The 212,880-nt window shown below is 53.9% G+C and overlaps 11 protein-coding genes and 1 pseudogene across 16 annotated transcripts; 7 read left to right on the top strand and 5 right to left on the bottom strand.

The window, feature by feature from the left end:
• Positions 1-10,187: 10,187 nt before the first annotated feature.
• LOC111160818 (zinc finger protein 114) lies at positions 10,188-13,357 on the top strand. The gene is made up of 2 exons (XM_022524174.1): positions 10,188-10,346; positions 12,339-13,357. Exons 1-2 carry the CDS (start codon positions 10,313-10,315, stop codon positions 13,340-13,342), a joined length of 1,038 nt encoding a protein of 345 aa, XP_022379882.1. The 5' UTR covers positions 10,188-10,312; the 3' UTR covers positions 13,343-13,357.
• A 1,926-nt stretch (positions 13,358-15,283) lies between these two features.
• Positions 15,284-16,189, bottom strand: LOC111160647 (annotated as a pseudogene).
• A 7,400-nt stretch (positions 16,190-23,589) lies between these two features.
• Positions 23,590-42,497, bottom strand: LOC111160699 (coiled-coil domain containing 114). Its single transcript, XM_022524008.1, has 13 exons — positions 42,398-42,497; positions 42,041-42,230; positions 33,308-33,430; positions 32,846-32,959; positions 30,572-30,639; positions 28,351-28,538; positions 28,064-28,198; positions 27,243-27,325; positions 26,973-27,141; positions 24,786-24,949; positions 24,574-24,677; positions 24,212-24,290; positions 23,590-24,135 (listed from the first exon to the last, which is right to left on the bottom strand). The coding sequence occupies exons 1-13, from the start codon at positions 42,454-42,456 to the stop codon at positions 23,590-23,592; spliced, it is 2,022 nt and encodes a 673-aa protein (XP_022379716.1). The 5' UTR covers positions 42,457-42,497.
• A 5,632-nt stretch (positions 42,498-48,129) lies between these two features.
• Positions 48,130-51,988, top strand: LOC111160705 (epithelial membrane protein 3). 2 transcript variants are annotated; one of them, XM_022524014.1, is made up of 5 exons: positions 48,130-48,396; positions 49,278-49,440; positions 49,734-49,836; positions 50,737-50,877; positions 51,713-51,988. In XM_022524014.1, the coding sequence occupies exons 2-5, from the start codon at positions 49,363-49,365 to the stop codon at positions 51,880-51,882; spliced, it is 492 nt and encodes a 163-aa protein (XP_022379722.1). In that variant the 5' UTR covers positions 48,130-48,396; positions 49,278-49,362; the 3' UTR covers positions 51,883-51,988. The 2 variants fall into 2 exon arrangements, with proteins under 2 accessions (XP_022379722.1, XP_022379724.1); XM_022524016.1 differs by lacking the exon at positions 48,130-48,396 and having other exon boundaries at positions 49,222-49,440.
• Positions 51,989-52,897: 909 nt separating this feature from the next.
• On the bottom strand, positions 52,898-72,359 carry LOC111160690 (transmembrane protein 143). Of its 4 annotated transcripts, XM_022523980.1 has the most exons (8): positions 72,291-72,359; positions 71,696-71,936; positions 70,229-70,333; positions 61,896-62,090; positions 60,932-61,062; positions 59,401-59,680; positions 54,612-54,801; positions 52,898-53,986 (listed from the first exon to the last, which is right to left on the bottom strand). In XM_022523980.1, the coding sequence occupies exons 1-8, from the start codon at positions 72,311-72,313 to the stop codon at positions 53,772-53,774; spliced, it is 1,380 nt and encodes a 459-aa protein (XP_022379688.1). In that variant the 5' UTR covers positions 72,314-72,359; the 3' UTR covers positions 52,898-53,771. The 4 variants fall into 4 exon arrangements, with proteins under 4 accessions (XP_022379688.1, XP_022379690.1, XP_022379689.1 ...); XM_022523982.1 differs by lacking the exon at positions 61,896-62,090 and having other exon boundaries at positions 52,925-53,986; XM_022523981.1 differs by lacking the exon at positions 70,229-70,333 and having other exon boundaries at positions 52,925-53,986.
• A 1,261-nt stretch (positions 72,360-73,620) lies between these two features.
• On the top strand, positions 73,621-80,588 carry LOC111160828 (synaptogyrin 4). Its single transcript, XM_022524186.1, has 4 exons — positions 73,621-73,785; positions 78,460-78,697; positions 79,849-79,988; positions 80,302-80,588. The coding sequence occupies exons 1-4, from the start codon at positions 73,693-73,695 to the stop codon at positions 80,533-80,535; spliced, it is 705 nt and encodes a 234-aa protein (XP_022379894.1). The 5' UTR covers positions 73,621-73,692; the 3' UTR covers positions 80,536-80,588.
• Positions 80,589-83,213: 2,625 nt separating this feature from the next.
• On the bottom strand, positions 83,214-90,582 carry LOC111160790 (KDEL endoplasmic reticulum protein retention receptor 1). The gene is made up of 5 exons (XM_022524138.1): positions 90,302-90,582; positions 89,538-89,638; positions 89,061-89,219; positions 85,146-85,398; positions 83,214-83,984 (listed from the first exon to the last, which is right to left on the bottom strand). Exons 1-5 carry the CDS (start codon positions 90,390-90,392, stop codon positions 83,950-83,952), a joined length of 639 nt encoding a protein of 212 aa, XP_022379846.1. The 5' UTR covers positions 90,393-90,582; the 3' UTR covers positions 83,214-83,949.
• Positions 90,583-93,518: 2,936 nt separating this feature from the next.
• On the top strand, positions 93,519-130,777 carry LOC111160688 (glutamate ionotropic receptor NMDA type subunit 2D). Its single transcript, XM_022523976.1, has 13 exons — positions 93,519-93,563; positions 96,794-97,284; positions 101,171-101,790; positions 105,787-105,901; positions 106,233-106,444; positions 106,708-106,876; positions 107,381-107,534; positions 109,880-110,005; positions 110,201-110,430; positions 112,138-112,298; positions 128,633-128,820; positions 129,038-129,270; positions 129,449-130,777. The coding sequence occupies exons 2-13, from the start codon at positions 96,820-96,822 to the stop codon at positions 130,775-130,777; spliced, it is 4,002 nt and encodes a 1,333-aa protein (XP_022379684.1). The 5' UTR covers positions 93,519-93,563; positions 96,794-96,819.
• A 2,086-nt stretch (positions 130,778-132,863) lies between these two features.
• On the top strand, positions 132,864-139,303 carry LOC111160831 (glutamate rich WD repeat containing 1). Its single transcript, XM_022524189.1, has 7 exons — positions 132,864-133,055; positions 133,255-133,372; positions 133,485-133,647; positions 135,609-135,822; positions 135,961-136,103; positions 136,274-136,471; positions 137,808-139,303. Exons 1-7 carry the CDS (start codon positions 132,869-132,871, stop codon positions 138,126-138,128), a joined length of 1,344 nt encoding a protein of 447 aa, XP_022379897.1. The 5' UTR covers positions 132,864-132,868; the 3' UTR covers positions 138,129-139,303.
• A 5,047-nt stretch (positions 139,304-144,350) lies between these two features.
• LOC111160668 (potassium voltage-gated channel subfamily J member 14) lies at positions 144,351-149,081 on the top strand. Its single transcript, XM_022523933.1, has 2 exons — positions 144,351-145,633; positions 147,270-149,081. The coding sequence occupies exons 1-2, from the start codon at positions 144,926-144,928 to the stop codon at positions 147,864-147,866; spliced, it is 1,305 nt and encodes a 434-aa protein (XP_022379641.1). The 5' UTR covers positions 144,351-144,925; the 3' UTR covers positions 147,867-149,081.
• A 2,079-nt stretch (positions 149,082-151,160) lies between these two features.
• Positions 151,161-159,553, top strand: LOC111160756 (cytohesin 2). 2 transcript variants are annotated; one of them, XM_022524093.1, is made up of 13 exons: positions 151,418-151,608; positions 152,436-152,583; positions 152,678-152,744; positions 153,700-153,818; positions 155,099-155,179; positions 155,708-155,820; positions 155,906-156,054; positions 156,510-156,621; positions 158,172-158,174; positions 158,449-158,525; positions 158,870-158,941; positions 159,040-159,194; positions 159,275-159,553. In XM_022524093.1, exons 1-13 carry the CDS (start codon positions 151,590-151,592, stop codon positions 159,360-159,362), a joined length of 1,203 nt encoding a protein of 400 aa, XP_022379801.1. In that variant the 5' UTR covers positions 151,418-151,589; the 3' UTR covers positions 159,363-159,553. The 2 variants fall into 2 exon arrangements, with proteins under 2 accessions (XP_022379800.1, XP_022379801.1); XM_022524092.1 differs by lacking the exon at positions 158,172-158,174 and having other exon boundaries at positions 151,161-151,608.
• Positions 159,554-163,680: 4,127 nt separating this feature from the next.
• Positions 163,681-183,277, bottom strand: LOC111160586 (lemur tyrosine kinase 3). The gene is made up of 16 exons (XM_022523781.1): positions 183,237-183,277; positions 181,569-181,681; positions 180,528-180,661; positions 180,129-180,279; positions 179,541-179,617; positions 178,953-179,071; positions 175,128-175,215; positions 174,647-174,795; positions 174,119-174,203; positions 173,918-174,039; positions 173,606-173,755; positions 170,677-173,192; positions 167,754-168,169; positions 166,411-166,546; positions 166,037-166,174; positions 163,681-163,874 (listed from the first exon to the last, which is right to left on the bottom strand). The coding sequence occupies exons 2-16, from the start codon at positions 181,642-181,644 to the stop codon at positions 163,681-163,683; spliced, it is 4,551 nt and encodes a 1,516-aa protein (XP_022379489.1). The 5' UTR covers positions 181,645-181,681; positions 183,237-183,277.
• Between the last annotated feature and the right edge of the window lie 29,603 nt (positions 183,278-212,880).

Genomic DNA, 212,880 nt, shown 5'->3' with positions numbered 1-212,880 from the left:
CAAAAATGAACTATTGGGATTTTATCAAGATCAAAAGCTTTTGCACAGCAAAGGAAACAATTAACAAAACCAAAAGACAACTGACAGAATGGGAGAAGATATTTGCAAATGACATATCAGATAAAGGGCTAGTGTCCAAAATCTATAAAGAACTTAGCAAACTCAACACCCAAAGAACAAATAATCCAATCAAGAAATGGGCAGAGGACATGAACAGACATTTCTGCAAAGAAGACATCCAGATGGCCAACAGACACGTGAAAAAGTGCTCCACATCACTCGGCATCAGGGAAATACAAATCAAAACCACAATGAGATATAACCTCACACCAGTCAAAATGGCTAGAATTAACAAGTCAGGAAATGACAGATGCTGGCGAGGATGCGGAGAAAGGGGAACCCTCCTACACTGTTGGTGGGAATGCAAGCTGGTGCAACCACTCTGGAAAACAGCATGGAGGTTCCTCAAAATGTTGAAAATAGAACTACCCTATGACCCAGCAATTGCACTGCTGGGTATTTACCCTAAAGATACAAACGTAGTGATCCGAAGGGGCACGTGCACCCGAATGTTTATAGCAGCAATGTCTACAATAGCCAAACTATGGAAAGAACCTAGATGTCCATCAATAGATGAATGGATAAAGAAGATGTGGTATATATACACAATGGAATACTATGCAGCCGTCAAAAGAAATGAAATCTTGCCATTTGCGACAACGTGGATGGAACTAGAGGGTATCATGCTTAGCGAAATAAGTCAATCAGAGAAAGACAACTATCATATGATCTCCCTGATATGAGGGAGAGGAGATGCAACATGGGGGGTTAAGGGGGTAGGAGAAGAGTAAATGAAACAAGATGGGATTGGGAGGGAGACAAACCATAAGTGACTCTTAATCTCACAAAACAAACTGAGGGTTAAAGGGGGGAGGGGGCTTGGGAGGGGGGGTGGGACTATGGACATTGGGGAGGGTATGTGCTATGGTGAGTGCTGTGAAGTGTGTAAACCTGGCGATTCACAGACCTGTACCCCTGGGGATAAAAATATGTTATATGTTTATAAAAAATAAAATTTAAAAATTAATTAATTAATTAATTAATCAATATACCAAAGTGGTACTTTTTGGGGTGGCCTGCCCTTGGCCCCTACAATTTGGTAGACACATATATTGCAAAATGATTATGGGGGAAGCAAATTCTGATCCCTTGTGCATCTGATCCCTGGGACATCGCAAGTGACCTCCAGGGGGAATCTGGAACAGGAAGAACCAGGAAACCAGTTTAGCAAGGCACGCTAGCAATACTTTTAACATAACAATCTTGGCTGGAAAATGTACAATTTCATGAAGTGTGGTTATTTTTCTTTTTTAGGGAAACTCTCCACCCAACGTGGGGCTCAGACTCAGACCCTCCACTGAACCCACCAGGTGCTCCAGGGGTAGTTTTTTGTTTGTTTGTTTTAAAGTATTTGGAGCGCAAAGTGGGGGCTTGAACTTAGGACACTGAAATCAATACTGTGAGCTAAGATCAAGTCAGATGCTTAGCTCTAGGAGCCACTGGGGGCACCCCTCTAGGGATAGAGAATTTCTGAAGTCATCATTTTGTGAAAATGCATAAAAGGGAAACCTCACGAAAATGGAGACAGGCGGCCAGAAGGGGGAGCTCTTGCGCTGCCCTAAAGACTTACCTCGAGGTAGTTTATTTGGGGGAAAAGTTGAACAGAGGGAACAAATGTGGGGGCACTGGGGAAAATGAAATAAGAAAAGGGGGGAAGCCAAGCCAAGGCTAGAATATCAAACTGGTTCCCTCTTTAAACAGCAGTGCAACGGCAATTCTGGACATCTTTTGAGGAACCACATAGAACGTACCCTGAAGGGCTCCAACAAGAGGGCAAACGGCTGCGGCTTTTTCCTCACTGGTTCCCGTCACCCCTCAGTCAGATGATGCTGAGAGTCTGACACCTTCCCACGTTCTGGTTCGCACACATGACAGCGTTAATGGCCACACGGGGTCCCCCAGGACTGCTCCCTGCAAAAGCAGAGAAAGTCTGGGGTGATGCATGAGATGAAAATCATCTTTAGAACTAATTTTTTATTCATTTTTATGAATAATCTCAGATTATACACAGTTGAAGTAAAGAGCAAAGACCTAGAGGGTTGGTAAGGGAAGAAAATCCAAAATGATGTGTGACGTATAAGTGAAGGGGATATAAAAAAGAAAAGGAAAAGGGGGCTGGCTCAGTCAATGGAGTATCTGACTCTTGATCTCAGGGTTGTGATTTGGAGCCCCAGGTTGGGTGTACAGAGATTACTTAAAAATAAACTATTAGGGGCGCCTGGGTGGCTCAGTGGGTTAAGCCTCTGCCTTTAGCTCGGGTCATGATCTCAGGGTCCTGGGATCGAGCCCGGGATCAGGCTCTCTGCTCAGCAGGGAGCCTGCTTCCCCACCCCTACCCCGCCTGCCTCTCTGCCTAATTGTGATCTGTGTCTGTCAAATAAATAAATAAAATCTTAAAAAAGATAAATAAAATAAACTATTTTTAAAAATCTTGGCTGTATTGGGGAGGGAGCTAAGGAGAGCCTCTTACCTTTAAAGGAATAAAAATTATAGTGACAGCTGAATTCCCAATAAAAAGATCGGACCACAGAGAAGGTTCAGAGTGATGTCTTGAAAGTGTGAAGGAGAAAGTACCAACCCAGCATTCTATACTCAGTAAAAATATCCCTAAGAATAAGAAGGAAATGGACCATTTTGAGGCAAGAATTTTAGAGAATTTATCACCAGCTGCCTTACACTAAGGGGAAAAAAAAAAAGAAAAGGAATGCAGACGGAAACAAAGATGCAGAAAGGACCAAAGACACAAAAAGAAGAATAAATATCAAGGGAAATTTAAATTAATGTTGGTTGTATAAAACAACAAGGATAACATCAAATGCAAACTGTTCCAAAACACATAACACAGGTAGGCCTATAAATTGTGAGGGAGTAAGTGAATTTAAATTCTAAGGTCTTTACATTATCTTTGATGTATAATTATATGCTAGATATTTATGTCAAGAATGTATTTTCTGGGGCACCTGACTGGTTCAATAATTGGGGCGTGTGACTCTTGATCTTGGGATTGTGAGTTCGAGCCCTGAGTGTTGGTTGTAGAGATTAGTTAAAAATAAAATCCTTAAAAAAAAAATGTATTTTGAGATCTCTAGGGTAAGTGAAAAAAAATTTTAAAGATTGAATAATTTAGAGAGGGATTATAAAATAACCCAAGATTTGGCAAGAAAGTAAAAAAAGGAACACTGGACATTAAGGAGAACATATAAGTTAAATTATAAAATGGCAGATTTAAATTCAGTTATATCAGTAACTACATTAAATATAAATGGATTGACTCCAATTCAAAGACAAAGTTTTTCAGATGGGATTTTTAAGATTCAGTTATTAAAAAATAAAAATAAAAATTCACTTACTACAGAGCTTATAGAAATGTGCTTTAAGTATAATGATACCGAAGAGTGGAAAGCAGAAGTCTTAAAATAAATTATAACATTGAAACACTAAGTTAAAGGGGCGCCTGGGTGACTCAGTCATTAAGCATCTGCCTTCAGCTCAGATCATGATCCCAGGGTCCTGGGAGAGAGCCCCGCATCAGGCTCTATGCTCAGCGGGAAGCCTGCTTCTCCCTCTCCCCCTCCCCCTGCTTGTGTTCCCTGTCTCTGTCTCTCTGTCAAATAATAAATAAAATCTTTTAAAAAAAGGAAATGCAATTCTTTCCTACATTTCCAAGGCAATTAAAAAACAAAATAAAACACTAACTTTAAAAAAAAATTTGTGTATTTGTACGCCCACTTTTTTTCTTAAAATTTTTTTAAAGATTTTATTTATTCATTTGTGAAAGAGAGGACAAGCAAAGGGAGGGGTTGAGGGAGAGGGAAAAGCAGACTCCCCACTGAGCAGGGAGCCCAATCTGGGGCTCATTCCAGGACCTGGAGATCATGACCAGAGCCGAAGGTAGATGCTTAACCGTCTGAGCCCCCCAGGTGCCCCTCTTAAGACTTTTTTTTTAAGCAATCTCTACACCCAACCTGAGGATCCAAATTGTAGCCTCGAGATCAGGAGTCCCACGCTCCACAAACTGAACCAGCCAGAGGCCCCTGAACACCCATGTTTATAGCATAATGCACAAAAGCCCAAAGGGGAAAACAACCCACATTCCCTGAACGGATGAAGGGATAAATCAATGTGGTGTAATCTTATGGTGGAATATTATTCACCAATTAAAAAGAAGCAAAGCATGGATACACACCGTGACATGGATGAACCTTGAAAACATTAAATAAAATGGGGTGTCTGGTGGCTCAGTGGGTTAAGCCTCTGTCTTCAGCTCAGGTCAGGATCTCAGGGTCCTGGGATCAAGCCCTGCATCAGTCTCTCTGCTCAGCGGGGAGCCTGCTTCCCTCTCTCTCTCTCTGCCTGCCTCTCTGCCTACTTGTGATCTCTGTCAAATAAATATATAAAATCTTTTTTAAAAATTAAATTAAAAAGCCAGACACGAAAGGACAAGTGTTATATGATTCCAGTTCTATGAGGTACTTAGAATTGTCAGAGTCATAGAGGCAGAAGGCAAGTAGAGGTTATTAGGGGCTGGAGGAAAAAGGAAATGGGGACATGAACTAAAATTGTGCTAAGTTAGGACACCTCGGTGTCTCAGTCGGTTAAGCGTCTGTCTCCAGTTCCAGTCATGATTCCAGGGTCCTGGGATCGAATCCTGCATCTGGTTCCTTGCTCCTTGGGGAGCCTGCTTCTCCCTCTCCCTGTCGCTCCCCTGCTTGTGCTCGTGCCCTCTCGCGTGCTCTCTCTCTCTCTCTCTCTCTCAGGCATATTAAGAGAATAAAATATTTTTAAAAAATAAAAAGTAGGGGTGCCTGGGTGGCTCAGTGGGTTAAAGGCTCTCCCTTTGGCTCAGGTCATGATCCCAGGGTCCTGGGATCCAGCCCCACATCAGGCTCTCTGCTCCGCAGGGAGCCTGCTTCCTCCTCTCTCTCTGCCTGCCTCTCTGCCTACTTGTGATCTCTGTTTGTCAAATAAATAAATAAAATCTTTAAAAAATAAAAATAAAATAAAACTTTATATATATATATAATAAAATAAAAAGTAAAATAAAATTGTGCTAAGTGACTGATGTCAGCCTTCCGTGACCCTCTCAAGTGACCTCAAGGAAGAATCAAAACCAGAAAAATAAACAACAGTTAAACAGAGGCATACAAGCAACACTTTTAAACAATCAGATAAAAAACATAATGTATTAAGATGACCTGAGGATCTTTCTTGTGTCTCGGTTGAAATCGGTAAACCTTAATTTTAACAACTGTAACAAGTTATACCTTGTGATGCTCAAGTACTTAGAGAAATGCTTGCAAGCAGATACCCCTCTCCCTTCTGCAGCTAACAAGCTTTGGGGGACCTCTTCAGAGCAATCGGAAAGACCCCTTCCCAGACTATGGTGAATAAAGGTCGGTTTTCTTGCAACTGGCAGGATTTAGTGTTTAATAGATACAGACGTTTCGTTTGGAAAGAGAAAAACTTTGTGCAGTCAGACAGTGGGGATGATTGCCCAACGGTGGGAATGGGCTTAATGCCACTGACCTAGACCCTTAAAACAGTGCAAGGGTTCATGTGTTATGTATATTTTATCACAACAGAAACCGATTGTAGTGTAGGTGGGGGTAGAGGGAGAGAGAGGAAGAGACAGCGCAGAGGATTCTTAGGACAGTGAAAATACTCCGTGTGAATTTACAGTGATGGATAAATGTCATCATACATTTGTCCAAATCCATAGAGTGTACACTGCCGAGAGTGAACCCCAAGGCAAACTATGGGCTTTGGCTGATTACTGTATGTAAGTTCATCTCTGGTTAAAAAAAAAAAAAAAAAAAGGCATCCTGGAGAGTAATGTTGATAAGGAAGGAGACCATGTTTGGGGCCGGGGAGATACAGGAAATCTCTGTACCGCTTAAGTTTTATTGTAAACCTAATACTGCTTTAAAAATAATGAAGTATTTTTTTAAAAAAACGACTTTAGGGGGTACCCAGCTGGCTCAGTCAGCGGAGCGCGTGGGACTGTTGATCTCTCTTGATCTGGCCTTGGGGGGGGGGGGTTGTGAATTCGAGCCCCACCTTGGGCGTAGAGATTATTTTTTGAAAAATGAGTTTAGGAGTTTAGGTATATATTAGTATTAGACAGTGAAAGCTTTAGAGTAGAATGGCATGACTAGAAATGAGACATTTAAGACAAATTTAATTGATTTAATGGACTTTTTGTGGCTCCCTGCCCTTCTTTCCTAGAGTCAGAGGAACGGGCTGGGCTGGCCTCAGTCTTTGGGGGAGGGGCGGAGGGCGAGGACCGGAGGGTGGAGGGGAGGTGACAGGGTGCCGGGAGGAGGGGGCATGTAAATAAGGTCTTGTCGGGGCCCATCCAGAATAAATTCTCCAATTGAGGTTAAACGCTTTATCCCACCGAAGGGTTTCGCAGGGCGCCTGAAGACTCCGGATCCAGGCGGTTTGACAGCAGCGAGGGGAGCTGGGTCGCGACTCTCGCCTGCTGAATTTTAGGCGGTTGTCTTCTTTCGCTGGAATTTGGGAGCGGAGGCCGCTCCTGCTCCTCGCCGGAGGGTCGCTGGTTCAATCCCAGTAACGGTCAGAATAGTATTTTCGGAGGACTGTTCGCGCAAACCTTGTTGTTATCTGTCAGCCAGCGCTCACCGGGTGGGGAAGGTTGCAAAAGGAAAAGAGGGAGGGGGGCCCAAGAGGGAAACCGGGGACCTTCCACCACACTGTCCTTTTCCAGCTCTGAGAAGTCCTCCTTTGGCTAGGAAGTGGTTCTCATTTCCGGGCGCCCCCAAGGCCCAGAAGTGGCTGGGGAGAAAGTTCTGCGGACCCCGGGGTGGAAGGGGGGAGTCCCAGGGCCCGGCAGGGGTGCAGGTCCCGGGATCCCCTTCCTGTGGCTCCTCCTCCCCCTGCCCCTACCCAATCCCTCAAACCATCCATTTTGAGGAGGGGGGTCCGGAAGCAGGTACAAAGGGCCTGGGCAGGACGAGTCTCTGTCGTCGATCCTTCCTTGGGGGGCGGGGGGCGTCGTTTTGTTTTATTTGTTTCTTTAGTTATTTTTACAGTCCCACTCCTCCTGTCCGCAGCCCTGCAACCCTCTACCTCGCACAGGGAACGAGCCCTTAGGCTGCGCTGCCCGCAGGCCGGTCCCGAAGCCGGTGTTGTTGAGATGGTGAGTGTGCGCGGTTGTCGCGGAGTCCACACTGCTGGGGGAACCGGGTCGGGTTCCGGGGAGTAGGGAGCTGTTGTCCGGGGAAGCCTGATTCTCTCCGTCCCGGAGGAGAGAAGAGGCCGAGAGTGGCCCGCGCGTCGAGCCCTAAATGCGCCTTTCACCTTGCCCCAGGGGGCACTCCCTGGCCGGAGCTGGGGGACACCAGCCTGCGGCGCAGGTGGGGCTGCAGCGGGGCGGGGTGGGGTGGGGAGGGTTGCTGTTTGGATCCATGTAAGTCTTGGAGTCCGTTGTGATTAGGGCGAGCTGAAAAATTCTGGGCACAATCAGATCGAGGGGATGGCCATTGGGGTTCTCTTCTGGGGAAAGGGTTGCCGGATTTGAGTAGGGTCCGGGAGCAGTTCTTCCTTTTTGGGGAACTGAGGTCTCGGTTGAGGGCATTTATAAAAGGCCAAGGTGAAAGGAGTTCCAGGGGAGTGGTCAGGATCAAACCCTCTGGTCTCAACAAGTTGCCTGTTTGTCCTTCACCGACTCCAGGAAGGTCTGTTTCCAGGGAAGCTCCGGACAGCGGTGGGAACGTGTTTCATCACCCGATGTGGATGTTTTCCTTCTACCTGCTTACCTGAGCCCAGCCAGAACTATGAATTCTCTTTTGGTTTTGTTTGTTGCTTTTCCCACCGTTCCAAACCCCAAGGTGTCTGAGATCACCAGGGACTCTCCGGGAGCCCCAGTTACATGGGTTTGTTACAAGGACAGAGAGAGAACCACCCCAGAGAGGAACCTTGCAAATGACGGGATGGAGGCATTCATTCCTTACTGGATCAAGAGGTGCAGGGCGGGGAGGGAGATGGGAGGAAGGGGGGAGGATGGAATTCAGGGTAAATGTAACCGCATGCTGGCTTAGATAGGCTCAGGCTGAACTGCGTGCAAAGGAATGATCTGGACCGGACTGTCCCTTGGAAACTACAAGGTCACATAGAGGTGGAATGTTGTGTCCCAAGCCCCTTATCTGAAGGTCTGCCCAGAGCTGCCATTGGAGGCTGCCTCCCGGTCCATGTGACTCAGGACTCCCCCCAGGCAGGAGTGGGATGTACTTTTCTTACTGATAGGATGTCAAACAGCAGCATTTTTGAGGGCTGTGATTTTTAGGGAACAAAGTTTATCGGTGAGTTAGCAAACAAGTAAGTGTGGGGGGCGGGGGAGAGTCCTTTTGACTTTGCTGCTGGTTTCCTCCGGGTCTGATCTCTTCACCTGATGAGTGGTAGGGCGGGTTTGCAGCCTTGTGTTCACGGTGGCGGGGCTGCCTATAATCGCCAGCTTGCCCGGACTCTTAGTAACTTTGTCATACTGAGGGTCGTGTTTCTGTTTGTTTTGTGAAAACCCGAGTTCGCGTGAACCCTGGAGTAGTGAATGCGAGGGGATCTTGGGGACCCCACATAAATGTTTGACATTTTGAAGCCGAAGTAGGATGGATGTCTGTTTCTTAAGAAATGGATTCGGTATATATTTTTTAAAGATTTTCTTTCTTTATTTATGGGAGAGATTGAGAGAGAGACAGAGAGAGCACAAGCAGGGGGAGCGACAGAGGCAGAGGGAGAAGCAGGCTCCCCCCACCCAGCAGGGAGTCCCGATGTGGGGCTCGATCCAGGACCCCAGGATCATGACCTGAGCCAAAGTCAAACGCTTAACCGACTGAGCCACCCACGCCCCCCAGAATCAGTGTATTTAAGAAGATGTGGGTACTCTGACATCTGGCACATCGTTTGCACCCCTAGGGAATTTTGAAATATGAAAGCCATTAATTAAATCTCTCCAGTGGAAGGAATTTTTATTTTAGTTGGAAAAGATGACTTCAAGGTTTAAAAAAAAAAAAAAGCCAACCTCATCAATTGCATTGTAAATTATTTAATTGTAGGTTGTGTTTCGCTTGATAATGTATTTCTGGAATGTAATAATAGATCAGTGTGTTTAAAAAATTGCAGGTTGGTTGGGGTAGACCTTGAAGGCTTCCTCCGTCTGCCCTGGCTCGCTCTGTTCGAGGCTCCTGGCTGCCCGGAAGCAGCCACTTCTGTAGATCCTTGCCTGTCTTTTCAAGGTTCCTTATTTTTCCTTTAATTCATGAAAATGAGAAAAGGAGCTCATTGTGCACTCTTCTGCAGCTAGTGTTACAGATTTTAAAAGGCTCAAGTGACCGAATATCGTATGGGGGTCTTCGGAGACCGATATTTATTTATTTATTTATTTACTTGACAGAGGGAGAGAGAGAGATCACAAGTAGGCAGAGACACAGGCAGAGGGAGAAGCAGGTTCCCCGCCGAGCAGAGAGCCCGATGTGGGCTGGATCCCAGGACTCTGCGACCATGACCCAAGTCGAAGGCAGAGGCTCAACCCACTGAGCCACCCAGGTGCCCTTGTGGCCACATTTTAAAAGATTCCTCATGCTTTAGAGATAGGAAATGCACATATTTAAGGATGCAATGCTATGATAGCTGGAGTTTTGTTGACAATAATGTGATAGGAGAAGGGCAGTGAAGGGGGATGGGAAGAGGTGGGGATGGGTGGAAACAGGTGGATGGTGGGTCAAGGCTTGATTGCATTTCCTTTTCCCTGTATTATGCGTGTTCACACTTTCCATGATTTAACAGCAAATGGTTAGACAGATCTTTTGTACTGCTAAGCTTTTTTCCCCCTCTATTTAAAGATTTTAAGCAACCTCTACACCCAATGTGGGGCTCCAAACCCCAACCCCAAGATCAAGAGTCACACATTCCACTGACTGAGCCACCCAGGTGCCCCCTCATGGTACCTCTTTCACATCTTCAAACCACCTTCTTTCCAAATCTTGTCCCATTCACAGGTCCTTGGGGTTAGGACATTGGCATATCTTGGGAGGGGATGCATTTCAGCTCTTAACGGTGCCCCCAAATGGGTGTGTTGTTCTAGGACCCTGTGACCTTCACAGACGTGGCCGTGAATTTCACCAGGGAGGAGTGGGCCCTCCTGGACTCCGGGCAAAGAATTCTCTATAGAGACGTGATGCTGGAAAACTGCAGGAACCTGGCCTCTCTGGGTGAGCATCCCACCCTCCCAGACATGTTCACGGCCAGGACAAATGCGAGTCAGACCCCTTGCTGGGTTCCCAGAGCTGTGCTGAGAAATGGGATGGGACTTGCTGAATAACCAAGACTGGGCCACTGCCCCCCAAGGGGTGGACTAGAGTTCACCCCATGAGACAGGAAATCTGTCCATTGCATTACATTTTTATTCTCTTCCTGATTAACAGCCCTCGGGAGGTCCTTGGGTGGATGAACATGAAGAACAGAGCATTTCAGTGCATTCATGAGGAAAACAGAGGGACCACTTTGTTGCTCCCTACTCATACTTACTTAGCTCCAGAACCCTGCAGACCACAATGTGCACCCCTATTTCGTGGTAAGCCCTGGCCCTACTCTCTTGAGTCATGCACTGTTGCGTTTCCCGTGACCGGGCATCTCAACTAGGCAAACTGAGTCTGGTCTCCCACTCGGAGCAAGAAGCTGGTCTGGGAATGGTGCGGGGGAATTTTACCTTGTGCACCTGCCTGCTGGGCAGACATGAATCCTTACGAGGAAGGATTTTACAATGTGGAAATGCTGATGAAGAATCCGTTTCATCCATGTGCAAAACAGCTGTGGCTCCTCAGAAAGTTAAATGTAGAATTACTGTGTGACCCAGTAATTCCATTCCTTAGTATCTGCCCAAGGGGTTGAAAGCAGATGTTCCAACAGATACAGGTGTGTTCATAGCAGCACACCCCACAGCAGCCACAATGTGGGAATCAACCAACTGTCCATCAACAGATGAATGTACAAATGAAATATGGTAAACAGGTTGCAATATGGACGAACCTCAAACGCAGCATCATGTTAAGTGAAAAAAGGCAGACACGAAAGACAATGCATTACCTGATTTCATTTATATGAAATATTTAGCATAGGCAAATCTATAGAAACAGAAAGCCAGTTCCTGGTTACCAAGGGCTGGAGGGAAGAACAGGGAGTGGCCGCTTCATGGTCTAGTAGTTCTCCTTCCTTTTGGGGTGATGGAGATGTCCTGGAACTGAGTAGAGTTGCTCTTTGCACCACATGGCCAATGTCCTTGATGCCAATGAAGGGTACATTTTAAAATGGTTACTTTTATATTAAGTGAATTTAATTGCAATTTTTTTTTAATTTTTAAGATTTTATTTACTTATTTGAGAGAGAGTGCACAATCTGGGGAGAGGCAGAGAGAGAGGGAGAAGCAGACTCCCCGCTGAGCAGGGAAACCAATGTGGGGCTCGAGCTCAGGACCCAGGATCATGACCTGAGGTGAAGGCAGATGCTTAACCGACTGAGCCACCCAGGGGCCCTGCCCCTTCATCTTTAAAATTACACATGGACTCTGTCTTGGTCTGTTAGGGCTGCTATGACAGAACACCACAGCTTGGATGACTTACACATAGACATTTCTCTCACATTCTGGAGGCTGGGAAGTTCCAGATCAAGGAGCCAGCAGGTTCGTTCCCAGTGAGGTCTCTCTCCCTGGTTTGCAGATGGCCACCTTCTCATTGTGTCCTCACATGGTGGAGAGACAGTGAGTTCTGTTCCCCGGCTCTTGTAAGGACGCTAGTCCCATCATGGGGGCCCCACTGTCCTAGCTCATCTCAACCCCATTACTCCCAGAGGCCCCACCTGCAAATACCATCCCATGGCGGTAGTTAGGGCTTCAACATAGGGTTTTGTAAGAGACACAAATTCAGTCCATGACAGACTCTTTGTCCCATTCTTGCCCACGTGGCATTCCTGATTACGCTCTTAATTCCCACAGAACCCATCATCACCACCGTCAAGCTCCTGATGCGGCCCAAATCCCTGATGTCTTTCTGCTTTGCTTGCTTGGTCTTCCTTCCCTTTCACATCCCCCTCACATACGTTGAGTGAATGTTTGAAAAGAAACCCACACGGGCATTTGCCTGTTTTAGCATCTCTAACCCACCTTAACTGTCAACAAAGAACTTAACTTTTGTGTCCCTTTATTTCAGATTTGCTAACGCAACATCAAACCAAAAACTCAACCCCTCAGCCGGACATTCTTGCTAAAAAGACACCTGTTGAAGCAAAGAGAGTGTGCACTGTGAGCCATGCTTGCCGGCCGTCCCAATTGGGAGAAGACTGGAAATGCCACAAAACAGATGAACCACTCATGCAAAGGGAGCAAAAGTTGAAGCAAGTTGCCACTGTACACGATAAAGATGAGTCTCCGGTTAGAATCCATGACTCTCATGATATGAGGGACGACTCTCTGCCTAGCTCATGGAGAGATTCTACAGGAAACCGTATCCAGAAACATGGCTCAGATATTCTGAAACAAAATCTTGTCCTAACCAGTCATCAAAAGATCTACAGAAACAACAAAAATGATAGAGTCTTGCAGCAGAGTGTTGAGACGACCCCATCTGTAGGACATCAGATGGAGCCAGAGTCCAAAATATGGACTGACCGTCAGAACAATGTGCTTCAGACATATAATAATGTCTGCAGGGGGGTGGACATCCATGAATGGGATCCATTTGGAAAAACCTTTGAGGAAGACATTTCCCTTAGGTTATGCAAGACTCCCATGAAGGAGAAGACTTACGAGTCTAATCCATGTGAAATCACCTTCCAAAATAGCTCAACCCATGATGTGCAGAGGCAACTCGATACGGCAGAGGCAAATCATGAGAAGAATCAAGGTGAGAAAACCTCTGTCCATATTGCAAATTCTGACTCACACAGGAAGACTAAGACCAGAGAGGGGAGATATATATGTCAAGATTGTAGGAAAAGTTACGTGCATCTGTCATTCCTTATGAAACACATGGAAATTCACACCGGAGAGAAACCTTATGAATGCAAGACCTGTGGGAAAGCCTTTAGATATACCTTACACCTTAACAAACACTTAAAAAAGCACATTAGGAAGAAGCCCTATAAATGTGAGGAATGTGGGAAAGCCTTCACCAATTCTCACAGATTTAAAAACCATCTGAAAATTCACAGTTGAGGGATGCCTGGTCAGCTCAATGGGGAGAGTGTGCGACTCTTGATCTCGGGGTTGTGAGTCTGAGCCCCACGTCGGGCATAAAGATTGTTTAAATAAATAAATGAGCTTTAAAAATAAATAGATAAAAATTAAAATTCACAGTTGAGAGGTCCTGTAAATAAAAGAAATGTGAGAAAAGCTTCATTCATTTTCTCAAAATACCAAGCACATAAGGACATGTTAAGGGAACTCAAGTCTTCCCTGAAGGATGAAAATGTGAGAATTCACACATTTACGTATTCACATCTTGTGAAGGTAAGATCTAGAAAGATTTTTCGCCTTCCAGCTTTATGACTTTTTCGTTTTTTATTAACTAGTAATATTTTTTTTAAGCAGACTCTGTGCCCAGCATGGAGTCCAACATGGGGCTTGAACTCACGACCCTGAGATCAAGACCTGAGCTGAGATCAAGAGTCCCATGCTTAATGGACTGAGCCACCCAGGCGCCCCCTTCTTTCATCTTCAATAGACATTTCTTCTCACAGGAGAGAAATGCCATGAATCTAAGGAATGTGGGAAAGCCTTCAACATTGTCTCAACGTAATCCCAACATTATCCCTGTAAGAACTCACACTGCAGAGTAAGGAATGTGGGAAAGACCCCTTTGAACACTTACTCCTTAAGTTACAGCCAGAGGTACTGTGATTGTAATAGATAGAAGAAAGCCTTCTGTAAGATGAGTACAAAGTTGGAGAGAAACACAGTAAATGTTAAGATTGCTGCTGTTACATTGTTTCATCCTTCAACTGGGACCAAAATTTGTGATTCACCAGTTTTTCTTCTCTAATAAAATCCTACAAGATGATGAAAATCCCCCTATGTGCCCTTGCAACTCTGCCATGTGAATTTCAGTATGGAGCAGATTTGTTAGAATTTACATCCAGATGGTCTCTCCAACATGAACATCTGTTTAAACCTCATTTAATTCAGATTGGGGTGTAGTGTGCTCCATGATAAGGCTTTTTTTGGTCAGTTGGCTTTTACTGGTCATGATTTGACTGCTTTATGGTCAGAGGATGTGGTCTTCGTTATGTTGATGTGAGACACGTGTTCTGATGATCGTTTCAATCTCCTGCAGCTAATTCTCTCAATTATCTGACCATTTTCTCATCCTCTTTACTAAGGGTACATAGACTTGTTTTTCCAGAGTTAGCACTGTTGAAGGTTTTTATTTTTTTTTATTTTTTTTAAAGATTTTATTTATTTATTTGACAGAGATCACAAGCAGGCAGAGAGAGGAGGAAGCAGGCTCCCCGCTGAGCAGGGGCTCGAGCCCAGGACCCTGGGATCATGACCTGAGCCAAAGGCAGAGGTTTAACCCACTGAGCCACCCAGGCGCCCCTGTTGAAGGTTTTTAAGTGCATTTTCTACTTTTTCTCATAACTGATGGTACGTAGAGCTTACATCTTTGACAGAATTCATTGGCTTGGATGCCTAGAAAGCTGTTGGAAAGAGGGGAGTGTTTGTCATTCTTTTTCTCTTAACTTAAGTTCCCTTTGCTCTCTTTCCCAGTTACTCTCTGGAAGTTGGATGAAGTTCACTGAATTAGCACAAGCAACTTGAGGATCATAGGGATGGAGGTTGTAGCCTCAGTAACACAACCCTCAAAACACAAGAGCCCCCACTCCCCTGTAGCATGTTTTTGGGTGTCTGTGGCTGCAACAGGTTTCATTTCTAAACTTATTATGTGAGGTGATCCCCTAGTTTGAGTAAGAAGCATTTTATAACTCAAGAGTTAAATGATAAAACTAGTGTAGGGCCAGTGTTTTAAAAACTGCTTCTTGTGTGTTTCAAAACACTGATTTTCACTGGTGTTGGGTGGAATCAGGGTCCGGTACACGTCTGATTGGTCAAGCTCCTTGAGTGTTTTACATTCTCTTACAAATAAAAAAATTTGGGGGGGATCAGTTATTTAATGAGGTTCTTTGTAAGAAATTTAGAACACCAATTTGTGAGGGTAAACTCCATTTGTGAGAGAAAACACAGAGCGGAGGTAGCCCTGAAGCTGAGGAACAGCCTTGATTTTTGGCAGAATTTGTGAGTCCACAGCTTTCTGATCAACCTTGCGCTGCTCTGTAATCTCATATTTCTCTTTCTCGGTGTCGAAGATCTCACCCTCTGGGTGTCTGGGCTTACGCAACTTCTTCTTGAAATAAGCATTAGTGAGATGTTTGGGGATTTTCACGCTGCTGATATCAATTTGGGTAGAAGTGGCAATGACGAATTTTTGGTGTGTTCTACGCAGAGGAACTCGATGGAGGGACAGAGGTCCAGTCACAAGTAGCAAGCCACTGCTCAGCTGCTTCAGGAAAGCTACCCTCTTGCCTCTGGCGTCCAGTGAGGATGATCAAAATGGTCCCAGGGGTGATGCTAGCTCGCAAGTTTCTCACATGCTGACTGAAAGGTTTTTTGCCGTGGCTCAACAGCTTTCGTGGCACGTCTTCAGTAGGATAATACCTAGGCATTTTGCAAAGTTTCACCACTCGGGTACCACCGTTCTTGTCACCCCAACTGGTTTCGTGACGGTAGCAAGAACCTTCTCCTTCTTTTTCTTTTCAACCCTGCATTTAGCTGCCGAATACTTCCTCTTGTACATGGCCTTTCTGGAATACATAGGCGATCGGGAGTATCTGCCAATTCCTCTGACTAGGACAGGGTTTCGGCTGAGGTGGGGCTTCCCCTTCTTCGGGGTTTTAGCCTTCTGGTTACCCTTCTTAGCCTTGCCACCACCATCAGCCTTCTTGGCTTCAGGTTTCTTCTCCTTGGTATCCGGCTTCTCAGCTTTTTCGCCTGCCATTCTTGCAAGATGGGAAAGAGCTCTTACAAATAACATTTTTGACTCTTCATCCATCTTTTACTGAGCAAGATTGTCATATAACATCCCACTAGAGAAGTAGATTATCAAAGTCTTAAGAGCTTTATCAATTCTTGCTTAATGTATTTGTAGACAATGTTATTAGATAGGAGTTTAGCCATTTTCTTTATTATGTGAGTTTTCTGTTTAATCTATGTTTGTTTATCATCACCACTCCACGAATAAATGCTTTTCATCTCCCTTTCATATGAAGCACAGAAGGTAAGGGAACTTTCTGATGTAAACAGCTTCTTTTGAGTTTAAAAGCAGGTGTTTTCATTGTCAAGTTCAGGGTTTAGTGCCTGTGTTAGTTTCCTGTTGTTGCTGTTACAAGTTGTCACAAATATGGTGGCTTTAAACAACCTGAATTTATCATCTCACATATCTGGCAGTCAGAAGTCCAAAATGGGCCTCACTGGGCTAAAATCAACGTGTCTATGGTGCTATCTTCTTTCCTGGAAGCTCTAGGGAAAATTCATGTTCTTGCCTTCTCCAGCTTTTAGAGGCCACCTGCGTTCCTTGACTCATGGCCCTTTCCCCTCCTTCAAAACCAGCAGCAGTGGTTGAATTCTCACATCACATTCCTCTGACTCTTACGCTTCTGTTAGAGTCCTTCCTCTTCCATTTATAAGGACCTTTTGACTACATCAAATCCATCCAAATAGCCCAAGATCATCTCCCATCTCAGGCTCAGCTGATTAGCAACTTTAATTCCATCTGTGACCTTAATTCCCCTTTGCTAATAGGATAACATTAGTCATAGGCTCTGGACATTAGAACATACATATCGTTGGGGGCCATTCTTCTGTCTACTATAGTACATATATGAAATATCAAGCTTTTAATAAGTTATTCTGGCTTTTGAGACTGTGCTGTTGTTAATCAGATATATCTTCTTGAGCATCTCCTCTAGGCTGAGGACTGAGAAAGATTCTGGGTCTACACTGGGTCAGCAGACTTTTTCCATTAAGAGCCAAGAACTAAGCATTTTAGGCTTCACAGGCCACATTGTCCCTGTCTTCCCTGCCCAGATCGTTATAGCACAAGGCAGCCACAGGCAACACGTAAACAAATGGATGTGAACTTTATTTATAGACACTGAAATTTGAATTTCATGTAATTTCACATATCACAAAATCTTCTTCTTTTGGTTACTTTTTTCCCCAACCATTTAAAAATGTAAAACCATTCTTAATTTAGAGGCCTGACCTGTGCCACAGGCTGTACTTTGCTGGGCTCTGGTCTAAAGGAAAGAACAAAATAAGCTTTTATCTCATGTTTTCTTGGGAATAAGACAGAGCTATATAGAGGCATGGCTCTTTATATACTGATTTTTCTTCTTAAAATTTTTTTTTAATTGGGAAATATGGCTCCCCAAAAGTATATGAAAATGTAAACATACAGCTAAAAGTCAATAAAAAGGGCTCCTGGATGACTCAGTTGGTTAGGCACCTGCCTTCACCTTGGGTCATAGTCCTGGAGTCCTGGGATTGAGTCCCGCATCAGGCTCTCTGCTCAGCAGGGAGTCTGCTTCTCCCTCTGACCTCTCCCCTCTCAAGCTTCCTCTCCCTCATTCTCTCTCAAATTAATAAATAAAATCTAAAAAAAAAAAAAGTCAATAAAGAGATCAGCCCGTACCATCCAGGCCCATCACAATTTATTAAATGCCCTATAATATAGTCTGTACCCACAAGTGTTACTTGCAAGCCCCAAGTGGAGACTAATTTATTGTCCATATAAGTATATATTCCCTTGTTCATCTTTATGTTACTGCCTTTGTATAAGTCCCCGAATACATTTTCTGACTTTTATACTATATACAATGACATCACAGTGAATATGTCTTTGTGTTCTGCTTTTTTCAGAGAAAGAAATATTTTTTTTAAATATTTTATTTATTTATTTGACAGAGACGCACAGCGAGAGAGGGAACACAAGCAAGGGAAGTGGGAGAGAGAGAAGCAGGCTTCCCACCGAGTAGGGAGCCCCATGGGGGCTCCATCCCAGGATCCCGGGATCACGCGACCTGAACCAAAGACAGACGCTTAACGACTCAGCCACCCGGGTGCCCCCAGAGAAAGAAAGATTAACTCAGATGGTTGGTTCTTTTATTTTCACTGACCCGTGGGTTATTTTTTAGTTAAATTCATCAAAGAGACCTTTGTTCATGTATCTCATTGTAAATATTATAAACATTGTTGCTAAAACCAATTTTGATAAGTCTCTGGATGGGTTTCTCTTGCAATAGAACTGGTTGGTTGTACAATCTGCTTAAGTTCAACAGAAAAGTGTTTTAGGGAGCACCAGGGGGCTCAGTCTGTTTGGTGTGGGACTCTTGATCCAGCTCAGGTCTTGATTTCAGGGTCATGAGTTCAAGCCCAGCATTGGGCTCCAGGCTTGGCGTGGAGCCTACTTTAAAAAAAAAAAAAAAAAAGTATTTTAGACTGGACAGTATTGTATGATTCCTTTATATGGAATTTCCAGAAGAAGCCAATCGAGAGACAAGAGGGCAGATCAGTGGTTGCCTGGGGTTGTAGGTGGGACAGGAACTTCACTGCAGGCAGCCAAGATGGAACCTTTAGGGATGGTGGAAAAAATCTAACACTGGACTGTGGTGACAATTGCACAACTCTCTAAGTTTGTGAAAAATCACTGAATATTCACAGTGGATGACTTCTCCAGCCGGTAAATTATGCCTGAATGAACCCCTAAAAGCAGGAAAAGGGGAAGGAGGGTAAAAGACATCACAGGTCTTGGGTATCCACAGCTGCCTGACGCCCAAAAGCTCTGCTAAGTTCAGCTTTGGGGGTTTGGGGAGGAGCTGGCGTCAGGGGACCCAGCCTGTTGGGGAGAGGACTGTCGTGCTTGGCCTGCTCCGTGCAGCCCCACCATCTGCCTTTTCAACTCACTGTTTTGTCCACGAATCTGGGTGCATTTAGGCCCCCCTCCCCATCTGCCCAGACCATGACCAGGGAGCGCCTTGTAGAGGAGAAGGACTCTGCCTGCGAGTCAGGATCCCTGGACTCCACTCCAAGGAGTGGCGGGCAGGGAGGGATGAATGAGGCTTTGGGACTCCTTCCGATGCCCCATGCCTTCCTACAGGTGCAACATGGGAATTTGTAACAGTTGGTTTAAAAAACATGCCAAGCCCCTTCTAAGTGCTTTACAAATATTAACTACTTTCATGCCCACGACAGCGCTGTGCCATGGGCACTATTTTCCGTTCCATAGCAGAGAAAATAGGCACAGAGAGGCTAAGCAAGCTGCCCAAGGTCACACAGCCATCTAGGGGTGCGATGGGATTCCACCCCCGGCTGTCCCGCACCACACCGGTCTCTAAGCCCTAGGTGGGGAGGCGTCCCCTCCTGGCGGGGTCGTGACTGTGGGTTCTCGTCTGTCCTCCCCACCTGGGCGCAAACTCTGGGAGTTGCGACTTGTCCAGCGCACAGCGGGAGGTATGGATGATCATTGCAGAACGAAGGGAGATGTAGGGCTCATGGTGGCCGCATCCCTTCCTGACCCCCCGAGCCCTCCTGCCGCTCTCTGCTCGGGGAGCTGAACTCCTGGCCAGGGTCTCCAGCCCCGGCAAACTGGACCCTCGGGGCGATGCGAGACCAAGGGGAAACCCGGGCCTGGACGGTGGGACGGAACAGAACCCGCTCACGGCGGGGCACGCGCGCCACCTGGCGGCCGAGTCCCGCCAGCACAGCGCCGCGAGGAGACCGGGAAGGTTTGTTCCGGGCGAGGTGGGATCGCTTCTTGAAAGGGAGATGCTCTCGCCAGTGCATCCGGCGGGGGTCTGGAAATCAGTGCGAGGCTGGTGCCCGTATCCCTGTGGCTTCCAGACTTTTCTGACCGTGATGCACAGTAAGAAATCATTCCACATTAACATAGCTTCAGGAAATAACGGTATGATTTTTTTTTTTAAGATTTTATTTATTTATTTGACAGAGATAGGCAGAGAGGCAGGCAGAGAGAGAGCGAAACAGGCTCCCTGCTGAGCAGAAAGCCCGATGCGGGGCTCGATCCCAGGATCCTGGGATCCTGACCCGAGCCGAAGGCAGAGGCTTTAACCCACTGAGCCACCCAGGCGCCCCGTCTTCAGGTTTAGTTTTTTTCCGCTGACAAAAGATTACGATGGAGAAAGGGCTAAGCACCCAGACCGCCCCCTAGCGGTATTAGTCCACCACCTTGTGCGGTCGCCAGCTCACATTTCAAGATAAACTAGGCTCAGAGGTGAAGACACCTGTCCAAGGCCACACAGACTGCTGCCTCGCTGACTTCCTGCGTGTAGACTCTACAAATACAAGTAAGCTTTCTCATCAGATCAGGAAGTCTATAGCTTTTTCCTCTTTTCCCATATGCATGACGGGAAATTAAAATCCCATGGCTCTGATGGATTATTTTACAAATAAAACTAGTGAGCCCACGTGGAATTAAATGGTCCCCGGACCAGAAGTACGAACTAACATCGGGAATGGCTGAGCCTGGAAGGTGGCGACCCCTGCTGGCTGGCCAGACACACACAGGCTCACTGGGAAGCTTAATTCCGAAACAGGAATTTTCTTTTAAAAGTCTGAAAGGTACACCAAAATACTCTACAAAGATTTGAATTAAGAGAGAATATAATTTGTTATTCTTCCTCCTATTCTCATTTACCTTTTTTTTTTTAAAATAGGCTCCATGCCCAGTGTGGGGCTTGAGCTCACCACCCTGAGATTAACAATGGCGTGCTCTTCCGAAGGAGCCAGCCAAGCACCCCTCCTAGTCTTTTAAATTTTACTAAACCGTTTATTGATTCAAAAAGGAAGTAATATCCTTCCTAGAGTCGTATGACAAACATACTCCCTTACCGTTCAAATGTTTGTGCTTCGGTTAGGAATTTCTTCATAAATTTCGTACCTAAAATTCTGCACCGAGAATTCGCCACTTGAGCAATAAAAGAATGACGGGTACCACCGGCCTCTTAGTCTTGCGGTGAAAATATACCTTAATGCTTCTGTGCACTGATAGAATTTCACCGGTAGAGAACACACAACTTGTCATTCGGATTACCCATATTGGAAAGTGCACGCGCAAAAGTTAGAAAGTCCGATTAAAACGTTTTGCTCCTGTAACTGACCCTGCGATGTGTGTGTGTGTGTGTGTGTGTGTGTGTGTGTGTGTGTGTGTGTAACCTATGTGATTGCAACATCACTAAACACCCACAAGTTCAGGGCTATTGCACTGAAATAGGTAGGTGGTAATTCATGTTTCCAGAGGCAAGGTCAAAGCCAACATTAATTGGCACATTTTGGATGGTTACTGAAGCCAAGGCCAAACTCAGATGCGCCCCAACATTACCCCCGACTCCCCACCCATGTGGAGGGCATTTAGAGCTTCATGTAAAGTGGGAATCCACACCTTCTTTTCTAGCTCCGGACCGAGGTCCGAGAAAACCCCCTGCAGCGAAAAGGTCCTTAAAACCTCTGTGATCGGGGGCACCTGGGTGGCTCAGTGGGTTAAGCCTCTGCCTTTGGCTCAGGTCATGGTCTCAAGGTCCCGGGATCAAGCCCCACATTGGGCTCTCTGCTCAGCAGGGAGCCTGCTTCCCCCTCTCTCTCTGCCTGCTTGTGATCTCTCTCTCTCTGTCAAGTAGATAAATAAAATCTTAAAAAAAAAAAAAAACCTCTGTGATCTAGCAAAGGAGCGAAAATGGGACAGTGCTAGACCTCACTGGCTTGAACCTTAAAAAAGTAAATAAATCTAAAGACGGGGATTAACATACACTAATTCAGGAAAACCCCACTTTTGCTAAAGCTTTCCATGTACCAACTCATTTCTTCGCACAACAAACCTTTGAGGCGTGTGCTACCATCAACCTATTTTAAGGAGAGTGAGGCGCAGAGTATTACCTTCCTTGATTGGGAGGGTGTTGATGGATTGTCTGGATTTGGTCAGATTAAATTTAGACAGGGAATTCAGCAGGACAGGTCTCCATGGATAAGAGTGACCCACGGTGTTCTAATCCCCCTCCCTCTCAAACCACCCTACAGCAGAAAGAGGATAGTCTGCTTTATCTCTGTGACCCTAGTGTTAGGGAGATCCTCAAATATTCTTTTCCCACTCTCCTTCCAGGCAACAGACAGACTGTACTTCCCACCATCCCTCCTCTTTGAAGTTACACATCGTCCAATGACCTGCTTGGGCCAAAAGATGCGAGCACAAGTGACACGTTTCGTATCCAGGCAGAAGCTGTAAGTCCCTGAGGCTTTGCCACTTCCTCTTCCCAGTGCCTTAGAACCAGCAACGCTCCGGAGAGATGCTGTTCCCTCGGCCTGGGTCACAAAAAGGATGTGGGGCAGAGCCCTGAGGTGACCCACAAAAGACCAGTAACTCTGGCAAGTAATAAGCCATTGCTGCATGAGGCCACTGAGATCCTGGGCTTGTTTGTTACTACAGCATAACCCAGCCTATCCTGACTGATACATCCTAGTCTTCATTAGAGCCTGAAATGTGACAGTCTCAAAAAAGGGGGTGGGAGGGGCAGGAGGGAGCCTGGGTGGCTCAGTCGGTTGAGCATCTGACTCTCCGTTTCGGCTCAGATCATGGTCTCGTGGGTCGTGGGATCCAGCCCTGCGTCCGGCTCCCCGTGCAGCAGGGAGTCTGCTTGAAGATTCTCTGTCCCTCCCCCAACTCACGCTCTCTCTCTGTCTCTCTAAAATGAATAAATGAATATTAAATGAGTGCATGAATGAATGAATGAATGGGAATAGGGACAAGGTCATAAATTTCCGGGCTGGAGGTAGAGGAAACTGCTAAGTCTCAAGTTGCTCACACACACACTTGTAACCAGGCTGGAGTCAAAGTCAGGCTCTGACCTTTATTTCCTATGGTCACAGCTCACTCTGACCCTCCAGTTCTTGCCCGGATGCTCAGTACCGGGGGCTCCCAGGGAGGGTGAGGAAAGAGGAGCTACAGAGACAGGGACAAGAGGTACAAGGAGAGCCTGGAAGACAGACACAGGAGCGGGGATTAGAGGTGCGGGAGCAGAAAGAGGAGGTGAGGTGCAAGGGAGGACAGCTGGGGAGGCTAGAGCAGAGCTGGGGAGAGGCGAACCCAGGACAGAGATACTCTTAACGGGAAGCTGGGAGAACAGGAAATTGGGAGACAGGAAGGGAAAGGCGGGTTGGGAACCGAAAGGGGCCAGGAGACAGAGCTGAGGTCTCACGTGGTGAGGCGTGGAGAGACACAGATGGGGACACAGTGTTGGGCAGGTGCAGACAGCCGCAGGGCAAGAGAGACATGGAGAGTCATGGGGAAATCTGGAGGCAGGGAGTTCGAGCCCCGGGGCCGGGGGGGGGGGGGGGGCGCCCTAATCTTTGCTGGTGGTGGAGCCCCAGCGGGTGCTGGAAGTGTGGCGGGGGCTGGAGACTTGGCCTCTGCTGGACCCGAGGGCTCCACTCAATTCCGACCCCATGCTTCTGCTCTCCGTGCCCACGTGGCTCTCATGGACACCGCTGGACACCCTGTACCCAGTGGACCCCAGGTAGTTACTAGAGCTGGAGGTCCTGAAGGTCACATGGCCCCCCGTCGAGCCCCGGCTAGAGAGCGGAACCCCCATGGCGCTGGTGGAAGCAAAGGTCACATGGCCTATACTGGAGCTGGGGTCACCAAAGGTGACCCGGCCGACATTGGAGCCGGTGGCACGGCCCCCACTGGACGCCAGGATGCCACTAGTCCTCTGGCTCAGGATGGAGCTGGGCATGATGCTGGGGCTCTTGGCGATCCCCACGGGTGAGCCCGAGGAGACCTGCTGGGTGCCCGAGAGGCTGGGTACGCTGGGTGCGCTCTCGACCTTTCGCACGGCGCCCGCCAGCTCCTTCAGCTGCTGCTCCCGCGCCAGCTCCCGCGCCTCCAGCTGCGGGGGAGGCGAGTCAGCGTCCCCGGAAGGGGGCTGAGGTCCGGCCCCGAGCCCGGCAAGCCCCCATCCTCACCAGCTTTGTCACTTGGTTCCGCAGCTCTTCCTTGCTCATTGGGGCGTCCTCTTTGGCCTCAAAGCCTGGGGTGTCCTCCCTAAAGTGGGGGGAAGGCGGGAAGGGAGGACACTCATAGCCACAAAAGGCCGAGAGCTCCTCATTGCTATGGACGGAAACCGTTAGCCGCGCTCTGGCCGGCACAGCGGCCTTTGGCCTTTCTGGTCTACCTGGGGCCCCAACTCCTTCGGGTGACTCCAGAGCACCGACACTCACCCTCTGGTACCCAAGAGCCACATCCCCAAAACTTCCACCTCATTCTTTGTCCCCTCGGCCCCCATGGGACCGAATTCCGCTGCCCTCCTTCCTGCCCCATGCCTCACTGGTTGTCAGGGAGCTGGGGTGCGGCCATCCTCTTCGGGAGGTCCTCAGGGCTCTGGCCCAGAACCAGGAGGGCGGTGCTAACCAAGCTGGGGGAGCTGTAGCTCTAGAAGTCGGATAAACCCTTGGTCAGCTCATCCCCAAGCCCCCAGCTTCCAAGATTTGGGCTTCCTGTCCCCGCCCCCCATCCCCCCGGGACCTCCTGCCTCTCCACCTGAAAATCTAGGTAGGCCTGCACGGACAGGAGCTCGACCAGCCGCTTCTCGATGAGGCCCAGGAAGAGGCCAATGTCCCGGTCTCGCATGTGGGTCTTGACCCCCAGGAGGTCTTCGATGACGGTGTTGTCACACTTGGCCCTGGTGAAGAGCTGCTGGAGGTCTGAGGTTGTGGGGGGAGGGGACAGGCTATCACAGACTTGCTAGCCCCTGGGGGGTCCCGTCCTCTCTGGTCCTCCAGTCTCCGCTACCCATCAGCCAGCCAGGCAGCAGGAGAGCGTGGCCGGGGCCTGGCCACGGGGCTCAGAACCACAGAAGGCAGAAATCGAGGGAGGTCAGCGGAAAAGCTGACAAAAGCACTGCCAGCTCTCTAGGCTGCCTTCTTCTTCTTTTTGCTTTTTTATCTCACTTTGTTCAGTTAGTCTCAAGGCCTCCTTCACACAGCTCCATCAGAAACACCCGACTTCCATCCCACCCAGCGACCCCAGAGAGGCGCTCCGTGGGTGCTCTACGGGAGAGGTCGGAGGCCAGCCACGCACCACCAAGGCTGCCTTCTTTGTTTTTTTCAATACTGGCCCCCACTTGCACCTGACTGATTAGCCGTGACCCTTGGCTGGCCCATTGGCCACTGTCATGACCCACCCCTGGCTCTCACAGTTGGCCTGAGCATGGCCCACTTGTATCTAGTTACTCTTTCAGGTGAACTGGCTACTGTTAATGACATTAGAAAGCACCCGTGACCTTGACACAGATCTGCAGCCCACGGCACCGCGTCCCCACCACTTGCCCCCCGAGCTGCCTCCCCCTAAGCTCCCAACTCCTATGTAGCTTCCCCCTGGGATCCCTCCCTGAACATCCCCCAACAATGGTCACGTTGGGCTCAGGGGCATCCCCAAACCCACTTCTTCTCCCAAGTACCCCTCCCAGGCCAGACCCTGTGCGACCCCCTCAGTCACTGCCCATCTGTCTGATACTGCTGCGTCCCATCCCTCCTCTCCATTTTCCTCCTCTTCCAACACCCCTGTCCATGGCCTCTCCTGCTCACAGCCCTCCCATGGCTCCCTAGTGCCCCAGCCCAGCACCTCTTCAGAATCTGCCACCCTCCCCCTCCCAATCCCACCCTTGCACCCCTTCTCCACACAAATAGCCTACACTCCTACACGTATCTCCAGGCCTTGGCCCCACCTGCTGGGACCACCCCCGACCCCCAACTTTTCAGTGAAATCCTCATCCTTCAGAATCAGCCTTGGGCGTCTGGGTGGCTCAGTGGGTTAAGCCTCTGCCTTCGGCTCAGGTCATGATCCCAGGGTCCTGGGATCAAGTCCTGCTTTGGGCTCTCTGCTCAGCAGGGATCCTACTTCTCCCTCTCTCTCTGCCTGCCTCTCTGCCTACTTATGATGTCTCTCTCTCTCTCTCTCTCTGTCAAATAAATAAATAAATAATCTTAAAAAAAAAAAAAAAAGAATCAGCCTCAAGCATCACCGCTTCCAGGAAGCCCACAGCCACCCCGGCAGAGCCCTTCACCCAGCAGCAGGTGATGCGATGGCTCAGGGCGCCCACATTCATAAGGGCCCCACCTTGGGCTTGGGGCTCCACTCTCTTGTTTAACAAAGGGCCCTACCTTTTCACTCTGTCCCGGGCCCAGCCAATCCTGGCAGCCTTGAGGCTCCCACGCTGCTGTCCTAGGCCCTGGGATGGTTGTGAGTACCCAGCTGCCCTGCTGGTGTCCTTCCCAGTCCTGCCCTCGGGGCCCTTCTCACTATGCACCAGGCTCCCTGCAGCCCTTACAGTCATGGTCAGGACAGAGAAAAAGAGGCTCTTCCGGTATGAGAGCCCCTACTGTGACCACAGGCTGGCTCCCCAGCCACCTTCTCAGCTTCCCAGTGGTGAACCCACGCACTTCTCAGGACAACCCCCCAAGTTGTCATCTGCCATCCTGTTGCCAGGGGGGGTTCAGCCGGGGAAACCACACACCAAGCTTCCCAAATGATGGAGCTGGCTGCAAACCCAGGGCAGCCGGACTCTGGGAGAACGGCAGGATGGACGGCAGGAAGGATCTGGGATGGACAGACAAGCCAGCACACAGAAACGCTGTGGAACACCTCCCCCGAGGCCGGCCGTGGGCTGGGCCCTCCGGGGGGGCTCATCACATCCTCCCACAGGAAAAAGCTGGGCCAGGCGCTCACCCGCCTTGAGCTTCTCCAGCCGCCCCCGCACATCCTGGAAGTTGGCCTCCACGCCCAGGGCCTCCGCGTGCACCTCGTCCACGCGCTGCTCCAAGTCCTTCCTCTCCTGCTCTTGCTGTGCCCGCACGAGATCCTCGCTGGCGCGCGTGCTCGCCAAGGCCTTCTGCATCTGCCAGGTGGGGCAGGTGCCCATTGCCAGGGGGGGCCGCTCCCAGAGGCGCGGAGGAGATGGGGGAGGAGGAGCGGAGGGTGGAGGGGGCCTTCACTCACCTCGTTGATCTCCTCCTGCAGATGCTCCAGCCGTGAGTTCTGCTCGTTGATGAAGGTGAACTCGGCGAAGTTGCGCTCCTCCACTGGAGAGAGGCGGGTCCGGAGGGACGCACAGGACAGGGGGAGAGAGATGTTGAGAAAGACGACACAGACACCAGCACGCAGAGACAAAGAGAGACGGAGACGGGGAGGTAGAGGCCCAGGAAACCAGAGGGGACACAGAGGAAACCGGAGCAAGTCAGAGTAAGAGAAAGCGACGACGGCAAAATCAAGAGAGACCCAGAAACACTGAGAGGCGCAAAGACACGGAGGAAGAGAAGGAGAGGGAGAGAAAACAGCAGAGGTAGGGAGAGAGCCCAGGACCCGGGAGAGGACAGCAACAAGCGCCTGGAGGGAGAAACACAGAGGCTGAGGGAAGATGTGGAGAGAGACCGGGAGGCCCGGAATGGGGAGGGGGGTATGGGGGAGACAGACGCACCCAGAAACAAACGGACCTAAAGACACACGGAGGGGACTGAGAGATGCAGGCCATGGGGAGACGCACACAAAAGGAAGGGCTCAGAAGGCCCGAGACGGGGAGGGAGAGAGACTGGGGAGAGGGGTAGAGGGGCAGAGGCAGGGCCGGCGGAGAGGGGCAAGGTGGGCGCACCTGACGCCCCGAGTCTCCAGTGCAGGTGCCGAGTCCCCAGGGCCCAAGCGGAGGCCCTCTGTGACCATGACGGAGCTCAGCCTGCGCCTGATCGGTGGGGGCGGGGGGAGGGGGGCAGGGGTCCCGCACCGGGGTCCCCTCCCTCCGCCCCGCCGGCGCGGCCCGCACTCACTCTCCAGGTACTTCTCCACCAGCAGGTCCGGGTCGCTCTCCCCCGTCAGCTGGGACAGTTTGTTCATGGCGTCCTCGCAGCGCATCACCAGCTTCTCCTGGGAGGTCTTCCGGAGGCCCTCGGCCACCTCCCGGGCTGGAGGGAGGGAGGGGTGCTGAGACCCGCACCCGCGGCGGCCAGGGGGGCGCAGCGGGGTCTGGGGGGTTGCTGAGCTAAGGCCGCGCGCGCCCCGCCCGCTCCGCCCGGGGGAGATCCCGAGCCCTTGGGGCGGGCGGCCGGGGCCTCACCGCGCTTCTCGCGCTTCTCCACGACCGCGGGGTCCGGCATCCGATCGCTGTTCTTGAGCTTGAGGAAGCGGTGCAGCTGCTCCAGGTGCGCGATCTGCCGCTGCAGGGTCTGCACCTCCGCGTCTTTCTGGGCCACCTCCTTCTCCGCCCTCTCCCGCAGCAGGTCCATCTTGCTCTTGGCCTCCTCTCTGCCGGTGGGGGTGGGAGGTGGGGGTGAGTGAGCCCCGGGGTCGGGGAGACGGGGGGATCCGGGTCAGCCTGGGATCAGTCCCAGGGCGCGGGCAGAATCAGGTTGCAGTTTCCCCGAGGTCACAAAAGGCAGAAAACTTTCTGGGTTCCCAGAGGGGTGTCAGGTTGCAGGCGGGGGAGGGGCGGAGAGGTGGAATGGGGGTCTGGGAGGTGTGCTGGGCCGTGGAAGGGACTGATGGGACACTGCTGCAGTGCACTGGGGGCCAATGGTGGGCCCAGGAACAGGAGGCGGGACAGCGAGGAGGGCACAGTCAGAGGTCATACTCGGCTGGGAGCGGGGGTGGACCCAAGAGAGAAGGTAATGATGCTGGAGTTTGGGGGTCATGTGGTTGGAAATATAAGGGGCCTGGACCATTCGGGGCCTCATGTTGGGCAGGTGGATGACATCACCAGCGCGGTTGGGTATGGGGACTCTAGAAGCTTCAGTCACTGAGCCCCTTCTGACCTGCCCGTGGGAAAATGTGGCCTTTAAGCTTTTGAACACAGGGCGGCTCCCTATAAATCCTGAGTCCCAAACCTACTTCCCAGGACACAGGATCACAGTCAGAGGGTCATTTTGTTGGGAGCGCAGCCGGCCAATGTCCTCATGTCCCTGCCCATGGACCATTCTAGTTCCCACCCTCACACCCTTGCCTCCACCCAGAGCTCCACCTTCTTGTTCCGGTCAAATTCCTTTTTAAGACCTACACACATCAGCCCGTCCTCCTCCTCCTCAGTGGGACACCTCCCCTGGCACCCACCAGCCTTGGCTCCAGTGACCTCTCCAGGTGCTGGTGGTCCTTCAGGGATTAGGACTCACAGTTCTTTCTGTGCCCTGGGCTCCATGCCAAACCAAGGGGCAGGGAAGAGGGGCCCCGACTTCCTGAAAGCCAGGCCGTGCCGTCATTACGGTCATGTCACAGTGGAGGAAACCGGCTCAGAGAGGGGATGTGACCTGCTCTGGTCCGACAAGGAGGTGCTGGAGATGCTGCCTAGCCCTGCCTTCTGGTTGAGACCACCCTGTCCTGGTACCCAGCACCCACCCCCCATCGGCTGGAGGAGCAGTGGTCGAGGCTCTCACCACACAGACAGGCCACCATGGGTGGCACCTGGCAGAAGAGAGGAGCCAGCCGACTAAGATTCTCTCTCTCCGAAGCTGAGTTGGGAAGGGCTAAGAATGGAAGAGCAGGGAGCTGCTGCTAGAAGGACACGAGGAGAGAAGCCAGAGAAGGTCACATTCTGAAGGTCAAGTTCAGATGAAGCCAAAGCCCAGCGTGAGCAGAAGCCACCAGATGGAGTTGGGGCTCTGACAGGGTCACGGTGGACCAAAGACAAGAAACTGCAGCATCAGCCACAAGAAGGAAGGAAGGAAGGACTGATCCGGGCTACAACATGGGTGAACTCTGAAAGCGTTACGTTCAGTGAAGGAAGCCGGACACCAAGTTATATGCTGTACGGTCCCGCTGCTGCGGGATGCCTGGAACCAGGAAGTCAGTAGACACAGGAAGGAAACCAGTGGTTTCCAGGGAACTGGGGAAGACAGAGTGACTGCCTATTGGGTACCAGCTTCCTTTTGGGGTGATGAGAGCGTTTTGGACCCAGATAGAAGCGAGTGTCTTAGAGGCCACTGAGCTGTACATTTTAACATGGTGAATTTTGTTATGTGCATCTTAGCAAAAAAGGAAGGAAGGAAAGGAAGGGAGGGAGGGAGTGAAAGAGAAAGAAAGAAAGATAGGAAGGGAGGGAGGGCGGGGAGGGAAGGGAAGGGAAGGAAGAGGCCCAAAGAAGTGGGTCCACACAGCCAACAAGTGTTGCCCGAGGACCTGGGATGTCAGTGGAGGGGGGAAAGGGGCACCTTATAAAAAATAACAGGTTGTGACAGTCTGTTCCTGGAGTTCTGACCCCTCCCGCCAAAGCCTTAGGGCAAGGTTCGTAGTGCATGAGCTCCCTGGAGGCCTTGGGGGCGCAGGGGGCGGGGTGGGGGGTCCCCTACCTGACGGTGTAGGCAGCCGCAGAGGAGACCATTAGGGAGCTGACCATGTGTCGCAGAAGCTCGATTTCCTGCGAGAGAACAAAACCAATGTCCTTCCTACAGCTTCCTCCCTGTAGGGCTCTCCCTTCAGCCCCGCAGCTCTCCTGCCATCCAGGTGTGTGGACCTTCCCCATTAACAGTCGACAGGTGGGGGCGGGGATCCTAAGAGGTACCAAGTACATGGGCAGGGAAAGTGACGAGCTGGGATGCCGGCTCGGAGGGCTTCTCCCGGTGGAACCCTAAAAGCACCACCTAACTTTGTGGTCCGCTTCAGAAATGTGCTTGAATTTCGCAGTGGTGACCACACGAACCTGATTTCTAGTTCCAAAGAAATGTCTTTGCAGTATTATGAGTAAAAAATGTTCTTTTCGGGAGAAAGAAGGGAGGAAATTATATATATATTTGAACACACATGTGATGTGTGTATGTGTGTATAGATAGATATCCAATATACATATATGCAAATAGAATGTGTACACGCACAGTCGTTCACGTACACACATATATGAACACACGAGCACACACACACACAGAGATCAAAGTGGAAGAGATGGAAAGGAAATGGTGTTTCTCTGGAATATCTTTTGGAATAGTTTTGTCTTGGGAAATCCTCTTAAAGTCTCACGTATTCAGGGACACCTGGGGGGCTCAGTCGTTATGCATCTGCCTTCCCCTCAGGTCATGATCCCAAGGTCCTGGGATTGAGTCCTCCGTGGGGCTCCTTGCTCAGGAGGGAGCCTGCTTCTCCCTCTCCCTCTGCCTGCCACTCCCCCTGCTTGTGCTTGCTCTCTCTCAAATAAATAAATAAATCTTAAAAAAAGAAAAAACAACAATAACAACAACCAGGGGCACATCAAAAGCACATAGAAGCCAGCTTGAAGGGCCCTACTAGCTCCCACTGACTTGTCTCCCTGATCTGGGACGAGTTGAACATCACCACGCGTGATGACCTCCATGCAGTAAAGGAAGAACCCACAGATGCTTACCGATAACACACAAATACCCAGAGGAGGATGAGAAGCTCTTCCTTACGTCTGCTCTCTTACACACGTAGGAGGAACGAGAGAGGTGGGGAAAGAAGACCCCCATTCGGCAACCATCATGATAGTGATAATCATCGGGCAAGAATCATTATCGGAGGCCCCAGCAATGGAGTGGAAATGTGTCGGGGAGCAAGATACCTTCGTGGTCTCCGAGAATCTCCACTTACTCCTCACCAAGGGAAAACTCACTGGAGAACCACGGCTGACCCAGGGATCAACGTGGACCTCGATCACTGAAGGGAAAACTCACTGGAGAACCATGGCTGACCCAGGGATCAATGTAGACCTCGATCACTGAGGGATAAATGGCCATCTCGTGCCTCCTACTTAATGAGCCTCCAGGACACAACATCACCTCTGTGCTATTCCCCCCAAAACGCACCACACGAATCTCATCGTGAAGAAAGATCGGACAGACCCATGTCGAGGGACTTTGTACGACACAACGGGCTTCCAAAATGTCAAAGTCCACAAAGCGGGAACAGAGCCTTGGACAGCCAAATGCATTGTGGGACCCTGGCTGGGAGCCTGGAGCAGGAAAATCAAATTAGCTGTAAGGGACGTCATCGGGACCATTGGAGAACTTTAAACAAGGACTACGTAGAATTGTAATAACATTGGAGTTCCTGACTTGGATAAGTGCCCTGTGTTTCTGTAAGAAAATGGTCTTATTCTTAGGACCAAAACACGCTGAAGTTCTGAGGGGCATAGTGTCTACAGTGTGCTCTCCATAGTTCAGCAATCGTGATAACAAATCCTTTTCGGTAAAAATAACAATTAGAGAGAGAGAGAGAGAGAGAGAGAGAATATGGCAAATTATCAGTCTTGGTGAAGGCTGGAGTTCTCTGTACTATCCTTCCAGGGAAGCGAAGGTGGAAGAAAAAGGGAAGGGACACTAACGGCTACGGAGATACCCACAGAATGTAAACGGTCTTGCTTGCTCATTGATTGCCCTGGCCAGTGATATTCAAAATGACATCTCTGGCTTCTGCAAGTCTGAAGGAGGCTGCTTTTTTTGTTAGAGGCGTCCCGGAACCTTCTCGAGGTCTCCATTCCCCCTGGACCACATCAAACCTAGGACTCCAACCGATTCCGCACTTGAGGCCACCGTGCTGGAGTTGGCAAGGTGACCCTTGCAACCTCTCCTCTCTCCCCGCTGGGCCGAGGTGTTCCAGGTTTTAGGGCCACTGACCTTCTGCAGCTTGCGGTCCACGTTCAGATAGCGGTTCCGCTCAATGCGCAGGAGGTCCAGCTCCTCCCGCAGCGCCGCATTCCGCACCAGCTGGTTGTCAAAGCGACACGTGACCTGGTGGGGGGTGGGGGTGTACAGAAGTCTGAGGCCTGGTCTGCCTCCCTCTTCCACGCTCTGACAAGTGTCGGAAGCAGAGCCTGTTCCCACTTTGGAGACGCTGAAAGCGCTGCCCAGCCACCCTAAGGACCTCGGCACCACTCTCCTTTCCTTGGGAACCCTCCATCCACCCAGGACCAGGTCTCCTGATCCTTCTCTGGGAGCCCCGTGTTTCAGGCCCACCTCCCTCCTGGAATCTGGCCCATTGTTCCTGGAACTTGAATTCCATGGAACTTGCCCCTGCTCAGTTTCCCCCCCAACGCCCAGAGGATCAGGTCTGGAAAGAGCCAAGAGGCTGACTCTCACCCTGTCCAACTGGTCTTCTAGAATCTTGATCCTTTGCTGGATCTTGACTTTCTGATCCAGGATGACCCCCGGGGCCCTGACTTCCTTACCTAGGGCAAAGATCCGGGTCTCCCACTCCTGGATCTGGAGGAAAGAGGAGGATACCTACTTGTTGGCTGAATGTGGAGAGACTGAGGCGCCAAGAGAGGGTGAGGGGCTGAGTGTAGCTGTCCCCTCCCACCCTTGTGGCCCCAGGCATCTGTCCTACCCTTCTGCTAATGATGCCCAACCTTCCATGTGGTTCTGGCTTCCAGTCACAACAAGGCACCTGGCCAGCCACATGACCTAGGTCCCGACAATCACGGTGCTTGCCCTAGAGAGGGACAGGTTGCCTGACCCAAGTTAAGCCAGCCTCAATCCCTTCCCAGTATATTGGGGGAAATGAGCTAGATGCATGGGGCTCTGAGACTTCCACGTTCATATTCCCCAGCACATGAGGGATCCTGGGAGGAGGAGGCCAGTAGACAAAGTGGAGACAAGAGACTGAGAGATGGTGAGAATGAGCTCCGACGCCATTAGAATGCCTGGGTCTGGTTATGGGTGAAACCTCTCCGAAGCCGTCCTCATTTCTGTGTTCATCGTTACATATCTGGGGCCAGGCATCTCTCCAGTTAAACTGGAAGCTCCACGAGAGCAGACTTTTGTTTTTCAACAAAAACCTACAAAGTAGGTGCTCAATAAAACATGCAGATCGAATGAATACATGAACTGCTGAAGACTGTGTCTTCCACGTGGGTGGCTCAGTTGGTTACATGTCCGACTCTTGATCTCAGCTCAAGTCCTGATCTCAAGGTCATTGAGTTCAAGCTCCATATCGGGCTCTATGCTGGGTGTAGACCCAACTTAAAAAAAAAAAAAAAACTGGGTTTCCCAATTTGTGTGCTTTTAGGAGTTGGTTTATGTCCTGTCCACAGCCCAAACTCCCACCACTGCAGATTCTTCTGTTTAAGTGCGAATCCCCAATACCCCAAAAGAGTGAGTCTTTGCAGAGATAATCCAGTTAAGATGATGTCCTTAGTGGGGACCCTGGTCCAATATGACCAGTGTCCTTATGCAAAGGGGAGATTTGGACAGACATGCACACAGGGAGAATGCCACCCGGCCAACACTTCCAGCCTCCAGAACAGTGGGACAATATATTCCTGTCATTTCAGCCACCCAGAGTTTGTGGTACTTAGTAACGGCATCCCCTAGAAAACTAACACATGCCCCCCGCCACCCCACAGCATCACTGCCAACTCAAAGGCTGCACCACAAGGATGTTTAAGTCTGGAGGGAGACACACCAACATGGTCAGACGCCACATGAGCTACGGCTCAAGGCAGTTCACAGGTTCAACACAAGGCAGCGCTATGTCCCTTTCGATGAATCACATCTTTGTGAACAAGCATTTTTTAGCTGTTGCTGTGATAAAAAAACCAAATACCCAAAAATGTGACCGGTGGGAGAAAGTGCCCAAGCGTACAAGGAATCTCTCTGTATTACTTTTTCCAGTTGCATGTGAAACTGCAATTATCCCAGTAAAATTTTCAGTTACAAAAAGAAGAAAGAAAGAAAAGAGAGTACTGCCCAGAAATCAGCACGGAGTAAGAGTGGTCAGTCCGATCTGACTCCAAGACCCAGAGGCACAAACATCCCACAGGAAAATAATTGTGGCTTTGGAGAATGAAATACAGGGTTTTTTTGTGTGTGTTTTTTCTACTTATGTCTTCTCTTTTTTTCAAATGGTCTCTAGGTTGTTAGGATGAAAACACTGGTTTATTTAAAGTAGATCTGTTAGCAGAACAAGACTGGACCCCAGGGCAGCTCTTGGAAGCTAGCTGATTGTTCCATTTTTAGGAATTACATGAGTTAAACTGTTGGTAGCTTGGAAGTAACCACTGTATTCATTTTCCTCTTTCTGCAAAACAAATTATCCCAAGCTTGGTGGCTGAAAACAACACCCATCTATGATCTCGAAGTTTCCATGGGTCAGGGGTCCCGCACAGTTCAGCTGGATCCTTTCCGCAGAGTCTCCCAGACCTTCAGGGCTGCGGTCTCATCTGGGACTCACTGTGTGGTCCCCTGCCAGGTGGCTCTCTCCGTGGGATGGCCTCTTGCACATTCAAGGCCGGCCAGAGAGTACCTGTCTTTGGTCTACACAGGGCCAGTCTAATAGAGCACACCTAATGAAGGGAGTGACGTCCCCTCCCTTCAATCCCCTCCCCAGTGTACTGTATTTTGTTGGCCAGAAGCAAGTCACAGGTTCTACCCCCACTGAAGGGGTGGGTAGTACACGGTGGGGCTGGGAGGTCACCCTGGGATATGTTCACTACAGCCAAGAGGAGAATACAGGTTTCCCCATTCTCTGAAACTACAACATTCCTATGAGACCCTTCATAAGCCAAACTGGCAGAAAGTGAAGAAGGAATATACCATTAGTTTATATGGAAAAAATGTATAGCGTTCCCCTGGTTCCCAAAATAACCTCTCTTAGACTTTTCTGATACCTTAGGACAACCCTTGCTGACAGATGCAGAAAATAAACTGAGATAAAACACAGATGCTCAGAGATTGTGCAAAAACTAGCAGCTGGAGGCTGACACGCTGAGTGTGGTCCCCAGGAAGACGCTTGGGGAGGGGAGGGGGGTGGTGGTGGCACACTCACTGCCTTCCTTCTGGAAGCTCCAGGCAATTTCTCGAAGCTGGATTCCTTGATTTATGCATTCCTTAGCTTGTGGTCACTCCAACCTTGGCTTCTCTTCCTCACATCTACCCTCTCCATCTTCTCTGATTCTGACATTCCTACCTCGCCCCTAAGGATCCTTGCGATGACATGGGGTCCACCTGGACCATCCAGGGTAACCCCCCCCCATCTCAAAATCCTTAATCACATCTGCAGAGTCTCTTTTGCCATGTAAAGTAACATACTCACGGGTTCCTGAGATTATAGTGTGGACATCTTGTGTGGGGGTGGGGACCATTATTCAGTCTACCATATTTCCTCCAGTGAAATTCTTTTTTTTTCTTTTTTTTACTTTATAGTTTTATCACCCATATATGCACCCCTAAGCAAAAGTTTAGTTTGGCCTGATTTTATATTTTATGTCAATGAGATTATGCTTCCTGTATGTTTTATGCCTTGCTTCCTTCCCCGTGGCTGTGTGTGATTCATTCATTTTTCATTACTGTATACTATTTCATGATACAAATACACCACAATTTATTTATTCATTCAAATTCTGTCGGACATTTGGGTTACTTCCAGTTTGGAGTGGCTAGACTGAGTAATGCTTCTTTCAACATTCCTTTACGTGAATCCTGGTTCTGGGGCACATGCTCAGAAGTGTACTTGTGGGGCGGGAAGGAGCTTTAACAACAGATCTAAACCTGTTTTCTCTTCGAAGGTGACTTTGGCTTACTTTCTTCCGAAACGGTTTCCATGGAAACATACTGGGTTAAGGTAAATATGGAATGCCAGCTCTGTTCCCAGGCAACAGTGTTTATTATAAAAATGACCCCTGATTGGTCAACTACATTGGACTAGAAGGACTGCAAGCTGGGCTCCTAGATCTCAAGGGCCAACATGACCAGCACTAAACAGAAACCTGGTTTCTCTTCGGGTTACTCTTTTTTAAAGTAGGCTCCATGCCCAACGAGGGGCTTGAACTCATGACCCTGAAATCAAGAGCTGAGATCAACATGCAGATGCTCAACTGACTGAGCCACCCAGACGCCCCTGCAGGGTATTTCTTGAGTACGCTCCTCGTGGGGGCTTCGACTTAGACCCTATCCTCATGGCAGCAGTGCCTAGATGTCCAAGGAAGGTGTGTTTGATGCCGTCATGCCAGTATGCTGCTGTTTCCTGCCCTCCGTCATCCTACAAAGTGAACCTGGTACCATGTTCTGTAGCCCAGAGCATCCTGTGAACGTGAATGTCAGGTGGAACCCAAAACCGCTTCTGGTGACCATGCTGAGTGGGGGCGACCCCGAATCACAGTGTAGGTCTATCAGTAAATGTAACTGATGATGGGGGGATCTTTTCAAAATACATGGGACAATTTATATACCCCCGACAACAGTTCGTTAGGTGTTCCCACTTGCTGCTTCTCTCCCCAACACTTGGTATTTTGGGACACTCATTTTTGCAAATTTGGTGAGTGTTTAATGGAATCTCACTGTGATTTTCATTTGCCCCTCTCTGATTACTATTGAGTGGTGAGTAATTCCTACATTTATTGGACAAATGAACTTCTTATTTTGTGATGTGTCAGCTCAAATCCTCTATTTTTAAAAACTCGGCTGACTCAGGCATGTGGATGGCTCAGTCAGTTAAGCGTTTGTCTTCAGCTCAGGTCATGATCCCAGGGTCTGGGGTCGAGTCCTGCATCAGGCTCGCTGCTTCGCAGGGAATCTGCTTCTCCCTCTGCCCCTCCCCCACTCGTTCTCTCTCTCCTTCTAATAAATAAATAAGATCTTTAAAAAAAAATAAGCAAAATAAATACAATTGAGCTGACTCTTCAATAATTTGTAGGAGTTCCTTGTATGTTCTTGCTACTAGTCCTTTGTCAGCTGTACATGTTGCAAGTAACTTTCCATTCCATGACTTTGCACACTATGTTTCTTTTAACAGAAGTTATTAACCTTGAAGTCGTACGAAGCAACAATCTGTTCCTTTAGAAGTACAGATTTCTATAACTTATTTAAGAAATCCTTCCCCACCTCCGCACACTCAGATCTCCAATCCATCTGGAATTAATCTGGGGGTACGAGGTGAGGTAAGGGTCTGGTTTCATCTTACAGTATGAATATCTAATTTTCGCAGCACCCTTATCCTCTTTTGCCATTTCTTGAAGTCATACGTCAAGTGTCCACATGTACGTTGGTCTCTTTCAGGACTCTCTTCTGTCCCATTGATCCATTTGGTTAACCCTGCATCAATTGTAAGAATTTTATAATAAATCTTGATCAATGATACAGCAAATCCTTTCACATTGTTCTTCTTTTAAGTCAGTCTAAGTCATCTTATCCATTGCACTTCCATATAAACCTTAGAATCTGCTTGTCAGTTCCATCCATTAAAAAAAAAAAAAAAAAAACTTTCAGGGGCACCTGGGTGGCTCAGTGGGTTAAAGCCTCTACCTTCGGCTCAGGTCATGATCTCAAGGTCCTGGAATTAAGCCCCACACCGGGCTCTCTGCTCAGCGGGGTGCTTGCTTCCTCCCCCCAACAGCCTGCCTCTCTGCCTGCTTGTGGTCTCTCTCTGTCAAATAAATAAACAAAATCCTTAAAAAAAAAAAAAAAAACTTTCAGTACTTTGGTTGGGATTACATTGAATCTATACATCAATTTGGAGATCTGACTTTTTATAACACTAACTCTTCAAGGCCTTGTGTAGGTCTCTACACTTATTAAGTTCCTCTTTACCAGCCCTCAATAAAATATTACAATTTACTCCATAGAGGTCTTGCACACTTTTGTTACATTTCTTCACAGGTACTTCTTCTGGTTATTATAAATGCATATTTTCTTCTTTTATTTTGTAACAGTTATTGCTAATACAGAGCAATATTAACTTTGCATATTAGTTCTGTACCTGGCCACATTGTTAAAAGACCTTATTAATTACAATAAGTTGGTGTTAGATTCTTCTGGATCTCCCATGTACACAAATACATCATCTACAAACAGTGACAATTTCATTTCTTCCTCTCCAATGCTTACATTGTTTTTTCCCTTTACCTGGCCGTACTGCACCAGATAGGACCTCCAGCACAATGTCACATACAAGTGGTGCTAGCTGACATCCTTATATTGTTACTGATCTCAAAGATAATCTTTGTCATGTTTTGTTATCAAATACGATATTTTCTGTAGATGTTTTATAGTCGCCCTTCACCAAATTCACGAAATGTCCTTTTATTTCTGGCTTCCTTTTTTTTTTTTTTAAGATTTTATTTATTTATTTATTTGACAGAGAGCACAAGCAAGCACAAACGGGGAGAGGCAGGCAGAGGGAGAGGGAGAAGCAGGCTCTCCTCAGAGCAGGGAGCCCCATGCGGGGTTCCATCTCAGGACTCCAGATCATGACCCAAGCTGAAGGCAGACCCTCTTTACTGAGCCTTTACTGAGCCACCCAGGCACCCCTTATTCCTGGTTTCCTAAGAGTTTTTAGTATGAGGAATGCTAAATGTTATTAAATACATTTTTATTTCTACATAGACCAATGCTATAAACGGGTGCAAGTCCAAGGACCGTCCGTCATCAGTCTCTGATGTGATGGGCTCGGAAAATGAGAGCAAGCATTGAAGCAAGCATCAGAAATGGCACAAGCCTTCTAAAAGCAGCAGTCAGTAGTAGATTGGAAATTTTAAACATTGGTCCATTAACACATAAAGTTTGTGAAAATCTATGTTGTCTAATTTTTTTTTTTTTGCCAGAAAATGTCTGTTCTCTCTCATTCAGAGATAATATTTCCATCGGGTACCTGTTTTTCTATTTTCTTAAAGATTTTATTTATTTATTTGAGAGCAAGAGAGAACACAAACAGGGGGAGGGTCGGAGGGAGAAACAGATTCCCCGCTGAGCAGGGAGGCTGACCTGGGACTCGATCCCAGGACCCTGAGATCATGACCTGAGCTGAAGGCAGATGCTTAACCTACATAGCCACCCAGGTGCCCCTGGGTATAAAATTCTGACTCTGATGAGTTTCCGTAAAAGACTGAGGAAAACCAACCCCAGCAGCCAACCCCCACACAGCCGCTGCACCTCCACGAAACAGCCATTAGTTTAGCATGTGTGAATCAGAATTCAGCTTCCGAAAGGAAGCTCGGGGCGCTCGTGAGAGCAGAGCAAACAAACTGATTGAAAGTCAAATGGGGGGCGCCTGGGTGGCTCAGTGGGTTAAGCCTCTGCCTTCGGCTCAGGTCATGATCCCAGGGTCCTGGGATCGAGCCCTACATCAGGCTCTCTGCTCAGCAGGAAGCCTGCTTGCCCTCCTCTCTCTCTCTCTGCCTGCCTCTCTGCCTACTTGTGATCTCTCTCTCTGTCAAATAAATAGATAAAATCTTTAAAAAAAAAAAAAAGAAAGAAAGAAAGTCAAATGGAAGAAAACTCCGTGGTAGGGGCGCCTGGGTGCACAGTTGGTTAAGTGACTGACTCTTGGTTTCAGTTCAGGTCGTGATCTCAGGGTCATGAGATCGAGCCCCACATCAGACTCCCCACTCAGCAGGGAGTCTCTCTCCTTCTCCCTCTGCTTCCCCCACTCACTCACTCACTCACTCTAAATAAATAAATAAATAAATCTTAAAAAAAAAAAAACCAACTATGTGGTAGACAGAATGAGGCCCCCCTACCCAGCCAATACGTCCACATATCTTAAGCCCGGAAACTTGTGAATAGACAGACCCAAATGGCAGAAAGGACCTTGCAAATGTGGTAAAGTTAAGGATTTTTGAGATGATTTACCTGAATTACCTGGGTGGGCCTGGGGTAATCACAAAGGTCCTCACGAGTGAAAGGAGGGGGCAGGAGAGTCCAAATCAGAGAAGGAAGAGGTGGGAGCCACGCACATGAGAAGGACAGCTGCCTGCAGCCGGCCTCGCAGACAAGGCAAGGAGCCGCAAACCAAGCCATGAAGACCAGAGAAGTCAGAAAACACATTCTCCTCCTAAGACTTCAGAAGGGGTACAGCCCTGCTCACACCGGACTTTGGTCAAGGGAAGCCCGTTTTGGACTCCTGTCCTCCGCCGCTGTAAGATAACTGATTTGTAAGATTTTATTTATTTATCTGAGAGAGAGAGAGAGAGCACATGCATGACTGGGGGGTTAGGAGAGGGAGAGGGAAAGGATCTCAAGCAGACTCCGTGCCGAGCGCAGACCCCGACCCACGGCTCACTCTCCTCGATCTCAAGACCCTGAGATCACAACCTGAGCTGTAATCAAGAGTCAGGCACTTAACTGACTGCGGCCCCCAGGAGCCCCTAGTTTGTATTATATTTTAAGCCACCAAGTGTGTAGTAATTTGTTACAACAAAAATAGGAAATGATACAGACCACCAATGTAAGTAACCTTCAAAGTCTTGTTTGTGGCCCAACGTGCGCAAGAAATCCTTTGGTCTAGGCAAGTGACTCTTTTAACCAAGACTAGAATAGAAAATCGCAGAATGCATCCCACCTAGGAAACATCGGTATTACCTGGTGAAACTTCTCTTTGAGATCTACGTGTGTGTTTATATCCACATGTGTGCGAGCTGCCTCTCGGGAGGTCATGGTCATAAAAACCTGAAAGGACACTGACCTACAGAAGTCGCATTGTTGCCAAGGTCAAGACCTGGAGGCAGGTGGGACTGGAAAACTATTGTAGACTCCACTGTATTACCAGCATCCTCCTTTTGCCCATGAAGAAAGTAGGGCCCAGAGAGGTAAAGTCTTGCCCTTGGTCACACAGCTCTGACAGGACAGGGCCGGGATTCTAATGCAGGCTTTGCTGACTCCAGGGGGTGAACCTTTCCCCTTTAACCACACCAGCCCCCTGTTTGGGATGTGGGGGACCGTGCTAAGCAGAAAGCACCCAGATTCCCACTACAGCCTGAATGTAACTCTCCTACGTGGCTGCTCTCCATGAGCCCATTTCGCAGGCGAGGAATTTAAGGCTCAAAGCAGTTATTTCCCGGCCCCTACGTGGGATCCCCGGAGTCTGGTCTCAGAACCCACCTGCTTGTCCAGGGTTCTGGTCTGCTCCTGGAGCTCCTTGACCTCGGCCTGCACTTGGACCCGGCACTTGAGCAGCCGGCCCATGTTCTCCAGCCTCTCACTGTCCCGCAGCCGCTTGACCTGGCTCTGGGCCACGCTGATCTGCACCTGAAGTTTATCCCGCAACCCCTCCAGGCGCTGGATCTCCTCACTGCCCAGGCAGGGAGGGCGGAGCAAGCCAGCAAGGGGCGGAGCTCAGAGTCACTGAAGGCCAGAGGCAGGGCTGGCCCTTCCCCCTCTTGGAGCCAGGAGTGGGAGCCCCAACCCCCCTCCTAGTAGAGCCCCCTCCCTAGCTCCAGGACCAGGCAGTGGGCTCACAGCTGCTTGTTGATGCGCTGGTGGACTTCCTTGCTGTAGGCCTGCCTCTCCCCCTCCATCACCTTGCATTGCCGCTGTAGTCTGCTCAGCTCCCAGTCTGCTGAGGGCAGGACCAGCCAGGGGGCTCAGGAGGCATCCAGGAGGCCCCAGCCCCTTCCTCTCCAGGACCTAGAAAATTCTGGCTCCCTCAGGGTCCCCACAAACTGCAGCAGAAGTGCACACCCAGGCCCGGCCAGCCCTCTGGCACTGCACCTCAGCTCCTATCCCCCTTCCCACTCCAGTACCCCAAGTTGACTTCAGGATTCTTCCCATCACTCCTGCCCCAGGTTTGGCACACATTCCCTTCCCCACTAGAGGGCGCTCCCGGTGGACTTCTTGGTCCTTGGGGACTTGCCACAGAGGATCTGGAACTTGGGAAAGTTGAAGATAGGTGCCAAGAATTGGGGACAGCATTTTAGCTCCCTCCGTCCCCTCCAGCCACCATCACCTGGCAGTCCTCCGGCCCACCCTCCTGCTTCCTCACTTTCAGCCCGTGCCCTAGGCTCAGGCTTTCTCCTGTCCTGCCTGGACCATTGCCCCAGCCTCCGCACCAACCTCCAGGCCTCCCTTCACAGCCCCAACGGGTCTTTCTACACCCAGAGCTGATACCGCCCCTCCCCTGCTCACAGGGCTCCCTAGGAGCTCCAGGGCCCCCAGGACAATTTCCCAATTCCTCAGCCTGGTGTTCAAGGCCCCATATGATCTGACCCTACCCACCTCTCGAGTCTGGTCCAGCAGCTTCCCACTCCCACCGCCCAGGGGCTCTCAACCAGTCATTCTGCCCCACACAGAGAGTTGGGAATGTCTGGAGACATTTTTGATTGTCACGATGTGGGGACGGGGCAGGGGAAGGTGCTCGTGGCAAGTAATGGCTAGAGGTCAAGGACGATGCTAAGCATCCCACAATTCCCCAGGACAGTCCCATGACTAAGAATGATCTGATCCCAAGTGCCGCCAGTGTGGAGGCTAAGAAACCCTGTTCTAGCACATGCCGTTGGCTCTGCTGAAACAGTCTTCCCTGCCTGCTCCCATTGGGAATTCCTGGGAAGAGTTCCAAGCCCCACTCCAACTTCTCCCGCAGGAAGTCTTCCCAGACTGCGCCACTGCTCAAGCTCGGCCTAGCCTTTCTGCCTGCTCCACCTCTATTCCCACGGCTAGAAGGTCTCCCTGTCCTCAGTGTGCTGCAGTACAGTACCTGGAACTTGGGGAACGGAAGAAAAGAATGAACGGGGGGGGGGGGGGAAGCAAGACTGTATGAATTACCCATTCCATCCAGGAAGGCCTCACTTCCATCCTCCGAGCGGGTGCTCCCTAAAGTTTGTCCCAAAGGCATCTTGGCCAAAGCGGGCGGGGCTCCTGCAGGGGTGACACAGGACCCCTTCAGACAGCAAGCAGGAGAGGGCCGGAAGGAAGGTGGGGACCAAGCGCGAGGGACTAGGAATTGGAAGGTGACCCCAGAACCAGCTGCGATCTTTGAGTCTCGGTGCCTCCAATGTGTTGGAGGGGGTCACCTCTCAGGCCTCTCTCCACGCCCCTCCCGACCTCCCACTTCTCCCATTTTTTGACTTGTGTTTCAACTCTAAGTCTGGCGCGGGGGACAGGCCCCCTAGGCTCGCGGTATCTCTGAGGCTTGGCTGTTTGTGGAAGGAGACACGGACAGAGAAAACCTCCGCCGGCTGAGGGGAGCGAGGCCCAGTCCCTACCTGCTGGAGTGCCTGCCCTGTCCTTGGTGCTCCGAGTTCACTGTTGTGGCCTGGTTACTGGGGAGATAGATGGCCAATGAGGCCTGAGGGTGGGACCGAGGCCTCGAGGAGAAGCCGTGGGAAGGGAGACTGGGGAGGGGGGACCGCTGGGGAGGAGGAGCCGTGGGAGGGGAGGCTGGGGAAGGGGGACCAATGGGGAGGAGGAGCCGTGGGAGGGGAGGCTGGGGAAGAGGGGCCGGGACAGCCAGAAGACCTGAGAAGACTTGGGGGGGCGGGTGGTACAGACGAACTGGAAGGGGCTGACAGCTCTGCGAGGGGCGGGGCTGGGAGAACTTGCGGGGACGCAGCTGTGAGCCTTGCGAGGGGCGGAGTAGGGCGGGTCCTGTGAGGGGAGGGACCGAGCATGCCCTGAGGGGCGGGTCTGGCCGGGCTACGAGGGGCGGGGCTTCAGCGCTTCTGAGGGACGGAAGACCTGTAAGGGGCGGGGCTCGGGTGGGAGGAGCACTGTACCTGCGGAAGGAGGGGCTGAGGGGGACTAGAGATGGACCCCTGAACAGTATCCGTAAAGGGCGGGGCTGGGACCCAGAATGGGAGGTGACTATGGGGTGGGACTATGGGGGGTGCTGCAGAGGGGAGGGACACGGGTACCTGCCCACGCCGGAGCTTCGCAGACCTACGAGGGGCGTGGTTAGAAGGACACCTGAGGGGCCTGCTGGGGAGATGCTGGAAGGTCTGGAAAGAGCTAACGGGGATCGGTGGGCGGGGGGGGGGCTCTGTGAGGGGCAGGCTGTGTGTTTTCGGGAGGGAGAGGAAGGAGCTGAAAGACCCTATGGAGCCAGGGTTGGGAAAAAGTCTGGAAGGCTTTGGAGCTGGGCCGAGGTCCTTCGGGATGAGGCCCGAGAGATGTGTCTTAAGTTAAGACCACGTTATTTCGAAGACTCTCATTAGGAAGACCGTGCGGACGCCGGGAGTTGTGAGGGGGGGGAGCGCTCACCACCAACTCAGGTCCCTGCAGTGACCCACTACGCATGCGCAGCCAACGGCCTCCTGCGAAGCGGCCAAAAACCTCTTGCCTGCTGGGTCCGCGCACTGAGAGGCGGAAGTGGGCGGGGCCGGGAGCTCTTTGTACCGCCACCGAGTGGCCACACCCCCTCGCCCTGCGGGGCACGCCTCCTGGGCTGTAGGCGGCTGCCCACGTGGGCCTCCCCGGAGCTGGCGGGCAGTGGGCGCCGTTCGCTGCAGGCTGGGTGTGTCTGAAGCCTGCGGTTTCCTGTGGGAGGAAGCAGCCCGCGGGCGCTCAGCTGGGCTATTAGCTCTGGAGGCCCAGGAGGGGGAGATTCCGTTACCGCCCTCCGGCTCCCTGATTCTCCCCCTTCCACAGGTTCCTAGCTTAAGGGACCTCCTCCCACGCCCCCGACCCTACATTCCCAAGGTACCTAAATCTGGGCTGATTCCACTCAGGAAACTTGATTTAGAGTCCTAGCCTCCCGCTTTCCACCTCCCTCACTCACATTTCCATCTCCCCAGCCCCTGGTTTCCAGATTCCTAACAGGGCCAGGTCTTGTCCCCTTTGCCTACACTCCCATGAAGAGCACATGACCCCCCCAGCCTCTAATTTTTCCCTCAGTGACCCAGACTTCCTAACTGCCTTGGGGTTCTGAATTCAGAACCCCAGTCTCTGTCTCCAGGGACCCTAATTCTGCACTCCTAACTTTAGCCTTGATGTCCAGTGGACCCAAGAATTTTCCCCTACCTCAAATCCTAGAGACTATGAACTAGAGTTCCCCAGTACTAAATCCACTCAGGGCCCCAATGCTGAGTAGAACAATCACATACTATGTGCTGCACATGCTTAGAACTACCTTATGACAGATATACTATGATTATCCTTATTTTACAGATAAACTGAGGCATAGAGAGGTTATTAGTAACTTGTCCAAAATCACAGAGAATGAGTACAGCAGCTTGGATTTGAATCCAGCCCATGTGCTCCTGTAGACTGCTGTACTGGTCCCCAACTTCTGGGTCCCCTGAGTACCTGCCTAGTCACTGAACTGCCCATCCCTCACCCATTCAGGGAGCTGAGAGGACCAACCACTCTCCTGCGCCCTAGCTCTGGCCCCATTGAAATAACCACATCCAATAGTCTAGTTTCCTTCCCTTGCAAGAACTTAGGATTTCAGTCCTCCAGCTCCCAATTCCCTATCAGGACCCCAGACACCTGATCCCCTGCCCCTCACTTTTTCTTTTTTAAGATTTTGTTTATTTATTTGACAGAAAGAGACATAGCAAGAGAGGGAACACAGGCAGGGAGAGTGGGAGAGGGAGAAGCAGGTTTCCCAGGGAATGTGGGGCTCAATCCCAGGACCCTGGGATCACGACCTGAGCTGAAGGCAGACGCCTAACAACTGAGCTACCCAGGCACCCCTGTCCCTCACTTTTTACTAGTGCCCACACCCTCCAAGAGACCCAAGTATATAGTAATCACATCCCACCCTGATTCAATAACTCAACAATAAGTAATAATAACAGTGAACATTAAGTCCCTGGTACTACACTTCTGTTTAAAACCCTCCAGTGGTTTCTCACTGCCCTTAGAATAAAAGCCAAGCTCCTCCCCTAGTCTTCAAGGGCCCTCTTTAATTTCCCTTCCTACCACTCCCTCCAGCTCCCCCCAATTCCTGCCACACTGGTCCTTCTGTCTGCTCTCCAAACAACCTGAGCTTGTTCTTGCGAACTCCAGCCTCTCATTTCCCCTTCCTCCAGCCCTGAAATGACTCCTGTCCTCAGGTCTCCACTCAGATGTCACCACCCCACAAAGCCCTTGTCTGATCACATTGTTTAAAGTAGCTCCCTGCCGCTACTTTACTTCCTTCTCACCTCCACTCTGTTTTATTTCCTGCAAAGCACTTAGCACCGCCTCTGAAATTTCTCCACTTCATTGGTAGGTTTTCTCTTTAGGGTCCGCCAGCCCTACTAGGAAAGTAGGCTCCATGATAACAGCAGGTATCACATCTGTTTTCTCTATTATGACCTCCCGGTTCATAATAGATGTTCAATAAATGTTTGATGAAGAAAGGAATGAATGTGTGGCTGCGTTAGTGTACTGGCATTACCTTATTCATTTCAAGTCAGTATCTGAATTAAGATTACCACTATTAGTATATTGTTAATATTATTATTTTTTAAGAGATTGTATCTATTTATTTGACAGAGAGAAACACAGTGAGAGAGGGAACACATGCAGGGGGAGTGGGAGAGGGAGAAGCAGACTTCCTGCTGAGCAGGGAGCCCGATGCGGGGCTTGATGCGGGGCTTGATCCCAGGACCCTGGATCATGACCTGAGCCAAAGGTAGATGCTTAACGACTGAGCCACCCAGGTGCCCCTATTGTCAGTATTTTTAGTATTACAGTATCCATGTATGTTGCAGACGAGGAAAACGGGGCTCAGAGAGTTGAGATAATCAGTCAAGACCGCCCCCCGCCCCACCAGGCAGGAAATAGTGGCACTGGCATCAACTTCCACTCCCTGTCCCCTTCCAGAATTTTACATGTTACCATTTTCCATCCCCTGACCCCCATTGTGGGGCGAACTCCCTCCCAGATCTCAACCCACCTCCACGCAGTGGGAATCTGGCCCTTTCTCCTAAACCCCCATTCCTCGAAGTATCCAGTCCTAAATTCCATCAGGGAAAGCAGACATCCAGCCGGCTGGCCGGCCTGGGACAGGACCCAGTCTGGAGTCCTGAAAATGGGGCCCTCCCTCTCCTCGATGACTGCACCACCCTGGAGCTGCTCCACTCCCTGGGCTCCAAGGACTTCTCATTTCAACGCTGGGAGTGAGCCCCAGAAGATGCCTGTCTGGGGGCAGTGGGTGGTGGCACAGAGAATGAGAAACCCAAGCGCCTAGTCCCTCCCTCTGACTACAGACCTCAGCTGGGTGCGGTGTGAGTGGGTATAAAAGGGTCAGTATTTATTGGGAGGAGCCCAGAGAAAAACCAGGAGAGTGAGAAGAGAGAGAAAGGAGGCATAGGCAGTGAGGACTGGAGAGAGAAAGAAGGAAGAAAGGAGAGAAAGAGATCCTGATTGTAGGAGAGAAGGAGGAAGAGAGCCAGAGGGGAGAGCGAGCGAGGGAGGGAGGAAGGCGGTGAGAGAGGCGGGGGCCTCGAGAGGGTGGAAGGAGGGAGGAGAAGGGCGGGGCGCGGAGGCCCCAGCAAGGGACGAGACTCCAGCCCTGACTTTTTCTGCCGCTCTCGGTAAGTTTTCAGTCCGTTATTCGGACTGGGATTTCTTTATTTACTTGGGAGTGCACTAGTTTGGGAAGGATACCCCCAGGCGGGAGAGACGCCCTGCTCTCAGACCCCACGGAAATCCTTGTCATTTAAGAAGTGATCTCTTAGCACTTGGGGTGGAGATTCGGGAAGGGGTGGGGCCCGGCAAGGATTCGGGGTTCTCAGCAGAGCCCTCCACTGGTAAACTTCCTTTAGTTTTTCCCCATGGCTGTCCACTCTCTCCTGAGGACCCTGAGATCAGGGCCTTGCCAGAGAACACCCCACATCTGGGGAACGTCCAGGCACCCCCTTTCTGGACACTGATGGGTCCTGGGAAGCTGGCTCCTTCTTGTCAAGCCTCCTACTGCCAACCCGGGCCTCCACCCCCAGCATGGATCTCACCCATTTTTCTTACAAGATGGGGTGGGGTGGGGTGGGGACCTCATGGGCATAGCCAGGGACTGGGGTTTCCCTGTTTCTTGGAGGCAGGGGCGTGGGATGAGTCACTGGGTGACTCATTGGGTCCCCCTCCTCCCTACCCCAGGAGAGGAGGGGGGTGACTCAAGGATGCCGCCTGTCTCTGGGGGGAAGCCCCCAGCTTCTGATGAATCTAGAGGGGTGTCGCTTGAATTTTCATATCCTGACTCATATGTGCCCAGGATCAGGACTTTGAGGAGATGGGAGGCCACACTGCTCATCCTACTCCCTCCTGGACCCAAAAGTCCATCCCTGGCTTGGTCCAACCTCTGGAGAATTCAGGAGTCCATGCCCCCAGCCTCCTCCCCACTCAGACCCTGGAGTCCCTGCCCCCAGCCCTCTTCTTCATCAACCCCGGGGAGTCTGGACTCAGACCACTTCTCCACCAGGATTGGAGCGTCTCACCAGCCCTTGTGCCAGCCTCTTGAAACAACCATCTCCTGACACCCCCCAGCCCAGGCTTCCACTGCAGCTATGTCTCTCCTCCTGCTGGTGGTCTCTGCCCTTCATATCCTCATTCTCATCCTGCTTTTCGTGGCCACTTTGGACAAGGTAAGCCTACTCCAGCTGGCAGGCATTTTCTCCTGCAGACTCCCACCATGCCCTTCTTCTAAACTCCCTCGGGCCCCACCCCTTTTCTCTAGCATCTTCCCTTCAGAGGTCTGCCTCTGAGGCCTCTACCGTGCACTTTCCCCTGACTGCTCCCATCCCTTCTTACTAAATCCATGCCTTCCCCAGTCCAATGCCTTCCAGCACCTCACCCTTTTCCCAGCCCTACCCACAATTTCCCTGACGCCACCCACTTTCCTCTCCTAACCCTGCCCTTGTTTCTCTGTCCATCCCAGTCCTGGTGGACCCTCCCAGGGAAGGAGTCCCTGAATCTTTGGTATGACTGCACGTGGAACAATGACAACAAAACGTGGGCCTGCAGTAACGTCAGCGAGAATGGTGAGGGGGGTCGGGGACCAATCTGCAAAGGGAGGGGTCACCCCAGGTCTCTTCCCGCGACCAAGAACTAGGACCCCTTCAAAGTCTGAGTGGGCAGCTCTGGGTCTCAATGAGTGAGTGGGGCTGATTATGACACTCTTATCTGCATGGTAGGGGGCAATATGCTCTTGTTCTAGAGAAAATGGACTAACCCCCTCCCTCCTTTATGATTCAGAAAGAGGGGAGGGCACATGCTATAGGTTTAAGGAATGGGGGAAGAAAGCTCCCAAGATTCTGTGAAGGTAGGATTATGTTTTCAAAATTCTAAGGAAATGGGACTGGTGTTTGGAATGGATGTCTGGGACCAGTTTGTCCAAGTTCCAAGGCATTGAAGTTGGAACCACATTAAGGTTCTAAAGGGGTGGGGCTAAATCCTTCCAGGGTCATGAACAAGGTGGGTTGGGGGTATGGTGCTGTTGCATCTGAGTGATAAAGGAGGAGAGCTGTATCCTTCTAAACTTCCAAGAGAAAGAAAATGAAAGATTAAATGCTTTTCCCCTAAGAGTGAAGCAAGAACTTCTGTTCCCACCAGTTCTATTCAGTGTTATACTGGAGGTAGCCAATGCAACTAGGCAAGAAAAAGAAATAAAAGGTATAAAGAGGGGAGAGGAAAAAGCAAAAATGTCTCTCTTCCCAGTGGACATGTTCATGTAGAAAATCCTAAAGAATCTTGAAAAAAACTTCTAAAACTGATAAGGGAACTTAGCAAAGTAATAGGAATCAAGGTCAATATAAGTGATATTCACAAGTACCCAAACCTGTATGGCTGTGAACGGGGTAGGGCAGTGAACGATGATCCAGCTGGTGGAGCTGGGACTCTGGACAGACTGTGACTTCACCTCTATCTCCTCCTTACTGCAGGCTGGCTGAAGGCAGTTCAGGTCCTCATGGTACTTTCCCTCATCCTCTGCTGCCTGTCCTTCATCCTGTTCATGTTCCAGCTCTACACCATGCGGCGAGGAGGGCTTTTCTATGCCACTGGTCTCTGCCAGCTTTGCACCAGTGAGTACGGGCCCCAGGGAATTGAAGGGAAGGGACAGGGGACTGTCCGGGTGCTGCGGGCCCTGAGAATGGACATCAGGTCAAAGAAAACAATTATCAACAGCTCAAGGACCATCTGAAATGCCTCGGCAGGCTACCTCTCTGCCTGGGGACTTTTGGGAGTTGTACTTTTCACTGATTCCGTGTTTTGTGGTATGCATCTCTGAGTCATGTGGAAGCCGACACTTAGAACTTCAAGGAGCCAGGGCTGGGAAAGGTGGTGTGAGCGAATACTTTAGATCCCAACGATGGGAGGGAGACAGTTAGCTAAGTAATACTCCAGGAGAGAACTCTGAATCATAATAGCAGTGATTTTGTACAGCGAGCTTCTGTTTCTGGTGGACCTACCGCGTATCAGACACTTCAAGTTTATGCACTTTAAAATTTTTTGCCTTCAGGTGCAGAGAGCTAAGTGATCATAGTCCTCATTTTCTGGAATATTCTCTTAGGTTCCTATAAAGTCCCTCTCGTTTTAATTTACTATTTTCGAGCTTGGCTCACAGAAAGGCACTAAAAAATGTTCCTCGAAGGGATGGGTGGATGGATGGATGAATGGATGGATGAGTATTATCTCCCATTTTATGGATGAGTAAAGGGCACCCAGCCAGATCAGCTAAATTGCCCAAGGACCATATGCGGTAGCCTCATTGCAAGGCTCTGAAGGAGCGAACCACAACTCCCAGAAGGCACCGGCGCTGAGCCCTGGCTCTCCAGCGGCTTCTTTGGCCCGTGGGTTGTTGGGAAATGCAGTCTTCTTGCGGATACTGCGTGACACCTGGTTCCGGTCTCCCCGCAGGTGTGGCGGTCTTTACCGGGGCCCTGATCTACGCCATTCACGCCGAGGAGATCTTGGCAGAGCGCCCGCCGGGGGGCAGCTTTGGTTACTGCTTCGCCCTCGCTTGGGTGGCCTTCCCCCTTGCCCTGGCCAGTGGCGTCATCTACATCCACCTGCGGAAGCGGGAGTGAGGGCCCCGCGTCGCCCTGCCGCCACTGCCGGTGCCGGGCCCTCCGTCTCATCCCCGAAGCCCCCGCCCCCGGCCTCCTCCAGAAAATAAAACCGTTTAACCACCTGCTCCGCCTTTGCCTCCTTCCTTCCTTCCTCCCTGCCTCCTCCAGGGACCCAGGCTGCTCAGGCCTGATCTTTCCTGAACCTGGGACAGCACCTCCAGCAGCAGCCTTCAGAATGCCCAGCTTCAGGCCCCCAGGCCCTTCTAAACCAGGACACAGGAGGCAGGGGTCCCAGCCGCATTTCCCCCTTACACAGACCTGAGGCCCTGCGCCCTCCCGTTTCAGGATTCCTGCAGAGTCTAGACCTCTAGGCACTTGCGGGAAAGAACCAGGCATGTGGGTTTCCTGTCCTCTTTTTCCGTGTACAAGGGTGTCTTTCTCTCAACCAGGCAGGGTATGTGTTGTTCTAGATTGTTGGTCTCCACCCCCCCCCCCCCGACCTCTGGGAAGACTTTTCTGTTTCCCGCTTGGAACTCAGACACCTCCCCTCCTTAGAACCCAACCCCTCTTCTTTCCCCTCCCCTGCCCAATTCTGCCTCTAGTCCATATGACACCTTAGTAAAAATTAGATGGTATCCCCCACCCCACCCCTCCAGGCTGACCCAGCCGGGCCAGGACACACGTGGGGGACAGGGCGATGGCTGGATTTTACATTTGCCCATGCCCTGGCTGTGTGCCATTGTGCAGTGGACAATTTGCACAACTGCACGTGGCTGTTCTATCTTCCCTGTTCATAAGACCCAGTCTTTGGGGAACCAGGGCCTCTCCTCAGGAACCAAATCTTCTCTCAGATCCTCTTCTGTTACCCTCAGCCAGTCTATTTCACCAACTGCGAACCCAGTCTCTTCCTAGGACTACAGCTTTCTCTGCCTAGGCCCTACCCACATGCATCCCCCCCCAGAGCGAGTCTTTTCTTTCCAAGTTTCTGATGCTTTCCTTCTCTTCAACCCCTGCAGCTATCCCACGCATCCACAGCTATTAAACATGATTTATTCCTTTGAGAGAGGGGACAGGGAAGAAGTTGACAGGCCAATAAATATTGCACAGGCCACTGGTGGAAGAAAGATCCAGACCGAGGTAGTTTCTGCAGAAAGGGTGAGGGACCTGGGCAGGAAAGGCACCTGAGATTGTTGGGGCCTGAGTGGAAACGGGTCTTGGGAGTGAGGACGGTCTCTGGTTCCTCCTCACCCCCAGTCTTCTGCCTGAAACAAGGCTCCCAAACCCCTTTAGCCTGGACCAGCTGAGCAGCAGCGAACCGGAGAGCCTGCCTGAGGAGCAGCGGCAATTGACGAAAAGATCAGGTTTCCTTTGGAAGTTCTGATTGGTCACTTCTATGCGGCGACAACTGACAGTGCCCAGCAGCTGTCATTGCCAGTTGGCCAGAGAGCTGGGCTAACCGGCTCCCATGGGCGGTGGCCTGGGCTCCTCCTTGGTGAACGTGTTGGGCGTCTTGCCCGGAGCGGGCTAAAAAGACGATGATCTATGGCCTCGGGAGGCACAGTTTTAACCACGGTGCCTGGTGGCTTGTACCACCGAACAGCTGTGATTGGCGGACACTCCTTCTCAGCCCAGCCTTGTTTGGATGTTCACGGCGGGGGTGGGACTAAGGGATGGCCTAGAAGCGGAGCCAAAAAGCTTTGACTGGATGTTCAGGGGGGCTGCCTAGCAACTGCAGGCCGTCACAACTGCTAGCTTTGTTTAAGAGTGCAGTGTAACGGAAGTGATTGCCTGTAGGCGAGTGAAAGTTAGGGAGGGGCAAAGCGTAGTAGCTTTGATTGACAGCTTATCGAGGGGGCGGGGCTTAGTGCCTCCCCAGGTGGCCGAGCGGGGCTGGGCGGAGGTTTCTCTCAGTGCTGGTCACTGCTGGGTGCGGGCTGTGGGGGCTCGGAGATGACTGTGGGCAACGGGTCCAGTTTGGGGAAACCCGGGGATGGGAACATCCCGATGCTGGGGGTGAGGGCCTGCAGGTGGGCCAGGGCCCGAGTTCCGTTGAAGGCCACGTCACAGCCTGACTGGGCCAGGAGCCAGTGCTCTACCTCCGACTGGAGCCACTGGGAGGTCTCTGCGGGGAGAGGAGCAGGTGTTGTTAGGAGGAGGTGACTGGGACCTGGAAGGACCGGAAGGGAGAGCAGGGAGGGCACAGGGCAAGGAACATGCGGGGTCTGGGTTTGGGAGAAGCCCAGGGGTACGCTTGAGGTTAGCAAATAAGTGGGACAAGGCCTTGCTGCGGGGGCGGGGGGGGGGGTGCTGTCCAGCTCTGGATCTGTCATCTAGGGACAAGTCAGGGAGGGTCCTGTTGGAAAGGAGACAACCTGAGGCTCACATTGGGAGGGGACAAGAGTCCCTCCTTTGGAAGAAGCGCTAGGGAAGTTGGGACCAAAGGAGGGCAAGCCACACCAGAAGTCGGATGATCCAAGACCCTTATTCAGGATAAGGTCAGGATAGGGAGGTCACTCCAGGCAGGGACCAGGTCCATCAAGATCAGAAGCTGGCTTCGGGGGCTGGGAGTGGGAGTCCCATCTGCTGAGGGGCCGTCTTGAGCCCATAGGGACAGGATGGAGTCAGTTTCAGGTGGGGCCGCGTCACTAATGGGCCGCGTCACTACTGGGCCGCGATGGGAGGGGGGCAGAGCAGCAAAGGCCGGGGGCGGGGCAAGGGGCGGACCTCAGGGCAGGGCCGAGGCTTACCCTCCGGTTGGCCGCGCGCGCCCTGGGGCAGCCGGGCCAGGAAGCTGTGCGCCAGCAGAGCCTCCTTGGCATGTTCGTCCTGCGCGCGCAGGGCCAGGGCACTGAGCAGCTCCGAGTTGTTGGAAGTGCTGCGGTAGTAGAGCATGTGGGCCAGCTCCAGCGCCTGCACGCTGCGCCGCTGTCCGAACATCTGCGGGCAGGACCGTACCGCGGGGTCAGCCGGGATGCCCGGGGGCCAGGGGATGGCGCGGGGCGGGGGGGCGCGGGAGGTGCCGGGACCCCACGCCCCCACCTATACACTCCCCCTCCCAGTCACTGAGCGCTGGGAGGGTCCTTCCCGCCTGCTCCCGCGCTCTCCCGGGACTTCCTGGGTTCAGGTCCCCAGGAGCAGTGCCCGGGTGTTTGTATTTCTAACACACACACACTCCCGACGCCGCCGCTTCGCGGGTTTGCCTATCTGAGGCACGTATTAATAGATTTGTTCAAGGATTTCCGGGCGATTTGAGCTTTAGCCTTGGAACTCTCTGTGACGATGATATTTTTTTTTTAAGTCCTTATCTTTTAGACACCTACTCAAGTATTTCCAACGATATGTTTAGGACTGACTCCAAAATAACCCAGCGGTGGGCGCGCAGGGGTCCTTAGGTGAAAACCGATTGACTGTGGATAATTATACACGCCGGATGCCAACGACTCGGGAGCTCATCACGCGGTCCTATTCCTGCATTTGCTTGAAATTTGCCGTAACAGAAAGTTTCAAAGGTTAAATTGTCAAGAGAAGTGTTAACGGAAAATAAATACTCCAAGCTTCTTTGAGGGAAGGAGAATGGGGTAGAATGCGGGGAAGGGCAAGTTTGGGGTCCCTAACTAACGAGCAGCCCCTTTCCCCACCTTTTGCCCCTCCTTGGCTGGACCCCTTTCCCCAGACTTGGCGTCCCTAAGGAGGGAAAGGAGAGCCCCCCGGTGCCCTCCGGGGCTCACACTAAAACCTCCACTCTGATTGCCCCATTCATCCACAAAATGAGTTCAAGCCCGCTGGGTCCCCAAGCTGGCGGGGGGTTGGGGGGGAGAGTCCCAACTCTGTCCCCTACCCTCTGGGAGCCCTTGGCTGAGACCTAAGTCCTTTGTAGGGGGCACTGTCAGTCAAATGAGGTTCCAGAAGATTATGAGACACCTGGTACCGCCCCAGACCCATAACAAGAGTGTTGACATTAGCTACTATGGAATATTCAACCGCACTCCAGGCTAGGTGCCGTCTTTTAAAGGCATGTACTGTCTGCCGCCCATCTTACACGGGGACCCAAGGTGAAATGCCTCTGAAGTCCTCAGAGTTGTGGAAATGGCTCAAATGACCAGCCCAGGACCAATGACAAGGCTGTGTGCAACCCTGCTCTCCCTTGCCGCAAGCCCCGCTCAGGCAGTGTCTGTCCCTGTGTGGGAATGAATGGCCATCTCGCCGGGGGGAGGTGAGATGCGAGAATTGCGTGTGTTAGGGACCGTCCGGGATGAATCACACCCTGGGTTTGCTGTCTTTCTGCCGAACTTATGCCACTGAATTCCCAGACATGAAGCGGGCTGGTCATGCTCTGTGGCATGGGATGATGCCAGACCTCTCTCCCTGGAGAGGACACAGCAGCTGCCACCCGGGTGTTCCCTTTAACCCTCACTGTGGCCCCTCACCGCCCCCCAGCCTACCAGTTCCCCCTCTCTTGTGCTCCAGATCTGGGGTGGCCTCGCCATCTGCCCAGTCCCAGGCCAGACCCCTGGCAGCATCCTCGTTCCCTCCTAGGCAGCCTGTCGGTCCTTAGCCCTGTCCTCCTGCCCTGACTCTCTCAGCCCTGTCCCCTCCTCTGCAAACTGCCTCGTGCGTGGCCTCCTCCCGCCTGCCCCTGCCCTTTCCAGTTTGTCTCCTCAGGGCCCCAGAGCTGACTCTGCTCCTCCCTCGCTCACATCCCTGCCATGGCTCCCCAGTGCCCTCAGAGAGTCCACGCTCCCTGGCCTGATGCTAAGGCCCTGCGTGGCCCAGCCCCTGAAGATTTCTCCTACTCTCAATGCGTCTCCTGTTGATGAGCCAGTTCAGCCCAAACATTATCCTGAGCTGCCCTCTCTCTCAGGCCTCCAGGCCTCAGGACAAGCCAAGTCACCCCTGGTCTGTTCTTAGAAAACACTCACTGCCTCATCCTCAAGGTTCAGGGTGGACATTGTGTCCCACAGAGGAGCAACAGTGTCATCGGGCTCCTGCAGTGATCACTGTGACTTCTGTCAGGCACGCCGGCAGCCTGTCCGTGTGTCTGCAGCCACACTGGGAAGGTTTCCTGAAGCCTCCAAGCGGAGGGTAAAGGGTGAGCGGGGGACGGCCAGCCCAGTGGGGTGAAAGGACATCTCAGTCCTCGGTCCTCTGTTGGGAACAGCCTTGCAAAGGGGAGAGGAGTGCAGTGAAGCTGCAGAGTGCGGAACAGGAAGGGGTGTGAGCACTATGTTTTGGGGGAGCTGAAGCATACGACTGTGCTGGCTGAGGCTGGGGAAACAGGGTTTCTGGGGCCAGGCTACGAGCAAGGAGCAGGGCCAGCTCTGGGGCCCCTGGGGATGGGCTGGAGAGCTGGGACGAGACCGACCGGGGAGGCTGGGAAGACCTGGGTTGTGGCCAGGACAGAGGGAACAAGATGGGTGCAGAATGGGGGCAGTGAGGCCAGGCTAGGGACTGACAAACAGTGGGGGAGGGCAAGGGCCATCTCCAGGGGTCTAGCAAGTAACTGGGGGGACAAGGCCCTCTACAGATGAGAACCACGACCAGGAGTGGGTGTGGGGAGCTGCTGCTGGAGGGGAGGGCAACGGGCCCGCAGGGGGCTGTTCTGGAGTTCGCCTGCTCCAGGCTGAGCACGGAGCCCCGATCTAAGAGATGACAGAGGGCTGCCTGTGCAAACCACAGAAACGGATGAGCTCTTGGTTTGTGGGGGGGGAAGCGGGTGGCAGGGGAAGAAAGAGGGATGTGCACAAGGCCGCAAAATCAGCTCCCAGGCATCTGATCTGAGACCAGTCCTTAGAAGGGGGTTTGGGGAAAAAGGATCCTGGGCACAGGGGATGAGGTGTCCGTGGGAAGGGCGTAGGGACATCCAGGAGCCTGGACCAGAGACAGATACCTGGGAGACACTGACACACAGGAGGGGACAAGAGTGTGCAGCTGGAGGGAGGCTCAGAGGGCCCACATTTAAGGACTGGAGCTTAGCCCAGAGCATGGGAAAACATTCAATGGGGATGCACTAATTAACTAGGGAACTGGGTTTTAACCTGGACCCTGCAGAGCCCGAGAGGCTCCACAGCCCCCTGGAGGCTCAGGGAGGTGGGATGCATGGTGCACCTAGGGCTGGGCCTCTGGGTCCCCTTCCAGACCAATGGACACCCCTCACCAGCCTCCCTGCGGCTGGGCTCACAGCCCCACCCCCTCTGTGGTGGCTCCACTCCCTCCGGGCTCGAAAATCTGTCGTGGCACTGTGGCACTTTATCCACGAGCTGCCCTGTGGATAAAGCCAGGGGTCCCTATTCTGGCATTCAAGGCCCCTGCCACCCTCTGGGGCCTCACTTCACCCTGTACCCTGGACTCCAGCCCTGTGAGATCCCTCAAGCTGTGCTCGTTCAGCCCCTTCCCCACTGGGTTCAATCCTCCCCCTTGCAAAGCTTCCCTTAAATCCCACCCGACCCCTAGTCCTCAGCGGGAGTTGCTATCACCCCACAATGCCCTACACCCCACCCTGGCCCTTCACCCTCTCAGCCAGCCCAGCGTGGCTATTATCTGTAGGCTTTATTACCAGTCCTCCTAAGACCCCGCTGGGATGGCTGTAAACAGCTTGAAAAGCAATGAACCAGCGAGTGAATAATCAAGTACAATGGATGCCACACACCAGTCCACACTCCTGGGGCCGGTGCCAGCCCTGGGAAGAATCGGTAAAAGGCAACCCCCCTGGGCCGACTCAGCCTCGGCTCAGCACGCATGGCGCAAGTCAGCTTTTAGCCCCCAGCCCTCCCCTCGGCCTCAAATCCTTGGATGGTGAACAACCTGCGCAACTGTATGAGGCAGCCATGCGTTCAAATGTAGCAAAATCAGGAAGGGAGTGTGGTAAAAATAGTTTCCTTGGCCCCAGTCCCAAAGTTTCCAATTCAGTCCGTTTGGGCTGGAGCTCAGGGGGCCACATTTATAAAACCGGTCCCCTGTGATAATGCCACCCCGCCAGGATGAGGAAGCCCGGACTCAGAGAACAACAGCCCAGTTAGTAATAATAATCATCAGAACAGCAAACCCTCATATGGTACATTTTGTAGTATATGTCAGGCTCTGTTCTCAGCATCACCCATGTCTTCATTCATCCAATCCCCCAACAACCCTGTGAACCAGGTTCTTGTCATCCCCACTCCCCAGATGCGGGAGCTGAAGCCCAGAGAGGTTAAGCAACCTGCTCAAGGTCCCACAGCTGGGAGACGGAAGAGCCAGATTCAAACCCAGTGTTGCTCAGGACAACCCTACAAGGCAGGTCTGACTCCTGTCTCCGTTTTCCAGGTGAGGAAACCGAAGACCCGAGACGTGAAGAAAGCTGCCCGAAGGCTGTGTAGAGTACAGAGGATCCAGAAGGAAGAGATGGAGGGAACGTGGGAATGACAAAGTAAAGAAGGGAAGGAAGGAAGGACAGCAGGGGGCAGGAATGCATGAAAGAAGCAGAAACACAGGGCGGCCCAGCTTCTGGAGGAACATGGGGAGGCAGGGACCGCATAGGCACGCCGACGGCCGGCCACTCACCTTGGATGCCCGCAGGCCCATGAAGATGGCAAAGAGGAGCAGCAGCAGGGAGGTGGCCATCTTGAGGTCCGTGAGCACCACCATGCCCACGTTGACGAAGAACACCAGGCCCGAGACGAAAAGCGTGAAGTTGAGCAGCGCGCGCTGTGTGGTGGACGTGCGGACCTTCAGCTCCGGGAGCAGCTGCTCTAGGCCCTCTAGGGGCGTGTCCTTGAAGCTCTTCAGCACCAGGTGTCCCCGCTTGGTACGGGCTGCCAGCACGACCCGCTTGAAATACCTCCTGCCGGACAGAGGGGGGATGGGGGGGATGGGGGGGATGGGGGTGGCAGGGCGGTCAGGATCACTCTGGGGGAGCACCCTCCGACCCCCTCCCCCCCAACACCCAGGACACTCTCTAGCTCTGGAGTCACACACTCATCATGAAGGCTGCTTAATGGGGACGGGAGGAAACTCAGAAAGAAGACCAGTGTCCAACAACAGGGCATCAGCGAAAATAACACAATCCCCTGTCATTGGACACATAGATGGCTTCCAGCTTTAGGTACTTGGTGAATGGGGAACTGAATGCCGATCTTTTCATTAGTTCTTTTCCTTTCTTTTTTTTTTTTTTTTAAGATTTTCTGTATTCATTTGAGACAGAGAGATACACAGAGAGAGAGAGAGAGAGCGCAGGAGAAAGGGGAGAGGCAGAGGGAGAGGGGGAAGCAGGCTCTCCGCTTGAGTCGGGAGCCCTACGTGGGGCTCGATCCCAGGACCTGGAGATCATGACCTGGAGCCGAAGGCAGATGCTTAACCGACTGAGCCACCCAGGTGCCCCTTGGTTATTTTTCAAACTCAAATTCTACTTTCCATTTCGGGTGTCTGCGAGGTGCCAGGGAGTGCTATTCAGCTCTGGAGAGGGAGCCAAATGAGTCGGTCTCCGCCTTTGTGGGGCTTCTAGTCCAGTGTGAGAGACAGATAATTAAACACACAATCTGCAAGTATAAATATCTCCTTGGAATAGATTCCTGGAAGTGGAATTACTGAGGGGTATATAGGGATAAGAGGGTTGTTTTTTTGTTTTTTGTGTGTGTGTTTTTTTTTTTTCTTTAGGTTTTTTGTTTTGGTTTGGTTTTTTGGATTCATGACCATATTTGATAAATTGACTTCCAGAAAGGCTGGGTAATTTACAAGCCCAAGAGATCTGCCTCTCCTCACCCTGCTCTGTATGAGGGCAGTTTCTGTTTAAAATATAATGTTCACCAGAATCCTGGCTGCGCCATTTTTTTAAAAATGTGGCCTTCTCTTTCTGAGCCTCAGCCGTCCTCATTTGGAAAATGGGAGAAGTGTCCCTACCCTTCCTCTTCCCTGGGCACTGTAGTTCTTCTTTTCCCTTGGGGAAAAAGAGGCAGCATTTGGATGATCTCCCCACCCCTTTTGTGACTTCCCCTCCCAGGTCCCGATACCCAAATCCAGACACTGACCTGTCAGTCCCCTCTCGACTCTAACCTTGCTCCCTTTCGTTGCAGCTGGGGAACAAGGGCCGCCTCACCTCTCTGCAGGGGGAGACCTGACGAAGAAGCCACGTTTGGAGCCCACGCTGGACTTACGGGGCATCTGCCCAACTCGCTGGCCCAGGGCCCAGAACTGCATGTAGATATACTGATCCAAATTTATTGTCACCTGACAAGGGGGACAAAGGAAGCAGAGGCAGCTGAGCATGGGCTAGGGTGAGAGCATAGGCTACTAGAATTAGATGCCCCTCCCCTCAATGATTTCCACTCCTCTCCCAGGCTTATCATCATCTGGGATGGGTCTAGACAGGATGGCCAGGTACAGTTGCTCGTGTTGTATACTGCACAAGGGCATACTATCTAAGATGGCACCATTTACCTCAAAGTCATTTTTATTACCACATTTCCAAGAATCTAAAATAACACTGATTTTAAGATACTCCATTGTTTTTTAATTGAATAAATATGACATGTAACACTGTAAGCTTAAGGTACACAGCATGTTACTTTGACACATTTATATATTGTAATAATTGTCAACTGGATATTCCACTATTTTATGAAGCAACTAAAGGAGAATTATATTGTCAGTTAAAACTATGCCACACTACCACTTATAAGTCATATCCCAATTTCGGACAAAATATGACTCTGGAAAAAAAAGTGTATCTTAAAAATCACTAAATGGGGGACTTTGGAATTTTATGATTTTTATTTTAATTTTGTTGACTTTAAGGATGAGCGTTTTGTATTATTTATTATTACAGCTTTCTGGAAGATGATGATAAAGGCTCTAGTCCTACGAAGATCTGTATATTATACTTTTCCAACAGATGGCAGTGTGGTGACTGGGAAAGAGGTACTGCATTCTAATTCACCAAAAAAGCTATGTGGGCTCATGCCCTGTGTTCAGGGCAACTCCCAGCAGCCTCTGTCTCCCAAAGGCTCCACCCTGCCCCAAGGCTTCCTGGGAGTTCCAGGTCTCCCCTAGAAGACAGGCACCTGGACCTCATCCTGAGGGTGATGGACCACCAGAGCGTAGGCCAGGGTGTCCTCCGAGAGCGGGGAGAAGTTGGCCTGGGCCAGCAGGGGTTCCAGAGCCCGGAGCACCTCCTGTTCATTGGACAGACGCTGGGGGTCCGTCAGCGAAGGCTGGTCGAGGGTCTCCCTGTCGGGGTTGATGGGGTCATACAACGCCTGAGGAGAGAGTCAGAGAGAAGAAAAATGGGCTAGGGCACAGCATGAGGGATAGTTCCCGGCCCACCCTTTAGGGGATGGGGTGCCCCAGGGCTTGTGCTGGGCTCTCTCCCCTTCTCTCTCCTCGCGCTCACCTTCAGTAGCCTCGTTACTCCCATCCCTTTAAACACTGCTCTGCGAATCTGTGTCTCTCTGGGCAACTTCACATCTCTAGCCCGGACCCGTCCTCCAAGTTTCCAGACCTGATACCCAGTTCCGAGACATGAGCATCTGTCCCCAGTAACAGAGGGGAAGGGGGATGCAAGGATGCAGAGGGAGAATATGTTTCCCAGCCTCTCCGGAGGCTAGATGTGGCCAAAAGGCAGGTCTCATCCATGGACTGTGAACAGAAAGGCTGCAGAAGGTCCAACTTCCCCCTCACTTCTCGCTCCCCTAAATCTCTACTCTTTTCCTTCAACTGCTGGCTGAAAACACGGCTTTGCCCCCGGCTTAGTTTTGACCACACAGATGGAGACAGCGTTCTAAGGAATGGCACAGCAACACAATGGAAGGACCCTGGGTCCTAGAATAATAACCTCATTTGGAACCCTGGCCCACTTGCCACCGGACTGTGAAGGGGGAGAGAAATAATCCCCCACTTCCTTTTTGTTGTTGTTTTTTTTAAAGATTTTATTTATTTGACAGAGAAAGAGTGAGAGAGAGAACACAAGCAGCAGGAATGGGAAAGGGAGAAGCAGGTTCCCACCAAGCAAGGAGCCCAATGCAGGGCCCGATCCCAGGACCCCAGGACCATAACCTGAGCCAAAGGGAGACGTTTAATGACTGGACCACCCAGGCATCCCCTTCTACTTCCTTTAAGATTTTTTTTTAACTTATTTGAGAGAGAATGAGAGAGAGCACAAGGGCAGGGAGGGTCAGAGGGAGAAACAGACTCCCCGCTGAGCAGGGAGCCCGATGTGGGATTTGATCCCAACACTCCAGGATCATGACCTTAGCCAAAGGCAGTCGCTTAACCAACTGAGCCACCCAGGCATCCCTCTCCACTTCCTTTAAACCACTGTGTCATGGGGTCTGCTTGTTACAGCAGCTAAGCCTTTATACTGACTAATGCAAACTCTCCAGTTGACATCCCTCGGGGGATGTCAGTTGCCTCAAATGCACCATGTCGAGCCACAGGTCATGTCCTTCTACCCCCATCTTCCAATAAATTTGAGTTTCTTCTCCCAGACCTCTTCCTCTGGCAACCAGCCCTGGCCTCCACCCCAAGCATCAGACAGTCATAGTCAATGATCTCTTCCGTACCTCCCATTGGAAACGGCATCTCGCAGCTAACCCAGCCAGAGGAGAGTGCCTCATTTCTTCCTTCCCCTCCACCAGCCTTGTCTCTAAAGGAAATAGTACTGGGATGCCTGGGTGGCTCAGTGGGTTAAGCTGCTGCCTTTGGCTCAGGTCATGATCCCAGGGTCCTGGGATCAAGTCCCACATCGGGCTCCTTGCTCGACAGGGAGGCTGCCTCTCTCTCTGCCTCTGCCTTCCTCTCTGCCTGCGTGTGTGCTTTCTCTCTCTCTCTCTTTCTGACAAATAAATAAATAAAGGAAATAGTACTACCCGAACCTACAGACGCTCTGATCAGACATTTCGGAGGCATCCTTGATCCCTTCCTTCTCTTCACTGCCCTCTCCAACCCTTTAGCAAGTTCACAGGCTAGACCCTTGAGTTGCCCTCGAATCCATCCGCCCCCTCCCCCATCTCCATGGCCACCTTTTCCTCCTGCCCTAACAACTACATTGGGCTTCTGTTCTCCCTGCTTCTTCTCTCACCACTTCCAAACTGCTCTCCTCAAAGAGCTTATTCAGACTAGAAACAGATCCCGCAACCTCTCCCCTCCAACCCCGCCGCGGTGGCATAAATACCAGAACTTGTCCACCACCTCCAAGGTCCCCCACAAACTGGCCTCTGCTCTGCCCATTTCATTTTATATACCTGCAACCCCCTCCTCCCTTGCCCACAAGAAAAGAAAAAATGCTGACTCAGTGAATGAATGCAGGAGGGAGTTTCTGGGTACCTAGGCTCTTCGCTGGTTTCAGGATGACTTGTGACTTGCCCAGACTATATAGTGAGCCTCATGGAGAGATCACTGGTCCAGAAGCCCAGTCCTCTGTGTGTCTCAGGACAGGTAGCCCTAAGGAACAACTTGTCTAGACCAGGTGTGATTTTGAATTAGTGGAAGGAAAGAGGTACTCCAAGTGGGAAGAATGCCCGGGCAGAAGTTTGGAGGGGGGAAGGCCCGGGGCCATGGAAACCACTGAGCAGGGAGACAGGACAGCTAGGACAGCTGAGCCTCAGCAAGTCCCCTTCTGAGTGAACTCCCAGGGCTGGGGTGTGCTGCCCGAGGACAGGACTCTGGCCCAATGCTGGGGCCTGTGCCAGAAGCCCTTCAGGTCCCACAGGCCAAGTTCTCAGACTCACAGAGTGACCTTGAGAAATTCCACTGCTGGGACTGAGCCGCAGTTTGAGGGGGAGGGAAGCTCAGAGCCAGAGGAGAGCGAAATCTGCATTCATCAAGCATCCGCTGAGAGCCAAATTCTCTTCTGGGCTCCTCCCATCCATCTCCACCCAGGGCTCCAGGCCAGAAACCTGGATGTCGGCCAGAAACCTGGATGTCACAGGTGACCCCCGGATGTCACAGTGACCCCTGGATGTCACAGGTGACCCCTGCTGCTCCCTTCCCCCACGCAATGAGCCCTGATGGTTCTACCTCCAAAACAGATCACCACTTTGCACCCCCCCACACCCTACCCCATCCACACCCCCATCTGCTCCTCCTGCCTGGAGGAGTCCAACAGCCTTCTCAATGGTCTCCCCACATCCCCTCACCCCACTCCCAACAATCTGCTTTCTACACAGCAGCCAAGATTCTATCAAACCATAACAACAACAGTAATAAATGATAGTGCACATTTATATAGAACTTTCTACACACCAGGGACTGCTTGAAGCAGGTTGTTCTCACCATGTGACAATGGTACTATTGTTACCCTCATTTACAGAGATAGGAACTGAGGCACAGAGAGGTTAAGTAACTGCACAAGGTCACAGCGAAGAAGTGTTATATCAGGAATTACACATCTAACTATGTCGATCTCCTGCTAGAATCATTCCAAGGCTCCTACTGCCCTCAGAAAATAGGATCATGCTCTGTACTGTGTCCTGCAAGGCCTCAGAGGACCTAACACCACAATCGCCCTTGGTGGCTCAACACCAGCCACACTGGTGTAAGTTCCTCCAGGCACAGGGACATTGTACATGCTGTTAAGAGACTCTCCCTGACCCCCTCCCTGTCCACTACTTAAGTCCTATTCTTCTACAACATTCCAGTTCCCTTATCACTCTCAAAGAGCCATTCTCTGCTCCTTAGGCTGAGCAGAGCTGCCCTGTGAGGTTGGGCAGATTGGGCACTGCACAAATGTGCCAGATCTAATGAGCACCATTTTAGATGCAGTAGACATATACATTTATCCTGCCACTCTTTCAGATGGAAATAAAGAATGTAAAGTAACACCATCCAACAGAACCGCTGACAATGAGAGAAACATCAAGATCCGCACCATCCAATAGCCCGGTCACAGGTGGCTACTGAGCCCTTGAAATGGGGTGAATACAATAGAAGAACGGAATTTCAAAATTTTATTTAATTGCAATGATCTCAAATTTAAACACAGCCACATGTGGATAGCAACTACCATATTATGCAGCACCAGTCAAGAGAAAGGAGTACATTTCACCAATTTGCACACGGACTTCAGTACAGAAACCAAGGTCAGCTTTGCTATCTGCTGCTATGAACCGTGCCCGGTGAGTTCACTGTCCGAATTTATCCACTCATCGAGGAGAGCACCTGACTTCCACCTGTCCCCACTACTCAAGTTCAGCTCCTTGAGGGCAAGGTACATGCTTGAATTTGCTGCTGACGTTCCTGAGCCCCAATCAACGCTTGCCGGCAGACGTCCAAACGGGCCTCCTGACACCTGCACGCAGGCATCTGATGGGCATCCTCTCAAACTCACTTCCTCCCAAACTGGAGTCTTGAAACTCCTCCTCAGACCTGCTTCTCCTGCCACCTTACCCGGCTCAGAAGAGGCCAAGTCCGTCCGACTCCTCTATTTCTCACACACTGAACCCACTGGCAAATCTTGATGGCCCCACATTCAAAATAGATCCAGAATCTGATCATTTCTCATCACCACCCCTTACCATCCCCCTCTCACCCCAGGTCTGAGCTACCCTTACACCCTGGACTGTGGCAGTGGCCTGGGCACTGGTCCCCCCACACCCATCTTCCAGCCCCAACCCAGTCTGTTCCCCAGGCAGCCGCCAGAGGGCACCTGTTGTCATTGAAGCCAGCTCTCATCCCTCTGCTCAGAGCCCTCTGGTGGTTTCCACCTCACTCAGAGTCAAAGCAAAGTGCTCACTGGGTCCCCAAGAAGCTCTGCAGAATCTGGGCCCCAGCCCCATCTCTGCTCTCATTTCTGGCCCTCTTCCCCAGCTTCTTTGCTGTTCCTCCTGCACACCATGCACACTCCTGCCACAGGGCCTTTGCATTTACTATTCCCACAGATCTCATGGCTCACTCTTGCCTCCTTCAGGTCTCTGCTCAAATGTCACCCTCTCTGTGAGACCTTCCCTGACTATTCTACCTAAAATTGCAAAACATTCCTGCTTGCTTTTTCTTCTTAATTAGGTTATCCGATTTAGAAAAAAATTAAATTAAATTAAATTAAATTAAATTAAATTAAATGCAGTACACCAACTTAGATTTGATTTCCAGATCAACAACTAACAATTTTATATTTGAGGACTGTATTATACAGGACATAATTCTACTGCAAAAGAAAAAAGTTATTCATAGCTTATCTGAAATTCAAATTTAACTGGGTGGAGAGGGTTGAACAGTATCTTCGAAAAATTCACATCTCGGAACCTCAGAATATGACCTCATTCAGAAATAGGGTCTTCACAGGTCTAATTAGGTAAGAATCCCAGGATGAGATCATCCTGGATTAGGGAGGGCCTAAATCCAATGAGCATGTCCTTTAGAAGAGACAGAAAAGGACAAGCAGAGTCACAAAGAAGGTGACGTGAAGACGGGAGACAGAGGTTGGACTGTTGTTGTCTACAAGGTGAGGAAGGCCAAGGATAGCAGCCTGGGTGGCTCAGCCGGTTGAGCGTCGGACTCTTGGTTCCCACTTGGGTCGTGATCTAGGCGTCGTCAGTTCCACCCGTACGTCAGACTCTGTGCTGAGAGTCGAGCCTGCTTGGGACTCTCTCTCCCTCTGTCCCTCCCCCTGCTCGTTTTCTCTCTCTCAAATAAATAAATAAATCTTTAAAATATGTACATACATACCCAATGAATGAATTCAACGAGGAACAAGGGAAAGGAAGTGCAGAGAGAGGTCACCTGTCAAGGTCACTGGCGGGCTGGTAAACAACGTAGCCACCTCTCTGCCTGCCCAGGGGCGGCTTCCTCAGGGGACTTAGGTCATCAGCAAAACGTCCCCCATGGTGTCCACCTGTCTCTGTTCCCACCCTTCCCTTCCCCTCTTAGTGTCGCAGTTTAAAATCTCCTGCCTCTTGGCACCTGGGTGGCTCTGTGGGTTAAAGCCTCTGCCTTCAGCTCAGGTCATGATCCCAGGGTCCTGGGATCGAGCCCTGCATCGGGCTCTTTGCTCAGCAGGGAGCTTGCGTCCCCCACCCCCTCTGCCTGCCTCTCTGCCTACTTGTGATCTCAGTCTGTCAAATAAATAAATAAAATCTTTAAAAAAAAAATCCTGCCTCAGTGGTAATATGCATCTTCATTTTATATGTGTTCTGTGTTTCTATATATTTAACTGTTTATAGAATAAGATGATTTTCTAAATAACTTTAAAAAAAAAAAATACAAACCGTGCCTCTCACGGACCCCAGGCTAGGGCTCGGAGGCAGCTAGACCTGGATGCAGATCCTGGCTCAGCCAGGCCCTCCCAGAGCCCCCGTGGCTGCGTCTGTAAATGGGGCTGACGGCAGCTGCCCCTCGATGTCATAGGAAGGGGTCCATGAGCCTGACCCGGAGTGAGCGCTCAGTGGCAGGGGGCTGTTGTCACTGCCCTTCAAAGCAGAGAGGGGACGTGTCAGGGCAGTGTGCAGTAAGGGTGGGCTCAACAGGCCTGGGTGGTCCAAACCCTGCACATCCCAGAGGAATGGCCCTGGCCTTGATCCTGGGTAACTTCTAAGGCCTTGGAAATGTTTGCTAAGAGGATCTGGGTTTCTCCGGGGCCTTGGGCCACAGCAGCCAGTCTATGCTAACAGTGTGATTCCTGGTAAGGGCCTTGGCCACGGAGGAGCAGTTTCATGGCCCTGGAGGGTGACTGAGTAGCTAAGGCTGGCCACGCCAGCGCTGACCAACCCTCAGTAACCATCCTGGATCCCAGCTGGCGCACCTGGCTGGCTCGGTCACTGGAGCATGCAACTCTCGATCTCGGGGTTGGGGGTTCGAGCCTCATACTGGGTGCATAAGTTACTTAATAAAATCTTAAAAAAAAAAAAAATCCTGGACTCCAGGGCTCAGGTGAATTTCCCTGGCGGGCCAATGTACTCCATACACGCTATCCCACCTTGCTGGTGAGAGAACTAAGTGTCATCCTGTAAAATACTTCTGGAAGAGACAGCAGGAAGGTGGCGTGGCCTCTCTGGGACCCCACCCCAGGGCCTTTTTCCTGTGCTGATTTTGTTCGCTATCCTTTTGTTGTAATAAACTATTACTGTGAGCCTAACAGCTTTTCTGAGCTCAGTGAGTCACACAGAGAAAATCACTGAGGCCGATCACTGTCTCAGGGACCCCTCCCCCCACCCCCGCGCCCCCCACCAGGATCCTGGGAGCGGAAGGGGGAGGATGTGAGAATGTGGCTTGCTGACATCACCCTTCCCTGGGGTTCCACTTCTCTGTCTAGCTGCTCTTTGGCTGTCCCCCTCACCAGGTCCAGTTCCCCTTCCTGATCTCAAGGTTGGCATGTCCCAGGGCTCCGCTAATCCCCCTATTGATCTCATTAGCAAAATCTAAATGCTCCCAGGGGATGCTGCTCAGCCCAGACCCCTCCCATGACCTCCGGAGCCCACATTTGGGTCCATCTTTCCATCTGGCTGTCTTATAGGCATCTCAGATTCCTAAGTGCAAAACGGAGCTCGCGTCATCCCTGCAAATCTGCCTCCCACCCCCGCTCTGTCCTCCGCATCTTGGTAAATGGCAGCTCCATTCTTCCAAGGGAGCGGGCCTAAACTGCTGGAGGCCCCCCCTGACTTCTTCCTCTCCCTCACCACCCGCCTGCCCAGCCAAATGCTGATGCCTTCCCACCATTATCAGCATCTGACCACTTTTCCCCACTTCCACAGCTATTACCCTTGCTGGGGCTGCCATTATCCCTTACCTGGACAAACATAATTGACTCTGAATAGATCTCCCTGCCTCCGATAGTCTGTTCCAGAAGGATCCCGTTAGCACCTAAATCAGCACATGTCCCTCCTCTGCTCAGAGCCCTCCCATGGCTGCCAGATCACCTAAGGAAACAGTTTACACCCAACCCCTCTCTGCCTTTATCTTCTGCCTGCTCTCCCTCCCTCACTGCCCTCCAGCCACAGGGCTCCCTGCCTTGTTCTCCCAACTCTCTGTGCCCCCAGGGCCTTTGTATCTGCTTTTCCCTCTGCCTAGAATACTCCCCGCCACCCGCCACCAGACATCTATAGGGCTCTCTCTCTGTGTCTCCACCCAGATCTTCACTCAACTGTCACCTCCTCAGAGAAGGCTTCCCTGACCACCCTGTCTAAAACAGGCCCTCATGTCATCCTTCCCTATCCCGCTACTCTGCTTCATTGTTCTTCACAGCATTTACGGCTCTGGGCCATCCCATTTCATATTCATTCATTCATTCATTCATTCATTGTCTCCCCAACCAGAATTTCAGTTCCACAGGGACGTGGCTTCATCTGTCCGCTCACTGATGCTTAGAGCAGGGCCGGGTTCCAAAGAGGGACTCAGAGGATTCTTACTGAATGAATGGATAAGCAAACAGGCACACCAAGGATGGTGCCAGGGGCCCGGTCCTCACCTGCAGCCGGGCCAGGATGTGGTGGTAGTGGAACAAGGTGCAGAAGTCCACGTGGGCCGCAAACTCCGCCAAAGCTGCCTTCTCCTTGGGGCTGGAGTGGAATTCCTGTTACCTCAGGAGGCAAAACTTCTCGTTAGGCTTCTTTCCCCTTTCCTCTCAGGGTGGATTTCTTTCTCTGGCAGTCCATATGATCTGGGTTTTAATTTTAAGATTTTGTTTTGCTTGGGGTGGGGGGGGCAGCCAATTTTACTGACCAAGAAACTGAGCCAGCCCGGTGTATTGGAAAACAGACAGCGGAAAGAGCTAGAAGGTCAAGTTCCCGCTTTGACACTCACTCACTGACATTGACACAGTGATGGTGTACCAGCTGCCGCTCGCTGGTCTATCACCCTCCAGAGGCTGTACAGGGCTGGATGGAATTATATTTAACCCCCCATTTTTCAGAAGGGGAAACTGAGGCTCAGTGGAAGTCACTCACTGAGGGCCACAGTGTTTGTATGAAAAGAAGCTGAGACTCTGATCAGGGCCTGTCTGACTCCAGAACACACATATTTAACCACTTCTTTATGCTTCCTACCTCCGTGCCCTAGGTGAATGTCTTCACCTCCCTGAGCCTGTTCCCTCATCAGCAACAGAGGGCCACACCCTCTTTCTGAGAGAGTGATGGTGAGAATGTGATGCAATTCCGTGACCCTGTACATATAGTGTTTGTGTGTGTTGATACCTACGTGTGTGCTTGTGAATAAAGTCTAGCATTGACCTTAGTACATACAGATTTGTTCAATAAATAATTTTTAAATACATGAATGATAATCCTCACTAATGACAAGCAGGATGATGAAAGTAGGGTAAGAGCTTAGCTCTGGAGCTGGGCCCTCAGTGCAGCAGGTGCCTAATGCCTCACAAGAGATCACAGTCCTTGCCCTGCTGTGGAGTCAGGTCACTTTGGTTCTAACCCGGGCCACAACATCATCACCTTGATAAGTCACTTTCTCTCCTCACCTGTTTCAGTCACTTCAGTTGTAAAATAGGGACCATGGTAGTCTCTCTCTTACTGGGTTGTTCTGATGACTCAACAAGACGTGGAAAATGCTTAGCACTGTGCCATACAGTAAGAGCTCAAACAGTGTGATAATAATTATGATGACGTTTTCGCTAGTATAATAATTGATATTACGTGGTAGTAATAGTAATGATGAGCATGATTATTATACCCATTTTGCACAGGGAAAACCCATGCCCCAGGGAGGGCTTGCTCAAGGCCCTAGAACAAGCGAGAGTCCGGAATTGCTTCTGTATCAGCACCTCACAGGTCTGTCCCTGCACGCCTACCCGGGAGAAGAAAGGGAACGGAACTACAACTCCCAGGAGGCGCCAGGACAGCCCTCTATGGCACGAAGGGCGTGCCACCGCGATGCCTGCCGGGAGCCGTAGTCCCCAGGCTCTCGGACCCGGGACGGGCGGTACCTGTGTCAGGAGGCGGAGCAGCTGCTCCTTGGAGAAAGGGATGAACCGCTCGCGGTACTGCTGGGCCCAGTCGCGGGGCTCCGTGGGGTTCCACATCTTGCGGTACTCCCCCATCTTGGCCGCCAGCGACGACAGGGCCCTGGGGGGCCCGAGGAGCGTGGGCAACAGGGACCATACTCGGACCCTGGATCCCCAGACCCCCCGGGTCACATGCAGCATGGCCAGACCCTTTCCCTGGAGCCTGAACAAGGGAAATGAACAGGAATCAAAGGTCATCTAGAGAAACCGCACCCTCTCCCACCTCCAGGGGCCGTCCCTTCCCCAGGCAGGGCGCAGAGCCCATCTGCCCATCTTGCGGCGCGTCTTGCCTGTGCCCTCCCACATTGCTCATGTGGCCCTGAACTGCAGGCAGCGGTCAGAAGTCTTGAGTCCTGGGGCGTTTTAAGGGCCCAGAGACCCTATAGTGGTACAACGGGTTTCTGCGGGGTCTAGGCAGCAGGTGGATCTTAGGAGCATAGGAGATGCTCGGAAAGGCTACATAGGGGGTGCAGGGCGGCCCTCCCCCGGCCATGCAATCCTCCGCCCTCTCCCTCACCTTAGCCAACGCTCGACTGTCATTGAGCCTCCTGCGCATGTGTAGGAAAGCGTCCTGGGTCCCCCAGTTTCAGCTTCAGCCTGCAGTAAGACGCATGCGCAAAGCCTTGGTCATCGAAAGCCGTCCATCTTTCCCCTAACGCCCTGTCTCAACTGCGCGTGCGCAATCTGGCCTCTCTTCTCTCGCCTTGTTTGAGTGCGGCGCATGCGCAGCGGAAGTGTCTCCTTGGCGGCGTGCTTCAAGGGAAGGGGGCGGAGCGGGCGCGAGACTCTGAGGAGGACTGGGGCGGGGCTGGACTCCCGCGCGGGGCCAGCCAACGGCGGGCGGCCCAACGTCCGCCCGGGCCACGCCCCGACTCGGGTCAGCTGCAGAGTAGGCGGGAAAAGGGCGGGGGCGGGACTTGGACTCAGCCAATCAGCTGTGGAGGAGCGAAAAGGCGGGAAAAAGCGGAACCAAAAGGCTGAGGCGGCGCCAGAGACCAGGAGGGTAGGGTGGGCGGAAGGAAGAGCCGGCCTCCAGGTGACGAAGACCGGGCCTCCAGAGTAGGGGTGGCCCTTTGTCAGGCAGCATCACCCCCAAGCCCCAGCACCCCCATTCCAGGTCCTTAAAGGGAAGACTCCGATTCTAAGAAGGTAGTCTGGTGTCTGGGGCGTGACCTCCTAATTCTGAGGGGAGAGCTCCGTTCTGAGCCCATGTTCCCCACACATCTAAGGTCCAGACTCCCCCCAACTGGAGGAAATGCACTCTTAGGAAGGTGGACTTCGATTCTAAGGCGAGGCCCTTATCCTGAGAAAATAACCCCAAGTCACGAGGCCGGCCTAAAATACACCCTGAGATGCCTTGATTCTCCACTATGGGGGCTGTCACCCCAAATCTTGAAAGGGATTCCTCTGGCTCAGACCTCCCAAGGGTTCTGATCTAGGTTCTGGCACCCCCTAATCCCTGGAAAATCCTACCCGTGGCTTCTCACCCAGAGGGTACAGTCCTTAGAATGAGCTCCCTGGCTCCTGGGTCAGAACTGTGACCCCAGTCTCAGGAGCTCTCTTGCCCTTTACCCCATTTGTGGGACCCTCAGCCACCCTCTTGCCCTGCACTCCCACCTCTGGGACCTCCGGTGGCCCCTTCACCCCCAAGCCCCAACCCCTTCAACCCTGGTAGACCCGTCACCCGACACAACCCCATTCTTGGGGGACCCCCCTGAACCCTCTACCCCATGCCCCCATTCCTGGGACCCCTGGCAGCTCCTTCAGCCCACACGTCTGACTCTGACCTCCACCATCCATCTTGCCTTGCAGCAGCCAAGCCCAGGGTGGGCCTGGAGCCCCTGGACGGCAGCGCCCAGCAGGCAGCACCCGGCATCCCTGCTCACGCCCCCCGGGACCCCAGAAGCAGAGCAGCCACCATGCACGTCCCTGAAAGCCTCCAGGACCTGGCTGACAGTCAAGCCGTGCAGTTTCTAAAGAGGCCCAAGACGATCACCCGGATCCTTGCAGGGGTGAGGCCCTTTTGGGGCCTGACTGCCCCATGGGTGACAGGAAACAGGAGTTTTCACCCCTCAACACAGTGTGGAGGGAGTTGGGGGGGGGGCGGAAAAGGAAGTGGCCAGATAGGGAGAACAAAATAAAAGGGAGCTCATAACAGAAGTCCCCTCTTACTGAGCATCTCACTCTAGGCCCTGCGCTACCCTGAGCGCTTATTAACTCTCCGAGGAAGACACAGCATTCCCAAGTACATGCTAGGAGCCCCATTTTTGCGATGAGAAAACTGAGCATTGGAGAAAATTAAATCAGTGTTTATTTTTAAGGACATCATTGTTTAAAGGCTGCCCTCTCCGATGGGGTCTCCACAAGCCACGTGTGGCTATTGCAGTGTAAACTAATTAAAATAAAAGAGTTCGTTTTGAAAGGTGGTCACAGTGGCCACCTTTCAGATGCCCACCAGCCACACATGGACGGTGCAGATCTAGAGCATTTCCGCCATGGTGGAAAGTTCCATTGGACAGTATTGGCTAAGGGCCCACAGTAAGAGGCAGGGCTGGGATTCAGATGCACACTGGGGTCTGTGAAATGCCAGAGTCCTTCCAATTTGGCACCCCTCAGACAAGGGGATAGGACAGGAGCAAGGGCAAGTTCCTCTGGGAAGGAAGAGGTGCGCAGAGGGGAGACAACAGCGTGTCACTTAGGACTAAGATACCAGGCATGGGATAGCCGCTGTGGGCCAGGTACTGTGTGCCAAGCCAGAGCTTTATAGATGTTTGTTGGATCATTACCACGTTCCCAGACTCAAGGCCCCCGGGCTCAAATCTTCATTCAGCACAGACTTGGCTGTGTGACCTGGAGCCAATCACTGCGCCTCTCTGGACCTCAGTTCCTAAAAGGGTTAGTGCTGTGACTCAGGGCTTTACGCTCGGCCAGCTCCCCTGCTCTCCTTTGACAGAGCTGGAAACTGAGGCCCAGGGAGCTGATGAGACTTGACTGGGGTCCTGGGAACAGGTGGATCAAATCCAGGGTCCTCACCTGGAGCTTCTCCTTCCTACCCCTTCTGGAACCTCAGGATGGAGAAGGATCCAAAGGGCCTGGCTTAGAATCCTTAGAATCCTGGCTCAGCCACGCACTGCCCACGTGGAGTGGCACACTCCTTGCTTTGCCGGGGCCGCACCTGGTTGAACCAGCTCGAGTGCCGCCCTTGATCCCCAAAAGTGCCCCGTTTTTGGTGGATAATGTACCCAGTCGCTCTATATCTGTGTGACCTTGAGAAAGTGACTTGATTTCTCTGAGAAAAGGCTCCCCATGGCCTGCTGGTGGGAAAGACTGTTCTGCAAGTGAAACCAGTTTCTGTCCCTAAATGGATAAGCATGGGCCTGGAAAGTCTGAATCACACTTTAAATAGAGTTTATTATTAGGACAAGTCATTTCTGTAAGCAACTCAAGGGATGGGTCTGGGGGGCTGAGGGTGACGGGGAGTCGCGTACATTGCCGTTCCTCCCCAGGGGACGAGGGGAATTAGGAATTCCACGATCCGAGTCCGTCGTGGGCGTTAACTTCTGCTCCTCACCGTAACCCAATGGCATGGCCGTCAACTACCCCTGTTCGATCCAAGGGGAAACTGAGGCTCATGGAGGTGGAGTGACTTGCCCAAGGTCATCACCCAGCTGGCGAGCTAGTCAAAGGATTCTCATACCTCCCAAGCTTTGGAAGGAAAAGCGGATGGCAAGGGAGGAGGCCCAGCTGGTGTGAACGGGCGTGGGGAAGGGGGAGGGAAGGGCCACGGGCCGTGCCAGACGTTTTGGTCACGGACTTTGCCCGCCGCCTCCATCCTCCCTCCCTCCCGCCCTCTCCTCCTTCCCCCCTGGCCTGGCTCCTCAGTAGGGAGTCTCTGGGCAGCTGGTCCTCTTGTCCTTCTCACTGCCGCCTGCCAGCTGGTGTCTTAACTGATGAATCTTTGCTCCTTCCCTGGGGACGGGCCAAGGAGGGCGTGGAAGGAAGCTGGACTCTGGCATCAGAGGGCTCTGGTCCCTCTGGCCCAGCTGAGCCCCCTCCCTGAGTCTCCAGGGCCCGCGGCTCACACAGCAGCCCAAGGTCTCCAGGGTCAGCAGATGAACAGCCCCCAGGCTGGGAAGTCAGGAGGGCCAGAGCCCAGTCCCTGCCCCTCCTTCGCTGACTGACCTTGAGAGGACACGTCCCCTCTCTGGGCCAATCATACGAGCCATCATCAGGCCTAGGCCCCCTCCCCCTCTGCACAGCCCCAAGACAGCCTGGGAAACTGAGGCTGTAAGAGGTGAATGATTTGCCCAAGGCCACACAGCTGGCAGAGCCGGACGCGCCTGGCTCTTTCCACTCTGCCTTAATGGCTTCCATTCATCACCTGTGAAACAGAAATCCACCACGTGGGGCTGGTGCGAGGGAGGTAGTGCAGGTGACATGGAGACTGGCTCGAGTGATCGATGGGCCTTCCAGTCCTCGACCTGGCTCCATCCCCAAGCAGCTGACCGAGATGCTCCCCTTCTGTGGACTCCTCGCTCCGAAACCGGGAATGGATGTGAACAGCCTTGGATCGTGCAAAAGGGCCAGACGAAAGAGGGACTGGTTATCATTGTTCTGTTACGGTTTTCATTCAGAGAGGGCAATTAAGGGAAAGGGTAGAGGAGGATGGACACAAGCTGAGGAGTTAAAGGGCTGAACCTTTGCCTCCTCCACCCCCATATATATAGATAGATAGATACATATATGTGTATATCTATATATCTATATCTATCTATCTATACAGGGTGGGAGCAGAGAAAGGTCCCAAGCGACTCCAACACACATTGGCTGAGGTCCAAGCTGGTGGTGGGGATAGAGAGATGGGTCCCCTATCCAGGAGGAGTTCCAATCCTGGTGAATTCCTTCCCCTCACCTACTCCCCCGCTCCCATCCCCAACACTGCCACATGCAATCAATCTCCAAGTCCAATTTTACGTCCTAAATATCACTGGCCTCCCCAGAGCTCTGACCTCAACTCGGGCCTCCGCATTTCTACCCGGGCCTTCCCTCCAACCTCCTCTTTGGTCTTGGCTTCTCTCTCTCTCTTTCTCTCTCGTCTTGCTACCCCACCCAATCCATCGCCACCCTGGAGATCTTTCTCTGACTCCAGGGCTAAGTCTGATCCCGGCCACCCTCTGCTCAGAACACTTCCATGCCTGAAGTTAAATCCAAGTAAGAAATTTCACTTTCCATGCCTCCCAAGTCTACGCCCCTCCATCCGGTGTTCAAGGCCTCTGAGGCTGTGCTCCCGCCCACTTCTCCAGCCTCATCTCGCCCTCAACCCCTGCAGTGGGTTTCTCTCCAGTCCCTGAAGGAGCCCCATTGGCAGCATCTGGCTTATGCACACACAGTTTACACCCGCCCTCCCATGCCCTTCCTCCCGGCATGCCCCCAAATCTCCTTATTCTTTAATGTGCAAATCGGACCTCACCTTATTTCCTCCAAAATTGAACCCCCACAACTTCTGTTCTGGCTCAAACCTTGATTTTCTCCCAGACCCCAGGTCCGCAGCCTCCTCCCTGGCCTCCCAAACCTCCAGTCTCACTCTGTCCAGTCTGTCTTGGCTCAGACCTGCCCCTGTCCTCCCCTGATCACCACTCTGCTATGGCTCCCTATTGCCCTCTAGACAACCTTTCTCACCCTGTGTCACTCCAGAAAGCCTCCCTGGAGCAACTCCCATCAACCACTACCTCCAACCCAACCAGTTCCTTCCATAGCTGGTGTGGACCTTGCCCCACGGCACAGTGCTGGAGCTTAAACCTTTCCCTAAGTGGCACTGCTGGGAACCCCTGCCCTCCAGACAGCTGATTTCAGCTTCAGGCCTTAGAGCTGGGCCTTCGAGCTGGCTCTGGGGCTGGGCAGCTTCCATCCAAACCCAGCCTCCGGCACCTGCCAGCTGATTGGCTGGGGGCAACTCCTTGGCCTCTCTGTGCCTTGGTTCCATTCTCTAAGGAAATGGGGCTGGCAGTACCACCCACATCCTCGGGTGGCTGGGGTCTTGACCTGAGCCCAAGGCAGACGCTTAACAACTGACACCCCTCTCCCTATACTTCCGTGTGTGTGTTTGGGATACTTCACAAATTTATTTGAACAAATTAAGAGGAACCAGGTGAGCGGGGAGGAAGGAGGAAGAAGTCGCAGGTGGAGGGAAGGGCGGGCAGGCAGAGGATAATCATGGGTAGCAAATGCTTCTGGAGCTCCTCATGTGTCCCAGGCTCTGCGCTAAGGCCCCCGGGTTTGGGGTGGCAGAAGGGAAGCATGGGGGAGGCGGGAGAGGGGGGAAGGAGTGGGGAAAGAAAGATGGAGTTGGAGGAGGGAAACCAGTACAGACCACGGAGGACGGAAGGGTATGGCAGGACCTCGGAGGGAGCCTGTGGGCCAAGACTGGAGGCTGGGAGGGAGGCCAGGGAGGAGGTGGGGAGGCCAGGGAGGAGGCAGGGGTGAGGTTCGGCGGGGAGGGCCTAGACCTGAGCTAGGATGGAGGGAAGAGGGGTGAGGAGCAATAGGGACAGGCTTGGAGGCCCCGAGTTCGTGACAAGGAGGGGAGCGAGGCCCACCACTCCTCACAGGGACCCAGGAGAACGTGCAGTTTCGGTGGGCGCTGAGCTCCACGTGGGCCGGCTGGGAACCCCCTCCTGCGCCCACAGGTCTTCTCCCTCATCGTCTTCTCCTCCCTGCTGACCGACGGCTACCAGAACAAGACCGAGTCTTCGACGCTCCACTGCGTCCTGAACAGCAACAACGTGGCCTGCAGCTTCGCCGTGGGAGCCGGCCTCCTGGCCTTCCTCAGCGGCCTCACCTTCCTCGCCCTGGATGCCCACGAGAGCCGCGGCGGCAGCGCCCGCTTCAAGACGGCCTTCCAGCTGCTGGACTTCATCCTGGCTGGTGAGTGCCCCCCCCAACCCTGGGGCCCTGGGGACCCCTCCCTTCTCCACCCTGCCGGCCCACCGTCCTCCACACGTGACCTGAGGCCTCCCTCCTCCCTTTCTGGAAGCTCTTGTGCACCTGCTGTTTCCCCCCAGGGAATTATTACTCATCCTTTCGACTCAGTGTAAGGGTCACCTCTTCTGACCCCCAGGCTAATTCTAGAAGCCTCCCTCCTGCCCTGCTGTTGCCTCGCATTCACCTCCCTTCTTCACAGAACATTCCTTGAAAAGCCCCCCGGGGACCGGAGGTGGGGCTCCAGCACGGAGCCAGGCAGACCTGAGTTTGAAATCTCCGCTCCTGTGGCTCAAGCGGCTCTGAGCTTCAGTAGAAGCTGGGATGAAAACCCCCACGATGCAGGGCTTTTTCTGAGCATAAAATAAGAGAAGAGGCCTGGAGTAATGTTGGTCTTTTCTGGGCACTTCCCACATGTCAGGCAAAGAGCCAGGGTCTCCATGTGCCTCGTCCCATGCACAGCGCAGACCCACCTGAACAGGAAAGTCCCGCTCCTACCCCCATGTTGCAGAGGGGGAAACTGAGGCTGGAAGAGATTACGTAATTGGGCACAGGAATGCTGAGGGGCAGTTCTGGCCTGCAAAGCAAGGTCTCCCCTTCTGAGCCCTACCGAGTATTCTAGATTGACTAGCACCCAGGAAGGGCCAAATATATGAGTTCCTTGTCCTCAGGCCCTGGGGCTCCCTCTTCTTGGTCTGATCTCAACTGCCCCACCTCCTCTTCCCCATCTGCAGGATCCCAGCATCTCAGGCTGGGAAGGCCCTCAAAGGTAAATGAATCCAGAAATTTCTGTGAAGATGGTAATGTCCCATATGTGCATTCCCCAGTAGGGGAGCCACTGGCCACATGGGGCCACTGAGCACCTCAGGTGTGGCCAGTGCAACAGAGGAGCTGCGTTTTTAAATCCGATTTTAATTGATTGAAACATAGCCTGCCACACGTGGCCAGCGGCTCTGGGCTCCCGGAGGGGACAGCCCAGCTTCTCCAGTGGGGTGCTTTCTGGAGGGCTGGGAGGGAGAGGCCACCCAGCCAGACCCCAGCCCCACCCTTCCTGAGCCAGGTTCCCCCTGCCCCTCTTCTCTCCTGCGACCCCCCAGTCCTGTGGACAGGCATCTGGTTCGTGGGTTTCTGCTTCCTGGCTAACCAGTGGCAGCATTCGTCACCCAAAGGGTTCCTCCTGGGAAGAAGCAGCGCCAAGGCCGCCATCACCTTCGCTTTCTTCTCCATCCTCATCTGGGTGAGGATGCACCCCCTCTGGAGTGCAGGGCTGGGAGGCTAGAACTTTCTCGCACTCACTCAGCTCCCCTGAGGGTGGGGAGGGCTCCTCCCAGGGCCTCTGCTAGTCTTTCCTGTGACTGGGCAACTTGGAAAGAAGGCTTCCCTTACCCCGTGCAGATGCAGCTCAGCATTGGGCATCATGCTGGTGCCCTTGTGCAGTGAGCAGTGTGCACAACCATACCTTGGTCTCCTAGGCCGGTCCCCAACCCCGGTCCCTCCTCCTCCCCTGGCTAACCCAAGCCAGCCTCCGGCATGCCCTTTCCTGCCCACAGATATTCCAGGCCTACCTGGCCCTCCAGGACCTCCGGAATGATACTCCAGTCCCTTACAAGCGCTCCCTGGATGAGGGTGGTGTGGTGCTGACCACCCTCTCCCCACCCTCGGCTGCCAGCCCTGTTAACACGCCCACCACTGGCCCCAACAACCTGAGTTATGCCAGTTCTGCCCTGTCCCCCTATCTAACCACCCCGAAGGCCCCCCGCCTCGCTATGATGCCCGACAACTGAACATCCTCCTCCACATCAGTAAAGAGATACTCCTCCCTCCAGAAGGGTTTCTGAAAACAGCCCTCAGTCCTTTTTGTATCTGTTCCTCTCTGATCTTTTGAGTGGCCGGGGTGGGGAGAAATCCTATGAGGCCATTTCCGGGGTCTCTGCAGGGGGCCACATTTCCCATACTGCATCCCAGACTCTCCATCCTGGTACACCTGGGATGGTGGCACACCCCAGTGACAGGAAGGGGACATCCCTTTTGGTACCTTCAATCCTCACTCTGACCAGAGGAAGGAGGTGCAAGGTGGTCCGATGCGTGGTCAGGCAAGCTCACATGCAGAAAGAGAAGGCTTCTGCCCGTGGAGAGAGCACTAGGGGGAACCAGGGCCAACACTGGGAGCAGCCCTTCCACTCACCCCAGTGACAAGGAACCCAACTCAAAACCAAGGAACAGGGGGCCATGAGTGCGTGAATGAGATCAGGGGAGATCCTTGTCTGTAAACATTTGCGAGACTGTCTTGGGGAAGAGGAAGGGATTTTATTCTAGAACCCAGAAGCTAACTGGGGACTCAGGCACAAGCCGAGCAGGGGACCCCAGTGAGTGAAGCACTCATTAAGGGAGTAGTAGGGACAGGGGCCATGTGTTGGAGAGGAAGCCTTCACTCAGCACCCACCATTCAGCTGCACGGGCCTGGGGTTTCTAGCACGGCACTGTCCAATTAGAATATAATCAAGCCAGGGGGCCTGGGGCAGGGACAGAATATTAAATGGTCAAGTAGCCACATTAGGAAAAGTAGGATGAAACAAGTGAAATTAACTTTTGTAGATTTTATTTAACCCAATATATCCAAAATTTTATCATTATTTTCAACATGTCATCAGTAGAAAAATCGAGGTCTCCTACATTCTTTCCTACAAAATTTCTGGAATCCACAGACAGCCCATTCATCTAGACCCGCCGCATTTCAGGCGCTAATGGTTGCACGGAGCCAAAGGCTACTGTATCACACAGCAAAGCTCTAGAACCTTCTGGTCTTCCTCGAACCATCAGAAATCCATTTCTTTTTATGTGGAGTTCGCAGGCAATGACTAGCAAGAAAAACTATTAATGTTACACAGGCCAAACAAAACACCCACATGAGGGCCACTGTGGCCCGCAGAGCGTTCATTTACCAACTGGACAAAGGGATACGAGCCGTGAGGGGGGGGCGTCCCATGCGGGTTCTATGGTCCCTTTTATTTTATTTCGTGCTCACTCCTGAAGGTAGAAAAACAAGTAGGACGTGGTCCCTGTGGGCATCTTGGGAAAACAGCAGCCGTGCAGCGGAGCGGGCTGTGTTCGAGGTTCGAAACAGGACGTCTCTGAGCACTAGTCCTCGCTCTGTTGCTAGCTGGATCAGCTGGGATATGGCCCTGCATCTCTCCTGGCTAAGCTGGCTTGGCTGGAAAACTAAAGACTCGACCACATTTCGATTGATGGTGCTGAGATGGCACAGAGAAAAGGGCCACCTCCCCACCCCAAATCATGGCCCAAGCAGTCATCCTCCTGCGTTTTTTTCCTCTCGGCCTTCTGGGTAAAATTCCTGTCAACAGAGGGTGCTTTGGCTTACAAGAAAGAAACAAAAACAGTTGAAAAACCACAGAGGTGGTGAGATGCACGGGCTGCGGCATCAGGAAGCTCAGGGACAAACGCCACTTCTGCCACTTGTCCCTATGCCTTGATTTCCTCCTCCACAAAGTACTCCCCTTTAGGGGTGCTTTTGGGGGTCCAGCGGCCTCATCCGTGCAACGCACCCTGCCTGGCACTTAGGGTCAGGAAACGCCAGCTTCCTGCCTGCTGAAGCGTCCAGAGCCATCCAACAGAACCGAGCATGGTTCGGGAAGTTCTTGGCAGACATCTAGGGAGTCTGCCCAAACCAGGGGGCAAAACTTCAAGAGCTTGACAAGGTCCAGGCAGGTAACACAAGTGAAGGAAGTAAGAGGCCAGATGTGAAGCCGATCTGGAGGGAGACGTGGAAAATATTTGGCTTTTCTTCTAAGTCCACCACACAAAAACAAAAAACGCCAGTGTCGGCCCGATAATAAATGGGAGCAACCCCTTAGCCAAGTCCCGGCGTTTGAGATGGAAGGCTCTGGTCCCATCAGCTCAGCTCCAGCCATCTGCTGCCACCCGGAAGCAAGGACCCGGCCTTGTCAGAGTGACAGAGTCTTTTCTAAGAGAAGCCAGAAATCTGGGTTTCAATGTGAAAAATCTGATTTCTAAAGGCTGGCAACAGATTCCATTCATTCATTCATTCATTCATTCATTCATTCTAAAGAAAACAGAGTGGCTCAACAAAATGGCAGATGAGGGTAGGACAGGGGCTGCCCACTGGTGACCTCTAAATCACGTGTTTTGGAAGGTTCTCGGCAGTCCTGGGATTCAGGAGAACCACCAGGGAAGTTCTATGCCAGGATAAAGAGAATCTTCAAGATTTTCTTTCCCCCACCCCCCGAAACCTCTTCCCCATCATAGCCATGAGGAATGAGGGTGCAACTCAGAGTCTTGGGGAGCCCAGTTTCTCACCTGCCTGCTCCCCAGGCCTCGGTCACCTGCAGGCTGTTGACGGGATGAAGGAGCAGCAGACGGGGGCGGGGGAGCGGGAGGGACCCCACAAACACCAGAGAGAGGGCAAGGAGTAGCGAAAGAGGCATCATTTTCCTCGGTTTATTTCAAGAGAACAAAGACTCAACCATCAATTCTGTACAAAAATGTGGCTGATGAGCCACAGGGACCCTCAGGCCAACCCCCTTTGCCACGTCCGGCCCCCTCACCCCCACCTCCCCCAAATTGTCAAAAAAATGAGGGCAAGACCAAAAAACCCAAACTCTGGAAAAAAATTATCTTGAAAAATCAGGGAGCCCGTTCCTCCCCTCCTCCCTCTCCCCAGTCCTGAACTTTGGGGGGGGTTGGCGGGGAGGCTGTGTTCTTGGCCATGGTGGGAGGTCAGACAGGTGGGTGTGTGCAAGGTTAGTGTTTGGCAACTGGCGGGCTGGGGGTAGGATCTGGAAGGAAGCCAAGGGGCTTGGGGGAGGGAAAAGATCTCCAACCCTGCCCCACCCCACAGGACACTCAAAAACAGTTTGTAAAAATCGGGGGCCAGAGAGTAGAAGAGAAGGGAGTCATCAGAATCAAAAACTAAATAGTGGAAAGATTTTTTTTTTTCTTCTTCTCTAAAAGGCAAAAAACTACAAACACCCCAGGTCCTGAGCTCCCCAAGACTTGGGTCCTCCACCGCCCCCCCCGAAACCCAGCAGGAGGGGGGGCTGGGGAGTGTGGAGAGGTTGGTTCTTTAAAAAGTCACCCCTGGACGGGAAGGCTCTTTGTCTTTCGCTGCCTTCCTCTGCCTCTCGCGGGGCCGCCGAGGAGAGGGATGGCCGGGCTCAGGGCTACGCCGGCAAACTTAGCTTCTTCCCCTTCAGGACTGCAAGGAGACAGAGGGGGCAGGTATTAGCAAGGGACCCTGCGGAGGAGACAGCCTCCAACATGGGCTGGAGGGTCAGCCGTGGGACCCCGCATCACGAGCTGGGGAGGACAGGCCTTAACTGCCCAGGGCTGGGCTGAGCAGTGCAGGCAAGAGGCACCTCGGGGTCTCAAAAGGACAGGGTCCAAGGCCCAGGAGGGCTGGCCAGGTGCCATCACCCACCCCCACCTGCCCAGCCTCAATCCGGAAAGCCCGCAGGCTGTCTCCACGCTCTGCCCTCACTGTCCCCTCTCTCCTTCATACTGACCGGCTCCTCGTGTCTTGGTTCCCTGCTTCCATCGTCCCCCTCTCAGACCACTCCCCTCGCCCTCCCCGGTTGTCCCCAACCCATCCCTGGGTTCCCTCTCTCTTGCTGTCTGTAGCCAGCTCTCTCTCCTTGTTCCTACACCATCTCCCCCAGCCCCGCCTAGACCACAGGGGAGGGGAGGGCCGCCTTTTTGCCTTCCGCTGCTCCCCCAGAGCCTAGCCCTGGCCGGGGACACAGCAAAGTGCTCAGTACATTTGCTGGATGGCTGAAGGAATGAGTGTATGAACCTTGGTGGGCCTGAGTCCCAGAGGGTGAGGACAGAGACCAGGCAACAGAGAGGAGGCTCTTCCTTCTCTGAGCGCTGCTGGGGTTGGGGAGATAGAATTGTGACTTTTTTTCTGATGGGACCTGGAACCTGAGGCCGAGAGGAGGGCCTAGGATGGATTCTGAGAGCAGAAACGTCAGAGGCCTCTCCTGCCCTCTTTTTGTCCTGCCTCCTCATCCGCCAAAGGCCCAGGGGCTGGGGAGAGGGATGCCCGCTCACTGTGGGGTCACGGGAGGCTGCTGGTCTGCAGTAGACAGCAGGACCCTGGGCCCCGGATGCCTTGCTGTTCCTTCCGCAGGGACACAGGGGCTAGGAGAACTAGGAGAATGATGCTTTGGTGCTTCGGTAGGCGGGAGCTGGAGGTCCAAACTCCTAGGAGGGCAGTGAGCCTGGGGCCCCAGAAGCCAGGAGAGGAAGGCTGCCCTCCCTTGAGGGCTACAGGGCTAGGGAGACAGAGCCTGGGCCCCACGCAGGGCGGGAGCTGGGGACGGGACAGGATGCCTTGCGGCCGGCGCTCCACGCAGGCTACCTTTGGTGATGTAGAGGTAGAAGAAATCGCAGTAGAGGACAGTCTGGACTAGGCCCGCCACAATGGCGATGAGGTCGAAGAAGCCCTCGAAGTGGTAACGCCAGATCCAGTTGAAGAGATAGAGCGTGCGGTAGACGCCCAGCGCGAACAAGTAGTGGCTGGTGATGGTCTCGGCCTCCCCCGTCTTGCTCACCATGAACAGCTGGGGCAGGATGGCTACCGACTCCAGGTAGATGGAGAAGGTCCAGAGGATCTGTGCGGAGCCCAAGAAGCAGGGGTGGACAGCAGGGTGAGGCGGTGGGGGACAGGGTGGGGGAGCTGGCGGCGGACAGCCTCGCAGGCACCGGCGCAGGGACGGTGGAGAGAGAACGGGAACAGCAGTGCTGACCGGGCACTTGCCGTGTGCCAGACACCATTCTGCCTGTGTCATCTGTTCCCCCCCCAATTTAATCCTCACCACCACCCCAGCAGGGAGATCCTATCACTGGCATCCCCATTCTATGGATGAAGAAACTGAGGCCCAGAGATCGGCCCAGGAGCACGTGGCTAGGAAGCAACACAACTGGGATGAGAAGCGAGGGTTTGGAGGCAGTGCTCCTGAGTACTTTGCAGTCATGCCCCTCCGAGAGGCAGACTAGGCTGGAATCTTTTTTTTTTTTTTTTTTAAGATTTTATTTATTTATTTGACAGAGAGAGAGAGAAATCACAAGTACGCAGAGAGGCAGGCAGAGAGAGATGGGGAAGCAGGCTCTCCGCTGAGCAAAAACTGGATGCGGGGCTCCATCCCAGGACCCTGAGATCATGACATGAGCTGAAGGCAGAGGCTTAACCCACTGAGCCACCCAGGCGCCCCGGGTTGGAATCTTGGCTCTGAGATTTCCCTTCTATGAGACTTTGGACAAGAGACCCAGATTCTCTGAGCCTCCGCTTCCTTATTTCTAAAATGGGGCTGAAATCATCCTTGCTGGGATGACATTCAATGCAAAATCTTTAGAGAGATAAATCAGGTTCTCTCACTCCCTGGCTTAAAGTCCAGTCACTGCTGCTTATCACAACCAGAATAAATTCCAAATTCCTAACGGTGGCCTTTAAGGTCCATTCCAGCCTCACCCCTTACTCCCTCCCTTGCTCTCCAAGAGGCAGCCTTCTAGCTGGTCCTCCAACACGCCACACTCCTTCCTGCCCCAGGGCCTTTGCACTTGCTGTTCCCTCAGCTCTCCCCACAGACTGTCATATTTGGCCTCTTCCACCTCCTTATAGCCTCACTGATCTATTGCCTCTGAGAGAGACCTCCCCTGACCAGTCCTACCCCCAGGACTATCACATCACCCCCTTCTGTCCTCCTTCTTAGCTCTCACCAGAACAAGAGCGAGTTCCACGAGGCCTAGGATCCCACATCTTGTTCACCCCATGGCCACAGAGCCAGGCACCTATTCGATGCCTGAATGAATGTGTGAGTGAACGGGAGCCAGCTCCCCATGTGCCTGTCACCGGCCACCATTTAGAAAACAGTGACAATCATCACTTGTGAGCCGGACAGGGCATTGTAGGAGGGGGAAGGGAGACTACAGACATCTGTCAGTTCCTTCTCAGTCCTCAGCCACCTGAAAGTCCCACCTGGGAGACTTTTGGTGTGCCACCCACCGAAACTTCCCCTCAGAGCACAAGGCCAGGTGGCGGGTGGGGCTCCTCCCGTTGTTTTGGTTTATGGGAGAAAAGGGGGGAACATCTCACGCTCACCCACCATTTACCATAGCCAAGGCGCTCCTCTACCACCTTATGGGTATCAGCTGGCTTATGTCTTAATCCCAGGAGCTGAATCCCATTGTTATTCCCATTACACAGAGAAGACTGAGGCCCAAGGTCGCACAGCTACAATAGGGGTAGAAACAGATTCCTGCCCAGGCACTCCTGCGCTTGCTCCCATGATCACTCAGAATCCTCCAGCATGGCTCTCAGCAAGTCGAGCATATCGAGGCTCTCCAAAAAACGTACCCATTAAATTGATGCACTCCGAACTGTTACCCCTGGGACCACCCTTGGGGAAGAGAATTATGACAGAAGAGCAGAGGGAAGATCATATTTTCATCGTGTTAATTTCTCTATTCCTGATGTCTGAATTCTTTTTATTTTTTTCCCTAAGATTTTATTTACTTATTTGACAGAGAGAGAGACAGCGAGAGAGGGAACGCAAGTAGGGGGAGTGGGAGAGGGAGAAGCAGGCCCGACATGGGCCTCAATCCCAGGACCCTGGGATCATGACCTGAGCCAAAGGCAGATGCTTAAGCCACCCAGATGCCCCGTGATGTCTCAATTCTTAAAGAATAATTTTCTTCCACGATTTAAAAATCTTTTTTTTTAGCATGCACCAGGTAACAGCATGGGTGGTGGACCGGGGTTCAAATCCTGTGAGCTCTCCCCTCTAAGCCTCATCTTAGTGCTCTAAGAAACGGGGATGAGGATGTCTGCGTCCTGGGTGGCCAAGGGGTCAGAGGATGAGGTATCTAGAACAGCCAGTGCAGAGCAGGACATACAGTGGGTGCCAATACTTTGCATGAGTGACCTCCCCCATCTGAGTGAGGGAATTGCAAAAGCTGGAGTCAAGTGTCCTGAGTTCTAGTCTGGCCACCTCCATCTAGAGCAAGCCCCAGTTCTTTCCCCCAGCCTCTATTTCCTCATCTGCAGAATGGGTAAGTGCTCCAGAAAAGTGGTGAGGATGGTATGTTTGCAAAGACCAGGGCTTATAGCCAAGCCCAGGGTTCCCGCCACAGCACAGTACAGCCTCCCTCTGACATTCCTGGGACCTGTGAGCCAATGCTTCCCTTGGTCAAATTTGTCTGGCCTTCACAGTGCTTTTGAAAATATATTTTGAGGTGCCTGGGTGGCTCAGTCGGTTAAGCGTCTGCCTTCAGCTCAGGTCATGATCCCAGGGTCCTGGATCGAATCCTGCACTGGGCTCCTTGCTCCACAGGGAGCCTGCTTCTCCCTCTCCCTCTACCTGCCTCTCCCCCTGCTTGTGCTCTCTCTCTGTCAAATAAATAAATAAAATCTTAAAAAAAAAAAAAAGAACCCTATGAAGTAGGAATTGATTATCCCCATTTTACAGACAAGGAGACTGAGGCCCAGTAAAATGACAGACTTGCCCAAAGTCCCACAGTCCCGCAGCTGCTGAGTAGCAGAAGCTGGTTTTGAATCACCCCTGCTCTCTGCTTCCACAGTCTAGGTGTTTAACCATGCGAACATGCTACATGATCAGTAAATCCTCACAATGACCCAATCGGGACTTTACAGATAGGGAAACCAAGACACGGAGAAGTAAAGTCAAACGTGCCCAAGGTCACAGTGATAGACAGTTGCAGATGTGGGATTCAAATCCAAGTAGCCTGGCTCCAGAAACCCCGTTCCCAATTCCGGAGCTATTCACTAAGCCAATGATCTTGGACATGTCATTTACACTCCCTAAGCCTCAGTTGCCTCCTCTGTAAAATGGGGCTGCTGTACAAAGAAATGCTTAGAGCAGCACCTAGAACGCCGTGAGTGCTGCTGTTACTGCATTAATACCATCGGACTCCCAAACCTATGTGCTAAACTTGTATGTCCTAAAATAAGGAAGTTTCGGGGCGCCTGGGGGGTTCAGTCGGTTAAGCGTCCGCCTTTGGCTCAGGTCATGATCCCAGGGTCCTGGGATGGAGTCCCGCATCAGGCTCTCTGCTCAGTAGGGAGCCTGCTTCTCCCTCTGGCCCTCCCCCTGCTTGTGTTCCCTCTCCCTCATTCAGATAAGTAAATAAAATCTTTTAAAAAATAAAATAAATAAGGAAGTCTGAGCAAACCCTGCACAAGGAAGCCTTCGAGAAGGTCCACTGTTGACAGCCGTTCTACCGCCCGCCACTACAGGGCGCCTGCCAGGTAGCCTACCTCTAGAGGGGTGAAGTCATGGTTGACCAGGAACGCCAGGATGGCCGTGGGAACAACAAGGAACTCCACCCGGAATGTGTCGTGATTCCCATCATAAGTGGCTTTGAACTTGCTGTAAATCATCCAGACTGTGGTGAAGGAACAGGCAATGTAGACCACCTGCCAAGGGGGATGACAAGAAGCGCGCTTCAGCACAAAGCACAGGGCCTGAGGCTCCAAGCGATTTGAACCTAGGAGTCTGGAACTCCGGTCCCCCTCCTCCCTCAGACCCAGGAGTCCTCACCCCCCAGCCCCTCCTCCCTCAGACTCAGTAATCCTCACCTCCAGCCCCCTTCTCCCTCAGACCCAGGACTTTGGAACCCCAGCCCCTTCCCCGCTTGGACCTAGAAGTCTGGAATCCATACTCCCTCCTCCCTAGGACCCTTGCTTGGCTCCCCCCTCAGCAGGAGAGGCCCACAGGAAGGGCAGAGCCTTTACCTTCATGCACGTGTTGTACAGTGAGATGTAGTTGGTGAAGAGGTCCAGGTATCGGGCAGTGAACACCACAGCAAACAGGACCTGGCTCTTCCCTGAAATCCCTGTGAGAGAGTGGGGGGTAGGCTGGTCGTGGGCTGCACCGCGAGGCCCAGAGCCTGGGACCATCCCAGAGTTGGCTCCAGAGTGCAGCTGTCCCTGGAGGCCTCCCCAGCCCTCCCCGCCGGAGCAGGGCCTTTTCCCACGGCCACAGCCAGGGGGCAGCCCGGCCCCGAAGCTACTCCAGCCCGAGGCTCTGTCCCAGGCTAGGCCTCACCGCCACTCCCAGCCCCCTCGGGGTCCTCCCACAGTCCGGACACAAGGTGGGGCCTCGTTAGGACCCCATTGGACCTCAGCCCCCTGAAACCGGTCGCCGCTCTCCCGCTCCCTTCCTGGCCGCCACGGTCCACGTCACCAACTCCCAGCCACCTCCCTGCCCGCCACGGCTCCCGGTTCCCAGCCCCGAAATCCTGGGGCCAACAGAGAAGGGCCCGCGGGACCTGAATTGGGTGCCCGGAGCCACCCCCACCCAAGTGTATGCACCCCTATTCTGGGGAAGGGAACTGACCCTCCAGTGACCCCGGACCTGGAAGGGGGATCCCCAGCAAGCAGTGGGGGGCGGGGAATGGGTGGGGAGACCCGTCCCCTTAGTGCCTCCAAACCCTTCCCCGAGTCCTGGGATGTCCCCCGCACTCTCCCCCCTTCTCCCGCCCCGGTGGGCATCTCACCGGCACAAGAGCGGGACTTCCAGATTTTGAGCAGTAGCAAGATGATGGCTAAGAGGTGGGAGAGGTCTCCCAGGAATCGGAAGAGATTCATGCTTTGGGGGCGTCTGGCAGGGCTGGGCTGGTGGGAGGCAGGCTGGAGGGGGTCTGCCCCCCGGGGCTGATGTTCTGGCCGGGTGGCTGGGCTTGGGGGGGGCGGGAGAGGGGCCCTCGGGTGGGCTCCGCTCCGGGGAGGGGGCTCTGGGAGGGGGAGCCGAGGCCGGAGCTGGTGGCGGAGCCGCAGATGGGAAGAGGGAGGAGGGCGGGAGGGGGAGGAGTCCGGCGGGAGGCTCCGCCCCCGAGGGCGGAGTTCCGGCTCTCCGGCGCCCCCTATCCCTCATCTCCCAGCTTGCAGAATCGGCGCTAAAGGCACCCCCAAGGCTGCCTGGTAGGAATTTGCGGGGTCGATGGGATCTGAAAATCCCAAATCCGGCGCCTGCTCCTCCGGGCGATCTGTGCCTCTGCCAGGGCGGCAGCTCAGCCTCCCAGCCTCTGCCGTTGTCAAGGATTCGGGAGGCTGGTCTGTGAGCTTTAAAAATCCTGGACAGGGCCCCAGACACTGGCCTTTCAGGGGCCTCCAGGTCCAATCCACCCAAAAAAACAGAAAGCAGGCCCTAGCCCCTCCCTCAGACCCAGGAGTCTGGATCCTCAGCGCCTTCATCCCCTAGGACCCAAGAGTCTGGAACCTCAGCCCCTTTCTTCCCTCAGACCCAAGAGTGTGCACACCCCCACCCCCGCCGGCCCAGTTCCCTGAGACTTAGGGTCCCACCTCAACCGACTTGTGTCTCCAGCATCCTGGCGCAGGAACCTCGATGCACAATCCCTCCCTCCCCATGGGACCCACAGATTCAGGTCCCCAGTCTCTTCTTTGTCACCCCTGCTCTCCCAGACCCTGGAGTCAGCCCCCCACAGCCCTGTCCCCTCACAGGCGTGCACACGCACTGTCCTGGGCTCTGCCCTCAGGGGCCCAGGGGCCCTGCACTCCACCCCACCCCAGCACTTTAGAGAACGGTGGGCCCAGCCTCTCTAGCATGAGGGGCACGAGCTGGACAGGGGCCCCAAGGGCCGCTCTGGGGTCCAGGCTGTGTCTAGGAGGAAGCAGTCACTGCTTTCCTCTTGGATGTTTGAGTACCCATGGGTGACGGAGGCCAGGGTACCTCAGTAGCAGAAGTGGCAGAAGAGGCCTGGATGGATGGGCTGCCTGAGGGTGACATCCATCAGTCTTGGACTTGCGGGCCCCTGAAGTCGGCTTGTGCTGGGGGGTCGGGTTGTCTGAGTGCCCCATGGGGACCGGGCCTGGAGGAAGGGATCTGAGGGAGAAGGCACTGGGGGACTTTAGGGTTGGAGGGAGGAGGGGGCTGGGGACTTGAATAGCCAAATCTGAGAGAGGAGGAGGCTGGGAGCCCAGACTCCTGGCTTCACAATGGAGACCTAGTTTGCAAGCCTGGCTTCTGGGGCAGTAGAAGCCAAAAGATGGGTCCTAGCACAGCGGAGACGGAAGTCTGGGAATGGCCTCCTGCTTCTCAAGCCTCAAACTGGGGAGGGGGCAGAAGGCAGTAGCCCCTAGGCCCTGGAGTCCAGGACCAAAGCCACTGTGTCAATGCTGGGTTCTGAGTCCCTGCCTCCCTCCCCTCCACCGGCCCCTCCCCCCCCCCCCCCGCCCCCCACCACCCACACTTCCTCCCTTTTTATTTGTGACCCCTCATTCTCTTGTCCCAGGAGGAAGGCGGAGGCTGGGAGTTGGGGTTGGGGGCAGCCCCCTCCCCCAGCCCCGGCAGGAGGAGGGGTCCCCAGGGAGGCCAAGAGGGGGGCTGTGGGTCTCCCGGCAGGGGCGGACGGGGACTGAATGTTAATCGCATCCCGAGTGAGTGTGTGTGTGCGAGAACAGAGCGAGTGTGCGAGTCCCTCCCGCTCCAGCTCCTCCGAGCAGCGGCTGCTGCCGCCACCCTCCGCCCGCAGCCGCCCTCGGCCACCAGTGCCCAGCTGGGGGGTGTTGACCTGGGTGGGTCCGCCTGGCCCCCAGGGGTCTCTCGTGCGTCTGCCATCTGCCCGGTGAGGATCTGTGTGTCAGGGTGTCTGGGGCTGGGCTGGTGAAGGGGGGGGGTGTGTCTGTAAAGGCTGCGGCGGCTGAGGGAGGGAGGGAGGGAGAGAGGGAGGGAGGGGTCTGTCTGTCTGTACCGACTCTGAGCGTCCTGCCTAGGTGTCGTGGGGCCCCCAGTTTCCTCCCCCCAGCCCCCCAAACCCGAATGGATGGTGTGTACCTGGACTCTGTGCCTCCTGCCTGCGTCCGGCCGGGCATCTGGCGTCCCCAGCTGCCTGTGTCCTCCTGTCTGTCCGAACAGCCCCGGACGGCAGTGGCAGCCCGGCCCCCATTGGACCCCCTGTGTGTGTGTGTGTGTGTGTGTCTGTGTGTGTGTCTGTGTGTGTCTGTGTGTGTGTCTGTGTGTCTGTGTGTCTGTGTGTCTGTGTGTGTGTGTGTATGTCTCCCTCCTCAAGCTCCGGGGGTGTTGAGGGGGAATCCCAGGGAAGTGAGGCCGTGCGTGTATGCGTGTGTGTATGTGTGTGTTTCTGCCTGGGTTTGAGTGTGGGGGTGCTGAGGGGGGTCTGGAGGTGGCCAAGCGAGGAAGGGACAAGCGGGTCCCCAGACAGGCACCCTCCCGCCCCTCACACAAACGCACACACACCAGCCGCGGGCTTCAGAGGTGACCCAGACAGACAGACAGACACAGACGCTGGAAGGGGGGAGCACTGAGGGCACAAAGGGTGGGGGTGCGAATGAGCCAGGGAGAGGCGGGACCGGACACATGGACAGGGGGGAGGAGCCGGGGCTGAAGCGGCAGAGGGGGGCACCCCAGGTGGGCGGAGGGGGGATCCCCACGGGGTCGGGGCGGTGAGAGGACACCCCGACAGCCTCCGCAATGTCCGGGGCCCAACTTCCAGCGCAACATGTGTAGCCGCGTCCTCGCCTAGTTGGGGTGGCCGCAACCTTGGGGGACAGACAGGGCAGGACGGGACCGAAGACCAGGAGGGAGAGCCGGAGGAGCCGGGGACAGGCGGGAGGTCCCCACCGCCGCTGCTGCTGCTGCCGCCGCCGCTGCCGCCGCCGCCCCAGGGCCTGGCCCCCCAGCGGTTCCCTGAGCCCTCCGCCAAATCTTTGGGTCGCTGGACTCTGGGTTCCGGTCCTGCCCCCCCCGCAATACCCCCCACAGAACAGGGTCATGAAAAGGTAAGGCCCGGGTAGGGGATGCAGGGGTGGGGTGGGAATGTGGACCCCCAGATCTAGGACAGGGAAAGTTGGCCAGGGGCCTCAGGGAGGGGGGGTGGCATGGAGCAGGGGTCTCTGGCCCTCCCCAGCTCCCTTGTCTCCTGGAGGCTCTCCTCCGCCCCCTCTCTTTCTCCCTCTCTGAGCCCCTTTTTCCTGGGTCTCTACTCCTCAGACCTCCTAACCCCCCATTTCTCGGACACTTTGCACCGTCTCCCTAGCACTGCATACCTGACACCCCATATCTATCTCTATCCCCTACCTCTCCATCCCATCATCTCTTCCCTCTGCATCCCCCTGCCCGCATTGGTCTCCCCCATCGCTGGCCGGCCCTCTCCCTCTCTCCTCTCCCTTCTCAGAGCTATGAGTCTGCTATTAATACCCCCGCCAAGGACCTTGAGGGCATCCAGGCCCCGAGCACCCCTCACCCCAAGCTACCACCCCTTCCTCAAGGTTCTGGAATACCCTTCCAGCCTGTTCTGAGCACCAGGATTAGGGTGGGGAGAGAACGGTGTTGGAAGCTGGGGGGGGGGGGGGAGAACGGAACGGAATGCCGTCTGCAGCACGCTGCGAAGGGGGGGCGGGCTGTTGATCAAAGTGGCCTCTTGCCTCTTCTGTGATGGATTGAGGGGGGAGTGATGGAGACAGGGACACCCCAGGAATCTCTGGCACCCTCCTCCTTCTTAGCTGGGGGACAGCCTGTGCTGTGTACAGGACCTGAGTGGGATGACAGGAGGCTGGAGCTGGTGGGGAATGGGGGAGGCCTCCCAGGATGTTGGGACTGACGGGGTTTGAGGCAAAAAGGGGGTTCTTAAGAGAGGAGAGGGTTATGGACCTGAATTCCTGGTTTCTGGGCATAGAGGAGTCTGTGCACCCAGTTTAGGGGCTGGAGGGGTTCAAGAATTCTGGGTCCTGGGAAAAGACAGAACTGAGCACCTGGACTCCCGGGTCCTGGGGGAGAAGGGTGCTGAGACTCATCTTGAGTCTTTATGGGAGAAGTTAAGAGAGAGCTTCTGTGTCTGAGGGGAGAGGGGGCTGGGGGCCCAGTCTCCTGAGTCTCCGACAGGCAGGGGATGAGAGGGTTCGGCTCTTGGGCCCCATGGGAATGGACCTGGGGACTGAGACAAGGTGGAGTTTGAGGGCCTGGGCAATGTGATCCCTGAGGGCATAGGTTCTGGGAACTGGGCCTCCAGAGTCCCCCAGTGGCTAGAGATGCCACTACTCAGACCCTAGAGGGGTGGGAGACTGCCCTCGCCACGAGAGTACTCAGCACCCAGCTTCCTAAGAAGGGTGGGGCTGGAGTTGCCCTCCTGGGCCTCAGCGGGGAACAGGACCCTGGGGTCCCCAAGGACAGAGGCCAAGCAGGGGTGGGTCTGAGAGAGGCAGAGGAGGGTCTGAGGGATGAGAAGCCACGGGGAAGGGAGGAGAGAATGAGTGTTAACCCCGCGGGGGCCAGGCCACAGCTGTGGGTTATTTTGGGGTGGGGGGGTCTATTCTGAGCACTGATTGAGCCAGCTGCTTGGGGAAGGGCAGAGGAGAGGAGGGGCCAGGGGAGCCAGGATTTGGGAGGGACGGGCACACTAGGAGTCCCCACCCCCATCCCTGGGAGACCGTGGCCCAGGATCCCTAAGAAGGCAGGTGTTGGGGGGGGGCAGTGAGCCCTGTAAGCAGGGGAAGGGGTGTGGGCCTTTCCCCCACCCTATCTGTGGGGTAGAGGAGGCCTGCGCTACCATGGCAACTGGACAGGAGCCTGATTGACAGCCAAGAGAGAACTCTTCCCCCTCTGGACACTCACCCCCTCAGGAAGCCCCTAGTGCAGGCTCTAATCTCTCTCTCTCTGGGAACCAGGAGTCCAGGCCCCCAGTGCCCTCCTCCTTCAGACCCAGGAGCCAGGAGTCTGGGCTCCCAGCCCGACCACCCCAGGCAGCTAGTATTCAACAGGGGACACAGGAAGAGATGCTGTATTTCCTCTAATTTACTAAATTGCTCTGGGCTGGGAGCCAGGGACCCCTGCCCCCCCGCCAGCTCTCCACAGCTGTGCCCCCCAAACCTGCAACCCAGTCTGGGCCGTGACTCTCTTTCTAGCTCTCATTGAGACTTGGGGGGGGATAGGGACAGTGTAGGGGGACAAAAACAGGTTGGGGGTTGTGGTCGAGGTGGGGGGTAAGGTCCTGGGGGTGTTTTCTCTCCTTGGGATGCCCCGCTCATTTCTTTTTCTCTTCTTTCTCTCCCCCCACACACCTGACCCCTTTTCCCTTTCTCATTTTTTTCCCCTCACTTTTCTTCCTTTTATTTTTGATCCCTCCTGCCACCCGCCTTCCCGGCCTTCCTTTCATGTCTGTGCTGGGCACCTCCCTGGTGGGGGTCTTGATCTTTGCCTTGGTTCGCTATTTCTGTCTTCCTATGTTTTCTGTCCGCTCTGCCTGCCTCCTCCCTCAATCTGTTCTGCCTGTTTCTCCATCTCTTGTGTGTCCGTGTCTCTTGGTGGCCGTGGGGTCCATCTCCGTCTTTCTGGGCTTCTTTCCATCTTCCTGTCTCTGTCCAACTTTCTCACCTCTCTTATCTCTCCCACCTTCCTTGCCTATCTCTGCATCTCTCCCTGCCTCCCTATCATTCCCTCCCTATTTCTGTCACTCTGTCTTATCTCTCTCTGCCTCCTTCCTCTCCCTGTCTCTGTCACTCTGACCCTTTCTTTCCTGGTCTGTTTCTCCTTCCATCTCTCTCCTTATTCCTGTCCACGTCTCTCTCTGACCATCTCTCTTTGTGTTCATCTCTCTTCGCATCTCCCTCGGTCTCTCTCTGCTCCTATTCTGATCCCATCTCTGTGGGTCTGTTACCCATCTGTCTGTCTCATTATCCTCCCCATTCCTGCCTTGTCTATCTCTTTTCCCTATATCTGTATCTTCTTTGTCCCCATTACCCACCTCCACTTTCCCTGTCTCGTATCTCTGGCTCTCCCTTTGCCTGTGTGTGTGTGTGTGTGTGTGTGTGTGTGTGTTTCTGTCGCTCCCTGTCTCTATTATCCCCACCTTTCCCTCTCCTCCCTATCTCTGCGTCTCTCCCTCTCTGTCTCTTCTCCGTGTCTCTGTCTTGTCTCCTCTCTCTGTCTCCCCGTCTCTGTGTCTTCCTCTCATCTGTGTCCCTCTCCGCTCCCGGGGTCTCTCCGGCTCGGCGCGCCCGCTCTCCCGTGTCAGAGGCCGCCCGGAGGGGCCCGCAGGCGATGCGCGGCGCCGGTGGCCCCCGCGGCCCTCGGGGCCCCGCTAAGATGCTGCTGCTGCTGGCGCTGGCGTGCGCCAGCCCGTTCCCGGAGGAGGCGCCGGGACCGGGCGGGGCCGGCGGGCCCGGCGGGGGCCCCGGCGGGGCGCGGCCGCTCAACGTGGCGCTCGTGTTCTCGGGGCCCGCGTACGCGACCGAGGCGGCGCGCCTGGGCCCGGCAGTGGCGGCGGCCGTGCGCAGCCCTGGCCTGGACGTGCGACCGGTGGCGCTTGTGCTCAACGGTTCGGACCCGCGCAGCCTCGTGCTGCAGCTCTGCGACCTGCTGTCGGGGCTGCGCGTGCACGGCGTCGTGTTCGAGGACGACTCGCGCGCGCCCGCCGTCGCGCCCATCCTCGACTTCCTGTCGGCGCAGACCTCGCTGCCCATCGTGGCCGTGCACGGCGGCGCCGCGCTCGTGCTCACGCCCAAGGTGCGCGCGACCTGCGGGGGGGGCCGGGGCCAGCCGCGGGTGGGGGAGGCGGGGCCGAGACGGAGGGGCCGCTTCTGCGACGGAGTGGGGTGGGAGGGTAGAGTCCGGTGTAGGGGAGGGGCGGGGCTGACTGGGGGCGTGGCCTATAGGGTGAGTGGCTCCCGCAGGGGGACTGACCCAGGAGCAGGGTGAGAGGCCTGTCCTGGGAGAGTGTACGGAGAACTGAGGGTCTCCGGGAGGACGGAGTCAGGGGAGGGAATGGAATCTGGGGAAGAGGCGGGGTTAGGGCAGCGAGGGGCGGGGACTGGGAACAAAAAGGGTGTGCCAGAGGGGGCCAGCTCTGAGGGAGGAGTAGGATCTGGGGATCAGCAAGGAAGGGGTCAGTTGGAAAGGAACGGGGTTCAGGAAGGGGTGGTGTCTAGTGAGGAGGCAGGAGCCAGGAAGGCAGGGAGAGGGCCAGGAAAAGGGTACGCGGAGGTCAGGGTACTGAAGGACTTGGTCAACTGATTCGGCCAGCTGAGCAAGCAAGGGCTCTCGAAGTCTAGGTGGGAGGACGGAGCCATCCTGTGAAAGGAGGAGCGGGAGGAGAGGGGTCGCAGATGAGCTGGGAAGGGCAGAACCATGCAGGAAGGGGGGGCAACGGCAGTCCGGCAAAGGGAGAGCTAGCTGGTGAGGCGGCACAGAGGGAGGTCAGGAAGATGGCAGGGCCTACGCTCAGGACGAAAGGGGCGAGATCTAGAGTGGGAAACAGTCCCGGGAGTGGGGTTTGGGCAGAAGCACAACCCCAGTCGTAAGGTGTGGAAAGCGAGAATCCAGAAGCTGGGCCTGGGAGGCTGAAGGCCCACCAGAAAGGCAACCCCAGCCAATTAGAAGGCCAACCCAGGAGCCCGCAGGAGAGAGGGGTAGCGGGTTGTGGCCTGGAAAGAGGCCTGCCACCCAAGGGCACGGCTGGGGGGGGGGGGCAGCTGGAGCAGACTTATGGTAGGAAAGGAAAGACCTGGACCGAGCCCGGTTGCACGCACTGAGAAGGAGAAGGGATAGGCTAGGACGAGCTGTAGGAAAAGGGGCGGGGCCTGTTTGGGGGTGGAGCCAGTGTAAGCGGTACTAGGGTGAATGGGGCCATCTAAGTGGATGGAGCCTAAGTCCCCACCAGTTCCCCACGTGGAGGGCCAGTAGCTTCGCGACTAGGTCCCACTTACATCCTGGGGCTTGCAGTTCTCTCCTCTCCAGGGCATTCTGGGAAGGGCCTCTGCACCTGGGTACTGTGGCCCGCTCGGGTACGCGCGTTGTCTTTTGGGAAATACAGTCCCTTCAGTATCTCGGGATGGAAGAAAGAGGGGTCCTCATAGGGCCGTCGTGCTTCCATTGAATGCTGGAAACGTGGCATATCTCCGCTTGCCAAGGATGAGGTCCTGTCAGGATTCTCATTGCAGGCTGGGCGGCCTCATCCGCTCAGGACAACTGTCTCCTGTACGTAAAACCACAGGCACATGCCTAGGAAGAAAGTTCACTACTTCTCACTGAGGGCTGACTGTGTGGGGGGGGTGTTTTAGTCCCACGAAAATATAGTTGTGAAAGGGGGGGGGGGGGGGTGGAGAAAAGACAGGATCCCTGCTCTCTTTGGAGCTTGCATTCTAATGGGGAGACAGAAAGCAAATAACAGATTGTGAAATCCGTCCTGGCAGAACGGTAGGATGGCAGTCAGGGGAGGCCTCCCTGAGGAGGTGGCAAATGATCTCGACCTGAGGAATGAGAAGTGGCAGGTCCGGCATGAAGGAGCTGAGGGAGAGTGTCCCAGCGAGAGGCAACAGCTAAGGGCCAAGCCCTTGAAGCTGGAAGGAACTTGATGTGTTTGAGGAAGAACAGAGAGGTGGGGGTGGCGGGAGATGAGGTCAGAGAGGCAGCAAGGGCCAGTCCATGCAGGGCCTGTGGGCCAAAGTGAGGGCTTTGACTTTGACTCTAAGGTAGGAGTATTGGAAGGTTTTCAACGAAGAAGAGATGGGATCCAACTAATATTTTGGAAAAGATGACTCTGGCTGCTGATGGAGAATGGACTGGAAGATGCAAAAAAGTTAGCAGCAGTCATGAAGCTGTTACAGTTCTCTAAGCAAGATAGCGGTCAACGAGGGTTGTGATGGAGCAGTAGTGAAGAATGGGGTTGTGTTTTTTTTTTGCTTTTGTTTTTTTAAGATTTTATTTATTTGTCAGAGAAAGAGAGAGCACACAAGCAGGGGGAGCAGCAGGCAGAGGGAGACACAGGCTTCCAGATAAGCAAGAAGCCTGGTGTGGGGCCCCCATCCCAGGATCCCGGGATCATGACCCAAGCCAAAGGCAATCGCTTAATCAACTGAGCCACCTAGGCATCCTGTGAATGGGGTTGTTTTGAACAGAGAACTGGGAAGACTGGAAGATCGCCTGGTTTAGGTGTGAGGGAAAGGATGGTTTAGCTTTGGGAGCTGAGCAGCTGAGTGAATAAGGAAGAGAAGACCCAGAACAGGTTTGAGCCTGGGGAGTGGGGGTCGGTGAGATCAAGAATTCCATTTTGACATGCTGATTTTGAGATGCTGCTTGGAAATCCAAGAGGAGATGTTGAGTAGAAAGGGGGATAGGTCTGTCTGGAGTTCCCGAGAGAGAGGTACAATGAAAGGAGAGGAGCCATCAACATATTCAGGGCAGCATAATAAGAACTTTCTGCAATGAGGAAGATGGTCTGTATCTGCTCTGTCCAGTATGATGGCCACTGGCCACGTGTGGCTCTTAAGCACTTGACATGTGGTCATTGCAGCCAGGGAACTAAATGTTATTTAATTTTAATTAACTTAAATGGGTGGCTACTGGTTACCATAGTGGATAGCACAGAAGACCGTATTTTTTTTTTCAAGATTTTGTCTATTTATTTGACAGATCACAAGTAGGCAAAGAGGCAGGTAGAGAGAGAGGGGAACAGGCTCTCTGCTGAGCAGAGAGCCCAATTCGGGGGCTCAATCCCAGGACACTGAGATCATGACCTGAGCCGAAGGCAGAGGCTTTAACCCACTGAGCCACCCAGGTGCCCCAGAAGACCATATTTAAACACAGGGGTCTAGATGAGATCACCAAGGAGGGAGGACAGATAAGAAAAGAGAACACTAGAGCACTTCTGTGTTTAAAATTCTGACTGAGGAAGAGTCCAACAAAGAAAACAGAAGAAGTGAGGGAGGCAGGAGGAAAACCAGAGAACTGCAAGTTCACTCAGCAAAGCCGCAACCTGCTGGGAGAGACAGTACCTTCCGTACCCTCTTTGCACGCTGGGAAATGTAGTCCTTCTCAGTAGATGCTGGGGACTGTAGTTCCCTCCCTGGATGCTCTGTGTGTTCTAGGGTAATGTTCGCTGCTGTGACAGATAAACCCCCACGTCTCGATGGTTCAACCCAATGGAAGGTTGTTTCTCACTCATCTAAAATCCAAACAGGTGTTCCTGATTAGAGGTGGCTCTCTGCCAAAGGATGACTGAGGGGCTCAGGCTCCTCCCTCTCATGGCTTTGTAATCCGCATAGGACTTCAGAGTTCTCTCCTGGAGCCTCTGCATGTGTTCTCAGGGAAGAGAGTAAGGTGCACGGGGGAGAGCTTTTCTGGATGAATCTAGAACTCAGTCCCATGGCTAAACCTAACCCAGGCCTAGCTCTGTGCACCAGCAAGGAAAAGGGGAGGGGTTTGGTGAAGATGCTATGCAGTTGCCTTATTGAGATCTGTGACATACCCGTGGCCACTGGGAGCTAGGATGCCCTCATCAGTTGCTGGGAGATGAGGTCCATTTGAGCACTGGGAACTGAAGGCACGCTCCTGGTTGCTGGGAGCTGGGGTCCCCTTGTGGGGAAGTTTGACATCCTCCTCCTCCTCCCCGCAGGAGAAGGGCTCCACCTTCCTGCAGCTGGGCTCGTCCACAGAGCAGCAGCTCCAGGTCATCTTTGAGGTGCTGGAGGAGTACGACTGGACATCCTTTGTGGCGGTGACCACACGTGCCCCCGGCCACCGGGCCTTCCTGTCCTACATCGAGGTGCTGACTGATGGCAGTATGGTGGGCTGGGAGCACCGCGGGGCACTGACACTGGACCCGGGAGCAGGCGAGGCCGTGCTGGGCGCCCAGCTCCGCAGCGTCAGCGCGCAGATCCGCCTCCTCTTCTGTGCCCGGGAGGAAGCCGAACCTGTGTTCCGGGCAGCGGAGGAGGCTGGCCTCACGGGGCCTGGCTACGTCTGGTTCATGGTGGGGCCCCAGCTGGCCGGAGGCGGAGGCTCAGGCGCCCCTGGAGAGCCCCCTCTTTTGCCAGGAGGAGCCCCACTGCCTGCCGGGCTGTTCGCCGTGCGCTCGGCTGGCTGGCGGGATGACCTGGCCCGGCGTGTGGCCGCTGGTGTGGCCATCGTGGCCAGAGGTGCCCAGGCTCTGCTACGTGACTATGGCTTCCTGCCCGAGCTCGGCCATGACTGCCGTGCCCAGAACCGCACCCACCGAGGGGAGAGTCTGCATAGGTGAGTGGGGTTGGTGTGGGAGGGCTGTGGGAAGGTTCCAGAGCCTGACTATTCACTGGCTGAGCAGCCTCAAATGGGTCACATTTCCTCTCAGAGCCTCAGTTTACTTTTCTGTAAAACTGATACAGTTCGCTCTCCTGCTTGGGGTTAAATCAGGTAATTTGGAAAAAGCACCCAAGACACAGTGAGTGTATTGTGGTATTTCCTGATTTGAAGATGAAATTTTTTTCCCAGTTTCATGTCTTTGAAATCAAGATATACTTTGCAGTTGATGGCTTATAGCACCTTTTTCTTCGCTAGAAGATTTTTTCTTCCCTAGAAGATGCACCCTATAGTTGATGACATCTCGGGTATGATGATATTCCCTAGAGTATAAGCTGAATTTCAGCAACAAAATGACCCAACAATCTAGAGGCCCAAAAGAGATAGAAGTTGTTCTTCCTCACTTAACAAACCGGAAATGAGGGGCTCCTGGCTGACTCAGTTGGTGGAGCGTGCAACTCTACAACTCGGGGTTGTGAGTTCGTGTCCCATGGGGACACGGGGTGTAGAGATCACTTTAAAAATATATATATTTTATTTATTAGAGAGGGAGAGAGAGTACAAGCAGGGGGAGCGACAGAGGGAGAGGGAGAAGCAGACTCCCCGCTGAGCAGGACCCTGGGATCATGACCAGAACCCAAGGCAGAACGCTTAACCAACTGAGCCACCCAGGGCACCCCTAAATCGCTTAAACATAAAATCTTAAAAAAAAAAAAAAATTCCAGAAATGAGTGTTCCAGGTTATCAGGTGGCTCTGTTGCTCCACGTAATGGGTCAGGAATCCAGGACCCTCCCACCTTGTTGCTCCGCCACCTTCTTGGTTCATTCGAAGCGGGGTCAGCCGCATGTGTGAATTCTAGCTCGTGAGAAAGGAGAAAAGAGAAAAAGTGGGGAGCAAGCAATTTCCTTCCTGGCAAGTGAGAGAGTAGGGATGTCCTGGAGCAGCCGGGGCTGCCTTATTGGTTGTTTACAGGCACGTCACATGCAAATTATTTAGACGTCGATTCTGATTGGCTAGCGACTGCGGCGCAGACGGAGGAGGTGCAATTGTCCTAAGGTCTTACTTGCACGGGGTCTGGACTAGAGGACCGGGAGGTGTGGACTCTAGCTGGACAGGTGTGTGCCCGGCTTACACACTGTTGTTTTATTATTTTTTTAAGATTTTATTTATTTATTTGACAGAGATCACAAGTAGGCAGGGAAGCAGGCAGAGAGGAGGAGGAAGCAGGCTCCCCCCTGAGCAGAGAGCCCTATGGGGGGCTGGATCCCAGGATCCTGGGATCATGACCTGAGCCGAAAGCAGAGGCTTTAACCCACTGAACCACCCAGGCGCCCCAACACACTGTTGTTTTAGAAGAGAACAGGGTTTGGTGCATCTTGGAAGGAGGTGGTGATGGGTGGAGAAGAAAACCGAAGGGATGAGAATTGAGAATTGGTGACTTGGGGGACAGGATCCAGGGACAAGAGGGTGAGAAAAGCATCCCTCGTTCATAAATACTTACTGAGCACCCGCTAGGAACTAGGGCTCATGCTGGGCTCTGGGAACACAGAGATGAATAAGACCATGGACTTCTCTTCAAAGAACACAGGGTCCTGTAGGGGTGGCAGACAGGGACGGGATAATGACAACACAGTGTGATGCTTGCTATCACGGAGGTGGCCCGGGCATTGTGGGAGAACCAGCGGGAATACTGTCGGCGCCAGGACATTTCTGGTTGCCGGAGACAGAGTCTCATTCAAGTTTCCTAAGGGAGAAGGGGGTTTATTGGGAAGATAAACATGCACAGAAACCCAGACACCAGGAATTGAGGCCAAGCCTGGGGACCAGCTACCCTTTCATCTCTTTCTGATTGTCTCCCTCATACTCTCTCCACCTCCACCCCTCTCTGTCTGACCTGCCACTCCCAGAGGCTGTCCAGTTCTTCTCTTACCACTCACTGTTTACCCAGAATTTCTGCTCTCTCTGCTGATACTCATAATTTCAACCTATCCTGTCCACCACCCATTTCCCCCAGCACCCCAAATCTCACAGCCAATGTCTTCCCAAAAGACAGATTTCATTGGCCCCAATCAGCCTTCCAAACTAGGCTACTCTGTCACGGGTCAGCGTATGGGGTCAGGGAGGTCCCCAAGAGGAGGAGACATCTAAGCAGACACCTGACGGATGAATGGCTCATTCATTCATTTATTGAATGAGTCCTTATCAGAGTCTGCTACGTGCCAAGCACTGCTTTGGGCACAAGGGTACATGGTGTTGAACAAAGTCCCTGTTCTGAGCCAACAATCTCATAGGGGAGACAAACAGTGAACAAACAGGATAAAGAAGAAATACCAGCAAGTGATGAAACAGGTAGAATATGGTAAGAAATGCCCAGGGTGCAGGGTGCCTGGGTGACTCAGTGGGTTAAAGCCTCTGCCTTCGGCTAGGGTCATGATCCCAGGGTCCTGGGATCGAGCCCTGCATCGGCTGTCTGCTTAGCAGGGAGCCTGCTTCCTCCTCAATCTCTCTCTGCCTACTTGTGATCTCTGTCTGTCAAATAAATAAATAAAATCTTTAAAAAAAAAAGAAAGAAAGAAAGCAATGCCCAGGGTGCTAGGTTAGGTGAGGCTGTCTGGAAAGGTCTTTCTAAGTAGATGAAATTTGGATGTAAGAAAAAAGAAATGGGCAACGAAAAAGAGCCAACCGTTGGAAGATCTGAATGAAGAGAAGGGAGGAGGGACAGCAGGTGCAGGGGTGCTCTCTCGGGCTGGAACTGCCCATTTGGGAGCCTGAAACAAAGCCATTGTGGCTGAAGCTTACTGAGTAAGGCGGGGATAGGGTGTGGAGAAACATGTAGTGAGGCCCATGTAGACCCAAGCTCATATAGGGCATTTTGGCCACAGTAAGGGGTTTGGATTTGTTTCTAAGAGCGGTTAAAATTTCAGGCAGGGGGAACAGCATCGCACAAAGGCCCAGCGGGGAGAAAAATTCAGGCATGTTGGACCACAACAGCTCAGGGTGGATAAAGGGAAGAGAATTGGGGTTGAGGGTGATGAGGCTGGGGGTGGGTGCAGACAGGGCCAGGCCACAAGGGCCTCAAATGCCAGGTTGAGAGGCTGGACTTTGTTCAGGAGCACTGAGGAGCCATGGGTGGGTTATGAGCAGGAAAGGAGCAGAGTCTGTTTCACATACAGAAAGACCACTCGGGGGTGGGGTGTGGAATAGATTAGAGGAGAGAGAATGGAGGTTGGGGGCTTGGCAGGAGGCTGGGGCAAGGGTCCAAGGGGTCTGTGGTAATGGAAAGGCAGGGATGACATGGAGAGATCCTGGGGGCAGGAAGGTGGCACTTGGGGATTGAGTGCAGAGGCGAGCGAGGAGGTGAGGATGGCAGTTGAAGGTCCCGTGCAGTGACTGGGGTGTAGGGACGGGCATTCACGGTACAGGTGCCACGCATTGTGAAGATCATCTGCAAGTCCAGAGGCCTCCTGGGGCTTCTCCCAGAGGAAGGGACACTTGAGCTGAATCTTGGAAGGCATCAGAATCAATCAGGGTGAGAAGGGACAAAAAAGCATTTTTCAGGCAGACAGCATAGCCCCTACAATGCTCAAGAGATAGGAAACCACTCGATATGTTTTGGGGGCAACTTTGCATTCAGAAAGGGCTTGGGGTGGAAGGAGTTTGAGGGGAAGCAGGGATCAGAGATGGGCCGGCACAGCCAGATGGGGCCAGAACACACAGGGTCTCTTAAGAGGACCTCAAACTCAGGCCAAGGGTCTGCGACCCTGTTCAGGGGGTGCTGGGTATCAGGCAGAGACTCCTAAACAAAGAAGGGGAATGTTTGGGTGTTCAGGGTCTTGGGGGAGAAATTCCAGCTAAGGGGCAGGGCTGGTCCAGAGAAAGGGGATTTTTCTCTGCCTTCAGCCACTTAGGTCCAGCCCAGGTACCCACATGTCACTTCCCTTCCTCCTGGGCAGGTATTTCATGAATATTACCTGGGATAACCGGGATTATTCCTTCAATGAGGATGGCTTCTTGGTGAACCCCTCTCTGGTGGTCATCTCCCTCACCAGAGATAGGACTTGGGAGGTGGTGAGTCCCCGCCCCAACCCCAGGCACGGGGAGAGGGCCTGGAGTCCCAGGCAATGATGGGGAGGGTGTGGGAACACAAACCCCTTGGTCCGGACCAAGATGAGGACTCTGGCCTCTGAGGGAGGAAGGAGGCCGGACTTCTAGGTCCTGGCAGAAGTAAGTGGGAGCCCGGACCTGTGGGTTCGAAGGGGAAGAGGGAAATGGGGCCCAGACTCCCAGATCTAAGGGAGACGGAGCTGGGGCCCGGGGTTCCGAGGAAGGAGGGCCCCGATGGCCAGGACATCCTGCAAAGTCCACGCCCTGGAGCCTGAATCCCCTTCTCTTGGCCAAGGTGGGCAGTTGGGAGCAGCAGACTCTCCGCCTCAAGTACCCGCTGTGGTCCCGCTATGGCCGCTTCCTGCAGCCGGTGGATGACACGCAGCACCTCACCGTGGCCACGCTGGAGGAGAGGCCCTTTGTCATTGTGGAGCCCGCCGACCCCATCAGTGGCACTTGCATTCGGGACTCTGTGCCTTGCAGGAGCCAGCTCAACCGCACCCACAGGTGACAGCCCGGGCTCCAGGGCTTGCAGCCCTGCAGTCCTGGCCCCCGCCCCCTCCTCCCTTGGAATCCAGAACCCACAGAGCCCTCTAGCTTGGTTACCCTGGGCAAGTCACGGAACTCCTTTGAGCCTCAGTTTCCCCAGAAAGCGCTAACCATAGTTTTAGCTGCTGTGTGTCTCTCCCGCCATACCCTCATCTCATCGGAGAGTCTGAAGTGGGGTGGGGGGAATCCCCAGCATCCCCAAGCCTGCTCACTCCCCGCAGCCCTCCTCCGGACGCTCCCCGCCCGGAAAAGCGGTGCTGCAAGGGCTTCTGCATCGACATTCTGAAGCGGCTGGCGCAGACCATCGGCTTCAGCTACGATCTCTACCTGGTCACCAACGGCAAGCACGGAAAGAAGATCGACGGCGTCTGGAACGGCATGATCGGCGAGGTGGGGCGCCTGATGGGAGTGCGGGTGGGAAGGAAGCCGGCTTGGGGGGGCCACCGCGCTGGAGCTCTGTGGCTGGAGGGGCGTGGCCAGAAGGAGCGAAGCCCGGGCCTTGAGGGGCGGGGCCTCGACTGGGGGCGGGGCCACAAGGCAAGAAACTGGGGGCGGGGAGCGGGGGGGGGCGGGGGGGGGGGGGGGGCGGGTGGGCGGGGCTAGGAGGTTGGCCCTCCCAAACGAAGGGGGCGGGGCCGGAAGGACTGAGCCCAAATCCAGAGAGCATGTTCTGGGATCCGGACTGGGCTTGGGGCTACCTCTTCCCACCCCTGCTCTCCGCCTCTCACCTCCTCCTCTCCTGCCCCACTCTGCGACCCCTTCGGCCACCCCGCCACCCTCCTAGCCCTCTCTGTCACCCTGTCACTGGTCATCTGGGGCTGGTCTTGCCCACCATCCGCCTCTGTGCGTTTGACCCAGCCAGGTTCCTTCACCCCCTCCTCGCCCTCACCCCAGGTCTTCTACCAGCGTGCGGACATGGCCATTGGCTCCCTCACCATCAACGAGGAGCGGTCCGAGATCGTGGATTTTTCTGTGCCCTTCGTGGAGACGGGCATCAGCGTCATGGTGGCCCGCAGCAACGGCACTGTGTCCCCCTCCGCCTTCCTCGGTGAGCCCCGGGCCCTGGGACGGCAACACCGGGACACCTGTGTGCTCAGTTCCCATCCTGGTATTGCCTGTCCCCGTGCCGTGACTGGTGAGGTGGTGTCGCTTCTGACCTTGGGTTTCCCAATCTGTAAAATGGGAGAAGCCATTTTACCACGAGGCCAAGGGAACTGGAGCTTCGGGAACCTTCTCTCGAACATTCTCTTCAAGGCCCTGTACCTTGTGTTCTTGTATTCATAATTTCGTTTTTTCTTCTTCTTCTTTTTTTTTTTTTCCCTTAAAGACAGCCCTCCACATTGTATAAGCCTCAGGCCCCCACAACCCCTAAGTCTTCCCCTGTATATGAGATGAGGAAAAGGGATTAGCATGAGAGTGGCACATGGTAAATGCTCCAGTCACTTCTCAGCGTTTACTGAGCATCTCTCATGGGCCAGGCTCCAGGCTGCAACCACACGCCCCTCTCCTCTAAGAGCTCTTGGCCTCATGGGGAAGAAAATAATCTCTTAAGGCGATACATGGACAAGATCACTTCAGGTGGTGATGAATAGTATGAGAAATTAAGCCAGGGTGAGGAGGTGGAGAGGAATGGGGCTATGCTGCCAGGAGAGGGCAGGAAGGCCCCTTTGGAGATGGGACCTGAGAAACGGTTCCAGGCAGAGGAAACAGCAGGGGCAAAGAACCCAAAGCGGGACTGTGTGTGGAGTATTTGGGAAATAGCAGGAAGTCTGTGTGACCAGAGGGGGCAGTGAGTGATCGTGAGGGGGTGGGAGGCAAGGGCTGAGAGGGAATTGGGGGACGTGGGGGGAAAGTGCAGGGCCTTGGCTCTGGTAGGAAAGTTGGGTTTTACTCTTAGGGCAATGGCCAAGATTTTAACTGTAGATGGTGGGGGAGGGGGTATATGGTGAGATCTAGGCTTTTAAAATATCCCACTGCAGGCAGCGGGGCCAGGAGGCCCATGAGAAGGCAGAGGTCTGTGCAGAGAGGAGGTGGGTGTGGGATAGGAAGATGATAGTGAGGGTGGGGGCGAGTAACCAGGCTTGGAGTGTGGGTAGGAAGCTGGCCCCTGATGGGCTGGTGGCTATGAGGTGGATGGGGCAGGGATCTCGCTGAACTTGGAGACAAGAGAAGGAAAAGTGCACATCAGGCCAAGGGCAGCTGTTCACGTCAGTTCCCTCTTGCTCTCTGAAGTCTGGGCAAAGCTCCTGGGAGTGACAACACTGAGAGAAAGGACATCTCTTGCTTTACGTTTGGTTTCTGTCTGTTTCACCAAGAGCATCTCTGTGGCCGTCTCTTGGCCAAGGTCTCTGCAGGGCACCCTGAGATGCACCACATGGGGCCCCTGCCTTCACCAGGGAAGTGACAACGTCATTTTATGCCCCACCACGTTGCCCAGTAGAGGCAACAGGAGTGTCCCGAGATGCCTCAGTGACAGTCCAGGGTGGTGACCCTGTTGTGATGGGGGCAGTCCTGGCCACTTGCGCTTGGCCCAGGGAGGGCAGATCACCTGGTATGAATCTCAAGGAAGCGGTGATTTGGGTTCATTGCCAGTGTGAGGAGGAGACACATGGGTGCAAGTGTGTCTGGTTGATGGGTCAGCGTGGCAGGGGTGGCAGGGACGGTAGAGACAAGGCAGAGAGAGTGAGGCTCGTTCTGGAACCTTGAGTTCTGGCCAGTTAAAGCACTGGGCTCTTGAGAGAGCGATCAGGCCAGAGAGGAGGCTGGAAGCAAGGCTGAGGGGCAGTGACTTTCATGGAGGCGCTGAGGTGCCACAGGAGGCTGTGAGCAGGGGAGAGGCCAGGTCACCTCTGGGTGCCGAAGGAGCCCCTAGGGCTGCGGGGTGGGGTGGAGATGGGCCAGGAGAGAAGATGAGGCCTGAGCCTGTTGCCTGAGAGAATGGGGAAGAAAGGCCAAGGTAGGGGGCAGGGGTGGGGGGTATAGGCTGTGGCTGCGGAGGGGTAAGGCCGGAGGAAGGGGGCGAGGCTGGCAAATGGGGGGGTCGGACTGTGATGGGATGGAAGGATGGGGAGCCTGGGCATGGATGCTGGCCTCAGTGTGGGACATGGTGAGTGGCCGGGGACGGGGGGAGACTCAGGTCTGGGGCTCAGGAAACATTTAGGATCTATCTGCTGACCAAAACTACAGAAATGATTGAGTTGGCTTTCTTGAGAGAGACTGTCTCCCAGGGGTCTGGATGGGCAATGAGGCCTGTCCCTGAGGTGGGGAGCCTGGGAAGGGGACAGAGTAGGACAAGATCCTGTCTGCGATGCACCTTGTTCATGTGTCTGTGGTCCCCCCAACCTCCAGTCCTTTGCTTGGCCAAGCCATGACCCCATACCTCCTTGCCCCCAGAGCCCTACAGCCCTGCCGTGTGGGTGATGATGTTCGTCATGTGCCTCACTGTGGTCGCCGTCACCGTTTTCATCTTCGAGTACCTCAGTCCCGTCGGCTACAACCGCAGCTTGGCCACGGGCAAGCGTGAGTCCCCTTCCTCCATCACCTCCAAGTGTCCGGACCACAGATAGAACTACATTTCCCAACAGCCCCTGGGGTAGAGCAGTGGCCTCTGGAGGCTCCAGAGGCCTTGGGAGCTGCTGGGAATCATAGTTCTTTCTGCTCCCTCATGGAGTAGAAGGGATTTCGGGTCCATGTCGCCCTCCTGGCCCCCTGCAGGGCCTGGCGGCTCAACCTTCACCATTGGGAAATCCATCTGGCTGCTCTGGGCCCTGGTGTTCAATAACTCGGTGCCCGTGGAGAACCCCCGGGGGACCACCAGCAAAATCATGGTGTTGGTGTGGGCCTTCTTCGCCGTCATCTTCCTCGCCAGCTACACAGCCAACCTGGCCGCCTTCATGATCCAGGAGGAGTATGTGGACACCGTGTCTGGGCTCAGTGATCGAAAGGTGTGTGTGTTTGGGGGAGAGAGGGAGCTGGCTAGGGTTGGAGGTCAGGCTGAAATTTGGCACATGGGAGGTCCGAAGAGGATTCCTGGGGGTCTTTTGCCAGGAAGAGTTCCAAAATGGTAGAAAAGAATATTCTGGAAGAGAATGGTTGTTTCACAATGGACTATTTAAATATTCCCAGGAGAAGAGAGTAACCCCAAATGTCCTGGGGGGCAGTAGTGCCAAATGGAATATTCTAGATGAGTGCTTCTCTCAGAGTGTGATGAAGAGCTAATCTTTAAACTTTCTCCGGTAGAGATCAATGCTTTTGTAAGATACAATAGAAATGAATTACAAAAAATGAAACATAAAATTGAAAACCAAGACATGCACAATTCAAACCCAAATTTTTATGTAGTTTCAACAGACATAAAATTATTCTGTCAAATTGCTCTGAATGCCCAGCGCCTGGCTGACTCAGTTGGTAGAACACGCGACTCTTGATCTCAGGGTCATAAGTTCGAGTCCCACATTAGGTGTAGAGTTTACTTTAAAAAGAAACAAATTTAAAAATCTTCTTGAAAAAATTGCTCTAAGTGCTTATTCTCTTGATTTCTATACTTACGTCATTGCAGATCCCGGTCTGCTCAGGTACTAGTGGTTTGCAGAGCACGGTTTGAGGTTGAAGTGGTTCACTGGATTATCATGACCTATTAGAAGGTTGAGAAATCAGTTCAGTGGATTGCAATAAGCCTTTTTTATAGGATTTTATTAATTTATTTGTCAGAGAGAGAACACAAGCAGGTCGAACGGCAGGCAGAGGGAGGAGCAGGCTCCCTGCTGAGCAGGGAGCCTGATACGGGGCTCGATCCCAGGACCTGACCTGAGCCGGAGGCAGACGCTTAACCGACTGAGCCACCTGTGCATCCCAACAAGCATTTTTTTTAAAATTACCGAATAAAAATATGTCTGTACTTTTGTTTTAGTCATATATACACTTGACACTGAGTCAGCACACACCTTATGGCTATGTCTGTTGTTCAAAGAGTAAACTTTTGGGGCGCCTGGGTGGCTCAGTCAGTTAAGCATCCAGCTTTTGATTTCAGCTCAGGTCATGATCTCAGAGTTGTAAGATTGACCCCTGCATTGGACTCATGCTGAGCATGGAGTCTGTTTAGGATTCTCTCTTTCCCTCTGCCCCTACCCACCCCACCCCGGGGCTCACACTTGCATGAGTTCTCTCTCTCTTTCTCTTAAAAAAAAAAAAAAGTGTGCTATTTCTGAATGGATTTGTAAATAACAATTGCCTCCAGTCCCCCACCAGGCCAACCCCCACCCCTGGGACCTCCCATGATCCAGCAAGCTAAGGGTCAATGCCTGGCACATCAGAGGCCTCTGTGGCCCTTCTCAAACTCTGTAGCCAGTGCCTTTCCAGACTGGACCACGATCAGGCCATGCCGGGTGTTAAATATTTCAGTATTCCTCCAGACTCTGTATGCATATATGTGTGTGTGCACGTGTGTGTGTGTGTGTACGTGTGGCTGTCTGCAGATGGATCTGCTGGGTGGGAGCAGAAGAGGGTCACGGTGAGCGCGTTGGAGAAACACTTCTGGGCTGGGGTGCCTGCCAGTTGGCAGGTGTCCCTCAGAACAGAGCATCTGGGTCAAGGCTATTCTTGACCCAGATGGCCCCAGGGGGGCGCCCTAATAACTTCCCATTCTGCCCCAGTTCCAGCGGCCCCAGGAGCAGTACCCGCCCCTGAAGTTTGGGACGGTGCCCAACGGGTCCACGGAGAAGAACATTCGCAGCAACTACCCCGACATGCACAGCTATATGGTGCGCTACAATCAGCCCCGCGTAGAGGAAGCGCTCATTCAGCTCAAGGCAGGGTCAGCGCAGACTCGGGCTGGGGGGTGGGGGGCCGCCAGGGGCCCCAAGGATGCGGGCAGAGAGCCAGGGGCCAGGCACCACTCATCAGCGTCAGGTCAGCCAGGGGTGGTTCGGCCTGGAGGGCATGCCTAGGTCATTGAGGGTGGCAGTGAACGGCCCCCCTTGCACAACCAGGGTCCTTGTGATGCCTTCATATGTCTTCAGAGACCCGGGACTTACAGATTCCAGAGCCGGATTGCCGGGGTTCAAATCCAGGCTCTGTCTCTTCATGGCTGTGTGATCTTGGGCAAGTTACTCAACCACTCTGAGCCTTCATTTCCTCCTCTGTAAAATGGGGATAAGAAAAGGACCCACCTCCTAAGGTTGTTGTAAGGATGATTATGGCTGTTATGATTGGGCTGTATAATATATTATTTGGTAGCGGAAGTGCCAGCTCGCTGTGGACACTTGCTGCTGAATTATTATTTTCATTATGATCATTAGATCTGAACCCACCGGAATGGATACTTGGATGAGGTTGTTCGTTTGGTTTTGTTTTCGAACTTCAGTTTCCTAAGTCATGGGGGTAGAATTAAGTTCAGACTCCAGAGTACCGACCAAGGTTACAACAAAGCTGATTACGGTGATTTTCTCCCTGCTCCTCTTTGATTTCCTCATTCAACACGCATCATTTATTTTCTTGGCCCCTCGTCTATGCCAGGCAGTCTCCCTCCATTCAAGGGAGCTTAGGGTCCAGGGGTGGGACATGAATAAGAAATGTACAAATGGAAGAATCAGGATTATCCAGAAAGTGATCGTGAGCTAGGGCGTGACTAAACTGGGATATATTCACCAAGGTGTTCAGGGCGGGCCTCTTGGAGGAGGTGACTGGAGCAGAGCCCTGAGGGAGGTGAGGGCTAGCCTCGTGGACTCTTGGAGGCAGAGCCTTGCAGGCAGAGGAAACAGGGTGTGCAGATGGTGCGAGGCAGGCGAGGGATTACTGGAGGAACAGCAAGAAGGTCAATGTGGCTGAGGGTCCGGGAGGGGACATTAGAGGGGAGATGAGAGTAGGGTACACGGGTGAGCCCTGAAGCTGAGATCAGGGTTGCGTTTTCTTTGAAGGGCAGCAAGAAGCCATGAGGCAGGGAGATTTTAAGTAGGGAAGGGTGTGATCTGATTTCCATTTGCAAATGCCACCCCCCCCCCCCCCCCGCCCCAGTGCAAGGTGGAGAATGGATGGACAGATATCAGTGTGGTCCTTTGGATCACCTTCCCCACGTAGCTCGCCCCTCAAGCAGCCCCTCCTTTTTACCCCTCTGTCTTGATTGGGATTGTTGAGCTGCAAGAAAAGAAACCCAGCCAACCGGGTGTAAGGAAGAGTGTTGGGTAAGCATCGCGATGCGGGGGGTAAGCATCACAATGCAGAACCAGTAGCAGGAAAGAAATCTGGGCTTTGTGGGAATACCAGCTCTGTGCTGGGCACAGTTCCTGCACTGGATACCAATAGTCAATAAAAGAGGTAGGTCACCCGGATCCTTAGGACTGCTTAAACAGAGAGAGGTTTCTTTTTCTCTCTCAGTAAGAAGTCCGAGGCTGGCATGATAGCTCAAAGATACCATCAACGACCCAAACTCTTCCCATGTATTTGTTCTGCTAACCTTGGTGCCTAGACCTTCTCGCTCATTGTGCTTGCCTCATGGTCACGAGATGGCTGCTGCCCCGCCGTGGAGCCCATCTTGGTTGCAGGCAAGAAGGAGGAGAAAGAGGGAAAGAGTGGATTTCCTCCTGGCAAAGCCTTGCCTTTTTATTGGGGCAAGTATGCCTTTCTGAGGAACTTGTGGCTGTTTCAGAGCGTGTGCCAGAGGGTCACTCCCAGTTTCAGAGGAAGCTGGGAAATTGAGTGTGTTGGCCTCCCAGGCTCTGTGGTAGACAGTGGCAGAGGGAGAGGCTGCAAATGGAGATTGTGCCAGCCAAGCCATCCGCCCGAGTCCCGGCCTTGTGGAATGTGTAACTGTGCCGCCAGATAGCCTCCCTCTTGCCTCTTTTCCTTCTCCGGGGCTCTACTTCCTCTCTCTGGACTTCTGGGGGGTCACAAGGTCTCTCGTCTCTGTCTCTCCCTGTGTCCTCTCTGTGTCTTCTTTCCCCAAAAGCCTCATTTCGGATACTGAGCCCCTTCTCATTAGTCACGTGTCCTTTCTCTCTGCCCCACTCCACCCCTGGCAGAGAACTGCCCTTTTCTCCTCTACCCTCCCCCTCGAAGCACCATGAACTGCAGGCATTTGGGGTAATAAGCTTTTCTTTTTCAACCAAGACTTTGGGCAGCCCGATGGCTAACGTTTGCAGAAGAGTACACACGGAGGCTCGCATACCTCATGTCAGACTGTTGAAACTTTATCAATCGTTTTTGGGTCCTCCTGCCTCGACAAATAGACCTTAACCAACAGAAAGGCTAAACAAGTTCAAGTTCAGAATTCTGCCTTCCAGGAGAGCACCTGACTCCTTGTCCTCCCACCTGAATCTGTCTGCTCGTCTCTCGCAGCTTCTCAAGGCTGCCCGCATTCCTTGGCTCCCGGCCCTGGGTCCTTGAAACTCTTCTAGCATTGTCACAGCTTCTACTCTGACTGACCCTCCGCCCTTCCTCTTGAAAGGACCTTGTGATGACATTGGGTCCACCCGCATAACCCAGGCTAATCTCCCCATCCCAAGAGCATTTATTCACATCTGCAGAGTCTCTTTTCCAGTGTAAGATTACAAGTTCCAAGTATCAGGGTGTGGATACCTTTTTTTTTTTTTTTATTTTTTTAAATTTATCTGAGAGAGAGAGAAAGAGAGCGTGTGCAAGCATGAGTGGGGGGAGAGGGAGAGGGAGAGGGAGAAGCAGACTCTCCACTGAGCAGGGAGCCTGACATGGGGCTCGATCCCAGGACCCTGGGATCATGACCTGAGCGGAAGGCAGATGCTTAACCGGCTGAGCCACCCAGGCGCCCTAGCGTGTGGATATCTTTAGGAGGCCATCATTCTACCTACTCCAAGTTCCCAGAGCATAAATACCCAACAGAGATGTAGATTCTGGGTGGGTACAACTCCTTGGCCCCAGGATTCCTCTGGAAAAGGGGGGTGGAGTGGGGATGCCCAGAAGCACGGGGTCTAGAGTAGCAGTCCCTTGCAGGAGGTCTGAGATGGGTACCGAGTTTGGAGAATCCCAGGCAGAGGAGTTAGGACACAGAACAGGAAAAACTGGTTTTTAAATTGTGCATCCCATCCATCCATCCATCCATCCACTCATTTTTTCTCTAGAGCCCACCCATCCAGATCGTCCCATATAATGTTGGGGTGCTAGTGTCCCCCAAGCAGTTTTCTGGGGGTGTTTAACAGCACTGATTTTTAAAAAATTATTTTTATTAACATATAATGTATTATATGCCTCAGGGTTACAGGTCTGTGAATCATCAGGCTTACACACTTCACAGCACTCACCATAGCACATACCCTCCCCAGTGTCTATCACCCAACTACCCTATCGCTACCCTCCCACACCCCCGGCAACCCTTAGTTTGTTTTGTGATATTAAGAAGAGTCTCTTATGGTTTGTCTCCCTCCCGATCCCATCTTGTTTCATTTTTTCCTTCCCTACCCACCACAGCTGCCCGCCTGCCTCTCAAATTCCTCCTATCAGAGAGATTATATAATAACTGTCTTTCTCTGATTGATTTATTTCACTCAGTATAATACCCTCTAGTTCCATCCACGTCGTCGCAAATGGCAAGATTTCATTTCTTTTGATGGCTGCATAGTATTCCATTGTGTATATATACCTCATCTTCTTTATCCATTCATCTGCTGATGGACATCTGGGGTCTTTTCATAGTTTGGCTATTGTGGACATTGCTGCTATAAACATTCGGGTGCAGGTGCCACTTTGGATCACTACATTTGTATCTTTAGGGCAAATACCCAGTAGTGTGATTGCTGGGTCATAGGGTAGCTCTACTTTCAACTTTTTGAGGACCCTCCATACTGTTTTCCAGAGTGGCTGCCCCAGCTTGCCTTCCCACCAACAGTGTAGGAGGGTTCAATTCCCCTTTCTCCGCATCCTTGCCAGCATCTGTCATTTCCTGACTTGTTAATTTTAACCATCTGACCAGTGTGAGGTGGTATCTCACTTGTGGTTTTGATTTGTATTTCCCTGATGCCAAGTGATGTTGAACACTTTTTCATATGTCTGTTGGCCATCTGGATGTCTTCTTTGCAGAAGTGTCTGTTCATATCCTCTGCCCATTTCTTGATTGGATTATTTGTTCTTTGGGTGTTGAGATTGGCAAGTTCTTTATAGATTTTGGATACTAGCCCTTTATCTGATATGTCATTTGCAAATATCTTCTCCCATTCTGTCAGTTGTCTTTTGGTTTTGTTGACTGTTTGCTTTGCTGTGCAAAAGCTTTTGATCTTGATGAAGTCCCAATAGTTCATTTTTGCCCTTGCTTCCCTTGCCTGTAGTGATGTTTCTAGGAAGAAGTTGCCGTGGCTGAGGTCAAAGAGGTTGCTGCCTGTGTTCTCCTCAAGGATTTTGATGGATTCCTGTCTTCCATTGATGTCTTTCATCCATTTTGAGTCTATTTTTGTGTGTGGTGTAAGGAAATGGTCCAGTTTCATTCTTCTGCATGTGGCTGTCCAATTTTCCCAACACCATTTGTTGAAGAGGCTGTCTTTTTTCCATTCAGCATTCTTTCCTGCTTTGTTGAAGATTAGTTGACCATAGAGTTGAGGGTCTATTTCTGGGCTCTCTATTCTGTTTCATTGATCTATGTGTCTGTTTCTGTGCCAGTACCATACTGTCTTGATGATTACAGCTTTGTAATAGAGCTTGAAGTCTGGAATTGTGATGCCGCCAACTTTGGCTTTCTTTTTCAACATTCCTCTGGCTATTCAGGGTCTCTTCTGGTTCCATATAAATTTTAGGATTATTTGTTCCAATTTTTTGAAAAAAATTGATGGTATTTTGATAGGGATTGCATAAATGTGTAGATTGCTTTAGGTAGCATAGACAGTATTTCGCAATATTTATTCTTCCAATCCATGAGTGTGGAACGTTTTTCCATTTCTTTGTGTCTTCCTCAATTTCTTTCATGAATACTTTATAGTTTTCTGAGTACAGATTCTTTGCCTCTTTGGTTAGGTTTATTCCTAGGTATCTTATGGTTTTGGGTGCAGTTGTAAATGGGATCAACTCCTTAATTTCTCTTTTTTCTGTCTTGCTGTTGGTGTATAGAAATGCAACTGATTTCTGTGGATTGATTTTATATCCTGACACTTTACTGAATTCCTGTATGAGTTCTAGTCGTTTTGGAGTGGAGTCTTTTGGGTTTTCCACATAAAGTATCATACATCTTCAGAGAGTGAGAGTTTGACTTCTTCTTTGCCGATTCGGATGCCTTTGATTTCTTTTTGTTGTCTGATTGCTGAGGCTAGGACTTCTAGTACTATGTTGAATAGCAGACAGCACTGATGGTTAAACCAGATGGTCCAGGGTTGGAATGGGAGCTACCCCTTATTTGCTGTGGGCCCTAGGCCAATCAGTTGAGCTTCTGAGCCTTAATTTTTGCCTTCATAATATGGCATCAACAATCCCACCTGGTTACAAAGCAGCTCTGGGAAATAAAACATCAGGAAGCAAGGCTCCTCCCTTGCTTCTCTGTCTCTTCCACTGGTTCCTGTCTTAGTCTGTCTGCACGTTACCTTGGCCCCCAGCTTCCACGCAGCCTTTCAGCTCCAGGGTCCCCTGTGAGCCCTGGCACGCCTCAGTTCAATTTCACATCCGGGCTAGTGACACTGCAGCGGGTCCAGCTGGGAGTCAGGTGTCTATTCTGGGGCCAATCGGGGGCAGTCAGGGTGGGGCCTGGTCACGTGGTTTCTGGCTTGCCACACCCCTACTCCACTAGGGTTCTCAAAGATGAACCTTCCGGCACTTGTGAGCAAGCAGTGTTGGGCTGCTCTCCAGAACACCTTTCCTCCACTGGCTTCCTGCATTTCCTTTGGCTGCGAAGCCTGGTGGACCCCTTTGTCCCCCTCCCTGGGCCTACCCCATCTGGAGGACACCCCCTTTCTCTGTGCCTGGCACCCTTCGCTTCACATTCCCAAGCCCTGGAACAAAATTTCCCTTCCCTCAAATGTCTTATAACCTCTCTTTAGCGGTTTTACTTGCATAGCACTACACTTCCTTGGTATTAAAAATAATAAGGCAAAGGGGGGCCTGGGAGTGGCTCAGTCAGTTAAGCGCCTGCCTTGGGCTCAGGTCATGATCTCAGGGTCCTAAGATTGAGTCCCATCTGCAGAAAGAAAAAAAAAAAAATCTCTGCTCAGCGGGGAGTCCATTTCTCCCTCTCACTCTCCCTCTGTGCTATCCCTCTCTCAAATAAATAAAATATTTTTAAAAAATAATAATGAGGTAAAAAGAGAAGATCTCCCTGCTTCCCCTCCTTATCCACTATTCATGATTCCAGGAGTTTCCTCCAGCTTTTCTTTTTTTTTCCTAGAGCAGAGCTGGGAAGCCATATATATAATTTAAAATTTTCTATTGGCCACACTCGAAAGAAACAGGTGATACTAATTTTAGTGAAATACTGTGTTTACCCCAATATCTCCAGTATATGACTACAATATGTGATATAAAAATTAATGATTTTTTTTGGGACGCCTGGGTGGCTCAGTTGGTTAAGCAGCTGCCTTCCGCTCAGGTCATGATCCCAGCGTCCTGGGATCGAATCCCACATCGGGCTCCTTGCTCATCAGGGAGCCTGCTTCTCCCTCTGCCTCTGCCTGCCATTCTGTCTGCCTGTGCTTGCTCTCTCTCCCTCTCTCTCTCTGACAAATAAATAAATAAAATCTTTAAAAAAAAATCAATGATTTTTTATTTCATTTTTTTTTAATTTATTTATTCATTTGACAGAGATCACAAGTAGGCAGAGAGAGAGGAAGGGAAGCAGGCTCCCTGCTGAGCAGAGAGCCCGATGTGGGGCTCGATCCCAGGACCCTGAAACCATGACCTGAGCCTAAGGCAGAGGCTTTAACCCACTGAGCCACCCAGGCGCCCCTATTTATTTATTTTTATAATTTGAAGTATGTCCTACTCACAGCACATCTCAGTTTGGACTTGCCACATTTCAAGGGCTCAAGGGCCACACCTGACTAGTGACTGCCATTGTGGGAAGTGCCAATCCAGAACTCTTGTCTTTTTACCTTTTCATTTTTTTAAGTTCATTTATTTATTTATTTGTAATCTTTACATTCCACGTGGGACTCGAACTCACAACCTGGAGATCAAGAGTCCTGGGTTCTTCAGACTGAGCCAACCAGAGCCTCTTCTTAGCTCTCTTGTTCCTATTTCTTCCCTTCCTTCTTTTCCCTTCATTTCCTCCTTCGCATCCTCTTCCTCTTCCTCCCCTCCCCCTTCTTCCTCTTCTCATACTTGGACTTCTTCCCCTTCCTGATCTTCTTTGCTTGCCTCAGCCCCAGATGTCATATAGGGGCTCCCCCCCACCCGCCCCCGGGGAGGATTGCTCTAACATTGGCTCCAAACTCCCCTCCATGGAAGCGGCAAATTTCCTGTGCTTCTCAGGCTCGCTCCGGCTTCAAGCTCCTCTTTGCCAGATCTAATTCGCTTTCTGGAGCATCTCACTGGCCCCGAGTGGGTCTTCCCAGCCCCAGAGCTATTAACCAAAATCAAAGCCCACCCCTTCCCTTAATCCCCGTAGAAGCCTCCGCTGGCCTCAGACCTGAGTGTCCGGTGCTGGGTTTGGGATTGAGCCTGGGAAGCCGCTGTCCTCTGGAATGCAGTGTGGCTGTAAAGTTTTTTTAGTGGCCACATTAAAAGACGTAACAAGAAACGGGTGAAATTAATCTTAGTAATGCATGTTACTTAACCCAGTGTATCCAAAATATTACTGCAACATGTAATCAGCATAAAAATGGTTGGGACCTTTTACATAATCTCCCACCACCACCCCACCACCCCCGCACGAAGTTGGCCGCGCGTTTTACACCCAACACATCTCAGTTCAGACTCGCTGCGTTCAAGTGCGCAGAGCAGCCACAAAGGCGTGTAGCTACGCTATTGGGCCGCCCGGTCTACATCATGTAAATGCAAATTTTCCTGATGAACATTAGGAACAGCCCTGGCCCCCACCCCGGCCCCCTGGGACTTTTTCACTTCCGTGCTCACCCCCAGAGTATCCTCCCCAGCCAGCCAGCTGACTCATCTCTACCCCCTTCCCTCTTCTTCCGGTTGGGCCTCAGCCCCTCCCTCCAGGAAGGCCCCTGGGAATTCCAGATCCTGTCCCTTTGTTCCGCAAAGCAGGGCAGCTTCCCCAAGCTCTGCCCACCCACCCCTACTCCCGGACAGGGACGAGCTCTTCCTTGGGAAGCCGAGGAACCGTCTTCTTGTAGTTCTAGAGCTATGCGTCACTTTCTCGGTCAATTTCCTCACCTTCAGAGAGCAAAAATTCAGACACTCGGGGGGACCCCATGTCCCCGATCCACTTAGTTCCTGAGTTTTGGAGAGCAGCCCCATCTCAAAGAATGAATCCAAATCTCTCCTGCCCCTGACTTGAGAGAAGGATGGATATGCGTTTTTGTGTTTGGTTTTTTTTTTCTTCCAAAGGTCAGCCACAACCCCTGCCCCTGCTATTAAAGCTAAAAATGGGCTTGAGGCTTCATCTGTGTCATTTTTTGTTGTTGAGAGAGAACCTGCAAATCTTAAGTTGTGAAGCTCATTGACTGTCTATATAACACGTGGCTGTTATATATGACCAGATTAGGGTATGGACCATTTCACCAGTCAGGCTTGTTTTGCCCCCACGCTCTACCAGGCTCGTTCATTCCTATATCCCACTGAGTATACCACTCTCTGAATACACCACAATTCGTCCATTCTACTGCTGGTGCACATCTGGATTGTTTCCAGTGTTTGGCCATTATGAATGCTCTACTGTGAACATTCTTGTACAAGTCTTTGAGGGACGTGCGCCATTCATTTTTCTTGGGTAAATCCCCCTGGGCAGAATGGCAGGATCACAGGGAGAGAGAGGCTTGGCTTCAAAAGATCCTGCCAGACATCCTCCAAAGTGGTCGTGCCAACTTACACGCCTACAGTGCAAAGTTCCCCTTGTCCCGTATCCCTGCCAAGGCTCAGATCGTTCCTCTCTCTTTTCAATTTACTAGAGTGTTTATTATATATCCAGTTCTGCTCTAACTCATTTAATTAGTTCATTATTAGTTTTCTGGGGCTATTGTAAATTTGTTGCCTCATGGTTCTGGAGGCTAGAAGTCCTCTGGGTTCCTTCTCAGGGCAAGGGAAGGAACTTCCCTTGGCTTGTGGACGGGTCTCTTCTCCATCCTCTTCCATTTATGTGTCTCTTTGTCCAAATTCCCCCTTTTTGTAAGGACACCTGTCTTACTAGATTAGGGGCCACTCTAATTACCTTAACTTGATTTCCTCTGTAAAGACCCTTTCTCCAACTGAGGTAGGACCTCAATATTACAACTGTTGGGAGACCATAAGACTTTAGAGGTGAATATTATCATTCCCATTTTACAGATGAGGAAATTGAGGCACAGCCAGATCCCACAGGTACTGAGCAGCAGAGCTGGGATCTGAACCCTGGTCGTCAGATTCTGAGCCCAGCACCTCAACCACTACGCTATATTGCCTCAGGTGGGCCGTGAAAATTCCAGAATTATCCTCTTTGTGCCCCTTCCCAGCAGCCTCTTGGATTCACAAAGGATACCTTGTGCTTCTCGCTGTTACCTCTTGCTCTGATTTCTGCTTCTGCCGAATTCTTTTTCTCCCCAGTATTCCTTTTTACATTTTTTCCCCTAACTTTTAGTTCTATTTTTATCAGAGTTATACATCCACATAGTTTGGAAAGTCAAATACAAGATTTTTTTTTTTAAACGAAAACCAACAGTCTTCCATCTGTCTACCCCCCCCCATTTTTCCCACCCCAGAGGAATCTGCTTTTACCTTATTTATTGTATCATCTTGCTGTTTGCGCCCCTGTCTCTAAATACCCTGTTTGTGTGGCTACCTCTTGATTTTTCAATTTTAGGTATTTTCCATTCACTGCTTACTATGGAAGACACATACTCATACTCTTATTTAAATTACTCCAGCCTCCCACACTGTGATTCTGGCTAGATGAATATGCAGTGTTTACATGTTATGACTGTGTAAATGCTCCCACAGCTGCCACAAGTAGTAAACCGTGATTACTTTCCTCTCCCACACAATTCTTTGTTTTTCCTGGAGTTAATAATTGTCTTTTTTTTTTTCAGTTGCTTAGGGCTGAGTTTTCTTTGTTAATTCAAAAATCTCTGTTAACTATATGAACCTCTTCTTCACATATACATTCGCATCACGTACTCCATTAATTTCATCATGTGGAAGAAGTTTCTCTCATGGCCTCTGGCCCGCCCCTGTCTGCCACATAGCTACCATCTTGATCCCTTCACCTGCCCCCTGGTTTGGTTCTTGTCATATTCTAATTCTCACTCTTCCTGGGTTTTTCTCCCTTGTTCTTCTGAGCCTCCTGACAAAAAGCACATGGGGGTGGGGTGGGTAAAATTTTAGAGCCACTGTGTATCTGAAAACATCTTTGGTCTTGATAGGCCTTCTGGATAGGTATAAAATTCTGGGCTGGAGATCATTTTCTTTAGAATTCTGAAGGCATCATTCTGTTGTCTTGTCATTTCCAGTATTACTGTTAAAATCCCAGTCATTCTGATCCATAAGCCTGTGTGTCACCCGCTTTTCTTTTCCTTGTCCTCAGTGAGCTGACATTTCTCAGCAACATCTTCATTTATTTTCATTAATGGATCTTTCGATTGTATTCTCATGTCATTCATTCTGGGAAACTTCCTTGATTTTTTTTTTTCAATTATGATTTCCCCCTTCCCTCCATTTCTCTCTGGAACTCTTTTTTTTTTTAAGATTTTATGTATTTATTTGACAGAGAGAGATCACAAGTAGGCAGAGAGGCAGGCAGAGAGAGGAGGGGGAAGCAGGCTCCCCGCTGAGCAGAGACCACCCCTCCCATGCGGGGCTCCATCCCAGAACCCTGGGATCATGACGAAGGCAGAGGCTCAACCCACTGAGCCACCAGACGCCCCTCTCTCTGGAACTCTTATCCTTTCTTTCTGGAACTCTTATTAATTCGATATTGGGCTTCCTGAATTCTTCCTTTTATCCTCTCTTATTTTTCCACCTCTTTATCTTTCTGCCCTACTTCCTGAGAGTTTTTCTTAACCTTATCTTCCACTCTTTTATTAAGCTTTTCATTTTTGCTAGTATATTTTCAATTTCTAAGAACTCTTTCTATTTTTTTAAGTTTATTTTTTTTAGTAATCTTTACGCACAACACGGGACTCTAACTCACAACCCTGAGATCAAGAGTCACAAGTTCTTCCAACCGAACCAGCCAGGCACCTTGCTAAGAACTCACTTTATAATCTCCAAATTTTTTTTTTAAGATTTTATTTATTTATTTGACAGAGAGAGATCACAAGTAGGTAGAGAGGCAGGCAGAGAAAGGGGGAAGCAGGCTCCCCGCTGAGCAGAGAGCCCGATGTGGGGCTCGATCCCAGGACCCTGAGATCATGACCTGAGCTGAAGGCAGAGGCTTTAACCCACTGAGCCACCCAGGCGCCCCAATAATCTCTGAATTTTTACAGTGTTTTATAAATTTTATAGTATTATTTGATAGTACCCTATGTTTTATGATATGCTATTCAAAGTTGAATATCTTGTCTTGTTTCTCTGATGATATTGGTAGCTGTTGGGTTTTTGGCATTTTTTCCTCTCTGCATAATCTGTTTCCTCCAAGTCCCCTCCCCCTCCCATTTGTTGGTTTTGTTTCTGTCTTTTTTATTGAGACTTTACTGATGTCTAGGAATCCTCGGTAGTCTGGCCATATCTGGGAGTGGAAGTCCAAAACTCTAGAAATGGTGGGGCTGTGATTACATGAGCAAAACTGTTCACTGAACTTCACAGGAGGTGATCTGTCCGGACCATTTTTGTTGTGGAATTCCCAATGTCAGTATTTTCTTGTCTTTTATCTTAGTCATATATATACATATATATACACACGTGTATATATATACATATATATATATATATACACACACGTATATATACACACGTGTGTATATATACACATGTACGTATGAAATATATATATATTTCATATGTACGTGTGTGTACATGTATCATACATTATATGTAATGTTTTTAATATAGAGAGGACCAAGGAAAACAAATACTGAATCATGATCTCCTTGACAAAATAACCCTCAATAATAATATGAAAGTTAAAAGACATTCATTCAGGGGTGCCTGGCTGGCTCAGTTGGAAGAACATGACTCTTGATCTCAGGGTCGTGAGTTTGAGTCCCATGTTAGGTGTAGATTACTTAAATAAATAAACTTAAAAAAAAAAAAAAAGACATTCATCTAGTAAGTATTAAGATCTTCTTGCACCAGGCACTGGGCGAGGCACTGAGGGTAGAGCAGTGAACAAGTTGAAGTCCTTGCTCTCTTGGACCTTCCTTTCCAGTCTGGGAGACAGACACACGCATGTTCCTAGAGTATCAGTCTCCAACAGCCCTCTCTGCAATGACAGAACTGTTCCAGATCTGGGCAGTCCAATGTGGTAGCCAACAACAGTTCCTGATTGTTTGACATGTGGTTGGTGTGACGACGGAACTGAATTTTTTAATTTTTTTGAATTTTTAAATTTTAATTAAAAATTCCAATTCACTTAGCTCCATGTGGTAGTGGTCACCACTATGGACAGCACTAGGACATGCCATCCTTACAGAGGGGTAGGACGGAATTGGTAGTCACACATGGGTTTGGTGGCTCACATACCAGATGTGGTCTTACCCTACCACAGGGGGCAAGCAAGGTCACAGGAAAAGAAAGGAAATATATCTCTTAAAAAGAAATACAGAAACATGGCTTCTCCTCCCAGCCAGTTTTGGAAGCCCATTTGGGGAGAGATGTTCAATTTCTCACTCACACAGGAAGGGCAAAAAAGGAAACCTCAAGTCCCCTTTCCATAAAGTAAGCTTTTTTTTTTTTTAATTTCTCTCTGATCACCTAAACTATGTGTGCCTACATATCTCTTCGTGCATTCCTTATTGAAAGCACACACTCTTCTCATCTTGCTTTTTTCCATGGAGAAAAACCCCTTGGCATCTTGTCCATATTAACTCTTGCCTCCCAGTTCCATGCCTGGCCCACAGAATGCCCATCTTGAGCCAGCCTGAATTCACTCATCGGGCCGTACTTTATGAAACACCTGTCGTATGTCAGGTCCTGTTCTAGACCCTGTGGATACAGCAGCGAACCCAACACATAAGACCTGTTCCCTCATGGAATTTAAATTCCAGTGGGAGGAGATGGACAATAAACTTTTTTTAAAAATATTTTATTTATTTATTTGACGGACAGAGATCACAAGTAGGCAGAGAGGCAGGCGGGGGGGTGGGGGTGGTGGGGGTGGCGGGAAGCAGGCTCCCTGCTGAGCAGAGAGCCCAATGCAGGGCTTGATCCCAGGACCCTGGGATCATGACCTGAGCTGAAGGCAGAGGCTTTAACCCACTGAGCCACTCAGGGGCCCCTGGACAATAAACTTAATAATCAAGAACATATAATAGTTACAAGGGGGATACATGCTATGGACAAAAATACGGCCGGGGGAGGGGTGAGTTTGGGAGAGCTGCAGAGGAGGCTATGGGTTGAAGTATTAAATAAGGTGCTCAGGAAGGTGTCTTTTAAGCAAACTCTTGAAGGAAGTGAGGGACAGAGCCAGGCAGCTCTCTGAAGAAGAATGTTCCAGCAGAGGGAACTGCCAGTGCAAAGACCCTAAGGCAGGAGGGTGCTAGAGCCATCCAGGAACTACGCGTGAAGGCCAGGGTGGCTGGAGCAGGGTGAGCAAGGAAGGCATGGGTGAGAGATGAGGGCAGAGGGGTAGGAGGGATCCAGGGGTGCTTGGTGCTGTGAGGCCTTGCAATGTGAGGTAACTCCAGTTACTGAGGGATACTGGAAGCCAGGGGAGGGTAGTGAGCTGAGGAGGGACCGGAAGCTGACTCAAATGTTAAGATTCCAAACCTGAGCCTAAACAAGGCTGTGGAATGTGGCTGAGTCTCAGGAGAGGTTTAGTGACAACGGTAGCAGGTAGGGGGTAGGGGAAGGGAGGTAGGCATTCTATTGCATAAGGGCTGAGCAAAGCATCAAAAGTAACGTCTCTTTAGATCCCCTCTTCCTGAAAATTCCTCAAACCTCCCCGCCACTGGAAGCCTTGATTTCTGGCCCTCTCTGCCATGTCCCCGGGTCTCTCCCCACTAACGCCCCTCAAGGACCTCTGGACACCCTCCTTCCATTTCATCCTAGTCCTCAGTCCCTCCATCCCTCTTCTTCCGATATTTATTTATTTATTTATTTCCAGATTTGAGCTGGGATCTCCCTGTTAGGAGCCATATAAAATTAATTCAAACCCCATTCCCCAACCGTGGGATAGTGACTGGCCTTCCCAAGTTTCTGCTCCTTCTCCAGAACCTCAAATTCTTTGCCCCACTCCCAATTTTTTGCTTCGGCCGGAGTCTGTTCGTTGTGGGGAAATCTGCTGTCTCCCCATTCGGGGTCTGTGGACTAATTCTGTCCTTTTCCTTCCTTTCTTTGCAACCAGTCGTGCTGTGTAAGTACAATAAGGCATTTATGTGATCGTGTGTGCTAGTGTGGACGGGGCTTTACTGAGGATTTGGGGTCCCAGAGGCATTTACATCCGCAGATAGGCATACGGCTCCAAAACTCCTTTGCCTTCTCCACGACCCAGCGTCCAGCCACATACCTTGATCTCTCTTGTTTTCCCCAGACCTGCGCTGTCTAGGACTACTTAAATTAATTCAAATTAAGTAAAATTTAAAGTTCTGTCCTTTGGGGGCGCCTGGGTGGCTCAGTCATCAAGCGTCTGCCTTCAGCTCAGGTCATGATCTGGGGTCCTGGGATCCAGCCCAGCACTGGGCTCACTGCTCAGTGGGAAGCCTGCTTCTCCCTCTCCCACTCCCCCCTGCTTGTGTTCCCTCTCTCGCTGTCTCTCTCTCTTAATCTGTCAAACAAATAAATAAAATCTTTAAAAAAAAATCAAGTTCTGTCCCTTGGGCTTACTGGTCACCTTGCCATGGGGCTGGTGGCCACCATGTTGGACAGCGCGGAAGGGCCATGCCCGTCATTGTGGGACATTCTCTTGGACAATGCTGGGCAAGACAGGTCCCTTCCTCCAAGAACTGGCCTGGTGTCTGCAGTTGAGACGACCAAAACTACACCCCACTGCACCATTTAAAAAAAATTTAATGTGGAGTTAGTTATGCTCTATGTGGGATTCCGGGACTCTCTTTTTTTTCCCTCATGGATACACCCTGGTCATCTTCCTGTCAGACCATTAGGGATGTATCTTGTCTCCTAGAATAGTTACCCAGGGTTCCCCACCATGGATTGATTTATTCACTCATTCACGAATCCCACAAGTATTTACAAGTACCCTGTTTGTGCCAGGAACTGGGCTGGGTCCAGCCGGGAGCGTGTCCCAGCCGATCCCGCTCGAGGGGAGCTCACGGTCTAATGGGAGAGGCTGACATGGAATCAGATAATCACAGAAGCACGTGTGAAGGAAGTAACACGCACGGTGTATCCATCTGTGAGCGCTCCTTCCATCTCGCTGCTTGGCTTCGGCTTCCCATCAAGGTTGAGAAATGAGGGTCTAGTCGGAGAACCCAAGCAAAGTAAGACGCATGTCTGGGCTGCATTTCCCATCTGAATGATGGAGATAACGAGTTTCCACCTCCCAGGAACGTTGAGAGGATTGAATGAGTTATTACGGTAGCTGGAACGGTGTCTTGCACAATATAAGTGATCGTTAGCGTTATTGCTCTGTGTACGAGTCGCCTTTCCGAGCCTCAGTCCTCCCCTGTAAAACGGAAGCGTTCGCAGACTCTTCTGCGGCTGGGGGGGGGGCGGTCCGTGAAGAACGGATCAATCACAGCTAACATGTCTCCGGCACTTTCTTGGCACCAAGCACCCTCTTACCTTTGCAAGGACCAGGAAGGGAAGTGTTGCCGTTATCCCCACTTTACAGATCCAACCGAGGCACCAAGAGAGACAGTGACTTGCTCAAGAGTTCACCACCCATCAGGATTTGGAGCAGCTGGAGGTTAGGGGTGAGGGAGGGTTCTGGGCTAGGCCATGAGAGTGTCTGGGTGGGACTGACCCTGCCTTTTATGCACCCCCCACCCCCACCCCCAGGAAGCTGGACGCCTTCATCTACGATGCAGCAGTGCTCAACTACATGGCCCGCAAGGACGAAGGCTGCAAGCTCGTCACCATCGGCTCGGGCAAGGTCTTTGCCACAACCGGCTACGGCATCGCCCTGCACAAGGGCTCCCGCTGGAAGCGGCCCATCGATCTGGCACTGCTGCAGTTCCTGGGGGACGGTGTGTGGCGGGCTGGGATGCCTTGGGGGTGGGGCATGGGGGACCAGAGTCCTGGGTCCTGGGCGAAGGAGGGGATGAGGATCAGGGCACCAGCGTCTGAGGGAAGAGGGGTCTGAGTGCCTAGACTCCTATAAGAGGATCCTCTAATGGTGCCCATGGAAGGTGACCTATGACAGCGCTTCCCCGCCCTCCTCCCCTGCTCATGCCATTTCTCCAGATGAGATCGAGATGCTGGAGCGGCTGTGGCTCTCCGGGATCTGCCACAATGACAAAATCGAGGTGATGAGCAGTAAGCTAGACATCGACAACATGGCGGGTGTCTTCTACATGCTCCTGGTGGCCATGGGCCTCTCGCTGCTGGTCTTCGCCTGGGAGCACCTGGTGTACTGGCGCCTGCGGCATTGCCTGGGGCCCACCCACCGCATGGACTTCCTGCTGGCCTTCTCCAGGGTAGGGGGGTCAGAGGAGGCAAAAGGGTGGAGCTGGCGGGAGGCAGGTGGGCATGCCTACAAGTGCAAGAGTCCTGGGGCCCGCTGCGGAAGAGGTGGGAGGAGCGGAGGGAAGGCAGGGGCGCTAGTGGGTGCTGGGCATCCCGCGCTGACCCTGCCTTTCTCGCCGCCCCCCGCAGGGGATGTACAGCTGCTGCAGCGCGGAGGCCGCTCCGCCGCCGGCCAAGCCCCCGCCGCCGCCGCAGCCGCTGCCCAGCCCCGCGTACCCACCGGCGCGGCCCGCACCTGGCCCCGCACCTTTCGTGCCCCGCGAGCGTGCGGCGGTGGACCGCTGGCGTCGCACCAAAGGTGCAGGGCCCCCGGGGGCCCCGGGCCTGGCCGACGGCTTCCACCGCTACTACGGCCCCATCGAGCCGCAGGGCCTGGGCGTGGGCGAGGCGCGCGCGGCACCCCGGGGCTCGGCCGGGCGCCCGCTGTCCCCGCCGGCCGCGCAGCCCCCGCAGAAGCCGCCGCCCTCCTACTTCGCCATCGTGCGCGACAAGGAGCCGGCCGAGCCCCCCGCCGGCCCCTTCCCCGGCTTCCCGTCGCCGCCCGCGCCCCCGGCCGCCGCTGCAGCCGCCGTCGGGCCGCCGCTCTGCCGCCTGGCCTACGAGGACGAGAGCCCGCCGGCGCCCGCGCGCTGGCCGCGCTCCGACCCCGAGAGCCAGCCCCTGCTGGGGCCGGGCGCTGGCGGCGCGGGGGCCGCGGGGGGCGCGGGCGGCGGAGCCCAGGCCGCACCTCCCCCGTGCCGCGCCGCGCCGCCCCCCTGCCCCTACCTGGACCTCGAGCCGTCGCCGTCTGACTCGGAGGACTCGGAGAGCCTGGGCGGCGCGTCGCTGGGCGGCTTGGAGCCCTGGTGGTTCGCCGACTTCCCCTACCCGTACGCCGAGCGCCTCGGGCCGCCGCCCGGCCGCTACTGGTCGGTTGACAAGCTCGGGGGCTGGCGCGCGGGCAGCTGGGACTACCTGCCCCCGCGCAGCGGCCCCGCCGCCTGGCACTGCCGCCACTGCGCCAGCCTGGAGCTGCTGCCGCCGCCGCGCCATCTCAGCTGCTCGCACGACGGCCTGGACGGCGGCTGGTGGGCGCCGCCGCCCCCGCCCTGGGCCGCGGGACCCCCGCCCCGGCGCCGAGCCCGCTGCGGCTGTCCGCGGCCGCACCCTCACCGCCCGCGGGCCTCGCACCGCGCGCCCGCCGCCGCTCCGCACCACCACCGGCACCGGCGCGCCGCGGGGGGCTGGGACCTCCCGCCGCCGGCTCCCACCTCGCGCTCGCTGGAGGACCTCAGCTCGTGCCCCCGCGCCGCCCCCGCGCGCAGGCTCACCGGGCCCTCCCGCCACGCGCGCCGGTGCCCGCACGCCGCGCACTGGGGGCCGCCGCTGCCCGCCGCGCCCCACCGGAGACACCGGGGCGGGGACCTGGGTACCCGCAGGGGCTCGGCGCACTTCTCCAGTCTGGAGTCCGAGGTATGACGCGGCCCCGGGGGCACTAGCGCCCCCTCGGTCAGCGCAGGCCACGGCCCGAGGGGGCACGCGCAATGAAAAGGACCCGCGTGGGTTGGGAAGGAAAAAAACGGACCTGGCCGGACTCCGCCTGGAGCAGCGTCCTGCGCCCCCTCGCTTTGGGGGCACCACGAGCCGGAAAGGATTTGGTCCCCCCAAATCTCACCCAGCCTGAAAGGTGGGGGTCTCGGAGCCCACTGGAGTTTGTTTTTTTTTTTTTTTTAAACCCGACAAGGGCTTTTTAACGTCACCAGATGGGGCGGGAGGTGGGGGGTCACGCCACGCCCGCGTCCCACCCCCACGCCCGGGGCCGTGGCCCCCTCATCACTGTGCAGCTCCCCGGCCCCAGCCACGCCTCCGGGGAAGCCCGTTTTTAACCTTTCATCCATTGGGACTCAAAACTGTGAGATGCGTTCGCCAAACTGTGACCCCAGACCTTGGCCCCGCCACACAGAAACCCCTGACCCCAGACTGTGACTTCCGACCCCTAAAATGGTCATCCGACCCCAAACTGTGACCCGAATCCCAGACTGTACCCCGACCAGACTGTGACCCTTGACGTCAAACCTTGACACACCCTCCTCCTCCCCATTGCTTTTCCTTATTTTGACCTAGGACACTCCCAACGGAAGCCTCACCTCCCCTTGCCCTAGCGTTGATCCCAGCCAACGTGGGGCCAAAATTCCCACCCTGTCGCACCACACTCCCACCCCCCACGTGCCACCATCCACCGCCTCACCCAATCCAGCCCTTATTTGTGCCCCTTCCCTGATAACCCGGCCGGCCCCCCCCCCCCCCCAAGCCTCCTCTTCCTAGATCTCCAGCCGGGTCTGGAGCTGGGTTGTGGAGGGGACGGTCTGGGAATCCACACCCACCACCAACCTCTCCTCCCACTCTCCTGTTACACATTGCAGTGTTTGGAATAAACCATGTTTTTATGCCTCCTCAGTCCAAGTCTGAGCTGCGTGTTTGTCTCAGCCGCCCTCAAACTTCTCTGGAGGAAACAGAAACTGAGAAAAGTCCCACAGAGGAAGAGAGGGCAGAAGGAAAATTATGTTGAGAACAATGACCCTGGAGGGAGGTGGGATACAAAGACCCAGAGGAAGCTGTGAGAAAAGATCCTAAGAAGAGAAGGAATGAGAAGGGGTGAGGGCGGACAGAGACCTAGAGAGAAGAAACAGCGAACTCAACAAAGATCCAGGATCAAAACATTTCAGGATTAAGTCTAGCGTCCCATTCCTATGGCTGCAAGCAACGCGGCTTGCTAGAGTCTTCACATTCTGTTCATGCAAGCGAGGGGAGAGTCTAGTATGTCCTAGCCAATCCATCTACCTTGAATGCCCTCAGTCTCACCAATGAGACTCTATTTTAGCATTTCATTATGCCAATTAGCCAAACCTCCGGTGCTGATGAGCGATAAGGAGAGCCAAAGCACACGTAGTAGTGGTCTCCAGAGGGCTGACTTTCTGATTATCGCTGATCATAGCTGCAATGTGAACGCCTGGTTAGGCTACTGACTGCCCCAGGAGGGTAGACTCAACAGACTAACTTACACATATTATCCTGTCTACGTTAAAGCATTTTGAAGTGAATTAAAGCTGTCATAACAAGGAGGGGTAAGGAAACGGGTTTTACGGGTTCTCAGGGAGCAAAAAACCAGTCCACTTGCCAGTAAGAACTCTTATTTGCATACATGAATAATGTAACGGAAAAGAAGCAATGAGAGTCAAAGGTGGAAGATGGAGTCGGAGCTCAGAACTCCTCCAGAAGGAGAAAACTGGCCTCGTACAGAACTACAACTCCCAGGAGGCCTTGCCGCTGCTCTGCGGAAAAGCGCCGCAAAGTCACGCGAAGGGTGTAGTTTCTCCGTAACCGCAGGCCTCGGTCGCTAGACTGGGTCGCCGTTACCTTAGCTCTCCTTCACTCCGTCCCCACCGCCCTCTCATATTGGTGAGCTGGGAGGTTTCCAAGGCAACCGTGCAGCGCGGCGGATCTCCCAAGGAGGGAAACGCAATCCGGAAGTGACGTCTTACCTCGCGCCGGTGGTGAGAGGGTTCGAAGATGGCGGCGCGCAAGGGTAGGCGGCGCACATGTGAAACCGGGGAACACATGGAGGCCGAGTCCAGCGACGCAGGGACCGAAGGCCCGGCCCAGGTGTACTTGCCGGGTCGCGGACCGCCGCTGAGAGAAGGAGAGGAGCTGGTCATGGACGAGGAGGCCTACGTGCTGTACCACCGAGCGCAGACTGGTAGGGCTGAGCACCAGGACTTCTGCTTCCTGAGTTAGGAGGGGACCGGAATCCCGAGTTCTGAGCGGGGCTGGTCCTGAGTGTTTAACTTACGAGGCACTCAGAGAGAAGGCTGGGTTGTAAGATGGGTGAAAATATCACACACGAGAGGGTTGAGATCTCTGTCCCATCCTAATTTTCCAACTCCTTCTATCCCCAGGAGCCCCCTGCCTTAGCTTCGACATAGTCCGGGATCACCTGGGAGACAACCGGACAGAGCTCCCTCTTACACTTTACCTGTGTGCTGGGACCCAGGCGGAGAGCGCCCAGAGCAACAGGTGAGTGAGACCTGAGGTTTTATCCAGGACGGGGAGTCTAAGCCCCCAGTTCCCCCTCCCTCCTAAGGATCCTGGCATCCAGTGCCTCACTCACCCCACACTTTTCCGCCAGACTGATGGTGCTTCGGATGCATAATCTGCATGGGACAAAGCCCCCACCGTCAGAGGGCAGCGATGAAGAGGAGGAGGAGGAAGATGAAGAGGATGAAGAAGAGCGGAAGCCTCAGCTGGAGCTGGCTATGGTGCCCCACTATGGTGGCATCAATCGGGTCCGGGTATGTACAGTCCCTGGAGCCTTCTCTACGTTCTCCTAACCCGCCTCCACCCCTAACCCCCTTGCCCATGCCTTCCGGCTTTTAGAAAAGTACCTGGCACACAATTTGTATATATTAGTTTGTGTCTCTCTTAGCTATCTTTCTCATTGGCACTGTGTGTTAGGAGCCGTAGGAGGCTGTTTTTTTACTACTTTTCCTCTTCAGTAAAATGGTGAAAATTGCAAAACTTGCCTGATGAGCTGACGGGAGGCTGAAATGGAATAACATACGGTTATTTGAAGTGTCTAGAGACAGCATTGGTTGTAGTACAGAGATGTGTGTTTCATTGTTATTGTTCAGGAACTGGCCTGCGCAGTGGGGTCACTTTGGTGCTGCTGAGTTATAGCCCCTTCGGAGCAGGCTGACGTGTGAATTAAACTAGATGATGTTTGAACAGCACTTGCGGCAGTGCTTGGCCCACTTCCTGTGTGTTCTCCTTCAAGGCTTACCGTGTTTCAGGCACCGTTCTGTGCCCAGGAGATTTAACAGAGAGCAAAAGGTCTTTGGTGTTGTGAAACTTACGTGCTAGCAGGGAAGGGGACAAGTAGAAGCTGAGTAAATGCATCCAGAGGTGCCAAGTATTGTGGGGAAAAGTAAAGTAAGGGAAGGGAAGTAGAATGTTCCTGGAGTGGATTTGATATTTTAAATAGTGTTGTCAGGGAAGTATTTACGGTAAGATGCCATTTGAACGGAGATCCACAGGAAGTAAAGGAATGAGCCAAAGATCTCTGTCAAGAAAGCGTTTATAGGCAGAGGAAACACAAGTGTAAAGGCCTTGGGACAAACATGACATGTTTGGAAGTTCAAGGGAAGGCAGGGAGACCAGTGCATTCACTAGAGCACATGGACGAAGGGAAGAGTGACAGCATATGGGGGATGGGAGTGGGTGGGTTGTATAGGGCTTACAGGCTGATGGAAGGACTTGGGTTTTACTTGGGGAGAAAATTTGAGCCATTAGAGGGTTTAGAGCAGAGGACAAATGGGATCTGACTTATGGGGTTTTGTTTTTGTTTGTTTTTGAGAGAGGGAAAGAGGGAGTCTTAAGCAGGCTCCATGCACAGCATGAAATCCTACGCAGGGCTTGATCCCGACACCCTGAGAGCATGACCTGAGCCGAAATCAAGAGTCAGACACTCAACCGACTGAACCACCCAGGTGCCCCAGGATCTGACTTGTGTTTTAAAGAGATTTCCTCTGACCACTGTATGGAGAACAGATGCAGGGAGGCAAGGGAGGACAGTCCTGTGGGGAAGCCATAATTCAAGGGAAAGGAAGACAGGTAGCAGGAGTGGTGACATTAGAGGTTGTGAGGGGTTGAAAGTGGTGCATTTTGAATGTAGCCAGTAGCATGGGGTGGGTGTGGGGAGGAAAAGACAAGTCAGTGAGTCTGATAGTTTGGGGCCTGAGGCGGGGAGCCCCAGGGAGGAGGAGGTTGCCAGTGGTGACTAGGAGCTGGGCTTCGGTCGTGTTTGAATAGTTGGTGTGGTAGGAGGGGTTACTGGAAACCTTGAGGCCGCATGGGATCTCTTAGTTAGCAGATGTTACAGAGCAGACACCCAAGGACAGAGGCCTGTGACCCACCAGCATTTAGAGGGTTACAGAGACCGGTGGTCTGAACCCTTTTCCAAGGGTTGGTGGAGTTACAGCCTCTGTTCCTGGGGCTCTAGGCGTTGTCCATCTCATATCGCCGCCCCTATACAATGTGGGAAGTTGTCCCAGGTACCTGGGACAGGTCCTGCCGGCTGGTCCTGCCGGCTAATTCCATCCCCGCAAAGGCTTCTGGGAGCCAGAGGCCCAGCCCTGAGGCAGTGGGAGTCCTGAGGAACTGCAGTTCTGGTTCTCAGGGGGTGCTGGGAACTATGGTCACCACCCTGAGCCTCCTGTCACTCTCCCCTCCCTCTCCCTTCTCTCTTCCCCTGCAGATGTCGTGGCTGGGGGAGGAGCCGGTGGCTGGGATATGGTCAGAGAAGGGCCAGGTGGAGGTGTATGCGCTGCGGCGGCTCCTGCAGGTGGTGGATGACCCCCAGGCCTTGGCGACCTTCCTCCGGGACGAGCAGGCCCGTGTGAAGCCCATTTTCGCCTTCGCTGGCCACATGGGCGAGGGCTTTGCACTTGACTGGTCCCCCCGTGTGTCTGGTAAGTCCCTGGGGTGCCTACTCGATCCCCGGAGGATGAGGGAGCAGGGTCTGTAGGAAGGGTGGGTGCTGAGGGTGTGGGGAGAAGAGGGAGCCGGGGCCAGCTGGGCCCCAGCAGTGTCCTGACCCCTGGTTCTAGGGCGCCTGCTGACCGGTGACTGTCAGAAGAACATCCATCTGTGGACGCCGACGGACGGCGGCTCCTGGCACGTGGACCAGCGGCCGTTTGTGGGCCACACACGCTCTGTGGAGGACCTGCAGTGGTCCCCAACTGAGGACACAGTGAGAGAGGCCTGAGGGGTCCGGACTCCTGGGTCTTGGGGCCGGGACGGACACTGGGGCTACGTCCCAGTGAGGGGGACACTAGGAAAAGAGGGTAGCCCACCACTCGTCCCTGGTCTCCAGGGTGGGGTGGCAGGCGCCCCGGGTCACACAGACGCTGCCTCACCCAGGTGTTCGCCTCATGCTCAGCTGATGCCTCCATTCGCATCTGGGACATCCGGGCCGCCCCCAGCAAAGCCTGCATGCTTACCGCTGCCGCTGCCCACGACGAGGATGTCAACGTCATCAGCTGGAGCCGCCGGGAACCCTTCCTGCTCAGCGGCGGGGATGACGGTGCCCTCAAGGTCTGGGACCTGCGGCAGTTCAAGGTACTTTCCCAGCCAGACGTTTCCCCCAGCTGCTAGGATTTGCCGGTTTCCCTTGGGTTCTTGTCTTCCAGAGCTGGGAAGGCCTGTCGTGGGGGGGGGTCTGGCGCCGGTGGGGTGCAGATGCGGAAGCAGGCTCAGCGGGAGGAATGCCGTGATTGGTGTAGGGTTGCTCGTCCCGCCAGCCAGAGAGGGGACAGGAGACGGTAGGCCGCGCAGCAGCCATGGCCCCAACTCCATGCCCCGCTGGCGAGCCGGGGCTGGCTTTGCAGCCCGAGGCTTCAGGCCCCTCTGAGCTGTAGCCCTTTGTTGGCGAGCTCTGCACAATCAGCAGAGACTCGGAGCCCGCGTAGTTCATCATAGGAGAGGAAACAGGTGCAGGAAGGACAGGAGCAGAGGAGACATCACCACCCGGCCAAGAGTTGACTTCCCAGAGTCGGCGGCGGCTCTGGGCAGGAGGACTTGCAACTCTGGTGCCCCTCTGGCTGACGCCCCCACTAAGTACAGCTCATGCCCTTCCCGGGACCCCCACGACGTAATCTTTTCTCCCCTCCAGTATGGTGAGTTCCACAGCATTAGCTCTAAGGAAGCTTCTAGAAACGGGTTCCAGCCCCCAAGGCAGGTGTCGGGGCAGCTTCCATGGCCAAGTTGATTGGCCACTGGGACTTGGGAACCACGTGTCCAATCCAGAGAGACTCCGGCACCCAGCAGCACCTTCACTTGAGTAAAAGTGCTGTTTTTCTTTTCCTCGGCTGCCCCTGGAGTCTGGGAGCTGTGCTTCTGCCCTCTTTAAGGCCTTCATAGAATCTGCAGGTTCGAGAATCACCACCACCCCCCCTTTTTTAAGATTTATTTATTTAGAGAGAGAGTGCGCACGTGCGAGCGGGGGTCAGGGCAGAGGGAGAGAGAGGGAGAGAATGTTGCAGAGCCGCACGTGGGGCTTGATCTAGGACCCTGAAAGCATGACCTGAGCCGCAACCAAGAGTTGGCGCTCAACCGGGTGAGCCACCCTGGGGCCCTGAGAACTGCCCCCTTTTATAGGAAGGGAAACTGAGGCACACCCTCAGTTTCAGAGGACCAGTGGGGATTTTGTGACCTGGAGCTGGACAGGGCTTCTTTGTTGGTGAAACCACGGTTCTCAGCAGCCCCCTAGGACATTAGGCCCCGTATCACCAGTTGCACTTGGCCTTGTGTCCCTTTCGGAGAACCTGGGCTTGTGTGGGTCCCAGAGATGGTGCCCTAGGGGAACCCGACAGCCTGGGAGTGGTGAGGGCTTGGCCTGGGCCACCCCAGGGAGTCAGGCTGAGGTGCTCAGAGCCCCGCTCCCTTCTTCCCGTAGTCTGGCTCCCCGGTGGCCACCTTCAAGCAGCACGTGGCCCCCGTGACCTCAGTTGAGTGGCACCCCCAGGATGGCGGGGTTTTCGCGGCCTCAGGTGCAGACAACCAGATCACGCAGTGGGACCTGGCTGTGGAGCGGGACCCCGAGGCAGGCGAGATGGAGAGCGCTGACCCCGGGCTGGCAGGCCTCCCGCAGCAGCTGCTGTTCGTGCACCAGGGCGAGACGGACCTGAAGGAGTTGCACTGGCACCCGCAGTGCCCCGGGCTCCTCGTCAGCACGGCGCTGTCGGGCTTCACCGTCTTCCGCACCATCAGCGTATGATGCGCCTGCTGCGGCGGCCCCAGGCCCTTCCCTCAGCCGCCAAGGCCAGAGCTGGGTCCGCGGGCAGGGGCGCCTGCAGGTCTGCCGACCCACCCTCCTCCAATCTAAGGACGTCATGTGGGCGGTCGGCCACCGTGATGGATTCTGTGTGATGTCTTGTTCTTCGAAAGGACTTCATTTCGTCCCACCACCCCTCTTGCCGAGGATTCTGGTTTGACCCACGACTGTAGAACTGCGTGGTTCCGTCCAGGGAGCCTTCTGAGCACAGGGCCCAGTTTGGCGCCGGGGGCCCTCATGCGGGAAGACTTGGTTTTGCCCAGGCTGCCCCCTCCCCCCACTCCTCCTCACCATCTGTGCAAGGACCTGCTGGCCTGTTTCCCAGGTGGGCCTGGTGTGGCCACTGTCACCGTGCATATTTTGTGAGCTCTGGCCCCTGGCTTGACCCTTTGACCTCTCCGTCCCAGGACCCAGTTGTTGCCACCGGTCTCCTTGCAGGGAACTCGAGCACTTCGCCGTGGGTGGGCTGAAGTGGTGAGCTGGGCTCCTCCGGCAGAATCTGGTTTTGCCCTTTGTCTTCCTGCCACACAGGGTTTGGCCTGGACTTCCTAGTGGGGGCTGTCTGAGGGCGGGGTGTCTTCCTCCCCCCTGTCCGCCATGCAAGATGGGCTCCGTGTGGGGAGGAAGGCCGGGGGGCTCCTGAGGCAGTAAAGGATCGAAATGAGGCCTGACGAGTGTGGGACTCACTGGCGGGCTGCTTCCCTGTGCGGAGACAGGAGGAGGCAGTGGGAAGTGGGCCCCCAGACGTCCAGAGGCCTGTGTATCTGGAGAGGCCCCTGGGAAGCCCAGCATCGTGTGGTCCCTTGGCCCCCATTGGGTGCTGTTGACATCCACCTGCCCTAGATTTTATTCCATGTGGAACTCAGTCCGGGTCTCTGGAGGGGTGGCTCACCTGTGTCCCCTGACTTTCGAAGGCTTCATTTGGGAACCAGGGAGTCCCCCCATTTCTCTGTCGTTCCACCGCTGTCCCCTTTCTCTTTGTTCCCTCATCTGTGTCCCACGTCCCCGTGTCTCCCTGCCCCCGCCACCTTCTGTGTCTGCCACTGCATCTCTTCTCCAGCCTGCTTGGGCTACGGCCCAGCCGCCCTGCCTGGCCGTCCTCCCGGGCTCCCCCTCTGCGGCTCTGAGCTGGCCCCACCCCCTGCCCCCCTCCCTGGGCCGGGCCTCTGATCCGCCTGTGGACACAGAGGTCGGGCGCCTAGCACAAGGCCCCAGGACACATCGCTGCCCCTTGGCACCCACAGAGGCCTCCCCGCAGCCCTAGAGGAGGGCATGGGGGTGGGCTGCCCCACCAGGTATGTGTCTCCATACAGGGACCCTGGCCGGGGAGTGGGAGGGTCCTGGGCTGAAACCATCCCACCTCCCCCGCACTGTGTTCCTCCTTGCACCTTCCTTGCCTGGACCCCTCTGTGCTACATTCCCTGTCGTCGCTATTCCCCCAGGAGGGTCCTGCCTCACCCTCAGTGACCAATTCCAGACCCAGAACAACCTCTTCCCCTGGTTGGGTGACTCCAGCTCTGACCCCGTCTCCATCTGGCTTCTGCCCGCTCATGCCTGTCATCGCGAGCCTCTCGCACCCATCTCTGTCCACAGCTCCAGCCCTCCGTCTTCCCGTTTCCTGACACATCATCTTCCCTTCCCAATTGCTCCTAGTCTGCCTGTCTCTCCTGCCCTCTCCCGCCGTGTCTCTGTCCGCTCCTGCTGTGGCTCCATTCTCTCTCTCTCTAGGTCCTTGATACCTCCCCAGGTCTCTCTACACCCCACCACCACCCAGTCTCTGTCCCCCTCCCTCTGAGCATCTGTCCCCCTCCCTCTATGACCTGTACCCTGTGCAGGGTTTTCCCCTCTTTCTAGGCTCCCTCTCAGCACCCTTCCTGTCCCCTCTGAGCCTCTGGTTCCTCACACCCCAGCCCCCGCTCTGTCAGTCTCTGTCCTCCAACCTGCTGCTCAGACCCTGTTGGTGGGTGGGGGGAAAGTGAGGGGAGGGCAACACCCAGGGTCTCTGGAAGTGTGAAAGTACTCCTTTTGGGGGGGGGGGGGGGGTGGGGCCGGGGGGCGGAGCTTCTTGGCCTCAGATTAGACAGTGACTTTGACACCAAGTTGACACACCTTAAGCCCCATGTCTCCTTTATATGGAAACATTAAGCTGCTCTGGCAGGTCAGGGGGAGGATGGGGGAGGACTTGAGGCTCTGGATCCTTTCCCCTCCTGTCCTGCCTTCACGGGGCAGTGTGGGGGGAGGAGAGGGGAGGCTTGAACCTCTGTCCCATCCACCCTCTGTGAGCTGGGCCATGTGGGATGCAGACATGGCCCCCTGGAGGTGAAGGCCCCCATCGACTTTGTGAAATGGCCACAGCCACTTCTGCCTCACAGGGCTAAGGGGGCAATTTCCGAGGCAGAGTCCTGCATTGGAAAGGCTCAGGACCCAAACCGGCACCCCACCCTCGGCACTGCATGGTCTGGCCAGGTCGCGGAGCCTGCTCCCGACCTGTGAAGTGGGGTGGTGATCTTGACCTCCTGGTGCCCTGGACAGTTGAGGTGAGGTGAGCGGTGGGGTCTGGCGGAGTCCAGTGGGCGGGCTACAGGCATCCCTGAGCTCATGCGAGGTTGGGGACATGGTAGGTGCTCAGGGAGCAGGAGTGCTCCGATTAGGTTGTCCATGGGTTGTCGCTCAGGCTTTGGCACCTGAGAAACCTGGATGGGAGCCTGAGACAAAGAAGGGACCTCAGGGCCTCAGTTTACTTTACTGTGAAAAACAAAGCCCACCCACCACCACATCCAAGGTTGTGGTTAGAGACCTGTGAGCAAGTAGGGGAGGACCCAGCCTGGCTCGCACCTCCCCTACCATGTCAGTGACTGCTGATGGGACCAACGTGTAGCGGGGGCTTCTGGGCGGGAGAGGGCTGCAAACACAGAGCTCAGAGGTTGGATTCAAACCCGGCCCCTCCAGCATCAGCTTCACTTAACCCCTCTCTGGAAGAATGTTCTCCCATCTCCCAGGGTTGCTGAAGGTGAGAAAAGAGTCAGGGTGGGGGCATGCGGTTGATGCTCAGCATGGCCAGGCCCCGCCCACTCTGACCTCAGCTGCCGCTTTGCGTCCTTAGAGCCAACAGCCAGAGCCATCAGGTGGTTACAGACGGCAGGTGCAGCGCTCCATTGAGTGGGGGGGAAGAGCAGTGCGGAACCCACTGGTGCCGGACTTGACATTGACTAACAGCTCTCTTGGTCTGAGCGTCCCAGGCCCTGCCTAGAAGCTCATGGGGGTCCCAGAGTGTGACCCAGGGGCCACACGTACATAGGCACTTGGTAAATAGTGGTGGGACTGCCTCGCATCTAACCTAGCCACCTCCACAGCTGCTACGGTGCGGGGTGACGAGTCCCCAGGTCCCTGCCCTTCGGTTTCCCTTCCTTCTCTACCCTGTGAGCAGTGGAGATTCCAATTCCCAGAGTGGGGAGTCAGGGCTCAGGCAGGGATGTGACTTGCCACCAGTCCCACAGTCAGGAAGCGTCAGAGCTCGGATTCAAAAGCGCAGACTCTAGAGACGAGGCTCCAGGAAAAGAAGCCAGTGGCCTCAGGGCACACGGTGGGTCAGCCGCTGAGCCAGGACCGGGGCCCTTGATCCAGATGACTGGGAGACCCCGACCTTGAAGAAGTCTGATTTTGCCCCATTTTATAGTTGAAAAAGCTGCTAGAAAGATTTGCCCAAGACCTGAGATGCAGGACCGAGCTTGGGTTGGCTCTTTTTTGGGTTTTTGTTTGGAATTTTTGTGACAGTTCATTGAAATAGAAGTTCGAAAAGGGGGCGCCTGGCTGGCTCAGTGGAGTGTGCAGCTCTTGATCTCAAGGTCATGAGTTTGAGCCCCGCGGTGGGTGTAGAGATTATTTAAAATTTGAAGAAATACATATAATTCAGATAAAATACAACTGACACACTGAAGTGTACAATTCAGTATTTTTAGTATTTTCATGGAGTTGGACAACAATCAGTTTTTGAACATTTTCATCACCCCAGCGTGTCCTCTGGCGATCACTCCCCTCCCCCAGCCCCAGGGGAGCTCAATGTACAGACTTGCCCATCTGGACATATAAATGAAAGTATACACTATGTGGTGGGAGGGTCTTAACAGACGCTACGCTCAGCGCGGAGCCTGACACAGGGCTTACTCTCATGACCCTGAGATCAGACCTGAGTCAAATGCTTCACCGACTTGAGTTACCCAGGTGCCCCAACATGTGGTCTTCTGTATCCGGCTTCCTTAGCATGACGCTTTCAAGGTTCATCCATGTTGTGGTGTGTCAGCGCATTTCCTAGCTGGATAGTACGTCCCTGTGTGGATAGATCCCGTTTCATTGTTCATTCATCGACTGACGGCTCCTCAGTTTGTGTCCATCCGCCAGCGATCTCAGTAACACTGTCTGGAAGACCTGTGAACAAGCGGTCTACGCGGACGTTTGTTTCGTCCTGAGCAGACGCCCGGCTCATCTTCCCAAGTCTCATTGTGCTTTCGATTTGCGTTCCCCCAACGGCTGACCACGTGGAGCATCCCTTTAGATGCTTTCTGTGCTTATCTTATTGGCTACCTGTATATCTTTCTTAGAGAAATGTCTCTTCAGATCCTTTGCCTATTTTTTTTCAAAGATGGATTGATTGGTTGGTTTGAGAGAGAGAGAGCACAGGAGGGAGGGACAGAGGGAGAGGGAGTCTTAAGCAGACTCCGCGCCGAGCATGGAGCCTGACACAGGGCTCAAACTCAGGACTTGAGATCACAACCTGAGCTGAGACCAACAGTTGGACGCTTAACCGACTGAGCCACCCAGGTACCCCTCCTTTGCTTACTGAAAGCACTTACTTTGCTTACTTTGCTTTTTTGTTTTTTTAAAGATTTTATTTATTCATTTGACAGATATCACAAGTAGGCAGAAAGGCAGGCAGAGAGAGAGGAAGGGAAGCAGGCTCCCTGCCACGCAGAGAGCCCGATACGGGGCTTGATCCCAGGACCCTGGGATCATGACCTGAGCCGAAGGCAGAGGCCTTAACCCAGAGCCACCCAGGCGCCCCCTTTGCTTACTTTTCAGTCGTGGTATCTTTTTATTATTGAGTTGTAAGGGGTGTTTAAATTTTTTTTTTAAGATTTTTAAAACTTTTTTTTTTTAAGATTTTATTTATTTGACAGGTAGAGAGAGAGAAAGAGACAGCGAGAGCAGGAACACAAGCAAGAGGAATGGGAGAGGGAAAGCAGGCTTCCTGCGGAGCAGGGAGCCCAATGCGGGGCTCGATCCCAGGACCCCGGGATCATGACCTGAGCCCAAGGCAGACGCTTAATGACTGAGCCACCCAGGCACCCCTAAGATTTTTAAAACTTTATTTGAGAGAGAGCAAGCACCAGTGGGGTGCAGAGGGAGAGGGAGAAGCAGACTCTGCACTGAGCAGGGAGCCTGATGTGGGACTCAATCCCAGGACCCCAAGATCATGACCTGAGATGAAGGCAGGTGCGTAACTGACTGAGCCATCCAGGTGCCCCTGTTTAGATATTTTAGATGAAAACTTCTTACATATATAACTTGCAATTATTTTCTCCCATTGGTGGGTTGTCTTTTCACTTTCTTTTTTTTTTTAAGATTTTTTATTTATTTATTTGACAGAGAGAAATCAGAAGTAGGCGGAGCAGCAGGCGGGGCAGGGGGACAGGCTCCCTGCTGAGCAGAGAGCCCAATGCAGGGCTCGATCCCAGGACACTGGGATCATGACCTGAGCTGAAGAGAGAGGCTTAACCTACTGAGCCACCCAGGTGCCCGTCTTTTCACTTTCTTGATATGTCCTTTGAAGCACAAGAGCTTTTTCTTTTAAAGATTTTATTTTTAAGCCATCTCTATACCCAATGTGGGGCTTGAACTGACAAACCCCATGCTGGAGGGATTGAGCCAGCCATGGGCCCCTCAGAAGTTCTTAATTTTGGGGCGCCTGGGTGGCTCAGGGGGTTAAGCCTCTGGCTTCGGCTCAGGTCATGGTCTCAGGGTCCTGGGATCGAGCCCTGCATCAGGCTCTCTGCTTGGCAGGGAGCCTGCTTCCCCTTCTCTCTCTGCCTGCCCCTCTACTTGTGAGCTCTCTGTCAAATAAATAAAATCTTTTTAAAAAAAGTTCTTAATTTTGATCAAGTTCAAATTCATCCGCCATTTTTCCTTTTGCTGCTTCTGCTTCCTGAGCCCGTCTTTGAGCCGTAGGTGATGGAGAGCCCTGGCCTCTCTCTCCATGCAGATTCCATGTTGAGAAACCGTCACCACTCTGTGGACTCTGGATTGGTGACACTCAAATCCTAGTTTACTCAGCTCCAACCTTGGGCAAGTTAAACGTTTTGTGCCTGTTTTCTCATCTATAAGATGGGTGTCAGACTCAACTATGTAAATTCATGTCAGGTGCTCCCAACAGTGTCTGGCGCGGTCCGGACGTCTGCTCTCATTACTGTGGTGCTTGCTATCATACTGTCACAGCGAGGACTTTGTTGCTGCCGTTGCCATGCAAGCATCCCCCATCATTGTCCTCGATGCTGTACTGTTCCACCTTTCAGGGTGAGTAACGAGCCACCCATTTGCCAGATGAGGCCACCACGGCCCAGGGAGCGCGCCTGGCCGAGGAGCCCACCCTTCCCGGCGCCCCCCTGACGCGGCTGCCCGCTTCTCGTCTCCGCAGGTTCGGGGCGCCCGCCCCCCACTAGGACAAGTGGAGGGGGTGCCCCCGCCCAATGGGCCTGGCCAGGGCCCTGCGCCGCCTTAGCGGCGCCCGGGAGCCCAGGGAGGGCCGCGCCGGCGATGAGGAGGAGGAGGAGGCCGGGCCGGGGCTGTGCCGCAACGGGTGGGTGCCGTCGCCGGCGGGGCGGCGCCGCGGGCGCTTCGTCAAGAAGGACGGACACTGCAACGTGCGCTTCGTGAACCTGGGCGGCCAGGGCGCGCGCTACCTGAGCGACCTGTTCACCACGTGCGTGGACGTGCGCTGGCGCTGGATGTGCCTGCTCTTCTCCTGCTCCTTCCTCGCCTCCTGGCTGCTCTTCGGCCTGGCCTTCTGGCTCATCGCCTCGCTGCACGGCGACCTGGCCGCCCCGCCGCCCGCGGCGCCCTGCTTCTCGCAGGTGGCCAGCTTCCTGGCCGCCTTCCTCTTCGCGCTGGAGACGCAGACGTCCATCGGCTACGGCGTGCGCAGCGTCACCGAGGAGTGCCCGGCCGCCGTGGCCGCCGTGGTGCTGCAGTGCATCGCCGGCTGCGTGCTCGACGCCTTCGTCGTGGGCGCCGTCATGGCCAAGATGGCCAAGCCCAAGAAGCGCAACGAGACGCTCGTGTTCAGCGAGAACGCCGTCGTGGCGCTGCGCGACCGCCGCCTCTGCCTCATGTGGCGCGTTGGCAACCTCCGCCGCAGCCACCTGGTCGAGGCGCACGTGCGGGCCCAGCTGCTGCAGGTGGGGGCCGTCGGGGTGGAAGGGTCTGGCCCGGGGCAGGAGGCAGGGGCCCGCTGCGGGGGGAATGGTGGGAGATGTAGGCCTGAGGGTGAGATTGGGCGGGTGGTGTGCGGCTGGCCTGGCTGGAGCATGGACTACAATTACCAGCAGTCACGCGGGCAGGAAACCTCTCGTCCCCATTGTGGCCCAAGGCTCCTTCCTGGATCAGTTATAGGAGGTGAAAACCCAAGAGAGAGGTCTGTGACCAGTGCTAACCGGAGACCTTGGCCTGAAACAGATCTTAAGACATAAAGAGCTTCGTGTGGCTTGAGGAAGGGCCCCCAATGGGATTGTGGGATATCGAGACCTGTGGAGGCTGCACCTGGCCTGTAAAGGCTCTGAACTACAATTCCCAGAAGGCTCTGTGGGCAGGGTACCCGTTCCGAAGGGAGGGTCTGAGCCAATGATGTCGTTTTGTGGGTGGCTGTAAACCACGGCTGGGGTTTACACTCACCAGCCAACACAGCGGTACCTAGAGGGGCCTATGACTTGAGGCTAGGCCCCATGGGATTGTGGGAGATGTAAGCCCAAGGATGGGGTGCAGGTCACACCTGCAGAAGAGCTGTGGAAGGCAGTTCTCAGTGGCCCAGCCGGCCTCACCAGCCTCCTGCTCAGGGGAGTACACGGCTGGAAAACACCCTTGAACTGTACCTTATCACCAAGACAGTCAAAACAACTATGACCCCCACTGGCGCCTGGGGCAGCAGCTCCCTCCGGTACCCAGAAGAAGGCGCCTTAGTGTTTCTCTAGAATTGTGATCAAACTGCCCGAAGTCTGGGGCAGTAGTTGTCCTTGCCCAGGTAGAGACACTTAAGAACCCTGGGGTGAGGTTGGAGTTTGGTGAGAGGGAGGACAGGATGGTGGTGGGAACTACAACTCCCAGCAGCATCTGGGGGCTCCTTCTGGATTCCTGACTGGGATTCATGAATAGGAGAGATACTCTCTCTTCCGGGAGTGTGTGGGGCGCTGACATGGCTTGGGAGCTTGCCTGTGGAACCAATGGGGGGTTGTAGGTGGAAAACTACCAATATCTGGCCTGGGGACTGCATTGTCCCCTCCCCGCCATACACACACACACACAGTGGGACAGAGAGTCTTGTAGTGGGGTTGGGGGGATAGATAACCCAGGGGCTAGCCTGAGGCTGTGGTAGAATATGGAGTGTGGGACCCAGGTTGTCATCCTTATTTATCCCTCTGTGGCCATATATTGAAAACCATTTTTCTCTCCCTCTCCTCCTCCAATGGCTGCTCACACATGACTCTTCCCTTCTGTTCTCTCTTTACCTTCGTCTCTGCCTTGCTGATTTCTGCTACTCGATGCCAATCATTCTGCCCCACTGTCCTCTCTTTTTTTCCTCTTGCATCTCCATCCCCAAACCCTTTGAGTCTCTGTCCTTCACTCTTTATCTCTGGTTCTGTCCCCCCACTTTCTCTGGGCCTCCATTCCCCTCTCTCTGGGTCCATGTTCTCACCCCACCACCCCTGCCTCTTTTTGCTCCCCCATCCTTGGCGTCTCCATTCCATTCTCTCATCATGTCTCTCCATTCATCTCTGTGCTCCCTGTGGGCTGTCTTTGGACCCTCCCCTCTTGCTGTAGCCTCGCGTGACCCCGGAGGGCGAGTACATACCACTGGATCACCAGGACGTGGATGTGGGCTTTGACGGCGGCACCGATCGAATCTTCCTCGTGTCTCCCATCACCATCGTGCACGAGATTGACTCTGCCAGTCCTCTCTATGAACTAGGACGTGCCGAGCTGGCCCGGGCTGACTTTGAGCTGGTGGTCATTCTCGAGGGCATGGTTGAGGCCACGGCCATGACCACACAGTGTCGCTCCTCCTACCTCCCTGGTGAGCTGCTCTGGGGCCATCGTTTTGAGCCCGTCCTCTTCCAGCGCGGCTCCCAGTATGAGGTTGACTATCGCCACTTCCACCGCACTTACGAGGTCCCAGGGACACCGGTCTGCAGCGCCAAGGAGTTGGATGAACAGGCCGAACAGGCCTCCCACAGCCCCAAGTCTAGTTTCCCCGGCTCTCTGGCTGCGTTTTGTTATGAGAATGAACTTGCGCTGAGCTGCTGCCAGGAGGAAGAGGAGGAAGAGGAGGCCAAGGAGGGGGATGGGGTGGAGGCAGAAGATGGGACTGCCAGCCCCCAAGTACTAACACCAACCCTCGCACTGACCCTGCCCCCGTGATGCCAGCTGGTGTCTCCCTATATGTACCCCCTTCCCAGAGATAGCAAGATGGAGAGTTCGGGCCCTCTCCTGGGATGGGGGCAGGTGTTTCCCAAGACCGACAAGCCTGCTGGCTAAATTATTAGCTGGTGAAGTTCTGCCATGCGCAGTGGACCCACCACAGACATACTGGATCTTAATCTCTCTGCAGTCCGTGCTCCTTCCTAAGACCCCTTTATCAGCCTGATTACTGAGCCTCTCCAGAGCTTCAGGATCCAGAATTCCAGACCACCCAAGAGGCAAGGACTTGTGGTTCTAGATTCTTCTATGTGGCTGGGTTGTGTTGTTGAGCAGGGTCAGGAATCAGTGGTATATACTGCCTCCGGGTACAGCAAGGAGATTAAGAGTGTGTAGGTCTGGATTGACCTAAGATTCAAGGGACTGTTGCTTCTTGCCTCAGCTAACCAAGTAGCAAATCATTTTTTTTTTCTAGACCACGTAAGGAGGGAAGGTTATGGAATGCCCCAAGAATTCAAGATGATCTTTATTAACCAATGACAAAGATGGTTGAAGGCAGGTCAAGAAAAGAACTTGTGGTTTCAGAAGGCCCAAGAGTTAAGATTCTGTGAATCTGGATTGGCCACAGAGGCAAGCACTGGTGGTTCTAGAACGTGTTGATTAGAATGTTGAGCTACTGAGGAAGCTAAAGAGTCATGTTTCTAGAATGCACAATTAGTGTCTGTGGGTCTGGAAGCGTGACAGCGACAGCTTGGGAGTTCTTGATATTAGATAACTCCAGGCCAGGCCACTAGCCGTAGAACATCAAACCAAGGGGTTTGGGTCCATGGGTCCAGGGGATAATCAATGCTTCTTTATGACCCACAGTGTTTTTTTTTTTTTTTTTAAAGTGCCATTCTAGAATGTCCAAAGGAATCCGGATTCTGTGGCTCTAGATTGATCACAGAGTCAAGGAAGGAGAGGCGATGCTAGATGGCTGAGATTGGCCGGTTCCAGTTTGCCCAGTGGAGTTGAGAATCTTGATGATTCTTTGTGGTTCTGTAATGCCAAAAGGAATCAAGGCTCCAGGGATCCAGGGTTGTCCATTATTAAAACCTGGAAGGTCTAAGCAGCACCTAGAACTTGGCAGTTCTGGGAGGGGGACTCGGGACTTGATTGGCAGCATTTCTGGACTGACCCAGAAAGGGAGGGCCCAGACAAGACCCTGTGGATAACAGGGCTGGTTGTCGGGCAAGGGAAAGAGAGGCCCAAGGCTGATGGGTCAATGATGCTCTGGAATCCTACACCTAGCAATGTGTGTCTATTTCTTAAAGATGTTACACATATGTGTATTATATATATAATATAAATACAGATATCTATCTATATTTTCCTGTGGTTCGTACAAAAGGGTTAGAAACTGAGTATGAGCTAACTGAAATGGAGTCCCTTACGAGGACCCAGGAAGCTTTGCCTAAATCCCAACTCTGCAACAACTTGCTGTGTGGTTTTGGGCTCATCATTCCCCTCCTTCTTGCCTCAATCTCCCCATCTGTAAAAATGGAGCACTCGAACTTGAAGTTCTCCAAGGACCCTTCCACCAGGATGATTCTTCACTTCATTGAAGGGGACAACTGGGGGCAGGTGTGAGGGTCCTATACATTTTCCAGCTCTCCCTGGTGCTGAAAGGCATGGCCTTCCAGGGGTAACCAGGATAGGAGAAGCTCTTGAAGGTCAGCTCTGAACTTGGATGTATGAACAACACAGCAGGCAAGGGGTAGTGTGGGCTGTGGCTAAGGGCCACGGTCTCCTCCCCCCAGTCCAGGTTAGGGGGCAGGGAAAGGAGAAGGTAGCTCTGAATGCCAGGAGAAAGTATGTGTTCCGGGGAGAATTGTGCCCCAGATTAAATCACTGGGGCCTCTGGTGGTGTGTCTGAGTGTCCTTCTGCGGATGGTTCATCACACCTGTCCTCCAGCCCCCACCGTACTCCTATCTAACTAAGTGCCCAGCAGGCTGGGAGCCAACTGCTGAAGGAGCCAGGGCCAGGGAGGAGGACACATTCCCACCCGTGTCCCAGGACTGCGGGTAGGCACTGTCATTGCCCATTAGCTTGCCCGAAGGCTGCAGGAGCCCAGGTCCCCGGATCTGGCTTCTCCACTTCCCTTTATCCTTCAAAATCCCCCCTTAATAACCGGATGGGATTAATTAGCTAGCTGTTCTCCCAGTGCAGGTGTCTGGGGTAGGGACGGGGGTACTGGAAACACAGGCAATGGAGAAGGATGTTAAATTGGGGGTGAAGGGACAGGAAAAGGGTTCTGTTTGGAAGGAAAGAGAGTGGGGCAAAGCTGGCACAGCCTAGCTTTCCACTGGGGAGGACAAGGCCTGGGCCACTCATAAAGGTCAGGGAGAGATTAAGAGGCTCCGTGTCTAATCTGTCAGCTTAACCAGGTCCTGGCCCTGAATCTGTCCCCCACCTGCCTAGCCCAGGGACAGCAAATGAGGACAAGGCCCAGACACCACCTGAGACCCAGTTAGGGAACCCCCCAGGACAGGGATGCCCAGGTACGCTATCCTGGCCAAGTGCCTGCACCTGCTTTTTCTGCAAGGAATGGAAATCAGAGGCTGGGGGTGGGGAGCGGGGAGGGGAGAGAAGCTCATCCTATGTGGGGGGACTCCGAGGGGAGGGAAGAGTTTAAGAAGAGGGGGTACCTGCAGTGAGGGCAGTCACAGAGGAAGGAAAGGACTTCGAGAGCAAGGAACCAGAGAGGTGGAAGGACGTTGAGTAAAGGGAGTTGTTATAGGGGGAAGATGCTAAATGGGGGGGGGGGGTAGTTTGAGGGAGAGGGGAGGACCCTGAGAGGCAGAAGGCGCCAGGGAGGCGGAGCCTTCGCTATATTTGGCCTCCCCCTAATGTCCCATTCTCCATGACAGACACCCAATAGCGTGAAAAGAATAAGTCTTTTGTTTCACCACTCCTTGACTCTCAAGAGGCTGAAGTGGATGGGAAAGTCCTGAGAAGGGTTAAGGAAAGGATCTGGAGATCAGAGGGGCCGGTACCGGGAGAACAGAGGCCAAAAGACCAGCCAAAGCCGCTCCCAGTTGCCTGGCAACCGCTGCGGTCAAAAGCCTGCTTGGCCAGCCGAGGAGGTGTCGCTCCCGGAAACAGCCGACAGTTGTGGCGCCGCCCCCTGGCAACGAGACTAACAAAGTACCGCTCCCCAGCAACCTATTACTAGAGGCGGGCCTGGACTGGACTAGCAGCCTCCCAGTGCCCTGGCGCAGGCGCAATCCTCTCTGCTCTCGCATAGTCCCACCTCCATGCAACTCCTTTCCGAGCCTTCTCATTGGCGGGCACACCAGCCAAATGCCTTCTATTGTTTCGGAGGCGGGGCCCGGCTCCCTAGTCGCACTCCGATTGGCCCCACAGACCGTCTACCTCCAGCCGGACAGGGCTACCTCTACTCCTTGTGTGCCTATTGGCCCTGGAGGACGATACTTCGGGGTCGGGGGCGGAGCAGACGAGAGGGCCCTCCGTGGATTGGACAGTGTCAAAACGAGGGGCGGTCCCTATTGGCGGGGCGGTTGGGAGGCGAAGGGAGAGTCTTTTCAGCGCTGAGGACTGGCGCTGAGGAGGCGGCGGTGGCTCCCGGGGCGTTTGAGCGGGCTCATCCGAGCCCGCGGGCCAACGCGGATCCAGGCCCGACCGGCGGGACCGCCCCGGACTCCCCGCGGGCCTTCCTAGCCGCCATGGAGGACGGTGTCTATGGTAGGTCAGGGAGGGGCGGGGCCGGCTGGGAGGGGTTGGAGCGTTTAGACCCGAACGTTCCGCCGCGAACATCCCTCCCGGCGCGCGGCGCGCGGAGCCCTTCGGCCCCCTCGTCGACTAGCTTTTGTGGGGCGCGGGACGGGCTTCCGGCGGGGCCCGAGAGCAGGGCGTTCCAGGCCATTGTTTGGGCCGAGCCTGTTTCCGGTGGCGGCGGGAGGGGGCGGGATGGAGCGACGGAGGCGAGGCCGGGGCGGAACCATTCCCGCTGGAAGGGCTGGGCGAGCCCAGTGCCTGCTGGGAGCCGCGAAGGGGGCTTCTGGGGCGCTTGGGTGGGGAGGAATCTTGGGGGCCGCAGCGATCCCGCTAAGGCGTGGGCGGGGGCCTTCGATGCCCCGCCCCCTGCCCCAACTCTTCCAAGCTGTCAACGGCTTTGCCAGCCGTAGTTACTTTCCATGGACCCAGGAGTCCGGACACCCAAGCTCCCAGTTACCTCGCCAGGAATGGAGGCCGAAAACCAAGGCCCCAGCCCCCTTCCAAGTAATGGACCCAACAGCTCGGGCTCCCAGCCCCCTTGTCCCTCAGACTTAGGAGTCATGACCCCTAGCTGCCTCTCCTCCCCCAGAACTTACAGTCTAGATCCACAGCCCTTCCTACTCTGGGCTGAGGAATCTAGACCCACCCCACCCCCAGCCTCTTCTTCCAGCAGACAGTGGAGGCCCTCCCCTCCAACCTAGTCCTGCCCGCCCCAGCCCTGTCTTCCCCCAGATTGCAAGAATTCTGGCTCCCAGTCCCCAAAACTGACCTCCAACCCCTGACCCTACCCTCAGAGCCCCCAGACCTGACTCCGGAGGAGCGGATGGAGCTGGAGAACATCCGGCGGCGGAAGCAGGAGCTGCTGGTGGAGATCCAGCGTCTGCGGGAGGAGCTCAGTGAAGCCATGAGCGAGGTGGAGGGTCTGGAGGCCAATGAGGGCAGGTGAGGGCTGGGGTGGGGAACTTGGGGGTCATGGGGCCAGGCCAGGCCAGGGCTGCCCCGGCATTGAGCCTCCCTCCCCTGCTCTCTCCTGCAGTAAGACCTTGCAGCGGAACCGGAAGATGGCGATGGGCAGGAAGAAGTTCAACATGGATCCCAAGAAGGTGCTTGGGCCACAGGGCTGGGATCCGTGAGGCAGACATCCAGGCAGGGGGCTCTGGCAACTTTAGGTTCCAGAAGCATGCTTAAGGTGGACAGATGGGGTCCTAATTCCCGGATTAAGATACTGGCTGTCCATTTGGTCTCTGACCACTCACCAGGCGTTCCAGCCTCCTGACCTTTGTCCGTGCGGTCTGTGTCCTCTGCGGGGGAGGCTCTCTTCCTATTTCTAGACCCTCTTATGGGGCCACCTAGAGTCTCAGGAGGAGCTCGAACACTGAGAGGGAACACGAACGGTGACATGCACAAGGGAGGGTTGACTAGAGCCACTTCAGAGAGCAGCCAGGTTGTGGACCCTCCCGGGGGAGCCTCGGAAAGTGAGGGAGGGCTTCCTGGAGGGAGAGGACAGTCAGGTCTGGTTTGAAGGTCGAGTCTGTGTTCACCAGGTGGAGAACGATGTTTGTTTATCCGGTCGTTCCCGCTCTCTGACGCCGTCTCAGGCTTGCCTCTGTGCTGGGCAGCGCTGGAGCCCCAGAGTGGCTTGACCTTTCCTTGGCCTCAGCGAGCGCCTAGACGTGGATACCGCACTCCAGAGTTGATGTAGCTTTCGTGGCACAGACCGAGCCCCAGGAGGCCCTATCCGGCCTGCGGCTTGGCACTCACAGGCCTCCATGGGCAGCTGTAGCTTGTCAAACATTCAACAAACTCACTGGGCTCCCATTCCTTGTCGGACCCTGCTCTTGGTGTGGGACTCGGCAGGCAAAGGCAGAGGGCGCAGTTAAGTGCAAAGGCTCTGACTCGGGAGGGGTGGTGTTTAAGTACTTGAGTGAAGCCTGAAGACAAAACCTGGCCGAGTTCTGTTGAGAGCGGGGGTGGGTGTGGGTGCTGAGGTCCCTGGGGAGGCGGCGGTGGGGGGAGCTTTCTAGCTGTTGGGGCTGAGACCCGGCCCCCACCCACCAGGGGATCCAGTTCTTGGTGGAGAACGAACTTCTGCAGAACACACCCGAGGAGATCGCCCGCTTCCTATACAAGGGCGAGGGCCTGAACAAGACAGCCATCGGGGACTACCTGGGGGAGAGGTGAGACCCCGCCCAGTTCCCACAGTCCCCTGCGCCCCGCTCCTCCCCTTCCCGCCCACTTCCTTTCCCAAGGAGAGGCCCGCGTGGATCAGCCCTCTAACTGGATTGTGACAGAACGGACCTCTGAAGGGATCGGTGGAAGCCTGGGACCGTCTGGGGGAACCTAGGGCTGCCTGTGACCATCTGGGGGGCATGGGAATCTCCTGCGGACCCCTGGAAAGTTGAGGCCCATCCATTTAGGTCTGGGACAGCGGAGAACAGCTGTGAGCATTGGGGGTTGGTGAGAATCCTGTAGACAGCTTCTTTTTTTTTTTTTTTTTTTTTAAGATTTTATTTATTTATTTGTAGAGAGAGAGAGGGAGAGAGAGCAAGCACAGGCAGACAGAATGGCAGGCAGAGGGAGAAGCAGGCTCCCTGATGAGCAAGGAGCCCGATGTGGGACTCGATCCCAGGACGCTGGGATCATGACCTGAGCCGAAGGCAGCTGCTTAACCAACTGAGCCACCCAGGCGTCCCATGTAGACAGCTTCTAAGTGTGGTAACCACATGGACAGCTAGGGAGTATGGGGGTCCTCGGGGGCACGGGGACCCATGGACGTCTGGGGCGTGAGGATTGTCCGTGGACATCAGGGGTGATCTGAACATCTGAGCTGCGTGGGACCAGCAGATGTCTGGGTAGCATAGGGATTGTGTGGACATCTGGAATGTGTGGAACCTTCTGGACATCTGGCTTGTATTAGGGCTCACTGGTTGTCTGGGGATCATGGGGACTGTATGGACACCTGGAGATGTCTGGGGGACCCTCGGTAGACACCTGGGGTGCGTGGGGAGTGTTTCAGGAGCATCTAGGCTGTGTGGGGACTGTCTGGACATCGGGGGGAGGTGGGTAGCCCTCTGTAGATGTCCAGGGGCCATCTGTGGACAGCTGGTGTGGTGGGGACTGTTCTGGGGACAGCTGGGGTGCACAGGGACCATCTCTGGACATCTGCAGAGGCTGGGAGCCATCAGAGAGATGATAGTGGGTGGAGCACGTGTTTGCTGTGCTCCTCTCGACTGCGAAGGTTCAGCTAGACCGGCGGTGATCTTGTAGCAGATGGTCCTCCCAAGAGTGTGTTCTGAGTGTTCCTGTCCCGGTGCCAGGCCTGTGATGGGGCCAGGCTCACATTTCCACCCGCCCCAGGGGCAGACACTCTGCCCCAGTGTTTGCTTCCTGTCCGCTCCTGCTCCAGCTTCCCCAGACTCCTTCCTGTGCATGATTCTGTGTCTGTCCGCCCTCCCAGGGAAGAGCTGAACCTGGCGGTGCTCCATGCCTTTGTGGACCTGCACGAGTTTACTGACCTCAATCTGGTGCAGGCCCTCAGGTGAGAGAGGGATGGGGTTGGGAGGGCAGGAATGTACCCGTCACGGCTCGCTCTTTACAACTGATGAACCCACTCAGAGTAAAAACAGAAACAAAGATCAAGGGATTGATTGTCTCACGTAACACAGAAGTCCATGTGGCCTCCTTCAGGCATAGCTATATCCAGGTGCTCAAGTGGTGTCAGAAGGTCCATTTTCTCTAGCTTTGGGTTGTCCTTGCCACTGTGTTGGCATTGCTTTCTGTAGACTCACCTGTCACGTGGCAACAGAAGTCCCTGGCAGACTTGTTTAGCAAACCTAGCAGAAAGAGGGGGTTTGGGGTTTTTTGTTGTTGTTTTGTTTTTTTTTTTTTCCCTGTATAAATCCACCAAAAGTCCCTCAGCCAGTGCTCACGGGTCAGCGTGGAGCCATACCTGAGATAGCTGCTGAGGCCATAAGGCTGTTACTGGCTGCTTCCTGACATGGGGACAGAGAGCAGTGAGGGGCTTCTGCCAGATGTGGCGCATACACCTGGTTCCTCTCTAACCCAGGCAATTTCTCTGGAGCTTCCGCCTCCCTGGAGAGGCCCAGAAGATTGACCGGATGATGGAAGCCTTCGCCCAGCGATACTGCCTGTGCAACCCCGGGGTCTTCCAGTCCACAGGTGGGGGCCCGGCCTCGGGGGCTTTGGGAAGGAGGGGCCGGGGCCCCGCCTGCCTGTGTCGTCACCACCTGACTGTCCGCTGCAGACACGTGCTACGTGCTGTCCTTTGCCGTGATCATGCTGAACACCAGCCTTCACAATCCCAACGTCCGGGACAAGCCGGGCCTGGAGCGCTTCGTGGCCATGAACCGGGGCATCAACGAGGGTGGGGACCTGCCCGAGGAGCTGCTCAGGGTCAGGCCCCCTTTTCCCCTCCCCACAGCCCCCCCACCCAGTGCCGTCCCTCTCCCTGCCGCAAGCCCTCCTCCCCATGGGTCTCCCAGTGCCCAGGCCGGCCAGTGCAATCGTGCCAACCTGTCCATTTCTTTTCTCTCTCTCTTTTCTGGGCCTCCCTCAGTCTTCATCTCTCTTGTTTCTCTTTCCCGTTTCTCTCTGGCCCTCGGGCTCTTTCGGGGTCTAAGTGTCCATCTGTCCGTCTATCTCGAGAACTCTGCTGGCCACTGCTACTCTGCATCTCTTCTTCCTCTCCTGGGGCTCCCTCCATCCTTCTGCCTCCTCCCTGGGCCACTCCTCCCCTAGTCCCATTGGTCCCATTGCCTCCCTGGCTGTTGGGGCCCCCCAACCGTGACCAGGTCACCCCGGGAGGGTCCCTGGGGCCTGGAGATGCTGACTGCATCCTCGCCCCTCAGAACCTCTACGACAGCATCCGAAACGAGCCCTTCAAGATTCCTGAGGATGACGGGAATGACCTGACCCACACCTTCTTCAACCCGGATCGGGAGGGCTGGCTCCTTAAGCTGGGTACGTCCCCTCCTGACCCCGCCGGCAGCCTCTGCAGGGGAAAGTGAGGAGTCCCAGGTTCTCGTTGCCATGCGCACCTGCTGTGTGATCTTAGGCAAACGATTTGACCTCTCTGAACTTCCATTTGCCACATCTGCAGAACAGGGCCAAAAACAAGATGAGGCCGGTGCGCCGGGCCCGAGCTCAGGCATAGAGGAGGGCCCCCTAAATATTTGTGGGTACAGGGTAGGCGTTAGGGAGCACTGAATAATTGCCAGGCTCTGTGCTTATGAACACAGAGTCCCCGCGGGGGTGGAATGGGGTGGGGTGGGGGTGGGGCCGATTCCCCCAGAAACACGGGGATCCAGCAGATTCTAGATAAGTCAGCAGGGGTCAAGCAAGTGCCCCTTCTGTGGGGGTTATCTGAGGATTGGAGGGGCTCTCCTCTTTGGGTTCACGGGACATTTCCCAGGGGAGCTTTTAAAACCCCGACAGCCAAGCCACAACCTCCCAGAGCCGGGATTTCTAGGGCGGGATGGGCTGTCAGTCATGCTCAAAGCTCCCCAGCCGCCTTCCAGGGCAGCCGCAGTTGAGAGCCGCTGGCCTGGAGCCGTGCGTGGGGATGGCAGGCGCCGCGAGAGTGAGCCGCGGCTTCTGAGCCCCAAGGCAGCAGACAGCTGCTCCGGGGCCACGGCGCCGCCCCGGGGGCCAAGGCTTCTGGTGCCCAGGGAGAGGGCAGGGAAGTGGCAAGGAGACCCCGGGAACTAGTTCCTCTGCAGACCTTTCCGTCTGTCCGCAGGGATGCTTCCCGTTGCCTGGAGTGGGGACATTGAGGCTCAGTCGCTGTCCAGCAGCAGCCACAGAGCTGGGGTGGCCTTGGAGCCAGATCGCCGACCCTGGGTGTAGCTTTCTGTTCTGCGTGGACAGGGTCAGGGTCAGGGTCAGGGAGAGAGGCACCTCCTGCTCCAGAGGCTGAGGCGGACCAGTGCTGGGGGGCGGGGGGGGGGTTGGCGGCCATGTTCACAAGGATGCTTAATGGTGGCCGTTGTTCCTGTCATGGTCAAGGAGCCCAAAAGCAGGTCATCTTGAAGCAGGAAGGTGTGGGCCCAAGTGGGTCTGTGGGCTGGAGTCCAGAGAGGGCAAGAGGTGGCCCAGCCACCTTGGGTCAAGCAGCCGGGGGTGCGGGCAGGGTTTGTCCCCTCCCTTTGCAATAACTTGAGGGGGGTAAGACCTCTTTACCGTGGCATTGGGGGCCTTCCTGGCTGAGGATCTATCCTGAGGGGACGGGCTGGAGCCGGGCACTGATCTGCGGCCTCCCTGGGAGGGAGAGGGTCATGTCGATGTAACTGGTTTTCTTCCCTCTCTTCCCCCCTCCCTCCCTCTCTCCCTCCATCTCTGCGTGTTCCTCTCTGCTGTTTCCGTCTCTGTCTCTGTTTCTGTCCCGCCCCCTGTGCTTTCTGGCCTTTGCCCCCCGCCCCGTTTCTGTGGCCTGCGGCTTCTGGGGGCACCCCATTCTTCTGCCTTCCCTTCTCCTCGCCTGGTCCTGCCTGCTTTCTCGCTGTCTGCCCCAGGAGGTAGGTACGCTGCCCATCCTTGCTCCCTGACCTGACATCGGGGGAGGGTGCTGCCCCGGGCTGACAGACAGGGTTAGGAAGTGGGGTGGGCAGGATCCTGGGGCCCAAAAGCCAGCCTGTCCCTGCTTGTCTGTCTTCCCACGCATTGCTTTGTTCTCAGCCCCGCCAGCCCCGCCTTCCCTGCGCTCACTCTGCCTCTCGGTGCCCTCCCTGCCCTCCCAGAGGCCCTGTCCCCCTGTTGAGCCCAGGCCCCCTCCCACCCCTTCCCTTTCAGGGGGCCGGGTGAAGACGTGGAAGCGCCGCTGGTTCATCCTCACAGACAACTGCCTCTACTATTTTGAGTACACCACGGTGAGGGCAGAGCCTGGTGGAGGGGCTGGGGGCCAGGACTCCCAGGTCTGATGGAGGAGGGCCTGGGGGCAGGGACTCCCGGGTCAGGTCTGAGGGAGGAGGGCATTGAGGGTCTAGACTCGCAGATCTGAGGGAGTTGGGAGCCGGGACTCCCGGGTCTGAGGGAGGAGCGCATTGAGGGTCTGGACTTCTGGGTCTGAGGAAGGAGGGCTGTATCAGTGCACTAGGGCTACTAGGACAAAGTACCACAAGTTGGTGGCTCAGACCTCAAACATTCTGGGGTTCCAGAAGAGGGGCTGGGCGAGGGCTGGGGAGTCTGAGTCCTGTGCTGCATTTTCCTTCAGGACAAGGAACCCCGTGGAATTATCCCCCTGGAGAACCTGAGCATCCGAGAAGTCGATGACCCCCGAAAACCGGTAAGGCCCTCTCCGTACCCCAGCCTGCTGCGGTGGGGGCGGTCTCTGGTCCTGGGGCCACTGTTACCCACCGTTCCTCTGCTCTCGTGTCTCCCCAGAACTGCTTTGAGCTTTACATCCCCAACAACAAGGGGCAGCTCATCAAAGCCTGTAAAACTGAGGCGGACGGCCGGGTGGTTGAGGGGAACCACATGGTTTACCGGATCTCGGCCCCAACCCAGGAGGAGAAGGAAGAGTGGATCAAGTCCATCCAGTGAGCCAGGGCTCCAGGGTCCTCGGGCAGGGGGTGGGGCCTGGCTCCTTGGCCCTCACCCTGGATCCTCCCTTCTGCAGAGCCGCCGTGAGCGTGGACCCCTTCTATGAGATGCTGGCAGCAAGGAAGAAGCGGATTTCCGTCAAGAAGAAGCAGGAGCAGCCCTGACCCCCTGCCCCCCAACCCCGTTATTTATTACGGAGCTGCCCCATCCGGGTGGCCGGACCCCTGGGCCCCGGGGCTGCGGATCCTGGTTTTCCAATCCTGGTTCTCTGTTTGGAAAATTCACCACCTCTAGCTCCTCTCTCATTGTTTGTAATTAACACACCATTGGTAATCTTATTAATTATTTAACCACTCGTGGCCTGGGACCCCTCCTTTCTCGGGGTTGACAGGGCGGAGGGGCTCAGCCTTGTAGCCCGCGGGGCTGCCTGTGCACTGGTCTCTCCTGGGGGCTGTCCGGGCGTGTGAGGGATGGATGCTGGGGACGCTGCAGCCGAGCAGGGACCCTCCCATGTCCGCCCCTTGCCCCCCCCCCCCCAGCCTGCAGGGCTGGAATAAAGGGGAGGTTTCACAGGGCGGCAGGTGGTCTGGTTAGAATGGCATGGTATTGAGCGAGTGGGTGGGCCGATGTCCTGGGGCAAGGCTTAGCCTTCCTTCCAGACACGCCTTGACAGGCCAAACCCAGGAGGGTTCCCGTCCTCCCTGATGCCCTCAGCCGGCTCCTGCTCCTGGAGGGGGCCGCAGCTCTGAGCTGATGGGATTGTGAGCGGGCCAGTGCTTTGCAAGCAAAAACTAGAGAGCTGGTCAAGCTCTGGGGGGGACCTGCTCCAGGAGCACATCGGGCGGAGGAGCCCAGAAAAGAGCCAGAGAGCTATCCCCTGGGGCTGGGCAAGAGGCAGCTGGTGTCAGAGGAGGGCTGGGTGGGAGTGGTGGGTGGGGTGGGGAACTGGGGGGCCGACAAGCCCAGTTCTCAACCAGCAGCTGGTCATCTGGAAGACATTTTGCACCGAGCAAGTACAGCTCTGGGAAACCCACAGTACTGCTCCTGTCCTGGGAATCAGCCTCCGAAGTGGGAGGTCTTTTCCTTGAGAGCAAAGACTTGAAGGTTGGGGTACCCCTGAACCCCAGGGCCAGGCCTGTTTCTCCTGGCCCTCCAGCTTGGGATACACTTGGTGTCCCCAAAGAACAAAGGCACAGAGATCCTGAGGGGGGTGGGTTGGCAGGATGGGAGACCCCCTCGTCACTCTCCCACGCCCAAATCTGCCGTGGAGGCTTGAGTGCGAGAAACCCCGATACTGGGCAGGCCCTGTTACCAGACTGCATTAGGTTGGAACTGAGGCCTGCCGCTGCGGGTTGTGTGTGTTGCGGGGGCGACGGGGGGGGCAGTTGCATTTCCTCCCTCCCCCAAGCTTTCTTCAAAGGGTGGAAGCACTAATTGAGTGCTCCTGGTGAAGTGGAAATCCTGGCTCTGCCCTTGGCCACAGGCATTGGCCTGCTCCACGCGTACTAGAAACACTGCCGTCCTCGAAGGGGGCGCTCCTCTCCCTGCAGGAGCCTTGGACTACAATTCCCAGCAAGCTGTGCAGGGCTGGCTGCCCCCACCAGTGGGAGAGCCAGTCTGGAGGCCTTCTGGGAGTTGTATTTTCCTAAGGCTCCAATGACCGGGCGGGGGGGGGGGTGCTCCTTACTTAGCCCAGTTTCCTACACTTGTGTGCAGGTTGGGCAAAGAGGCCCTGGGCACTTTAACTCCCAGGCACGGATGGGAAGTGGAGTTCCCAAGTGAGAATATGGGATTCCCAACTCCAAACGTTCCAGGGAAATGGGAATCATCAGCTCAAGGAAAAAGGAGGTCTCTGGATACACACAAGGTCCCACCACTACCTCACCCTATCCTGCCCGCCTCCAGGGAGTAAACCCATAGGTCCTGAATGCTCGGCAGAGATGCCCTGGAAGGGCATTGCAGGCACAGGGAACAGTATAAGCAGAGGCAGGAAAAGGTATGGTGTGTTGGAGTTAACGGACAGCAGGCTTGTATGGTATGATCGAGGAGGGAAGTTGGTAAGAGGTGGGAGTCAGAGGGGATGCACAAGCCTGATCATTTGGAGCCCGATCCACCATGGGAGGGACTTTGGATGTATTTTTAGTTGATGGAAACCATCCAAGGGTGTGAAGAAGGCAAATGACGTATTTGGATTGAGCCTGTAGGAGGGGCCTCTGGCTGCTGCAGAGAATAATTTGGAAAGGAGTGGGGGCAGCTGCAGGGAGGACAGGACGCAGTGCAGTTTTACCCTGGGGCTGAGGCCATGGAGAGAAGTGGACCCGGGAAGAGGCATCCACAGGATTTGCTGAGCGCCGGACCAACTCCGGAATTCTGGCTCCAGCAATGAGTGCGTAGCAATGCCATTGATCGAGATGGTTGGAGAGGGAATTGTGGGGCTGGGGAGTAGGGATTGGTGGCTCTGGTTTGGCCAACTTAAGCTGCAATTGCCTGTAGGACATTCAAACCAGACTTGTCACCTCAAAATCGTCCTTCAGTTTTGCCCCAAATCCATCTCCTTCCCAAAGACTGAGGATTCTAGCTGCCGGCTCCCACCTCTCCCAGGACCCCAAATCCCCAGCCCCCTTGTTACAGGTTGAATCATATCAGCCTGAGATCAGTACGTTGAAGTCCTAAACCCCGGTACCTCAGAACGTGGTCTTATTTAGAAATCAGATCATTGCGGATAAAATCTGGTAAGATGGATGAGGTCATTAATGTAGGCACTAATCCAATATGGCTAGTGTCCTTATACTAAGAGAAAATTTGGACCCACAGACACACACACATGGGGGAAGGGAGAACACATGTGAAGGTGAAGGCAGAATTGGGGTGAGGCTTTTACACACTAAGGAGCAAAGATGGCCGGCGACCACTAGAAGCGAGGCGAGTCCTGGAACAGCTTCTCCCTCACAGCTTCACAAGGAACAGATCCTGCAGACATCTTGATCTTGGATTCTAGCCTCCAGAGCAGGGATGCTGTCAGTGAACTAGTAATATAGTCCTCCCCCCTCTCAGACCCAGGAGTCTTGCCCCAGCCCCTCCTCCCTCAGACCCAGTAGTCCTCACCTCCAGCCCCGGACTCCTTCAGACCCAAGAGTCCTGGCCCCCAGCCCCTCCTCCCTCAGACCCAGGAGTCCTGGCCCCCTGCTCTTCCTCCCTCAGACTCCAGAGTCCTGGCCCTCACCACCCTACCAGTCCTGGCTCCCTCAGCACACACCCTGGTCAGGTGTGTCCACAGATCAGCTAAAGCACAGCCCCGTCTTCCCACAGTGCCTCTGAGAAAGACACAAGAGTCTAATCCTCACTCTCCCTTTCTCCATCCCTGGGACTTAACAAGTGACCCTAATGCCTTCATCCCCTTAACTCCTAAGCCAGGAGTCCGCAGCACCCCCTTTGGGTCCCCACTTCTGGTCCCTTCCCTCCCTCGCTCTCACCCAAAGTGAGTCCTGCAAACATGCAAATGAACTTGGGACCAAAGGGATGGGGTGATAGGTTGAAGGCAGGAGATCAGAGACAGTCAGAGGAGAGAGACAGGAGGCAGAATCAGTCAGGAGCCCCAGAGAAATGGAGAAAAAGAAATCGGGACAGAGAGACAAGGCAGGAAGACACAGACAGACTTCAGGGAGGCACAGAGGAGAAACATCCAGATGCAGAAACACAAAGAAATAGTAGAATTAGGAAGAGGGTCACAGAACTCAGGCCAGGTGGAATGAGAATGTCCTGGGAGGCGGGCGCTCACAAGCAGACACAGGTAAACTGAGGTACAGGCACTGTGGGGCAGGGAGGTAGTGGCCTCAGTGGAGGCACAGGGCAGCTCTGTTCTGAGGTGTGGGGGATGTGGCCAGGAGCCATGTGGGTGCTGACCCGTCATTCCTGAGCACCCCGTCCGCAGTCCTGGCCCTCGCAGGGCCTCTGGCCACCCCCACAGCCGCCTTGGGCAAACAGGGCTCTTCCGACCGCCCTGGCCTCTCCCTGCCAACTCTTAGCGCAGGTCAGCGCCACCAGCAGCAGACGCAGCCGGGAGCCAGAGAAGCAGAGCCGCGGCCGCGCCCCGCTCAGCGCTTCCACCTTCCCGAGCCTCCATGTTCCCATCTGTGAAGTGGGCGACAGGCGGCTGACGGCGATGTCTTCGGGACCCTCCCCTCTTTGCCCCGAAACACACGCAGGCCCTGCATTCCTCCAAAAAGTTGTTTTTGTCTTTTTTAAATAATGTGAAAATGCCACGCGAAGGTTTGAACCAGAGGCCCCTCCAGGGGCCAGGCTGGGGCGGGGAGGGGAGACGCGAGATGGGGGTCCAGGTCCCCGAAGCCTGCAGCCCCTCCCTGGGGCCAGGAGTGGGTGAGGAGGGGGCCTCCGCTGTGCCGAGGGGCTCCAGGCCCGAAAGAGTTCAGTTCAGTTCCGAGAAAGGCGGCTCTCCAGGGAGGGGGGAGGGGCTTTCCTGCCTCATTTGGCACCGAGGGGGTCGGGGGGCTCAGGGGAGCCGTCCGGGGGGCTAGGGGGTGGGGGGCCAGGGCCTCCCGTTTGGCACATGGTGGGGGAGGGGGAGGGCCCAGCCTCAGGAGCCTCCCCAGAGGCGGTATCTGTGGTGGTGGCAGTGGCTCCATCGTCCACAGAGGATTCTACTCTCAACCCCTCTTCTGGGGGTGCAGGGGGGTGGGGTCGTCGGGGAGTCAGTTCTCCACGGGGCCTGAGGACAGAGGAAATGATTTACTGGGCAGATAGGCTCACAGCTTCTGTCTCTCTCGGAGTGAAAGCAAAGCCCTCACCAGGACCCACAGGGCCCCCCACATGACCTGCCCTATCCCGTTTCTGTCCTCACCAACCCCCATCCCCCTCACCCTGTCCCCTTCATGGCCACACTGGCTTCCTTGCTGTTTCTCCTGGGCTCCAGGGCCTACCCCAGGGCCTTTGCATGGTAGGGCCCAGTAGATGAGGGGTAAGTGGGCAGAGACCCACCAAGCATAGAAGTCCATACGGAAGGGGGCCCGGCCTGTACCCCCCCGCCAGGGTCTTGGGAGACAGAAAGGTCAGCCGCCTCCCTGCCCCGCCGTAGCAGAAGCATCCGCCGGATGAAGGGATTTGGGCTTTTGCACAGTTGGGCCCTCCCTTGCCTCTCCTAGTGATTAAAGGTGAAGTCACCCTGGCACGCTAGTCCCGCTGCTCTCAGCCCTGACTCACCACTTGGCGGTGTCCCATGCCCTGGACCCAACCCACTCTGTCCTCATGGGGGCCTCAGAGAAGACCTCTGGGAGGAAGTGACATTTGAGGTGGAATCTGACAATGGAGCCAAGTGAAGAGTGTGCCCTTGGCCCTGTCCTTCCTGCCCCAAATCCCAATTTACTCTCCTCTCCCTCCTGGACCCTGGCGCCAGCCTCCTGTCCAGCCTCCGGTTGGCTCCCTCACATGGCCCCAGAGGGGACTTCCTGCACCAGCGGCTACTGCTGCCCTTCCCCTAATCACAGCTGGCCCATGGCTCCCTAGTGCCTCCGGGACAAAGTCCCTTTCTTCAGCCCACCCTTAAGCCCTACAGGGTTTGCCCTCTCCCCTTACCCTCCATTCCCCCCACTCCCTAAGTAACCCACAGACGCACCCGCTTGCCTTCTGTTCCCTGAACTGGCCAAGTTCTCTCTTGCCTCAGGCGCTTGGGCAAGCTGTTCCATCTGCTAGCGCGCTGTCATCCCCTTCCCCTTCCCCTAGTTCATGACGGCCAGCCCCTCAAGTACTTGATGTAGTGGCATGGCCAAACCGACAAAGCCCTTTCCCTTTGTCAGCTGCTTCTCCAGCAGCCCTGAGTTTGCACTTATTTCCCATAACACTGTGGGGTCAGTGTCTGTGGGTGGGGTAGGTTGTTGCGGGGCTCATGGACCTTGCTCGGCACGGGATCCCGCATGCCCAGCCCAGCACCCGCACTTAAGTAATGCTCAATGGGTATCTACTTCGTTAAGCTCAGTGAGAGCTACCAGAGACCACCGCGCGTGCGCATGACCAGTCTGTGGGGGGGTGTGTGTGTGTAGGATGAAACCATGCAATCCCCTCAAGAATTTTGGGTTAGATCCTGGGATCATCCCCATTCTACAGATGGGGACACTGAGGCAGAAAGAGGGAAAGTGACTTGCTCTAGGTCACCGAGTCGAGGACAGGCAGGGCCAACAACTGGATTCGGGCACGATTTGGGGGAGCAGGAAGGCTCCTACTTTCCACCTTCTCAGCCCTATCCTCGGGAACATGTGCGTCCGCTCAGGCCAGCGCAACTTCTGCATCCAGGGGTATTCTCTAGAGCGGCAGCAGGGGGCAGCAGAGAGCCCGAGTCGCCGCAGGAGTCTCCGGGCTCAGATGGGCAAACACAATGTAGGGCCTCTGTAAGGGCCTGTTACTGTTAGTAGTAATGCCGTTGTTGTTATTGCTATGGACTCCCTGACCATGTTCTCTCTGCTCCGGTTCAGCTAACTAGCTCTGAGCACACTGGTTTTCTCTCCCTTTGTCGGCCTTTGATCAGCCTGTGCCCCCAAACGGACGTGGGATCAGGATCTGACAAGTGCCAGGCAAGAGACTGGGCAAAGATGAGCAAGACTCTGAGGGGATCCTTACAGAAGGGGAAACTGAGGCTCAGGGAAGGGGCGTGACTGCCCTGGTCTATCCGTTGGATAGACCTGGTCTGAGCTGGTTCCAAGAGTTGGGTGGAGGTTGACTGAGAGAGGAAGGGGAGAGACCGAGGAGAGAGAGGCAGGTAAATTCAGGGATGGGGACAGAGAAAGAGAGGCAGAAGTGGGGGCAGGCCCGAGGGTCTGAAGCACTGTACCTGCGGGCCGGGCGTCGGGGGCCCGGGCGGGGGGCCCCGGGGTCTCCAGCGCAGGCGAGACGGAGAAGCGGGAGAAGCACAGGGGGGGGCCTGGCGGGGGGAGGAGGGGGAAATCCTCCGCCCATTCGAAACTGCCTCCTAGCGGCGGGAAGGGGGTGGTGAGGAAGAAGAGGAGAGGACGCGGTCAGACCCTCCAGGCACTTCTGGAGCGGCTCACCTTCAGCTCCAGCCGTCCAACCCCGCCCCTCCTCAGGCACCTGTCTCCAGCAATCTACACGGTGGACAGCGCCCCAACTCTGGCCCGCCTCCAGACCCCGCCCCAGCTCCGCCCGTTCAGGCCCCGCCCCGCCTCCAGGCCCCGCCCCGCCCCTCACCAAAGCCGCTGTCGTTGCTGGGAAACCCATCTCCGGGGGTGGCGGGGTGGGGAGGCGTCGGGGGCGCTGGGGGCGTTGACGGGTCCGTGTCCCCCTCGGGGGGGCCCTGGACGCTCAGCTCGTTGGTTGGCGTCTCCTGTGGAGGTGGATTAGGGGACGAACCGTCACATGCTACCCAACAAGCAACAAAGCCCGCTAACACTTCTGGGGCTTCAGGTACCCCTATTTACAATCGCAGCCTCTGAAGAGGTGACTGGAGGCCCTGATCTAAACCTTCTAAACCTCAGGTCAGCCTTAACCCCACCCCGGCCCGAGGCTCCTCCCCTGGAGTCCCGCCCACAGCTAAGCCCCTCCACCGCAGGAATTCTCTCCTTGCTCCTTAACGCGACGCTTTCGTGGGAGCCCCCTAACCCAATACCACCTCCAAAAGTCCCGCCTTGTCTCCATGACCCCTAACTCCTTTCGATATCTCGGCCACAGGCGTTCAAGTTCGGGGCGCAGAACTACCTACCCTTCTGGTCCTCCAAACCCTTCTACCATCCTGCGCATCCCGACCCTTCCCCGAGGCCCTGAGCCCCGCACTCGGAAGTGGCTCCGCTCCAGCCCGCCAGACCCTGCCTTTGCTTCAGTGGCCCAGGACCCTGTTCATGACTCTCTTCTCGGGACCTCAGCCCAGTGTGCCCCGCTCCAGGTTGACCGAGATCCATCCACACCCATCTCGGCCCCAATCCACAAGCATCATCCCGCCTTTCCTGTTTCTTTTCAGCACGATGCTCTCAGTCCTAGTTACTCTTAACACAATCCTCAACCCATCTCTCTAAGCCCCGCCGCAGTTTCTTAGCTCTGTCCACCTCTGAACCCGCTCCTGCACTTTCTATCTTAACACCACAAGCAGCTTCTCTTATGCCCTACCTGCAGCCTCGCCAGGGCCCGCCCCTCGTGGGTAAAATCCGTTTCATCCCGAGCCGGCCCCTTAGCCTCTACCACGAGAGCGCAGGTCGACAGAACCCGCCCCAAACTTCACTTGGCCCCGCCCCCGCCGTCTAGACCACGCCCCAATCTCCTCAGCACTTTCTCCTTAGCCTCTCCGGACTCCTCCCTGACCACCAGGTATCTCCCCGCCGTCCTTCCAGACCCATTTTCACCCTCCAGACCCCCCAACCCTTACCGTCCAGCGCCCTCCCCACAGGACGCACCCTACCCCTCACTCCATGCCCCGCCCCATTCCCCAGACACCGCCCCCACACCCGAGGTCTCCAAGACCCGCCCTGTTTCCCCAGGACCCGCCCTCATCCAGCTGGCCCCTCCCCTCCCCGCGCCCCGCCCCACCCCGGGCAGCGCACCTGGTCGAAGAGGTAGACGGTCACGTCCCCGTGGAAGGAGACCATCTTGCGCTTCCTCTCCAGCTCGCTGTCCTCGGGCTCGTCGGCCCCGCGCGGAGACTTGAGCAGCCCCCGCAACGGGCGGGCCGCGTCCGCGTCGGCGCTGCTCACCACGACGGGCACCGGGGCTGCCCGCGCCCTCCCGGGGCCCCGCGGCCCCGCCGCCGCGCCCGCTGCCACCGCCTCCTCTTCCTCCTCCTCGTCCTCGTCCTCGTCCTCCCCGTCCTCCTCCGCCGGCCCCGGCGACCCCGCCCCGCCGGCCTCCCCGCCAGCCGCCCCGGCGTCCGCGCCCTCCCACGGGGGTCGCCGCGGGCCCGGCCCCGGGAACGGCGTGAGCGTGAGCGGCGGCAGCGCCAGAGAGAGCCGTGAGAGCTTGGCTGCGAGGGGAGAGACCCGGTGAGCCTCTGCTCCCGGGGAAACTGAGGCATGCCCTCCTGCCCAGCTGTGTGTCCTCGGGTAGTATCGGGCCCCAGTACGGGCCTCAGTTTCCCCTCTTGTGAAGCAAAGGGCTGCTCTGGGGCCTTTCTCCACGCAGAGTAGGAGAGATCTTCCCCCTACTCCAGGGGTTAACCCTCTCCACGACTCCCCCAGAGTCCGCATCACAAAGCCCCCACTTCTCTCTGCCATCCACCAGGTCCGAGTGCCCTGGCCCCGCTGATTTCTCAGGGCTCTGTTCCTCACCACACCCAGCCAGCCACTTGGGCCACCTCCCTATTGCTCCCACCTCTGAGCCTTTGCACAGGCTGTTCCTTCTGCCCGGAAACTCCTTTTCTGGTTCAAGTCCTGTTCAACCCCTAGCTCTGGTCTGGGCTTTCAAGCCTTCAGAGTTCTCCCCAAAGGTCAGGCAAGGCCACCAGCTCTGCACCCCCATAGCATCGAGCCGCTCCTTCCAAGCAGATGAGCTCAGTGTGTAGCTGTATTTCTGTGGTCATGTGATTCATGTTTGCCTTGCCACAGAACGGACTTGACTCGGGCTCGTTCTGGTGCATTCCCAAGCACCCAGAAGTACTCAGGCAATATTTGCGGGATTAATGAATGAATGTTCCGTGCTATGTGATATTGACCAAGGTACTTTCCCTCTCTGGTCCTCAACTGCCAGACAAAACTGGAGTGTCTAAGCATCTCAAGGTTTCTTTTCCCGGCCCTAAGACTCCCTGATCTCAGCCTGCTAGAAGGTAAGGACTCCAGGTCCCTGGAGGAGGAAACCTGGCTTCAAATCCCAAGCCTACCCTGCTTGCTCACTGTGTGCCCCCGGGCAAGGAAATCCACCTCTCTGAGCCTCTGTCCCCTCACCAGGAAATTAACAGGGGCCACTCATTCCTCCATTAGTGCACCAGTGTATGTGGGACAGGCCCTGTGGGGGCAAGGGTGGGGATGACAAGAGGGTCAAGGCAGAGCAGGGAAAAAGACTGGGTGTGGATGGGGTCACTCTCCTCCCTTCGTTCATTCCATTCCAGCTTCACTGGCCTCTTGCTTTTCCCCAAGCATGCCAAGTTAGTGCCCATCTAGGTGCCCCCCACCCGAAACACCCTTCCCCCAGATGTCCACCCAGCTTACTTCCTTCACATCTGCTCAAAAGTCACCTCCTTGAGGCCTTCCTTGACCATCCATCTCAGGGCGATGGGTTTGGGGGCTGTAAGGGAGCTCTCAAGGAGCGCTCAGGAAGGACAGGGTGATAGCCTTTGGAAATCAGGAAGGCTTCCCAGGAAGGGGAAATCTGAGTGGGGTCTTGAAGGATAAGTAGGAGTTCATGCACTTTTTTTTTTTTTTTAAGCAGGCTATTCCCAGCATCTTCCCACCCAGCAACACCCTCCCGGTGCCCCCCTCCTCCCACAATCCTCTGAAGCATCTTAGCTGCTCATCCCTGGATATTTCCCTGCTGTCTGGAGCCCTTCCTGACACAGCTGGTCACAAATTCCCCACAACAATCTCAAGGAAGGGATAGTGTTCTAATACCACGGGCTCAAAGGAAGGAAAGTTCTGTGCTCAGCCCCCTTCTGGACCCTTTCCCTCAAGGGGGGGCTGTGAGATTACCAATATAAACCAGTGGCCATTTAGAACTTTCATATCACTCCATAAGGAAATCAGGCCTCTGGGTGATTTGGGTAGAGCCACAGTCCCTATGCCGACCGCTCAACAGGGGCCATTCATCTTTCTCTTAAATCAATCCCCCTCTGCGACAAAACGCTTTCTGTATTCCTACCAAAACTCAGTTTCCAGAAAAGGCATTTCTAGTTTTCAGATCACCCATAGCATGGGGGGGTGGCGCTGGGTGTAGGGCAGAGCAAAGTCTGAAACTCCCTGGGCCCTGGCTTTGGGTAGCTTGGGGCCTGGCACACAGAGAAGGTTCGCGTGAATTGGCTTCAACCATTAAAACACGCAGAACTTCGGTTAAAAAAGGAAAAGCAGCCATGTGGCAATACCAGGTGGGCATTGCTGGCTGGAGCTGGAAAACGGCCGCATCTCCTTCTCCAACTCCCCACCGGCCCCCTCCCCACCTCTCCCTGACGGCTTCCTTCATTCCCAATACTGTCTGGCCCCCATGGGCATCTGAGTTTGAGACCCCAGGTCAAATGGAATTGCAAAGGGTCTTCGGAAGTCCTAATATTTTGAAGCCACTCAGCCCTATTAGGAAGATGAGTTATCCTCATCATCCGTCTTTGGAGGGAAACTGAGGCACAGAGAAGTAAGGTCATTTGTCCCGGGCCACAGAGCCCAGATCTGAGCCCAGGCGGGGAGGCTCCAGGGCCGGCTCTCGTTATGGTCGGCCTGACCTGTCTGCTCCTTGGCAGCCCGAGATCCTCGGCTCAGCCGTGCCTTTTGGAAGGAGCCAGGCCTCGGCCCCCCAACCTCGCTCCCCTGCTCCCAGAAGCCTCCTCCTCACCTTTGATCTGCTCGCTGTTCCCCTGAGGAGGTCCCAAGTCCAAGAACAGTCGTGGCATCTCGGGGCCCTTCCTCTCGGGCTTGGGGGGGTCCCCGTCTGTGCTGGGTGCTGTGTCTCCGCCGGCCCTGCTGTCTGGGGCCCCGGGCTCTCCCTCGGAGGAGGCCACCTCCGGCCTGGCTCTCTGCGGCGCTGGCTCCGGCCTCCTCGGCTGTGCTTCCTCCGACGGCGGCGGCTGTGGCCTCGTGCTGTCTACCCATCCGGCCTTTGCGTCCACGCCGCTTCCGAGGCCGCCGCCGGGGGCCATCCCCGTGCCCACTGGGGCTCGGCCCCCACTCCCGAGGTCCAGCCTCCCAACCCCGGGGGCTCTCGGTGCCCCCCCAGTCTCGGGGGCTCTCCTCTCGGTCCCGGGTTCCAGCACCCCGCTCCTGGGGGCTGGGCCAGTGGGGCCAGGGGCTGTCTCCCCGCCGTTCCGGGACAAGGCCACTGCGCTGGGCTCGGGGGCTCTCTCCAGCGAGGTCTCTGGGGCTGGCACCCCACTCTCGGGCACCTTCTCCCAGAGCCCTGGGGCTCTCCGAGGCCCAGTCTCTGGCAGCCTCTCCGTGTTCCTGGGGAGTCTCAGGCCCCCATTCTCTGACACCTTCTCCTCGATCTTTGAGGGTGTCAGTCCCCCATTCGCCAGCACTTTCTCTTCTCTCTCGGGGGACCTCAGCTCCCCATTCTCCAATACTTTCTCCTCCCTCCTTGGGGGTGTCACCTCCCCATTCTCCAGCACTTTCTCCAGCACTTTCTCTTCTCTCTCTGGGGTCCCTGGGCCCCCATTCTCTGCCACCTTCTCCTCGATGCCCAGGGCTCTCTGGCCCCCGTTCTCCAACACTGTCACCCCGTTCATGGGGAGGCTCGGGTCCTCGTTCAGGCTTGGGGCTTTCTTCCCGCTGCCCAGGACTGTGGGGTCCCTGCTCGGGCCCTGGGCTTTCTCTCTGTTCCCGGGGCCTCTCCCCACCTTCCTGGGTCCCGTCTCTCGGGGGTTTGCCCCCTTCTCCCCCAGGAGGTTCCTTGTCACGTCCTCCCGCAGGGACATCAGCAGCTGCTCGGTGCTCACTTGAACTACGAAGGTCGGCTTCTCCCGGGTCCCCGGCAGTGGGTGGGGACCCGGGTCTGGGGGTGGCCGGGGCGCTCCTGGGTCGGGGGGCTCGGGGGGAGCCCGTGGTCGAGGGACCCCTTCCTCCTCGGCTGCCCCCCCGCCTGGGAAGGCTCCCTCGGGGGAAAAAGGGGTCTCGGTCTCGTAGCCGCTGTCCCCCGGCTTGGGGCCCGGAGACGACAGGCCTGAGCCGGGACTGGCCACGGCCGAGGGAGGGTCGGGGGACACGGCTGGGTCCGCGGGGACCCGGGGAGGTGGCGGCGGGGGGGGGGGAGCGGGAGGTGGCCCCCGCCCGGGGTACTGGGGCGCCGCCGCCCCCATGAGGGGGTCCAGAAACTCGGGGGGGGCCGAGGCGGGGGGGGCCAGGGGCAGATCGGCTAGGGAGCCCCGCTCTGCCCGCAGGGACGAGTCGTCCTCTGGGGGATGGGGACAGCCAAGAGCGGGGTGGCCCCCCCAGCCAGCAACGGCTTCCCCCCGCTCCAGGGGCAGGCAGGAGCAGGCCCCCTCTCGGCTGCACAGGGGACAGGGTAGGGGGCCCCGGCGGCTGGGGCCAGCCCCAAGGCTGCTGCTGTCTTCCCCCGGGGAGCTGCCCTCCTCCTCCTCCTCCTCCTCTTCTGCCCACGGGGCGGTACCCCGCTCCCCCAGCACCTCGGCAGGGTCTCCCGCCAGGGTCTCCCCGGCACCTCGGCCCTCGGGGTCCCAGCCGCTCAGGAGGAAGCTGCCTGATGCCGAGGACTGGGCCGGGAAGGGCCGAGCTGCAGGGAAGAGGGGGGAGGCCCAGGTCTCGGACACCAGCTGGGGGACCTCGGAAGGGGCCTGGGAGGCCTGAGGGGCAGGCACTCCTGGGTCCAGAGGGTCCCAGTCATTGGGAAAGAGGGGCTCGGGCGGGGAGCCATGCTCCTCGAGGCGGATGTAGTACTCGCTGCTCACCGAGGGGCTGCGGGCGCTGATGACGGGCAGGACGCTGGGCGTGGACAGCGCCTCATAGAAAGGGTTGGAGGGGTTGGCATGGGGGGCCGGGGGCGCGGAGGCCGGCTGCCAAGGAGGTGCCCCCCCACCGCGGCCAGCCCCCCGCCGCGCCTTCTCCCACAGGCACTCAAGGTTGAGGCCACGGCTGCTCTCAGTGACCGTGAGCACATCGTCAGGGTCGGCCCCGGGGAAGCCATCCAGGAGGGGGAATGGTGAGGAGAGGGTCCCTGGGCGGGGCGCACTGTGCTGCGGGGGCCAGGGCCAGGGGAAGGGACCGTCTCGGGGTGGGGGGGGTGGGGGCGGGGGTCGTGGGGGACGCTCAGAGAGCAGGTAGGTGAGCTGCAGCTGGAGATCAGAAGCCGAGGGGCGCTGGGCAGGTGGCCGCCAGCAGGACTGCAGGATATCATACCTGGGGGGAGGCGGAGGCACCGGTGAGTAGGGTAGAGTCGAAGGTGTGTGGAGGGGGCAGGGAGAGACCCGGGGCGTGTGTGTGACAGATGGGGTGGCGGCGGGGGGGTTGGGGGGGACAGCAAGGCAGATGTAAAGAAATGATAGTTAGGCGGCCTCCTCTGGGCTGTGAGTTCTGCAATCGCAGACAAGCAAGCGGCAGGGTCTTTCAGCGGTGGAGAAACTAGGGTTCAAGTACCAGCCTTGCCTCAGGATTGCCCCTTTCAAGCGGCACAGACCTCCAAGCATAATAAGGGGTGGGGCGGAGCGAGTGCTGAGTGAGGCTGCGGGTGATGTGCCGAGAGGTGAGGGGCTCTGGGGCATCCTGGGGTGGGCTGGGAGGGTCAGGGGTCGGGGGTCAGGCCCTGTCCTCACCAGTAGTCCGCATAAGGCAACTTGAGCCTCGGCCGGGCCAGCTTGACGTGCTGCTGGCGGACCACGAAGGCGAGGACCTCCTCGTCTGACAGGTGGCGGTAGGGCTGTGCCCCAAACTCAAAGAGTTCCCACAGGGTCACCCCCAGGGACCTGCGGGGAGCAGAGGGCATAGAGAGGTCAGAGCCTGGCCCTGCCCCGCCTAGGGGCCTCCCCTTCGGCCTCCGTTTCCACAGCCATGGGACCCGTGACTCTTCCCCCTTCCTCGCCGCCCTAGGCTGCGCGCGGGCCCCCGGGGCGGGGGGACCCTCTCACCAGATGTTGCTCTCGCGGCTCTGGTCCACCACCATGAAGGTCCCATGCAGCTCCCCAAGGAGCTCAGGCGCCGCCCAGCGCAGCGGGATCCACAGGCGCTCGGGGGTCAGGTAGTAGTCCTCCTGGGGGGCGGGCCGGAGCCGGGTCAGGCGGGTCGAGGGCCTTCCCCCGCCCCCCGCCCTGACGGAGGGCAGCCCCCACCTTGTAGTTGCTGTGGGCTAGCCCATAGTCTCCGATGCGCACGGTGAGGTCGGAGGTCAGCAGGCAGTTGCGCAGGGCCAGGTCGCTGGGGGCGGGGCAAGGACGTGAAGCTAGACTAGGGGCAGCCTGAGACAGACTGCCCGCCTCGCCGGCACTGCGCCCACCTTGTAGGCTCCGCCTACCTTGTAGGCTCCGCCCCTTCTCCCTTCCTTGCTTTTCTCCTCCCCTGCCCCGCCTCTCCATGCATCTTCCTCTCCCGCCTCCTCCCCTCCCCTTCTGGCTCCTCCCCTCAAGGGCTCCTCCCCCTCTCCCCTATGACTCCTCCTCTCCCGATTCCGCCCCCCTCTCCTGATTCCTCCCTCTCCTCTTCTGACCCCTCCCCTCCAGAGTTCCTCCCCTCCTGACTCGCTTTCTCCCGTAGTTGAGCCCCTTCCTTGCGGCCCTGCCTCCCACCCGCATAGCCTCGCCTGCTTCCTTTAAGTAGTACCCCACACACGCTCTTCCCCGTGCCCCCCCACCGGCAGCCACCTGTGCACGTAGTTGTGGGAGTGGAGATGTGCCAGCCCGCGGGCGATCTCCAGGCCCATCCTCTGCAGTGTCCGCAGGTCTCGAGGGGGCAGCTCAGGGGACAGGCCCTCAGGAGGCCTCTGGGCCCGGAGGTAACGTTTCAGGTCCCCCTGGGAGGGAGGAGAGGATGGGGTCAGTACCACCACCCCTTCCAGGGATCCACTCATCCCGCTTATCTGAGGCGAGGATGGGGGGCGACCTCTGCACGCAGGGGGCAGCCCTTCTGAGCCTGTTTCCCCTGCGGCTTAAAAGGGCACAAGAGAACCCACCTCGCATGCTAGTTGACCGCGCGCCATCCGAGCGAGCGCTCATCTGCAGTGAGCGCTCAGGAAACGTTAGCACCTCGCGTGTGTTTTTGCCAAAGATTCCCAGGCCCCCAGGCTTGCTGGCAGCCCTCAACCCGTCCAGCCCGCCACCCCGCCCTCCCTCCGCAGACCCTCACCAGTTGACAGAATTCCATAATCAGCAGAAAGGGCAGTGTCTCCACACAGACGCCCAGGCACTGGAGGACGTTGGGGTGCTGCAGGCTCCTGGGACCAGGGCGGGAAGGCGGCAGGGTCAGGGCACAGCCGCGACCGTCCCACCACCGCAGACCCCTGTCCCTCCCCAGCCTCCCCGAGACAACAAAATTTTGCTTCCACCTCCCGGCTCCCGGCCGCACCCCCACACTCACGCTCCCTCAACACACAGCTTCCTACCCCAGGTCCCCATCTCAGGACCGCCCCACTCCTCCCCAGTTCCCAGGCCAGGCCAGACCCCCAGATGCCTCTTTGCCCTCCTTCATCTTCACCTCACCCCCGCGCATCCCCCCGCACACCCAACCCCCTCCCACCGCCCCAGCCTGGCTGGAGCTTCTTCAACTCCTGGCCTCTCTTCTCAGCCTCCTCCAGGCCTCCCTGCCTCCCGTCTCTCCCTGGCAGTCTGTCTCTGACATGCCACTCGCTGCGCAAAGCCCTCCGTGGCTCCCGCTCACCCGGGGACGGAGCAAGGCTCGATCCTGGGTGTGTCCTGCCCTTCCTCAGCATCGCTTGTCCCCACCGCGCCCCACGCATCTCCCCAAACACACAGGCACCCACTGAGACCGCAGGCCTTTGCGGTTCCGCTTCCACTCAGCAGTCCTCCTCCTCCCTCAGTCCTCGGCTTCAACATCATTTCCCCAAGAAACGTCACCGCCCTCAAGCCCCCTCTTTTAGCCTCACACTGTAGGTAAGAGTCAGGCTGGGGGGCAAGGGGAGGGTTGAATCCCGAGTCCACCTTTTTTTTTTTTTTAAAGTCATCTCTACCCCAAACGTGGGACTCGAACTCATGACCCCGAGATCAAGAGTCGCATGCTCTGGGGCACCTGGGTGACTCAGTGGGTTAAGCGACCCACCCTTGATTTCAGCCCAGGTGGAGATCTCAGGGCGGTGGGATGGAGCTCTGCATCAGGGCTGAGCGTGGAGCCTACTTGGGATACTCTCTGTCCCTCTCGCTCTGCCCTTCTCTGCTCATATGCTCTCTCTCTAATAAATAAATCTTAAGGAAAAAAAAAAAAAAAAGAGTCGCATGCTCCATCCACTGAGCCGGCCGGGCGCCCCCTGTGTCCACCTTTGGCAGGTGTGTAACCCCAGAGAAATAACTTCACCTCTTCCTGCCTCAGTTTTCCTCAGCTGTAAAATGGGCACAGCCGTAGTAACTCTCCTCAGACAGTCGTGGAGAGCAATTTCATGAGACCAGTGAGAAGCTGCCACACAGTGGAGATCCTCGCTATTATTACGGCTTTTCCGTTCCCATGTCAACACACTGTTTGATTCTCATATCGCCCCACATTTTCCTGCCTTCCCACCTTTGCAGCTGCTCTTCCCTCTGCCTGGAACATGCTTCCCACCAGGCCTGCGCCACCGATCCCTCCCAGTCAACCCCGCCTCCCCCAGGATCCTCCAGAGCTTTCCTTATGGCACTTGTCAGTCTCTGACATTTTCTTCTTAAAATTTCCTTCTTCATTTGTTCATTGCAGATCTCCTCCACTAGGGGGGGAGCCCTGCTAGGACAAGAATTTGGGGACTTTCTGTTTAGGCCGCTGTGTCCCCAGTGCCTAGACGGTGGGGGCGGGGGGGGGGGGGGGGGGGAGGCTCAATGAAAATGGGCCCAGTGAAGGCTTTTGCCCTGATACCCGGCCTGGGGGTCTGGAGGAAGTGAAAACATGCCCGGCTTTCAGGGTATAGTGAGAAATTGTCCCATTCAGGTCTGGCCAGGGGCTGGGCCCACTGGTGTGCAGTGGGGCTGGTGCCCAGCCTCACCACCTGAGTTCCAACCTTCTCCACCTGGGAGGACTGTGCCTCGCACCCCTGCCTGGTCATGAGACCAAAGTGGTCATAAGTTGCCCAGCAGGTCCCGGGGACTTGACGGACAGCTGGAGCTCTGAAGGTGGGATTTAGGTTGGCGGATGTGGAGGAAGGCTTGGACCCCTACTAGTCTGAGCCCAGGCTGGCCACTTCTGCTATCGGATCCTCTTCTGTCACCCCGGTGGGCAGGATGGTGTTTCCCATTGAATCCAGAGGAAACAGAGGCTCAGAGAAGTAAAGCGATTGGCCCAGGGTCACACAGCTGGTAACAGTGGTGGCATGGGGACTTGATCCCAGGTTGCTGGCTCTCTGAGCAAACATCTACACAGGGTGGAAGGACGCCCCCCCCACCCCGAGCTGCCAGTGTCATCCTTCGCTCTCCAACAGAACCTTCTGCGAAGATGGAAATGTTCTAGATCTGAGCTGTCGCACATGGGAGCCACTGGCCATATGTGGCTACTAAGCCCTTGCGATGTGCTGCGTGTAGCTAAGGAAATGAATTTTTCATTTGATTTCGTTTTATTTAACATAAATTTAAATAGCCATATGTGGCTAGTGTTTGCCAGCACGGGTCTAGGGAGAGGCAGGCAAACAAGCCAGCCAATGAAATATGTGTTAGGAAGAAAATGAACTAATCGGTGTGATGGAACAGACCAGGGCCCTCCTTACGTGGGAGTGTGTGTGTGTGTGTGTGTGTGTGTGTGTGTGTAAGGGCAGGCCTTTCTGACCAGGACCTGAGGAGGGGAAAGGAGCCCACTATCTGAAGCTGAGGGTGAGTGAGCCAGGAATGATATCCTAGTCAGAGGGAACAGTAAGGACAAAGGTCCTGAGGCAGGAAAGAGACTGTTATGGGAAAGGATCAGTGAAGAGGCCAGGATGGCTGGGCCAAGGGGCCCAGGGGCAGGAAGGGAGCAGGGGCAGACCTTGCAGGGTGTGTGGGCTGTACAGAGGCATGGGACTTTGTTCTGCAGGCAATAGGGAGCCATGGGAGGTTGAAGAGCGTGAGGGTGGTAAAGTCCGGCGTCTGTATGGCTCAGGGTATGCCGGTGTCTCTATGGCTCAGGGTATGCCTCACTTTTACAACTGTTTGAAAAAGGTTCTCCAATGGGGCAATTACTACCTCACGAGACATTTATGCAGCAAATGTTCATCTAGTTCTTATCTAGAAGTCCTTAGAGTGGAGGGGAGACCAAGCAGGGGAGGGACAGGGTCCTGCCTTCCCAGACCTAAGAGTCCAGTAGGGGTGGGAGGTGAGGTGTGGAAGTTCCCCAGGGCCATTTTGGGTCCGTGATGCTTTCCTCAACCACAAGCAGGGACCCAAAGCAGGGAACAACCCCTATGTACCCAGTGCTTAACACAAAATCTCACATCCTCTCAGCTGCCCTCTACATGAGGACGTTTGGCCTTCCCAGACTCACTTCCTAGATGAAGATTCTGAGGTTCAGAGTGGAGAAGGGCAGGCATCTAGCTCACCTTACGCGCCCTCCCCTCACCCTCATCATCCTGCCCCTCCTTTCATATCCCTGACTCTGCCCCAAGGAGGAACCCGAGGCTCAGAGAAGCAAATGCTGTCCATCAAGTCTCACAGCCAGGGGCGCCTGGGTGGCTCGGTGGGTTAAGCCGCTGCCTCGGGCTCAGGTCATGATTCCAGGGTCCTGGGATCGAGCCCCATATCGGGCTCTCTGCTCAGCAGGGAGCCTGCTTCCTCCTCTCTCTGACTGCCTCTCTGCCTACTTGTAATCTCTGTCTGTCAAATAAATAAATAAATAAATAAATAAATAATCTTTAAAAAAAAAGGTCTCACAGCCAGGAAGAATAGACCCAGGATTCAAACCAGGTTTGACCCCACGCAAGACTCCTCCCACTCCCTAATGGCACCTCCCTGAAGCAAACCCGGCGCTCGGGCCTCCAAGGCCCACATCCGCTGCCAGAGTCCCCGGTACCTGTAGGGCTGTGCCTCCGAGATGAATTTGCGCTGCTCCAGGGGCCCAGCACTGGCTCGGAGCTCCTTCACCACAACCTGGGCTGGGGTGTAGTCAGAGAAAATCTCTCCCAGGATCACCTGGCCAAGGGACACCGGGGAGTCAGTGCCTGCATGTGCCCCAGCCCCAGCCCCGGGACCATCTCCACCCCGCGGCATGGCTCCAGCTTCCCCCTTCCATCCGGCTTCTCCCTTCAGATCCCACCGCCCTTGTCCCCCAACAACAGATGCAGAGTGAGAGACTCACGGGCCCAGGGTCCGATGGATGCAGGGACGGATGGAAGGATGGACAGACGGACGCGTGGAGAGCCAGGTGGCGAGGCAGAGTGGTCAATGGAGTGAGGAGGGAGGCGCTGACTGACAGGTGTGGGGGGATGGAGCAGGTGGGAGCAGGTGAGAGGTGGACAGAGACGAGGGCGCTGGGTGGGCTGAGGGGCAGGGGACAGATGAGCAGTGGTGGGAGCAGGGCGGGGTGGGGGGGATGGACACAGAAGAGGAGCACAGCCCTGGATCGTATGGACCCCCCCCTCCCACCCCCAGCCCCACTCACCTTCCCAAACCAGCCACTCCCAATCTCTTGTAAGTAGCTGAGGTGCTGGCGGCTAAGGCCCAGGGGGGTGGTCATGTCTTGAGAGTGGGGAGGGGGCAAAAAGGGGAGGCCCCTTAGCCTCTCTCCCCTCACAAGTGCCACCATCACCACTCCCCTCCAATTCAGTGAGGACTGGGGTCAAGGCCGATACCAGTCTTTTTTCATTGGCTGCCCCAACATTCCCTGATGGATCTCAGCCTCCTTATTGGCTGCCCGCAAGTTCCCGGCATTCAATGCATCCCTCCCTTTGGCATTTCAAGATCCTGTGACTTGACTTCAGCCTGCCATTGGCTGCCTTTGAGACTGAGATCTACGCTGACCTCACCACTGATTGCCCCACAAGAATCCCCAAATCCCGCTTTGGATGAAGCAATATCTTCTACCAAGATGCTCTGTGACTCCCTATAGGCCGCTTCCAAGATTCCGCGGCTCCCACCTCTGTCTTTCCCCTCGGCTGCGGAGGACCTCAGTTCCCGGACCCCTGAGGGAAGACTCTCAGGACTTGCCCCCCTGTCCCGTGGGACCATCCTAGTCAAGGTGTGGAAGTACCTGAGTGAGAAGGCTGCGGGGCAGGCATCGGCAGGGAGACCTCAGCCAGCGGGAGAATGTAGACATCAGGCAGCGACTGTGAGGAGGAGGTCTCCTCCGCGGGGGGAGTGTACTCCCCGGAGCAATCCTCCCCTTCAGGGTTCTCAAACTCCTGGTGCCGGGAGAGGTGAGGGGTGGGAGAACACAGGGCTGAGACACGCCATCACCCTCCAGGTCGTTCCCTGTCTTTCTTATAACTGTCCCCCGATCGATCATGCCAGCACTCCGGATTGGCCAGAACTTCAGGCCAGAAGGTGCTCTCAGACTTACTGCCTCTCTCCCCCACCAGCCACCTGGGCTCGGGAGGCAAAGGCCTTGCTGGAGTCTTCCTCCCCACTAGAACCCCCGCATGCACCTCACCTTGAAGCCGACATCACCCCGTTTGCAACACAAACAGGTGAGGAGTAGAAAGATGAAGGCCAGCAGGCCGGAGCAGGAAATGAGGACCACGGCGTAGGGAGGAGCCAGAGGGGCCCGGCCCAGCGCGAATCCATCTGTGGGCACAGGGCTGGGCTGGGGTCCCGGCTTCAAGCCCTAAGCTCCCAGACTCCTTGCCCCTCCCATGCTGGCCAGGATTGACTACAGTTCCCATAATGCTCTGCAACCAGGGACTCCTTGACAGAGGAGCCGGATGGCCTCCGGCATTGTGGGAGTTGTAGTTTAAGGCCTTCTCAGGTGGTTGTGTTGGGGGTGGGGTCCCTCCTCTCGCCCCAATCTGGGACCCCCCCATCACCCCACCGCAGGCCTGGAGGAATTCCAGTGAGGACTGAGGGAAGGAGGTGTCATAGTGGAGCCTGGAGCTCTCAGATTTTAAAATACACTCCAACGGACAGTCTCGTTACCCCCTATTTGGGCAAGAGGATGAGCCCCCCAGCTGCAGGCGGGGAGAAGAGTCTTTGCCCCGCGCTGGAACCCCCTCGTTCCGGGGGTTGAGGCCTGTCTCTTTTAGGGACTCGGGGAGCACACATGTCCTCTGTCCCCAGCCCAAGCCCCTGTGAAGGGAACTCCGCAAGCCCTGGGTCTCCCCCAAAAGCTAGAGGCAGCCTCCTATGCTGTGTCCCCCTTAGAAATAGTATTCCTCCCCTCTGCCCCCAATTCTCCCAGAGGCCCCGTCCTTCCCGGCTCCCTGCACACACCTGCACACACATATGCGTGTGTGCACACACACATGTTGCCCAGACGGACCCCCTCCCCACCCAGCCCCCAGCCTTCCTCCCACAGGCCCTGCTGACAGCGGCACCGTCCCCGCGCCTTTCCAGGCCCCGGCTCGGCTGCGGGGAGACGCGCACGCAGGTGATGGAGCCGGAGCGCCGCGGACCGACCCCCGGGCAGGCCCGGGGTGGGGGTGGGGGCTGCCGGACAGCCGGATGGCCGGACAGCTGGATGGCCGGACAGACTCACCAGGGTGGGCCGGAGACGCCAGGCAGCCGGAGGCGGAGACGGCCGCGAGGAGGATGAAGGCGCCGGGGCCAGGCATCTTGTCGAGGATGGAAGGGAGGTGGAGGTGGTGGCGGCTGGGGAGGAGGGGGGGGGCGGGCCCTCAGCCCCCAGCCATGGGGACCCGCGCGACCCTGGCCTCCCCCCGGCCCAGGAGAGGGGCAGGAGACGCAGGACAGGGGGAGGGAGGGGCTGCTTACTGGCTCAGGTACCCCCCTCCCCCTCTTTGAAGGGACAGACAGATGAAGGGATGGAGAGGCGGACAGAGGAGAGGAGCTGGGGAGGCAGGGTTGCTGGGGTGGGGGGGGGGGGGGGGTAGGAGGGGGGGGAGAATGAGGGCCCCGCCCCCGAGGGCAGCCAGGATTGGGGGAGCAGAGAGCCTGTCAGAGGAAGGGTGGGAGGAGGGAGGATGGAGGGAGGATGGAGCGTCGTCATGGCAACTGGCTCCCCAGTAGCATTGGCTGCCAGGAGGGAGGGGAGGAGGAGGGACAGACAGGGACCAGCAGACCCTTGTGGGGGGCGCAGGGCCCACAGCGCCTGGCCCGGACACTGCTGTGACACACTATCAGCATGGACACGTGTGCTCCACGCCGAGATGCAGATGTCGGGGAGGCACACACAGCCCACACTCGCCTGACACACGTCGCAGAGACCCTCATAGACAAGCACATTGCATACAAAGGTGGACAGCCATCGGCAGACGGGGACACGTACACGTCACACACAAAGACGCAGGGACGATGGGCTGCACTGGGTACGCACCGGCAGGCCGGCCCCCGGCACAGATGCACCCCATCAAACAAGAACAGAAAAGCATCACAAAGACCCACACATGCCACAAAGTCAAGCCCCAAATCCACAGACACCTACACCACAGACAAAGATCCAGGCAAACCCCATGGGGACTTGCCGAGGCACACAGTCACAACATGTAGACATTCCACAAATGGGCAACAAAGAACACCCATCAACACCAACCTCACATACACGGACACACAGACACATCACACACATACACACAGGCATCACTTTCACAGATACACACACAGACACAGACACATGACATACACTCAACACAGATACATGTACCACGAATATACGAAGACACACAGCAGATCAAGAAGAGACATGTATCACAAACATGACAACACACACAGCACACACGTATTCACAGGTACCTAAAAGATACACAAACCCACACTTGACTCCCCTGAACACACAGACCCATGTCCCATACCCAGATACGCATGGACAGCCACAACTCACATGTGCATAGAGACACAACACATTCAAAGAATTACACGTGCATACAAAGCTACACAAATCATATACAAAAATACACACAGACACATCATACACCGACACACACAGACACATTTCTAAACATAGTCATAGGGATTATACATAAACACACACACCTCAGATACGTAGAGGCAAAGTTACACACATCACGTACTTAAACACATGGACAGACACATTACAAATACACACACGTTTCACACAAGGTCACAAAGACACATTGCCCATTATTTGCACACATCACATACCTAAATACACAGGGGAACACACAGCACATACCGAGAAGCGGACACGCACTACACTTACAAAAACGCGCACATCACAAATACCCACATTTCCTACGAGGTTACGCGGCCATGACATAGCCAGAGACGCCTCCGTCATACAAGATACATAATCATAGTTTATTTTATTGATTTATTCTTCTGACCATTCACTCTACGCGGGGCAGTGTTCTCAGCGCTTTACACAACAGCGCTCTGAGACGGGTACTTTGATCAGCCCCATCGTACAGATGAGGAAACTGAGTCAGGGCGAAGTGCGGTGGCCTGCCCCAGCCGGGCAGGGGCAGAGCTGGGGACTGGAACCTGGTGCGACAGGGACACAGACAAAACAGACAACGACGCACACATCACGTGCCAGGCCGCCGCCGTCGGGGGGTTCACACCCCAGCCCACAGCACCCCGAGCTGCAGACACACCGGAAGCACGGCCTCCCACCCCGCGCGCGGACGTCCCCGCCGGCCGTGAGCACCTGCGCTGCGTCCTCCCGCGTGAGGCCGGGCCGGAGCTGCGCATCCCAGACGCAGTCCCGCCGCGCCGCGCGGCGGCGACCCGGGCCCCCCTCCCCTGCGCGCCCGCCCCGCCTTCGCCCCCCAGCGGAGGAGGGGGTGTCCAAGACCCCCCACCCGCAGGGACGCAGCGGGAACGCGCGGCTCACGCAGCCAGCGGCGCGCAGCCTGCCCCATAGAGTGGGGGGTCCCGGGGAAGGAGAAGGGGCGCCTCTCGGGGTCTCACTTGGGGAAACTGAGGCAGGTTCATCGCGCGAGGAGGAGTGGGGGTTAGAGGGCGCCGGGACCATGCCTGGAAGGTGAACTGACTGGGATGCGGGTAGAGAGAACGAAACTGGTGGCCGGGGAGGGAGCCCTGAAGATGCAATTAACTGCCCGGGTGGCTGAAGGGCACAGAACCTGGCGAGCGCAGAGGCTTACGGGAAGTGTAGTCCCAGCCCTGAGACTTGTGGGGAACGTAGTTCTGTTTCAGCCAGAAGGGCGGCTCGGGTTCATTGCCTGCGGGAGAGGAAGCAGTAGCAGGTGCCGTTGGCCGGCTGCCGGGGTCTTTGGAAAACAGTGTGGACAGAATTGTTGAGTCCTAGAGAACAGCACAGATGGGGTTGCAGTCCTAACCCTGTCCCTGGCTCACTCTTCATTTATTGACTCCGCAAACATTTATCCAGTGCCCGCTATGTACTGAGCCAGGCCCTATGCCTGAATTTGGACTTGCAGCAAGGAATGAGTCAAACCCGTTCCCTGCCCTTCAGAGGCGGGGTCGTCACAGGGGCTTACGGAAGGTCCTCCGCCGGAGTTTGTCAAACTGTGAGCTGTGAGCCATTACTGAGGTGTGACAGCAAGCTTGGGGCTTGTGACCAGTTTTGTTGGGAAATAAAATAGAACAAGCTGGAACATAGTAGAGTGCCTGATCGCATGGAGGAAATATCCACGCAGGGAACGTGGATTTCTCACAGGTCCCTTGTCTGAAGCCCTGGGGCCAGGTGTGTTCTGGATGTGGGACTTGTGAGATTTTAATAAAGCCGTTGAATACATTCTGTATATTCTCAACAGCCCCGTGTGTCTGGGATAGACGCTGCTATCATTTTAATATTTCAGCACTGAAATCTGTGGACAGCCCCGATAACAGGGAGAAATAAATTTAAGATTTTTAAATTTTAGGTCAAATTCTGCCTCCAAACTGATGATCAAACTTTCTGGTTTGGGAGCTTTATTGATTTCAAAACCATGGGCGGGTTAACGGTGCTCAAAATGTGGTTCAGGGTCCCCTGGGGGTCCCTGAGACCCTGTCAGGGAATCCGAGAGGTCAAAATTCTTTTTTTCCCCCCTTCTTTTTAAAAAAAAGTTTATTTATTTTTTTTGTAATCTCTACACCCAACATGGGGCTCAAACTCATGACTTTGCGATCGAGGGTCATGTGCTCTACCAATCAGAGCCAGCCAGGCACCCCCCAATTTTTTTTCATACTAACACTGACACATTACCTGCCTTTCACACTCATTCTCTCCTGAGTGTAAATTGGAGTTTCAGAAGCCACATGGGGTGCGCTATTGTGAGTAAACACAAGCAGGTACAAGGAACAAATCTTCTGTGAGCCAGACGTTACAGATTGAGCAGCAAAACGGCAAAAACAATGCCACTCTTCTCACTAGTTTCTATTAGTATTATTTTTTAAAAGATTTTATTTAGGGCGCCTGGGTGGCTCAGTTGGTTAAGCATCTGCCTTCAGCTCAGGTCATGATCCCAAGGTCCTGGGATTGAGTCCCACATCCATTGGGCTCCCTGCTCAGCAGGGATTCTGCATCTCCCTCTGCCTGCTGCTCCCCCTGCTTGTGTTCTCTCTCTGTCCCTGACAAATAAATAAAATCTTTTTTAAAAAAAGATTTTATTTATGTATTTGAGAGAGCAGGAGGAGGGAGGGAGGGAGGGAGAACATGGAAGGAGAGGGAAAGGGAAAAGCAGACTCCCCACTGAGCAGAGACACCCTCCCCCCATGTGGGGCTCAATCCCAGGACCCCCAGATCATGACCTGAGCTGAAGGTAGATGCCCCAATTTTTGTTATTATTGAAAAGAAATATTTTAAAGTTTTATTTAAGTAATCTCTACCCCCAATGTGGGACTCAAACTCACAACCCTGAGATCAAGAGTCTCATGCTCTCCTGAGTCAGCCAGGCACCCCCTCACTCATTTTTTTGTTTGTTTGTTTGGAAAACGTGTTTGTATTAACATAGGTTTGTACGTTAACTGCAATGGGTTTATTATTGTTAATTAATTATTTATTTATTAGCAGTAGGAGGGTTTTTTTTTTTTTAAGATTTTATTTATTTAGGGGCACCTGGGTGGCTCAGTGGGTTAAAGCCTCTGCCTTCGGCTCAGGTCATGATCCCAGGGTCCTGGGATCGAGCCCCGCATCGGGCTCTCTGCTCAGCAGGGAGCCTGCTTCCTCCTCTCCCTCTGCCTGCTTCTCTGCCTGCTTGTGATCTCTGTCTGTCAAATAAATAAATAAAATATTTTTTAAAAAAAGATTTTATTTATTTGTTCATGAGAGACAGAGAGAGAGAGGCAGAGGCAGAGGAAGAAGCAGGCTCCCAGAGAAACAGGGAGCCTGATGCAGGACTTGATCCCAGGACCCTAGGATCATGACCTGAGCTAAAGTCAGACACTTGACCAACTGAGCTACTGAGGTGCCCTTATTATTGTTATTTTAAAATGCGATAATAAACATTGCAAACATTAATCAATTTTAATATCTGATGTGATAAATATCTATAGATATAACCTCCATAAATAATAGCCTTTTGGGGTCCTTCATAATTTTAAGGGTGTGAAGGTTTGAGAGCTGCTGCTTTGTGACTATACATATGTCCCAGTCACAAGAAAATCATCCATCCACCCATACATTCATTCACTGTGTCATAGTAAAAACTGAAATACTGTCAAGAGAAAGTGACATGAAACTGAGGCCCCATGGGAGTCAGCCAGAGAAAAGGAGAGGAAAGAGTGTGTTTGGGCAGAGGGAACTGCACATGCAAAGAGGACAATAGGAGGTGGTTGTTGAGGGGCTGAAGTGAGTACGAATAGTTTAGTTTGCCCTCTTCGTGGACCAGGCACGATGCTCGCCCAGCTTCATGGAAAACCGACTCAGGTGGAGGTAGCCACTGGGCAAACAGTCACCCAGACGTGCGACTTTAAACCCTGTCCAAAGCTTAGAGGGAGAAGATGGGGGTGTGACTTAGGCTGGAGAGGAGTTAGGGGAGGCTTTTCTAGGAAGATGACAGTAAAGCCCAGATCTGAGAAGGGAAGGAAAGAGTTGGGAATAGAGAGGTGCCTGGGGCGTCAGCCACTTAAGTGGTTAAGCGTCTACCTTCAGCTCGGTCCTGCCGCTTGGTCATGATCTCTGGGGTCCTGGGATCGAGCCCCACACCCAGCTCCCTGCTCAGCCCGGAGTCTGCTTCTCCCTCTCCCTCTCCCTCTGCCCCTCCCCACCAATCATGCTCTCTCACTTTCGAATAAATAAATAAAATCTTAAAAAAAAAAAAAGAGTTGGGAAGAGAACAGGGCAACGCGTGCTGGGACTGGGAATAGCACGGGGCCTGGGGGATGGGGGGCGGTGTTGTGAGACTGGACAGTCCTTGCGGCGTCCGGAAGTGAATAGGAGGCAGGCGCTGCTGGGTCTGAATGGGTAGAGAACTGGGGACACGAGTGACGTCAGAGAGGAGAGCAGGAGCCGCCCCCCGGGCCAGAGGGTGAGGACTTGGGGGTTTACTCTCAGCCAATGAGGAGTTACAGAAGAGGCCTGAGCTGGGGAGGGACAGGACCCGACCTCGGGGCTAACAGGCTCCCTCTGCTGGTGTGAGGAAAGACAGGGTGGAAACCGGGAGCCCAGGGATGGGGGCCACGTCCAGGTGCGGGCAGCCCCAGGACGCTGCTGGCAGCGCGAGTGGAAAGGACCAGGTGGCTACAGGATAAACACAGGCGTCGGCGAGGATGTGGAGAAATCGGAGCCCTCACCCACGCCGGGTGGAAACTGCGGTCGCTTTAGAAGACGGTCTCAGGGCTCCACATCCGTTAAACACGGCATTCCTCCGTAGTCCTGCCATGCCCCTGTGAGGTGTCTACCCACGCGGTGCGAAAACACGCGGTCACAAAGCACCTGCGCATCGGAATTCCCAGCCGCACGATTCGGAGCAGCCCCAGTGCCCATCAGACAAAGCCCGGTAGATCCAGAAAATGGAACGTCATTCAGCCACCAAAGGGAGGCAATTCCTGATGGGCGCTGCAGCTCCAACGGATACCTACCGGTCTGTGCTGAGCGAAAGAAGTCAGCCACCAATGGCCACACCTTGTAGAATTCCATTTATAGGAAATGTCCAAAATAGGCAAATCGGAGAGTAAGTTAGTGGTTGCCTTGGGAAGGGAGGAGCTAAGGGATTTCTCACTGGGGATGGCGAACATGAGCTCAGATGGATGGCGGGATGGTTCCACAACCGGGTGAATGTACGAAGGACCACTGATTTGGACAACTTAAGGGGGCCAGTTGCGTGGTCTAAGCTGTTGAAAACTGTTTGGGCAGGTGGCTAGACCAATCTGGGTGCTGGTTTGGGCGCAGGGCCTGAGGGAGAAGAAGTGTCTAGATTGATCACCAGGGTGGCTTGGACAACTGGATAGACCAAGGGGCCTTCTGCCGACATCATTTGTACAAAGCGTTTCACACAGTTCCTGGTTAGCAGAAAGTGTTCCAGAAATGTCAATAATTCTTGCTGCAACTGTGGTGACCCTGTTGAAACTTGAATCCAGCCTGTCCCTCCTCTGCTCAGAACCCTTCCATGGCTCCCACTCACTCAGAGTCAAAGCAAATTCTTCACAGTGGCCCTCTAGGCCCTGAAGATTGTCGCGACCCCCTTCATTCTCTCTGAACCTCAGCCCCTACTTTCTCTGCCCCTCTCCTTATACGCTCTGGCCGGATGAACTTCCAGGTTCCTCCCCTATTCTAAGCTCAGTCCTACCACAGGGCCTTTGCACTGGTTGTTCCTTCTTCCTTGATACCCATTTCTCTCCTCCTTCATTTCCTTTCAGTTTATGCTCAAATGTCACCTCCTCAGTGAAGCCCTCCCTGATTACCTTACTAATAACTGCATCCCACCCTCTTTTCTCTCCCTAACCATGTGACATGCTAGATCTTTATTTCTTTGCATTGGTTATTGTTGTCTCTCCCACTAGAGCCCCATGAGGGCAGGGGACCTGTCTCTCCTGTTCCCTGCTGTTTTCCCAGTGCCTGCGAGAGTTTCTGACACAATAAATACTTGCTGAATGAAGAAAAGAATTCAAGGCCATTTCCTGTTGACACATTTGCTGCTGGATTAAAGCCATGGCCCTTACCCAGCCACTCTCGAGAGAGTCACCCACTTGGCGCCAAGCCAGGGCCGCTGAAAGAGAAGCTTCAGGAAAGGGTGGTATTTGGGCTCAGCTGTAACTGGAGCGGGGCGAGGCTGAGGACGGAGGTGGGAAGTGGAGAAGGGAGAACATTCCAGGCTGGGAGGATGGAGTGCACAAAGGTCTGGAGGTGTGAGACAGGCTGGAACATTTAGGGGACTTCCCCCCGTCCCACCCACTGCCTCCCCCAGCTCAGTGGCTCACACCCAAAACCTCACAGTCATTGTCAAATCCTGCCTTTTTCTCACACCCCCACACCTGATCCGTCAGCTGGCTCTGCTTTCAGAATATTCCCAGAGCCTGACCACCTCTCACCACCTCTGCTCCCACCATCACAGTTTGCTCGGACCGTTGCAATACCCCACACATGCACACACAGTGTCTTCTTGCCACGATATCCAGGAAAGCCTGCTAACACCTAAGTCAGCTCCCATTCCCCCTCTTCTCCCAACTCTCCTGCAGCTCCCATCCCACTCAGAGCAAAAGCCTCTGGCTCTTACCCATGACCCACGAGGCCCTAAATGGTCTGCCTCTCAATATTTCTCTGCCCTCCTGTCTGGTCCTCCCACCCTTCCCCTCCCTCACCCACCTCCAACTACACAAGCCTCATTCCTGTTCCTTGAATCACACAGTGTAAATAAGAAACTACCCCCAGGGCCTTTGCACTGGCTCTTTTTCTCTAGGGAATGCCCTTTCCCTAGATCTCCACCTGGCTGAACTCCTTGCTTCAGTCAGAGCTCTCTGCCCACATGTGACCTTTCCAGAGAGGGCTTCCCTGGTCACCAAAGCTGCAGCCCCCAATTCTTCGAAGGCCCCCACCTTCGCGGGGCCCTGAGCTCAGTTTTTCATTGTGTTTAGCTCTCCCTGATATCATGCTGCCTGTTTGTTTATGGAGCCCATTAGGACAGGATCGTTGTTTACCTTGTTCCCAGCTCTCTCCCTAGTGCCTGTGCACAGGAGATGCTCAGAAATTGTGTGTGTAGGGGCGCCTGGGTGGCTTAGTGTGTTAAGCCTCTGCCTTCAGCTCAGGTCATAATCTCAGGGTCCTGGAATTGAGCCCCGGGCTGGGCTCTCTGCTCAGCAGGGAGCCTGCTTCTTCCTCTCTCTCTGCCTGCCTGCCCCTCTGCCTACTTGGGATCTCTCTCTGTCAAATAAATAAAATCTTAAAAAAAAAAAAAAAAAAGAAAGAAATTGTGAGTCTAGTGATTGAAGGGGTGAACCTGCAGTGACAGGGGAGAAGGGCCTAAGCAGGGGCAGGGGTGAGGTGCCCAGAAGGTCTGGTCTGCTGAGCCAAGTTGCCTAGCATCTCTGGGGCCAGAAGGGGCCCTTGCCCAGGATGACCAGGATCAGGGCGTAGAGCCGCTTCCTCGTTTTTAGAATCAGGGGGCCACAGGGGTGAGAGGGGCTCAGCAAGGGATATTCCAGGAGCCACTGCGCTGCCTCAAACCTAATTTATTCGCTTTCCCTCATTCATTCATTCATTCAGCAACTACATGCCTCCATCCCAGCGGGCAGAGGCAGAGGGAGAAGCAGGCTCCCTGGTGAGTGGGGATTCCCTGATGCGGGGCTTGATCCCAGGGCCCTGGGATCATGACCTGAGCTGAAGGCAGATGCTCAACCGACTGAGCCCCCTAGGGCCCCCCTTTACTTCATTTTCATCGAGGTGTAGTTTACATACGGTCACACTCACAATCGCAGGAGTGCAGCTAGATGGGTGTTAACAAATGCGTACAGTTCAGCAAGCACCGCCCAAAGAAGATCTAGAACATTCCTGTTCTGCAGAAAGTCTCCTTGAACCTCACGTGAGTGGGGGCTGCCAGTTGGTATCTTCAGAGCCTGTGCCCGTTTGCACAGCACAACAATTTGGAAGTGCGTCCCTGTTGTTGGCTTTGTTCCTTCCTTACTGCTGCAGTGCATGCCATTGTAGAGACGGACCACGGTCTGTCCATCCGTCTCCTATTGGATCTTTTTCAGTTCGGGACAAGGGTGAACGAGCTATGTGCAGGTCTCAACGTGGATCTCTGTTGTAATGACACTTGGGTAAATACCTAGGAGTGGGATGATGGGGTCAGAGGGTGGGGGTATGTTTACTTGATAAGAAAAGCAGCAGCTTGAGTGTTTAATACCACACTGAACACTCACCAGGCCACAGATGTTGTCCTAACAGGTCTCAGAGACAGATATTGTTATCAGCCCATTTTATAGAAGAGAAAACAGAGGCTCTGAGAGCTCATGGTCCTGGCCCATGGCCATAAACATTTAGGAAGAAACAGGGCTGGGGCTTGACCTTGGGCATGAAGGCGGTGTGCCCAAGGGCTATGCCAGCAAGTCCAGATCTGCTGGCTGGATTTTTCTAGCAAGGGAGAGAGACATTTGTGTAGGTCTGACTATAGAATCTGAAGCAACACTTCCACTCTGTCCAGACCCTCTCTGTCTATAGTGTATTTGTCTTTGATCATCATTAAAGTAAAAGCCCCCCAAATTGGAAGCTTCCTCAATGCTCCTCGGTAGGAAGTGGCTTCATAAAGAGGGGGCATCCGTTCTATGAAATATTATACAACTGTTTAAAAAATGAGAAGGAAGGTCCCCTAGGTGGCTCTGTCAGTTAGGCATCCAACTCTTGGTTTCAGGTCAGGTCATGATCTCATGGATCATGGGATCAAGCCCTGCTTCATTGCATCCCATGCTCAGAGGAGAATCTGCTTGAAGATTCTTTCCCTCTGCCCCCTGCCCCTACTCTCACATGCACCCTCTCTCTCAAATAAATGAATGAACTTTTAAAAAAATTAAAAATGAGAAGGAGTCTTGGACTGATAGAGAAAGAGTTCTAGGATGTATTGTCAACTGAAAAACCCAAGTTACAGAACACGGAGTGCAGTACAATGCTATTTGCAAAAGAAAAAATGTAGAAAGCAACAGTAATCCAAAGCTACTTTTTGAGGCACATACATATACATGCTCAGACGAAAGGTATTCAAGGATACAAAACAAACTTGTAAAACAAATTTGGGGGTGGACATGAAACGTGCAGTCTGGATCATTCGAATTTTGTCTTCTGTTTTGGTGTAAGTAACCCACAGGTTTTCTCCAGCTTTATTGAGGTATAACTGATATACAAAAACTTCACATAATGTGTACAATTTGATGACTTTAAACATACATATACACTCGTGTTATCATCACTACAGTCCAGGTAATAATACCATCACCTCCAAGAGTTTCCTGTGTCCTCTTGTGTGTGTGGTTTGTCTTTGTTGATTTTTGCTTTTATTTTTTTTTAATATTTTATTTATTTATTTGACAGACAGAGATCACAATTAGGCAGAGAGAGAGGAGGAAGCAGGCTCCCCACTGAGCAGAGAGCCCGATGCGGGGCTCGATCCCAGGACCCTGGGATCATGACCTGAGCTGAAGGCAGAGGCCTTAACCCACTGAGCCACCCAGGCACCCCTTTGCTTTTATTTTTTGTTTTTCAGGTAAGGATACTTAAGAAAAGAGCTACAATCTTTTCAAAGTCTTTAAAAAAATTTTTTTTACTTTTTAATTAACATATAATGTTTTATTAGCCCCAGGAGTACAGGTCTGTGAATCACCAGGTTTATACACTTCACAGCACTCACCATAGCACATTCTTTTCAAAGTTTTAAGTACACAATACCATATTGTTTACTTTAGACACTAAGTTGTGCAATAGATCTCTGGAACTTTTTTTTTTAAGATTTAATTTATTTATTTGACAGAGAGAGATCACGAGTAGGCAGAGAGGCAGGCAGAGAGAGAGGGGAAAGCAGACTCCCATGAGCAGGGATCCCCATGTGGAACTTGATCCCCAGACCCCAGGATCATGACCTGAGCCAAAGGCAGATGCTTAACCAACTGAGCCACCCAGGTGTCCCGAGATGATGAAGTTTTAGGGACAGAAACAGCCAATGACCTTCAGGACAATAACTTGTGAGATTGTCTTTCTACTTGAAACATAATTATTTCAATGTATTGATTTAAAACAACTTGACATCTAACTTTACGGAATGGGGACCCTTCATCAATAATAAATAGTCGTAGGGCATCTGCGTGGCTCCGTCGGTTAAGCGAATGGGATTAGATTATGATCCTGGGGTCCTGGGATCGAGTCCTGTGTCAGGCTCATTCCTTAGCAGGAAGCCTGCTTCTCCCTCAGCCTGCCTCTCTCTCTCTCTCTCTCTCTCTCTCTCTCTCTCTGACAAATAAAGATTTAAAAATCTTTAGTAAAATAAAATGATTACCAGGTATGAGAAGTCATGGGCATGATTACCTTGGCGGGAGCCCCACAGGGCACAGGAGGCAAGCTTTTCCTGTTTTGTTCCAATCAGGGTGCTGGATAACTGGTGTGTCCGCTTAGAATTAATTCACCCTGCTGTCCACTACTGAACTGTGTTCTCTTTTATATGCACATTGTAACCTAATTAAAAATTTAAAAGAAAATGTTATTGTTGCCAGGGAAGCAAATAATCAGATAAGACAACTAGTGTCTCAGGCTTTTTAGGAACAGAATTGCCTGGTGAGGGGGAGCCTGGGCTGTCTGTGTTTGAATCCCAGCTGTCCCACTTAAGCTGTGTGGCTTTGGGCGAGTTGCTTAACCTCTCCGAACCTCAAATTGTATCTGTGAAGTGAAGGTAATAACTACATACCTGGCAAAATTGCCCAAGATAACAAGGGCAAGACATTTAGTAGAATCATTGTCACAGGGCAGATGGTCAATACACGGTACTACCACTGTTTTTGCCATAGATGGGATAAAGCGTAAAGAAACAGAAAATGCTGAGCTTGGGGGAGGGAAGGGAAAAAGGACTAGAAGATGCTGAACCTCAATACCGATAAAATGGGCAAAGAACGGGAACAGAGAAGTCACAGGCAGAACTACAATGGATTACAAACTCGTGAGAACACATTTCTTTTCTTTTTTAAGATTTTATTTATTTATTTGACAGACAGACACATCGAGAGAGGGAACATAAGCAGGGGGAGTGGGAGAGGGAGAAGCAGACTCCTCGCTGAGCAGGGAGCCCGACACAGGGCTTGATCCCAGGACCCTGAGATCATGACCTGAGCTGAAAGCAGACGCTTAACTACTGAGCCACCCAGGTACCCCTACATTGATTTTCATTATGAGCTTTCTTAATGGAACGTATCGCTCTCTGAGATAACCTGTCCATTGATTTATTAGTTGGCAGCCCATCACCTCTCCCTACATCCTCTAGAATGTGAGTCTCTTTTGTCCCCCTGAGCCTAGACATGTAACAGGTGCTTAATAATTATTTTTAGATTCATTGAATATATATTTATTTATTTATATAAATGAAAATGAGAGTGAACTGTTCACTTATGCATTAGCAAAGGGCTCATAAAATAATCACATTCAATGATAACAAAAATTCAGGGACACAAATCCTACCAGACCGAGCTTATTATGAACACACAGAGATTATTTTAACCTTTCTAGAAACTGACTTGGCACTCTTTTCCAGTTTTCCATTCCTGGGACTAGGTTCTAGGAAAATAACATAAGATCCGCACAAAAGTTTATGCATGATGATTTTCCCTATTGCATTATTTGTAAGTTTTTTTTAAACCCACAGAATTGGATATAACAAATATTTATACTAATAGACTTTATAGGGGCACCTGGGTGGCTCAGCGAATTAAGCCTCTCCCTTAGGCTCAGGTCATGATCTCAGGGTCCTGGGATCAAGCCCCGCATGGGACTCTCTGCTCAGCAGGGAGCCTGCTTCCTCCTCTCTCTCTGCCTGCCTCTCTGCCTACTTGTGCTCTCTGTCAAATGAATAAATTTAAAAAAACTTTATAGGTTCTGTAGCATTATGGAATATCATGCAATTGTTGTAAATGAAATGGGAAAATGTTTTTATGTTTTATGGTCTATTAGGTAAAAGTAAGCAGGATTCAGAAGTGCTGTGTAATGTGTTCTCAGCAAGAAACAGAAGGAAAATGATCCATAATTTTTAAATTACTGGACAACTCAATAGCAAATAATGGCAGAATTGCCAACCGTTTCTGTTTTTGCTTTTTGCTTATCTGTATCTCCAAATTCTTTACAAAAATATGGATGCAATTGGTTTTTTGTTTGTTTGTTTGTTTTGTTTTGTTTGTTTGTGAGTGCAAAGAAAGAGAATTCTCTTCAGAACGAGTGTTCACTTCCTCTGGGCAGTCAGGGATTCTGTCTGGAGATGGGTGGAAACAAATCCAAAAATGCAGAACCAGTGCTGGACACAGACGTAATTACCCCAGTGAGAGCCTGGAAATGAACCAAACGGCCAACAGCAGGGAACTGGGGAGTAAATGAGAATCTATCCCTAGATTCTGAAGCACGCATTAGAAATCATGTTTATGAAGAGCCTGAAACCACAGCAAATGCTTATTATGTTTAAAATAATGTGTAAAACCATAAGAGACTCTTAATCTCACAAAACGAACTGAGGGTTGCTGGGGGGAGGGGGTTAGGGAGAGGGTGGTTGTGTGACAGACATTGGGGGAGGGTATGTACTATGGTGAGCGCTGGCAATTCACAGACCTGTACCCCTGGGCCAAATAATACATTATATGTTAATAAAAACAATTAATAAACAAAAAATAAAGTAAAATAATGTGTAAAACAGTAAGATATAAAATGACATATGCAGTATTATCCTCTCCTAGGGAGGATTATATATATGTGTGTATATATATACTATGTATGTATATATTGTATATATATGTACACACACATATGCAATATAGAGGGGACTATATATAGTGTGCATTATATATGTATATATATTTGAAATTATATATTTGAAAATGAAATATATTTCATATATATATGAAATTGGAGACAAAAAGAGGGTGCTAACAACACGGTTTTACAAAAATAAAACCTGGAAATAAATGGGTCTCAGTGTTACTTGTTATTTCTTTTTTTTAATTTAATTTATTTATTTGAAAGCAAGAAAGCAGAGCAGGGGGAGGGACGGAAAGAGAAGCAGTCTCCCTGCTGAACAGAGAGCCCAGTGCAATCCCAGGACCCTGAGATCATGACCTGAGCTGAAGGCAGAGGCTTAACCTGCTGAGCCACCCAGGCAACCCCCCCACCCCACGCAGGTTTTTATTCCCATGTATTTCCCACATATTTGAACCTTTATAAATACGTACTTGTGCAGATCTTTTTCCACCTAACCCTTGCACATCATACTGTATGAATTGTACTGTAATTCGTCTTTGTCCATTAACATGCCTCCAAGGGCTGATTGTCCCTCCCACCTGCTTGTGGTTTGAAATACATGGCATACCATGTTCATGAAGTCTTGGCTTATTTAATTATTGTCTTCCTGATACCATCTGGGTCGTTCCCAATTCTTTTGCCATGATAAAAAACATGGCCGTGACTCTCTTCCTCTTTTTCCTCCTTCATGATTGTCAGCTGTTCCATCCTGAGCCTGTGCTTTCATGAACATGAATATCAGGGGTGATTCCCAAGAATGCCACTTGCTCCCCAGTTCCTGGAAGTCAAGTTGGGACACCCCTGGTCTGATGGACTAAATGCCCATAACCCCCTCTGGGGAGCCCCCTCCCCAGGTGTTAAGGGCGACCTGGTCTTGTCTCAGGATTCCCAACCACAGGTTTGAAGAGGGGGATAAAGGTCCCCCCACATCCTGCCAGTGACTATTCCGTAAGAGACTCTGCACAGTCTCGGGAATCTGAAACAAGACTGGGGCTGTGTCTCTTTAGGTTCCAGGACCACAGTCCCTTGACCTTAGTGCAGAGAGAGGAGCACTAGGTGAGGGGACAGGGCCCCTGATGCTAGAGGCTGGAAGCATCCCAATTAACCTTCGTCTGCTCCAATCCAGGCATTTTCCCATTGCTGGTTCCCTACTTCTCATTCAACCCTGAAATAGACCAACTGTGTTAGTTTCCCACCATTGCTGCAACACATCGTCACAGACTAAGTGATTTCAAGCAGCTTACATTTCTTCTCTTAGAGTTCTGGAGGCCGGAAGTCTGAAGTGAGTCTTCTGGTGTTAAATCGAGGTGACCGGTTCCCACTGGAGCCTCCAGGGAAGAATCCATTGTTTCTTTGCCTCTTGCGCCTTCTAGGGTAACTCTGCGTCTGTCTTCACGATACCATCTCCTCCTTTTCTGTGTGTGTATCAAATCTCCCCTGTGCCTCCCTCTTACAGGGACCCTTGTGATCAGGCTGGACTCCCCTGGTTACTCCAGGATCATCTATCCATCTCAAGATCCTTAATTTAATCACACCCGCAGAATCCTGTTTGCTACGTGAGATCACGCGTTTACAGGCATTTTAATCACTTTAACATTTTTCTGCATCTTATGTTGACATTTAGGGGTTAGAGGTCCAGGGAAAACAGCCCCTCCCCCACCCAGGCTCTCCTACCCTTAAGGATAACAATGTGCCTACTAGTACACCTTTCAGATGCAAACTGACCCATCCTGAACCCATAGTCCCCCAGATACCCTCTTTAGCCAACCCTCACACTGACCCACTATTTCCCCTGCTTTAAGTCACCCAGGACCAGATACCAGGCGACTAGAGACCACCCCTATATCCCAAAGTCCACCAGAATCATAGGAACTAGCCAATCCTAAACTCTTCAGCCCGCCCTGCATAAATCCTGGTAAAGGCTTTGGCTTGGGCTTCCCGCTGCACCTGCTTCTGTATCCTGACCAAACCCCGTGCTCCCCCCAGGTGTTTGCTTAGAACCCTGTCCTGAAGTGTACCATGTGTGCATACCCCCTCCCCTGGCACTACCACCTCCCTCAAATTAACCACCATGAAAAATGGCCACGGACTGGAGGAGCCATTTAAACATTGAGCCTGGGGTGCCTGGTTCAGTCAGTTAAGTCAGTTAACTTAACTGACTGGTTTAGTCAGTTGAGCGGCCTTGTTTGGGCTCAGGTGGTGGTCTTAGGGTGGTGGGATTGCGCCCCTGTCAGGCTCACATGCTGGGAGTGGAGTCTACTTAAGAGTCTGTCTCTCCCTACCCCCATCCCCCTCCCAAAAGAGTGGGAGGGGCCACGGCCGAGAAATGAACTGTGGAGCAGAGGGCCCAAACTCTTGGGACAGGCCAAAATGGCTTGTCTTACAAGCAATTGTGTAGTAAACAGGATTCGGGAATCTTGATAGTCAGAATGTTGGTTGTGGACTTTTGGAGACAGAATAGTTAAGGAGAGCATACTAGGAGTAGCTACGTTTATTGATACAAAAAAGCGACTGAGCTTGTTAGGACCAATTGAAATTTTTCTTTTTAAGATTTTGTTTATTTATTTGAGAGAGTGAGCGAGCCCAAGCAGGGGGAGCAGCAGGCGGAGGGAGAAGCAGGCTCCCTGCTGAGCAGGGAGCCCGACACTCAGTCCCAGAACCCCGGGATCATGACCTGAGCTGACTTATCGACTGAGCCACCCAGGCACCCCCTAAATGACAATTCTTTGATCCCAAAGAAACACTCTATTTGCCTCTCACCACAGCTCTTTATTTTCAGCTCCAACCTGACTTCTAATACCATGAGTTGGTTTTGCTCCTTCTAGAACATTCTATACATGGAATCACACAGTGGGCACTCTTTGACACCTGGCTCCCTTCACTCAGCATCATTTAGGAAATTCCGCGTTGTTGTTGTCGTCACCTGAGTGCTGAAGTGTTTTAAAGCAAACGCCAGACAGCAGGATGTCTCACCCCACAATATTTGGTGTGTGTCCCTAAAACATAAGGACAGCTTCCCCCTCCACACACACACACATAACCACAATACAGGAGAGTAATTCCTTAACAGTGAGTCCCTCCTTCATATTCAAGTGTCCCCACTGGTCTCTTGAGCTGGTTTGTCTGAACAAGGATCCTTAGGGGCACCTGACTGTCAGAGTCTGTGGAGCGTGCAACTATTGATCTCAGGGTTGTGAGTTCAAGCCTCATGTTGGGTATAGAGATTTCTGGAAGGAAGGAAGGAAGGAAGGAAGGGAGAAAGGGAGGAAGGGGAAGGGAGGGGAGGGGACGGAAGGGAATGAAGAAGGAAGAAGAGGAAAGGAAAGGAAAGAAATAAATGAACCAGGACCCTAGCTAAGGGTCCCGTGTTTTGTCTAGTTGTTAGATCTCTTCAGTTTCTTCTCCACTGGGCAGTCCCGCTGTGAGACTGAGCTATAAGAAGCATATACTTGGTCTTCATCTCATTTCCTGCACAAGAGCTTCTAAAGCTCAGGGATCAGTGAAAGTACCCACATCGTGGGAGGGTGGCATACCTCACAGCACAGAACTTCTTACACTCTGGATCTCCTCCTCCTCGCCCCATACTCCTCTTCATCTGGCCATTCATCTGGATCCTTCATAGAATCCTTTGTGATGGACTGATAAAGATAACAAAAGGGTTTCTCTGCATTCTGGGAGCTGCCATAGTGAATTCTCGAATTCTCAAACCTAAGGAGGCGCTGGAGGGAACCTTCCGTGGATAGCTGGTTGGTCAAAAGTATAGGTGACAAAACTGGGACCCGGGACTGGGATCTGAAGTGGCGGCCAGTCTTGAGGGACCCAGAGCCCTTCATCTGTGGGGTCTGTGGTGACTCCGGGTAGTGAGGGTCAGAACTGAATTGAAGTGTTGGACCCCCAGCTGGGGTCCAGAGAGATGGGGAATTTGTTGGTTCAGGGTGGGGGATGGGGAGGGGGGGACAGCCCACACTTCTGGTGTCAGCGTGCTGTGAGGAGAGAAAACCCTCTCTCCCCTATTTTATTTTTTTATTCGTTTTTAAAGATTTTGGTTTTTTAAGTAATCTCTACACGCCATGTGGGGTTCGAACCCACAGCCCCAAGACTGAGAGTCATGGGCTCTCCCACCTCAGCCAGCCTGCCAGGTGCCCCTCACCTGCACTTTAATATAAAATATTTCAAACATGCAGAACAATCCAAAGGATTAGACACTGAATACCCCACACTCGGCCCTTAGAGTCAGTGTAGACAGTTTCACTCTGCTTCACGGACTTTCTGTTCACCGATTTTTTAAAATTGAGATACAACTGACAGGTAACATTGCGTAAGCTCAAGGTGTACCTGTGTGTCAATCTACTACATTTTTCTGTTGCAATATGATTACCCCTAGAGCATTAGCTAACACCTCTAACACGTCACATTATTATCATTTCTTTTTTGTGGTAGGAACAATAGAGATCTAGTCTCTTAGCAACTTTGAAGTTTATGACACAGTGTTGCTGTCTATAATCACTGTGCTTGGCGCTGGATATCTAGGACTGACTTATCTATCCGTCACAAGTTTGCGTCCACCTTATTTTTATAAGTCAAGTTTCTTGCGGTGTCATTTACCTCCGTCATACAATTTCAGTATGGTAAAACTCATCCCCTTAGAGTACCTGACTCTATTTTATTTTTAAGATTTTATTTATTTATTTGACAGAGAGAGAGAGACAGCAAAACAGGGAACACAAGCAGGGAGAGCAGGAGAGGGAAAAGCAGGCTTCCCGCCGAGCAGGGAGTCCAATGTGGGGCTCAAACCCAGGACCCTGGGATCATGACCTGAGCTGAAGGCAGACGCTTAATGACTGAGCCACCCAGGCCCCCCTGGCTCAATTTTGAAAGTACGAAGCTCAATGAGTAGGTTTTTATTGATTGATTTATAGCTTTACTGAGGTCATTAATATACAATAAACTGTACACGTTCAAAAGTACACAGTCTGTCAAGTTTTGACCTCTGTGTCTCCCTACGAGGTCATGGCCACAGTCAAGACAGTAAACACATCTGCCACCCCAAAAGTTTCCTGGGGTCCTTTGTCATTCCTCCTTCCTACCCTTTCCAACCCAATCCCTGTCCCCAACCTCCCACCCACCTGCTTTCTGTCACTGTAGATCAGTCTGCGTTTTCTAGACTTTTATATAAATGAATCATATGGAACGTTCTATTTTTTGTCTGGCTTCTTTGGCTCAGCAGGATTATTTTGAGGTTTGTCCAACATTGTTTCGTGTATCAGTTCATTCCTTCTCCCCATGGAGCAGTAGTCCCCGGTCTGGATGGGCCAATCTCCTGACCCATTTGCTTGCTGATGGATGTTTATGTTGTTCCCGATTTTGGTTATAATGAAGTGGCTGTGGACGTCCAGGTCCAAGTCTTGGGACCGGGATGGACGCGTGTTTTCCCTTCTCTTGGGTAAATTCCAGGACTGTGATGGAGGGTCACACCAGTCGATGTTTGCCTTGTGAAGAGACAACAAACTGTTTTCCAACGTAGCTGTGTCGTTTTGTACCCCTCCAGCCATATAGAAGAACTCCCATTGGTTCCACATTCTTTTTTTTTTTAAAGATTTTATTTATTTATTTATTTGACAGACAGAGATCACAAGTAGGCAGAGAGGCAGGCAGAGAGAGGAAGAAGCAGGCTCCCCGCTGAGCAGAGAGCCCCATGTGGGACTTGACCCCAGGACCCCGAGATCATGACCTGAGCCAAAAGCAGAGGCTTTAACCCACTGAGCCACCCAGGCGCCCCGTGGTTCCACATTCTTGCCAGCACGTGGCCTTTCTTTATTTTTCTTTCTTTTTTTTTTTTTAAGATTTTATTTTGGGGGGCGCCTGGGTGGCTCAGTCGTTAAGCATCTGCTTTCAGCTCTGGTCATGATCCAGGGTCCTGGGATCAAGCCCTGCATCGGGCTCCCTGCTCGGCAGGAAGCCTGCTCTCCCTCTCCCACTCCCCCTGCTTGTGTTCCCTTTCTTGCTGTGTCTCCCTCTGCCAAATAAATAAATAAACAAAATCTTTTTTAAAAATTTTTATTTTTGAGTAATCTCCACACCTAACGTGGGGCTCAAACCCATGACCCCCAGATCAAGAGTTGCAGGGTCTGCCAACTGGACCAGCCAGGCACCCCTAGTGGGTATATAATATTCTGACACCAGTACCAATTCTGATGTATGGATTTTTTTTCCCCATACCAAGCAATTCTCCAACTCTAGCTGGGTGCCCTATAATTCAATTAGGACACTGTCTCCCTGGAGACACCATCAGAACCCACAGGTGAAGGGCTCTGTTCTCCAAGACCGCCCTTCCCCCAGTTTTGGATGCCAATGACCCTAGCTGTCACCTTCTATTAGCCGATGCGAGGTTCTAATGACTCTTAGGTTGGATGAATTTGCTGGAGCAGCTCACAGAACTCCGAGAAACATTTTACTTCCTAGATTCCGAGTTTATTATAAAAGGCTATAACTCAGGAGCAGCAGATGGAAGAGATGCATAGGGGCAGACGAAGCGACCATGCTCTCTCCAAGCTGAACTCTATTCCCGATCTTCATGGGTTCACCAACTTTCAGCTTTGTACAGAGGTTTCATTATATCGGTGTGATTGATTAACTCATTGGCCGCTGGCGATTAATTCCACCCCCAGCCCCTCTCTCCTCCCCAGAGGTGAGGGGGTAGGATGGAGGTTCCTCTCATCTCCAGGCAACCATCCACATCCTTAGGTCTTTTCCAAAAGTCACTTCATTAACATATGCTCAGGTGTGGTTGAAACACCTTCATGCTGCTGTTGCTTAGGAAATGCCAAGGGTTTTAGGAGCTTTGTGCCAGGAATAGGGACCAAATATATATTTCTTTTTCTTTTTTAAGTTAAAATTTTTTTAGGAATCTTTGCACCCATTGTGGGGCTCGAACTCACAACCCTGAGATCAAGAGTCACATGCTCTCCTAACTGAGCCAGACGGGTGCCCCATATATATTTCTTATTATAAACCACAACATCACGGTATGCATCTAATCTTTTGACTGATTGATTTTACTTCTTAAAATATTTTATTTACTTTATTAGAGAGAGCGAGAAAGCACGCACAGAAGGAGACCGAAAGGGAGAGGGAGCAGACTCCCTGCTGAGCACGGAGACCCACGCCCCGGCTCGATCCCAGGACCCTGAGATCAAGACCGGAGCCTGAGAGCAGACGCTTAATAGACGGAGCCGCCCAGGCGCCCTTCATCTTTTGATTCATTTAAAAAGTGAATTGCAGAAATCAGCGCACTTCACCCCACCCTTCCACAACGGGGTCATTCACTCGAGTTCAGCTTTGTTCACAGTTGTAGCTGTTTAAATGGGATGCAATGTACGTGGTGTGAAATGCAAAAATCTTAATTCAGGGAGCTTTGAGAAATGTATAACTTTAGCGGTCCTTCCCTTTTGCTGCTCCGGATCTGAGGAGCTGAGAAGCCTTGTCTGTGGTTCTGGATGGAATGCCCCACCTTCTGGGTTCATCTCTCTCTGCGGAGTCCCTTCACTCGGACCACCCACCTGCGCCGGGTTCCCCCAAAGCTGGAAGGTGTCTCCAGCAGGTCTTCTCACCACTGACATCTGGGGCCAGATGACTCTGAAGTGGGGCCCTCTTGTGTGCTACGAGGTGTTGAGCCTCATCTTGGCCTCTACCCACTATTCCCAGGAGCATCTCCTACCCCCCAGGAGGAGTCCTGGGTGGTGAGGTGAATGGACACAATCCCTCCTCCAGGGGACCGTCAACCAACCAGAAAGACAGGCTATTACTCTTGGGCCCCCAGAGTTTCTGACTTCTTTGACCTAGGGACTGGCTTTTTAAAAGCCTCCCGAAGAGATTTGGATGGGCAGCCAGGATGAGACCTAGTGACTCCCAGATTCCTGTTAATTAAGCATTTATTGTGGGCCAGGCAATGTGCAAAACTTTTTTTCCGTGAGGGGCGCCTGGCTCGTTCAGTTGGTGGAGAGAGGGACCCTCGATCTCGGGATGATGAGTTCGAGTTCCGCACTGGGGATAGAGATGACTTTAAAAGTAATGAAATAAGTTTAAAGATTTTATTTATTTATTTATTTGACAGAGAGAGAGAGAGAGAGAGCAAGCGCACAAGCAGGGGGAGCAGCAGGTGGGGGGAGAGGGAGAAGCAGACTCCCCACTGAGCTGGGAACTCAACCTGGGGCTTGATCCCAGGATCCAGAGATCATGACCTGAGCAGAAGGCAGACGGGTCCTGTCCCCACGCTTTAATAAAACCACCTTTTTGCACCAAAGACTTCTGAAGAATTCTTTCTGGGGGAGCCTGGATGGCTCAGTTAGTTAAGCATTTGTCTTCAGCTCAGGTCAGGTCATAATCCCAGGGTCCTGGGATGGATTCCTGCATCCGGCTCCCTGCTCAGCTGGAAACCTGCGTCTCCCTCTCCCTCTGCCTGTTGCTCCCCCTGCTTTGTGCTCTCCCCCCAGCCCATCAAATAAATAAATAAAATCTTTTAAAGAAAATAATTTTTTCTTGGCTGTTGGCTTTGAACCCAAATGTTCTTTCCTACATCACTTACTCAGTAAATGCTACATAAGTGTTTGACAAATACAACAGAACTGAGTATGGATCTTGGTATGACTAAAGCATCCCGGGTTGTGTTTGTGTATTGTGCAATGCGGGTCAGTTTCCCTGAGTTGGGAGAGAGCCTGCCGAGTCAGAGGAAGAGTCCCAGGTCCCAGAGGGAAACTGGGATTGCCCCCAGCTCTTACCATCCTTCCATTCTGCCCCTTGAGAGGCAGGGTCCCACCTCCAACTTTTGTTCCTGCGGACGGTCTGCCCGTCCCCCCCCTTTGCCCCCTTCCAGCACTCGCTCAGACGTCACCACCTCTGGTTAAAATCACCATTCAGGGGGTGCCTGGGTGGCTCAGTGGGTTAAAGCCTCTGCCTTCAGCTCAGGTCATGATCCCAGGCTCCTGGGATTGAGCCCTGCATCGGGCTCTCTGCTCAGCAGGGAGCCTGCTTCCCTTCCTCTCTCTCTCTGCCTGCCTCTCTGCCTACTTGTGATCTCTCTCTGTTAAATAAATAAATAAAATCTTTTTAAAAAAAATCGCCATTCAGGGCACCTGGCCAGCTCAGTCAGTGGAGTGTGCGATCTTCATCCCGGGGTCCTAAGTTTGAGCCCCACGTTGGGTGTGGAAGTTACGTTTAAAACATAAAACAAAAAACTGCAATTCAACTCCAGACCCGCTCCCGGTCTCCTAGTGCCCTGACCACCCACTGAAAACAGCCCCTTATCCATGTTCCAGCAACTTCACCTGACTTAAGTTTTTCCCTAGTGCTTGTCGCTCTGGGCTGTTGATGTGATTTTTAGCTGTTTGTTATCTTTCTTGCCTAGGACAGTAGTTTCCCCTTGCTGCTGGAGCAAATTCCCGCAGATGCGGTCGTTTAACACAACATAAATTTTTTTTTTTTTAGATTTTTTATTTATTTATTTGTCAGAGAGAGAGAGGGAGAGAGAGCAAGCACAGGCAGACAGAATGGCAGGCAGAGGCAGAGGGAGAAGCAGGCTCCCCGATGAGCAAGGAGCCCGATGTGGGACTCGATCCCAGGACGCTGGGATCATGACCTGAGCCGAAGGCAGAGGCTTAACCAACTGAGCCACCCAGGCGTCCCAACACAACATAAATTTGTCAGAAGTCCAAAGTGGCTCTTATGGGGTTAAAAAGCCTAGTGTGCCCTAGGCAGTGTCTCTTCTGGAAGCTGCAGAGGACACTCCGTTTCTGGGCCTTTTCCAGCCTCTAGAGGCCGCCTCCTGCCTCCCTCGGCCACTGCCCCTTCCTGCCTCTCTCAAACCAGCTGCGGAACATCTGTCTAGACCGTCCAGGCTCCCTCTTTGACTTCCTAGGACCCTTGTGATGACACTGGCCCCACCCTAGAAACCCAGGGCCATCTCCCCATCTCAAGACCCTTGACTTGATCGCCTCTCCAAAGCCCCTTTTGCCGTCGAGGTCCCGGATCTGTTCCGGGATCACCGGGGCCCGGGGTCATGACTGAGCTCCCGCCTCACACTCTCAGCCTCCGTCCAGCGCTGCATCCCCAGTGCCTGGCACAGTTCTTGGCCCACGATAGGCGCTCCGTAGGAACTCTGCAGGAGTTGCTGAGTGAACGAATGGAACACGGGAGCAGGAAGGACAGGGGAGAAGTTTGGTAGAGCAGGTTTTGGGGGACCCGGGGCCAAAGAGGAAGTGCCATCCCCAGAAGGATGTGGAGGTGACGCCCCTGGCCCAAGGCCGGAGCATGATGGAAGGAGCAGGGATGAGCAGAACAGGTCGGTCGGGCGGGAGGATGAAGCATCACTCGGTCCATCCTGTTCTCCAGTCTGAGCCTGCCTCCCACCCACCTACTCACTGCCCTGCCCAGGGGCTGGGCCCAGGTCTTCCTGGAGCCACTGCAGGGAAGGGGGGGCGGTGTCACAGGGATGCCTGACTGGCACAGCTGGTTTGGCGGGTCCTGGCATCTTGGCAGAGGAGAGCCCTGGGGACAGGCAAGGATGCTGCTGGGAGCACCTGGGAGGACTGGAAGACGCAGGTGCCTGTGGACCCAGCGCTCCCATATCCAACACCCCCAACCCGGCAGCCTCGCCGGGTTCTGCCTCAGCGCCAGGGACCAGGAAGCTAAACTCCCTATGCCCGACCCCCTCCCAGAGCCAGGGTTCCAGACTCCCAAGTCTTGGGCTCTCCCACATTGTCATCACCCGGCTTCACCTCCGGGGATCCCCGCTCTCTGTACACCTGTGCCCCTCTTCTTTTGTGATCTGGTGAAGACCCGGCTTCTCAGGTCCGCCGCCAGTGTCCCTCCTCAGTCTCTGGCCCGAATAAGGGTCCCCAGCCGTGCACTCCTCCCCCGGACCCCCATTCGGGGACCGGGTGTGGTCGCCTCCGCCTCCCCTCAGCCCCAGCCCCGCCCCAGGAACAGGGTGGGCGGGGCGCCCGGGTGAGTGTGCAGGTGGGGCCCGGCCCGCAGTATCGGCCCTGGGGCGGGCTCCTCCACTAGGATGGAGTAATCGGGGTGGAGAGCCGAGAACGAGGTTTTTGCAACGCTGCACACCCCGAGATGGACCCACTGATTAGAGGGGAAAGCTGGCGGGAGGGATAGGCTGCCTTTGAGGTGTCAGCCGCCCTCCTCCCTTCCCACCCAGCTTGATGTCTTCTTTTGCCCTCTCCAAGGGGCCCCCCAGAGTCTCGGCGACAAGGGCATCCCTTGCCTGTGGCCCACCCCTTCCCTAGGTCGCGGTGTCTAGGTGTCCCAGTTTCGTGTCTGTCTAGGTCATGGGAGTCACGGCCTCCAGCCCCTCCTTCCTCATCCGACCGAGGAATTCCTGGCCCCCAGCCCCCTCCTCCCTCAGACCCAGGAGCCAGGACCCCCAACTTCTGTACTACTCCCCAATCTAATTCAGATGGATTCGTTATTCCCGACTCCAGGATTTGGGAGCCCTGCCCACAGCCTCCGCCCTCCTGGGAACCCAGCCTCTAAGCCGCCAGAGCTGGCCTGGTCCTGGCTCTCCCAGAATTCCCGGCAATTACTAGCTTTTAATGGAAAGGTCAGGCTCTGGAGGTGACAATGGCCCGGATTCTGTGGAAACATGACCTCATGACCCAGTGACCTCCCTTTGCCCACATCTGAGCTCCCAGAACAAAATGGCATAGCCTGGGGCTTCCCAGGGCCCCAGTGGGGGCCTGGGAAAATACCAAGGAATTGGTTTGGGGGTGGGGGCCAGAACAGGGGAACACATGTGAGACCTTCCCTGACATCTGAGGCCAGAGGGGCTCCCCTCCTAGTCAGTGGTGTACAGTGGTGACATATTCATCTTCATGGGGGGCTTGCTGGCCAGCCTAGCCCACCTTTACCTAGCACTGATCCCTGCTACCCTTAACCCCCCAGGGACAGGTCTGAGCTCCCACCCCAGGGCCGCAAAATGTCCCCTTTATCCCCAGATTCTCCCTCCTTGGACAAAGAACATCCCTTCCAGATGTCTCTCCAGCATCCGGGTCTTTGTCCCCACCAGACCCTGCACTTGGGAGCTTTAGGCTTCTCACCTGGAGAGGTTCCCCTTCTGGGGCATCCTTGTCACTTGGAAAGCCATCCCTGACCTCCCACAGGGGCCCAGGACCTGGGGGCAGGATACCAACCAGACTGCATTTGCCCCAGGCCAACAGACCCAAGCCCACCAGTATGCAACCCACCCGTGTTATTTTCAACCTTCCAGTAGCCACATTAAAAAAAAAAGAGAGAGACATTGATAAGATTAATTTGAGGAATGCGTTTTACTTAATCCAGTATGTCTAAAAGACCGTCATTTCCACATGTAATCAATATAAAAATTACTCGGGAGGTATTTTACATGCTTGAGCTCAATGGCAATGCTCAGTTCTGAGGGTTAAGTCAGAATATAATCTTTTTTTTTTTTTAAAGATTTTATTTATTTATTTGACAGACAGAGATCACAAGGAGGCAGAGAGAGAGGAAGGGATGCAGCCTCCTCATCGAGCAGAGAGCCCGACGTGGGGCTCAATCCCAGGACCCCGGGATCATGACCCAAGCCGAAGGCAGAGGCTTTAACCCACTGAGCCACCCAGGCGCCAAGTCAGAATGTCATCTTACCAAAGCATTACTGTTGCATTTATGAGGAAAGTATTCGATGCTGTTTCTGTTTTTAAAGCTACATGTAAGTTAATTAAAATTAAATATAACTGGAAATGTTCACTTCCCGGGTCACGTGAGCCACGTTTCTAGTACCCAGTGGCCACACGTGGATGATGGGTCCTGTGTTGACAGGGTAGCTCTAAGCCATGTTTACTCACTGTCTTGTACAGTGGATGCAACGCCAAGTCCTGCAGAGGAGGCCTCTCCAGAGAGTTGGAGGGATGAAGGATGGGTGGTTGAGGGATGGATGATGGATGGAGGGAGGGATGATGGATGGAGGAAGGGATGACGGATGGATGGTTGGAGGATGGATAGATGGATGGATGGATGGAGGGAGGGATAATGGATAGAAGGTTGAAGGATGGATGGTGAATGGATGGATGGAGGGATGACAGATGGATGGTTGCAGAATGGATAGATGGATGGATGTTTGGGGGGGTAGATAGATGAATGGATAGAGGGATGATGGATAATCCCTGCTCCTCCCAGGGAGCACTAGCAGACACCAGCTTTTCCACTTTCTTCTCCACCACCCCCCCCAAACCTCTAAATCTCTTTCCTGTCCCTCAGATGCCTACCCCATGTCCCTGTTGATGGGGTCAGTGATACCCATTATTGTCCCTCCCCTCCAGTCATTGGGTAAGAAGCCACCCTGTCTTCTGTTTCCCCTTGCCACCTCCTCAGTAGTCTAGGACCATACAACATGGTCTTGCCTCTCCCCATCCTTACCCACATTTTCTGAAGATCCAACTAATTCTCTAGGCACCACCATTGGCCAGTTGTTCATTCCCCTCACCCTGTGATGATTCACTCATTCCATCCACAGCATTTACTCAGGAACCCCTAAGTCCCAGCAACTTTTCCAAGCACTTCCCTTGGGCTACAAGAGGGGACAAACATATAATAAGCCTTGTCTTCGTGGGACTGACAGTCTGATGAGGAGATAGACAGTCAGCAAGACCAAGAAGTAAACCATTTAGGATATCAGAAAGTAATGAGTGAAAAGGTTGGAGACCTTGGTGGGCGAGTTCAGGAAGGAGAAGAAGGGCCAGGTACAGTGAAGGGAGGCTCCAAAGCATCCAGCTTTCTGGGGAAGTGTACACCAAACAGAGGAATGGCAGTGCAAAGGCCCTGAGGTGCAAACATTTCTATGTCTCTGGGTTACTTTATCTAAATGGTCTCTTGTCCAGTCAGGTACAGCCACCAGGTCCTCCTTCTCCCTTCAACATTCTCCTCTAAACTCTCCCTGGGTCTTCCTAGATGTCCTTGTCCCCCAGGGCAATCCCATTCCCAAGTTTCCTTCCCAGTCTCCCTCGAGGGTTTGAGTGTTCTTGTCCCCCTAGACTGTCCCTCTCCTCTGGAAATTGAGGTTGGCACAGGTGGGTTTCTCCTCCGGTTCTGACAGTGCTGTGGGGGAACCTGGTACAAGGTTCAGGGGAGGTTCCCATGGGAGGGATAGGACAGGGTTGTCACCTCCTCAGAGCTGGAAACAAAGTCATTAAGGCAGAAGAAAGGCAGGGCAGCCCAGCCCAGAGGGCCAGGAAAGGTGTCCCAGCTCAGCGCCCCTACTTCCCTGACATCAGGGAAGTCCATCATCCCCAGGCAGGGAGAGCAAGCCCTCTTGATTTCCCCCATTCCCTTCAAGGGAGCCCCCTGCCCAGATGGGCACATCAAGGCTAATTCTGAAAGTAGCCAAGGTAAGATTCCAACTCATCTGTTGGGAGTGGGGCTGGGGGAGGCTCCCCACACTGCAGCACCTCAGCCGTGGGCCTTTGGGCAGATGAACCAAGGGGGTGCATTGCCCCAGAATGTTTGTCTTCTGCCTGCCATTGGAGTGAGAGTGGGTAACGCTGTGTGCCCCTGGGCAGCTCATCCCACCTCTCTGAGTTGCCTTTGTGCATCTGTCATGTGAGTCTCGTGTGCCCTATCCCTCCTGTGTACAACAACATGGGGCAGACAATAATTGGTCAGGAAATCGAATTTAATTTCATTTAATTTTACTTTATTATTTATTTTTTTAAAGATTTTATTTATTTATTTGACAGAGAGAGAGAGACAGTGACGGCAGGAACGTAAGCAGGGGATCAGCAGAGGGAAAGCAGGCTTCCCACCAAGCAGGGAACCCAACGTGGGGCTTGATCCCAGGACACTGGGATCACGACCTGAGCCAAAGGCAGACACCTAACAACTGAGTCACCCAGGCACCCCTTTTATTTTATTTTTTAAAATATTTTATTTATTTGAGAGAGAGAGAAAGAACGCAAGTGGAGAGAGGGGCGGAAGGAGAGGGAGAGGGAGAAGCAGGCTCTCCACATTCTCCTTCGCAAGGAACCCAATGCGGATTCAATCCCAGGAACCTTGGATTGTGACCTGAGCCGAAGGCAGACACTTAACTGAGCCACCCAGGTGCCCCTTGGAAATGTAATTTTAAATGGCAACCATTTTGTATTTACTTAACCAACCAAATTTTCTCTGGCACATACTAGAGAAATGACAGAAAAAATTCTGGGAAGATTCCACTGAACTGTTGATGATGATTCTCTCCATGGGTAGAAGGAGGCTTATGGCAGTCCTTATTTTCTACCCAGACGTGCCTGCTCGGATATTTTCTTTCCTTTCTTCGTTGTTGTTGTTGTTGTTGTTGTTTTTTAACAAAGTACACATATGCCTTCTGTCATATAAAAGTAAGTCATTTCTGGTAAGAACATTGGCCTTCATGGCCAAGTTCAAAGTCTCTGAGGGGTGACGAAATAGGTGGGCTGGAGACGCAGAGAACAGGGAGGCATGGGCAAAGATTCTCAGGGGTTGGGATGGATGGAGTACACAGGCAGGAGGCCAGACTCCAGGCAGGACCTGGAGGGCCTTGGGACTGGGGGGCAGGGAGGGAGAGCTCTGGGAAGGACTGGAGGCAGGGAGACTGGGGTGAGGCTGAGGGGAGGGAGGGAGAGGAGGCCTGGGGGCACAGGCAGGGGGGGGGCATGGGGTGGAGAGTCCCAGCACAGGACAGTGAGGCTGGATACTCACAAGCCTTCAGGAGGGAGAGGAGGAGAGGGGCAAGGTCTGGGGGTGACCCGGGGACCCAGGGGCCATCCCCGAGATGGCAACCGGGCAGGAGGGACGATTCTGGGGAGCCACTCGGGTCCCGCCCCAGCTGGAGATGGGGTGTGTCTGAGTTGCCTGGGAGGGGCCCAGAGGAGATGGTAGGGGCCCTCGTGAGGGGCATCCTCCTGGGTCCTGGGGTTCCAGAAGCTCATGGAGAAGAAAGCTGGAGGTGCCATTAGGACCCCTTAGGGGCCTAACACAGACCTAACACACAGTCAGGTCTAGACGTGTCGACCGGGTGAGGGTTATTTACCCCCATTTTTCGGATAGAGAAACTGAGGCTCAAGGGGGCACTGAGCAAGAAGGGCTGGGGATTTGCTGGCCCCTGGATGTGGGGGAGCAGGGAGGAGGGAGGCTCCCAGGTGCCCGGGTCAGAGGTGAGGCCCCCCCAGAGGTGGGAGCCTAGGAGGGGAGCCCATTGAGCTCTGGAGGGAGAAAATGCAGAACCCAGAGGCCAGGAGAGCGGGAGATGAGAAGGCTGAGCGGAGGATGCTGGGGCCTTCCTCCAGCTGGCCTGGGACAGCCTGGTGAGCGCCCTCAGCCCCAGAGCCCCAGAGCCCCTGCAGCCTTGTCTTGTCCACATCACACAGCCATCAGAATTCAAGTCTCTGTGCCCTGGCTCCTGGCTGAGGGAGGGGAAGGCAGGGGAGGGACCCAAAGGCTACAGCCTGGGCTGGAGGGGCCCAGAGGGCCAGTGCGGAGACTCGCCTGGCAGAGGGGAAGAAACTGGGGCTGGGAGGTCACCTAAGCGGCTGGCTGTGTGATCCTGGGCAGCCCGCCTGCCCTCTCTGAGCCTCCACTAGCTCATCTGGAAACGGAGCCTCGGGGAGGGGGCATCACCAAGGCTGTTGAGGACGGAAGGGACCGCAGACCCCGGGGGTCAGACCCATCAGGTTCAGATCTGCTTCAGGCTGCATGACCCCGGTCGTGACACTTTCACTCTCAGCCTCAGTTTCCCCATCCGGAAAGCGGGTATGATAAAAGTGTCTGACTCATCCCCGGGAACAAAGGGGACCCGCTCAGGAGGTGGGGAGCGCCGTGCCCTAATGTCTCCCATGAGGGCTGCCCGGGGGCCCATCCTCCTGTCCTTCGAGCCCCCGGGGGACACACAGAGCCTCTGGCTTGGGGACTCAGCTGCGTCCCAACCCCTGCCCTCCCCTGCTCTCCCATCCTCCCCCAAGCCGAGCAGGTG

Source organism: Enhydra lutris, unplaced genomic scaffold, assembly GCF_002288905.1.
Source record: "Enhydra lutris kenyoni isolate GAN:26980312 unplaced genomic scaffold, ASM228890v2 scaffoldscaffold77, whole genome shotgun sequence".
Taxonomy (NCBI): Eukaryota; Metazoa; Chordata; class Mammalia; order Carnivora; family Mustelidae; genus Enhydra; species Enhydra lutris.
This window is presented reverse-complemented; position numbering and strand designations above follow the sequence as displayed.

Excerpts from the sequence above, each read along its gene's own strand:
- LOC111160831 (XM_022524189.1), top strand. The coding sequence starts at position 132,869 with ATGGCGGCGCGCAAGGGTAGGCGGCGCACATGTGAAACCGGGGAACAC. Across the intron at positions 133,373-133,484 it reads GAGAGCGCCCAGAGCAACAG|ACTGATGGTGCTTCGGATGC; the intron begins GTGAGTGAGACC and ends CTTTTCCGCCAG. Across the intron at positions 135,823-135,960 it reads CTGGTCCCCCCGTGTGTCTG|GGCGCCTGCTGACCGGTGAC; the intron begins GTAAGTCCCTGG and ends CCCTGGTTCTAG.
- LOC111160699 (XM_022524008.1), bottom strand. The coding sequence starts at position 42,456 with ATGGAGGGGGAGAGGCAGGCCTACAGCAAGGAAGTCCACCAGCGCATC. Across the intron at positions 28,199-28,350 it reads GGAGAAGCGCGAGAAGCGCG|CCCGGGAGGTGGCCGAGGGC; the intron begins GTGAGGCCCCGG and ends CCCTCCCTCCAG. Across the intron at positions 24,291-24,573 it reads CCCCAGCTCCCTGACAACCA|GGAGGACACCCCAGGCTTTG; the intron begins GTGAGGCATGGG and ends CCCCCACTTTAG.
- LOC111160690 (XM_022523980.1), bottom strand. The coding sequence starts at position 72,313 with ATGACAGTCGAGCGTTGGCTAAG. Across the intron at positions 61,063-61,895 it reads ACCCTCAGGATGAGGTCCAG|GTGACAATAAATTTGGATCA; the intron begins GTGCCTGTCTTC and ends CCCCCTTGTCAG. Across the intron at positions 53,987-54,611 it reads CGCGCGCGGCCAACCGGAGG|AGACCTCCCAGTGGCTCCAG; the intron begins GTAAGCCTCGGC and ends CTCTCCCCGCAG.
- LOC111160688 (XM_022523976.1), top strand. The coding sequence starts at position 96,820 with ATGCGCGGCGCCGGTGGCCCCCGCGGCCCTCGGGGCCCCGCTAAGATG. Across the intron at positions 106,877-107,380 it reads GGAACGGCATGATCGGCGAG|GTCTTCTACCAGCGTGCGGA; the intron begins GTGGGGCGCCTG and ends CCCTCACCCCAG. Across the intron at positions 129,271-129,448 it reads TCCTGCTGGCCTTCTCCAGG|GGGATGTACAGCTGCTGCAG; the intron begins GTAGGGGGGTCA and ends CGCCCCCCGCAG.
- LOC111160790 (XM_022524138.1), bottom strand. The coding sequence starts at position 90,392 with ATGAATCTCTTCCGATTCCTGGGAGACCTCTCCCACCTCTTAGCCATC. Across the intron at positions 89,220-89,537 it reads TGTACAACACGTGCATGAAG|GTGGTCTACATTGCCTGTTC; the intron begins GTAAAGGCTCTG and ends CCCCCTTGGCAG. Across the intron at positions 83,985-85,145 it reads CTACCTCTACATCACCAAAG|TCCTGAAGGGGAAGAAGCTA; the intron begins GTAGCCTGCGTG and ends GTCTCCTTGCAG.
- LOC111160668 (XM_022523933.1), top strand. The coding sequence starts at position 144,926 with ATGGGCCTGGCCAGGGCCCTGCGCCGCCTTAGCGGCGCCCGGGAGCCC. Across the intron at positions 145,634-147,269 it reads TGCGGGCCCAGCTGCTGCAG|CCTCGCGTGACCCCGGAGGG; the intron begins GTGGGGGCCGTC and ends CTCTTGCTGTAG.
- LOC111160818 (XM_022524174.1), top strand. The coding sequence starts at position 10,313 with ATGCTGGAAAACTGCAGGAACCTGGCCTCTCTGG. Across the intron at positions 10,347-12,338 it reads CAGGAACCTGGCCTCTCTGG|ATTTGCTAACGCAACATCAA; the intron begins GTGAGCATCCCA and ends CCTTTATTTCAG.
- LOC111160705 (XM_022524014.1), top strand. The coding sequence starts at position 49,363 with ATGTCTCTCCTCCTGCTGGTGGTCTCTGCCCTTCATATCCTCATTCTC. Across the intron at positions 49,837-50,736 it reads CAGTAACGTCAGCGAGAATG|GCTGGCTGAAGGCAGTTCAG; the intron begins GTGAGGGGGGTC and ends TCCTTACTGCAG. Across the intron at positions 50,878-51,712 it reads TCTCTGCCAGCTTTGCACCA|GTGTGGCGGTCTTTACCGGG; the intron begins GTGAGTACGGGC and ends GTCTCCCCGCAG.
- LOC111160586 (XM_022523781.1), bottom strand. The coding sequence starts at position 181,644 with ATGCCTGGCCCCGGCGCCTTCATCCTCCTCGCGGCCGTCTCCGCCTCC. Across the intron at positions 175,216-178,952 it reads TCGGAGGCACAGCCCTACAG|GAGCCTGCAGCACCCCAACG; the intron begins GTACCGGGGACT and ends CCCTGGTCCCAG. Across the intron at positions 173,193-173,605 it reads TTGCCTTATGCGGACTACTG|GTATGATATCCTGCAGTCCT; the intron begins GTGAGGACAGGG and ends GCCTCCCCCCAG.
- LOC111160756 (XM_022524092.1), top strand. The coding sequence starts at position 151,161 with ATGCAACTCCTTTCCGAGCCTTCTCATTGGCGGGCACACCAGCCAAAT. Across the intron at positions 151,609-152,435 it reads CATGGAGGACGGTGTCTATG|AGCCCCCAGACCTGACTCCG; the intron begins GTAGGTCAGGGA and ends CCCTACCCTCAG. Across the intron at positions 156,055-156,509 it reads TGCCCGAGGAGCTGCTCAGG|AACCTCTACGACAGCATCCG; the intron begins GTCAGGCCCCCT and ends CTCGCCCCTCAG.
- LOC111160828 (XM_022524186.1), top strand. The coding sequence starts at position 73,693 with ATGCACGTCCCTGAAAGCCTCCAGGACCTGGCTGACAGTCAAGCCGTG. Across the intron at positions 78,698-79,848 it reads GCTGGACTTCATCCTGGCTG|TCCTGTGGACAGGCATCTGG; the intron begins GTGAGTGCCCCC and ends GCGACCCCCCAG. Across the intron at positions 79,989-80,301 it reads TCTTCTCCATCCTCATCTGG|ATATTCCAGGCCTACCTGGC; the intron begins GTGAGGATGCAC and ends TCCTGCCCACAG.